The following is a 288,358-nucleotide window of genomic DNA, read 5'->3' as shown; positions in this document are numbered from 1 at the left end:
CATTGCTTTTTCTCTGTGACCCACTGATGGAGCTTGTTATTAGTATTAATGTTTTACTAATGAAGATGGTAAAGGAAAGGGACATTTACAGATATGCTTAGACTAGGGACTCCTAGCTCTCTCTATCATGGTCCATTTCCCAAAAGGACAGAGCCCTTGTAATTCCAAAGCTGTCTTTGCTTATCTGGCTAACACTGTGTCCGTGGTCACACAGGCATTAGGAACACTTTGTGCCATGCAGCAGTGCTCTCCTCCGTACCTCCACTCCCACCAAACTTGGTGCAGAAGGACAGCATCAGTTGTGACGTTTCTGTGAGGCAAAACTTGTTAGCAAAAGATTCAGCACTGCAGCAGCAGAGCCATGTTTTCCCCCTGACCCCAGCACTGCTCTGTCTTGCTCAGTACTAGCAGAAAATTTGTACATCCCCAGGGGAGCCCTCAGGACCCCTGCAAGCTCCACTCTGCTTTTCTGAACAGCATTTTCCCTGTCTTCTTTATAAAGTTAGTCTCTCACTTTGTTCTTCATAAATGCTGCTTAGAAAGCCCAGTGAAAACCTGCTTAGAGAAGAATTAAAGGAGCATTTGTCCTCTCTGAATACAGTAAAGCACACATACAAATATACCTCTTAGCTGTAAAGGATTCCTTCTTCCTTCCAGAAGTAACTTATAAGAGTTTGCTCACTATAAGTCAAATACAGCTGATTAAGAGGGGTTACTGTTCGTATAAAAATAATTTTCCTTGTCGTGACAAAACTTATTAAAATACTGTAAGAAACCACAGTTTGCTGCCATCAGTTAGAAATATTTGTGATACAAAAATAGACAATTAATGGGCATGTGAAATTGCCTCATACTGATCCCAGGCCAGTAGTTTATTATTACCCAGTTTTCAGGGCAGTTTCCTCAACAGAAGGCATCAAATTGGGTGAGACACTTCCATTGGATTAGCCTACTGGGTCATTTTCCGACTGTTGGTACAGCTCACTGTAGAAGTAGACATGTTTTAAATATCAGCAAAACTTTAATTTTATTTCTATACCACATCATAAAAAGAATAGGCTAGCTGTAGCTTTTTGACCTTATGAAAGAAAAGGCCGTAAGCCGATAGAAAGAGCCCAACCTAGCTGATCACTCTTTTAGGTCCATGACCTCTAAGTGCAAAAGGTTAAAAATAAATAAATGCACAGTAACAGCTGTCAAGACTTTTTTTTCTGTTTAGGCAGTGTGCAACTATTTTGCATTTTTGCTGCTCTCACTGAAGGTGTACATCCATGTCTTTTCTCCCTATGACAATACTTAAAATGAAACAAAACTAGCTCTTCCCTCAAATACAAGATCCTAGTATATCTCCCACATCTTCCCCACCTCTCCATCCCAAGAGAGAGAAACAGCATTTTAATCCCTGAGAAAAAAGATTATTTTCAGTGTGGAGCCAACATGTATGGTTGCTATGGTGACATAACAGTTGGCTAAATTCAATCAGTTCTCCCTATTATATGGTATTTTGTTTAAGATCACTACTTAAAGAAGACTCCCTTCCCCCCATCATTTAAAGGTACTCAACAGGCTTATTACTGTACTGACCACTGTGACACAATCTCACCTTGATGTGAAGCCTCTTCCCGAGGAAACCTCCAATAAGCAGCAAGAATAATCAGCTAATACACTGTGAAGACATATGACACATTGCATTCTCCCTTTACCTTCCTCTATCTTATCTGATACATTCCTGAATCCTTATACTCGAATGTGTCTTTGCAGAGGCTATTTTTAACACATCAGCTACCTAAGCAGCTGGCTGGCTTTTCCCTCACTACATGTTTTCCTTTTCTGACATTTTTCAAATAAGTATAATTCAATTTTCAGCTATGCAGAAGTTTAGCCACAGTGGAATCATCTTGAAAACCCACAGTAACATGTGTAATGTTCAACATCACTAAGACTGGGAGCTTTTTAGAGTCACTAAAGGCAATTTCCACTTCCCAAATAAGAAAAGTATTAAGGTTTACTAAGGGAGTTTGAAAAAAATCTGATTGAAGTAGATAGGAGGTCACTTTAGTCCCATAAATATGTCTAAAATGGCCATAAAAACAGTGAAAAATGAGTATAGTTGACATGGGAGTCAGAGAAAGCTCAGCACAGGAAAGACATGGACCTGCTGGAGCTGAAACACCTCTCCTATGAAGACAGGCTGAGAAAATTGGGATGGTTCAGCCTAGTAAAGAAAATGCTCCAGGAAGACCTCATTGCAACATTCCAGTATTTAAAGGGGGGACTTTAAGAAAGATGGGAAAAGATGTTCTAGAAGGGCCTGTAGCAACAGGACAAGGGGTAATGGTTTTAAATTGTAAAAGGGTAGATTTAGACTACAAGGAAGAAATGTTTTACAGCAAGGGTGGTGAAATACTGAAGTGGTTTGCCCAGACAGCTGCCATGCCTAGAAACATTCAAAGTCAGGTTCGATGGGACTCTGAGCAACTGCTCAACTTGAAGACATCCCTCCCCATGGCAAGGAGGTTGGACGAGGCAACTTAAAAGTTCTTTCCAAGCCAAACCACTCTGATTCCATAATCCTAAATGGCACCCAGTGTGTTTGTTAAGGCTTTACGAAACTGGTTATTAGATTGTCCATCTTAAAACAGAGCCTTTTGTGCCCTGTTTCATCATGCAACCAATCTCTAGAAACTCCACAGTAAAAGTACAGGGAACAATGGCACAGAGCGTCTCTACCTTGCAAGCAGAGTGAAATGGTGGTCTCTGTGCAACACCCTGAGATAATTATGGCAAATCTGGATTTGAGCAACACTTTTACATCGGCATATAGTGATAGACAAGGGATAATGGCTTTAAACTGAATGAGTGTGTCTTTAGATTATGTATTAGGAAGAAATTACTCACAATAAAGACAGTGAGACACTGAAACAGATTGCCCAGAGAATAGATGCCCCATCCCCAAAAGTTTTCAAGATTGGATGGGGCCTTTGACAAACTGGTCTAGTGGAACATATCTCTGCACATGGCAGGGGGCAGAAATAGAGGACCTTTAATGTTCCTTCCAACCCAAACCATTATATGAAGACTGCAGATGTTAGCAAGATGTAGGTTTTTTACACATGCAGGGACCAACACTGAAATCCAGGAGTCTCAGACATTCACTTTCCTTCCTTTTTAGCCCTATCCACCCCCTGTTGCCACTCATGGAAGTGGGTTCCAGATTTACTGACGGCGTTGAGCAAGTGCTGGGAGAAAGAAATTGTGCCACATCCTCATCCTGCTATTCAAAAAGAAATACTCCCAGAATTGATGATCTCTTGGGACAGGGAATAAAGCCTGAACTGAAGCAAGCCTTGCACTGTCTCTGCAGCATCTCAGTAACCGTAGGGGCTCCTCTCAGCTTTTATCTTTTCCTTCTCATCCTTGCTGTTCATTCATCATAAAAACACACAAGCTCATATTTTAATGACAACTTGAAAGATCTCTTTTCCTCTCTTTCTAGCCAAGGACATTGGATTCAACTCGAAATAGTGTTTCAAAATGTTTTCCCCACTTAAAAATCTCACTGAGAAAATTACCTAAGAAATTCTGAAAAATGTATTTTATCCAGCAGTTGAAAACTATGCTAATCCTGACAAACCAGCTCCCAAATTCAAATTGTTGCAATAACAGAATTGTGTAAATTTATATTGTAAGACTGCTTCACCCACTGATGTGGCAGCACAAAAAACTCACATCTAACCAAGGGAAAAGGTCTCAATAAGATGTATGGTTTGCAATGGCAGCAAGGCTGAGGCCTTTAATTTGCCATACTTTTTCAATTCCACTTTTATTTTTATTCTAAAGTCAAATAGTTAAGTTGACAGTAAAGAAAACAAAGCACACAAGCAGAGAGAGAATTGTAAGGTATTTTAATGTAAAAAAAAAAGAGTATTTCAAAGTTTTAAAAAGGATTGTCTGCTACAAATCTGCAAAGCAAATCTGAAACTATCATGGAATGTGTTAGTGTTATTTGCATTCAATTATTTGCACTAAACCCTCTATAACTGATGCCTGGAAGAAGAGATTTATTTTGTGCATCAAAGGATCTTCCATTTGGAGTTTACAATGAACAGATGGGAGCAACTGAGAGTAATAATCTTTTTCTTCCAGTATACTTAAATAAGTCACCAGATATTGCCTGCTGTTAAAACAGAATGGAGCTAATGCCATCTATAGATATTACTGCGTTTTCTATGCTGAGAAATGCTTAGGAAGTTTTGACAGTTGTTTGGATACTACCAAAAATTCCTTCCAGGATCCTGGTCTTTACTGTGGAATAAGGTAAGTTTTAAAAGACAGACACTAATGACATCAATAAACTTTACTTGATAGGTACCATAGCAACACCACTACCAAACTCTGATGAGCTCTGGAAGGTGTCAGAAACATTTCAGCAGTTTTATTGAATTTTCAAAACTGATTTACAAAGGTTAATGCGCATCAATTATTTACTTGCAAACCCTCTGAAGGTTGCTGGGTTTCGAAGCATGTAATTGATGGAGGACCGTGAAAGTGGAGGTTTCATGGACTGGCTCAGCTAGATGGCGTAAACATACCTGAGAAGCCATAGCTCTTCTGTAGGGAGAAAGTATTCCAAAGCTTCAGGCCAGAGACCTTGCCAGCAGCTCACAATATTAGACAAAGTCTTTAAGTTCCATCTTTGGTGCTGATTTGAGTCCTTTTAGGTAAACCTAGCTTGAAAATGCAGTCACATGTAAAAGAAAGTTGAAACTACCAAGACAAATTGTTTTGGCAGGAGATGAACTGTGCAAGGAGCAGAAATGGGAGAGCCAGGAAGCAACACCTGAGCTAAACACTCATGTGAATGTTTGACAGCAAGCAATTACAGGCAGCTTCCATAAATTCACCACCAAAATTGAACCCTCAGTTCCACATTCCTTTTTACTCTTTTCCTGCCTTTAGTTCACCTTTTATTTTGCTGTATTTGGGCTCATGTCCTCATTCACCATCTTTTTTCTTCAGAGGAAGTCTCGGAACCAGTGAAGCCCCAGTACCAGCTGGCATGAAAGCAAGCCCATTTCAGAAGAAGCATTACTAGGATGGCTACTGAACATTGGGAGTTTGGTTTTCCCAAAGAAAAGAAAATGGGAATGACAAGCTTAAAATTACTGTAAAATAGGGAAGTGCTTACTGAATACCTGTAGGCTTTCTTATCACTCAATAGTTTGTTTGGCTTTTTTTTTTTTTAATCATGACTTTTCTAGATTGCCTGTTCAGAGAAGACACTGAAGCATAAATTTTAAAATCATTTATGTGCAACAGCATTGAAAGATTTAACAAAGCGCTCTAGGAAACATTGATTTCCAAATACTTTATGTCAAAACACTGAACACACAAAGAAAAGCAAACTCTGCCCAACATTTACACGAACAAAGCATCTGTTTGTCTCACTAAGTAGAAGAAAATAAAATCTTTTTTTTGTCCACAGAGGAGAAAAAAAGTTTCGCGAAAAAGATTTGGATTTGGTCCAAAAAGCAACCAAGAAGATTTCAGGAACTTCCTCCAACCCCACAATTTTGAAGAGACCTGCTTAGCTGGTGTTTAAGTTTCTTAGAACCTTAAAAGTTTTAGCTTTGCAGAGATAAGAAAGAATCACCCCAATACCAAAGCAGCTCAGTGCTCAGCCATACCTACATCTAATTAAGGCTCAACATTTCTGTGCCCATATCTCTGACAGTTTAATCCAATAAAACATACTCAGATTAGTACTACTGTATACTAACAGGATTAGTTCTTCTTGCCATCAAGCACATTTTACCTATGGATGGCTAATGCCACTCTACCTTCTGAGAGTATTTTTATGAGAAAGGACCCTTTCCACTGACTTATTGAAGAGAAGGAGTTTGTGAAGGGGAAATGAGCTGCAAGTTTTCAGGAGGACTTTTCAGGAAGGTGTTCCAAGTCAACAGAGATATGGTGTCTTGAAGTATGACGGAGACTCGCTCTCCACAGACCTCAAGGTAGCATAGTGACCTTGGACAACTTCCATTTCAGAGGGCTCTCAGGTCCTTGTGCATCCCATCTCTTCTGCTAACGAGTTTTGGCACCTGAGCTCGACCTCACTTGGGGCTGTTCCTGCTTCAGCACCCTAAACTTCACCTTCATTGGTTCTAGCCCTCCAGTTTCTATAGCAAAGTTCTGAGCAGTTTTCTCAAAAAATGCAAACAAAGTTTGGAGGTCAGAAATGAAAAGTCACAAATAGTCCTTTGGGCTACAACACATGTCCTGGAAAAGCAGTGAAAATCAAAACTTTCACAACAGAGCATTTAAAACAAGCCTTATGCACTTTCCAAAGGAGGACGTGAGGATACTTGAAGCATAGGCACATATAACTATCTGGGATCTAGGTAAGGTGGTCATTTCAGTGCAGCTCTGAAAGGTGGGGATTTTTGCAGCTATAACAAGGAACTCTTTCCTCATCTCAGCATATCAGCAACACAGCTTTCATTTAAAAAAAACCCAAACTGCACTTATAAGAATGTACCACCTGGAATAGATCCTCTTTTTGAAAACCTTGGATGTGCTTCTAACAAGGAAATAAGTTGCTATTTATAAAGATCCTTGATCAAATAGGCATTGACGGATTGCTGAGACAAATATTCCTACCCTCTACACTTTTACCTGAATTCAACAGCTTACATGTGAAAAGCCCCACAGGTTGAATACATTCTCAGGTTTCAGCAGCACTCAGAAATGGTGCACTTTGCATTACCTATGATCATCTGTCCTCATCTGCTTGATTGCTAGGTTTAATCTTGAAATTAAAATGCCCAACGAAATTTCAAAGATTCACATTACGTTCCACAGCATGTCAGTGGTTTTTAATTTTTAAATAACTTGCCTGTAATGCTGTGACTCAGAAGAAGTGTGAACAACAGAAGGAAACTTATTAGATTAAAAACTGTTTGTTGGAGAGAGCAGGGAAAATGAATTCACCCACAGGAACAGGTCCAACGTTTTATTTTATTAGCAGAGATTCAGGAGCCTTCTTCCCACTCCACTCTCCAGCTCATGCACTAATCACTGTTGTAAGGAGCCATTCGAGTCAAGGCCATACAAAGCCTGAATATGGATTAAATTTGTCTCAAGTAACATAATAGTAGTCCCAAAGTTGAGTTCAATTTAGGTTACAGCTTGGAGAAATCCATTCACCTCTGGACATTCCAGAAGGTGAGATTTTCCCAGCTTTTATCGCAGAAGCTCTCTATGGAGAGAGGTCCCCAAAAGCACTTTAGTAACTCAGCAGCCCTTCTCAGTCAATGCATAGTCTGGAGTCCCTTAGCAGATTATTGCAATCCCCTATATCTACTTTAAACATTTTAGTCAGAACTGCCAAAATCTTGGACAGGCCAGCCATGTGCTTTCCTACTTTGAGCCTTTGCCTCCAGGATCCATTACTCAGGGATTTTTCCTACTGCCACAACTGAAGCAGGCAGGTGTATTTGCACACCCCAAAGCAAGCCCTGAAAAGAGTACAGCTGAAGTAAAAGATAGGGCCCTTTCACACTCAGTGCACAGTAGTTGAAGTGAAGCCATTAAAGTCCCAGGCACAAAAGTCACATTTTTCTCAGGAACATGAAAGTTTGCATTGCTGACTCACCAGCCTGCCATGAGACGTGGCCTGGGACTGCTTACACACACTCTGCCCTTCTACGTGTCTGCACAGGATATGCACAGGGAAAAGTTTCTAAGTCCATGTAATACTTGTGTGCCGACCAAGTAACAGCAGATGTTATTATAGCCCTGTCATGCAGGGCTAGAACTAGACTGTGGCAAGGTTTTTTGGCATTTGGCATTGAAAGGCAAACTGTTGTAGAAGAAAAGGTCATAGAGTGGAGGTCTAACATTGCTCAAATGGGAGCCCAGGAACAGGGTGTCACAGTGTTTGGGAAGGCGAAACCTGGGAATTGCTGGGAAAATATGGGTTGATGATGATTAGTGCTGAAAGGAAAGAAATAGCAGGAGGCAGGACCAAAGCTGGCTACATAGCAGTGCTGAGTTTAAAAAAAAAGGAAACAGTTGTTAGTGGTTCAAACGTATTATTAAGTATTTCTTGGCACTCTCACAATTTCTTCCACTGGAAGTTTTCCTCAGACATGAACGTACTGATATTTATTAAAAGAAAGCACACTTTGATATGTAAATAGATCACTGAAGAGACTCGTGTGCCCTTGCAAAGGCATTAAAGGACACATGCACACACACAAACGGAGTAGGAGATGTTGAGCAGGCAGCAGGTAGAAAGACAAGTTTATTTGGGCAAAAGAAAGATCTAAGCTAGAAATTCCTGTGTCCTGGGCTTGAGTCATGATATACCAGGATATTCAGCATAAGAGAAGTGATTCTTCTTTAGTGGCTTTTTGTAAGGAACAGGCCAGTTACGCTGTTCAAGGAGAGGTCCCAGCTAGGAAGTGCACACAGAGCAGGCACTTCAGCACCTGGATTTGTGTGATGAATTTATAGCCAAATTGAAATCAATTTCTGAAGGCAGTGACTCAGTCTTACCAGAGTATCTTATTGTATATAATGTAAAATTAGCAATTGAATAGAACAGTTCAGCATATTATCAGAAGAGGCAATAGTCCTATAGGAGTTAGCCCAAAAAGAAGTTTAAGGTTCTTCAAGAGAGTGAATTTATTTCTACATATTTTTTATCACTAACATTTCATTCAGTGTTACAAATAAAACATTTTTTAAAGTAAAAACTACTTAATGAAACAATTTATTCTGGTTTTCCTTCACAGAACTGTCAAACAATATAGTCATTTTCTTAACACAAAAAATCTGAACATTCAAACCTAGCTATAGAGAAACTTCAAAATATACACATTTTCATTAAACCAGTTTAATTATTTTGCTCTCTGAACAGAAAATATTTTTTTAACCAATTATTTAAAATATTGATACTAATTTTTAAAAAAAGAACAAAAATTCAAGATTTTCTTAAAACCAGCTCCCACCCATATGACATTCCCCCACCCCACTTTGTGCTCACAAACTTGGAGGTTATGATTACACATCTGAAATCCACAGCTGCATTAGGATTTTGGCAGAAGGTAAGAAACACAGTAACTCACTACTTGCATCATATTTGGTGACCTGACAGATGTTTTACTAGCAGCTAGGAAAGAAATAATTGGCAAACTGAGCACACACTAAAGCAACACAATCTGCTTCTGAGAAGCAGTTATGGGCTTCAGGACTGAAACAGCCACATACAGACAAGTGTATTAGCAAGATACCCCAGGGAAGGAATAAAATTAACCAACCTCCTGACACAGAAAATGGCAGGTGAAGTATTCTAGGAGATGGAAGAATAGGACTGTTTTACTTCTGATTTTGAAGAACATGAACCTGGTTTAGGTTCTCTGTAACACACATTTGTTAACTATGAAAAAGGTAAAAATATACACCATATCGAAACTAAACTATAAAAATTCTTGTAATTCACAGATTACACAGGAACCTTTTCTTTTTTTTTCCTACAAGGTAAGTGGACAAGAAAAAAGGAAAAAGTAATCTAAGGCTACCAGATATGTCATTTTCAACCCATTTGATAACTGGTATTACAACAAGCAGCCTATTACATCATTTTCTTGCTTCCTGCCTTTCAAAGATACGTGTGGCTTTCTCCGGTCCTCTGAGTACAAGAAATGTCACATCAGATGAAATAACTGTGGTAATGGCAAGGCAGTTTCAGGCTGTGAAACAGAACTGCAAAGTACAGCTGGGGAAAAGCCCTAAACTGAGCCAAAAGACTGCTGAATTAAGGCAGGCACAAAGCATTTAACACAACCTTTTATGTTAGAAGCAGTTGCCTTAGCAAAACAAAGTATTCTATAAACTCCAGTTATTGTGCAGAATAAAATCCTTACAGCTTGCTGTACTGAGCAGGAGCAAGCAGGCAGGAAGGACAGGGTTGCACTAATGTCTGCCTCTTCTGTGTGACTCTAGTGTCACTAGTGTCTCCATTCTCCTCACTCACTGTACGAGCAAAAAGCGGCAGCAATCAGAGGAAACAAAATCCTTAATGTCACTGTGGCTTCATGTCTAATCAGTGATGGTGGTCTGTAATTCAGTTACTTAGATATGCATGATCTTGGTGTGGGAGAATGAGGCATAGGACTAAATCATAGGGTGAGAGAATGGATTGGGTTGGAAGGGACCTTCAAAAGTCATCTAGTCCAACCCCTCTGCCATGGGCAGAGACACCTTCCACTAGACCAGGTTGCTCAAAGCTCTGTCCAATGTGGTCTTGAACACTTCAGGAATGGAGCATCCACAACTTCTCTGGACAATCTGTTTCAGTGCTTCACCATCCTCACCATTAAAATTTTCTTCCTTATATCGAATCTAAATCTACCCTCCCTCATTTTAAAATCATTGCCCTTCTGTTACTAAAAGCTCTCATAAAAAGTGTTTCTCCACGTGTCTTATAAGTACCTTGAAGACCTCATACTTGTGGCAAAGGTGCACCAGGCTGTATATCATCTACATTCCACCCATAAGAGATCCTCAGAAAACTTAATAACATCTAATGAGTTTCATAACACCTGGGAAATGTGCATGACATTTTACAGAGGGATGAAGAGGTATGGAAAGTTTGACTTGCTATACACTGGCTTTGCATCAAGCACCTGTCAGATATTTCGAAATGCACAGGTTACTTCAGCTTCTCAAGGAAAGTCAGAGCTCCAGTGGCTGTTACACAGTTATTGTGGCATGTGCTGAGGATCAGACCAAGGCAACGAGATAGCTTAGTAGAAATGGGAAAACAGAGATTTGTTCCTGGTGAAATTTTGATCTGAACACCTATTTCGTATCTCTAAGATTAAATATTGTTCCTGTGCATTACACCCTGAAATATTTCTTCAGGAGCATGATTTCTAATCCAAACAGTTAAAGCTGAGTTTTTAGAAAAAGTCTAGTTTTCAGAATATGGGAAAAAAAGTCGTCCAGACTTTTTCAAGTGTTTCATATCAGTATTTTTATTGCTGCAAACACATTTTATTGTTGTAAGCACATGCAAGCATCAGTGCACAAGTTGTCCAACAATCTCAACACTATGAATGAACCTAGAAGGTGATGTGATGAACCAGTTTGATTTAAAAGGTCTAAGACGTAAATGTGTATTTTCCAAATTTATTCCAGGTTCATTTCTCTATTCCTCCTTTTGCTCTACACTGCTGCTGTAGAACAAAAGGTGTGTGAGAAAAGGGTTTGACACAATATCCTCTACATTCAATTCAAGTGACTCAAATAAATTATGCAGTGTTAACAACTTCAGACAGTTTTCACAGGAGACAAATGAGTGAGTCTTACGTCAAAATACATTAATGTTTCAAAAAGAACATTTTGTATTGGCAGGAATTGCAATCTTAAAAGCTGGAGAAACCACACCTTTCTCAGGCACTGTGATCAGTATTTCAAGGACAAATGAAGCTGCTAAGCAAAGCAAGAAATACTACCCGGGCTGTCCATTTGTTAGGAGAAGTATTTCCACTGACATGAACATAGTGTGCATTGACAAGATTATCTTTGGGGGATAAAATTATCATAGTCTCCATGGAAATAATGCATACCAAAGAGCAAAAAACTGAAAATTTTGGGGTGAGATTTTTGATCTGGTTTGGTTTCAGTTTTTACAGGGATAACAGCTCTATTATGTGCCTCTTAGAAATGTTTACAGTCTCCTTTGTGACTTCAAGGTCTAGTGACCCCTAAAAGACTTTCAGGTCTAGGCCCTAAAGTACCTGAAATTTTCACGTATCTCCCCTTGGCAGATGAATACAAGTTTTACAAGAAATTAATCTAACGCAAATTATGTTTGAATAATTTCTGTTATGATTTGTGTTCTCTCCCAAACAACCACACGAGTATACAACTGGGTGGTTGGCCCTGCTTCATTTTTACCATTTAAAAAGAAAAAAAAAAAAAAAAAAAAGAAGATATGGTCTATTAATATTACAAACTCACCAAGCCCAAGGGCTATTTTTAATAAGTTGTTTGAGTTGTTTGGGTTTGTTTTCAGTCCTTATGGAATCAATTATATTTAATTTAGATTTTAAATCCTCACCCCGCTTCTGTGGAGTCCAACCACAAAGCACAAATTAAGTTTCCAGGTTTTGGGGGGGTCATTTTAAAAAGGTACTGTCAAAGGCTCAACCAATTTATGTAAGCTACCTATTCCTATGGAAAAGGATGTGCCTGTCTGAATCCAGTCAACAAGACTTATCTCACTTCCACCGGCATAAGTGTAGCTGGGCTCCACCAATAATGCTTGAGGCCGATGATTTCCCTACCAGCTTACTTCTCAGCTGCACAGTCTGAAACAGCAGAAAAACATTGGTTTATTTCTGCTCCTAATATTTAACTATTTTCCACCTCTTACCTGGACTTGTGACTCCCTTTTGTACTGCACATTCACAGACTGCCTTGTTGTGTTGGAAGATAAATGCAGAAAAAGCAGCTACTGCTTTGCTATAAGGTAAACAATACCTAATCCTATTTATTTTCTTCCTAAAGTACTGAAGATTTGGCTCCATCTTACATTCTCTGCCTTCAGTTTGTGAAAAATAACTGTTGCATAAGGCGTGAATAATATTGTGTTATATAAATATCTTGTAGTATATGAACATGAAAGTGTATATTTATGGAGTGAAAAATGCGTAAGAAGCTAATTGCTTTCTTCCACTTTAACTTAGTGGGAGTTTTCTCCAACAGTTTCTAACTATACTCTTTAAAGCTTAAGTGTTTTCCACTTTTGGGATTTGGGAAAAGCTGGCAAAATTCCTTGCACTTCAAACCCCACAAAATTAATATCATTTCTCCCCAGTTTCTTATGTCCTCACAGACATGAGCTACATGAGAAGTCTCCTGCTATCATGCTGCTTTTCAAATTATCAGTGTTGTATCTGAAATTTAAACCAGTAATGAGACAAGGAGGCCTGGGAGATATATGCCATAGTAACAATATCATGTTGATGCTATATTCTAGTATTCCCTAGCTGCTACAGCAGTGGTGGCTAATTCTATGTCAAATGGAATATTTGCTATTAAGCTGACTTCCCTATGTTCCTTTACATAGCATCGTGGAAGTCCTTTATTTTCCAGCTGGGTTGTTTTCCTTTGATGTTTCTTTGTTAGTGAGTATATCCCTTCTGTTTTGGGCATGCAGAAAAGCTAAAGTAGAGAGCCAAAACTAAAACTGCAATAATTACCATTCTGTACTTTTATTCTCTGAAGGGACTAGCTAGCATAAGAGATTTGTAAGAGCTTTTATATCCTTCTGAATCCAACATAAGGCAGTTGTCTACTATTTGCCCATAATTCTGCTTTTTTTTTTTTTTACTTATTTTTTTATGCTTACTTTTTTGCCTATTTTAGAAGACATACATTTTTTTAAAAAGAAAATATTGTTATTTAAGGTAACTTAATCTAGTTGTTTACCAAGGTAAGACAAAGTGGTTTAAGTGTGTCCCTTGCTACTTCAGGCAAGATGAACTTGTCTTCCAGAAGGCTTGCCTTTATCTTTGCCTTCAAATGTTCATGTTTTACTGAGGTACCACAATAAAGAAGCCAGCCTGCAATGTCACCACCTCGAGGTATTTCCGTGATTTCATTAAAATGCACCTTTCTGAAAACTCAATCAAGATTACTTTACTCCTTAGCAAGACATAAAAATGCTTTTGAACAAAACAGAAAGGAAGAGGCCAAACTAAAAGCTGTGGCTCAAATTAGTTTTGAAAGCCAAGGAAGTGAAACTGCCTTGGGACCTCTTTCATGCATGATTTTTATCTGTCTGTAGAAGTATGGAGAGCAGCTATTTGTTACAGCATCTATTTATTACAGAAGCAGCCTTTCCCTGGCTTTGATGACTTTATTTCCCAACAGAATTACCCCCTTACATAATGCACTGACAAAACTGCAACTCTAGAACAACTTGATGTAGAACACACGTTTGCACTACCATCAGAGAAGTGTCACTGTTATGTAATTTATCGGCACAGGCACAAATTAACCTTGCAAATAAGAAAAGCCAAAGATGAGAGAGACAGAGGAAAGACAGGATGCTTTAGGTCAGTTGCAAGCAACTTTAATTAAGCTTTCCTTTGCTTTCTGCACTTGTTTCCCTGTCTTCTTGCATTGAAAGGAAACCTCCCACTGCCGCTGCTCTATGCTGCATTCATCACAGGGGTGACCATGGGATCATTGAACTCGAGGCCACCAGCACTTGAACCAAAGCAAAATGCAGTAAGATATGAAAGCAGACATTGGTCTGTACCACCTGCCTGCACTCCATGAGCTGAGACAGTGAGTTACCTTAAGGGGAGAGGCAGGAGCTGCAGGGCAGGTAACACTGAACAGGCACCAGGTGACCCCAGAGACTCCAACCAGAGGGAAAGAGACTCTGGGCTGTGGAGCATGCAAGATGTGTCATACTGTAAATCACAACTCTGTGGCAGTTGCTGTGGTAACCACACCTTTTTAAAACCAGTTGGCAGATAAAACATTTTTACACTCTCACACCCTTCCTTTGCACATAGGTGAAGGCTGCAAAAGTGTACATTCCTCACTTGACATAGGTTTTTATTTTCCTTCCATGAATTCTCTACCACCACTTCTTCAAGTTACTCAAGACAGCTCTTCAAAGAAAGAGATACAGACTAGTTTCCCCAATTTCTCTGTACAGCAGTGAATAGTGGCAGCTACTCAGAAAATAAAAAAGACAAAAAACTTTAATCTTTTGCCTTTTTCTTCTTTCTCAATTTTCTCAAGTTTATGAATGCATTGTTCCTAACTTGAATTTCCACTGAGCTGTCTTGTTTGTTTTGATACATAGACAGTTCCTTTTCATGATTTTACAGAAAAAATGTTAGCACATTACAGTGCTTTATTACTTTTATTATTAGAAGGTACTATGCTAAATGTATCAGTACAATTCCTTATCAACTAAAGAATCTTCCACAGCACAATAAATCCTGATGCTCACCCCACAGAGGACAAGTGTAGGACCTGTATTTGAACTTGATCCCAGTTCACTCTAAATGACTTAGTTTGGCATGAAGAAACCCCTAACACCATTTGGTGTTCCATGCAATGGAACCATCATTGCAACCTCTCCTTTGACCTTTCTCTTGGTGTGCTGGATCTACTCTCCTCCCTATCACTTAGAAAAGACAGAAATGGAGAAACTCTGGCAAAACCATTACCAAACCCAACCATTGGATTGTACAAGGACACAATTCCTGAGCAAACATTTCTGTTACACTGAAATACTAGAAGTTTGTCCTACAAGAGACTTCATGATATCCCACAAGGCAACCTAACACAGCCGAAAAGCTTATGGATGGATTGTTTTACATGTACAAAATTCCTGTATGTTCCCAGGGATTCTGTGTAGTTATTAATGGATGAATTATCACAAAAGCCTCATGGCTAGCTGCTGCTGAAGGCCAGTTCAGTGTGCTTGATTAGGCCTGAAAGCATGATATTACAGGCTCATATGTAAAATGGAATTCCAAACACCAAGCTCAAGATGCATAGATTTTTAGCTTACTGTCCTCAGGAGTTTGAAAACAGAAAGCTTATCTGTGGTGTCATGGGGTCTGTATTATGCTCCTTAGTATTAATCAGTATTAAGTCAAAAGGAAGAAAAAACACAATAAATGGTACACTGCTCCTTAAGAAAACCAAAGTACAACAAAACACAACCCCCAGCCATTTCTATATTTCTTAGGGGGGAAAACATGACAGAAAACAAGACAAGCATGCCCTGTGCTAATCTATAGAAGTATATTAGGAATTTATTTAAAAGATGCCTTACCAAATAGATGCCTTGTTGAAGTCGAGAGTGAGACCTTACATACATGGTTGTTTGCCACCATCAGAGGCTATTTGTGACCAAAAAAAAAGAACTATCAGAGACCAAGATGCTTGCAGAATCAGAACTGAAACTGAGGGTTTGGTAGAATGAAAGCACTGGAGGCTAAAATACTGCCATGGCTCATACAGCATCTGTATGCTCACGCATGAGAATTCAGGACCTAATTTATTTTCTGATGATATTTACAGAGAGGAGACAAATTTGTACCAATATTGTCATTACAGTTTCCTCATTTTGAGGGAAGAAAAGAAAGCAGCCAAAGCTGTTTCTAGCCAAATCATGGGAAGGAGATAAATGTGCATTCCCACCACCAGTTGTGGCAGTGGAAGGTGGCACCATCTTCCTGCCAGCTCACCCAGCTGTTCACTAGCAGCCAGTGCTGGGGATTTCTGCCACCCTCAAATCCCCTTCCATCAAAACACACAAAGACCAATCTTTGCAGCTTGAACCAAGATAGATAATTTTGCTTGATTTGGAAGGGTTGCTCACTTGTACAGCCCAGCCAACAAAAATGAGGGAGAGTGACACTGGCATGGGGTGAGGAAAACAAGACAGGTTAGCAGGCAGAGGGGTTTCCTGCCTGCAATTTAAGTGTTGGTGAGATTGCTACTATTTTTATTCTTTTTTTAATTTCTTAAACATGAAATATTTCTCCAAATTAACATCTCAGACTTAATCTAATGTTGAAAAACAGTATTGAGGATTATATCACAGGCAAAGTATAGCCTATCTTTTTAAAAGGGTAAGTATGCGTCAGTGAGCCAGGAGTTCAGGGGATGATATTCTGTTCAGGAAAGATGGTGCAGCTTCACTGACTTTGTCCTTTAATGCCTACCTGCAAGGATCTTCTGCATTCTCCATGTGTGATAGATGATCATTCCTCAACCACTATGGGAGGTGGCACTCATTATCTTCATTTCATGTGGTACACTCCCCAAGGCATTTATATTATTTCCCCTACATCTGATTAAAAAAAAGTCAACAGCAACAACAAAAAAACAAACAGCAAAAAAAAGGGCCCAAAATCCAAAAGCAAACAAACCCCATTCTCCCACTGTTTGCCACAAATCAAAATATCCAAAACAGCAATAAAAACTTTATTTCACTTATACATTATTACTGTTATGCTCTACTCATTGATTTTATTAGCAGAGAATTAAAGTGTATGATAAGATTATTGGTGTCACTTGCAAAGCTGGGAATTTTATCTTATTCATCTCTTGAATGTGTAACTATGTTTGCTTTCAGTGTAACCACATTTGCTTTCATCAGGAGGGAGTCTGGCTTATTATCTCAAACGCTATTGCCATAAAGTAAGTGCACAAAAATCCCAGGAAGAAATGCCTTCTGCCTTTCATAAAACAGAGGTTGTTTTGCACTAATGAACTTGCCTGTTAGTGGAAAAGTGAAAAAGATAAGAAGCAATAATGTCCTTCAAGGAGGAAGCAAAATAAAGCTTCCACACACGTTGCCATGACATTATTTTCTGCAAATAATGATTTCTGTCTATGCTATCCCAGATATCAAAACCACTTCTAATGCTGTTGCTATAACAAAGCACCCTGCTTTGGGAAAGATCTTTTACCCCTCTTTTTCACTAGTGGTTCATATGCAGCATACCTTCAAAGCCCTGTTAAAGCCTGAAAAACAGCACTTACTCACTGATGATTCCACTATTGATTCAAAGGCATTCAAGTTATTATTAGTCTCCGTCTATGGATGCATCATCACTAGTACTAGCTGACTTCCAGTGGTAATAGTCCACCTCTGTGAGACTGAAATTGTCAATATCTCAAATCAAAACAGTTGGCTTGAGACCAACCTAGATCGATAGAGCTGATGGATGATGCACACTCCCACCCCACTTAGACTGGCAATAGAAGAGATTTTAATTTTTTTTTAAGTTTTTTTTCATTCTGTAGTTCCTACAGCTCAGTCATTAACACTCTGGGATAATTGGGGTTGATGGATTATTGAAGTGAGCACTGTGCAACTGAACCAAGGTGGCTCTTTCCCCACACTTGTGTCTAACCCTTGCTAGATGTAGTGCAGCCTGAGCAGCTGCAGTGTTCAGCCCATGCCAGGTATGAAGCAATTCAGCTCTGCCTTTTGCTTTGTGATCATTACAGCAGGTCAATGTTGCTGCACACTGCATCAGGAGAGAAGCAAAAGGAAGGGACAAAATAGGCAAGGAATAGAAAAGACTGTAGGGTGGAAAGAAAAGTCTACCAGCAGCTACTGTGATCCTTGTCATGTTCCTTTTCTTCAGCCCTCATTTTTTTATTAGCATGCCCTCCCTTCACCATTTATGACACCGTTGAACTTTCTGTGTAACTATTTATGAATTAGGCTTATTCTGTAACTCTTCTAACAGTTTAGGAACAGCACAGGGTGTCTGGAATCCTGCTGAGCCTGAGAGATAACTAAACTAGACTCTGAATGGATTAGAAAATTTATTTTTGGCTGAGTATAAAAGGTAGTTTCTGAAGACTGAGGAACTGAGAAATGTCATTGTGAAACAGAATGACTTCTGATGAAAAAAAAATTCCTTCTTTTGCTTTTAAATACGAGAGACATGGGTTTTCTGCGTTTTAAAACTTGATTGTTTTTTCCTCCTAAAAAAACCCCAAAACACTTAGAATCCCTATTTTCATCATATACTGATTATTAATGATTAAGTGTGGCTATTAGACTGATAACATTTGCCATAGGTTAGATGTTCTCAGGCTGTGGAATTACGTTAGAAGTAAGCACAGAAATACCTGCAGCACTAGGGATATCTGCAACACCTGACACACTCCCTCTAAAAAAGGATTTTGTACAAAGAGTCTAGCAAAAAAAAATTTAAAAACCCCAACCTTCCCAGTTTTGAGGCTCAAGGTGTCTATGAAGGCCTAAACTAAGCCAACTCAAACTCAGATCCTCCTTCAACTGCTATAAAAACAGCTTTGGATGCTTTGAAGTCCATGACCTAGTCCCAGCTTTTAATTGAGGTTGATGTTCCAAGTCACACTACAAAAGGTAATCACAGAAACAAAATAGTTGGGACTTATGATGGGCATCAACTCCTCTCCAACAGTGCTCAGGTTCAGACCAAAGAGTGTCATATACTTAGGAAATCAGATTTCACAAAAGCACGGGCTGCATTTACCTGCAACAAATGTTTCCTTTTTATTGTTCCCTTTTAATTCGTAATATGACTAATTTTTAAATAGATCCAAGGTCTGCAAGAACAAGTCCTTTCATCTCTAAAACTTAAACCTCAAAAAAATTTTTTCTCCTGTCTTCTTGAGGACACTGCCAGCCACTTTCCTCAACACTTTAATGCCTTAGAGCATCCTTGATCTTGCTCCTGTGAGAGCACTGCTTTTTTAGTCTTATGCAGACATTTAAAAAGGTAGCATCTTATCAACATACTATGCGCGTAGTAGGAAGTTGAGAAGGTCTTCTCTCCAGAAACCTTCTCTACGTCTCAGTTTTCTCTGCTGAATTCAACATCAATAGCTTTCCACAGAATGGCTTGCCATTTTAATGTTGTTGTAAGATCACAAGCTGCAAAGGTCTTCTAACACGAATATAGTGCTTTTCTCTTCAATCAGCAACAACCCCCACCAAGCCCTCTGTACTTATTTTTTTTAAATTTTTGATGTGTATTTCAGAACTGAGAAATCAAAGTCAGTGTCTTTCAAAATGAGGTCATGCATAGCTCCAAAATTATTTCCCTGCCAGACTTCCATTTTCAAATAAAAATAGAAGAGCAGAATTTATTTTTACAGCAGAGGAATAGTCTCTGCTCAGGGTAGAAATTTTGTTTATTCGAACATCTGAAAACAAACATCTGGCTCCACAGGGAAGGCCGAACTAGCGAAAAATATCAGTTCAAAAGACAAAAACAAGAAGTCCTTGCTGGCAACTGGAAAAAGGAAGGTGAACAGAGAATATTATGCAGCTGATACTAAAACAAGTCCTGCCAAGACCCAACAGTAATACTTCACATTCCACAGGTTGTGTCCTCAGAGGCATTCAATAGTGCACACCGGAAATTTCTGCATAGAACTAGAGCTCCCACTTCAGCCTTGGAGTTCAGTCATAACATAATAACTCAATTTTATAGGGCACATTGACATTGTAGGAGAAAGTAATTTACAAACAGGGGGACATGATGTGCTCCAACAGGAAGCCTGCTACCTCACAGCTCCAACTGATTTATTAATTTCAAAGGAAAAAGAGAATGGCAACTGCAGCCATAACAACTGTTTTATTCTCTTTTCAAAGTCTACCACCCATTAATGAAACCAGAGAGAAAGAAACTTTCAATGACCATAACACACTAAGATGCACTCTACACCTCAACATGTGCAGCACCCAGAGTAGTGGTGGCAACACTTGCTCAGGCCCTACCTTGAAACAGCTTCTTTTGTACTGTTGTAAAACATTTATGTGTCAAAAGGACGGATGAAAGCATCGCCAGCAAGGCAATTTCCTGCAAGATCCCAGAGTAAGTTATTTCTATACAATGCCAGCAGTGGGTTCTGCTCTTCAGCCCTTCATATCCAAACAAAATCATTCCTATCATTATCCCCAGCACACTGTATTGAAATAGTTATTTCAGTGGCATACAGGCATGTATTATGTTCTTTTGTCAATCTCTTTAATAGTGGAATCAAAGCCATTTTTGCTGTCTGATCTTTCTTACTGACTTTGTTGTTTTCCAGCTCTTAAGCCAGCCATCAACATCCTCAAGAAGCAGCTCCCAAACAAGCAATATATATGTGTAAGGCCTCAGAACTGACCGGGAATTACAAGACTGCAAACATTCATTACTGGTGTGGTACAATTTTATGTTCCTGCTTAGTTAGATCTGAGTGAAGCTATCCTTATGTTGGTAAACAGCCTCCTGAAGTCCTCCTGAGGTTAAATAACTTCTAAAACTGACTCTGCATCTTGTCCCTTTCAGCTACTACTTCAATTCCTCTTAATTTTTAAATAAAAGAGTGCACTAAAAATTCAGAAGTTTTCAGTGCACTCTAAGTTTTATGCATAGTGAAGGTTTCTTATCCATCTGTTTTAATTTCCTTTTACAGAAATGTTGGCCCAAAAGGAATCTATTTATTCTGTCTGAGTAAAGTAGCCTGTGTGTACAATATTGTCAAATTGCAGTGCCATGCTGATTATAGCATCATAGTTGGCGATCTGTATGTTGTATGAAAGGCACAATCACTCTGCAGTGTCACAGTCAGAGCTAACAGGCTATTCAAATTCTTAACTACCAAATGTCAAACACTGTCCTTAATATCCAGACTTGTTCACAGCTGCCAGAATTATAGACACTTTCTCCTTAAGCAAATCTTTCTCAATCTTTTCAGAAGCAAGGAAGAGATCAGCAAGAGTCAAGGCAATGGTTATTACTCCCTAGAGAGATATAAAAGAACCCAAATTTTACTAGGCCCTTAATGAAACTTGATTTCTCTTCTTCCCCTTGAGAAAAACCCAATGTAAACTTAGTTATATACAGTCTAACCTGCTCAACAAATAAAACATTCAATTTAATGGCCTTTGTTGCAGCCATGGAGCTTGTGCTGGGTTTTTTGATAACCCAGTACTAGGCCCACTCACAGAGGATGGTTCCAAAAATCAGCTGAAAATGCAAGGTTTCATAAGTCCAAAGCTTTAATTCGTCAGCCCTGACTTAAGTGTGCTTCTCTCCCTCACTCTTTCCCCCACTTTAAATATTGTTTCACTTCCAAGATTAAATTTTCATAATGACACTATATTTTTATAGTTCAACTTTCCTGCTTAGTGATTTCAAAACAGAATATTTTCAACTGTTATTTTACCGAGTGTAAAGTCTTACAAACGGTAGAGCTTTGGCCCCCTTACTGTTTGATAGTGCCAAAAGCTGTAGCTTACAGACATGCCAAAAATATGTTGTCATACTTCAAATAGCATCTTATGTTTAGCATGATCATTCCAACATAGAGAAGATTTTGGGCAACAATTGGCACCTTTGTGTTTAACTTCAAACAACACCAGAGAGATCCGTATTGTAGACAAACATTTACTGTTCTCTGAGATCAGAGGCCTATTCAAGGTCATCTGAGCAACAGATTTGAAACAAGAAATTTTTGACTATTTCTAGCAGCCTTGGCTACATAGCTTGCAAGTTGTTGATTAGCAACATTTTATTGCCATGAAGTTATGCTAAAACCGTGACAGACATTGCTGCTTCTGTATAAACAGTGCATGAGAAGTGATTGCTGTTCCACTCAGGCACAGTGTGATAAGGCACAAAAGAAATGAAAAAAGGAAAGATACAGCCATAAAAATAGTGCACCACTTGCTTAAAAATTTTAGCTGAAATTTTAAATACATGCAGAAAGTGGATAACGCAACCTTGTAATGATTGTAATAATTATCAAGTATGCTTTTTGAAACTGTAAAGCTAATGGCATTGGACCTTGAGCAGAGACTAAGCAAAGAAAGCAGCAATTGTAAAGCAATTAACCTTGTTCTACTGCTGTAACTTTTTAGGATAATATTAAAAGCCATTTGCCATTTTAGACCTTTAGAGAATAATGAAAGACTAGGACATATTATTCAACCCAGAGAAAATTTCGCTTGAATGTGTATTTCCCTATTATTATTTGGAGTGATTGGATCCTACTTTGAGCTCAAAGAACAGTCTTGTGCTGGTGTAAATGGCTGGTGAGATATTAAACTTTTGTTACAGGTCATATTATACCTTGTTTGGACTGGGGCATTTAACTCTTTGCTTTAAGTAGTTAGATAGCTTTAAAAGATAGCTAGACATATCATAATTAAAAGGTTAAGTGCAAGGGATTTCATGAATAGAGAACTCTGGCTTGAGAGGCTCCATTAGTATTATATGAGAACCAAGGCAGAGAGGAAGCAGTAGAAAAGGTATTGTTTGATCAAAGTAAAAACTTCATATTTGGGAAGCTCTGTACATGAGCTTGGATGAAATACCCAACCATTTGCAACAGAACATATTAGCAAAGATTATTGCCAGGCTTGGAGAAGTAATTCCAGGGCAAAGCACCTATGCAGCCTGTGTTGGTCTCCCTTCTGCATCTCCCCTGATGACTTTGAGGAAAGAACAGATATAGCATTCATATAAAAACTGTGGAAAAAAGGAGGTACGTAGATGACACCAAGATGAAGAAGTAGCAAAATACTCTAGAGGACAAAGCCAGTATGACTATGATAAATTGGACAAGCGGTGCAAGAAGATGAAAGACAATAAAGAATGAAGTGATTGATTTTCTATTGTTTAATCTAACACCTAGCTGCAAAAGGACCACAGCCTCCAAGGACTGGAGTTTCAAGTGCACAAGAACTAAGTAGGAGTCCTTCTTACCAAAACCACCATCTAATGTCTATGAAATTGGGTAGATGTGCTGCATTTATGAAAGGAAAATGGTCTTTTCTACTTCACGCTGATTACAACCATCACTGAGTCTCCAGTTTTGAGCACTACACTTAGAGAGACAGAATAAAAGGCAGTAAAATAAGACACCAAGTTGCTCATTCCTGATGTGAGAGGGGTCACTAGTGTGAGAAGGGTCTCAGGTTGTTTAGCACCTGAAGGGCTGCCTCCTAATGTAGCTGCCATCTCTCCCACACTTCCCATTTCGCCTAGCAGCAATGATCCATCTTCAGATATGCTCTATCTCCCCTTGCCCTACTGTGTCTTTGATCTCTGCATAGGAAGTGTCGAATTGTTTTATTTTCTGTTCTCATGTAAATATGACTGTACTTGAATTGTACTTTCCAAATTGGAAATACACATTGAAATCAAGGTGCACTCTTAAGTCTGAATACCCCAGATTCATATTGCTCAAATGATAAAAAGTTTTGTGATTAGCAATACTACTAACCAAAAAGATTAAATCAATAAACTAGTATTTTAGCCTTCTTGTGCTTAATCCCCAGAAGGGAGGTAGTTGTATGTGTTGACACAAATAAACAAATAGGAAACAATCTTCCTAGACTACTAGAATAACAGCTGGATTGCATACTACTAGAATAACAGTTTTGTGTTTAAAGATTGTCCAACACTTTCCTTGGATTGATATTCATGCTGTATTCATCAAATCATGCAACTCATGTAAACAGCTTTGAGGGGAAAAAGAAATTACCTATGACACTGTGGTTCAAATATTTCAGTGCAGCAGCTTCCCATCCAATTAAATTTTCATGCCTTGGGTCGAGTTCTAAATCAGATAAAGTTTTTTGTGTTGTTCTGTACACTATCAGCATTGTAATAAACACCCCATCTTTGAATTTTATGCCATTTTAAAAAAAAAAAAAACTAAACCACTTTTCATGGAGCACTGTTACAATAATTCTATACTTTGATTTAAACTCTAGTTTGTGTGAACAGCATTGTCAACCTACATGTTCCCTTACTGCATGGCTACTCTGCTAACTGCTTACTTGTTATAGCAAAATAAATTTTAAAAAGTGAAATCTTGCGCCCCAGATATTAATATTTTATGTTTTGTATTCTTCTTGGCTACCTTCCTATTGAAAAGGCATCATGCTAACATATAATGACACTAATCCTTGTGTGGACCTTTGTCTGGCTTTGCCTGAAATATCTAAAACTACAACTGAAAAGTTTGAGTGTTCATTAAAGAGCAGAATTCTGCAGGGCCTTTCAAATAACTATATTCCACTCAGTGATGCCATTGAGATGTGAAATACATGCACTTCTTTAAACTATGAAACAACCTGTAAGATTTGTTTTCAAAAAAAAAAATCTTTTATATCACCAAAAACTTGGTTGCTTCTCTTCATGTTTGAGGTTTGTTATATTTTTATATATGTAGAACAGCAGAGTCCAAGAACACCATGATCCTCTCTGTGTTCATGTTTCAAGGAACTAATGTGGCTCATGTATTACCCCAACATTTTCAGAAGGAGCATTTGTGTACTTCTTTTTCTAAATTCGATGTTGATCTAAATTATGGTTATGAACATCTTCCAAAAAAAAAAAAAAAAATCAGGAACAAAGTTTGAGGGGGTCAGTGTTCACCTTTTACTCTGCCCCACTTTTAAAGATATCCACTACTCCCACATCAGAGTGGTTTGATGCCTCCCTGAGAGGAAGGGAGACAGAAAAGTGGATGGGATGGGAAACCAAACACATGTCCTCCTAGCCCAGAGCCAGCTGGCTCAGTCCCTAGACTGGATTTTTCAAGAGTGAACCAGTAATTCTTCTCCACAGGGAAGTAGTGGGGAGGTCTACATTTTTCCTGTCTCTCCTCCACCTGTGGATATACTCTCTAAACTTTTGGCAAGCTAAAACACAACTAAAGATAGTAATGTTTTCATTAGCTTCACCCTGCCTTGTATAATTTGACCCAAACTGCCAACACTTCAGAGAACTTGAACACACACTGATTCAGAACAAGAACAGACACTTCATGAAGGTGGATCACACAGAATAGTTAAGACCTCTGGAGATCATCTAGTCCAACCCCCTGCCAAGGCAGAGTCACCTAGAGCTGCTTACAATAGGAACACATCCAGGTGGACTTTGAATGTCTGGACTCTCTCCAGTATCATAGAATGGTTTGGGTTGAAAGGCACCTTAAAAATCACCTAGTACCAAACCCCTTTCCATAGGCAGGGATACCTTCCTCTAGACCAGGTTGCTCAAAGCCCCACCCAGCCTGGCCTTGGGTGTTTCCTGGGCTGAGGCACCAACTGCACCTTTGGGTACTTCACCACCCTCACAGTAAAGAATTTCTTCCTAATATCTAATATAAACCTACTCTCTTCCAGTTTAAAGCCACTGTCCCTTGCCCTGTCACTACATACCCTTGTAAAAAAAGTCTTTATCTATCTATCTTGTGGATCCCCTTTACCTAGTGGAAGAACACAATAAGGTCACCCCAAAGCCTTTTCTTTTCTGGATTGAACAATCCCAATTCTCTCAGTCTTTCCTCATAGTGATGCCTTTTCCTGGTCTTAAAATCAAGAGGCATACACAGTTAGAAGGGGGAAAGGGATTTTACCTTGGTATTTATTTTTAAGGATCCTTAGGCGTACACATCCAGGCCATATGCATCGAGATGCACCCCGCCGAGTCTTTCCCTGTGTCTCTGTGTCTCTTCTCGTCTCGAGAGTGTATTCCCCCCAACATTGGGTATAACATTATAGGTCTTACTAATTAGCATATCTATCAAAGATTCCCCAATGAGAGGCTCAAGTGAGCCCCCCTCCCCAAGGAACCTTCCCCTGCATGGTTCTATCTTAGTTTACAGAATATGTTCTGGAGAGGACTTTGAGGTCTGGGGCACACTGATGCCTAACTACAAAGCTTCTAAAATGTTTAGTCTCTCAGCTTGACAACCAAGTCCAAGAATGTAGGCAAAAAGCACTAGGAATACAGAAGTAAAAGGTATAACAGGGGTATAAAAGAAAAGGCAAAAAATCTTCATGGCATCAATAGGAGAGGGTCTTCATAGCTCTAAACATCTTGGTGGCCCTCCTCTGGACTAATCTCAACATGTCAATGCTCTTTCTGTGCTGGGGACCCCACAGCTGGAGGCAGTATTCCAGGTGGGGTCCCTCCTGAGCACAATAGAGGAGCAGAATCCCCTCCCTTGGCCTCCTGGCCACGCTGCTTTTGATGCAGCCCAGCATGTATTTGGCTTTCCAGGCAGCAAGTGCACATGGCTGGGTCATGTCCAGACTCTCACCCGCCAGCACTCACCCCCAAGCCCTTCTCAGCAGGGCTGCTCTCAATCTGTTCATCCCCCAGCCTGGGTTGATACTGCGGGTTGTCCTGACCCAGGTGAAGCACCTTGCACTGGGTCATCTTAGAAGACATGAGATTGCCATGGACCCACTTCCTGAGCTTATCCAAGTCCCTCTAAATGGCATCCTGTCCTTCAGGAGTGTCTGTGTCTCTCTTGTACTGCAGAGCAATGGGACACAACGCTACTGACTCCCCACGAGTGGTTTTGCAGTACTAGGCCAATATATATGCAGAATGTGGCAAGTCTTCTGCCACGATTTCTGGCTTTCTTATGTGAATGCTGCTTACAACCTTCTAGTTTACCTTATGGTCTTACTCCTTCACACAGTCATTCAGCATTTGGGCTAAGCAAGTGTAACAAGTTCTAATAGACACTGGACACCTCACAGTATCTGTGAGGTCACTGACTTTTTTTTTTAAATAGATAAACGTCTGTCCTTGCATTAAGCAGAACATGGAGATCTTTCCATTATGGTTTCCTCTAGCAATACAGCATGAGGTTTGCTATCTTTGCTGTTGCTCTTAAGCACAATGATGTTTTACACAAAGCTGGGCTGCGCACAAGAACACTGGGGAGAAGTCAGGGCCTTCTCAAAAAAAACCATTTAAAAGAATAGCTGACAGAACAGAAAGAATCAGATACTGGGTAATAGCTAGTTGAAATGCTGCTTCATTTTACAATTCTCTAATGAGTTGCACTATAACACAGTGACCGAAATAACTTTAGGTAATGGGACTACCTCTATTAATCTACTTATAAGGAAGCTGTTCATTAATTAGGGTGGACAGAGCAATCACAGGGTTGCTGAACAAAAGTAATACCAATTCGCACTGTTGACAAGTATCTAATTAGAAATTAATGGCAGAAAACTGTCCAAATATATAAGCCCCATCTATCAGAGAAGCACATAGCACAGGTGTACATAATGAGAGAATCTAACACATCCATCTTCAAAATAGATTCAGGAATCTGTTTAAAAAACATTAACCCTTCATTACACAACTAGCTCAAAGCAAGAGCCTTGTTAAAACCATGTCATTACTTCAATTATGAGTCCTTTGTAAACCTCCAAATTTTTACTTACTTGAAGATTTACAACCTCAAATCCACCAAACAATAGAAAACTCCAAACCCCAGCTTGGCAACCAAACCCAAACCAAACCAAAGCATAAAACCCACCCAAACCCATAAGCACACAATACCCAGGAGTTATGAAGCACTCTGAAGAGAGATTTTCTGGAAAGAGGATCTTTGGAACCCCTCAATGTCTTCTGTGCAATAAGGAGAATGTAAGTCTAGCCCAACTTATTTAGGAGATGCTTTTACACCTTGGGACAGTATGCTAAGAAAAATTATTTATGCAAGACTAACCTAACTAGCTCTACATGTGCTTAAATATCTGGACTTTTTGGGGTTTTTGTTTAAACTTTGAGAAAGTTGAATATCTGACAGTGGTATCTTCTGTCATCCATCTCAAGCAGGGCACAACAAACACTTCACAAACAGTTCATTCATCTGGAAATACTGATATGCTTTGAAAATTGAAAGACCAACGGCTTGATAAGCAAGCATATTGCAGTCCATATCTTACCTCCTCAACAATTTTTTATTTTTTAATAATAAGCCACATTTATTAATCCTGTATCTCCTAACACATCATGTAGAACTCAGTAATTAGTGCAACAACTTTCATAAGCTATGTTAATAAACTCTAGTATCTCTGTGCATGCTTTGGGAGAAATTCAATAAGCAAAAGGGCTTAAACTTTCAAAGAACATTTGAGAAATTCATGTGTGAGATGATTTGTCTTCCCTCACAAAAACCCTTAAGCCTGTCTTTCATTCATGATCTCCTAGAGAAGGAGGGAGACCTGAATTCACCTCTTTGCAGGTTTGTGTTCTGGCAGTGTGATGGGGCCAGACAGCTCACCTTTGGGGAAAACAAAGGTATGTTCATTCCCCTGAGATGTGTTAGCTTTCTCAAACAGGGCAGGATCTCTATCCTTCAAAAGCCCTAGACACTGACAAAGCCAAGGTCCATCAGGAAAACAGTGTATATTGACAGTATACTTCAAGACAGCTTGAGGCACATCTCATTTGGTCATACTCAAGGTACACTTTCCCACACTCCACTAGCAGTCTGTACTTGTGAGGAGTAGGACTTTGTCACTGTCTTGATTCCTCTCCTGGCTTTGTTCCTGTGACAGATTAGGATTTGCAGCAAATGACACAGGTATAAGGCATGTGGGGTGAGGCACCACAAGAGAGTTTTGTAGATCCTTTGGACTAGGCAACATTTTCTGGCTGTATTTTACATGCAGGTATTTGGGTACTCAGCCCCAGAGGTTTTCAGCTCGTCCTCTAGTTTGCTAGAATGAACAAGAAAGGGTGTGCTTCTTTTTCAAACTAAACTATTTTTTCTTTAGTAGATGTCTGTGTTCTGATCTTCAGCTGTCCAGAACTTGTTTCTACTAGTGCAATAGACAATTCTCACAGGCAGAAGCAGCCTCTGGCATAAGGGAAGGGCAACACCCAGGCTGGATTTGGAAGGTGGCAGGCAGGTAGCCCACACCCATTTGGAGGCACACACAGACTTCAGCTGCATCCCACAGAGCACACAGCTGCAGTAGCACTCACTTGGTTATTCCTGAACCCTTGGCTCAGGTACTGGCTTTCCATCTATCTGAAGGAAAAAGCTGACAAGCTGGTGGTTTTGTTTCAGCTGAAATAGAAGAAATTTTCTTCTATGTATCTGTACAGTGCTATGTTATTGGTTTAGTATGAGAATAATGTTGATAACACACTGCTGTTTTAGTTGTTGCTAGGTAGTGCTTCCTCTGAATCAAGGTATTTTCAGTTCCCAGGCTCTGCCACAACACCAGGAGGGAGCAGAGCCAGAACAGGTGACTTGAACTGGCCAAAGGGATATTCCATACCATGGAATCTCATTCTCACTACATAAAGTAGGGGCAATTGGCTGGGAGCCAATGCCTGGGCATTGGTCAGTGGGCAGTGAGAAATTCTATTGTGCATTACTTGTTTCTCTTGGGTTTTATTCCTCCCTTTTCATCACAGGTTTTTAGGGGTTTTTTGGTTCTATTATTAAACTTATCTCAACCCACAAGGATTACCTTTACTTTCTGATTCTCCTCTTCACTGGGGAGGGGGGCAGTGAGCAAGGAGTTGGTGGTCAGATGGTTTGATGGACAGCTGGGTAACTTCTCCTAGCCTGGAGGCCAAACCACTCTGCAGTTAGCTGAGTACCACTTACACTGTAACCCAAATGCAGATTTTACAGCTTTTTACCTTGTTTGCAGAAGCATTGAGTAGGAAGACACTCAGCTTTCCATCACTGTTGCTTACAGACATCTTAAATCAAGGCCAGTAAGTTAGTCCCCCCTTGCTGTGCTTTGCACATCTTTTGCAGGCCACAGAATGCAGTGACCTCCTGTCCTGGCTTGGTGATACTTGGTTACAAGAGAACCAATGCAGACTTCTCTCCTGCTCTCTGAAGCTGAGCAGAGAAACAAGAGAAACCTGTGTTTTCCTAACTACTCTAGCCCATACTGCTTCATGCTTGAAATCAAAGGTGGAGGAGGAGGCAGAGGGAAAACAGACAGGCTGTGAATGTGGTCTCACCAATTTTCTTTTTGCATTAATATGAACATTTCCCTCTGTTTAAGTGCCATACAGCTTTACTTCATTATTTGCAGCTAACTGTGATGATAGAAGATAATGATTCCACACTGTAAGTTAGATCCTATTATATGAGTTGCTTCAGATTGGCATCTTGACAATAGGACAATGTTACATTTTTAGAAGTAGACAGGAAATTTGTTCTTTTACTTTGAAAACTGTAAGCAAAATTTTGCTTTTTCAAAATGCATGCAATCATGAATGGCTAAACAAATCAATTTCCCCATGGACATGCATCATTTATCAAACATACTGGAGAATCTGATCCTGAAACCCGTCACACCACAGTCCCACTGAGGCCAGTAAGGTCATTCTCAGAGCTACAAGACCAGGCCTTTGCATTTGCTAGCAAACATGTAAGCAAACCACTATTTTGCACACTACACTGAATCCACTCTCCAGAAATATCCTGAGTTTTGAACAGTGTCCTTTGGATAAGCCCTCACTGCTGATCTGTCCTGACAATTTGGCAATAACCTCCAATCTCAGCATTTCAGAACTGCAAGCAGGGATCGAGAAGATGATCTGTCTCTCTACAGTATGAGAGTATGGTGTATTTATCTCAGAGATGCTGCTCATCCTAAGAAAAAGGCAAAGCTTAAAAAGGGGTAGAGAAATAAGAAAAAGAAAGATTACATTGAAAGGTGATGGAGAACAGAAGGAAGAGAACATGAGCTGCAGCCAGACGCAAGAGCAGTGATGCAGCCCCAAGCACTTATTGCTGGGTACAAGGTGTGGACAGGGGTGAAGGCAGGAAGGTGTGTGGTTACATCCATTCCTGTGCATAAGTAGTCTGACACCACACCAGCAGCTGCTACTATCAGAAGTGGTAAGCAAGCAAACCTTCATGTGCATGCATGTTCTGATATAATCCCCTGTAGCTGTTTATACTGGAATACTTGCATAAATTTTATTTGTACTACAAATCAATGTAATTTGGGATAATTGTTTTCTTTCCCATTAAATCTTCAGGTGCTTCTGAAAATGCTAACTGAGAGCTGCATAGTTAACAGCTATCCAGGCAGCACATATTTCACTGAAATAACATTTCCAGGTGACCCAGCACTGTTCTTGAACAAAGACTGGTAGGGTAAACATGGTCAGATTTATAAAGCTTCCTTCAGAGAAAAAGTGAGTCAATTCTCTACGTGGGCAATGAAGACATAAGGGCTTTTGAAGAGTGCTCCAAAGTCCTTCAGCAAGTCACTGCATGTGGAGCTCATCTTCTGAAAGGCCCCAGAGGCCATGAAGGACAAGCAGCTGATTGTGAGCCAGCAGCATGCCCTGGCAGCACAGAAGGTTATACAGCAATCGTGGGCTGCTGGTATCAGAAGCACAGTCAGCAGATCAAGACGGGGGGTGATCCCTTTCCAATGAACATTTTTTATATTGCATTTGGAATACTGTGCACAGATTTTGGGTCCCCCAACACAGGAGTTCAGCAAAGGAGCACTAGGTTGGTCAGAGTTAGAGCACCTGCCCTCTGAGGAGAGGTTGAAGGCATGTTCAGCCTGCAGACAAGACAGCTCCAGGGACATCTGACAGGAAACCCCCAGTACCTATGAAGTTACCCAGTAAATGGAGGCATTCTGACCACAGTATTGCACAGTGGGAAGACACGGGGCAGAAGGAGACGTGAGAGGCACAGGCTGGATTCAAACAGAGGCTTGTGCGCTGATTGAGATTGGCAAGGGAGGTAGTGCAGGATATGTCTTGAGGTTTTCAAGACCACTAATCCCAGAATAACCTGATCTGATCACTCTGCTTGGAGCAGAAGGCTGGACCAGAGATCTGCCAAAGCCCCTTCCAACCTCAGCAATCCATCCTACAATCCATTTTGTCTGCAGTCCCTGTGCTCAATGCAGTCTTTTCACATATGCATCCATGAAGCATAAACTGACCTTCAAAGGCAACAGTACTCCAGCTTGTCACCCTCACAGCAACTCCACCTCCATGTTGTAGTCCCACTGCTTACTCAGGGGAGAGTTGGCCAAGCTGGTCGCTCATCTTCCTTTGGGGTGCTCAGGCAGCTCTCCAGTCTAGTAGCTGGGGCAATACTTTGGAGGTAAGAGCTGTCAATCCTGGAGCAGAAGGGGTTCAGGCCCCAATCTCCTGCTTCCAAGAGAGGAGATGAATAGAAATAGGAACAGCACCACTGACTGCTGTAGTGTTGGGTAGGAGATGAACATGAAGCTACCTGTTTCTCCAGCAAAACTGAGACTAGGTCTGCCTCAAAAGCAAAGTGGCTGATAATGAACAAGAATACCCAAGCCTGGATTATAAACTTTCCTCAGGAGTTGAAGAGAAAGATCTGTTGGATTTGGGGGGTCATCACTGCCAGATGACACCATGAATGGGCAGAATGAAGAACTTTCTTGAGTGCATGAGACAATATTTCACCTAAGATGGACTTATGCCCCTCTATGGGCAATCCATAGCTTTCAGTGGTTTGGGGTGGAAAAGTTGTCAAAATTCAGTGCTTATGGCACAGCAGAGCTCTCAGAAGAAAGAAAAATCTCATACTTATATTTAGTAAGTGAGCAACAAAGCAAAATGGCATAGCAAATGCTGACGGTAGTGGTGAGGCTGTGGGGGTGGGAAGGGGGCGTGAAAACTGGCAAGAGCTTCAGAAGAACGAGTTTTGGTATTTCAATTTAAGAGGTAAAGGCTACATGATCTGCAGCAGGTACTGAAATTCCAGTGCTGTAGAAATTTAAACATCATCTGAGCTTTCTCCCATCTCCCACCCCTCTGTCTTGTTTGAAAAATATTTACAAGGGGGTGAAAGGCAACCTTCAGATGTGTGACCATAGCTGTGTGCTGATGGTTTCTATAAATATGGGTTTGCTGAAGCACTAAACTGTGTTCTGCTGCAGTATGGCATTATGGCTTCTGCTCAGCAAAAGCTGTTCCTATTCTCATTTCAGACCCCTGCTAGTGTTGGCATCTGGCTCTCAGCTACATGACTTTTTTGCCCTCTATCATCAGAGCAGAGAAAAGCAAATACTGTCAAGTAGAGCTTTGGCTGTAAAGAACAAAGTTTGGGTTCGTAGCTCAGAGCTACATAATGGATGACAAAACAAAAGTGATTTTAAAAAGTCTGATGATTCTAGACTTTATTTTGGGCACTGCAAATAATTTTGTGCTTAGTCATCATTCATTTTGTGGTTTTATCTGTGTCCACTCAGTTCTCTGGAAAGAGAGCAATGCAGACAATTTGCATTTTATTTCCCCAACTGCTTTTCACAGCTTACTCCTTCCCTTTTTTCAATAGTCCTGCTACCTGTATGCATGTGGTAGACCCATTTGAAACCCAATTGCCCTGGGATACAAGCACAAGTTTACATGTACAGCTCTTCAGTGGTGGCAGGAGGCTTGCAAAAAAGTGCATTTTTTTTTCTCCCACAAAATCGTATCCCTTTTACACTTTCTCCATACTGTGGAGTGGCCAGTCCAGTTCATGTTACAAAGAGGAAAACTTGGTTATCCTAAACATAGGAAAGGGGCTGCACAGAGATATGTGCTGGAGTAATTATTTGTATTTTTTACCGGTAGGCTCAAAACAAAATGGCTGAAACTTCTAAAAAGAGTTTGCAGCTACAGTTATACATAGAATCAGTAGCCAGGAAATATTTTTTTGCTTGATTGCATCATCATCTTCCCTCATTTAGAAATCAAATTAAGTCAATAAAGCATGCAAGTGCAAGACTCAAAAATTCCATTTTACTTCTCCTGTTCCTCTCTTCCCTTTTACCACTACTAAGTACTCTATTTTTCCCTCGTATTTTTCTCCTTTAAATGGAAAGAGAATTTGTTTATGTACTTATCTTAGCTTTGAGCTGTAAAAGAAAAAAACCCCAAACCAAAATTTTTCACGCGCTTTGTTATAAAGCTTCTTCAATTCACACTCTGTAGGTTCACAAAGCCTAAACTGATCACCATGCAGATTATTTCAGACTAAATCGTATTGTGTGGTTCTGAATGTGTCCACCCATGAAATAATCTCATGCCTGACCTAGAAGCAGAAATTACTTCCAAATTCTATTTCTCTAAAAGCCTCCCTGCTTTGGCATCTATGCTGACTTGCATTGGTAATTTGGGGAACAGCCAAGAGGGAGATCGGTTTGGTTTTTTCTTTTTAAATCTTCTTCCCAGAAGCATCTGTTTCAGACATTCCTGGAAAGAGGCTGCTGGACAAGATGAACCTCTGGTCTGACCCAGTATGGCTGTTCTGCATCCTCTGAGGGCAGAAGTTCATGTCGCATTTAAAGGGCTTGCAGCCAAACAGTTCATTCCAAAGAGTGTTGAGATATACATTTGAATCAAAATATGACACAGGCTGTGAAAGTCAAGGGATTGAAAGACCTGGTCAGGAACTGATAAAGACATTGTGGATAGACATGTGCAAGGAGCAACTAAAAGCAACAGAAAGTGGTTGTAAGTAAGTGGTGAAAATTTGTTAATCCAAAAGTTTGGGATTTAATCAGTGAGAGCAGGTTTACTAATTAGGCTTTAGTATTCCCTTCCTCCCAGTGTGTTGTTCTTTTAATAAAACCTAATAAGCAACCCAGTTTTGAAAATTAAATACAAAGATTATAAGTACACCTATATATTTCACATTTATTCATGTTATTTTAATCTAGCAGCAAGGATTTATAGAAAAAATAGAATCTGAAAGTAGAAGTGAATCATGAAAAAGACAAACAACAAAAGAAAAACACCTCTACAAATTCAACCTTAAAACAAGATGCCTTTTCTTATCTGTAAGGATAATTACACATTGAAAGAGCTTATCTGGTAGGTGGTAGACTCAGCAGAGGTTGGAGTCTTTAAAGATTGAATATTTAAAGAGATAACTCAATCCAAAGTAGGAAATAACCCCTTGAAGTCCATAACAAAAAAAGCCCCAATCACTAGATGACCAGAATAGTCTCTTGTGACCATAATATCTGGACATACAGATAACACCATATATTTCCTCCTCCAGTAACCATGCAGCAGTCAGTTTCAGACACTTTGGAGGCAGCAGAAAAAAAACCTTTTCCTTTCTCCAAAGCTTTGGATCATGCAGTCAGACAGGAGCTTGCAGCCTCCATAACCCTGCAGAGAGATCTACGCTTGCTTCAGGCACCCATGTTCAGGGTGCAGAAAAGGCTCAACAAGTCTGTGTCAACACACACCAGAACTTCCACGTGGCACCTTCCTCTACGCAGAAAACCAGCTGGCTGAAGGCTGGATTGGGCACTGTAGTCTCTAACTGAAGGGTATGTTGGTTTGGCTTTTTTTTTTTAAGCAGACAGACTTCAGCATAATTCTACTTCTCATACAAGCTGCATATGCCATTTCACCAACTTTCCTGCAATATTGGGAATTCTGAGCATTGGGATCAGTCACACTTGCTCTGTCTTCAAGTTTCTTTTCCAGGGACCAAACTGGACTGGGCTAATAAAAATTCCACGAGTTAGGTCATCTGAGGGAAACTGGACAGCTTAAAGCTCAGAAGCAGTCAGGCAAGCCAACAGAGAGGTTTTTATAATTTAAGACCTGAAAAGCCTTTTTAAGCTGCAGGTTTGCTTTTCACTATAGCTTTCCTACAAATCATGAGCAGAGCAGCAGCAGCAGGAAAGCGCAGTGCTATTGTTATGAATCACTCCTCTGTTCTGCTGCATCTCTATTTGTGTTTAACATATGACATTAAGGCCTTTTCAGAGTGTCTAGAATCTCAGAGCAAATGACAATAATATCTCATCAAACAGTCTCCCATGTATATAAATAACATTTCATACAAGTCTTCCCATAGCATACATTTACATAACTTTAAAATAAAGCACAGGAAAAGTTACCTGCCTTACACTGTTCTCCAAAACAGTGTTAAAAAAAAAAAAAAAAAAAAAAAAAAAAAAAAAAAAAAATCTGTTCAAGACTCTTGGGAAAATGAGTGAGTATGTAAAAGATTAACATGCTGTGAAGCAACTGTTCTCCTGGAGCTACTGGGGACCCAAAGATATTTTTATCCTTTAGAGCTGTGGATTTTTTTCTTGCTGCTTTGGAGAAGGGCCACTGTCAAGTCCAGGTTTTGCTTTCATAACAGATTCAGGCAGCAGTCAGCCCAAGACTGCACTTTCTTTTTGAGCTATATCCCTCAGCACATCCTTGAGCAAGGGCAGAGTTTGGGAAAGCTCATGGAGCTATCAAGGGACAGAACTGACACACATTTTATTTCATCAAGGGGTGACTAGGTACAGAGAAACTTTTGTGTCAATGGTAACAGAAGCTGGGTATCTTGAACCAACAGATGTTAGAGGATACTTCTAATTTAAGCATCTTTGACACTGGAACCTCTTATTGCCCCGATGTCCAGGTTTACATCTGCCTCAATTTCTGTAGCTCCTCTAGGCCATACTGGTGCTGGAGCACTGGCCTGTCTTTCCACAGCAAGATGAATTCCAGTGCAAGCCAGCTTACGGCACTATCTCAGCCTTAGCAGTCTTGTGCCAAAGCTCTTGGGACATTGTCCTTGTCATGAACCCCACAGAGGAGCTCCCTGACAAGAACAACTGAATTTGTGGGGTGGAAAAGAAGTTTGCCATGCTAGGTAGACTCCCTCTTTGGGAAGCTGGTGGTCTCTTATTCAAAATTTAAAAAATCCAGGTGCTGGTAAACCTGATCTCCTTCCATTCAAGGATTGGACAACTCTTCATAGTATGACTACAACATGCTATTGCCCAACATTTTTTTTGAACATCCAATTATTAAGCTCTATGAGTATCACAACCTTTAGAAAACATAATCACAAAACTTTCAGTACTGTTGTCAACTTGACCCCAAGTTCACCTACTTACATCCCAGCCCCACAGAAGCAAAACCCCATTTGTCTTCCCTTCAATAGCAACAAGCACCATGGTTGTCCGCAGAATAAAAATTTTCTCTAAGTTCATAAGGGAAGAGACAGGGAAAAGAAAAAAGTCAAGTCACCTGGCAGATATTAGTGATGTGCTCTGCTGCACCAGTAAGTCAGATTTTGCTGTCACACACAGCAAGAGTGGGGCAGCTCCAGCAGATTAGGGCTCACCAGTTCACATGCTGCCTTCCCCCACCCCTTCATATCCCTTAGCAGGGAGAATATGGGAAAGTTTTAGTCACTTCTATCCTCCTGCAGCTTAAATTTCAGTTTTTAGGTAAGCGATATCCAGGAGACAGTTGCAAATCAGTTTTTACCAAGAATACATGGACTAAGAATAGAGTCACCAGCAATTTGGATACATCTTCCTTCTAGCTAACTTCCTTCCAACATCCCACAGCAGCTAGAAGTTGCACACTTCTGTAGTTTCCCCAAGAAATATATTCAGCCATTTTACAACTCTCAGCATTGATCTGTCACTGAAAAAACATGGAATATCAAACAATTCTTGCCTGTCTTTCAGTTTTACGAAATAGAAATTTTCCCAACTTCCTAAACCAGAAGGGATTTTTATTTAATGATATGGCTATTGAAAACTTGGTGCAAGTCAAGTAAAAAAAGTTATTTGGCTTCCAATTTAGCTATTTCCTCAGTTGCTTTTTATGACCTCTGAAACTGGCCCAGAATCTAGATAAAGTTTCAGTTTAATCTTTTTTGCTGCTGTAACCAGTAATAGGATGTTAGTATCTCATCAGAGGATGGTTTCATTTGGTGCATCTTTCTTCCATCCTCAAAGGGCTCCTACTGAGAATTGTCCCACTTGCTGTCTATGGAATGGGTCATCCTTTCATTACTCCTTTAGTGATTTTTGAATGACCACAGCCTGGCTCCCTGAATGGTCTTGACCCAGCCAGGAGTTTTGATTCTTCTTTGAGTCCCCTCTCTGCAATCACTGGGGCTTTGGCACCCCTGCGCAGTCTCTTCAGAGTAACCCCCAGTAAAACTCTGCAGCTTATTGCAAACCTGGAAAATGAAAAGTATTAGGACAACGATAAGAACAGATATAGAATTTCAAACCCTGACATTGACCTCAAAAGTTAGAAACTGCCCTTGTCAAGCCATCAGTGTCACAGCCAATAGCTGTGGCGGATACGTGTCCCTGACACTTTGCAGGGAAAATCAGAGAGAGGAAACACTCTTATCATACAAGCGTTTTATTTGTTACACACTCTTCTGTGGCTGACCACCAATCTCCCAGTCAGGTGTGCCTGCTAACATACACAGTTTACTGACTATTTATCTGTTAGAGGGAGATGCTGAACATCCTGTAAAAAACACATTCACCAGAATTTTCACCCCTAGCTGTGATGTCTCTTTCAGACACCAATCTCTGTTGGATGAAGGCTTTGGCTTTGCAAGTTTGTGAGAATTTCTGACAGCCTTTCCTGAGCGAGGATTAAAGCAAGTGAACTGGAGACCTCTTGTACAAGTCATTTAAGCCAGAACATAGGAAAGAATAATTAAGAGTTGCAATGCGAGTTTTTCCATAGTGACCTGAGTTAGCAAGGTTAAGAAGAGAAACAAAACTCACAGTCAGCTATTTCCCACTAGACTAAATCACAGTAACTCACTGCATGTAAGCTGTGTCCAGAAAAGTCTGCCTTCTGTAATGCATCTCTAGACTCAAGTGCTTGAGCCAACAGTAGGTGTGGATGTGGCCAAGATATTTCCTAATCACAAATCCAAGTTGTCTGGTGATACATATTCTCATTTAGCACATGAAGCTGGCTGACACCACTTGCAAACACATTTCTTAAATTTGCTCCATCTTATAATTAGCACTAGCTGATGAAGAATCTGCAAAAAAGCTTTTTCTCTAAATTTTACATCTTACTTCAAATTCAGATCCCACAATCCATGGTCTACTTATTGGCTTCTACAGACAAAATAGAGTAATGAAAGCCTAGACTAATAGCATTTCATATTTACTCTGATACCAAATTCTTACACTTCTTCCTAAAACACATCTACTAAACAGCCCAGGCCATTGTATGTCCAGGGACTGGATAGTCTTGATTTATCAGACAAATAGCCAATAGGTTCAGACATTCAGCAGGTCTGGGCCCAGAGCCTAATAATATTATTCTTTTAGCTTATGCCAAAGGACTCATATCTTCTCTACAAAAATATTTTTCCAGTAAACCACTAACAAGACACAGCCAACACAGCCAGCTAAGGACTGAACATGACCAGCTGGGGTTGATAATAGTATATTATTTGCTTGAAAATTTAACAGAGTTCCCAGGTCCAAAGTGAAGATGTCCAACTGCATTTGCAGTCACAGGAACTAGTCCACAGTAAAAGTCCAGCTGGAAAATCTTGTAAGGCCTGTGCAATGATGATCTGAAGTCCATTTCTGACTGGATCTTCATATGCATTGTTTCTATTGACAAGATCTTCTAAATATCTGCCTGCTGTTGGTTTTGCAACAGGGCCTTTGCCCTACTCTGAGTGTGCAGCCACTAAACCCTGTACAGCTCCCTCCACTCCTCTGCACTCCCTGTTCCTTGCCTCACCTACCTAATGCTAAGATGGGAAAGGTGCATCACCAACCTATTCCCTTCTGAAGTTCCTCAACCATTCTTCTGTGAAAAAACTCAAGCCTCAGTTTTCTCCCTTTCCTCCTTTCTGGCCCTCTACCAAGTCCTGATCCTTTCTTTCTGCTCTCTGCTATTTTCCACTCCTTACTGCAATTCAGCTCTGCTCACACCCCCTCTGCAGCCTGCTGGATTTTAGCAGCTTCTTCCCAACTGAGCATTACCTAAATATAGTGAGGTTGGGGGGACATCCAAAAAAAAAAAAAAAAAAACAAACCACAAGCTAATCTCCGCTTTGTAGACACTGTCAGTCTCAGGTGCATTAGCAGGGGAAACAAACGCTTTCAAATAGGGAAAAAAAAAATCCCAATGACATACATATATATATATATATATGAATCAGTAAAACTGATAAATCAGATACATCAATGGCCTTTTTATAATTGCAGACAGTGCCCTGGAGGGCAGTCACAAAAATAAATACATTTTTAAAAATCATGTGGGTTATATATTGCCAGTTGGAGTGAAAGCAGCCATGTAAGATGAAAGTCAATACAGAATAACTTAAGCTTTTTAAGCTCCCTTTTCATGTATATTTGAGCTGTATACAACCAGGGACACATATCTTAGAAAAACATTCTTCCGACACAGTGAGATTACTGCTGCCTGGAAATTTTTTCAATCGCATTTCACTTATAGCTTCTGACAAAGTTGGTGACAGCCATGTCACAAAGCATTAGGTAAAATTGTGAGAATTAATTATGTGCTATTTGTTTAACTTCTCTTGTCATCCATCTCCGCTCCTTCGATTTTAAAATTCATTTGCTCACCTAAATCATCTTTCCCTCACTCACGCTGTGTGTTACCCAGCCCCACATTTGCATTAAGCACTTATCTCCTTTTCTTCAGGAAAGGAACAAATTTGAAAAAATTGAAAAACCCTTAAAGTGTTTATGCTTTTAATCCCAGACCAGAGTGTTGATAGATTAATTCATATTAAATGGAACTTGAGTCTCTGTAGTCCCTTTTTCTCTAATGAGGCTAGCACAGAAAGAGGATGTTATTCACTGTGAGCAGGGATATCGCTTTCTGGTCCCACTATTTAGTCTACCTTATTATAGGTGTTCAAAAATGTACTTTATTCTCTATCTCCCATTTCAACTTTCATTAACTACATAGTCACAGTTCACAGAACAGAATTGGAACAATTACTACAAGGGACACATTTATTTAGGAAGGGAGAGGCAGATGACAAATGCTATATTCCCCGATCGTTAAAACATAGGTGTTTGGCTCAAGTATTCTTTTTACCATGCCAGACTATTTCTAGACCCCATATACAAGTCCAACATTAACCTTAAGACAAGCTGCAATACTGGCCTTCCTGGCTATATCTGTTAGTGTGATTTTCTATTGATATGATTTCTCAAAATAAGCCCCAAGCAGAACATCATTGATATGTTGTCAATACACCAGGTGCTTGCAATTAAGAAAAACCAAAACACCCAGGCATCTAACAAGCACACCTCTGCTAGTTCTGTTTCTATTTCTTAGAAAGAAATCCAGTCCCAGTTAGACCAAAGAAGGAATAAGCATTCAATCAAATCAGATTGTTTCTTCAGAATTAAAAGTAACATTTAATAACTTTATGTACCAAGTTATCTTTTTAAACATTTCAATTGTTTGAAGACATGACATAACTGTGCAGAAAGTCTTGTTCCCTCAATCCCTGCAATGCCAAATCCTTCCCCTTGAACTTGGGAGGGGGGGAGTAAGGGAGCATGGAGGGGAGTCACTACAGCGTGAATCTTTGCCCAGCTGTATCACAGCTGTACTCAAAGCAAACCCACACTTGACAACACTCACTTTTCTGTGCTCAGGTCCTGAAGTGTTTGCTCTGGGGTCACTGCAGTTTCTGGAGCAGGCAGTGACACCTCCAGCTGCCAAGGGCACCACCACACAAGCACTGTCCTTGACCACAGTTTGCTCCCATCCACACACAAAAGAAGCCTTTTTCCTTGTTAGCAACACCACGCTGACAATGGAGACAGCATCTTGCCCGCCAGCCAGGCGGCTGTTCCCACTCCCGTGCAGCTGTGCATCAGCAGAGCCTGCCTGCACCCGCTGCCCACCACAGCTCACACCACGCTGGACAGTGCTGCCCATCTCCTGCAAACATCCCTTGGCTTTCTGCACCCCTCGGGGGGGGATGGAGAAATGTGTGTTTACTGGGGCATCTTTGCCACCCCTGCACTTTCACCAGCCCTCTGGTAGATGCCTGACCACATTTCCTTCTGCAGTAGGATTACCAAGAGGAGAATGAGGCAGGGCAGACCAGGCTGTGTATTATGCTGAGGACAAAAGGGATGTGGGATGCGCAGACCTTGATTGCCACACAGCTTTTCTTACAATAAGGCTTTTCCAGGAAAAGTACGAGGTGTTTCCAGCAGAAAAGCTAAGTCTAGCAGAGGTCTGATTAAGCCAGCAACCCTTGTGCTTTTGTGAGCTTCTGCTAAGCCACCCCATAACACCAAATTTACTGGGCAGGATTTGACTGTGCTTTGCTGCCCACCAGATGTATGTGAAAAACAGGCACTCCAGCTGCCCCAGGAGGGTAAAGTCTGCTGGAAGTCTGGAGCTTTTAAGGCTTGTTTGACATAGTTAGTGAAGAAAGCGTTCACCTGAACTCAGAAACACAAAGTGCTGCTTTCCCTCGGATAGGAGGTGGCAAAAGCAAGGGAAAAGGTAAGTGGATATAAAAAGAAAAAACACAGATTAACTGTGTTTTTTGTCAGTGGAAAGGTACCTGGATTTCAGCCCCATTACTCCTGCTTATACTGTACCTCGCAAGTTTACAAATGTCCTGGTCCACTGCAAGTGGAAGCAGTAGTGTACCTGGATGCAGGAAAGAGCCTATAGGTCCAGGCGATGATCCCTTGGAAGCCAGCAGCAGGAACTAATAGGATAACACATGAACAAACCCAAGTAAACAGACACCTTAGGCATGCCTAGAAAGGCATTAAGATCCAGGCACACAATCCTCACCACCACAGCACTTAGATCCCATAGGCTCACCAACTACAGTAGCAACATCCTCAAAACAGTTTGCTTTTCCACGTAAGCAAAGAATGGTGACTGAGCCAATAATTATTTATTGCCTTATGCCAACCTTCAAGAGAGAGGAAAAGGTAAGGCATGTTAAGCAATATGGTAATGTGCAGAAGGAAAACCATCTGCAGTGCCAAAGGCCGTGGAGCACACAACCTGTAAATCCTGAGTTACAAGTAACAAATAAAAAAGCATAGAAGCATCTGAAGTGACTCAGAAACCCATTAAAAATAAGAGTCCCACAATACTTGCCAATAGAAGAAATGAATTTTCTGGTTTGGGTTATTTAAGTAATAATTATATTTTTGAACAAAGTCTGCTAAATGATAAATGCAAAACAAATCAGAATTGACCAAACTTGTTCAACAGCACTAGGAAACTTCCCTCTTGGAGATGGAAGAGAGGGGGAAGCCTTCTTCTCTAATAAAGATGAACCAGAAGTCTTTATCATAGTTAGGTCAAAATGCTGTTTTGAAAAGAGCATTTTACAAGCTTTCTGTAAACACATTTGCTTTTGAATTAATCTGTCTTCATAAAAGATCTCCTCCCCTCTAATCTCCCTAGGTGAAACTTCCACTTTCTTCCACTCCAGTTTCTGCAAGCACTTGCAGACAGTGTTACACCAAGCAGCTTTAATTATCTGTCAGCAGCTCTCAGCAGCAACTATCAGGACAAGGAAGATGGGGAATGGGAATATTTACCAAGCCGCAGCCAGCAGTGTGGGGTAGGGAACTGCTGGCCAGTTCGCAGCCAAAGCCCCACACCTTCCTCCCCTGATCTCACTAGGCTGTTGGAAAAACACTTAGATGAGCACCTTTGTGCTTCCTTAAGCAGCACAAATTTGCTCACAGTGCATTTGTACTCTGACCTATATGGCACTAACCTTTCCTTAGCAAAACAGAGGTATTCAGTCATTTACATCCTTGGTGAGAAAGGGGGGAAAAAAGGTAGTGCTCCTGTTCTCAAAGGATCATGCTGTGAATTGTATCAGGTACATTTCAACAGCATGAACACTAATGAAAAAAGATGTACAGAGAGGTGAGGGGCTGCAACTGTATACAGCAAAGCTGAAGGGATTTCAGTATAACATATACTTTGCTTTTGGTTACCTTAGTTATTGAACCATCTATCTAAACACAAACTGAACAGACAATCCACAGACAAATCCCCAGTGTGATATTTAAAGGCAGTTGGTGTAAATAATGCATAAGAGTAACAATGGAGCCTCGGGCCAGCACAGGGCAATTCACATTACACATCCTCAGACTCCACTCTCAGCCTGATGTACAGAATCCAACGGCAGTTTCTGCACTGAAATATTTGTGACACTTCACTGCCACCAAGAGCTTCAAAGGACATACTGTGCCATTTCTTTTTTGAAATAGGCCTTTTTCCCAACTTCTGGAGAGAAGACACTGACAGACAATAAAAAGCTAATGCTATTTTGGTTGGAGTCATTCTTTTTCTTTGCCACTGCAAATGTTCCCTCTCCCAGCCCGTTATAATATTGCATTACACAGGGAAGAAACTACTTTTAGTGTTTCCTCTGCTTCTGTTTAATGCCAGTGACTTATTTCCAGTGCAGAGATTGTTATGATTAAAGTGGGTTAGAACTTGCAGAAAGAGGCCTCAAGAACATATTATTTGTACAGGAGCAGAAATACCATTAGCAGGAATCAATTGTGGCAATGTAAGTCAGAAGACAGGAGGATTTACACAGAGGCATCTCCAGATGTTTGGTAGCAAGACCTACCCAAAGTCAATAGGTACATTATGAAAAGGATGCACACACCTTCACAATCTGCAGTATAAAGAACTCTCATCCTGGTTACACATCCAACACATCTTGCAAGACGCCTGCCACCACAGCAGGCTGCAGCAGCAAAAGGGCACACCCTTACTTTCCTACCCATCGCTCAGGTATGTCTTTTCTCCTCACTCACCCACGTGAGATGAGGGCCCAGAAGTTGCCCCAGTAGGTCTGGTCTGGTTCACCACCCTGCTGACAGTATTACCTCCAAGTCATTACATAAAGACCTTGAAAGGCAAACACGTGACAAAGCACTACAACACCCTTCAACCAAAACCCTTCACAGCTGCTGATTTCAAGTTTTACTTTCCAAAGAGCAAATATCCTGCATTTGTTAAGGCAGAGAGAGGAAAATCTTGGAGAAAGTGTCAGTTCTCAGAGTCAGTGCTAGCTGGGTTTTTTTTCAGCATATAACAAAAGCAAAACACAACTGTTTCATTTCTTCCTAATCCTCTATTTTAATATGTAAGCTTGCACATGTCAAATAGGTGTTTCATTGAAAAGCACGTGCTCTTCACAATTGTAACATTTTTTCTATAATTGTGAGTAACACAGAAACAAAAAAATCTGCTCTCTGGAATGTACCACTGTTTCCTGTGAGGATTTCTACTGTGATTTGGAAACCTTATGGTACAGAACACAATAAATCACTTGTACACCCTAACTGTGCATTTCTAGAATAAGTATCAATCATTAAAATTTCCCCTTCTAGGACTGTTTTATTTGATTAATGCATAACAGCTCTATCTGAGACTTTCCTCCTTACTTAAGCTGATATGAGCCTCATTTCTGCAGTCTAGGGTTTGGAGTCATTCAGATGACTTCATGTTTCTAGTGTTTAACAAACACAACAAGAGGAAACAACTTTGAATGTTACTTAATTAACCACAGGCCAAGGAATCATTAGCAGTGCAGATGATAACAATAATAAGTCACAAAGTACATGAAATAACATCATCACCTTTTGTACATGTTAGAAAAATGCGTGAGGGCTTCTAATAGATAGTCACTGTTCCAGCAACTCACAAAGAACTTGGCCTTATCCTTGAGGAGCTTCAGGATTCAAATGCAGAAAAACCACAGAGGAAGCAGGTAAAGAAAAAAATAGGATAGAAGCAAAACAAAACCAGTAGACTTATGACACTCAAGTATCAGATTATTTTCTTTTAAACTTTTGTTCCAGGACTCACTTAGAAAAAGAACATTTAAAGAAGACATAAACCCTAACAAAGGCTAGGAAAATAAGGAAAGCATCTAGGAGAAGAGGGGAGTCAGCCCAGAGCACAGGAAGACAGAAGTGCCTCTCAAAAAGTCAACTAACCCCACGAAACAGCCCCCCCCCCCAGTTACAGGTATTCTGAGCACACTATTGGCAGCCACAGTACCTTTTCCTTTCAATCTCTACTTCCCAGTGATCACAGTACAGCTTTTTCCTGGATTACTCCTAAACTTTACAAACCAATTCAGTTAAAACAGAAACAATGACTACCAAACCTCTCAACAGAGGCACATCCTGCTCTCTTGTAGCTGTGGGTGGTAGAGAGGTGAGTGGTCCCAGCTGGAGCTTGTTGCCTGAATTGGGTCTGCACACCTGCTTGCCTATCCTTCACAGGTGGGTATAGAGCTCATTGTGCTTATTAAGGAAAATATCCTGAATAATTCAGTGTAGACTTATTATAGAAATGCTGCAACAATGAAATCAAGTGATTAAGATATGCTTAATTAATATAAACCCATAGAGCATCTTTGTGCTCCTTATCTTTTCCTTCTTTGCTTTCCTGGGTGATAAAATGATGGCGTGTATCAGGGATTACCAGATGGTGCAAAAAGGGTGAACAATTGTGGGCATGTGTGTGCATAGAGAGATGGATAGCTCAGTAAATGCAGTAATATCTAGGTTGCAATGCTGAAAACACTGTGGGGAAAACAAGTGCGAACCTTGAGCTCTGAAGTGTGATTGTCTTACTTTCCAGAGAGGAGCAGAAATCAATTTGTGGAGATTTGCTGTTCTAATAAAAAGAGGTTGTGCTTCAAATCTCTGGCTGCAGCATGCCCAGATGTTTAGCTTACAGGTAAGGTGAAGTTAAAATCTCTCAGGGTGGGTACCACCCAGCTGTAAAGTAGCATGAGGTCTTCAGGTTGCCTGAGTACCCAGAGGCCAAACTCCTGTGGTGTGCCTGCACCTGTATTTAACTGGTACCCCAGGGATACCTTTGCATGCTGCTTCAGGACCTCAGATGGTCTCTCCCAAAGCAGTGGGGAGAGTCTGTGAGGGAAAGCAGGTTGGGCAGCACTGCACAGCACAGCGGCCACAACTGGAAAAGCAATAGTAAAACATGAGAGGAAAAAATCAGTCAGAGCTGAGAAAAAAAAGCACACAAACTGGCAGCAGTGACAGCTTGGGCAGGCCTATGTGTTTAGTAGGCAGGTTCAATATAGTGTACATTATATCAGAGGGAAATGAGGCTTCATGTGGCCATCGCTCTAATAAGAAAACTCTAATTGTCACATAAGCCACTCATATTTTATTCAGGCTGAAATTACAGCCTCAGAATGTGGTTACTTGCTGATAATTGGGCTGTGTCTTCAGCCACTGTAAATCTGCATGACTCTGCAAATGCCAGAACAGTTGTGCTGATTTAAACCAGCTGAGTACCTGACCCTGAACACTGACCAAAGCAGCATCCTGTGCCTGCTGGATTTATAGACATGCTGTGTTAACATGGATGAGCTCATTCTTACAATTCCCCCCCTTTGTGTGGTCCTGGTGTTTTGAGCCTGGACCCAGCTGGGCCATGCTTGTGCTGTAGAGCTGGTGTGCATAGCTCAGACTAGAGTGCCCTACTTGTCCATGGGCCTTGCATGGAGGCAGGGATACTGCATCCTGATGCCCCACTGGGATTCATCTGAGGCACATCCTCAGTCTTGGGGTTCCCTCTGTGACCCCATTCTTGCCAGGCAGAGGAGTATCCCTGTCCAGCCCAGGTTGCTCCAGTGCTACAGTGGGAGCCAATGAGCTCACAGGCCTGCTGTGCTGCACTCCACAGTATGAGCATCTGTGTCTGGCCATTAGTAAGTATAAGAGAAGCATTGGATGACGCCTAAAAAATTGTGGTTTTCCTGGCTATTTTCACCTCAGGGTCCTCTGCATAAAGCCCACTTTGTGCTGTGTTCCCTACAATGCCTATTTGCATAATTGTGTGGCTTCTGCTCTAACCCACAACCTAGGCTTTTTCTCTTGGCAGAAGGAGGTTGAAAAGTGCACATTGTTTTTGAATCTGTCTCTGAGCATTTCTTTTCGCAGCAACCACAGATCACATCTCATAAACAGCCACATTTTAAAATACAAGTTTCATGTTTGTTGGTTCTAATCTAATTATTTATAGAAATGCCCTTTTCCTGTGACCCATAATCTTCTCAAACTTCAGTAGTTTCTCGCTGTGAAAAATGATTCACTCTGGGCTGAGTGTATCATGGTAGCTGAATATTTGTTCATTGTGGTGCATTTTTTATCCAGAAAACTAAGTCTGGAAATGATTCCTGGGTAACAGTTCCCCTGAAGAGCACTACCAGTAGGCTAATCCAGTCTCCAAATGTTCAGGATCCTCCTGAAATTAACTGGAAGTGATTGCAGAAGTGTGAGTGAATGTCCTTAGCATATTCTGTCAAATATTTATTGCATCTATTTTCTCCTCATTGACAGATTATGCAAATGATGTTTTAAGGCATTTACACCCATTAAAAATTAGCTCTTTGAATTTACAAAGTTAATTCTAGTGGTTGGGTGGACCCACACAAGCTTAAATTGACAGTCAAAATGAGAACTGGAAATCTTAAATGCCTGTGTGAATGCCTACCAAATCTTTCTGGTCCTTGAAACCAAACACGGACCAGGTTGCCTGTGGGACTGGGGCTATAGCCCTTCTGAGGCAGGGGGTAAGTGCAAAGGAAAAGAAGTCCTTAGGAAGGAAATTGGCCACAAATTTAGTGAGCTTAAAGATGTAGGAAACACAAAAGTTGAAAAACCTCTTAGGTGTGAGAAAAAAGCAGGTTTCAGAAATAAAGCAGAAGAATTTAGGAACCAGCTCTGGTTGTAAAAACTTGAAGATAGAAGAAGATACAATTATACAGCAAGCAAGGACATTAAAACAATGGTTAGAGTTTTTAGGTTTGGCTGAGATAGGTTTTGAAATTACAAAAAATATGCTTAGCAGGATAGATAAGTTTAAGCCTAATAATGTAATATTGTGAATTATTATATAAGGCATAACAAGCAAGTGTTGTGCACAACAGATGTACATGCATTACTTAAGACTGGTTAAAACAGTTGTTTGTAAATTTTAGAAGCGTGCTATGGGCTAAAAAGCTTTTAAGAATGCTTTGTAACAAGGAAGTCTTTGGATGTCTGGGACAGCATGAGCTTTGTACCATCTCTGTCTCAACTCTGTATGTGAGATTGATAATGGAATAAAATAATAAAAGGCTCCTGGAACACCTGTCCGGGTTCCCCATCCCATTTGCTCTCTGAAAACACCAACATAAAGAGCTTTGTTCAAATGTAGTTTACTGCAGAATAACACCAGTATGCAGACAGCCAGAAATTCCTTTGAAATTTTTTATAGAATATTTTTAATAGTCCTCTACAAGATAATAGCTTGTAACCAGTCTTTTTTTTCCCTTTGAAGGTACATTTTTAGCGTGGAATGGAGAAAGAGGTATATTGTCTCACCATTGAGAAAGATCCCACCCATATATTTCAAAGGATCAAATTGTTTGTTACAAAAAATCACTCAGGCAATTCATATTAACATGTTAATTGTGATTCAACAAGTTTTCCATGGCAGCCTAACATCACAGTTAATTTCTTTGGGTAAGTTTTGTTACAAACTACTTTAGCATGGTAAATGGAAAACAGATCATTGCCAGAAGGGTTTGCTTGGTCGGGTGTCATCCTAACTGGGGACAAATGCATCCTCATGGGGAACGTTAGACACATTGGGCCAAGAGCAGGGGAAGGTTTCTCCCTGTGGGATTGAGCTGGGTTACATGACCCCACCGCCCTGCAAAGTGCAGAAAGGAGCATTGCAAGCCCGTTGTGTTTCAGTCAATAATTGGACTCATTAGTGTCGCACGGTGAGTTGGCCTCCTGTTTGCCTGCTGTAGAGGAGTACTGAATTTGTGCCATTTCTGATTTCTCCCCTCCACATCGCAGCTGCTCAGTGTAGATACTTTTTCACAGGCAATCAGAGAACCTAAGAAAAGAGTTGGAGTGAGATGGAATGTCGCTGTTGTACCAAGAATGGCACAGTCCAGGACTGGGTTCAAAGGCCAGAAATGGCTGTATTTAATTACATAATTCAGCTTATATAGCTTTGTTTGCAAGAGTGGCATAACACCACTGGGTGCTTGACCATCCGCCTCCCAGAGTGATAGGCTGAATGGCATAACACCCATTTCCAAAATATTTTTCCCAGTGTGGAAAACGAAGACATAAACAGCTTGTGCACCTGTGAGATAGTTTACAAAACCTCAAACCGCTTTCCCAGCTAGTTAGTGTGAGAAAGGAGACTTTCACAGGTGGCTGTAAAAATAGGAAAATTTCTCTGCCACCTCTCTTAGCATCTACAATGGAAGACACTGTGTGTTAATTAGGGTGTTTTCAACTAACTGACCCAGTCATGCAAAAGGAGTATCTGAGATTTGTTGTTGCTGTTGCTATTTTCACCACTCACATATCTGAATTAGTTTTACATTGAATTGACTTAAACCTACACCAGACATGGAAAAATTCAATAATGAAAGCTTTTGCTCTTTGGGAGTTTTGGTGGGGAAAAAAGGACCCACTTATCAACTATATCTAAAATATCTGAAAAATTCTACACCAAAACAATATTAACACTGTTTTCTAGAATGAGGAATATGAACATTTGGAAATATGTTCATGTGTTTATATGAAAATATACAGTGAAATAATGAATCAAACAAATGTAACACTAGTATTTTTGCCCCAGTAATTAGTTGGTAAAACATAAAATTTTTAAAAAACAATGTGAACAGTAAAATTTTCCCAGTTGGATTCTAAATCATTAACCTAATAAATTTTTTATAAATATCACGAGGAATAACAATAAAAAGAAGATATTCTTCATTAAATGAAATCATATTTGAGCTATCAAGACATGTATGTATCTGCTACACTTCCTTTCTTCTTCCACAGCCTTCCACATGCTGCTGGACAAGGAGGCAGCTAGCAGAGGTGCATGGCTTATGCTCCAAAACATAGGGCAAGATGCCTGATAGAAATCTTGTTAATGTACTCATTGACAGAGCCCTTGAAAATAAAACATAGGAAAAGAGAGCAGAAAAACTGATTTTATCACTTCTACATGCAGCAGGAAGTGCTGTGCCCGCTCTGCTGAGCTCTGGACTTCAGAGCTGGGCCACTCTACTCTCTGTGTGAACTCAGGAGTATTAATAGTATAGGAAACAATCATGGAAGAAATACTGAAACATGTCTAGATGGAGGGAGGGAGGGAGGAAGGAAGGAAGGAAAGGAAGGAAAGGAAGGAAAGGAGGAAGGAAGGAAAAGAGGAAGGAAGGAAGGATTTGTCCTGTGTTTAATTTCCCTAATATAGTCTCCTCGATGAGTCTTTGGTGGGAAAGTCTTGTTTCTTATCCAGCTTCTCAAGTTTTGTAGGGGCACTGAATGTTTGAACATGCTACAAACCTTGGTTTGGATGCATGTGATCTTCTTCCACACCTGTACAGGCTTTATCTGAACAGCAGAACATGTATCTTATCCAGGTACAACGATGATGCACTACTACCATGCTATACCCTCTAAGTTCTACTTCCATCATCTGGAAAGCCACTAATTCTCACCATGCCCAGGGACATGTGACTTTTGCCCTGGCAGTAAGGCTCTTTCACCAGTAGAAAGGGGACAGCCTTGTGTGAGCTACCAGATCAAGCAGAGAGGCTGGAGAATTAACAATCAGAATCAGTGTGTTTGGCAGCAGCTATTTACATTAGATTAGAAAAGGTTTTAGGAGAAATTAGCTGGGGATGGGCTCTGAGACAGTGATAGGGGGCAGTAGGGACATTAGAGGGCACCCAGGGACAAGACTTTCTGGACACTGGCATTCCCCAGTCTCAGGGCAAAGGTTGTGTCAGGTATTGCTCAGTGCCTGGGAGGAGGAGGCGACGGACACAGCTCCAAGTGACCATGTCCCACAGCCTCTGGCTGAACATTACTACTGCACTCCTGTGCCAAATTTAAATTGTCCTTAGAAATAAACTGGTCTGATGCCTTCAGGGTCCTGAGGAAATTCACAGCAGTCCTGTGAGCACATGGCAATGTTGAGCACCTCCCTGGTGGACTTGGGTTCTCTGGGCTTGCTCATGAGTTGGGTTTTACAGAACAGGCAGCTTTCTGAGGACAATGTAATTTCCGACTGGACCTGTGTGAACGGGAGACCATTACCTTCCACAGTGGCAGTTTCTTCATCAAACAACAGATAATCTTCACTATGAATATTGCCTGACTTGTCATCCTCTCCCTTAGCCCCTATTCCATATTGTTGGGGGTCTGTCCATGCTGCGATCTCCAGGTCGCAATTCTGCCCCATGTCTGAATTCATCTGGATATAACTCTTTTTCTTTGCTGCTCTTCCATCTCTCACCTGGAGTTGTTAGAAATGAGCTTGGAGTGAAGACACACCTGGCTTGTTTTCTTGGTCCTTGTAGACAAATGACTGCTGAAAAGAAGCCTCAATTTTTGATATTTTCCTCAAGGTAATATACACCTACTTCCTTATTCTGCCTCCTCCATCTGCGCGTTCTCCTCCTGAGAGCTTCACAACACCCCCAACAATTACAGTAACCAGATTCACTACAGGGTGAGACAGGGGTCTTGTGAGGTTGCAGTTTTCCATGCTGGCATCTGTAGTAGTTTATGAGGCTTAATCCTTGCTCTGCATAATACACTCATGTCTCAAAATCCACCTTTCCACTAGTAATGCGGAGGAGGATCAGCAAAGGGGACTATGTGGACGAGGTGGTCCTCAAATCCAGAGGCCAAGGTCAGCCAAGGTGGGAGAAGCATGACAGGTGGATAAAGGGCACTCTGCATGGAGGAGAAGCTCCCATATCTTTAGGCATGATCTGGATAAAGATGCCTCACAACAGGCTGCCTTGGAAAATAAGGCTCAACAGACTGGGAAGTAAAATGCTCTAGCAAATTTAGAAAATTGAAAATGTAGAGAGTAAATTTTAAAAGCCTTGGCTCTGCCTGGAGCATATAATGAATATAAATTCCATGTGGACAAAGGTGATAACGGGAAAAATGAAGGACATGCCACAAACTGCATTTGCTCTTTCAAAAAAATGCAGATGCTGCAGTGAGCATCCACAGGTCTGTGAGTCACTTCACTCAAGCATCCTCTCAAAACAAGGAGGCACACAGAGGCCAACAGCTCTGAAGCATCAGCAGCTCTTGAAGGAAAGCAGCCTCACCACAGTAGCACGGTATGTATCGCCACCCCTGCAGGTCTGATTTTTGGACAGAAATTAATTTCATAGAACTAAAAAACAATAAATCAAAAACCAAAACCAAACCAAGAAAAATACCACAACAAAAACAAACAAACGAAAAACCCAAACAAAAAAAAACCAAAAAACCACCAAAAACAAAAAACCAAAGCCCAAATGAAACAAACATACAGCTATACAAAACAAAAAACTTTTTCCCGCTGGGTAGCTGGGCTGCTTACACCAAAACAAGCACAGCACTTACAAGGATAACTGTTTGGAAGGGGGGAAAAAATCGAGCGTTTGGTACAGCGAAGATTAAGTTTTCAAAGAAACAGAAAAACAAAGCTTGAAAGCACAGTAAGTTTTGCTGATGAGCCGCACATTTTTATTGGACTGGTTTTTTACCACTAAAAATCAGTATTTCTAATTTCACTGACAGCACAAGAGCTGCCGGGCTTTCTGTGACTCCCTTCTCCGTTACCGTCGTTTGGCAGAGGCTTCGCTGGCAGTGCCGTGCGCCCCTCGCTCAGCCCCAGCCCGGCCGGGGAGCGGCGCTGCCTCCGCGGGCGGGCGCGGAGACACCGCACCTGCGGTGGCGGCAGCGCGGCGCCAGGTGGCACTATCGCACCGCCGGCCGCCTCCGCGGCTCCAGCGCACCGGGACGGCATCGCCCTGGAACTGCCCGGCGCCGCCCTGGCACAGACCTGGCATTGCCCTGGCACGGACCTGGCATTGCCCTGGCACGGACCTGGCATTGCCCTGGCGCTCCCGGCGCCACCCTGGAACTTCCCGGCACCGCCGTGGCACAGACCTGGCATTGCCCTGGCGCTCCCGGCATCGCCCTGGAAGTGCCTGGCATCGTCCTGGCACTCCGGGCATCTCCCTGGAACTGCCCAGCATCACCCTGGCATCGCCCTCGCACCGTGCTGGCATTGCTCTGACACCGCCCTGGCACCACTCTGGCCCCCTCTGCATTGCCTGGCTTTGCCCTGGCATCGCCCAACACCACTGCAATGTCCAGCAGTGCTTGACACCACCCGGTGCCAGTGGGCATCAGCCTGGCACTAACTCGTCAGCACCTGGCACTGCTGGTCATTGCCCTGGCACTGAGTTGGTGGCACCTGGCACTGCCCTGTCACCACTCTGGCACTGCCCTGCATCACTGCAGCGTTGCCCAGCATTGCCCAGCATCAGCTGGTACCAAGCCTGAACTGCCCTGGCATCACCCAGCAGCGGCCCGGCACTACCCCAGCACAACCCCAGCACTGCCTTGGCATTGCCTTGGCATCACTCCTGCATTGCTTCAGCACTGACCAACAGCTTCAGGGAGACTCTGCAGAACCCGTTCATTTCCCTCTGCATAATTAATACAAACACAATTTATTAAATGCATACATTGCTTTCCATTTTTAATCAAATGAATTATTCAGGCTGAGTACTTTATTAGGCTGTTTGTCTTCTCTCCTTCCCCCTTGGGCTGGGTCTCTCATATTTACCACCGGAGGGATGCAGCACAATCATTTCTGCAGAGAAATGCTTGTCTGGGGACTGGTTCTGGGTTTATGCTGCATTGGCATGTTGTCAAGTAAAGTCAAAATTTTCTTCTTCCAAAAATAGGGGAGGGGTACATGACACAAAAGTTTTGTGTTGGAAAGTTGAAATCCAGTTCATCACTCAGTGTTTTTAAAGCAATTTGTTGGGCTGTGGTGCTTCATGTGACTTTTACCTCAGCGCAGTCACATAAATCGTGGAATAATTTAGACTGAAAAAGACCTTTAAGATCATCAATTCCAACTGTTCAGCCTAGTACTGCCAAGTCCATCACTAAATTGTGTCCCCAAGTGCCACACCTACAAGTCTTTTAAATACCTCCAGGGATGGTGACTCTACCCCTTCCTCAGGCAGCTTGTTTCTGTGCTCAACAACCCTTTTTGTGAAGAATTTTTTCCTAATATCCATCTAAACATCCCTTGGCGCAACTTGAGGCCATTTCCTGTCATCCCAACACTTGTTACCTGAGAAGAGACTGACACACACCCTGCTCACTACACCCTCCTCTCAGGTAGATACAGAGAGTGATAAGGTCCCCTCTGAGCCTCCTTTTCTTGAGGCTAAACAACCCAACTCCCTCAGCTGCACTCGTAACACTTGTGCTCCAGACCCTTCACCAGCTCCACTGCCGTTTTCTGGACATGCTCCAGCACATCAATCTGTGAATATCAATGAAGTGTGCCAAATAGCTACTTTCTCCCTGAGCAAGTTGTTCTTGCTTTTCTAGTGCAGACTCCAAAGTGTCTACAAAAGATCTTTTTCTGAGTTAGGGGAAGATCCACCAGACCGGGAAACAGTTTGGTGGGATACTTCTGTCAGCAGAGCTGGGTGACAGCAAACATGGGCAGACCCAGCTGCACAAGAGCTCAGTGGGCTTCTCTGTGAATTTCTTCTGGCTTTCCTACACTTTGACAGGCATTTCAAGAGAAACAAAACAAAAAAAAAAAAAAAAAAAGAAAAAAAAGGGATCAGGAATTAACATGTATGCTACTGTTGATATATTTTGACAGATTCTGTCAGTTTCCTGTGTAAGTTCACTATGTTTTTTCAACACCTTTATGAAACATGACTCCTTAAAGCCACTTGGCCACAACCCTTTCTCTGAAAAGAAAGATTTCTGAAATGCTTCTCAGGGTCACTGTGGAAATAATTTTTCAGCAGAAGACTGTGAGGATTTCAATGCCAGAGCGGCCATAGAAGGAGCATCATCCTGCAACCTCTTTTTCATACAAATACTATATGATTTCCAGACAGTCCCTTCAAACTAAACTATTCCTAACTGTCAGTCCCCTTCCCACTGCTTTGTTCTGCTGCTTCTGGGAGGTGTTGCTCATTGTCTGTGCCTGTTAAAGTTCACGGGACCTGAATTATTCAGTGCTGCCCTTTCCCAGACTGAGTCCAAAACCCTACAGCTAAGTGAGTCTTGGAGAGTTATTTCCCAGAAAGAGTGTTGAAAACATCAGTCCTTTCAAGAGCTCTCAGACAGCCACAGCAATGACCCTTCTCAGCTGGGGTGCCCAAAAATGCCCACAGAGAACAGCTGAGGTGTCTGACACCTCAACGAGGAAGGGCAAAGTGAATCAAAAAGGTCCAAACACCAAAACTGAGTTTCAAAGGAAAGTGAGCTGGCCCAGCTTTATGCTTATGAACCATTAAATAGCCAGTGCCAGCCTTGCTTACACAATAGACCTCTCCTTAAGGAAAGTTAAATAGGCTTGCTGGCTTGCTAGCTTGCTGTAGAGAGATCAGCAAAGATTTATTCTTTCTTTTAAACACGTAGTAGGATGGTCTTGGTATGTATATCATCAGTAACCCATAAAACCTTAAGGGGAATTTTTATCCCAGAGATTCATTTCTGTCCTTAATGATTTAGTAGTAAAACTACAATCAGTCTTGGGACACATGGGATTATGAAAAAAGAATTAAAATGTTTTTTTAAATGGCTAATGACACAGTCCCTTAAAATATTTTGAAAAAGGAATGCTGGAATCCTTTGAAGTGACTTTCAATTAAGCTTTTAAATGAATTAGGATGTTATTTCTCTGTAACAGCTAGATCATAAATTTGATTTCTCATTAAATACTGTGTGAAAACTTCATGTCACACGTCACTGCTTGCAAATTTATTCGCTGCAGGATTTGACTGAAGTTACTTAGAGAGATGTTCTTTTCTCCTCAGGGGCACAGCAACTTCCCTCTAGGAAAAAAAAAGGAAAGCTGCCATTGTGCTGTTCTATGGAAAAATAGCAGTTTCATTACTATAATAACCCAAGTCACAGACTTCTTTTGCAGTTCTGGTCAAGATTTCACTGGAATTTCTCTGTCATAGTCCCCCAAAGCCTGTCTCTGTTCTCTGGAGGAGGCCTCCAGTGCCTGGTGCCGCATTATTCCTCAAAGGGTTAATCAAATTTATTCTTACTGGACCTTTTTCAGCCATATCATACTTCAAGAAAAATATGGGCAGCTTTCACAATTTTAGCACAAAAGCTAAGGAGCAGATAATGCCAAGTCCTACTGGCAGCATTATGGGGCAATGCATTTTTAATAATTACACAGTATTTCAGGTATAATTATTTCTCTACACATTAGGCCTGACAGCTCTTTTCTCCCTGTCCTTTCTTACCCTTTATTCCTCCATCTCTCCAAGCATCTCAATTTCTTCACCTAATTTAAACTAAAATGCCATATTTCTGGCTGTAAAAAGAACCCTACCCTTTTCATTTTGTTCTCTCTGCTCTGATTCCAAATGACATCAGCTCAAAGCAAAAAGTTATTGGACACTTGAACTTTTTTTCCAAGGCAGCCCTTAAGTATTCCCAGCATTTAGTGATGACCAGTTACATTAATAAGGTTAATAGTTCACTGGGACAAAAAGAACATAAATTCCTTACTTTCCTTCATAATTTGGTGATAGTAGTCACCAGAGAGTCACCTGAGGCTGTTTTTTGAGCTGCTTAGTTAAAGAAATGTGCCTCTCTATGAGCCAAGCTGCTGTGGTTCTTTCCCCTGGTCCATCATTTTAAGCCTTGTGACTGTCTGGCCAACAACGTGAGTGCAGTGTGGCCAGTAGCCTGGCATGGGGCGAGGGACATGAAACAACACAATCCCTGCCCCTGCCTCTTGCAGCTCCGTATTCAGAAGTAAATCATCACCTTAAGATGGCATTGCAGAATTACTTGACCCGACACAGCAGCCGGCAGCCTTCTCCACAGGTAACTTGGTGATACATTGCTAAAGAGCTCAGAGAAGCATTGCTAGCACACATTATTTCCCCTGTGCTGAGCAATGCACTACGAGCTCTACCCTGTATTTCTGTCTGAGGCACTCGTGCCATCACAAGCCTGCAGGGTCTGGGGCACCAAAGATACAGCCATGGGTTTATGCTGCTGAGCATTACGCTGTCCACTTGCTCTGCCCTGACCCTCCAGACAGGCTTTGCATAACATTTCATACTTTTTAACTTAAATCTTCTCATGAATCTGTGATTTAGGATTCCCCACATTTACCATATATAAAGAGTTTCAACAATCATTGTTCTTCATGAAGAAGCCAAGGAATAAAACTGTGCTATTGCTATTTTGACCTAAAAGCAATGGAGTACAGACGGTTGTTAATATTTAACTGTACCCTAATCTTTTTTTCTTGAGTAATTGTCCTGGGTTGCAGTGTATTCTATTACCATCCTCATGAGCTGTTGAAACCAGGTGGGGCAGTGTTTCCTTGCCTCCTCCCCCCAGACTATCTTTCTGTTAATGGCCCATCATTGTCCTGCCCCATGACTCAGAGATAACTCCCTCCGGACTATCTTCTGTTAATGAGCTTAATCAACACCTGGCCTCATGACTCATCACCCCATTGTGCGATGCTCCACCCAGAGGGAGGAACCAAGCATCCCATCCTGGATATAATCTGAGATTCCGAACACCTCATACACTCTTTCCATTGGATTTCCAGAGGATAGGAGCTACACAGCCACCACTGGACCTTCCGAGGAAGAGCAGATCCTTCTACAGGATCACTCTTCAACAGAACCACAGCCACCACTTCAGGAGGACTGCAGCCACCGTCTTATCGGACTGCTACCGCCACCCTGACTAACAGGGACTCAGGCTGTATTCTGACTCTGTCAGTTTGAACCAGTGTTTTCTGCCTTTTTATTTTAAATTTCCCGATTAAATTGTTATTCTGACTTGGTGCCTCCCACTGGTTTGTTTTCAAACTAGTACAGTAATATTTACCCATGCTCTGTGGGGGTGAGAGATACCTGAAACAATCAGGAATTGGAAATTGTCCTGTACCATTTTTTTTAAATAGCTGAGCTGGAAACAGAACTCCTCTCCATCCCTACTATGTAATATGGCCTAAGGTTGGAAGTGTTTAGTAGACACTGGTCTGGATAATCAAGCACCCAGAAATAGACCTTTTTCTTGGAGACTCTGTAGGCAAATATTATCTCAAAAAAACCCTCAGCTGGAGTCTGTCCATGCTTAGACTGTGATGTAGAGCCTTCAAAAAGTCTACATAGGTGTTGGGCCTGATGCAACTACTTGCAGTCTAAATCCTACCACTCTTACTCATAGATATTTTTACTTCCTCACAAGTTCATTATTTTCCTAATTTTTTAAAAATTTAATTTTTATATGAGCATAAGCCAAGATTCCAAAATGGTTGACCAAGTGTTTGATTTGCTATCTCTCCAATTTCCTAGTATGCGAGGCCAAAATTTTGATTCTCAGACCACATTAAAATGTCACAAGTTAGACAAAATACAAGCTTTCGAAATGCAAATGAAAAATGAAAGCACTAGCAGACTCATAAGAGACATGAAAAATTTTATTACCAGAAAACATCATTACTGGGTTCCATTAAAAGACATGTTCAAATTAAGGCTTTTCTAAATACACGTCTAAAGAGCTTTCCGAGCAACAGAAATGGGAAGGTGAATTTTGCTGCCTGATTTAATTTAGGTTTAACAAAGGTCTAGCAAACAGAAAAACTAGGCTCTTGCAAAGTCTCTGAAAACAGATGTCTGCACAGACCATTCAGGGGGAGTCTGCAGTGGGAGCCCCTACTTTGCTAAACACTGGAGAATCCGCTTAAGGGAGAGATTTGTCCAGATGCCACTATTAAGCAAAACAGCTTTTTTTTTTTTTTTTTTTTTTGATACATCAGCCGTAAGACTCCAACTCTGAATCCAGCTCTCATTAGTGTTATGCTTTCAGAACAACTTTTACATTCTAGCTTTACCATAGGTCCTTGCTCCAGAACTTTTCCCCTAGATAATGTCTGAGAGGTCCTTCTGCTGGCCTGCATTTTAGAGGATGCTATTTTACTTTTCACGGTAATGCAGTGACTTTGCTGGCACCCTGTGAAAGTCCCAGAAATGCAGGTTCCAGCTGTACAAAATCCACTATGTAAATGAAATGACCACTCAAATGTCTCTCTCGCCGTTTCTGAAAGGACTCAGCTTCTGCTAGAAATAGTGCAAGTACATCAATCTGCTTATTGACTACAGTCCTGCCAACTTTTTGCCTGAGGCCAAGCCTTTCCTGTCATGATATGTACCCCTCACATGATATGTACCCCTCACTTGAGTATGGGGTTCTCACTAACTGCAGGGTGGTCTCCTCCGTCCTTACCATGGAAGGCCCTTTCCCCTCTTCCCACGAGCTTTCAGCAATCCATCTGCTTGTGTTTCCAAGAGGAAGAAGAAAACCCCCTCTCTTTCCCTCATCCGCTGTGTATGTCATATATCAGAATTAGAAAAAAAGGATTTAAAAGAGTTAGCCCAGTGGTGTCAAAATAATCAAAATATTTTAATGTTCTGTTTGGAAAGCATTTTCAGCTGGAAGATTTATGATCTTTTATCCACAGAAGACGTTAAAAAAACTCTGAATTGTGCTAAATAGACAAAATTAAAATGATGATTTGAAGTATCCTGTTGATTCCTTTTCCTGGTCTTAAAATCAAGAGTCAAACACGGTTAGAAGGGAAAAAGGGATTTTACCTTGGTATTTATTTTAAGGATCCGTAGGTGCACCACGTCTAGGTCGAATGCACTGAAAGGCACACCGCAATGCACCCAAAAGTTCTGGTCTAACATTATAGGTCTTACTAATTACCATATCTATCAAAAATTCTCCAATTAGAGGCTCAAACGAACCCCCCTCCCCAAGGAACCTTCCCCTGGATGGTTCTATCTTAGTTTACAGAATGTGTTCTGGAGAGGACTTTGGGGTCTGGGGCATTCTGATCCCTAACTCCAAGGCTTCTGAGATGTTCAGTCTCCTAGCTTGACAAACAAGTCCAAGAATGTAGGCAAAAAGCACTAAGAATACAGAAGTTGTAAAAAGGTATAAAAGGGGTATAAAAGAAAAGGCAAAAACATCATCATGGCCTCACTGTGGTATTCCAATATGCAGTGGCAAGAAGTGGACAAGGTGTCTTGATGTGGAAAATTCTTAATTAACATTTGAGTAAGTATCCTCTGTCTCCTCCTCCTCAGATCACTGTGCAAGAGTTTAATATCCTCATGTATTCTGTGCTATAAATCCTCAGTTCTACATCAGGGAGTGTCATGTATGATCAACAGTTTGTTATTATAGATTGTGATGGGTACTATTGAGCTACTTACCAAAAGGATACTTGCCTCTGACTTGGAATGAATATTAATAAAGCTGTTAGTCCTTTGTCAATAAAGCAAGTATCTTCTCAGTTTCTGTAACTGAGCACAGTAATTGCCATCAGTACCCCTAAATGTCAAATTTGTTATTTCACCTCCAGAGCAGTCAACCTAAGAAGTGATTTAACATAGTTCTTAAACATCAAAATTATTTCATATTATTTTGAGGGAACTTGCAAGCGCCTTCTCTCTTTGTCAGGTGATGAAAAGTTGCACCAAACACCACTGAAAATCTGTTTTCCTCATTGGCTTTCTATGCTAACAAGGCTCCAACTTTTTTCTGATATGTGAAAACAGCAGTAGGTGAGGAACAAAAGTGAAGGATATTCCTGAAGGGCTGAGGGGTACCCACCATATAATTCTGTTGATGTTGGCTTATTTCTTTTTTTTTTCCTGTGTAAAATAAAGGAACCCATGGCTGGTGATCAGGATTCCTACCTGTTGCTGATTTCTGTTAAAAAGCCTCTCTTCCAGCTTTGCAGCCCATGCTAAGTTTTCTAGAAGAGATAATTACACATCCCAGAGGTGCAACCAAGGGCATGTAGAACATCCTGGGGCTGTTGGAGCAGTCTGGCAAAGATGGGATAAAGATGTAGGAGGCTGAACTGCAGCTGTCAAAGAGGCATGAGACAACTCACACCACTGCTGTCTCTTCTCGGCTGGATACTCCACAGGAATCAGAGACAATAGCTGTTAGAAGTACCTTAATCTGGGAGAGTGGTTGAAGTGCTCTGGAACAAAAAGATAGCCTCAGGAATGATGGTAGGAAAGGTACTCAAAGAATCACAGGAAAGCTTCCTGTTCTTGTTAGACAGTCAAATTTTGAATCTAATTTTCACATAAGCTGATCTCAAATGTTTAGTTTGCAAGACCCCAGACTACACTGTAAAAACACATACAGTTAGAGTAAGCAGGGAAAACCCCAAATTTCTCATAGGCATAGATCAGAAAAAGGTGTTCTTAACACAGGTGAATTTAGGGATCTAACTAACGAACAATTAATGTGTGTGTTGTGCTCAGAGAAGCTATACACCTTTCAAAACCTCCACTATTGCCTCACTGGTTGGTGAGAAGCTTAACATGAGCCAGTAATGCACATTCACAGTATCCTGAGCTACATCAAACAAATGTTTCCAGCAGATTGACCTAGGTGATTCCACACCTCTGGTCCACCCTTCCAAGACCCCACCCAGAGTGCTGCATCCAGCTTTGGCATCCCTGGCACAGGAAAGACATGGAGCTGGTGGAGTGAGTCCAGAGGAGGGCCATGAAGGTGATCAGAGGGCTGGAGCACCTCTCCTATGAAGACAGGCTGAGAGAACTAGAGTTGTTCATCTTGGCAAAGAGATGGATCTAGGAAGACCTTGGAAGGCCTTAGAACACCTTTTAGTGCCTGAAAGGACCTGCAAAAGAGCTGGAGAGGGACCTTTGATAAGGACATGTAGTGATAGGACAAGGGTGAATGCCTTTAAACTGAAATAGACTAGATCTAGATAGATATTTGGAAGAAAGTCTTCACTGTGAGGGTGGTGAGGCACTGGAACAGGTTGCCCAGAGAAGCTGTGAATGCCCTATCCCAGGGTGTTAAAGGACAGGCTGGATGGGGCTTTGAGTAACCTGGTCTAGTGGAAGGTGTCCCTGCCAATGGCAGGGGGCTTGTACTAGATTACCTTTAAAGGTCCTTTCCAACCCAAACCATTCTATGATCCTATGATACAGCATTAAAAATAATTTAAATGTTGACAAAATAGTTAATTTTTACTATTTGGCCTGAAAAACACTGAACAGAGGGCCACTGAAAATGACCCATGAGCTCCAGTGACAACTGAGTTGTCAGATCAAAAAAGTGCTTGGTGTAGAAGCAGTGGTCTTGCATCCATTTTGTAGGGTCTCTTTGCATCCCAGGAGCAGAAAATGCCAAGCCTGTGAGGGCAATCAAGGCTGAAGAGCAGGAGCTTGGTTAAAGCTGCATCAGCCAAGTGGGCCAACCAAACCAGATGCTGTCATTCCCTGTTCCAGGGGAATATTCTTCCTCCAACCCCAGGTGCAGGTTGCTCTAATGGGCACTAATTGTGCCATTTTGAACAACTCTAAAATAAACCAGACTACAGTCACATTGAAAACCAATTATATATAATATGGCTGTGTGTCTGAATTTGTCTCAAGCCGGGACACTGTGTCTGAAACCTGACTACAATCTAATTTCTTTAAAGGTTGCCTGATAGCGATATCACAAGAAAGAGTTCTGCAGCAGCAGAGTTTGATTCCACTTCCCCTCTTTTTTCAGGGAATAAGCTTAGAAAAACTTTCAAATTGATGGTAATTCACTAGTTTCAAAGGCCAGACAAAATAAATCTTTAATAAAAAGGTTTGCCCCAAGAAGGAACAGGCAGCTTAAAGAACTTAGACCTCCAAAACGTTGTACAGAGAGCCTGTGTGCTCTCTGTAATTTAATACTGGGGATCTTGGCTAACTTCATTAAGAGGATGACAGGGAAATTGAGATAAATCATCCTGTAGTGAGGGAGGGACCAATACAGAGAAAACTATAACCAGCAGGACAAATAGGTTCTATTATCACACAGATGACTTTCTTCCACTTTAGTGTTAGAATGAGTTCCATTAACACAACCTATGTATTTTACAGTGGAGCCCATACCATTGTGAAATTAAGCACATTGTATGATTCACACAAATGCATCCACAAGATGCTGGACCATTCTTAGATTTAGTTCTGACTATTTTCAGCCCACTCACTGAATGTGAATTTTTAAATTTTGTTTAGTAACTTTAGAGTTGAGAACATGACTATTTTGATTTTTACATCTTTACCAACTAATATCTCAAAAATATTTTATTAACTCTGTAACTCAATCTCAGAATTGTCACTTCTACAATTAGCTTTGTTTAGTTTGAAAAAAAAATGCACTATGAAAAGATTTCCATTCTCTACTACCTCCTAATACTCATGCTAGGCAAATGCTTTTGAAGACTTCCCACATGGCTCAGTTCTTGGTGGCCAAAAAAATCCCAGTGTTTAAGAGCGTTTACCCATTTCATAGAGCTTTAGTTCTGTCTTGGAACTGCTGTCTGTTCAAGGGTTTTTTTCTCTGCAGGGAATAGCTGTGATTTTTATAAAGACTTTTCTTCCAGAAAGCTGAGTCACTTTTTTTATTAAATGCATTCAGCATAAACCGTGCATTTTAATAACAATTTTTTTCTATATTTTGATAAAAATTGCACTGAATAACGTTCAATTCTTCCTACCTAGAAATAATTTAAATTTGAATAATTTAAAGCTTTATTTCAGGCCTTGTAATAGCAGCTTTTCAACACCAGCCCTCCATAGCACCTGTTTTGTTTGTGTCCATTCCTTTTCAAAGGCAGAGTGCTTGATGCTGAGGGAAAGACTGCCCTGGCTCTGCCATTCTTTTATCTAATTTTTGGGCTGTTGGTGGTGCACATCTACAGGACTGTTTCCATTCCACATTCTGGAGGTGACCTGGGAGGGATAGGTGGGAGTTGTTTTTGGCTGAGCCCAGCCCTTCTGCTCTCATCTTCTCCCCTCTGCACTTCCCATGGATCCCTTGTCCTCTCTGGATGGGAGTCTCCCTAGGAGTACAGTTTTTGACTGTGGATAAACACCGAGCACCAGAAGACAGTGCCCCATCAGTCATTTCCCAGGGCATCATGCAATGCTGTGTTTCACTTGGTAGCTGCCTTTTTGGACTACAAACACAGCTTTAGCAAATGAAGCTGTTTAGTCAGTACAGCTAAGGAGGACACACACCAAAACGAGTTCCTCTCCTTATTCGGTTCTATTTCTGGACTCTGTCATTGTGAATTTACTAATTTCCTGAAATAAAGTTTCTATTTCAGCATAAAATACTGTAATGTAAGACTGAATGAAACCCAAGAGCCTTGTCTGGACTAGGAAATCTCTTTTTAATAGTTTAATCCTGTTTGCATTGAGTTAGAATACATTTCCTTTGGTACAGGGCACAGGAAAATATTCTTTCTATAGTTGATTGATTTAAAAGGGTTCTGCTTTAAGGGGAATAATACAGACCTGTTGTGGCAGACAACCTGATTCTGAAATAAGAGCACTAAACATTAACAACTGCAGTAACTGACTTGTGACATCATCTACTTAAAAAAGACAAACAGCTACTTATAATCGAAATTGCAGAGTGGAGAATCACTGGCTGTGTCCGACTGATTCCTTGCAGATGGGTGCTTATGCTAAAATTGGGGCAGTCACAGGGGTTACATGGACTCTTATCTGCCATCACCAGCCATGAGAGGTCTCCTGGCTCTCTCTCGTGGGCATCTCCTTGGGCCAGGAGCTGGCCTTTGCTTTCCTTGGGCAGGGAGAGGCGGTGGCTGGTCCTCCCCTGGCTCATGCATGGGGGAAGAGTCTGTGGTGAGCCAGTTGCCCAGGAGTGTGTCCAGATGGCTTTTGAATATCTCCTGGGATGGTGACTTCACGATCTCTCTGGGCAACCTGTTCCAGTGCCAGGTCACCTTCACAGTGGAATGTACACAACAACATTAATTCATCACAGAATCAAAAAAAAAAAAAAAAAAAAAAAAAAAAAAAAAAGTAAAAAGAGTCTGAAAGATTGCTAGGAAGGTTTCTAAACCATTCTGAGGATGGGAGCAGCTGTGCATAGGGTGGCACAAGAGCTCCCTAAAAATCCCATGCAGAGCCACCAGTCATGCAAAAATGCATGAGACATCTCAGGGGGGTTCTGTGATGCGGCACAGCATGGCATGGCAGAGTGCAGAGCTGCCTGCATGGCTCAGGAAGCTGCAGGGCTCTGTGATGGAAATGACAAGGGAAAGGAAGTGCTTTTGAGGTTAAAACAATGTTTAAAAGGAAAACGAAATTGAAAACGAAATTGAAAACCTTTGCCAAAAATCCCTCTGAGATACTGACCTTTTTTGGACTGCTTGACTGCAAACACTGATGAAATAGCCTTTTCTTCTGGCATCCACAAAAAACAGGGCTATGTAGGCTGATAAAAACCCTACTTCGTATGTTGCTGGCATCTTCTTGTACAAAGGAATTCAGAACTTCTTTAGCAAAAGCATATTTTCTTCTGATGACACAATTCACAGAAATATAAAATATTCCTAGGAGTTATTAAAATATTCATAAGAGTTGGGAATATTTACAAATTTAGAGAATGACTACAGTAATTTAACTTTGGCAAATACAACACCAGTGACTAATAAGGAAGGACAGAATTTTCATGGGAAAATATGGTGTCATCATTTGAATTTTCAATCATTTTCCAACTGTTTCAGACTGCAAGTGGTATTTCACTTAAATGTTCAGAAATCCTGAAGCATATCTTTGAGTGGTTACTTTTGCATTTGTAGCTAAAGGATCTTAACAAGTTGTCTCTGTTCCTGAGATTTCTGTGTGTGCATCAGGTAAAAAATATATAGCTGCAATTTGTATTTTATACATTAAAAGGACCAAGAGTAGTCTCCAGTGAATAAATAAATAATACTACCATTTCTTTTACAGTATGAGAAGTTACTCTGCATGTGAAGAGCAATCGGAGCCTGTATTTGCTGCAGCTCATAATGTAATGCATTCTTTGAAGAGTAAGCTTCAACAAAGACTAAATAACAAATTATTTGGTTGTAGATACATCTTTTGGCTAAAACTCCTAATTGCAATGGAGAAGAAAAGAAGGAAGTGTAATTCGTTTGTGTGTCTTGGTGCTAAACAACAAGTTTGATTCCAGATACTGTTTCTGATTTTTGTGTGTGTCTTACAAAGTTTTAAGCATTATTGAAACCTGATAAAAGTGGGGAACACCATGTTCATATGAAGAATATTGTATGGAGTGAACGAATTGCCATGTTTTAGAAACGGTTTGTTCTCTCCTTTTTGTAAAATGCGTGAATTTTGATTTTTCCTCTCCTTTGTGAAAGTACCTATGGAGAGAGTGTTTGCCTTTTGTAAATATTTGCTTAGATAGCAAATATTGCTGTCTAGATCTCAAACAAAGAGGGCTCCTGTAATTTTCGTAAAAAATTCAAAACCTTAAAAAAGCCACTGCAATCTCCAAAAGCCTAGATGTACTGAAATGTCTCAAAATAAAGTAAGACCTGTTACAAATAATCCCTAGAGTAACTGAGTTATATGTGGAATGTGTAGTTCAGGCATGCTTGGGAGAACAGTTTTTTCCTTAAAGCATCCCTCAAAATCAAGCCTTCCCCACTATTTTTCCCTGGACGCTCCATCTCCGAGCAGGAAGGGGTGTCACATCCCAAGACCCTTCTGTCAGGTTTCATTGCATGGGCCAACAGATACAAAAGATTTCAGGAGGTACAAGTCCTGACAGCTAATGTGAGCATGTAAACCTCACTTTCTTTGGAAGTCAGGCAAAGAAAACTTCACCACTGACCCCAGATGATCACATAGATGGGTAACTCAGGTTCAGCTGAGCTCATTGTGCATTCTTGCATATGGTTTGTTGCCAAGATATGGACTGCAATTTGTACAACATGAAAGCAGCAGTTGCAGATTTGAAGCCAGTGTTGGAAGTGTAATTGGGTAAAATCTAGGCTTCTTTCAAGATGGTGAGAATCCTGCCAGGATTTTTAAGAGCTTGGGTTCGTTAACTGCAACTGGGTTCAGAAATAAAGGCAAACATGACTAATATTTTCTCAGCTCCTTGGAAAAATATTCTATAGCTCATTCAAATTATTGATTATTTACATGACTCTTCTAAAACAATAACAGTAATTTTAAAAACAGGTAGACTGCAGACTTCAAAATGGGAATGAGCTAGAGCCAGTGCCCCTCCAGGTGTTGTTCTTACAGGAACATCATGCACCTTTAATGCAATTAAAACATACGCACGTACAATTTCTAAACCTCGGCTGGAGCCTTTGGCTTTTCTTCTTGATTTGCCCTGAGCGATGCATAATGGCTAATTTGGCAGGCTGCCTTTTTGCAGAGAGACAGGTAGAGCTAGTATGTGAAAAGAGATGACTTATAAAATCCCTTACCCCATTTGCTAGGAAAAAAAATACTCCCTATCATTGATTTATCCCTAGGAGGTTCATTTGAGAATATATGTAAAACCAAAAAGCTGCTCATATGAGATTTTAGGACCACTATGGGTGATAGAGAGTAAAATCGTAAGAAGTTCATTTATAGTACCAGGAAAGTTGCCTGCGAAAAGTAAAGCCTACTGAATATTTATCAGCTACTCCTGCTCTGACATGTTCCAGAAAACACCCTTAGAAATCTTTGTGTTTTGAAGTTACTAACGGCTTCTGAATCTATCCACGTATCAGCTGTGAACACAAAAGTGCAGCTGCTCTCTCACCCCTTGATTTCTTTCAGCTGAAGCCAGAACAAGTTTTCTTTGTTTCCAGATAAGTTAATGGTTTCCCCTTAACAGCAAAAGAAAGACTTTTTTAAAAAAAGACAAAGACTGGCACCAACCTATCTCTCTCTTCCACAAATACAAACAGAAAACTAGTCAGCAAACCACGAACAATGAGGAGTGGTGTGCAAGACTTTTGGGATGGAGTTGACTATGAAAACAATTCTGACAGTCTGAGACATACATTTAGTTGTGGGTTTCGTGTCACATAATGTCACAAGCTTTCTGTTGTCATGCATTAAGCCTGACCCTAAAAAATTAATAGGGGGATGTGATTTGACCTATCAGAGTGTTCACAGCAAAATTACTGTATTTAGGATTCCTTTTCGTGCATAAAGCACACATAAAGCAGGCAAGAAAGACTGAGCAGTGAGGATCTTCTCTCATCTGGGCAAGTTTCTGTTGGTAAGTAATTTGTGTTCCCAAAAGAGACTGCTGTTTCATTTACCCCAAAACATAGCATGATTTATGTTATAAAGGAATAAAGATTTGTAGGATGAATCTGTAGGAAAATTGCCTCCTCAGAGCACTACTGTAGATCCAGCATCCCCTCAGAGTCTGTGCTGATGTTTAAAGGGTCTTCAGTGCCCACTCAGGGCCTTTTTTCCTGTGCCTTTCAGTGTGGTCTGGTGGTGTCCTATATTTTGATAGGGAAAATAATGTAACAGAGGAGGCCAGGGTCCCCCAATCCTGTTGCTTCATTACTTCATGTCAGAAAGACAGGGGAGGAAATAGAGTTTTTAGCTCTGCTCTAGTGCAGCTAGGGCAAAACCATGGCTTCATCCTGTCCCTTTATAACCCTGTTGTTCTCCATGTGACTGCACTGCCGGAGTCTCAGCCCAAGGTAAAGGCAAAATGACAACAAGAGAGACATAGTATAGTCTAATACCCAAAGCAACAGTCACAAAACAAAGAGGAGTTGTCTGCCTCCTGAAGGTGTCTGCAAATGTACACTGAAGCCTTAGGTTGATGTATTGTTCCTCTAGAAAGGTGTACTGAGAGGAAAATGGGTTTCTTTTGGCCATTTGCAGAGCATTTGGCATTTCCCTGAGTGACAACACATTTGTTGTCACCAACAACATGAAAATTCCTATGTGGAAGTATTTTCTGCCTCTGTAGATATGGATGCTTGGGTGAAATGAAGTGATCACAAAATAATAAGGAATGGGGCAATTACCAGCAAAACTCATTTGTTATCTGTTGTCAAGCCTCAGCAGTGGAGGAAAGAGTCATCTGGGCACCCTAATGAAATGTGACAGACGTTTAGAGAGCAAGGGCTGATATTTCCTGACAGCATCACCATCTGTACTCTGAAAGCTGTAGTATCTGGACATCATAATCTGTTATGGGCTGTTTATTATTGTACCTCCATGTCGCAGGGCACATGGATCCTGGAGTTATATGTTGTCAGCTTTGTATGCAGCCCCCTCAGATGTAGTTATTTGAAAGGGGGGGAAAAAAAAAGAAAGAAAGAAAGAAAGGAAAAGTCTTCTAGCCTGCCAGCAGGCAAAATAGATGTTAACCTAATTCTTACCAGGGCAGACGGAGTTGTATAATCTGATTTCCAAGAGTAAGGGATTTTTCAAGGAAGTAATGTTATAGTAAATATGATATTACAGCCGTTTTCACAGCTTCAGAATTCTAATGTGACAGTAGTTTCTAGGACCCTACTTCTACACACAACACAGGTACAGGGAAATTGTTAAAGAATGAAAGATGCAATAAAACCAGAGGGTTTTGTCTAAATCAAGGAAAAACGGGTTGCCTCAGATATACTGGAACATTAAAACAGAGACCACAAGACAAACCCAATCCTTTTTTTTCAAGCATTTTTTCAGAACAAGATAAAAAAGCAACCTTGAGAGTACAGCCTAACTAAAGAAAAAAAAAAAAAAGTAGGGAAAACACCCAAAATAACCAAACAGTGGGGTAACTTTACTTTGCATAATTCAGTATTTCCTTGCATTATAAGGAAGAGGGAAAAAAGCTGAATGCACAAGTCAAGTCACCGAAGCAGTGGTCAAGTTACCACTTTGGCCTTGAAGAAAATGCTTTTTTCTGAGGTGACTTACCCTGAAGAGTGGCCTTGAATTTCCAACTTGTTTGCTAGAGTACTGTGTTTGCTTCCCTACGTGGTAGTGAGGTAGTGAACATGGGGCACTCAAGGTCTTATTTTTTTGTTTTTTAAATTACACAAAACCAAACCAAAGACCAACACAGTCACACAGAAGGAGGGTCTTGTTTAGCTTCTCTGTCTTGTGGAGGAGTACTCCTATCCTGATCATGTGAAAGCCCAGTGTCTCCTGCAAAGTTTCATTCCTCAGAGCCTGGCTTGAGATGTTGTTTTCTCATACACTCAGCTCCTCTGAGCACAGTGACAGGTAAGTGGTCACCTGACTCAGGCACTGATCTTTGAAGCCACCTTTAACCAACAGAAGGAGGAGTTTGTATTCCTCTTGAATGGAAACTTGGTGGCATCCCAGTGTCTCAGGTGCTGAGGAAAAATGAAGAATTTGAATCTTGTGCTCCTTCAGCTAGTTACCAGAAGGAAGTATGATCAGGGCTTATTTCCCAGGATCACAGAGTCCTTTAGGTTGGAAAAGACCTTTGACATTACTGAGTTCAACCTTTGACTGATCACTACCTTGTCGACTAGTCCATGTTAGTAAGTGCCATGTTCAGTTGTTTCTTGACCATGAAAAACTATAAAATTGAGAATTATGCAGGGACACAGTGGGTTCTTGCACCTCTGATATCTCAGATATCCCTGTTTTGTGGGTCTCCTGATTTGACTGATTTCTGGAAGTGAATACATGAAAATAAAGAAGTATGAGGTCAAGAGAAGAGCCACAATGTGAGGGTCATTGGCCCAAACAGTGCAGCTCTGACACTCCCTGCAGGTTTCAGTGATCAAAATAGAGGAGCACAACAAGACTCCCTGTTCCTGCCTATAGATTTAGCAAGTGTAATGCTCAGTAAAACAAAGTGATTGTATAAAACTATCTGTAATGCTGGGAAATACAGTGGGAGGAATTACAAGATCTAACAAGTTTTACTTAAGTTTTGCTTCATGCATATATATAAACTTCTTCAGCTGGCGGAGTACCAAGAAAATGATTAGATCCTCAGCAATGTAGATAGTAGACCTGAAATTCTGCTCTTGTTCTATAGTGGGTAAAAACCCAAATCATGTATGTCATCAGCGGAAGTCAGCTGGGCCTAATGAACTGTGACAAGTCAGTGCAAACTGTGTTCCTGGAGTAGTTTTGCCTTGGAAGGAAATATTGAAGATCACTGCTTTATGGGTAAAGCCTTAGCAAGAGATAGCAAGGAAGCAATGGCTAACAGAGTTGTCCTCCTTGGAAATAAACACATACAGGGAGCTGTGGGAAAGGGTCAATATCCCACCAACGAGGCAAAGAAGATTTATTATATTCACTCTCCCTTTTCTAGAAGTAGAAGGCTTCTATAGTTCATCTTGTAGCTGAGGATTTTTAGAATGAGCTGCTTCATGGGAAAGAAATGAGGGGGAACAGCATTAGTAGGAGTTATGTTTACTAAGCAAATACAGGGGAAGGGCATCTACTATAGCGACTGGAGACAGGAGCTAAACCTTCTAGGATGCATGTGCACAGAGAAGAGCAGCTATTCACTCCTTAGGGCAGGAGCAAACGGGTCACCTTGCCAAAAGACACAATTCAAAATCCTCCACAGACACAAGGAGGTAGCATTTAAGTCTTCAGAACAATACAGTAGTACTCATTTTCCACCTCATATCACAAAGCAAGCAATTACAGTCTTCACTAGCTGGTGTTTCTAAATGGGATTCAACTCTCAAAGCACACATGGAATATTTTCCTTAAAGCTATCAGGAGTGTCTTACTCTAACATTTTAGAATCAGCTTAGAATAGCTGGGTTCAGTTTCCAGCTTATGTAAGAGTTAATTTTCTCTCTTTCTGGACAAGTTCTACATCGAGATACTGTCAGTGCTTGTGATTCATGATGATTTGCCCCATGTGACCTTCTGCTAGAGGCAACTGAGGGGAAAAAAAAAAACAAGCCACAAAAATGCCAACACAACTAGAACAACCCCCACAAACTTCCTTCTCCTTAGAACATCATTTGTTGTTACTCACTTTTAGTGAAAGAAAAGACAAAACCACACCAAAATGGAACATGTAACACCTCAGGGCTTCTAATCAAACCTAAATTATAATGTGAACTATTGTTGTTTTAGTGTTAAAACTAGCAAGCTCATATAACAAAATGCAAGTAGCAAGACACTGGAGGAAAAATGATGAGAAAAGAAAAGCTGCTTATGTTAATTAACAAAGAAAATCTGCCTAGTAGACAAGAACAGCTTAGAAGCAAATGAATTTAAAATATGTATCTATTTCTTGGTGTTCCCTGAGCACACAGATAATATGTGTGCTCATCCATTCAGTCTTAGGGATTAAAGAAATCACTGGGCATGTTGACTAAATCCAGGGAAGATGATCTTTAAAAACAAAACTTCATGCATGTCCACCTAGTTTTCTGAATGAAGTCCTGGAAGCAGAGAATAGAGACCTTACTTCTGCTTCTGTTGAACGGCAGGATACACCACGAATTAAAAACCTATTGGGCCTCAGAGACCCCCTTGGTTCTAGAAAACCTAAAACAGGGAAAAGATTTCTGCTAGACCTTACCATGAGGCACCAAAACCTAATGAAGAGAAATGCCATTCATCAGAAAGCAGGCTCCATCAGTACTGCTGCTCACTCCTTACTGAAGGAGTGAAGAAGACATTTACCAGTAGCTCAGGTTCTGCCCCTCACTCACACAAACTCTTTTGACAACTTGATCCCTGTGTTGCAGGGAACCATTGAGAAAAATTAGGTTATGTCAAGAGTCAGGTTTTCATTAATTTAATCTCTTCTCAGACCTGAGTGGATAACCAAGAGAATGGGTGAATCCCATATACTTTCATGAATTAATTTTATTTCCTCTTATATTTTCCACTAATTGAAATTAAACTTTTTTTTAGAAAAGCCTTCAGTTAGGACACATTAACCTGTGTATTTGACATTGGCACACATTTAAAGAACAACTGCAGCATATTTCGTGGCAATCATATTGAGAATAGTTACACAGCAATTTTATATACTTACCATTGTAGACATACCACAATCTGAGATGCTTAAAACATGTCACCAGAAAAAAAGTACCATACATTACTAGAGTAGAGACAATAAGACTTCTGGGTGATTGTTTGCTATTGAATAAACATCCAAGAATCTCCAACTCATAAATATAATATTATCACAGAATGCTTTTATTTTTCTGAAACGGTAAAATTAATATGGCTGTTTCCAAGTCACAGTTGTTGGTTTTATTTATTTTAGAGCAGGGATTTCCAGTGTAACCATACAGAACCAAAAACTTGATATACAGTGACATTTAGTAATCTGTTACAACATCCTGCTGTGGCCATGTGAATCTCCATTTAGCCATTGCTGATTTATTTACCTTACAAAGAAGAGTGCAATATGGTAATAAAGTTGTTATAATCAACCTGAATGACAACATAGCAAGCATAGTGAAGGATAACCACAGACACATGATTCTTCTGCTCTTCTGGAGTTGTGATAAATATAATTTCATATATTTGTACAAACTTTTACTTACCACTATAACTGCTAATAAGTGGTGAGTTTGTTTTAAATACTTATAGATGCCTTTTTGATTGTCTTGTATTTCTAAGATAAGATTTTTTTTTTTTGTGCTGAATAACGCATTAATTACTACAAACCTCATGAGCATATTTTGCTTCATGAGATTGTCTAGTGGATCCAGAAATTGCTTCCCCTCTTCTGACAAGAGAAACCAGAGACATGTAAGGAACTCAGAGTTTCTTTAGGAGTTCTTTTTTATTTGTAGTAAGACCTGCACCACATCTGTTATAATTTCTGCAGTCTGTGTCTTCTCCATAAAATATAATCTATCAGTGTAGATACCAAAAAATACCCACTTTCATCATTTAGTAAGCACATAACAAGCCAAGGCTTCCTACCATTTTTGATTTTCCAAGAAATTAGACTTCTGATGGCATTGGTATTCTGACAATGATGGACACAACTATAAAACTACTATTAAATGACTATTAAGCAGAGTAATAGTGTGCCTAATAGGACTAGGGCACTAGCAAAGGGACAGAAAAGGGATACTGTAAAAGTGCATTGTGGGAGGAGGAGTGGAATTGGCTCATATGAAGCAGAGGCAAAAGCCCAGATTCACTGGTTTTTGAAATTCTTCTTTCTCCAAAATGATTAATTAAAAAAAAAGGGCGTACAAACAATTTCAAAATGACATGAAGATTATTAACATAATTATCAGGAACAAAAAAAACCAGAAAGAAAACCCCAACCAAAACCAAAAACCCCAAACCCAAACATATTTCAAATGTCTGGGGATAAAAAGCATTTTAAAAAGCAAAATAATTTCAAAGAAGTGGAAATGTTTTATATCTCTCCTTCCTGCAGCATTGTAGGTGAGTCCATGGCAAACACCATTTTGCACCACAGAGTCTCTCCAGCGGGTTTGCTCTCTATCATCCACCAGACTCGTCTGCTCATTAGCCTCAGAACTGAGCTTTTATTCATGATCAGTTTTCTTAGGCTGAGAGCCAAGATGCAAAGAGTGCTTAGAAAAGAGTTACCTCTCAAACAAAGGTGAACTGATGAAAAAGCTAATGGTAAAAAAATTACTATTACAACAAACATATACATGCCTCAAGACCCAATTATTTTCACCTTTCAGAGTTTGCTTGACTGGAAAAATTCACCCAGCGTCTATAGAAGAGAACCACCTGTGTACTTGCAATCCAGGCCAGTTTTCGTTAGTAGACGATTTGGAACACTTTTAACCATGTTGAATTCTTCTTTGCATTTTTAAGTGAAAGAAGATTGAGCTAAATCACTATCTTGTATGAGTCAGTGCTGTTAAATTGAAAAAAAAAAAAAGAGAAAGAAAGCAGATTACAAAGACTTAATATTACAGTATGTGGTTATTCGTGACTAAGCCGCTGTCCAGGAGAAGGAATCCCAAAATTGTTTAACACAAGCAACAGGACTCAGTAAGTAATAGCCAATTATTTAACCCACAGTCTCTTTGAGGATCATCTAGCTGAGCAGAAAAGCCATTAAGAAAGTTTTGCAGGGCATTCTTCTTCCTCTTTGTATTTCCAGGCATATTACTACAGGAATTCATTTGAAGCAGAGCTGCAAGCCGTTTCTAGAATTAAATATACTGCTATTCATTTCAGATGTATAATAGTGCAATCATCATTATACAAAGGGAACATAAAAGTGAAGGGTACATTTATTTAATTTGTATTTTCAGAAACATCATGGATTTCTTCAGCTATATAGAGCAGTTAAAAGGATAAGCTCTGTATTACCAGCTTCACGCAGTGCTATTTAAGGTGAATCTATGTAAGAACTGCAAATACCTAAAGTCACTTTACACCCAGCAGGTGAGAAATACCTACCATGACAAAATTCAGATACAGTATATTTTCATTCTTAAAGACACTAATATACTCAACCTCCTTTTTTTAAAGACACTTCAGTTTTCTCTTTCTGTAGATCAAGACCCAGCAAAGTTGCAAAACTGAAGGAAATGATGGCCAATTCCTTATCATCACATCAGTTCCTTTTTTTCAATATCAAGAAAATCAAAAGGAATAGTTTAGGCACAAGTGATTTTTATGCAGAAGTATAGAAGTATTTCAGTAAGTAGACTAAAACTTCAGTACTTAACTTCTTTTAAAAAAATACATAGATCATAGGTATATGATCATAGTCATAGATCACAGTCACTGCAGTCTTACTGGATTGGTTTCTTTTTTTCCCCAAGACGAAAAAATAAACTGGTTCACAGAACTTACCAAATCCACTTTATACTGCCATTTCACATAGTTCATGTCTAATCAAAGCAAAGTACAAACCCGTGCTCCAAGGGAGCCTGAAAGCATTCTGCTACACCTGACAGTAAACAATTTCTTCAGCGAAGACAGCTTCAGTGAACCCAATAACACAAAGAAGAGCCCGTCCAGCTGAACTGACGTAAACGTTGCACGGAGAACTTAGCATGAAAGTGCACTGGCAACAAGCTTTTGAGAATAAGCTCATATCATAAGAGCTTGTGCTTGGAACTACTTTTACAGCTGTGGTTATCATTTCTGTTAAGAGGCACTGCATAAATATGGAGTCATTCATCTAATGCACTTAATATTTTTCAGCTGAGGACTATTGCAGTTTTACCCTATGTCTAGGTGTGATAATACTTTGGTTTGCTTTACAGCAGTAGCATTGCACTAGCAATACAGCTGATACTAAAGAGAAAGCTGAAAACACTGCAGACTGGAGCTGAAAAACCCCTATCTGCTCCTTTACTTCTTTTCGTGCTTCTTGGTTAGTTTTCCTCTTTCTAGTTGGAGGCTTGCACTGGTGTTTGTTCGTTTCTCCTTTTGCTGGCTCTCCTGGGAAACTTGTTGCACTGCTCGGAGGATAGCAGTCTGCACAATCTGCTTGCTGGCAATCTGCAGCTTAACTTCATCTTGCTCCGTCCCTGGCTTCTCACCTGCCAGAGCCAAACAAAAAAGAAAAGGAACTAAGAACTTGGGGCTACTCCGTGAAAACATGAAGGACAGAAAAAGAGGAGGGTGGGGAACAAAATTATAGAGTGACTGAGGACAGTTTGTTACACAGGAAACCTGCCAATACTGAAGATGATGAATTAGGGTGGAAAGTGCCTCTGCCTGCTCAGTGCCAAAGGACTGAATGAAGGGGGAGACTTTGAGTCATACAGCTCGATTACCTACTCCCCAGCTCTGGGGACAGCTGTGACTTCACAGCTGAAACAAGCACAGATGCATTTTTGCAGTAAGACAAGAAAGGAAGGTTTTCTCATCCAGCTGTGAATCACATCCTTTTTGACTTGAGCTGTGCTTCTGGATGGGGAATTGGACTTTATTTTGCAAGGCTGACATGTACTCCCTCACCACCATACAGAAAAAAAACCTGCTTCATTAACATTTTTTTTAATTTTACTTCAGACTGAAAGCCCTCGTTCATCAAATTCCGATTGACTTCAAGGTACAAAGTTTTATTTAGTGCAGTTCATTAACCCTTAAATAGATTTTCAAAAATATTTGCAAAATATTAAGAAACATTCAGATTCTGGTAGGTAAAACAGAATATTTTCTATGGCAACCTGACAAATATGTATTTTTATGTGAAACTTCCTTGTTTTGCTAGAGTGTTAAAATCTGGAGAACAGTGAAGTAATGTAGTGTGACTACAGACATCTGGTAATGAAGAAGAGTAGTTTATGTCAGAGGGTTTCTCTTTGGAAGTATTTTGGCTCCTAACAGAAGTGGCAATTTGGACAATAAAGAATGCTTCATAATGGTCAAAGCTGATACTGATTTAAAAAAATAATTCTGATGTATACCTATTGGCATATAGGAAATTAGTTGTTTATTGAAATGCTTAGCCTAGGTGCTTATTGACATAATTAGATTTGATTTTAAAGGTTTTAAAGATACTCATCTCGGTTTTTTCTTAGTTGACTGCTATGCTCAATTATTTCATTAAATAGGATTTGTAGTTTACTGCCTGTTTCAATGACATATCTTAAGAATTGTGTCCTGAGAGAAATCAGAGCGAATTAAAGGTCAGGTGCCTTTATGAGAGGTCCATACCTGGAACTGTGATAAATTCCCACTGTTCTTTCAGAATTTTTTTCAAGGAAACTTGAGATGGAAACAAAAAGAGAATCACTTGTTTCCTTAGGGAATATGCTATTAAGATACCATATGCTTGAGGGAAGAGACAAGTTCCTGCACCTGGGTCAAGGCATTGCCTGATGTCAATGCAGACTGGGTGGTGAATTTATCACAAATACATTTTTGGAGAAGTACTTGGGAATACTGGTAGACAAAAAGGTGGAAATGAGATGGCTTGTGATGCAGAAAGCCAGTTGTATGCTAGTCTTTACAAAAACAGCATGGCCAGGAGGAAAGGGAGGTGATTCTACCCCTGTTCTCTGCTCCTGTGAGATTCTGGAGTACCGTTTCCGGGTCTGGGGTCCTCACCACTGTGAAGACATGGACCTGTTGGAGCATGTCCAGAGGAGGACCACCACCAAGATGAACAGAGGCTCACAAAACTCTCCTGTGAAGACAGGCTGAGAGAGCTGGGGTTGTTCAGCCTGGAGAAGACAAGGCTCTGGAGAGTCCTTATTGTGGCTTTCCAATATGTAAAAAGATTTAAAAGAAAACTGGAGGGATTTTTGTTCATATTATATATATTCTGGCTAAAAGCGAAGTAGAAATTGGATTTAATGCTATTGAAAATGAATAATTTTTTTTAAAACCCTGCAACTGTACTGAGGTGGCAAAGTGTCTACAAGTAAGAGGTTAAAACCCATGAAAACTTAGAAAACATGTTTTAACTGGAAAAGCTGACTGAAAAGAATTGCTTGAATTGTTGGCACAGTCAGCTTCCCTGATTCAGTTTTTTTTCACTCCTCAGCACTTGAAACAGTGGTTTTTGGATAGAATTAAGTGTTACTTAACAGATACAGTACAGATAATTCTTTACTACTCAAATATGAAGTCACATTTTATCACACAATGAATTAGTCTTCTTGTTTGGCTGAAAAAGATCAGTCAATACAGCTGATGTTCAGAAGATATGTATTAACAAAAGCATAGATAAACATGAAATTCTAAAAACAAATGAGTATGTTGGAATAGACAATGATGTTATATGAAATGTGAAAAATTTGTCAGTCCCCTAAGCCACAAACCCCCAGAATTTATTATTGAAAACATAGTCATTAAGTACATTGCTGTTGAAAATTACTCACTCTCCTGAGGGATGCTTCATTATTTATTTAGTCCTTGCCAATTAATCTACAAAATCCAATGTTTAAATATGTTTACTTTAGAAAGGTCAACCATAGCAACACTCAGTTGAAAAAAAAGAGTTTTCCAGTGCATTTCTCCCTGGGTTTTTCAGTTGTTTATTTAGGAGCAAAACCTGTCTGAAAGCACCACACAGATAAGTGAGATGTAGATTACGTCAGCTCATCTCTAACTCATTAGATGATTCTTTTATTTGCTGAGATAACCAAGAACAGAGAACCCAAAACCTCTGGACTACCTCTGCCCGGCCTCTGAGGGTTTAGGTATGCACAGAAAGGAAATAAGGCAGCTCAAATAAACTTGATTTATAAATAGTAAATAGTAAAATAGTTAGGATGATAGCAACCCAGATAAAAACAGCTAATTGGCTTTAGACACAGAGAGAGTCAAAGCTGTTGGCCTGGGGTGATATGATCAATGAGACCATTGGCAGCTTATGTGGACCATCTCAATTAGAAAGCAAGTGAAAATAATAGTTATTTTGGAGGGTGATACCTGACACTGTGTTTGACCCAGGTATGAGCCCGTGTTGGGACCATTATTTGCAGGAGCTGGACGGCCAGAGATGTCAAGCAGTCAAACATGAACATCCAGCTCCTCTGGGTGTACGGTATCTATTACAGCTGACCCAACAGGGCATGATCCTGGGCAAATGGTTCTAGATGACCCTGACTGATCAGGAGTTGCACAAGATAACTTCCAGAGGTCCCTTCCAACCACAAAACCTCTGCATTCCTGTGATTTTAGCTGGTTAGGCTGAGATAAATCACAACTTTTCCACTTCCTGAATGAGTAAACAGCAATCTCCCAAAAAGCATCCCCACTACATCCTCTTCTTCCAATTATTCATTTCAATGAAAGCAGTCAGCTAGTTTTTTTCTGAGAAGCTCCTTTATTTATTGATATGGAGGACCTACTCTGAGGAGGAAGAGAGGGATTGAATAAGGAAAGCAGAGATGACTCATGCAAGGATCCCAAAAGGGCTGGGCTGGAACATATATCCATGTCCACCTTGCTGAAATACAGACTGCTGTGGACATCCAGACAGAAATTTGAGAGCCTATAGAATTAATCTGGGACTTTAAGAACTTCATATTTTCAATCAGGTGAAAAAAAGACAATAAGTATTTGGTGTTTGCTAAGTATTTGGTGTTTAGCTAATCAAAATAAGACTTACTAGGGTGATAAAATACAATTAATTTTTATCTATCATTTGTTAAGCTCTGAAGTATAACTAGTTAAGTTAAAATTCCATGACAAATAGGTCACTTGAAGTAATTTCTGGGAAAAACTTGAACAACATTAGAAACACATGCTGCCTATTAGTTATCCTTGTCTAAAGACTACTTTTTTCTCTTGATCTTAGAAAATCTTTACTTGTTCTCTATCTTTAGATGCTCACCCTTTATATCCACAACCCCAATTCTGGAAATACAGAACCGAAATATCTGGGCTAAATGATGTTAAATGCAAGGCAGCAATTTAATCATTAACACATGATGAAGTCTTTTCAGCATGTTTTTATTAGCTTGTACTTCTCTCAGTAAATTTTATGCCAACTAACTCAGCAGATGAAAAGTAACTTTCAAACTCTGATCTGGTTCTGCAATCCAAAGTACAGTTCAAGAGATCCAAAAAAACATCAAAATCTTGGACTGGCTGCAGGAATCAATTACATATTCCACCTAAAACTAGTGCCATGTATCAGTGCCTTGAAATTGGCTTGCTTGATGCTCCCCATGAAGGAAAATATGGTAGCAATTTGGAAAAAGAATATAAAATATTTCAAGTAAATTCCAAGTATTCATTTCAATTAATTGAACTAATACTATTTAAAGTCCAGTAACACCTTGTGTGGAAGACTTTACATCCTCTGAAATGTTTCTAGACTATGGAATATACTAGAAATGTATACATGGAAAAAAAATAGCTACAGAGAAAAAGCATTTAGCAGATCAAAAAGTTTAAGAACTTCTCTCTGGTTGCACATGAGCCTTTTCTCATTTATACATTTCATTTTCTTCAAAGTATCCTGAGTCACTTCCTTTCCAGCCTGCAATCAAAGTAGTCTCCTTCACTTTCTGTTTCTATACCCTGCAGCTATTTTCTTTCAGCTTGCTACAAGTTAAATTTATTACGCCTTATAAACACTCCTAATAAGTAACACTCTATAATGGGTAATTTGTTTGAATCAACAGCTAAGTTCTCTACTGTACCTTTTCATAGGATTGTTTGGAATACTATCGTGAAGCTAAACTACCACAGGCATGATCTTGCAAAGATGCAAGTCTGTCCCAGATCCACTAATGCTGTCAATAAACAGTGAGGGAGTTAAAGACCTTTTAATTCACCTTTCCTCAAAGCCTGTAACATTTATTCTTCCTGTAGATTGTGTAAACCACTTTAAGCTTAACCATATCTAAAACTAAGAATCCCATTCCCCTAAACAAACTTCTGATCAATTTAGAACTCAGAATTACCCAAAATACATTCCCCTGTTAGCTACAATTTAAATTTATGCAACAATTCTGAAGCTGAAACAGCCAAGAAGTAAATATTTTTTCTTCATATTTACATAAGATTATGCAAGTATAGTCTAACTAAAAATTTACCATTGGTTTTATCAAATATTGTTTTGGATTGCAATAATTAATGATTATACTATTTTCTTCAGCACTGCAACATTAGAAATTTTTTTAAAATAAAAATTGATAATAATTCAACAAAAATACTGATCTCTGGAAATTCTATTTCAATTCTGTTGAAAATTATTACTATAATGTTTATAATCCAACTGACAGTGCTAATGAAATTTTTTAATGGAATGAAAGTAGAAGTAGACGAGACCGTGATGATTAGACTTCATCAGAAGGTCCAGTGTGGATACATGGGAATATATGGGAAAAGGTTGCATGTTATTACCTAAATTTTGTTTATAAACTGTAGATATTAAAAAACCTTACAGAACCTGGCAAGTTTGTAATGACATAATGTATGTGTGTATGTTGTAATGATTAACAGTAACATTCTTTGCATCAACATTGATATTCTTCTACAAGAAACCAAGTTCAGCTCTCTAACTTCCCTTTGGCATTAGGCAGTGACACATCTCTCCATCTTGCTGGACACAGCATGGAACTTCCAGATGAGCCTCCTCCAGTGAATATTTTGTAACCTGTGAATTGAAGTGGTTAAAAAATCTCCTTCTTTGATTTGCTTTAGAGGTTGTTGCTGGGATTTCAGCACAAGAAGCCTAATTTGAAGAAGAGGTCCATAATCAGGAAATGTTGATGAGTCATGTTAATTACATCCAGAATGAATGAACATGGCAATCAGCCAGGACTGAAGGCTTTCCAACACATGTGCACAAACCAACGTTACGCATGAGAGTCATTAAGCTATTTACAGGATTAGAGACCCAATTTGTCTCAATGTCAGTAATGATGACAGCTCAGAGACCTCATGAAAAGGTCCTACAATGAAGTTGCAAATTTAATCTTTAAAAAAAACCAAAAAAGCACTCTTAACTGCATTTGAGTTAATTCTGCCCAGTGCCACTTCCCATGCTCTTGAATGGAGCCCGGTGAGGTCCTGGCTAACAGCTATCAGCCATCAGGAGGCAATATTCACTTACCCCAATTCCTTGAGGAAGAAAGGAGGACACTGAACATATTAGAAATCCAAAAGTACTTTATGTAGGATCCTGTGTTTTTCCAATTCCCTAACCTGCTGTGCAGGGGATTGCAACATTGACTTTCATTAAAAAAGTTAAGGTTCAGTTCAATTTTATTTTCTGCCTTAACCTCATTCCCTACTCCTGCTGTTCAACCAGCATGGAAGAGGAACTGTATCATGAAGGGGTCCAGCACAGACTACTTTGGTCGTTGAAATAAATTTTAAGAATGAAGCTGGAATAACTCTGCTTGGAATACAAATGGGGGAGGAATATAAGAACAAAAGAGAATAGCAGAAATGCAGATAAGCAGTCTCAAAGGACATACTAATATCTCCAGAATAGTACTTCATTGTACCTTTTTATCCGGACATTGGCTATATCTCAACTCAGGTTTTGTAATTTTTTTCCTACTGAGGTTTTACTCTTCCTTAAGATATAGGAATATCTGGAATTTTCTTGGGGATTTTTTGCTATATAAAGCTATCTCTTTAAAGACTCCAGCAAGTTATTTCATATTATTTGAAATATGCCAGCGAAAATGAGGTTTTTTTCAGATTTGGAGATTGCTGAGACCTATCTATTCTTAAGCATTTTTCAACATTTTAGTAAGATTTCTTGCCATAGTTCAATAATATTAACTAAAACCAGATTATACACTTCAATCTATATATTTTCTAGGTATTTTCACATATAGCAATAAATTCACTCCTTAAGGACTGTGTCTTTTCAGCTTTGAAGACTGAATGTAGTTCAAAATACTGGTCACTGACACTTCTGCCACACCCAAAGCCATAAATTTGATACTCAGATTTTGGTCCCAAAAAGAATATTTCTGGATTCAGTACTGTAAACTAAGATTAATTTAGCAAGGTTTTTAAGTCTTAGACTGGAGTTCAGTGTATTAAAAATAAGATATTCCCTAAAGAGCATCTGGGACCAGCTGCTTCAAAGTTAATGAAAAATTTATATTCTCTTCATCTGCACAATTTTCCTACTTCTTTTTGAGAACACATTTCAAACACTAAAATAAGAAACCTCTCTACATCAAAAGCTGTGATTCTTCCGAGGCAGGAGAGGTCCAATGGCGCAGATACAGGTTACCCATATCATAGAATCATAGATTGGTTTGGGTTGGAAGGGTGCTTAAAGATCATCTAATTCCAAACCCCCTGCCATGGGGCATCCAGAACTTCTCTGAGCAACCTGTTCCAGTACTTCACCATCCTCACAGAGAAGAATTTCTTCCTAACATCTAATCTAAATCTTCCCTCTTTTCGTTTAAAACCACTCCCCCTTTTTTTATCACTATCTGCCCATGTAAAAAGTCACTCTCCCTGTTTTTTATAAGCCCTTTTCATGCATTGGAAGGCTCCCTGAAGGTCTCCTGAAAGTCTTCCCTTCTCCAGGCTGAACAACCCCAACTCTCTCAAACTGCCTTCACTGGAGAGGTGCTCCAGCCCTCTGATCATCTTTTTTCTTTCCTTTGAACCCACTTTAATAGGTCCATGTCCTTCTTGTGTTGAGGATGCCAGAGCTGGATGCAGCACTCCACGTGGGATCTCACCAGAATGGAGTGGGGGAACTACCTCCCTTGATCCGCTGCACACACTGCTTTTGATGTAGCCCAGGATATGGTTGGCTGTCTGGGCTGTAAGTGCACATTGCTGGCTCACATCCAGTTTTCCATCTGCCACTAGCCCCAAGTCCTTCTCATCAGGGCTGCATTCAATGAGTTCTTCTCCCAGCCTGTGCTCATGTCTGGGATTGCATCAACCCACGTGCAGTGCTTTGCACTTGGACTTGTTCAACTTCATGAGGTTCTAAAGTTTGTCCAGGTCCCTCTGGACAGCATCCCATTTTTCTGCTGTGCCAACTGCACCGTCCAACTTTGTGTCAGGTGCAAACTTGCTGAGGGTGCACCCAATCCCACTGTCTGTGTCACTGGTGAAGGTATCAAAGAGCACCAGTCCCAAGACGAGGCCCTGAGGGACACCACTCATCATCTGACCCCCTCTACCTTCTATTTTCTACAGTTCAGGTGCTCAGAGATTCCTATCCAAAAAGAAAACATTCAGCACAGAAATCTAGATAACATTTATATAGGTCTTCTGAATCTGTATCAAAAAGCTCATTTTGATCCCCATTGAAACAACTTTTGTGTTAGAAGACTTTCAGTATCCACCACTGTACAGCATAAGTGAAGGGCAAGTTTTCAGTGGAGGTTCATTTTGCTAGCTGCTGTGTTTATATTTCTGCAGTTTTTTGTGATTTTTGGTCTTAAAGAACAACGTACTTTAATTGTTAACTATGTGCGTTAATTAAAATTTACAATACCTGACCCTGATTTTCTTTTTTAAGCGTAGAAAATAAGGAAGAGGTTACATAACCTGTAAAAAGCCAGCAAACCAGTGAAAACATCCTGGTACATTTTAGATATGTTGCAATTTATACCAGATTATTCAGTCAGAAATTGTCTGTCCGTATTTCAGGTGAAGCAGAGCCCTCCTCTAGCTCTAAAATAAACCCCAAACCCCACAACATAAACCTCCAAGAAAAAAACACCCCCACAAAAAGCCCTAAATTTGCACATGCACAGAAGTACAGAAAAAAATTCCCTGCTTATTTTAGAATGTGAGTGGAGTATGAAGGCTGTAAATATGGCTATTAGCAACTGAGGCTGAGATCATGAACATATACGTGTGTAGAATCTCAGAATCACAGAATATGCTGAGTTGGAGGGGACCCATCAGCATCATTGGGCCCAACTCCTGCCCTGCTCATGACAATCCCCAAGAGTCACACCATGTGCCTGAGAGTGTTGTCCAAATAATTTTGAACTCTGTCAGGCTTGGTATCATGACCACTTCCCTGGGGTGCCTGTTCCAGTGCCGTGTCCACCCCCTGGGTGAAGAACCTTTTCCTAATATCCAACCTAAACCTCCCCTGACACAACTTCAGGCCATTCCCTTGGGCATATACACATGCACGGATATACACAAAATCATGATAGAAAGTAAATCAAACATTATATAAACCTAAAAGGCACCTTGAAAGAGCAAAACCCTTTTTTGGTTTTGTGTTTTTTTTACTTCGTAGCTGTAATCTTGACAGAATCTCTCTTTACAACAGGATGCCATCACATGCTGTTTTCCACTCTTGGAACTGATTCTCTGTCTTCCTAGAGAAATATTTTCCGCTCTATTAAGAAAACTTACTTCAAGACAAAATGCAACATCAATCTGCAAGTATTTAATGGAAGCAGGAATGGATATGCAACCACTCTGTACTGATAAATTGTGAGTGGATTCACTGCCCAAAGACAGAAAATGATAGAATGACAGGGTTATTCTATCAAATATACATACTACAAAGTGAAGCAAATGCAAGTAATTCACAGGAGATTACATCTGCCTCACCATTAGAGAAATACCTGAGTAGAATATGGCTCAATTTACTTCTTCAAACAAAAAATGTCAAACTCTCTTGAAGAAAGAAGATGGCATCTTCTGGTAACACAACTACAGGATTTGGAAGGGCAAACAACAGCAACTGCCCTGACTTCCCTGGAAAGGCATTGTATAGGAACCTGAAGTATTTTATGGCTATCCAGGTCAGCTTTTCGTTTCTGTTAACATCAGTAAAGACTCTGCTCTGATTGACATCCACTAAAGCTCTATAGAATCTTTCAAATTATTATGTAAAAAACACAATACAGATGGGTAACTAGTAGTCAAAAATTTTCAAAATATTTATTTATAAATAAATTATAAATTATTTGCTTGCAAATAGTTTTTACTTAACCTAGTATTCGTAACATAATACAATGTATTATGTCCTTAACAAAAACTTTAATAGACAAGATTGGAGGGATAGAAATAAATCTACCTTTCACTGTATTTTACAGTAAGGGCATTTTTTCAACTAGCATAATAAAACTTATAAGATTGGAATGATACTATTTATGTCTATAACAAGTACAAGAGAACAATTCACCTACAAAACAACAACTCGGAGGGACAAACCCTGGATGTAAGTGTAACTCATTCCTTTTCTATATTCACCATTTGACTTTCCTGCTCAATAAACAGTTCCAGTAAGGATATTAATAAGGATTGTATCACTTATTACCACTATGCCCCCACTATGAACCACTCCTTCAATATAGGCCATACACAGCTACTGTGATAACAGAATTCTTCTCACACCTAACCTGAATCAGATTCAATCCAGTGACATGGAAGTGAAAGGTGCCAGCCTCACTTATTCAAGCCTTCAGTTCTGTTAAAAATAATTTGAAAAAATAAATTCTGGGCCATTTTGTAATGCTATGTTTATTCTTACTTTAAAGAAAGTTTGCACCTAGGGCTGTTGATTATTTTCTTAAGCTTGCTAATTTCATCACATTTCTGAATATCTATGAACTAAATTTCTTTCACCTCGCTAATGAGATGTGCTAGTGGAGTTTCACAGCAGGGGAAAGATCAATGTGTCACTGGGAAGAAGTCAGCACAAGAAATATTTTTCCTCAGCAAAAAAAGAATAAGGAATTTCCTTCTATATGATTTCTTCCTACCGGGTGGCAAACATTTTGAACTATTGTTGAGAGCTATAAATGCATTCAGACACTTTTGGGGGGCACCTCTATGCTCACTACCAGCCATAACAAATACTGGACAAAACCTCCGTTATATCAGACTGCATGAGGTTGGCAAATAGTTTTGTTTTTCACTTTCAAATTATGTCCTTCACACGGACTTTGTCAACACTAAGCTATCAAATAAGAATCCTACATGCATATACTTTTACATCATGGATTAGGGATTTCTGGGGAGGACTGCAGAACACAGAGCATTAGCAGAATGTAGCACAGCAGTTAATAAGGACAACAAGGACTGTGTCCTGCCTTGTTTTCATGGATGAAAGACACTTCATAACTGAGTGCCAGAATACCACAGTTGGCACAAACACTGGAGATATCCCACAACAGGTTACCTCCAAAGAAGTAAAGTTATTGGTAGCGATTTTTGCATTCATGAACAGGCCCTTCCATACTGTCTTGACCTGGGCATTGCAATAGCGATCTGCAATAGTACCTGTAATGCTATAATAAAAAAAAATTAAAATTCTGTCAAGAAATTTCACATCTTCATGTTCTGCAGCACAACAGGTTGCTGCTATCCCAGCTTTTCCACTGGAGAAGATCAGGACTATTCAGACCAGTAAGTACATCTGTTTCAGTATGCAGCTGCTATGTTTTCAATTGCAGTGTAATGAGATTCCTAAAATGTTTGGTACAGGATGCGCTTCTGATCTTCAGTGTCATTATACAAGTCTGCTATGCTGCTCCCAGCTTAAAGATGTTAAGAACAGCTGTGCTGCTGAAAACCTCGTTGAAAAGCTATTGGTGTTACTGTTGCACGAAAAAGGCACCAAGCAGTGAATATTCTGACTTCTCTAATGTCTATCTTTGTGTTCGCACATTTTTTAACACAAAAATATTGATACAAAAATTAATTCTATATCCTCCTCCTTCTTTTAGGACTACAGGGTGTTGAGTAAAACATCTGAGTTTCTAGTTATGGGGAAACTGTCAGGTAAAAGGAATTCTTCAAATTACACTGACAAATAACAAGATTCACCTGAAAGATGAAATCACAGAATTCAAAGCAGACACAAGCTTAAAGAAAGGGAGTGTTTGACCCAAAACAAGCTGTCAATGTAAATATTCCAATCTTTCTTGAGGTATTCAGTTCAAAACGGATTCCTTTCTAAAATAAACTATGCAAAAAAAAAAAAAAAAAGGCACAAACCTATTCAAACACAGCTTTGTACTGGATGAAACAATGATTGACTGCAATGATGAGACTCTATAATTTGGTTATTTTATTTACGGTTTTACAGAGTAAGAGTAGTGTAAAATTCTCAAAATATACTAAAATAATCACTGAAATGATAGTCAAGCCAGATTTGCTTAGAAAACCATTTAGGTAGCTCAGACATAGGTTTCTAACTTTATTCCCAAGCTAATTTTAAAAATGCAGGCCATAGCTGTGTTATATCAGTACATACATGTAAGGGCTAAGACATAAGTGTTTGAGTGATTCATGGAAAATAACATCAGAAAAAGTTCTTGAAGCATGAAAAACACCTTTGTATTGTGTTTGTTCAGACAGATCATAAGTAAAGAGTATTATTTTTATCTTGCACTAGAAAAACATTTTAGGGTTGGAAATTAGCATGGAATATGCCCAAAGGTAATTTTTGGAAAAGTAAGTGGAAGTCTGCAAAGAAGTAGTTTGATTAGTAGCTGGATTAGTAACATTTAAAGTTACTCTTCAATCTGGTAAATGCTGATATTGGAAGTGATCACACTTTTGTAAACTAATGACATGCTATCAGAAGAAAGCTTGCTGCATTCTCTAATTTTTACTAATGTGTTAGAACAAATAAGTGTTTTAATACCTCTTCATTTCCTGCCTCACAGTAGCACATATTTAATCTGTGGAATTATTTGTAGTTATCAGTATTTTACAGGCTAATTTAGCATTGACATTTTTTAAAATTCTGGAATACACTATCTTCTACAGAAAATGTAAGGAAAACTTCGTAAGAAGATCTACCAATTCAAAAATGGTGACTTCTCTCTGCTTTTTGATCTAATCCAAAACCCTGAAATTTCATGCTTCTCTAGTGCAGTCTCATATGTACCTCCATCCTTACATGCAATGTAAAATAACACATTTTTGTCTACTTCTCAAACTGCCTAAAGCAGTTAAGTACAGGAAAAGTAAAGAACCTAAACCTTGCAACGCGTAGCTTGTGTGAATTTCATGTATCATCCCTCACTGTAAGGGCAGCACAACATATGTGAATTTTCAAGAAAAAATGAATGCCCAGATACCTTACGGAGTTTGGACTGCATTCCCTATACATAAGCATATCATTAATCAATCAGCGCAAGACAGTACAATGAAGGCCCAGTCAAATTAAACCAAGTAAGGAAAAACCATACTCTTCTCAGTTCCTTCCTCTGTTCTGGAACAGTCTCAATGTTAATTTTAAGTGGGAAGGAAGAATATGAATAAATGAAGAATATGAAGAATACTTTTTTGCATACCTACAAATAGCAGTACACTGTCTGAAATGAGACAGGAAGTCCAATTTTGTCATGGAATGCTGGAAAATTTATAATAATTTTGATCTATCTCAGTAATATCCAGGCTTCTTTTGGGGTTGTTTGTTTTTGTGCTGCTTTGTTGTGTTATTTTTTCAACATAGTAGATAGAAGTTTTAGGGAGCTGAAGATTAACAGAAAAGTATCTACTCAGTAAACAGTCAGTAGGCTTCACCTTTTTAAAAGTCTATTTAACTTGATAAGCTGCTTCTACTTAACAGCTTATGAACACACCTCATTATTTCAGAGTTCTGAAATAACATATCCAAGACCTTAAGAAAAAGACCATCACCTTATTCATCTGCAAAATCTTATCTTTGTTGTCAGATAAATGACTTCCATACTTCTTGCTTCTGGAAGAGATTTTCCTCTTGATTGTTGTTTTGTTTTCTTTTTTCCACCCCATCCTGGAAGTTTATCATTCTGACCCTAACCATTTACAGTTAGATAAATCTTTTACTTCCTCTCCCCTTACACCCCAACAAATAAATGGAACAGAAAATGAGGTCATTCATCACAGTGAAATAAAATCAGAAAGTTGATTGAAGAAATGAAACTCATTTTCTTAGTAAACGTACAGTATTCTTACCTCATATGGCCTTAAGTACTATGAAGATTCTAAAGATGTATAAATCTCTTATTTTATTATTACTTTTTTTAATATCTGGAGAAGAGATAATGCCAGGGCAGGGCTGATTTGCAGGGAAGAAAAACAATAAAAAAACCAGGATTGTACTCAGGCTTGCTCTGTCTGAATATAATAGATTGTTCTATCATTTCTTTTACAATTTCCCATTTAGTTGCCCTATGTATTTTATGGCAACATTTGCAAGGAAACCATGGGCTTTTCTTTGAGTATAGGAAAACTGAAGAAAGACTATATAAAACAGTTTTGGACAGAGGATTTTTTTCCATCTATGTATTAGAGTTGTGAAAAGAGCAATTCATGCAGTTATTAATGAGCTTTGGCGTTTGTTCTTTGTCAGCCTTTGAAGAAAAAACATGCATGTTTTCATTATTTTAGAGGTAATCTCTTCCCACAGTTTTCCAGTCCCACAGAGCATTTCAAAAACTTGTACAGCTAATGGTGACAGTGTGACAGAGAAAAGGAGTTCAGAAAAGAGCCACTAATACTGAAAGGTGTATTACAAAAAGCAGTGGCTTGTTCTATTAAGATAAATAACTTGGTCCCAATTTCACAACACAATGCATGTGAATGTACTAAATTAGAGAGCAACCAGGCAGTTAAACAGACAAACTTAATGAGATTGTTGAAAAGAGACACTTTTAAAAAAAAAAAAAAATTAGACTCTATTGAGTTAACAAAGTTAGTCCCAAGATTTTTTTTTTAATACGAAAGTGTAAAGCTTTTGGATTCTTACCCTTTCAGAGATTGGATATTAATTTCAAAGACAAAACCTCTGTAAGCTTTGCAAAACAAAGGTATTAATAGTTATTCATTGCCAAGTTGCAGCATTTACTTTCCCTTTTCTATTGACCCACTATTTTACTGAAAGTTATACATCTTTAACAAAGTTATTTTCAAGTCATTTCCCTACAGAAGATACTATGCATGACTTACATTTACACCCTGCAGCTACTGGGCCTTTCATCCCTCTCATCCCTTTCTGATCAACCAGCTGCCTATTTCCAAGCAGAATGTACCAAATCCAATACAGATTTGCTGTAGTTTCGCTTCTTCTATGGGTTAGCACAAAAGTATACCACGAACTAGAGATTCTGCACCCTTATACAGTGAGATCTCACATTAGACACAAACTGCTGTCATCTTCAGTTTTGTTCCAGTAAAAACTGGACTGAATAAACTTTCTGTTCTCTTCCACTCAAATATTTATTTTGTTTAGGGTGGGGAGGAAAGAGGAATTGAAATTTGTAAATTATCTCCATGAGTTTCAGGGATGGTCTTATTGGCAGCCATGGGTGTGGGTGCAGAGGGGGACTCACTCTCCAGTCACTGCAAGGCCACATCCCCTTTTGTGACCCTTTTGTGTGGTCTGACAAGCACAGCCCCCTGCACATTTGTATAGGAGGCTCCTGTCCCTGATGAGAACCACAGGGGTGACCCTCATAACCTCTGGATCCACAGCTAAAGAAACCACAAACTAAACCACCTTCTTTGAAGCTACCTGCCTCTGCCTGCTGGCAGCACTGGCTCAATCATCACCCCCTCCCCGCAGCAGCTCTCCGGCACGGCCGGGGCCTTCCTGCTGGGCTACCCGGCCGGGATCGGGATGCAGCTGCCCTTACCTGGAGCGAACACCATGGTGCCGCCCGGGCGGCACGGCTCAGCACCTCGGAGAGCTCCTGGTCCAGCGGGGATCAGCACCTCGGACAGCTCCCACCCCGCGGGGATCAGCACCACGGACAGCTCCCACCCCGCGGGGATCAGCACCACGGACAGCTCCCACCCCGCGGGGATCAGCACCTCGGACAGCTCCCACCCCGCCGGGCTCAGCACCACGGACAGCTCCCACCCCGCCGGGCTCAGCACCACGGACAGCGCCCGGCCCCGCACGGCGGCGGAGGCGGCCGCGGTCCCTCCCTCCACAATGCGGCGGGGCGGGGAGGGGGCCGGGGCGCCCGCACGGACACACACACACACACACACAGAGTCTCTCTCTCTCTCTCTCTCTCTCTCTCTACCAGGGAACCACCAATGCCATAACTCCTTGCCCTGCAGTGGCAGCAGGGGGAAGGGCAAAAAGGAGAAAGGCAACAGCGATCTGCCCGGCAGGGAGACTGGCTAATTGCTCCTAATTATCTCTAGACAACAGTCCCGCTGCCTGACATTTTGGGGTGCACTGGTTTCACCGCAAGCTGACAGCCCTGGTAATAGGGTCCAGTGACACCGTACTTTGTCACAGTATTTTCACTTCCAAAAGCTCAAATGCTGAGGAATTTATACTCTGATTTCACAGGCCCATTAACCCAGCTGTACCCAGCACTTTAAGAGGCAACATGAATGTTTCGGCACACAAAAGATGACATCAAGGCAAAACAGTAAAGAAAATAATGAATACTAATAAAATAAAGACAGTGAAGGCCAACAGTGGAAGACTACTTAAAATTTCCTACCATCTTTTATGTTTCAGATTTAATTTACTTTTGTTTGTAGAACCCATACTCAGATTTCCTCTAGGCACTGAACTTCCACAGCAGAAGTGAGAAACACACAGCCAGATGGGACAAGATTTACAAAAACTAACTCTCCTCTTTAAGCCGAACTTGCAAGAGGGATTTTGAAAAACATTATCAGTGCAAGTTATAGAAAATACATTTTTTAAAAAATTGCATAAATGTTTGCAATATGCAATACATTTTCCAGGCACATTTTCATAACCTAGGATATTCTCACAAGCTTATTTAATTTTTTCATAATCAAGCATTTCCCAAACAGAGAATTCTCCAATTAACCTGGGATGCTTGAATTCTCAAAATAAGGCCTTATTCTTAAAATACAGGTACAGAAAAGCACTGACCTCCTTAAATAATATTGCTTATATACTTCAGCAAGAACTCAAGAGGGGCATCACTGTCAAAGTCAAACTAATCATCTGGTGGCAGTTTTTTTCTTTTTTTTAATAGTGTGTAACATCATTTCTCCTTGGGAATGCCTTCTAGATTTCTCTTCACTTACCGTTTCTACTATCCAGTTTCTGGATATTCCTTTTATTCCCCTTAGCAATTTCAGCTTCTTTATTGCCATTTGTTTCCCTCTTCTATCTCACATTTCAGGGATTCAGTTTCATTTCTCTCACATGGCAACTGAATTAACCAACATAACTCTGGTTGCTCAGGAATGGTGTTCCTTTTAAGAATGTGACTTCTAAAATCTCTATTCTAACCTTTCCTCACCTATCATTATTCTCCTTCACCTTAAGTATGGGAACTAACAGGGTACCTAAGAACTCAATTAGAAGCATTTCTAGTAAAAGTATCCCACATAAAATGCAGAAAAGAATGCAGTCAGCAATATTGAGCATTCTTACAAGAAACGTGGAAGATACCCCATAATCTTTAGAAAATCAGGACTGATCCATAATTTGGAAAGAATGTAAGAAAACCTACATTGGTATTTTTATGATATATGTGTTATGTGGCCCTTAGTGCTTGATTGGTATGTTTGATGGAGAGTTATCCACCATGAAAACAGGTATTAAAGCACCTCTCAAATAATAAAAAAAATCTATTGGATGTATTTCTATTACATACATCCTCAAAAAAATTATATGGATGTTTCTAACGGATTGTGTTTTGAGATGGTGGAGCAGCTTGTTAAAAGATTTTCAAAATAATAAATATGATTCAGTGATATGAAAGTCTGTAAGTAACCTGTAAAATTCTAAGTGGGTATAAGCAACTTGGTAACAGAACCTAAACCATTTTGGTGAAAGAATACAGTTCATTAACAATAATGTTAATGAACATCTTTCTTTAACTGCTATCTGTATTTAATCTGATAAATAACTCAAACCAGTCACATTTTATTCTAGAGCTTTCAGTTTTCTTGCTCAAATTAAAAGCTAACAGCAAGTAATGTTTTCTGCTAGAAGAAAAAATGTTATCAAAAAGCTTTCTGAGCTTCTTTTTGTCATAAAATTCAAAAATTAATTTTGGATTGGGTCACAATTTCAAATGCATCCAAAAAACCACTGAAATAACTGCACAGGACAGAGGTCTATAGTGAACTGTCACCCCCCCCAGAAAAGTGCAGTTAATGCAGTACAACCCCAAAACAAAGAATGCTTTACTCTTTTTTTTTTCATTTAACTTCAGATAAGTGGAAAACAACACTAGCCATGCCCACTTATACAAAAAACATCCCTTGAGAATGAAGCACACTGGTAAAAAGGAGCTTATAGCATTAAAATACAATAAAGATATTCTATCAACTTGTATGAAATAGGAAGCACGAAAACATTTACAAAAACATCTGTATATATATTTTTATCAGTAATGATACAGTCTCTGCCTTGTGTATCATTTAAATTCTTAATGCTTAAGTGAGGAATTACTGACTTCCAGATGACATCAGGGGACGTAAAAATTCTGTTTTGTATCTTCAAAGACCTTTTAGAAGAAGTCTTGACTTACTTATAAAGTACTTTGTTAAAAACTTTAATACATTTTTAACAGATAGCTAACATTTTTAGACACTTACAAAAATCATGTTGACTGATGTCACTTTAAATCATCCATGCTATTCGTAATTCTCTGGGTTTAGATCTGAAGTCAGCCCTTTATTCTAATGGAGTTGAGAACAATTATTTGGTCACATAGGTTCAGAAGCCTTGTAAATATGTATTCAGGAAGGAGTCCCTTCCACCTGATGATGTGCAAGGTTTCAATGTTTTGTTAACAAGAACGTACAGCTAACATTTTACAGGTAACATTTTAAACTCTCTTCTGAAAGAATCATTCAGAACTAATCACCTAAATATAAATGAACACATTTTATAATAAAATTAATATAAAGATATAATCAAGATTTCATACATTTTACATCAAATGCTAGTATCATATTTTGTAAAATGGTGGGGTTTTTTTCCCAACTTTGAGAACTAATTATCTCTGAGCCTTTTTTCTTTATTTCTTCCCACACTTACACATTAATAATCAAATCTAGCTTTTTGGGAGGGAAAATTAATATGATTAGGAAACTGCTTGAACTATTTGATGTCTTTTGCTAAATTGGCTATGATCATAATGGTCTCAAAAAGTGATTACAGTCACTGTAATTTTATGGTTAAGCTTAATATTAGAAGTCTTTACTAGCCAAGATGCAATATATTACATCTGAAACTGCAGAGAAGCTGTTTAGAGGAAACTATGACTGAGTGTCAGCAAGAAATACCTAAACGTTAGATGAATATTTGAAATGTCAAATTGCAATCTGTACAGAAGGGATCATAATAGTCAGGATCCTAGATTTAGAAATCTAACATTTAATACCTCTCTGATTAATATATCTCTAACAGACAGATGGAGAGAAAAAACAGAGAGGGTAGAAAAGAAAAATAAAAATGGACACAAGTGCCATTCTCCTGGAAAAAAAAAATTAAATGAAAAGCCAGTTACCTTTCCATGAGTGCTTCAAAAGAATAGTAGTGCACAGATTTCTGGAAGCCAAAGACAAGACACCTTGAAAGCCAGAAGCAAGAACATGCAATATTTCCCAAGACAGGAAAAAGCGAATACCATTAAAGATAAGTGTGGCCACTAGTATTTTAATTCATTGGTCTACTCATTTTTCTTAATTAATCTGATAAACTACATAGTAGTCCAGGGGAGAGATTTACAAATATGAATAAATTTTAAACAGAGTCTAGGAGAAATAGCTGTACCGTTTTGGGGTGGTTTTTTGTTTGTTGGGGTTCTTTATCACAAAGATGCATCCACCCCAGGACTTCTCACAGCCTGTAAAGATAGCCCAAAAGAGCTACTTCCATCTATGAAATATTTCTAGCTGATTATATCACCACCCTCACAACATCTGAATGCCTTGCACCCACTACTGATTATCTTCCAACAGTCTCATAAAAAGTAAATTGCTATCTTTCTGTTATAGATAGGAGTCAAAATTAGAGAAGCTGAACCCAAAATAAAAGCCTATCAACAAGACCTAGATAAATTCAGGAGGTTTAAATAAAAGATCCAATGACTCACCTAAAACATTACTACATATACAACTGTGCAGTGGAGCCCAAGTAATCACTGCTCCTACCTGCCACACCTCTGCCGGTTGTCAGTCCCTTCACCAAGACAGATGAATGAATCACCGTCCAAAACTTAGAGTCTTTCCATCACACAGGAATCCTTTTATACAGCAAGGAATTCAGTCCAGTCAAGTCCTTGGCTAATGACTCTGGATCTAGCCAAGACACTGTGGAACAGAGGCAGAGGTTTTAAAGAACCTCACACATGACCACTGTCTCCTGACAAGGACCAGGCCATACCATTCTGCACCATACTGAAAATGCATAGGATGGGTTGGGAGTCTCCTTCAAGTGAAATTCTCATCTTCAAACCTTTTCTGTTCCTATCAGCACAACATTCGTTACACTAAAAATGAATATTTTTTAATGTGTCTTTCTCTTTTCTATAAAAACTGTTTTAAGACTCTGATCACGCCACAGCTTATTGGTGTGTGTAACTTGACACACAAATTATAAAATCAGGCATTTGCTCAAGTTTTCAAGGATCTTAAAAGGAAAGAAGCATTTATGACCCGTGGCAGAACAGCGAGCCAATGAGCTAAGGAGAAGAAAAGTCAGCTTTAGAATGAATGAAGATATTTCCAAATTTGCAAAAAAATACTATTAGAGTCCTCAATCAATCAGTTATACATTTTTATAGAAGTAAACCTAAGTATTAAACCACATGCTTAATTTAACACTCAAAGAAAAGAAAAAAGGCTCATAAAATGTAAATACCAAAGTCATAATTTGATTGTGCTACTAAATAGCTTAGATTGTTCAAGAACTGAGAATGGGAAATTACACTGAATTACAGCAATATGAAATACAAATGGTAAATACACAATGCAGCTTTCTAACTTGTCCTATAAAGTAAAAAGAATGGGGATTTCATCATGCATGGCTAAAAATGAAACATGGAGAAATAAGATAGAGATAGGAATTTTAAATTAAGTTTGAAGACATCAATTTTGATACAAAAGAAAGGATTTAAAACAGTAGAGTTTAAAAACTTTAAATTAGGTTAGCAAGATTCTCAGATCATAATCATGTCCATCTGGAAAGTATCTAGAATAGGACAATCCTACACCAGTAGAATTTATGACTTCAAATCAGAACTTCTGTCTGACTCCATTTAATCTGTCCTTGAAACAATGGGAGATCTACAAGAAAGTCACATAACTGGATAAAAGTTAATTATTGAAGTGGAAAATGAAACCTACACTTCATATTAAAAACATTGACTAACATTCTTAAAATGGGTAATTGTTCACTTCAATTAAAAAAATTTGTGTCTAACATACCTCTGTTTACGATGGTAGCAATCACATTTTAAAGCAAGAATTTCTCATGTATTTCAGGGTTAGGTTTTTTGTGCAGCCTGAATTGCAAAACTATAGCATAAGCAAACCTGTCAGGCTCTTCATAAACTGTAAGTTTTAATTGTTACTATATGTAGAGTTATAGATAACTGTTGGTCTACTAACCAAGCCCAGTTATGTTCTGACCTTTAACTCCTCTGAAATACAAAAGGGTAGAGCTGCTCCTTCCTACTTTCCAAATGGACAGTTGAATTTTTTCCCTTATTTGATCTAAGATAAAGAAATCCAGAAACACAAATAGAATACACATATACATATGTTTTTAAAAACCAACTCTTTCCAATACAAGCAGTCAAAGAGATCTTACTGCTTTTCAGGGGTATAAGTTTTCTTGTACAGTGCTGAGAAGTTAAAGATTGAAACCTTACACCACCATTAAAAAGTTTATGTTTCCAAATCCTGGCTTAAGTTCTATTTTATAATTTAAGAGCAAGAATATAGTGACCATGGTTGTTATAACTCTTACTGGAGAATTTGGATGAATTAGTAACATTTCAAAATCAGTAATAGCTGTAATATAAAAACACACACCACGTAAAAAGAAAACATTCAAATGCTGTTACTTCAAATGGGAAAAAAAATTCTTGTTAAAAACATAGAAAACCATGAGAAATATCAGAGAACAAACCTCATTTCTAGGGAACAACTTTACACTGAAAGAAGGCAACTCTTAACAAGGAATGCCTTCTGAAGCCTCAGCTACACAACTCAAGAATTACATTTAAAACTCATTAATGTCAAGTATCAAGTGGAAATGTAAGAAAACCTACAATTTTTATATTCAGGCCTTTATAGGGATTCATATTTATACATGGAAATAAGTCAAAATCACTCATTTGAAAACTTTAGGTTTTCCACAGAACCCTAAACTTAAAAGGCAGAAAAATAAATTATGATAAAACCAGTCTAGCTGACATCACCTAATGAAATACAGAATCTATCCCTAAACTTTGGAGTTCAATTATTTGCATTGACTAAGAAGAGTGATTTTTTTTTCACCCAGAAAACAATCTAAAACAGATCTAAAACAGATCTAAAACAGATGCAAATAACTATGAAGTGAATATTGTTTACTTCTAATACTTGTAAAAATTAACTTGTTGAAAATTTTTTTTTTTTTTTATCCCTTTGGGATTCCAGTTTTGTCCTTCAATGAATTAAACACCTATTGTCTTTTATTAAGAACTCTTTTCTCCTTAACTTGAGCAATTTGCCACCATTCAAGGCTGTGTAGAACTGTTGGATAAGAGGCAAACAGGATCAGATTAATTTAAACAATAAAAAAAAGAGGAAAAGAAAGCCCCCACCACTTCAACCATCAGATTTCCATTCTCCTGAAAAAGCAGAAATGACACACACAGATCACTCTCTTCACAATCCCACAAGTCTACCAGCAGTGGATGTTGCAAAAATGATGTCTGATGATGTCTGATCCCTTCTGTTGCCTGGCTGCTTCTCACAAACACTGTGCAACCTGTGCTGTGCTTCATCCCCTTGTATTTAATGCAGTGCCAACGTTGGGCAAGTCCTGCTCCATTCCTTCTCCTAACTCCAGCAATGCGCTCTTGCCACTTACTTTGGATCAAACTTAATGAATTGGTTTGACAAGTTAGGTCAATTTAAAACCAACTCACTTAAGCGCTGAATTGCTTTCTTACATAAGATCACTGCACTGGCTTATTCTAAAGCCATAAAAACCCACTAAATCTGAGGCAAACAAGATGGAGGAAACAGGTGCAAAAGGTAACAGCAAGAAAGGAAAGGAGAAAATGAGATTACCTCTTTTAGCAACAATTTGCCATTTCACTATGGCAGTCACAGTGCAAAGCTGCTGTCTCAGGAGGCAGCTCCACAATGCCTTAAGCTGCTCTATATTGAGGCTGCTCTTCCACTGACCCTAGCGCAAGCTCCACCAGTGGAGTTAGTGGAGCTCCACTATACTCCATTCTCATGTCTGAGCAATTTGCAATGCCACTACAGTGCTTTGTTCCTGTAAGCATTGCTTGTGGTACCCTCTGCCCTGAAAGAAAAAGGATTTTTATTAGTGAAGAATGAAAACTTAGATGCAGGGAAGCTTGGTCTTTAGAATATTTTAACAGACAAAAATACTCTAAGTTGCTTGCATATACAGATTACTTAAATGTATAAATAGGCCATTGGGAGGAGGTCAGAAAACTGCAAGTGTAAGCACTGTAAGGTTTGGGTGGTTTTGGTGATTGTTTTTAACAGAATGGGTTTACATCAGAAAACACATTTTTCTAAATGTAAGAAAAACGTCCATGCTTTGGTGGAAAAAGCCAAAAAGAGCTCTCATGTTTTAATGATTTCATAAAGATGATCTATATTCAATGCACCATATCTATTAATTTATTCTACTTCTGAATGAAAATACAACTTTAAATCTATTCATTGCCTAATATATAGCACGTTGTTACTGTCTTTTATACTTCTTTAAAATGGCTCAGTATTATCAAAAAGAAAATACATTTGGAATTTCGATTAAGTAAGAATTGGAATTTCTTGTTAGTACCACTCATTTTACAAACTCGTGCTCTCAAACTATAGACTCACCAAAAAAAAAAAAAATCATGGAAGGAATCTGAGATACAGGTATCCAGAAGTTCTGCTTTGGCCATGGTTTTTGATACCCATATACCAAACAAGTCAGATGTAGTACATCTTTATTCATATGGTCCACAAGTTTTTCAGGTTTACCTATAAAAAATTAGATGCTTAGCTACTGAATAGTAAAAATACCAGTAAACTCAAAAATATGTATTAACCAGATTCAAAAATGTTTCTGTTTTAAAGAGTTGCATTGCTGTTCATATTGGAACCACTGAAGTTCACCAAATTTCAGAGTTCTGTAAATATCTAAATGAGCAGGGCATGTAAATAAAAATAATATGGAAGGATAGTGGAGAGAAAAACACTGCAGAACATATCAATACTGCATAAACCACTATTTTTAGCTATTCTGTTATTTCAGATTTCTTTCACTACATTTAAAAATACTTCCTGAGAATAGGTGTCTCAACTCTTATGACACATATTTAACAAATCTATTAATGGAAATCCTCCATCTGTTCTGAAATGAGTAAGAATGTTACTATAATCGTTTTAGATCTATATGAAGACAAATGACAGACCAACTGCTGTAATGGAATTTTTAATGAAATGTGCACATTTCTGGCTGACTGGGCACACTACTGTGATCTAAGGACTAACTGAAAAAGATGACAATTCCTTAGATCTGTCTGTACCTTCCAGGCAGAATTATCCTGTTCTGTACCTATCTGTAAATGTTTACATTCAGAAAAGGCATCTGTTCCAAGAAGTAGATGTAGTCTCTTTTATAGTAGTCTCTTTTATAAATGCTTTGTCTCCTCTATAACACTAGAAATGTCTGTCTTAATAAAAGATAATATGCCCCTAAAAATATACTCCAGCCTTAGGGTAGACTTTCTGATACTATCTGATATTTTATTCTGTATTTCACACAACTCTATTAAAGTATCCTTACTTAATGGGATTATAAAAGTAATCTCTGTATTAGAAAGCTGAGGCCAGATCTTCAAAAGAACTCCAGTTTGGCTACCTAAACAGCAAGATTTTGAGAAGTATTCAGTATTCTGTAGCTTACAGGAACAAATAGAAGCTGACCTCCAGCTTTTGCTACTGAAGCAAGCATGAGGAATTCCTTTTCACAAAACAACCTTTAAAACTCTAATCACCAGGTCTAAATCTTTCTAAAAAATCAAAGCAGAAAAATAAAACCACAAGTACTGACTCAATTGTGAGTTGCTTAATTTTCTAATACTTTTTTAAATATTGGTAAGAAGAGTGGGTAAAAGAAGGGTTGGGGAGTGGAGAATGGCTGAAAGGTATTCTTTGCCGAACTTAAGTTTCCAAACTGAGTTGTGCCAAATAATCAGCAGCATACCCATGGCTAACACAATTAGGATGAGAAATTAAGCACAGTTTAATATGTGTTATTTTTGCTCCTTTTTCTCTTAAAAAAATCCAAACAAAAAAACCTGTTAAGGAATGTTAGATTAGTCTGGCCCCAATAGAGCCAACAGCAAAATTTCCATTAATTGGACAGAATCTCACCCACTGTCTCAAACTCTAGAAGAAGTTGCCATCCTTGTCAAAGCAAAACTAAAAACTTCCCCGTTCCTCAATCAACAGAGCTCACAGCTTACAGTTTATCATCCTGGAAAATCTCATTGGCTTGGAGCTGACTCACACCTGCTTTTGTACATGGTGTCTTTCGGCACAGACAGGAGAGAGATGGGAGCAGTAGTGCCGTAAGATGCAGACAGATTTACCTGAACTTCACAGACACACCCCCACAATATACAGGCTAACATTCCTTCAGAATACACAGATTTGTTTAGAACACATTAACAAGAACATGCATACAGTTAAGGACACCTCCATGCCTCCGCACTTGTAAATTTTACAGCTATAAGCTGTAACAATAGCAGAGTTTACTCTGATGTAACACAGAACGTTATCACCCTTTCAGCTGTGAGTCTTCTAATGCAAGCCTGCCTTTCTATAACAATTTCAGATTCACAGCCTGACTACTTGTGCTAAAAAGTCAGGGACAATTTTCTTTAACTGTAATACCTGAGTTCTGTCTTTCCACTCAAGCGTCCACGGTCCCAGTGAGCTCCATCTTAATTTATTACTTTCAAAAAAAAAAAAAAATCCCAATGAGGCTCTTCTTGAGAGGTTATTTAGCTTATCCCTCAACTTCAAAGCAGAATTAACCATATTTAAACCACTCTTAATAGATGTTTGTCTAACCCATTCTTGAATGTCACCACTAGTGGAGATTGCAGTACCTCCCCAGGCATTCTGTTTTAATAATTCATTATTAAGTCCTTTAAACGTTTGGGTTTTTTTTTCCTAACATAATTGTTTACTGCTCTAATTTAAGCTCGTGGCTTCTTGCACTCTTCATAGCAGACCTTGAGAAAATTTACTTTCTTCACGTTTTACACTTCTGAACCCTTTTCACAACAGATCTGTTTTGTACAGTCTTACCAACCCCAATTTACCTAGGAAGAAGTGCACACAATTTCAGATAAGAAAACATAGCAAGACTAATATATTTAGAAAAAAAACCCAGTAGATCCTATTTTGGACCTACTATCTTTATATCTATGATCATATACAGTAAAACATTTTAACAATGGTCATTTTTCATGTTCCTCAAGAGAACCAATAAAATGCAATGAATACACATCCTCTGATGTTACACAGGTACAAAATGTATAGTTTGTTTACAAACTAATATTACTGAATGTAAAATGAAGCAACATTTTAAAAAAATATATTGGTAAAGGTCCAAAGTTTACATTTTCTAAAATATTAAGGTCATGTTTTATTTACAGACCAGCATTCGAACAATTACTGGCATTTTAAGATAACTGCTTAACCTGATGAATACATGAATAAAATGAAGCTGTAAAAAAACCTCAACCAAATAAAAACCCCTCAATAATTGAAGTTCCATGTAACAGTTCCAAAAACACTATTTTAAATTCCTATTTAGAAAAGCAAGATGTGATATACCACACAGTAACTTAACCAGAAACTGGTCTAACACTTTGATATGCTATAGGTATCGCAAGTGACCAATGTTACCAACCATGTGCCCAAGAGTGTGGTTTTTTGCCCATTACAACTTCAAATGAAGTTTTCACAACAGTTGTAGTATTTACAAATTCAAAATAAAGGCTCAATATAGCTTTGGGTTACACTGCCACTATTATTGTGTCTTCTCTTGATGACTACTTGTGGCAGACTGCAATCCAAAGACCACTTATTTTGTTGACTCTGTGAGTTAACTATTAAGTTATCAGCATATACCCCAGCTGATCTTAAAAAAAATACACTAAGCAACTGACTAATAGTGAACACTCACTCAGGATCGATTATGACAGAACTCACTCACTGAAGTCTGCCTCTTTACAAGAGGTGGTGTGTCAGAAGGTGGAAGCTTTTAAACCTGAACAGGGCCTATGAGCTGGTATGACCATGACACAAACCCCAGCTGAGCCCTGCACGCAGGTATGTGACACCCGTGGCTGCAGCTTTGGGAGTCTGGCAGTGACACCTGGTCACCTGCTGATGCAGCTACTCCTCTGCCTTCATTGTGCTAGGTTAGGTGACCTGAAAGCTGCATAATAAAAAAAGTCTCAGGCTGTATTAGGTTTTACTGATTTCTACTGGGTTTGAGTAAGGAGCACGTCTCCTCCATGCTGCACCCTTTTTCCTTTGTGGCCCGGTCCCATCTCTGGGGCCCTGAATAGAAGTGAACAAAAAAACAAATGAGGCAGACTTTTTTGCCCACAGAAGGGATTGGTGAATGCCATGACACTTCTACTTTGCCAACCAGAATCACTGTGAATAATGCAGTTTTTTCAAGAACATAAGTATTTAGTTAAAACTTGCCACCTTTATAAAAATAAGAGGATATCTGAGGTAATGGAATAAGAAGCAATTTCATTTTGATCACCATCCTCCTTTACACTCTGTTGTACCAACCTACATTAGGTGAAAAAAGGAGGAATTAAAAAGCTTAGGAAATCAATGTCTGCTTCTCAAAAAATTGCAGGTAGAACACCTCAGAATTATGAAAACCAAATCCTTTCTTTCCATGTTTGTGATTTTTGAGATCTCAGCGTTTTCAAACATAACTCACTGATTCTCGCTGATTGCAATTTTTACATTGTATTCAGTATTCCATACTGGATGAAGCAAAGTATCAGCCAGTGATGATCCCTGTTTTGTAGAGAACTTGATCACATTCTCGAATTAAAGCAGTTATTAGTGCATTATACTGCTAATGACAACAAAACTGTTTCACATTCTAAGAATACCCATCTCTGAAATGTTTTAAAATACCTAACCAAGCAATGCTATATATTCCTATGTAACATTCAAATCCTCTAAAAATATGCTTTCTTGAAAAGATTCTCAGTCTAAATGTATACCAACAATAGATTTTGTTCCATTTCATTTCTTATATTATTTCTGATAAAGTTCCTGCTTTAGTTTTTAACTACAGGCTATAGTTTCTAATTGCTGCTCTGCTTCAGCAGCCATGGCTGCTGCCTGCAACTGTTCTGTTTCACTCTGGATGGAATTGGCTGCTGTAACTTGCTTTCTTTCACTGTGCATATTGTTCTCATGCCTTTTTAGGTCAGATGCCTTAGCAAATGCTTTAGTGCAGGAACTGCAGACAAAAGGTTTCTCTCCTCGGTGCCTTCTTTCATGGTCTTTGAGGTGGGACTTGTGCTTGAAAGCTTTATCACACATGTGGCATGCAAATGGCCTCTCATTACTGTGAACTCTTTCATGCTTTTTTAGATCTGGTGCACGAATAAAAGACTTCCCACACACCTCACAACTGTAAGGCTTGTAACCTGTGTGTATTTTCAAGTGTTCTTTCAAATGAGCTTGCGTGGTAAAGCCCTTTGTACACATTTCACAAACAAATGGTCTGTCTGCAGTGTGTAGTTTTTCATGTTTTCTCAAACGCGCTTCATCAGAAAAGGTCTTGCCACAAGCCTGACATACAATGTGTTCCCTGTGACCATAAAGCAAGTACTCAAACTTCATATCCCCAGCTGCTGTGGTCCAGCCTGGTGTCTGTTCATCTTTCACTTCACTTATGCCATCATTAAATGTGAGTGCCTGAGGAGTCTGAGATCCTAAGTCTTTAGATTCCGTTGTTTCCATAGGCTCTACTTCTTGGCCATAGCAGTTTACTTTTCGAACTTCTTCACTTCCCAACTCTTTCAGAATTGCCTCTTGCACTCTCAGGGTAGTGGTTGGCGACTTACCATCTTCCTGACTTGGGGGAGTGCCTTCCACTGTCACATCTGATGGACTGTCATCATGATCTCCAATCTCTTCCACCTCATCATCTTGGGTGTCACTGGGTTCCCCCATAGAACGGTTCATTTTTAGACAGTACTTGCTCTTGGACTGTGTGTTTTCTTCAGGACTAGATACATCACGTTTTTGAGAGCAGAGTTTATCAAGAAACCGAATACCGAGGATCTGGCCTGAAGACATCATCAGGTTGACATCCTCTTTTTTAACAGAAATCTTTGCAGTATACATGTAATTGAGAACTTCCTCAAAAATATCAGAACGAAGAAAATCTATTTCTATTACTGATGAACTATCAACTTCAAGTTTTTTGAAAAGTTTTTTGAAGTAGGTACTGCAGGCAGCAAGCACGCACCTATGGGCTCTGAACTTAACATCTTCAACCACAATAGCGATGTCACAAAATTCTCCTTCCAAACGTTGTTCATTCAATGTTTTCAGGAACACAGTTTTGTGATCGTCGTCATTATATTTAATGGTTTCAGACATACTGATGAAAAACTCCTGTAAATTAACAGAAAAGTTCTGTAATTATAAAGCAGTCTAAATCACAAAATCCCAACAGATTAAGTCATTTACATAATTAAAACAAACAAACAATTTTTTTTTGCATAAAATGACCATAAAAAGCCTTTTAGACTCTAAAAGCATTACTGTCAAGCTGATTTTAAAATTGTGAATGCATAAAGGTCTTTCCCTAGGTTATACACTTTACAATTTTTCAAATCTTTATTGATTCAGTTATACAAAATTGAAAAGTTTCTCTGTGAAACTGCAATTCTCAGTAAATGTATGATCCAACTCTTAAGTCATTATTATAGCTAAAGGAAATGTTAACACTAAAAAAAGTGTAAGAAATACTGTAAACGTGTCAGCACAACAAACTAAATTTGAACTATCAAATATAAGCCTTACCATGAACAATGCAGGAAGTTTTCTGAGCAAATAATTATTAAATTAATCCTCAGAATTGGCCACCTTCAGCCTGAAAGACAGGAAGATAATAACATTTTAAGAAATTTTAAGATCTATTCCAAAAATTCTTCTAAATTTGGGTGTTAAAACACAGCATTTTCAATTATTTGAAGTAAGATAAAATACACTCTTAAAATACCCAGTTATATATACTACAGACAACTGCATAAACCATGCGTGTTTGCTTTTCTCTGGCTACTGCACTTCGCTGGTTCCACTTTCCTGCTACTTAACTTTGCACTAAATCTAAAGATCTGAAAAGCCTCCCCAGGAACCATCATAGTTAACGCAGTAACCAACCTATCAAGGTGATCAGTCTTCTGCTGAACCAGAGAGCTGAGCAAGCCTAGCAGAGGGTCTGGCAAGCAGACCTAGCATCTCAAAGGACAGCAGACCAGGGACAGGGGTGGGCGCTCATCCAGGACCAGGGAAAGAGACAAGAAGTGTACCAGATTTCCAAACTATGGAGATACCAGAAAACAGGATAATGCAACACACACAATTCTAGTTATTCAGTCCTAACAGACATCTCATTGTGCAGAAGAGGGAAACACAGCGGAGAGGAGGGAAATTTAAATATGTGGTTTGGAACAAATCTTGTGCCACCTGGCACAGATCTGCTGGGCATTTCTTCCCTAAATTCCAGTTTATCTGTAACCATATATGAAACAGAAGCAGATGACAGGTATGATGACAGGTTTGCAACTACCACTCTTGGCGCTTTGTGTTTCACACGGTATGGGAACACCTGGCTCCCTACGAATACCTCTGCAGGTTTGGCATCTCCGCTAAAGTGTCTCTGGCTACACAGAAAAATTAAAAAAAAAAATTTTTAAAAAGGTAAAAAAAGGACTGCCAAAATTATTTTCTTAGTTCTAAATAATCGAATTTTAAGATATCCAGATAGTAGGTTGTTGGGGAAGATGAAACAGGAAAGTCTTATAAATATGATTGCCTGACAAAAGATTTTGGGAATATGAAAACTATAAGCGACATCGAAATGAAAGCCACCTTTGAATTACCAAGTCTTAGTTACTGAACAACTGGAAAACAATGGTATGGCCGACTGAAGGTAATCCCCTCTTGATTGAACAATACCCTCTGCTTGCAGGCAGGTCCAAGGGTCAGAGCAGACCCTACTAGCTCAGCAGAAGGGGTCCAAAGAGTAGTTTTTAGAAGTTAAGATGTAACACTCTATGGTAATATAAGAACTCTTATAGGCTGTATGTAAATGCTATAGGATTTGTATCTTGTATTAGATTGGTTAGTGACAATTAGAATATTCAGTACAGAAGATGATTTATTGTATTGTAACCAGGACTTCAGACACTCTTACTCACACTCTTACTACACTCTCTCTCACTTCTTCACTCTCATTCTTCTCTCTCTCTCTCTCTCTTTCTTTACTTACCCGCTTACTCTCTTGCTCTCCTGGGCCTGCTCAGAGCTGCAGCTGGCAGCTCTAAGCAGTGCCCCTGTACCCACGCCCTTTGCAATAAACCGCATGTTCCAACATCTGACTTCAGAGATCTCTCGTCTCCGTCCGTCCTGACCGTCCGAACCACCAAAGCTCTCGCAGTAGGTCTGTAAATATTTGAAATATACAAAAGGAAACAAAACGAGAAAGCAATATCTTATCTATTTCTGGGCTGTCTGGGTCTGCTGGCCCAGGAAAATGTATCAGTCGAGCATTGAACATGGTAGGTCACACAGCTATTTCAACGCGATCTTTTTAGAATCTTTTCCAAGATGGGAAAAATGCTTTCTTTTTAAGCAAGCAGCAAGATGTCACTGCTAATAATCTAGCAGCAACTGCACCGTCCTGTTAAACAGTATGCAATTCTGCTGCAATTCTGTCGACACTGAGAAATAATTATAGAAGTAACTGGCTGAAAAGAGGGCTGCAGAGTACACAGGGGTGTGTGACTGCCAAAGAACAACGTTAGTCCTTTGCGAATGGGGCAGAGCGGGCACTTGCCCACAGCATTTCCAGCTCTGATTTAAGAGAGCTCTGGTTACTTATTCCACTGGGCAATTCTGATTCATTCCTCCACGCACTTTTCACACGGCCGCTATCCCCGCAGGGCGGCGGGGAGGTGTGCGCGGGGCTGTGACTGCTCGGGACGCGTTCGGTGCCTCCCCACGCCGGCTCTCGCGGCGGCCGTGCCCGTGGCCGCGGAGGCGCACGCCCGCTCCACGCACCCGCGGGCGCGGCACAGGCGGGTTCCCGGCGGGGACCAGCCCGGCCCCTGCCGCGCCGCCCGCGCTCCCGGCCCGACGTCGGGGGCGCCCGCGAGCGCCAGGCGGCCGCTCTCCGGAGCGAGCCCGGCGCTCCCGCCCCGCCGCCTCACGGGGCTGCGCGGGGACGGCGGCCCGCTCCCTCCTTCCGTCCGTCCGTCCGTGCCTCCCTCTCTCCCTCCCCCGCTCCAACGGTTCTCGCGCGGCTCCCGCCGCCTGGACGCGGCCGCGCGCCCCTTTGTTGCGGCGGCCACAGCCGCCGCGCGGGACCCGCGCGCCCCAGCGTGCGCATCCGCCACTGGACATCCTCTTCCTCCTCCTCCTCCTCCCCCTCCCGCTGGCCCTCCCCTCGCCCGCGGGAGGCAGGCGCGCGGCGGCGCCGGGGCTGCTGGCGGCGGGCGCGCCCGCGGCAGCGCCATCTCACCCAGCGCGCGCTGCCGGGGCTGTAACGGCGGCGGCGAGCGGGGGAGGGATGGCAGAGGGAGAGGAGGGAGAGGAGGGAGAGGAGGGAGAGGGGGGAGAGGGAGGAGAGGGAGGAGGAGGAGGAGGGAGGGGGCGTGCGAGGGAGAGCGCGCGCGCGCGCAGCGCAACGGCGGCCGGGCCGCGGCGCGGGAGGGGTGGGGGGAGGAAGGGGGAAAGGGCTCGCGCTTACCTGCCGCCCGCCCGCGCGCGCGGAGCCGCGCTTCCCGGGGGAGCGCGGGGGGGCTGCCGTTGCCACTGCCGCCGCGCGGGAGGGGGACGGGGGGAAGGGACGGAGGGAGGGAGGGAATGGGGGGGAATTTGGGGAGGGGGTTTTGGGGGGGGGGGGGCCCTGCGCGCGTCTCTCCGGCCGTCACCGCCGCCTCCTGCACGAGCACCCCAGTGCGCGCGCGCGCGCGCACTCGGGGGGGGCGGGGGGTGCGTGCATGCGCGGTGCGAGCAGAGGGCGCGCCGGGGCCGGGGGAGCGCGGCGGAGGAGGAGGCTGGGGAGGCGGTGAGGGGGGAGCGGGGCCCGCGGCGCGCCGGCCCCCAACTGCCCTTCCTCCGCGCGTCCCCCTCTCGGGCGGCTCAGGCCGCGGGGGCGCGCGCGGGCCGCAGCCGTTCCCGCCGCGCCGCGGGCACCCGCCCCGCCCGGCCGCGCCTGCGCCCGCCGCGTGTGCGAGCCCCGGGCGCGGGCACGGCCTCCCCCCGCCAGGCGGCGCACGGCGGCGAGCGCGGCGCGGGCTCGGCCCCGAGCCGGGCGCGGCGGGAGCGGCGCGACCGTTGGGCGGCGCTCGGGGGCGCGCCCGCGCGTCTCCGCGGAGGGGCGGCGGTGGCGGTGCGGGAGCGATCCTGCTGCTCCGCTCTGTGAGCCCTGCCTGCCGGCGAGAGCGGAACGGCTCTGCCCACCCAAACCCGCCTGCCCTCCCTTTGCAAACACTCGGGAGGCTGAATTTTAAAATGATCGCTAGGAAGGAATAAAAGCTTTTATTGCGCTGTTTATCTCCAACCTCCGGTTTTCTTTCCAAAAAGCATCTCATGAGATGCTACCCTGATGGCACAGCTTTCACTGCAATAATTTGTACATAAATAAAACTTTACAGTGTTTCTGCTAGTGTAAAATGCAGGAGGTCTTCTTGGGAAGAAATAATCTCGGTAAGTACTCGCGTTGGAAAGTACAGCGAATTAAAGAAGTCACTGGACTAGTGGAGTCATCTCCTGATTTGATTGACTTTTTCAATGGGGTTGATAATTCCTTCCCCTTCCTGAGCCTTTTCTGAGAGGTTTCTGTGTAATGCACTGACGTATGTAGTGAATTTTGGTCCAGCTGTATCACTTCGTGTTGCTGTTTTTTTAATTAATTTTTTTCCACCACCCCCCCCCCGCCCCCCGCCCCCATTAGATATAATGAAATTAAGTGCCTATTTTGCTTGGGCAGTCAAAACTTCCAGGTTTGTTTTTGTAGTAACATCAGTGATTTGCATTCAGAAGGCAGAATTAAATAAATAAGACAATGAGTGTTGGGTTCAACCTGAAAGGGGGAATTTGGGTTGCATACACAGAAGACATTCTTCATTGTGAGGGTGGTGAGGTACTGGAACAGCTTGCCAGGAGAAGTTGTGGATGCCCCATCCCTGGAAGTGTTCAAGGCCAGGTTGGATAGGGCTCTGAGCAACCTGGTCTAGTGGAAGGTGTCCCTGCCCATGGCAGGGGGGTTGGAAGTAGAAGATCTTTAAGGTCCCTTCCAACCCAAACCATTCTATTGATTGTATGAGGTCTTTGAAGTATTTCTGAATCCTGTACAAGAACTCTCTCTAGTGTGGAAGGAGCTTCCCTTTTAAAATTTCACAACATGCTATTTCTCTCTTTAACAGTGTCCCAAACACTCGTGCAATAACCTTATTGCTCCTGAGAAACATGTAGCTGCTACTTTACCACACTGACCAGCAAATGGCACCTCTTCATTTCATTAACACTCTCTCTTCCTGCTCTATCTGTACAGTACCTGACAGAGCATGGATATGCCTAACTTTTAGGGCCAGGTTCTGCTGTAATGTCAGTTATCAGAATTAAACTAGTAGTGGGGAAAAAAAGTATGGTACCTTACAAAAGGTATGCCTATCCATTTTCCCTCTGCTTTTCTCTATCTCAGGCTACTGCTGAATGTGGGTTTCTGAGCGTTTCAAATTTTATCGTTAGTAGCTCCCACTGAGATACTAATTTAGGGGAAGCATATGTTCAATATCTTGACTAGGTAACTATGAATTTGGAAGAACTCAAAAAAAATCATTGTTACTGTCTAACTGTGTGTGGTGAGTTGACCCTGACTGGATGCCTGGTGCCCACCAAAGTCAGGGTCAGCTGGGTAGGGGAGAGAAAGTATATTGAAAGGCACATGTGTTGACATATAAGGGCAGGGAGAGATCACTCACCAATTACTGTTATGGGCAAAACAGTCTTAACTTGAGGAAATTATTTTAATTTATTATCAGTCAAATCAGAATAGGGTAATGAGAAACAAAAGCTGAATCTGAAAACACCTTTCCTCCACCTCTCCCTTCTTCCCAGGCTTAACTTTGCTCCCAAATTCTCTCTCCCTCCTTCTCCCTGCCAGTAGCACAGGGGAATGGGGACTGGGGTCAGTTCATTGTACATTGTTTCTGCTGCTCCTTCCTTCTCAGGGAGAGCACTCCTCAAAACTCTTTCCCTGTTCACCAGCATGGGATCCCTTCCACAGGTGACAGCCCTCCATAAACTTCTTCAACATGAGTGCTTCCCATGGGCTGCAGTTCTTCACAAACTGCTCCAGCATGGGACCCTTCCCATGGGACGCAGTCCTTCAAGTACAGACAGCTCCAGTCCAGGGTCACAAGTTCTGTCAGCAAACCTGCTCCAGTGTGGACTCCTCTCTCCATGGCTCCACAGCTGTCAAAAGCCTGCTCCAGTGTAGGTTTCCCACAGGGTCACAGCTTCATTTGGGCTTCTACCTGCTCCAGTTGGGGGTTCTCCATGGGCTGCAGGTGAATATCTGCTGCACCATGGATCTCCATGAGCTGCAGAGCAACTGACTGCCTCACCGTGGTCTTCTCCAAGAGCTACAGGGGAATCTCAGCTCCAGTGCCGAGCACCTCGTTCCCCTCCTTCTTCATGTACCTTGTGTATGCACAGATGCTTCTTTCATGTATTCTCCCTCCTCTCTCTCTGTTGCAGTTTTTGCCCCCCCTTCTTAACCATGTTATTCCAGAGGCACTAGCACCATCAATGATGGGCTCAGCATCGGCCAGCAGTGGGGCTGTCTTGGATTTTTCTGGTATTGGCTCTTTCAGACACGGGAAGCTTCTAGTCCTTCTCATAGAAGCCACCTCTGTTTTCCCCCTCACTACCAAAACGTTGCCACACAAACCCAATACAGTATGTCATATTTTTCATTACATATGAATGTTGCACTAGGTTTTGGAAATAAGAGACAAAAGGCAAATGTCACAGAAATTCTGGATGAAAAGGCCTGGGATTGAAAATATGTATTATTGAAGGTGAAGCATAAGAATAAAAACCCTTGCATCTCTACTAGCATGTCTGTGGGCTAATATATGTTGTCATGTCTGTTGCCAAAACCAAGTATTTTTTCAATTTATTAGAAAATACCCGTCTGCAGAAAAAGTGTTTGAATCATGTATCTGACTGAAACACTCTTCTTATTAAAGTAGCCTGTACCCAGCTAGCACAGATTAACATTTAGGCTTTGAAGCAGTTTTGCTGTTTTCCTTTCTGATGAACTAGACTGTAGATGCTGTGGATATGTTGAACCAACAGGCTGTTTCCAGACTGTTTGGATTGCAGGGATATCTGTAAGGAAAAAGAGTCTTTTGTAGGACGTGCTTGTTTTGTTTAGAAAATTGTGTAACAGGAGTGAAAAATGACAAGTGCCACTTTGTGGCATGATGCATAGGAGATGGCATGCAGGGAAGACTGAAGCTTTGCATCTAACGCTTTCTAAGTGGTGACTGGTGTAAAATGTGTATTAAGTGTCAGTGGATTCCTGCATGTTTGAAATGGTTAGGTTTATAAAGCCTGTCTGAGTTCCAAATGATGATAAAAGCAATGTGATATTATTATGGCCAGTTTTCATGCGTTGAAATTGTATCTCAGCCTGGCAGAATTGGTCATCACACAAGGACATGGATTTTCCATGTTTACTTTCCATGGGTCAGCTTTCTTGTCAGGCCGAGTGCACAAAACAAGGTGAAGATACAAACAATCCAGTATTTGTGAAAGGGAGTCCTGGACCCTGTTAGCATATTCCCATGCATCAGCGAGGACAGTGAGTCCTCCTGAGAGTGTAAGTGAATGTGCTAGGACAGAGGAGGAAAGTCAGGGAGCAGATGCTCCTTGCAGTGTGTGTTTCCCATAGCAACCTGGCAAATTTCCCGGTAGAAATTTGTGTGTGAGTTAGTCATGTTTTCGCATCACTTACTCGCGCCTGTATTTTCAAGTATCCCCACAAAAGAGGAAATAGTGGAGACAACTGGGGAGGAGTGGAGCATGGATGATGGAGGTTGGTGGCACAGCCCCTGGCTAAGCTGTACAAACAGGGATGGCGAGAGGCCATGCCACCCTCCGAATAACTGAACAACACTTGGAGTTTGCAGTTTGCGCCTATGCCTGAAGGGACACGAGTCCTCTTTGGAGAACCTGATGTGTAAAATCTTACTTAATACTGTTTTATTCTAAGTAGAATTTTAATTTTAATTCTAATTCTATACTTTTCTTACCAATTAATTCTGCTACACATTGTGTTGTGTTTGTCTACAGTCAGGTATAGTAATGCATGGAGACACAGAAGTGTCAAGAATTGTGGTCAGTAAAAAGATGTGGCCATATGAACGTGGCAGTTCATACTCTCTGCATGCACAAGGCATCCCATAGTCTAGTCAGGTCTAGCTGTAACTTGCATAATTACACACGCCCTACTACTATCCCTGTTAATATCCTCTCTGTTTCCATGTCCCATCCCTATCCCCTCTACCCCTTTTATGGGGTATATATTTTTTCATGCTTTGGGGTTTGGACTTTATTTCTTTACTATTTTTATCTATTACTCCCCTATATTTCACTCATCCTCCTATTTTTCCTTTTTTTCTTTCTCTTTATCTTTCATTGTCATTTACCTTATTCTAGGCCCAATTCTTGACTTTGTTGGCACCCTTATTTTATTGGAACCATATAGACAGTGAGTGAAGAAGGATGAATGCCACTTTCACTTTCCAATGCCCAGTGCCAAAAGAATATCATGAAACTTAACTTTCTCTTCCTTCCCCATGGTTCTCTCTGTGTTTCCTTACTTTTATGTCGTTGTCTTCCTACCTGATTCAGCTGTGATCCTGTATTCTGGTGCTGAAGCTAAGAAATCCTACAGGTAGAGACTTTAGGGAGTAGCAATGTCTACTGTCATTTACAGCATCCAATGGAAAGAAAGCACTGAACAGATGTGAGAGGTCCCAGAGGAGAAAGAAGAAGGAGTATATGTATCTTGATGCTTCATTCTAGGTAAAAATGGTATCAAATGGACAAAAGTCTAAAATTACACATTCATTCTTAACCTAGATATTTCTTGAGCTTTAAGGGTGTAATATATACGAGGAATAGAAGGCTTGTAGGTGAATTACTTAATGCTTACTAGGTGAGAGCTGTATCTGTGCTTGATTCCTGCTTGTACTGCAGACCTGCTAAGAGTATAACATACTGCTAAGAAACAGTATGTCCACAAGAGTATAACAGCTTCTTCATCTATCAAAAAAGAACAAATTTCTCATTCACAGGTCAGGTGCATTTTTGATTTACAGACTACATATATGACCTGGCCCTATACAGTGGTTTTAGTTTCAGCCATGCTTCATGTTCCTGGCAGAGTCTGTCAGTATGCATTTAATAGGAGAGACTGCCATTCTGTGAATTATTTACATGCTGTCCAGTTTGTTTGTGTAAGTAGGGCAGAAAAATTTTTTTGGATGAGTTATTCGCTGGCGCGAGAATGGGCAGAGCAGAACAATTTAACTCCTTTTTGAGCTGGAGTTGTAGTTACCAAGATATCATGGATCTTATCATGGTTATGTGAAAATGATTTTTATTCACATGTGAATTTTTATCATAGAATTGTTTAGGGTGGAAGAGACCTCTAAGATTGCTGAGTCCAATTCTTAAGCCATCACAGACAAGTCCACCACTAAACCCTCTAGCTGCCACACCTACATGTCTTTTAAATCCCTCCAGGATGGTGATTCAACCACTTCCCTGAGCAGCTTGTTTCAATACTTGATGGCCTTTTTACTGAAGACATTTTTCCTAATGATAGAATCATTTGGACATGGCATAGTCTGCATTTTCTGAAAGGAGCCAAGCTTGCCAAATGCAAACAAGTACTGTTTACTGTGATGTATTTATTTTGTAAAAATCCAAGCCTTTATCTTGTGTTTGAATATTGGAAACTGTTCCTCATAATTATGGATAGACTATAATTGAAAAATCAGTCGTCTCACAGCTACAGCCCTCAGTCCCCTCCAACCTTATTCTTTGTCAACCTCACTGTTTTTTAAAACAGTTAGATGTTTATTGTTTCCAGCAAGAGCAACCCATTTAATTCCCCATTGCTGTATTTGTTAGTCAATGGTCTGTAAAAAAAATAAAAGCAATATCTGATAGTTTCACATCACTGGATGACCAGTATTCCTGCCTTCATAAACCTCACACAAACTGTAGAGAGTAATCAGTAGAGAGGAATCAGGCTCCCCTTAGAAGACAGCTTGCCTGCTTCTAGGTGGTAGAGCTGCTTGCTTCACTAGTTCATTGCAGTCACTTATCTGCTGATATTTTCCCAAGCAGTTGAGCATATTTTCGCATTCATATCCTTAAGGAGAGGTGGAAAGTTTCATTACAATGAACAAGCTGTGCGGCTTTACGTGTGACATCTTATGTGAAGCTTATTGAGTTTTCTGCACTTTTGCTAATGACCACAGACTTTTACATTTTAAAAGTGTGAATTTTAGAATGGAAAGCACTTCTACTGACTATTTCAGTTTGTACATTTCAAGCCTTCATCAGCCCCTTCTTCCAAGGAGATCAGAAAGATTTTAGACTGTTAACACCTGCATTTTCAATCTCACTATTGAATCTGAATATTTACGGAAAGCATGGAAACAATTTTATGATAATGAAAGTAGAATTCAGAAATGATCTCATCTAACAGCTAAGTCATTAAAGATCACTGGAATAACATATCACCAACAAAACCCCAATCCCACCATAACCACAGAAAATCATTTGAGCTGAACTGTACTCTGGCTAGAAGCAAAAAAAACCCTCTGTGCACTGTTGAAACAGTTAAATATAACTAATTGTAACCTGTTCAAGAGTAAGAAATATTTAGATAATGGGAGAAGTGTTTGATTAATTTTAGGGGAATAAATCAGCCTAGAAAGCTAAAATAGTTATCCTGATGTCATACAACATTAAGGAACTAAGGTCTGGCTTTTCAGTTCCATGGACAAACACACAGCCTTCATTACCAGTCATTAAAAGCACAGAAAAAGAAAGAGTAACTTTGGTATCCATTTCTCTTCTCTGAACTGACAGTCTCTTTGTTATATTAAAGGTGGCAATAGCTGTCCAGGAAAAAGAATAATTTTGTCTGTAATGTCAGTTATTTAAACTAGTTTCCTTCTAATGGCAGGCATACATACAGTAATAGCAAACAGAAAGAGAAATTGAAGTTCTTCTGGTGCTTACTCTTGCTTATAACCTTTTCCTTTCGAAGAACAAGCCTTACCCATTGCCTTCAGGCAACTCTGAGATGTGATTCATTTGTAGTAGCAATAAGACTGTTTTAAATATCACTTTTTACTGATGTTTTTTACCACATGGTTGTAGGAATACTGCAGAAGGTGGAATCTTGTCTAGCAGCCACAAATGCAGAAAATATAGCAGCAGTAGGAAGATGAAATCTAAGGTTTGACTGACACAGATCTAGTAAAGGCAACAGCACTAGCAGGGTCCTCCTGGCTTAGGATGGCCTGAACATCCTTGGGTGAAGGACCAGTGTTTCTACAATAGATCCTGAGTTTAGAACAGTGGCAGGTGGTAAAGTGTTCTCCTTGCCATCTGCTTTACTTCTACTACCAGTGGCAGCAGGCCTTGTTGTTGTGCAGTGTTTTCTTCTGTATTTAATGTTTTGCAGAATGTAGCAGATATCATAATATAGAATTAGTCTCATATATCTAATAGGTCTGTACCTGTCCCAAGAAGGCTGCATAATTTTTGCCTAAGAAAATGAATAGATATATATCTAGATATCTAGATATATAGATATATCTAGGTAAGCTGAGGTAGGTGTGCATGATTTTGATTTCGACTCATGACAGATATCAGTCTCTCATTTCCTGCTTAAATACAGCACATTTCTGGTTCCCATGTTCTGGTTCCCATTTGGTGGGCTGCAGGGAGTGTTTTAGAGTGAGAGACTTCAGAACTACAAGTTATTTAGCTTCCTCAACGAGTATGCATTAGGATGGCTTGATTACAGAGACTAAGACACTTAATGGAGAGAAAATACTGAGTGAGTAAAGGGATCTTTAGCCCAAAGACTTGAATTGCCTGTAGCTGGAAGCTGTGACCAGGAAACCATTCAGATAAGCAATGAATCATACTTTTTTTTGAACAGAGGGAATGATTAACTGTTGGAATAAACCAGCAAGAAAACGAATGGATTCTTCATCTCTCAAAATCCTCAAGTGAAAAAATGAATGCCTTTCAAAGTTATGCTTAGTCACATGCTAGTTAATTGGCTCAAAGTAACAGCAGCAAGTCACATTGTGTCCTGTTTTATATAGGAGGTCAAATTAGATGGTTATAGTAGTTCTTTTTGGCTTGCCAGTCTGTGAAACACTGCAACTGCCAAAAGCCTGCATTAAAAGAAAAGTAATGCTTTGAAGTTAAGCACTCCAAGGATAAAGAAGGAAGAATTTAGGTTACTTTAGTAATCTTCACTATGATCCTCTGTGTATTTACATTAGGATGCAGTCTTAACTGCTCAGTCGCTCAGATTACCAAAGCTCTAATCCTAAATTTCTAGAAATCAGGCTATTCTTTTCCTACCCCTTTTATGTGGGTCAGCCCTTAGCGAGGGGTGCAATGAACAAATAATTTTATAAAGAGCTGGCAGAATAAAAAGCACTTTGAATCAATGTCAAGTTAATGAAAATACATGGTCTTCAAGGAGAGAGGATACCCCATTAGGCCATCAAAATGCCTATTCTGAAAGGCAGCCAGTTATGGAGAGGGCATGATCCTGCATATTAAGAACCAATATTCTGTTCATAAATGCAGATACAGGACATTGGTCACTGCCCAGTTGCAGAATACAATGGATTTTTGCAAGGACGATTTTCTTTCTGGTATTTATGTGTGTTACCTGAGATGCATACAAACATATTGAGACTACCACAAGCCTGTTAGGAAAAGGAATGAATCTGGGAAAAATTGCTGCCCAGCAATTTGCTTGAGCTCATTCTCCTCACAGTCAGTAGGAATATTGCCCCTCATTAGGGAAGTAGATGTGAACCCATAATTTGTAATGCAATGCATAGATAAAACTGGCTTACTGACTAACATTGAGTTTTGAACACATCACTTCATATACAGAAAAAAATATAAAATTTGGATTGCGAAAAATGCATAAAGCTATGAAATAGTCTTTTAAACCCATTGAAAAATATCCTTCTCTAAGGGTCTGTACTTTACAAAGAATCTAGGAAATAAATTTACCAAATTAAAGTAGTAGTAGAAGTGCATTTTTAGGGGAGAGGGGAAAGGGAGTTTTTATTTATCATGTTGCCTGCCTTTGTCTCATAGGAGTCTCAAGAACATTAAAAAGTTTGATGTTAGAGTATGAAAGAAAAACGTAAGCCTGCATTTTTTTTGTTTGGTTGTTTTTTTAGTGTGTTCCTCTATTTTTCAGGCTGTTTTCAAATGCCATGGTGTTCAGAGATCACATCCAATATCCACTAAAGTACCTAGAATGGCTCCCATTGATTTCCATGGGAGACACTGTCAAGCTGTATTAAAGATAGCACTGAACACATCCCAGGTCTCTTCAGATGTAGTGGAGTTTTATTCTGATAAATCCAAAGCTATTACTGTAAATCATCAGTCTCATTTCTTGGGAGATGAAAAAAACCCCGGCTCTCCATTTTGTTTAATGAGAGTTTGGAAAAATGAAAATCCTGCATTAGAATCAGTATAAGTATTATTACTGCCTTGTCTGCTTTCTTAGGACTGCATTTTGCAAAAGCAGTGTTTAATTTATTACTTCTATTTAATGCATTGAGGCTACTTGTATCATCATGTGCTACACAGTGTGAACAATGTGGAATAAAGACAATGATTATACCAAATCCTACTAGTTGTACTGTTTAAAACAAAAGCAATCCGCTGTCAGCTAGTCTGGATCTCCTTCCATGTTGTTCCTTTTTAGTATAAGCTTCATCTTTATATCACGTGGCTAATTGTTTGACCAAAAGAAAAAATATCCTCTTATTATTTTTGGACCTCACGATTCTTCAGTATGAAGAGACGTTAACTGTTGGTTGTGGGATTTGGTGGCTACAGAGAAACCTTTACTGATATGCAAGTATATAAGCTGAACATAAGAATGATTTTCATCATCTCAGAAACACCTGAAATAGCTTTACATAAGATCAGAAATGAGTGTCAAATGAAATGAAAACTAGGTAGGACAGCTAAGGGACAATAGTTGCCAATCACTTACTTTGTATATACCAGCCATTTCCCTTTAAATAATCTCCTGAATATATACAAATTAAAGGTTCTGACTTTGAAGTCAAAAACATATCCAGAAGGAAAAGGGGTATCTGTTAAGGATGGTAAGATTTCAACTATGATCGATGCATCTTCTGTTGTGCAGTCTTCAACAAGTTGCCTTGCCACAGTTTTTTAAATTGCTAAGAGATCTAAAGAGAAGTATATCAAAGCAATGATGTGCAGGAAATACTAACTTAACATAACTTAAGCAGCTCTTCCTTTTCTGCTCCTTCTATTGTTCCTTGGCTACTCAGCATCTTCCAGAGGCTTGGAAGAGCCCTCAGTATTTGCTGGACTGCAAAAAAACATATGCAGCTATGAGCAAATAATATTTAGTGGCCAACAAAACACTTTCCTCCACTGTCAGTGTGGACCATAGCGACAGATACAACAGGTGCCCACAAGCAATGACATATACAATAGTTTAAGTTCTCCCCTCTTTGTGGAGACTTATTCATTTTGCCTTTTTAGGACTGCATCCTTTGTGTCAATTGAGATAAGGAATTGCCAGAATAGAATATTCCAAGCAAAGAGACTAGGGTTTGGAGATTTGTTGTTGTTGTTGTGTTTGGTTGGTTGTTTTCTGGTGTGGTTTGGGGTTTTTTTTTGTTGTGGTCATTGGCTTTGTTTTGTTTTCTTTAAAAGTCTGGTATTACCACAGCATACTCCACCAATTCCTTTTTTTTCCAGCTAGTTTCCTGTGAAGTCTAGTTTCAAAAAACATAGTAATATGGCTCTCTGAAGCTCAGATCTGCCTGTGTTTCTATATTGACTTTAAACACAGCACTCTTCAGTGGTGTTTCAGGGCACCCTAATAGCTGTATGTTGGCTTTGCTACCATTGCAGAAGCGTGAAAATAACCCAATACACTGTAGCTTGTAATGCTTAACCTATGGCAAAATAATCTGCCTTTGACTTTTGAGATAATGGCTTAGATGCATTCAACTAATGTACAAGATCCCCAGGGATAATGTATGTCCTTGGGAACATAGGTAAACACAGTTAACAAAATAAGAAGTGTAATGACTACTGCATAAAAAAAGTATTGTGCAACAGGTATGGCAAACAATTTAATTTGCAGTTTGCCTGCTGCAGCAAGAAGTTATAGCACTGATAAGTCCTTCTGGCTGAGGCAGGAAACCTATGGATTTTCCAGTCTGAAGAGTTTATATAAAAGGGGTTGGAAAATCAGAAAAAATCCATGGGATGTAGCTACTGCATGCTAGAGTGATAACTGGCTGTGGTGTGCCATTGCTCCTAGTGCAATGATGTACAGTTGGATCTGGTCTGAGAACAGCGTTCATTGTTCAGCCACAGGATTGTCAAAATTTCTGCCAAAATGGGCTATTCGTACCGGCTTGTTTGATCAAGAATCGTTCATCTGCTTGAGTGCCCAGTATGTGTGTGTGTGTTTTTCAAACTGATACACGAATTCAACAGCACATGGACTTTGCAGCCACAGCAGGGGCTGTGCTTCAGTACTGTACAAGTTGCAGGAAATACAGGAGACATAGCTTGCAATAAATTACAGGCTTGTGTGAATTATTAGTCCCATGGAAATAAGTAGAAGTTGCATTTGCCTGGTTTGAACAATTTATGTTTTATAACTACAGACTGCTAGAGTCTTTCTCGCAGAGCACATATAAATATTTCCACAGCAGCTGTGACTGCCAAATTACTTGGAGCAAGCGAACATTGCTCAGTCTCAGTATGAAGAGATTAATAACAATCATGCCTTATGCTCATCCCAAACATTACTCATTCGGCTTTACCTCATGCATACTTTGGACTTAAATGCCCACTGACATCTCAGCCAAAGCTGTGAGTGATACAGCTACAGTCTGTGATGTACAAGAAGCCTTTTGGCTTGAAATGTGCTATGACTTTAAAATTAGGTAGAGTTACATTAATCACTTCGAGTACATTTGCAGCAGAATTTGAAAAATTACACTCTGATTATTTTATGCATTGTCAACTTAACTAATCTGCATTTACCGTTCAATCTGAATTTATTAATAGAATTCAAGGTAGATGGTTAAGCATTACTTTCTGCTTTCTATCTTTTGCAGTCTCCCTTCATGTTTTATTTTGACATGAAAGCAGCCAGGTGGTCTCATAAATGTGGAAGAGAAACACATGCTAAAATAACTTCTTGAAAAACCCTGGAGGAATTTCACAACTAAGTCACCAATCGCCCAACTTTCATACCAATGAAGACACAGCAATTTCTCAAAAACCTTGCATAGATACCATAATAGATGTGTACAGTTCAGGAGCAACTCTTACAGCCCCTTCTTGGTCCCAGTATCTGTGTGTAACATAAACCGAACGAGGAAGGGATGGAGAGGATAGAGGAGAACAATTTTCCTTGTATTAATGTAATGGCTCTGCCTGCTCTCTGCCAAGTAGGCCAATTAACAGAAAGTAATATTGCCAGTCTGGATCACCCTTTAATAGTGGGTGCCATGCAGGTGAAGTCAATGGAAAGCCTATGGAGTGCTTTAAAATAGATTCTGTCCATTCATAGACTTTTCCATCCCAATTACCATCACTCCTTAAATCAAATGCAATTAGCCATTGTGGATGTTCCTACCTGTTGGGGGGACATATGTGCAAATAAAGCAGGTGTGTGGTACACTGCTATTGCATATTGATTCTCATTCTCTGAGCTTATCATAGTCAAAACATAATTTTCCACATGCTGGTCAGTGCTGTCCATCATGGTGCCACTCACTGAAATGATAATTGGGGTTATTTGTGCACATTTTAAGCTAGAGATACTTTTTAACTGCAGCATTTTCCAGACTTTCACTTGTGTTAATAAGGTATATTGTTATTAATAGAAGTAAAGCCAAGTTCTTTTTGTCAGCCTTAGGTGCATGCAATACCATGCTTTCACAGCTGTTAAAATGACAACAAGTAGGTTTCCATACACATTTAAGCAAATCAAAGCGCTAGAATAACTCTTGCTTCAAATACACCCATATGAGAGAATGTAGCTCTTTCTTCTGACTTAAATCATGACACCATTCTGCAAATTTCTCCCCTCAGTACCTGTGAGACCAATTCCAGCACGTACTTGAAGTTTTTTAGGCCATACAATTGGTACCTTAACAGTACAAGCCCTGATTTCAGAAATGTCTTTCAAACAGACTGAAACACAGCAGGAGTGAGAGTGAAATGACAGCAGCTGTAAACTTCACCTCTTATGTTGACATAGGTTCCGTAGATGTCATTCACTTCAGCAGCAGAAGCCCCTCTATTTAGGTATATGACATCCACAAAAGATTCCAGAAACCATCATTTCACTTTTAATCCATGTGGTGCCTTTGGCACTTGGGATGGCCAATGCTTCTCAGGAGATATTGTACCACATATAATCTGCACTTAGCTGTGTTGTAACTGTCCAAAGCCAAATTTAGAGAAAAAGAGCGGGAATATTTTGTTTGTTTTAAGATCACCAAATATAAGTGCTATACAATTCTCAGGGTTTCTCATCTGCTAATATAATTGACATCTTGTTTCACAATAACCTGAGATAGCCTTTGTTAGCCCTCTAGCTTGAAAAGGTCAGGCGTGGCTGTATATTAAAAAGAAAAGAAAAAGTAAATTCATTAGATTAAGACCATACAGCTTGGTAAATTAATCACAGAATATTAGAATCACGGAATATCTTGACTTGAAAGGGACACACAGACATCATTGAGTCCAACACCTGGCCCTGCACAGGACACCCCAAAAATCACACCATGTGCCTGAGAGCATTGTCCAAATGCTTCTTGAACTCTGTCAGGCTTGGTGCTTTGACCACTTCCCTGAGCTATTCCAGTGATCAAACACCCTCTCAGAGAAGAAGCTGTGCCTCTGCTTCCCTTTGTGACGTGTTGTAGACTGCAATGAGGTCTCCTGTCAGTCTCCTCTTCTCCAGACTGGACAAACCAAATTACTTCAGCTGCTCCTCATAAGGCTTCTCCTCCAGATCCTTCAACGGTTTCATGCCCCTCCTTTGGATGCTCCCTGACAGCTTTATGTCTTTTCCATATCGTGGTGCCCAAGACTGTGTGTGATACCCAAGAAGAGGCTGCTAATGATCAAAATATTTAAGTATTTCATGCACCACACAAGTCAGAGCATCTGTTAGAGCTTTGGATCTGTATGTTGTCTATTAGCCTACTACACTAAGTGCTAACAGTACTATATATGTTTGTATGTTTTGCTGTGACAGTTAAAGATCCACAGGATTATGTATTATCAATACAAAGGCTAAATATGTCATAACAGCCTTAGGCATTGCAGGCTGCTTTGATTCAGCAATATTCTGTTGCAGCCCTCTAACACACTTTTAAAAACTTTTGTGCTTGCTTGTTTTGCAGGAGCAATTTAACCATGAATTAATTCATGGTTATGAATTAGCTCAGCTAATTAATTTTCTTTTCCTGAACATACAATATGTTGCTCACAGGAGTTTCACGTAAGCAGTAACTCAAGTAAAACTTGGGTGCCTTTTCCCTCTCATAAGATCACTAGTTCAGAAGGACCAGAGAGAGGATGTGACAGCTTTTACTTTGCAGTCTTCTTATTTTCAAATACTCTCACCCTCTCTGACTTTCACAGCACTTGATCTCACCTGACCCTTCTCTTATTATCTCCTGGATACCTGGTATGTGGACCCTTTAGAACACTGTCCTTAATTTTGACTTACTGCTCTCTATTGAATATCTTTTTCCTCTTCTCAAGGCCCCTCATGCTCAGATGTCAGTGACCTCGTTGATGGGTGACTATAACTGCCCATTTCCTCATCCTTATAAGCTTATCTAAAAATGCCCCACAATGATGATTATCGAGTTTGTGTCTTCCCTGAATAAAACTCTCTGTGACCTCTGTCTCCATTCCACCTTGGTACAGTTCAGTTTCTTGCATCATTGGCCCCCACAATCATGTCCTGTCACTAGTCCAGCCATCAAAATATGCATCATAATTTCTCTTAGTTTACCTTAGGTTTTTTCTCAGTCATTGTGGGACTATATTGAGTTTTTTCTGGAAATTCTCTATAAACACAAATAAAGTATTTCTGTTGTCCTGCCTAAAACTTCCCCTTTCAAAACTCTTCATAGTAGACAAGCAATGTGCAATGGGATCCTTTATCCCTCACATCCCTTTCTATTCACCTAGGTGTCTTCACCCAGACCTCTCTTGCATTGCCTGTAAGCTGTTTGGTGGAAGAATCCACATTCTTGTTCTGCATGCGTATCTTGCAAAATGAAGTCCTGAACCATGACTGGGTGTTCAAGAAGTATAGTAAAACAAACCATATACTATACTGATGATGAGCTTAATTGTTATTCCTTCCTCTCTTTTTGCAGTGTGCCAGCATGAAATAAGTCAGCAAACATCATGCCAGATATACCATTTGTATTCAATACACTGGCTTAAACATAGAGGTGTGGTCAGGAGCTTCTAGATTGTGTATTTACAGTTTCACAGGGAAGAAAAAAATATTAACAAAGTTAAAGCATTTTTGCCTCATGAATTACCTTCACATGGTGAAATAAACCTCACCAGTTCAGGCCCGCAAAGATCTGTGGTGTTCATAGGCCTTGGTTTTCATTGCTGTAATTAGGAGGCTGCTCTCATATTGTATTTCTAGTGATTTGCTTTGGGTTACTGCCAGATATTGGATGGAAAAATCCTGTTTAAAGGAACATTGGTCTTCTGAAGTAAAATTCTGAGGCAAGATCATACTTTAAAGAAATACTATGCAAACAGTTTCCTGAAACATTTGGGGACATAAGGTTTTAAAGAGCAAGCGGGCTTCAAGAGATAGTTGCAGTTCCTGCTAACAGTGGAAGGTATACATTCTGTATAAAGTTTATTAAAACCTCAAAAGGTTGTATCTAGAAATGGGAAATTGCAGAATTCTGTTTGCCACCCGAACAAAACTTGCCCCAGCAGAATTCCTTTCCGTTTTCTCATCTGGCTTCAAGTCAGACTCCAACTCTTTTAATAACAAGAGTAACATATCTAACAAGTACTGTTCACAAGTTTGGTTCTCAGAGTGCAAACAAATAGTAAATTTTCAGTTCCAAATTACTTCTCCTGCTTTTAGTACAACCTGGTAAATCTGCTATACATCTGTTGTTTGCTATAGCTTTCTTTTAGGGTTACATCCTTCAAACCCATCTGTTTGGGTTATTTCAACTCCTAGACCTCGGGGTGTAAAGACCTTCTTTTCCACATTAAATCTCTTTTTAGAGACAAATATTTAGTTTACCTGTGTGATACAGGCAGATGCTTTATTTCCTTCTAGGTCTGTCACAACTCTTTCCCTGTCTGGCACCGTAGAAAGGAATACGTGCTCTAGAAAGGAATATGTATTCTTTAATACCCACATTACACATTTCCATGTCTTGGGAGAGACAGCATCTCAAGTGAGATATCCTCTCATATGTTTGAAGCTGTACCTTCCCACTGCCACGCCTAATTCATTTGTACTTGTATTGGAACAATGATACAGAAAATAATATCAAATCAAAATGACAGGTTTTCCTGTCGTTTGCTAAGGCTGGTCTGAGAACTACCTGATAATTTTATTTCAAATGTAAAGAGCAAGAAGAAGTCAAGGAATTGCTGTTAATGTTTAGGTTGTCCTATCATCTGCAAAAGCAAGATCTTGACAAGCCATGCTGATGACCAGCATAACATACAAAATGTACATGTGGAGGAATCTATCTCTGAACGACAGCAGATCGCTGTTGTGAAGTGGATGGGCATCTTTCCCAGTGAAGCAAAAATAAAAACTGTCTGAGGAAAGACATTGGCCTTCTTTTCACCTTTGCTGTGCTGGAGCTGGGCACATGTTTCTCACTGTTGAAGTCACCTTCACGTGAATTTGAGAGGGGTGTCTGTTTCTGCACACCAAATGACTGAGCTCCATCTAAAAGAAGTTCCTATTAAGGATATTGAAGGAAATATTCAACTTATTCTTCATCAGCCATGAGATTAATTATACCTTAATATTTGCAATGGGATATATTGAATACAGACTGACAATTGTTTTCTGATGGCAATAATACTAACACAAACTGCATTTGCGAACTTCTGCTCATCAGCCATAGCAGCAGGGTATAGAGAACTAGGAATTTGTAAGGAATTTGTAAGGAATAGTTGTTGATAAATGGGTATAGACATGTTGAACCTATCATTTGATAAAAATAAAAGTAGAAAATAGTAGAGGAGGGCGTTACATTTTATAGGTTTCAGCTTCTCTTTAGGCAGCTATTTTATGCACTTCCGTTCTGCTAACAGAAGTATTAATGCTCAGTCATATCCACAAAAAGGACTGGGACCCAATACATGGGTGTTTATAATGTGGAGAGATCCTAGGCCTGACTGCCATCATAGCAGGCTCTGGGCAGGCCACAGGGATTGGCTGACAAGCAAGTAGGCAAGAGGGAAGTTTCCCTGCCACCTTGCATGGATATGGATACCTGTGAAAATTTCTGTCATCAAGGCAGTAGGGATATTGTATTTGTAGGTTGAATCCAAAAGACGGGAAAGATCAGCTCTTTGGGTCTTGTGACTTCTGTCACTGTCTTCTTTTACCAGGAAGATGACAGTAAAGCTCAACATGAAGTGTGGCTGTGATTTCATCCCAGAGAGAAATAACCTAGATGAAGCTGAAAGCTTTTTTAGGAGAAGGATGATGGTGGGTGATGAGAGCCAAGGGGCCCATAGTGCATAACAGTGAGAAACACTGCAGAACACCTGGGAGGGATACAGAAAGCAGAAGCAGAACCAGGAGAGGCAGGTTTCTTCCCATTGCAGTTCTACATTAGTTAAAGTGTAGCTGGGCAGGAAAGGCTGGTGAGGAGACTGATGAAAACCAGCTGGAAGAGACAACATCAGGTCCAAAAGACACTGTCAGATCCAATGCTCTCAAGTACCACATCTTCTGAGGACAAAGGCTTGCCCTGTCAGAAGCAAAGCCTGCATGGGGTTATCACTTCTATCCATCAGTATACTCCCAAGAGAATCAAGAGAGAAATTCTGCTGCCTTTATTTTTTCTTCCTCTGGAAGAGAAATGGATGCAGAGACATCTATATTAGCAGGTCTTAGATATTACTGTTGTCTCAAAATAACATTATTTCTCTCTCCAGCAGCAAAAAAATGCCAGAGGCGGGTGAGTTTTAATTGCTGGTGCCAACACAGCGTGCATCAATTTCGACAAAAGCTTTACCAATTGACTAATAACAAATCTATTTGCCAGAGTAGCTGAGCACGCAAGTCTTCTTTGACCAAGCAGATAATTTAAGGTGAACATCATTATCAAATTATGTGCAGCTGAAATCAGATCACTTGGGAGTCTAAGCAATAGCTGCTTTGCGTAATTTCATGTAGGTACAGAGATATTACTGGTTTAGTGTTGAAATACTTCAAGCTTGTTCACACAATTTTTAGTTTCATGCCTGTTTATAAAGGGGAAAATACAAATGCAAATATTACTGCATAATGAAATCCCTTGAAATTTTTGCTCATGAATGAGCCATCAGCAGTATCTTCACCAGCAACTGGAGCTGTGCAGGCATTGGATATTGACTTTTATCCCTAGTTTCTCCCTGGTGTGCATTAAAATTACCATCAAATAACAAGGCAGCTGTTGGTATCTAAAGCCATGATTAGAGATATGGTTTAGTATTATATACATTGAAGACATGCTGTGGAAGTTAGCAATATTATGGGGATGGCCTTTTCTATTCTTATCTCTGTTCATCAAGATTTCAAAATAACAGCATGTAAAGGTGAAACATGCCTGTTTCAGAAGGTGGATGGATATTAGTCCATCACTATTTTTTACTCCTATTTTAACACTATTTTTGGAGACAGCAATGCTTGTAATTTATGACAATGAACACTAAGAGTACATTTTACAGGATACGTGCTAACAGAAGAGATATGTTGCCTTGCATATCTGAACTTCTTGTTACACCTGCGGCACATTTTGTCTGATTTATTTTTTTACCAAGCGTCGCTTAGACAAATAGGCTGTGTTCCCTCTACAGAAGTCCTGCATTAGCACTCTCTGCCCTACCTCATTTTCCTGAATAAAAAACCCCAAGATTTTCACAAAACCCACATAGCTCTTGGTTGTTCTGTATCACCATACGCTGCAATAATACTCCCTTATTTTACTTACACATACCGGGAGGTTTTCTTTTTTCCACATGGTAGTTGTCTTATGAGAAGCCGCAAGATTTTTCTTCCCCTCTGCCACCGTTGTTTTTGCCTTAAAGTACAAAATGAGTGCTGCAGACAAAGCACAGAGTTTGATATGACAGCAAAGGTTTTTTGCTGAGGCTTAGGCATAAGATGCAGCTTTCTTGATCCTGAACTATTATCAACTACCTTGTCTTTCAGTCACATCATCTTCCCAAGGCTCAAAAATAAGTTCCATCATACATAGTGACGGAATTGATTTTGCCACCGTAACACATCAATAACACTGATGCTTTTGGGGGAATTTTGTTAAGGCTGTTGGTTGGATCTTTTCACATTACTGTGAAAGGCAGATTTTTAGTTTTGGCCAAATTAGTTTTCCTTTGACAAAAAAAAAAAAAACAAACTTGTTCCAAATCACTAGAGCAATGGGGTTTGGCCTGCCACAGCACCAGGTGGCTTTCTTGACACTACAGGGTTAATTGTCAATAAGAGATTAACATACTTCACTGGAGAAACTGGAATCAGCTTCCCACATTGTACATATATTTCTGGAAAAACAAGGACATATAATGATAAAATTTGGGTAGGGAGCCAACTGGGCCTACTGTTGTCGCAACATCCATTAGCTTTAATTGCTGGGGTGATTGATGTACTTGACAACACAGATGGAAAATGCAGGGTGCCAGCCAAGGTTTCTGTCACCCACAAGGCTATGGCAGAGCCTGTGCTTTGCCTGCCTCTCTTCTGCTATGTCATCCTCCTCCTGCAGCATTAAATGCACTGAAGGAGAGCTTAGTAGCATGAGTGAATAAATATTGTCGATGCACCATTTCAGTACAAATGCGCCAACGTGCGTAATCAGTGAGTTGATGCCTGACTTGCTCAGCCTTTGTCACAGCAGCCTGCCTCACATGGATCAGAACATTTCACTGTATTCCTAAGGTTTATGTAAGGGTCATGTGTACTAGAATGGGAGGAGACAGTCCCATTCCTCAGCCCTTGCTCTGAGCAGATCAGGTGGAAACCAGCTCCAGTTCAGAGACTAAAATGTTGGGCCACAGTGAAGATGCCCATTTGGTCATGGGCATTTTTATCAGTGGAAATAAAACTGGCTGTTTATTCCAGAACACTTTAGGTATCAACACAGCAATGATGTTACCTCTTTATTCTCATGCTCTAACAAATATCACATTTCCTGGGAGTGTCTCCATTTTGCCTTCACACAGAAGCCCTAATGTGGTAACACAAATGACAGAGCTGTTTCTACTAAACAGTGCTGCAGCTGTAAATACACACAAATTGCTTGAAGATAAGCAATGCTAACGTTACTTTCAATAAGTTGGACAGAAATATGAGCTGGCTGAATCTACATTCCTGGGGAGGATCACAGCAAGGTAGTGGAAAGGAATATTGGATGCACAGCATGAGCTCCAAAGATTTCCACAGAAAAGTGGAGTGAAAGAAGTAGGGCCTTTACTAAAAGAAGGGATAGAGAGTCAGAAGGACTTAAGTGAGGACAGAGAGGAGGACAGGGTTGACACAGAAAAGTGGGGTATGTGTCTACAGAGAGGGCAAGTCATTGAGGATAACAGAAAAGTACTGGTCCTGAGACTGAGCCTGGAGAAGAGCTGCTGTGCTATCTCTTGTGGGGGAAAACAGGCTGGCCTCCAGAGTGGGACAGAGCAGCTCTAGATAATGCCGGCAACATGATCCTAGATGTGAAATTGAGACATGATGGGGACCAGAAGAGACATTTTTACCATGAGAGGAACTAAAAATTTAGGAAATGAAGCTATTATGAAGAGAAAGATCCCTTGGGATGCAATTGTGAAGATGTGTTGAGGGTGTCAGGAGTTGAAGTAGAAAAAATACCTCTACGTCTGTGAAAAGGGCAAGTTGAGAATGAAGAGGAAGTAGAGAGGCTGGTAATAGTCATTCTGCTTTTTAATTCTGCATCTTATTTATGCTCTCCTTGGAAGGTATGGGCAGGACCCCATGCAGAAAGAAGTAGAAGCAACAGGCAGCAGATAGATTATCTGCCTGAGGGTATTTATTTAAATAGTAGAGTGTAGTTTAATATTGTTAGAGGAAAGAATATTTATTGTTCTGAAGGCAAACTATCTACAGCATTTCCATCATGCATGCTTTTCAGTGATGGGTCAGAAAGAGGGGCAGAGAAAGTAGGGATGGGGTTTCAAAGGTCTGAAAGCAGATGACAACTCATCAAAGCTAATGGACCAGAAAACATGAAAGGTCCAAGTGTCAATGCGAGAGAAAATGGGCAAATGCTGAAAGAGATCAGATGAAGGCTGAAGAGGAACAAAGTGGCTATGAAAAAATATCAAAGAGAGTACTGCTTGATAAAATCACTCATGGGAAAGACACCAGTGAAGAGAAAAATGAACCAAGGCTGATGTAGAGGCAAATTTGTAGAGAGATATGAAAGCAAAGAAATACGCACCTAAGGGTTGGAGGTACCATCATTGTGGAAGCTGAAGTGGTTATGGATGAGTGGGGAAGACTGCAGGACAGAAAATTAGCAAGACTTTAAAGAAGGTTGATAGGTGTGATAAGATGTAACAGCAAAATGAATAGAAAGAGAAACAGCAGATGCAGTCTGCCCAAAAGCTGGGAGAAAAGTTGGAAGGAGAGAAGATGCAGAGAGAAGCCTGACAGATCAAACACAGATGGGTTAAGTTGGAAAATATGAAAGCAAGCCAGAAGGGACAAAAAGAATTTAAAATAACTGGGAAGTGATGGGATAACTAACTATTACAGACTGTTTTCCCTGAGTCTGCAGAAGTCTCCTCATCACAAGAAGCACATCACACAGGTATTCAAGACAGTCCTTTATTTCTGTGATATCAGGCCACATACTGCAGCATTTTCATGGTGTTCCCTTTTATAGAATGATAGTACAAAAAGTACCTGTACTGACATCTCATCTGATTGCAGGAAAAAAATCTTGTTGCATGTCAATCACCACATGGCATTTTGAATGGAAAGAAACAAACCAAAATAAAAATCCATTGTTTAATGTATATTCAAGGATGATTTCATCAAAATACTTTTAGAACAAATAATGTTCTGTGGAAATGTGTGTGTTAGTCTGGTAACTTAGGATTTAGGAGGTCTAAAGATGAGTGGTTAAACTGTCACCACCTCTGTGACTATACAACATGATTCACATCTAAGTTGTGTATTGATTGGACGTTGGACTTCAGGAATATAAATGCCTTTAGAAGCCTTCATATGCCAAATCTATCAACTGTTTGGCCAGAAAACCAACATGTCTAAGAAACAGCCTTCTAAATCCACTGAGAAAGGACATCTGGGCTAGTAACACTCTTGATTTAAGGAAACATCATATTAGCTGGACTGTTCCTACTGGAAAAGGCTTTGAAAGTTCTTAATTATTTGCTTTGTCAACTCAGATATATTGCTTTTTTTTTCTTTGCATTGTTGTACAATTTATGATACACCCTTCCCTGAGCCCTTTAATGTGCTTCTTCTAATCTTGTGTCTTTTACACTACAGCCACCCAGGATTATCCACCGAATAACACATGCCCAGTACTTTACACGTGCACTGTAAGGCAAGGCTTGTGTGGAAACACACCCTCTGGGTAGTAATTCAGGCAGCTCAAAAGCTGCTTATGTTCTGGGATCTGCTTTTTTGCAGTTCCTATTAGTTGACATTGCCCAAGCTTTGATTGTGCACAGAAGCCAAGAGTCATGGTACACCTCACCACAGCAGACAGCAAAGAAACTTCTAAAAAATAAAAAAGAAATTCCTAGTAAACTCTGGACAAAAAAACCCGCACCCCACCCAAGAAAAAAAGGTCCTTAATTTAAGTTTTGTACTGAAGAAAGTAGAGTTGGTAGACTGTAGAGACAAAAATCTAGTGTATTTAAAAATGAAAACAATTTCTAGTGTCAGAACTCTCATTTTTCTTTTCCCCTTTATGTCACTGTAGTCATGCTCAAAGACAGGCCATTAATACTACTTACAGTGAGTGATGGTCATTTCAGCTGCAAGGGTGAGGTCACTGATTTATGGAGGTTATAGCTGAATTTGGGAACATGAGATGATGGAAGAAAGTTGACTGACTTTTTCATGTAATTTGAGCATATTTGCTTCCCTTTAAACAAGGATTCATATATGTTTCCCTTTAAACAAGGATTTTTGAAATTCTGCTCCAGGAGTCTTTACAGGAAGCATTAGTTCTAGCTGAGGAGCAGGACTGATGTTGAACAGGAGTCAGAAAAAAGGGTGGAGGTAGAAACAAATGGCATAAACCAGAGTAATGTACAGTTTGAACAGGGGCTAACAGTGTCCAAGGTAATGGAATAATCTGGTTACAGTTAGTGAATAGAGGAACTTGTGGAAAATATTTTTATATAAAAACTAACAACAATATGCCCCACTGTTTCTTGATATGTAAATCCTCGAGATGGAAATAAAAGATGCATAAGTAATAAGTCTTTTTAAGTATGACCGAGTTTTTATTAGGAAGGCTGGTATTTTGTGTTGCTCTGAGGGATTGGAGCAACCACGGACAGACTCTTTGCTGATGTCGCATAAAATTAGTGACAAAAGACACAGCAACCCACTATTTGCAGTGTAGGACTGACACAGCCTTTGGAATCTATAGATTTTAAAAAAGTGCTTAATTTTATTTCTTTAAAAATAACATAAACAATGGAGTTAGTGTTTCTCATAGCCATCCACTTGTCCACCCATAGTCCATCCGTAGTACCTCAAACCACCACTTGGGATCTATATAGGACTGCAGGAGATCTCAGCATTGCCTCAGGCATGTCACAAACTTTTAATAACTAGGAAACAGTATTAAAAAGAATGATTTGATTCCTAGTTCTGCAGAATCTCAACCATTATTGTTCCAATATAAAAAAGGGGAGTGCATTTCTTTATCTCATCCTTATTATCTGTGAAGAGGGAAGATGTAAAGGTGAAGCTTGTAAATGGGCTTTCTGATCTTAACTGACAGAATTATTTTGGTGTAAGGCAAGAAACCTGCAGCAAGACTTGTCAGTGTGATTGCCAAACTGAAGCCTGGACTCAATGTCCAATTTATATGCCATAAAGAACTATTTATGAGGAACTATCATATTAGCAGATACAATTTGTTGTACAGATGAAGCACATCATCTTACCAGCTGCCTAAATCTGCTCTGGGAAGAAATAAGGCTAAGCTCTTAAACCCTTGCTTTGATCTAGTATATGGATTTAGCAGCTCATTAATTTTTTTTATAATTGCTTGAGCACAGAAACAGCATTACTTGCCATTTGTGATGAGACAGCCTTAAAAAACTTAAGGGGGGATAAATGTTAAGGGATTCCAAACAGTCTTAAAAAATGTCAGCATGATGTATTCACTCTTTCTGTATGTGTAATGGTCACGATTGGTGTGATCACTTCCTATGCCCATTCCTGCCTGGTGTGCAAAGCCCTTCCCACAGTGGTTCAGAGCAGGCAGTTCTCTCAGGATTGAAGCTGGGATTGCAGCTGTAGCAAGTAAGGCTTTCTCCCATGCTGGTGTCTGTGTTGGCAATGCTGCCCACAAGTAATACACTACCTAATGGTTTGTTTTCTAGGCTGGTTTATGTCAAGAATCCAGACAAAGACCAACAATAAATGAGCAGAGACAGAGACAAAGGATGGTTGGTAGAAACAGGCAGGTGCTCTTTATTTCATGTGGCACAGCATTAGGCAGACAACCCAAGAAACAGTTTCTAACAAAAACCAAAGCTATCACTTCCAGGAACCGTTCCCCGAACAAGGGTCTACTACCAACAGCGGCACTGAGATGTCCTTGCCTGTCCACTCTCATCTCCTCATAGGTTATATGCGCTTAGGCTGTATCTTAGTGGTGAGTGTCCTTTCCAAGGAGACTAACTTCTTACAATACAATATCTTTAGACAGCGTACATACTGTGCAGGATCACCAGAGTACAATCTCCTCAAGCCATGCTAAAATATAATGCTAACTCTGGAGAGAAGGCTGTGCGATCGCCTCATGTCTCTCTGAGGTAATACAATGCTGTTTCTTAGCTGACAACATGAGGGGCACCTGAGGGAGGATCAATACGGCTTCGGAGTCTATTTTTAAACTCCTGATGCAGTAGCGAGGACCTGGTGTGCCATCGGCCAAGACAGGGTGAGGACCTCCTCCACTCCCGGCTGCCGCTGGGCACCAGCAGCACCAGAGAGCTGAGCCCACTGTCACTCAGGGGAATGAGAACAGAGATGGTCTTGGACTAGCAGGTGGAGGAGAGGGCCATCAAAGATCACAACAGACCGTCAGCTTTGCGTCGGTCATTAGGCGAGAGGTAACAATGACAGCGGTGCGGGGAGGGGTTACATTGTTAGCACTCTGGATTTAAAGGCATGAAGAATGGCTGGTGGAAGGAAGACGTTTTGGAGACTAAGGGCAAAGCTTTAAAAGCCTTGGGATATTACTTTTAATTATTATCTACAGGTTATTCTCTCTATATATACTATTTTTCTTTCTAAATTATGAAAATAAACATTTATTAACAAGTCACTGGGTCAAATCCTGCTCTCCACTGAAGGCAAATCCATTCACTTCAGTGGCAGGGAGCCCCGTGTAAACAACGAAGGGCAAATTTGGCCCTTTATGTCCTGAAAAGTCTGCTTGTACCCATTGTCTTTCAATCCTGCAAGGAAACACAGATTGAAGGGTGAACTAATTGTTACAAATTTTTCTTAAACTACCAGGGGAGTGTCAGTGAGATGTGGCAAAGGAGAAAAAAAAAAAAAAAAAAAAGAAAAGGAACTGTTTTAAAGAGAATTTTATCCATGTTTCAGAGCAAAAATACAAAAAGAGAGTGGATCTGGATCAAGCGCTACTGGCCTTTACTTTCTAAGCAACGACAAAATTCTTCATTCAGCTTCGGTGAAATGTTACACAACCAGAGAAAACAGAAGGAACCAAACAGTCCTTTTCCTTTGCAAACACCATATGCCCAAAGGTGAACATCGTCATCCCTTTGGATTCTCTGCTAACTCCCACTGTCTGCACAGTGCAGTGTCAGCCGCTGAAGACAAAACACATCTACTGTGCACATGAGTAAAACCTGTGGCGTCTTACAAACATAACATTTTGATGTTTTGAATATTAAAAACCACTAGGTGCTTTTAGACACAGAACAATACAATTTCGGATGCATTTACCACTTTTATTTCACTATGCAGAAACATACATTCACCATGTGTTGTGATGCAGCTGACAGTGTAATGGACGCTATCCCTTCCGTGGGTATTAGAGCTGGACGCTAACGAGTTTTCAGTGGACGTTCTGTACAGGTTAAGGCTTGACTCAGAACTAGATAGTAAATGCTGACCAGATTCTCAAAACAGATTTTTTTTTGTTTTCCTCTGAGAACAAAAGGGAAATCAATAGAAAACCATCACGGTTATTTCAGATTAATAATTTTCTAAAGCTGCAAACTAAGTAAAATACAGATTTTTTCTTTTCCTCCAAAATAACTACATATAATTTACAAGGTTAGGATCTGTGAAGGGTGACTGGAAGCTGACTCTGAACAATGCTGACAAAAATCATTAAAGTTAATATACTAAAATCATTACTACCTCATAAGGTATTCAGTCAGGTATACAAAGCACACTTTGTAAGCATTTAAATGTTTTGATAAGAGTAAAGATTCATCATCGTTTATCGGGCAGTAATAAAACCAGATGAAACAAATATAAGATTCAAGTTGTTTACTGAATAAACTGTGTTATTGGCACATCTAATGTGTGGTAAAACATTATACACAGTACCTATACAGCTTCTAGCATTTTGGGGGTAATCTTCATTTACAATATCCGTAAACAAAAGGCTGGCCACCTAACAAATTTTAATTTGTTTATACTTTCAGAAACTGTGAAAGGCATGAACTGTTTATGTGTTACATGAGATCACTGTTTATATTGTTTATGAACGTGCAGGTAAAGCTGAAAACTTAGACATTTTAAGAAAATTAAAAATGCTGCTTTTCTGTAATTTTATTGTTGCTTCATGCAATATTGTTTAACTGCTGCTGATTCAGATTGCTTTCTATGGGAAGGTATCTCTGCCAGTTTCTTTATTAACGGTCAAGATCAATTCTTCTGTAGTGAAATTTTCCATAGACAGATACAAGTCAGTCAGGTTGGAACTGAGACTCCGTATAGGCTCTCGTATTCCTACACGTATGCATGTCTGGATTCATATGCATTCTAGGTTATTCCTGCAGAAAAGAGAACTGAGTTAATTACTCAAAGCAACTACTCTCTTGCAAAAGAGATTTTGTCACTTTGTTCATATAAGAGAAGCTATTTGAAAATGGCATCATCCCAGTATAAGCAACTTGGACCAAATCCAAAGTCCACTGACACCAACGGAACAAATTAGTGACATCAACAGACTTTTAAGCAAGGCACATTGAGCTGTCTCTGAAACAATTAGCAGAATACCACAGGAATCACAGCTACTCACTCCTTAGTGACTGGTTCCATCTTCCAAATAAATAACTGACACTGAAATTCAGTTTTCTTTAGGGTCTGTATATCCAAAAGCAGGAGAGCCAAAGAGCTTCAAAAGGTGCTGTGCATTATACTCTGTTACTTACACCAAGTGCTAGGGAATACATATTGTTTTAAGAATAAAATGCTGCTATCGATTCAACAAATCCGACAAGCAGCTTTTTCTTCCCCTTCTGCATACAGCATTCAAAGCAATTTGTGCAATGGTGCTGGCATTAAGAGCTTTTGCATAGCAGGTTAGTATGCATGACATGTTTCTGCACACAGAATAAATATAGGAATATTAAGACGTCTGTTAAGCCAGCCACTATTGGAGAGCATGCCTTTACTGAGAAAAAGCTTGACGCAAGAAAAGCTGCATTATCATCTCATCCTGATAAACAATGCTGCTTTAAAACATAAAATGTTCTTTCAAATACAGGAAAGCCAAGACACCCAAATACCGACCAACTAATTCACTGCGTTTAAAAGCAGGTTGGACCATACCTTTACAAGTTGGGAATTAAAGCAGAACTTGTAACATATCTGCACAGGACATTTAAAAAGCAGCTGTAGGTTTTTCCCTTGACATTTTTAAGCCAAAATGCACACCTTTAAGAACAAATTATTTTTGTTCTTAAATGACACAAAAGCAGACAACAGATTTTTTATGACTTCAGAAGTAGAAAATCAGACTATAACAAAGCATGGACAATGAGGACTTTTCAGGGAGCCAAGGAAAGCAAATGAGCAGTTTATCTTTCTCCAGCTGGCACTGTTTAATGAAGACAGATGTCTAGAGCCAAATACAGTTTACTTTCAAATATCGGAACTGATAACCAGCAACTTGAAAATGCCAGTGAGAGAAAGTGAAGAGTTAAAGGTGAAATATGGTAGGAAAACAACATCTGCAACATGCCAGCCCAGTAAATGCCTATGAAAATCATCTGGTCCTCTTACCTGTGGTCAATCCTCCCCATCTTCTGGTGTGATTTCTGTCTCTTTATGTACCACTACTTTGGTCACTGACATGTCAGGGTGCTGCTCTTTGGCTTCTTTAATTGCCTGAGCCAGCGCCTATCCCAAGGAAACCACAGAAGGGCAAAAACAAAAAGGAGGTGGAACATGCATGATCAGTAGCAAGGTGGAGAGATTCATGACATATTACACAATTTACAAATGAGGAAAATGATTAAAATATGAAATATACCGTCACTGATTTAACTACTATTCCAGCTTAATTTAAGGCATGCCAGTATGAATAATATCTCGAAGCAATGTTTAGAAGTGTTCTCTTTGGCAGTCTTCAGGGTAGCCTTTTTAGCAGTTTGTAGATTTTACCTGATCATGATCAATATCTGCATCTCCTGTGATGACTATTCGTTTTTCAATTCTTGTCTCTGAGATGCCTCCTTTCACAGTCTAGATGGGAGGGACAACAGCATGTCAGTAACTTACTTTAGAGTGCTGCTACTCAACCCCAGAATGATCAGCGCAGGAACCCTCTCATGACTGGACCAAAACGGCTCAAACAGCTCACGCAGAGGGGACAACCCTGGACGGCAAGTGAGCAGGTCTGGAGTTCGCCTGAGTGCTCTGAATGGACTAATGACCTCAAGAGGTCCTTCCAACACAGGTAATTTTATGACTCTAGTTAATCTGCACATGATCAAGAGAGATGCTTGTATGCCAAAAATGGCGAATTTGTCCCATGAAGAACAGAATGGGAATACAGACAGCCCATATTCAGACATAGTTAAGTCCAACTGCTTGCTTCAGAATGGCATACAGGGTGGTGTGGCCTTTGTATAGCTCATCTACTAATGGGTGAACTTCACTGCAGAAAGATGAAATCCTGTTCTCAGTGAATATTGGTAGGAGAGCTGTCACAGCACTAAGAGAGTTTCTGCTTAGGGAGGAACTGTTATTTAAATGCTACCTTGAAACCTGGAACACACGACACCATTTGTCTGTGCAGATACGAGATTTTGGTCTGGCTGTGGGCAGGTTCCTCAGGGTACCACCCAGAAACACAGCCAAGGTGTCTGAGATGACTGAATGTCCTGTTATGGTGACATGATATAGATTTACTATGTGCTTTCAACACCGTGCAGGGCTAATATCTCAGGGCTGAAAAGCACAGTCATGTCAATGGAGCCTCATGTTCAGACAAATTATTCCTTCCAGGCTACCATATGATGCCAATGTGGTTATACTCCTTCTTGTTCCACGTAGTATTTGCAGCTAAATCAAGTGTCTTTGTAGAGCAAGGTTTTGTGCTTGCCTAGACATACCCTAAAGGTTTAGGACAATCTTGTCAAGTCGCTGGATGATGCGTTAATCAACTCAGCATAGCCAAGGACAGGTGAATAAGGACACGTATTTATGGTAAATTTAAAAGATTTTGTCAAGAGAGTATCAGAATGTGTCCCCATTTTGAAATACATCATAGAACTGAAGTTAAGATAGCATACACCCTGGTGAAAAAAAGAGCTCCCTGTTTTCTGAGGACTCACTTTGGTGATATGTGTAGTAGTTGTAGTGCTGGTGGTTTCAGACGTGATCGTTTGTGCACTCATCAATACACCTGGTTCAGAGTCAGCACTGCCATCCACCTAGAAAGGAGAAGAGAAAACCAGTCACTGAAAAAAATGCTCCTGAGCACAGGGAGGCAAGAACTGGACTGTTAAACATCCCTATTTCTACAGTTCTTTATGAATTGAGTATCTTATGGTAGGGGGTAACTGCTGTTAGGTTACCATGAGTCAGTATTTCTCTGTGCATCTGGAGGCTCTCCTTTGCCTCTGGAAGCACAGATGAGAAGCCAGTGCTTCTAAATCTGCAGTTTCATCAGTGTACTCAAAAGGCCCTACACCAGGACATGAGAGTCATCCTCAGGTAAGTTATTCTTATATACATCCTCCTCATGCTAATATTTAATACTTGAACAACTTAGAAAAGCTTACACTAAAGCATACACTTAAAGATGGGTGAAGAAATGGGTTCCTTAAGAGCACATTAAATTAGACCATGTCTTTTGCAGAATTTCTTACCTGAGAAGACTCATATGTAATGGTTTTTGTTTCTGTATGGACTACTGGCACTTCCTTTGTTGAAATTTCAAGGGTTTCCCCACCAGCGGGAACACTGCTGAAACTGATAGTCTCAGTCTTCACAACTGGCGACTGCGTGAACAAAAGAGAAGGAATTGGAACATTTAGAAAAGCTTATGGATTTCTCAGAACATTTTTTTTTTTCTTGAGGAAAAGAAAGAACAACTAAAAAGTGCTCTGCATTTAAGAAAAAAAAAAAGGAGAAAATTCTCTTCATTACAGTGGTACATTCATGTATGTAATGCTGGCAACACTTAGCACTTCCCTGGATTTTATGAAAACAAAGTCCAAAATGCTCTAAACACTACAAGGGCAATGGTCACAACTTGAAAAACAGGAGGTTTCCTCTGAGCGTCAGGAAACACTTTTTCACTGTGAAAGTGACTGAACACTGGCATAGGTTGCCCAGAGAGATTGTGGAGTATCCTTCCTTGAAGATATTCAGAAGAAGCTCTCTGGACATGGTCCTGGGCAGCAACTCACTCTGGATGTCCTTGCCTGATCAGTGGATTGGAGCAGATGAACTCCAGAGGGCCCTTCCAGCCTCATATGTTCTAAGAATCTGTGATTCTACTTTTTGTTAAAATGCCAAGAGAATGAATTCTGCCCAGGCTTAGTTGTCTGTTCAGCTCTTTCTGAGGGAAAAAAACCCTCACAAAACAGCTCTTGAAATTTTTCTAATGGGGCTAAGATAAGGAACCTGATCTGTTTAAGACACAGTACACTTATTTATAATCACACGAAGCATGGAAAAGACAATTTCCTGTCTTTGAGGACATGTGAACTTTGCCAACTTCGATGGACTTTCCCAAACAGAATGCCAGCTGATCCTGTTATCTGTTGCAAAAAATGCCATGAAATTTGGTATTTCTCTGTAGCATGAAAAGCAGTTTCAAGTAAAAATGCATGGCATTTTGCTAATGATGAAAACCAGCAGCAAGCCTTGCAGATGACATACAAGGAGGAAATAAGAGGAGACAAAAACTGCCTGCTGTAAAAATGCAATTATACAATTTGGGCACACTTTACTTTTGATGACAGGAATTAACTTAGCCCACTATTGCCCACATTCACAATTCAGCACAGACATGACCAATTTAACAACAAGTTACCTCAAAATGAGGTTTTCTTTCCAAAGACTCTGAAAGTTGGACTGTTGTTCTGTGCTCCTCCGCCTGCTCACACGAAGCAGCGGCAGCGACTCCTTCCTGTTTGGTATGGGCTTTCCCAGCCTCCTCCCTTTTTTCCTCCTTCGCCCCCTCAGTCCCAGCAGAGCCCTCCTTCCCTTTCATGCCGGCAGCCACCGCCGACGCTGCCTCAGCCTGGGCATCCAGTGCAAGTCCGGCCACTTTAGCAGGATCCCCGCCTGCATGCACCTCCATCCCATGTCTCTCCTTGACAACTACAGTCTCCTGTACAACCTTCTGCACTGTATCCTGATCCGGCTGAACTGCTTGCTTCATGTCACTGGAACTTATCTCCTGAGACGTCGTTGTGTCTATTCTCTGCAGGGAAGGAGGAAAAAACTCTCAGCATCAGAAGCAGACAACACTATTTGCAGTAGCTCCCCAGCTTAATGTACTGTGAACATAAATTTTAAAAAATGGGCATTGTATTTTGCCAAGTTATTTCTCCCACATTGCATGGATTTTCGTTCTCAGGATGTTAGCAGTACAGTAAAATGGAAAACAAAGCAAGAATCAAAATTTTTAAAAGTGAAGAGAAATTTCAATGTCAGTGTTCTTCTCCGGTATTTTTGTGTGAGTTTTACAAAGGCAAAATACAGCACCCCGCAAAATGACCAAAATAAAATGAAATGAGAGGAAACCTGCTTGTTGGTTTTTGTTTTGGTTTTTTTTCTTTTTGGGGAAGTTTCTGTTGTGGTCCATTGTAACAAAGGAAAACACACATGAATACATGCATTAGTTATACAGTTCCAAATTGTGCAAAAAACCACGAAACAATAGAAAAGCAAAAGTAATTGGTGTGTGGTTATGACATCGATGGAGGGAATCAAGCAGCCACCTGAGCCCAGCTATGGGAAGTAGAAGTAACCCCTCCTATGAACTCAGTCGGTTTTCTGGCGGACTCTATTAAAGTGAAGATATCTGAACCATCCAAGGTTTTTTCACTGGTGGACTGTTTAGTCTAAACAGACAAAGAAATGTAGAGTCATACACAGAAGAAAGGCACACCCATAGGCACAGACATATTAATTGCCAAAATCAGAGGCAGAGACGGAGGAAAAGGAGAGAAGGTTGCAGGGGCACGGAGAGGTTGGAAACAGGAAAAGAATGGGAAAATAAATCAGAGCGAATTCATAATGGCTGTAGTAAGCAATAGTTAAAAAGCATAGTTGTTAGCATTGGCATTTTGCTGGTTCAAGCAAACCTTTTTTTAATTTTTTTCCCTTTTATTAACAAGCCACAGCAGCAATACTAAATTTCAGTACATAAACCAGAAAGGTTGAAAGCCTTATATAATGTCTGCTTCAGACTGTGAGACGGATTCAAAGTATGAGAGAAAAAAAACAAGCTGGGTTGGCTGCTGTCAACATAAAGCCAGGCAGCAAGAGAACCAAAAGGTAGGGTGGTGTGAGGGGATTGCCTAGAAAAAGTCATGCTTTTATCTTTAAATTGTGGCATGAAGTCAAAGCCACTTGTTACCACCACTTTTGATGCAGACGACTCAGTAACATAGTGAGCAGTAGCAATGGTAAATGGCTGTTCTCTGGAATATCTCCACTCAGACAGGCTCTTATCTGTCCGGGCAAACGCCCTTGCTTTTACAGCTTCTCCGCCAAGATGCTTTTCTGCTTTGCCAAGCTGTAAGCTTTCCAGTGTACTGAGTAACTGCAAATCCTGGTCCATCGTTAGTGTCTTTTTCAAATTCTTCTCTTCAGGGCTTTGCAACTGAGATTCAGCTTCCTTTATGGGTGTCAGAGAGTCAGACAGCTTTCTTCTCGGGCTCTGCACGTCGGATCCCCGCCTGGCTTTGTCATCAGTGACAGGCTTGAGGATTTCATACTTGGCCACTATTGGAACGATTTTCACAGATTCTTGCACTTCCCTTTCCATTTTTTGCAAAGTTTCTACTGAAGGCTGTACTGCTTTCTCGCCCTCTTTAGCTTTACTTGTCATGGTTACAATTTTCCCAGATACGGTATCATAAGACTTTCCTAGGGTGAACATTTTCTGCTTATTCTCCTCATTGGATTGTATTTCACTTTCCAAGTCCTCAAAGCTCTGCATTAGAATGGTACTGGATTTTAATATCTCAGGTGGAAATGCAGTTTTACTGCTCACAGTCACTACTTTGTATGCCAGATTTTTTTCCGATTCACCATCAACTACCTCAGAGGGTATTTTGTCTATAATAACCCAATCCTCAGTGCCCTATATTTGAGATATAAAAGCTAAATTAGAATATCTAAGGTTTATCTGTACTTCAGGAGCACTAAAGTATGAAGACTTTTAAGAAATCATGCTGCTGCTTCTGAAAGCATATAATAATTTTTGGCATTGCACTTCTTACAGCAGTTATCAAGCAAATAAACAGAATCACCTTAGGCAAAATATGATTTCTTTGCATATTCTCTCTCCTCAGTGGTCCATCTAATGTGGACCCAAAAATATTACTTTTGCCAAACTATTTCTGTATTTGTTTGAAGCGAGATAGCATGTCAGCGCATAATTTAAAATGATGATTGGAATCAACCTGCCGTTAAAAATCACATACTACAGTGGTTCACAAAGCTACAGTCAAAAACAAATTACAAAAATAGGGCAAATAAGCCCATTCAACTGTACCCCAGTTGTTACAAACGTGCTGTTAATGATGTTTTAGAATAGTATGCATTTGTATGTAGCTGTAGCCTCCACTGAATTTCCTTGTTTTTGTTAGAATAACATCAACCCCTTTGGAGATTGTTTAAATGGAGAAGCACAACACAGCAAACAGTATAAACTAAGCATACTACTAAAAACTCTGAATGGAACTTAATTGTAGCATCTTTTTTCCCCCTCATGCAAAATGTGCTATGTGATTTGCTTCGACTATGCAATCAGCATCCAGTTATTTGACTTTAGGACCATAACTTCTGTATTTAACTAAGCAAATGATGTAGTTTAAAATCAAATGAATTAAAAATAACCTCTAGGGATGATGGGATACTTTTCTGGATAATGATTTGATGAGAAGTAACCAAAGTGCCAGCAGATTCTCCTTCCTGCAGCTTCTTCTCTATCACACTTGGCTAATAGAAAAACCAATAAAAATATAAAGTTCACCATCACTCAGCATAATCTAAATTCACTTGACAATATAAAGGAAACTCATTCTCGTGACAGAAGTGCCCCATTCACCATAACCGTTCTCAGTGAGGTTTATGCTGGAAATGCATGCAAACTGCAAACAACATCCAAACAGCACCGTGCAAAAAGATTTCTAACTAGCCGAGAAATCAGTCTCCATTAGGAAGCCATAAGCTCTGGAGAGGACCCATTCCTCAGAGTTTGGTCCTCAGATTATATCTCTGTCTGAAACTTATGAAATAATAATAATTAAAAAAATATAAAAAGGGAGGCTTGGAAAGGAAAAAGATAATAAAATAATAAATCATTGCCATACTTTCTGACTGCATTTCAATGAAGCATTGTTTGTTTTTACCTGCATTTCAAGGAATGTAGTACCTCCCTTCTGCAAAAATATGATTTTTTCTGATTTTTCTGTTTCTTCTTTGGTCTAATGTCAGGGGAATAAATGATTTTTAGTAAAAGGAGGGTATAAAGTCTACTATACTTTACAGTAGCTCATCATATTTCTCTACTCTACAAATTATTAATCGCATGGAAAATTAGGAAACAGAACTAAAGAGAAACATTTTACAGCATAGAGGTTTCCAGTTAGAAGTGAAATCAGTGTCTCTCTATGGTGAATGCAAAGCAGACATGAGTATACAAATGCTATGCACAAGTGTAGCACAAAACCCACTAAACTGAGTATCACCCAGGTGTGGATGCACTGTGTTTGTTTTGTTTCATATTATTCATTTAACTGGGACTGATGCCAGCTTACACAGCTTCCACCACTAGCCCAGAACACGCCCCTCCACCTTCACTCTGGACAAGGCTCTCTCCTGAGTCTGCAGCTCTCTCTGCTGAAGCAGGAAGAAGGTGTGCCCAGCTAAGATTTCAGCTCTCCCTTTTTCCCTGCTGGTATTAGAAGTCTTAGGAGCACTTTTCCTATTGTCCTGTAGTGTGACACCAAAATCTCCTCACTTTTATCCCGTCAGTGCTTTCCCAGTGGTGTGAGAATAGTATCTCTCTAACTTGGACAACTGGGAAAATTTTAAATGTTGGTAAGACTCAATTTCCCAGGCCTTTTGAGCCCACCTTCTGGGCTGGCCACTGTTGTCATTTGGCCAAAGAAAGTAAGCCCCTGCAGAGCAAAATGGGTTTCCTGCCAAACCCTTTCTAGTGACTTCAGTAGCTACTGTACTCACTAGACATGCCAATGGAAGTCCTCTGACTAGCATGATAAAACGGTTCATGTACTCAGGAGGAAAGGTAGAAGTTTAAAGAAAGATAGGATACTAGAAAGAGAAAAGGATAAATGGCTCAGCTCCCTGACTGTGATGAGAAGCATAACTCCTTTATTCCTAAAGTGTTGGTTTGATCCAATCCAGGTGAGATTAAACACTATCAAGGAGTTTGTCAATATGATGGCTTTCATGTTCTGCAGCTATCTGGCCACCATCATGGAAGATATTTAAAAGCATGTTTTTCATCACTAAGGGAAACCAACGTATTTCCCCATTTGTTCTAAGAAACCAAGTGGTGACTAGACAGGCTTAAAGTCACACTGACCAAACACACTCAGGTGCCACATACTTGAAGACCACATTTTGAAAAGACATCTTTTCTCTTCTGTTCTTGTTTTATTATAAGAAGGAGCTACAGGTAACAGCGCTGAACATGTTTTTAAAGTGGATATGCTAAGCAAAATGTAGAACTTCTTTGACTAGCAGAAGGCACTACACTATCCTGACTGCCTCTGCATTTCTTAGTAGACATCAAGGTGCTGATTTTGACCTATGAATGGCTTCAATTTCTTCCTGAAAAAATCCCCTCTCATCAGGACATGGGAACTGAAACCATCCCACTTATTGCGATCAAAAGGATGACCAGGTGTTATCTACAGCTGAAGTCACCTCAGAGTTAGGCTCTGATAGCTCAAGTCTGCTCTCAATTTTCCACAGAAATACCTTCACTTAGATGAGGTTCTGTGAAACAGATGTAGATTACTTAGATGCCTGTAAGACATACATGCATTTAAGTAACTGGACATCACTTTGGAGCAAGTCATCTTCTGCTAGCAAGAGGAGAGATACCAGATAAGAATAATTCTTGCCCTTTTCCTTTCCAAATGAATGGTTAAATTCAGATGTGTTTCCTCAGGGTGAAGCCTACATAACTGTAATACTTTGCTACACTACTTTTTGTGCTTAAACTTTTTATTAAACTCCTAAAGTAATAAAAATATTAAACAGGGTGGTGTTAAATTTGCTTTCCCTGCAATCCTCTGATTCAGGCTCAGCTAGCCACCCTTTCTAACTGTTCCTTACATCTTTATTATGATAAATGTATCCTGTTCATTGTACTGACAATTTTACTTTTTAGAAGGATAAACCTCTGTTTTCAACTACAACCAAACTAACCTGTTTGTAGGGTCTGTTATGATTCCTGAACAAGGCAGTAGGAGCAACACTAAAACTCCTCTGTGCTCCCCTCAAAAGGGAAGCTTTGAGCACTGAGTCTGCTTTTTTAGGTATTTTAACCCAGCTTGAATGACACACTAACACACATCTGGTGCCCGCATCAGCCATTGGGTATAATGTGAGAGAGGAGGAGGTCAGGGCCCTTTCCTTGGCAATATCCCTTTCCCTATGAGGAGAAGCTGACACTTGCTACCTGCACACCTCCAGGGATTCCCTTCCCCAGAGTTGTGGGTCTGCAACACCAGTCTCTATGGTGAGAAAGCAGAACATTCTTTCAATTTACACTTTCCAGACAATTTTCACTGAGTTCCTTACAACATTACATCAGTGCTGTGGGCAGAGAAACAAATCTCATGACCATTTATTGGTCGTCAATGCTAAAAGCAAGAGGTACCCATAAAGATAATTCCTGTGAGACAGAAACCATTCATAATAGAATAAAAAAAATTAACTTTCAGGCAGACCACACAAGCTTATTTCTTTTTGCTTCACTGGACTTAAGCCAAGACACTGCACTATGTATTTTATTGCAACACAAATGTTGCCTTGCTACCCCTACATGTCCTTATCTATCTACAAATCAAGTAAACACCAGCTTTTAAATCAGCAAGTTTCTTACAAGCACTTCAAGACTGCAGAGTGAGCAAGATTTTTTCACACATGCACACTGCATGAAAACACAGACACTTAGCAATTGGCATTGGGTCTTCAATGATGGTATCCAGCAGACTGAAGCAACCATCAGTTCCCTTATGGAACTGGCCAAGAAGGTTTAATTATCATCATTATTTCTTCTCTGTCTTCAGAGACTGAGTTCTGCCCTTTAATCTTTATTTTCTTTTCAAGCTTGGCAACACAGCCCCCACCCATCTCACTACACCGCTGCTCCCAACCAGTCACCATTGTTTAAATTTTCTCTCCATCACTTTCATGGTTTCTTTCACGCATGGCTGGACTTCCTCAAGCTCACCGAACCTGTAACAACGCCTGTATTTTGCACCCTCAAAGAGACCCAGTTCTGCCACACGGCTTCCAGTGAATTTCATTTGCTAAATACATATATAATTGTATATGTATATATTAATGCTATCTGCTCTTCCTCCCAACTTTGCTGCTAGAGCCTGAGTCCTGAGAAAAGGGAGTGCCTGCAAGCAGGGAATGGCCTCTAACTACGGCCTCTAATCTAGTGAGAGCTGCTATAAGTAAAAATGAAGAGACAAATACATAATGAAGCCTTTCAGCTCACGCTGACCTCTTCAGGCACTAGTGGTTCAATCATAGGAGCATCCTCCTGCCTTGCTGCAAGCCGAACGGGAGATGTGGAAAGCCTCTTCTCCCACTCATTAGACACAGTCGTTTCTGTGGAGGTTTCCAAGAAGGTGCGTTTCAACTCGCTTATATTGGTCTGATGTTTCATCAGATCTTCCTGGGTTTTATCTAGATCCTGGACAGTTTTAAAAGAATAGAGCAGTTTGTGATACATCCTAAGCCAACCAAACTTCAGAGCCAAAACACACAACTTGGTTAGTATAGAGGGAAGTAACAGCTCAGGGAGCCGGGGAGCACAGCACTAACACAACACTCTGTGAAAATGTGGCATTTTGAAAGAGAACAGCATAGCATATCTTGTACAAGTGAGTCTAAGTACACTCTTAAAGAGCTTGTCCATATGGCTCTAATTTGCACCTGATAAAGAGGCTCCAAACAAACATACATATGCGCGTGGAGGCACACACATATACGCACACGCATATATTGATATTTATAGTACGAGTTAGAGGAGTCATCATAATCTGAGAGAAAAAATAATCTATTAGCAGGTGGGAGTACACAGTTCATGCATCATAGTGCAGATCCACAGTTTACCACTAAAACTAACACACATGTACGTACATGCACTGGTATATACCAATACCAACCTCTAACATAAGATTACTATGTTTGACATACACATTTTCACCCTGTATTCGCTTAATCAGACTATTCTGAAAGAAGTGAAAAAGAAAGGGAAAGGTAAGGGACACAGTATTGAAAGGATACAAAATGCTGTTTCTACACATTTCTTCACAGAGAACTGACAGTAACATGCTGGAAGAGGCGAACACCTCCAACATTGATACCTGAGCAACATCTAGACCTTTTGTTTCTGTACCTGTGCCTTTAGATCTCCGTCCTCCTCTTGATCCGACTGCCAGCATGAGAAAGATTGGAAAACAAAACCTTACCCACTTGAATGAATGAAGGCTTTATGAACATTGGTGAGAGGTACACACACTAGGTAGAAGTCCCATTTTCTCTTCATTAAGGGTTTAAGGAGAAGGAGTAGACACACTGGCTTTGCACGGTTTTCCTAACGCAGAACAAACCTCCTCAAATTTGTTTTTTGTTAACAAAGGGGTATTAAACATCTTCCTTTTATAAATATTGCTATGCTCCACATTCATAGATCTCTATTTATGGAGCAGCAGTTGCACCTTCTCACCAAGGTCACGGCTAGTCTAGGACCAAACAGCAACAGAAAATTCTACGGAATTCTGTAATCCCGGAGTTTACACATATGACATAATCTGGGCCACAAGCAAAGCTTTGCATAAACTCACTATGGGCGAAAAACCTGCAACAATTTCTACAGAAGGAAGCACATTTTTATTTGCTTAAAATGCTATTTCCCTAACCTTAGTCCCTTTCTGTATTTCTGCAATTTTATTTCATATATAGCCTGTATTATCCTTTCAGGACCTATCAGCTGGAATGGCACACACATCCCATCCACTTCGATGCACATTTTCAAAAGCAATGCCATAAGGACTGCCCTGGCAGCCCTGTTTCCCAGGGTGCGATTTTCAGGTGGCAAATACACCACACATTTGTAAAATCAGGTATCTGTAAGGAAAACTGAGATGTGCTGTATCTTCTCCTCTAAATAAAGAGGGCAGCTAGGGATATTAACATGCATTTTTGAGTAATAAACTGAACATTTGAAATGTCACAATTTTATGATTATATTTTACTTTCTGGAGGGCTCAAGGCCTGAAGCTATGGAGTGGAAGAAGCACTCCAAAGCATTTTGTACTCCTGACCCATCTCAACAGACTTTATGTTGTTGCACCATTTGAATTCTTTTAATGCCCATGCTGCTATTTTATTGTTAATTTTTCATATAGTCCTAATTAGACAAATGACTAATGGGAAAATCTGTTGATTACAACTCAGTTCAAATTTATTCTATTTACAGCCGAGGCTGAACTGTCCTGACGTGTCATAAAGAAATTTTTTCCTTGATGATAATTTTAACAGTCTCAAACATTAATGAGATCCTTCTGAAAACCTAGAGTAGTGTTTGTGGTAAGACTCTGTCTTCTAGCAGATGTCAGATGAAATTCAGCTCATGTTTTTGCCTGCAACTATATTAATTATGAAAGCATTATATGCACTTCAGTGAAGTCACATAGGGTTGAATTTGCCTGCACAGTCTATGTATCAGGTTGTGGATATGAGGCTTCTCAGTGCAAGGAAAATATAAACATTTTACATTTCTCCTCTTAAAAGAATACCTGGACTACTGATGGCAACATGTGAAGATGCCGTGTGAAATTACATTAAAGAAAAACCTTAAACATTTAAAATGTGAGAATACCGATATTCAGTAAATTCAAAAACTGCTTTTTATTGTCTTTTCCCCACTCTCCCACTGAGGCTTCAGAGTATAAGAGCAAACAAGCAAGCAAAAAACCCCAGGGCACCATCTGGTCAGCACGACCCTCCTGGTGGGCAGCACTGGCGTGGGCGACACCGCCACTGCCCCACTAACCGCACACCGCAGAGGCCTTGCAGCTTCCAAACCAAACTCAGAAACAAGAGGAACCCCTAGGGAGCACTGGAAACTCAACTCTCCTAGCAAAGCTCTCCCACTTGCAGGCACGCACATGCACACGCGCGCAGGGAGGGATCCTGAACTGCCGTAGCAGACATGCGGTTTAGCCCCGAGGCCCAGGCTCGGGAAGAGACGAGGCAAAACGCTCTCCCCTGCCATAGCTGGGTGCCAGCGACTGTACAAACCTCGGTGGCAGTGGTCTCACCATCAGCCGCAGTATCCGTCTGCTCACTGTCAGTCTATTGGGTTAGACAAGCACCCGGGTCCCGAGAGGAAGGCAGGAATAAAGAATAAACCCAGCTCATCAGTACACGCGGCTCACACGGGGAACTGTTAAAGTCAACATCCCTGTGAACTGCATTAGCATTGCTTTTCAAACAACGCACATGTCAAAGAAGCAAAATAAAAATGCTATATTAGTAAACAGAACAGACTCAGAGGAAGACTCGAGGCGTACTGTACACAGTTATATGGCTTTACTGGAACAAATTTATAAGCCAAACAAAACATTACTGGAAAAGTGTTATTTGAATATCACATTTTTTTTTTAAGAAAGCCAGGTAGCTTAAAAAACAAAAAGGGGGAAAAAAAGTGGCCAATATTTTCTAAACAAACTTCTCCTCCCATAATGATTTTTTACAGAAAATTATTAAACAAATTTTTGTTCTAGCCAATATCAAGTGGTGGTGAAATTTTTTATCCGGAGGGGAAAAAGATAATTAAAAAAACCCAATAACAACAAAAAAAGCTACTTTAACAGTCATCTGACTTTCAGCCCCTCATTTGTACAGAAGTTGTTCTTGTCTCCACATTTATACACCATGAGGCTGTCTGCATTACCAAGGAGTTCAAATGACTGTACCCCCAGCCCATCTACTGTCTGTCTGTGGAGTAATGGTAAGGCTCAGATCCCACTCGGTTCCAATAAAGAGCAGCTGATAATTGTTAATTATAGTAAAAAGAAAGAAAACTGCCATTAAAAGAAGAAAAAAATACTTCTCATTCCATTTAAGAATATGGATGAAAGCAGGAGAAAAACAAAAGTAACTCCCCCACCCCCCAGAACACTTACTAGGTATGGGTGATAAAAATGAAACAAAGCACAGCATTGCACAGACTGATCTATCCCTGCTTTGCTTGACACCACGAAGAACATTTCAGCGGACAACGCAAGTGTCAAGATTAATAGAGAGTGGAGTGGAGTACAGGCTGAGATGAGAGATCAACAGACTACTTTGATATCAGGCAAGCATATGGAAAACTAGTAAGTAAAGTGCACCCTACTGCCCCAGACTGGCACATCCAAGTTGTTTCCATAGCAGTGAAAGCTCTGGTTTTCATTACTGGTTTTCTGTGCTCCTTAGATAAACTAAAGTAACCCAGGCAGGCAATTTAAAGCCAGGACAACACATCTCATCCTCCAACCACATCAGTACGAACATGAACAAAAAACCAATCTACTGGTAGATGGAGTATCAGTCCTAGCTTTGAATTTCCTCCAATCTTCTGTCATTTTGTGACAACTAGAATGTTTTGATTTTTTTTCATTGCTTTGTTTTCTATTCATCCCTTCCTTTGAAGGGTTTGTACTGTTTGTATGACAGGCAGAAGAATAAACAAGCATTTTGCACTACTTGCTAAGGAATGCGAGTTACATGAAATTTTTCAAGCAATGACCACTCATGGGACAGACTAAATTGATTTTTAAATGAAAGTGTAATGTCAAAGCAGTCTACTAGGCTGGTCCAATGGCTTTCACTAAAGTGCTAGAAAATTGTTTCTTTATTAGCAAAGGATCCCATATTTTTATAACACTATAGGCAATTGTAAAGGTATGGCAACAGAAAAAAAATGTATGCACTGTCACTCCTATTTACAAAAAAAAGCAACAAAGAGAAATTAATGAATCTAGGCATTTAAAATGAATTAAAAAATTGTGTCAAGGCACTGTAACACAAGTCTGGCACATAGGGTTCATTTAAGAACTTGAAGTCAATAGAAAATTAGCTCCTAAGGTACAAACACAGAAGCCAATGCATTCTAAGGGGTGAGACTCTGTCTTTGACTGCACGGACTGACTCCAGATGCATAGCTTAAGGGAGAACAAGGTCAGCAATGTATGACATTGGTTCAGGTTCCTGGCCGTGGTCTTCTGCATCTCTGTGTGCAGTCTTTTGTAAATTGGGGAGGGGAAAAAAGCGTTCCTATTTCTTTTGCCGTAAGTGGAATGAAATGCTAAACAAAGCCTAAAACTTGCTTTATTGCAACATACATATCTGCTAATAAGCCAATCAACAGCCATGGAGTCAAAATCAGCATTACGGAGTTACTTGCAATAAAGATCTGGAGTTATCACAGAGCAGGGAATGGTGAATTAAGGCTGAGCAAGGCAGGTCTCCTGCGGAGTGAAGAGTAAGAAAGGCCAGGCTCAGCTCCAAGACAGGCTGTGGCGCAGCTGAGGTGGGGCTGGCAGGTGGGTGAGGGCTGGAGCAGGACAGAAGGCAGCTTCTTCTGATGTGCTGCGGCTGCACCCCCCCTACCTTGCGATCGTAATTGCTGTGATTTGTTTTGCCAATGTAATGCAGACATGCCCGAGTTTAAAACATATTCACTTTCATGCAATATTCTGAACAAGAAATACCCCGTGGATTAGGCACAAGTCTGTTGTCTGCCAGGAAGCACTGCCAGAGTAATCACCCTCATAAAAAACCGATACTAAAATGCCTATTTTAGATGTTTTTATGCTCAATACTTCCTAACTTCACTAACAAAAAGAAGTGCTCATTTCTAAAAGAGGAACAGACTAATGTATTACATAAACACTGCCTCATTATTTCCTCTGGAGCTGGCACTATATTAATGCTGTTACTGCTATTAGATTAATCCAAGTGTAGAGCTAATGCAAATTGAGACCTAAATGCAGTCTCAAAACGAGGACAAGAAATGAGACAGCAACATTTTGGATGCCTTTTATCAGAAACTGCACATTATTTTTTAGTTGTTAGGCATCACAGAGCCAAAAGCATCTAAAGACAATGTTTTTACAAGACAAATTGATGTGACTTTTGGCTTTCCACAAAAAGGAAATGAAATCCTGCACCAAGTCTTACAAAACCAACAGCAGCAGATGACACAAATGTTTAGATGTTCAAGCTGGTTTATTGAAGAGAACTACTGCAATGGTATCGACAAGTGGCCAAGGTGGCTTTTTACATGGCCAGCTGGTCTACAATTATCTGATTGGGTTTTTTTCTTTACATGCAAAGCAAAACGGTACTTTTGTATGTGAAGTTGAAGAGAAAAATAGAAAATCAAGGAAAACCCGAACTCCTAATTTTATTCTGTCAACAAAGAATAATCAGGCTCCAGCTCCATAAGTAACTGAGATGCCAGTTACTCTGTTACTTCAGCAGATTCCTCTCCTACTTCTGGATATACCATCACATCCACAGTACCCAGAACCATTGCAGACTCCTACTGCAGCTGGTTCATCTGCTCGTGATGACCCTCGTGGCTTGAGGCATCAGTTTTGGCTGTGCTAATCTAACACTGCAAATGTCAAGACAGCCCACATGGTGCGCTCCCGCAACAGCTGCAGAACAGCTGTCCCAACCTGACTCCTCACTGATACACTGGATTTAACCATGGAAAAACAATTTAATCTGCAGCAGAGATGGGATCAAGGCTGAAAATCGAGATCCAGGTTTCGCTGGACCAGAAAGCCTTTTCTGGGGTTCAGCTACAGCTGATAGCCTTTTGCAAAAAGCTGAGTACATCTGGACTTTGAGCATACTGAAGTTGGTGAGGCTGCTCTTTATTGTTGGGTAGCTAGTTATATAAATAAATGTAGATACATATGCATGTATTCCCATGCTTCAGTAATTATGCAGAAAATGATACTTAATACCCACTGTTTAGATAACTATTCTGACCCTAGTAGAAACTGATAGAGAGAACAAAGAGGTCTTATTATTCAGTGCAAGTCACTTTGCACCAGCTGACACGGTTCAAGTCAAGCCACTTCCACACAGTGTTGTGCCTAACCCTGGGCTCCAAGCTATACTCCCGGAATTAGAAAAAAATAAAAAATAATAAAAAAAAAAAAAAAAAAAACCAAAAAACAACAACCCCCAAACCAAAAAAAAAAAACCTTCTAACAAATCAGCACAGACAGAAATGAGGCTCTGAAAGTAGGACCACTATTGCAGCAATCTAACACTGGTTAGGACTGAAGCACTGAACACGAAAAAGAGTGTGTTCGATGCCGAGGTACACACCTCTTCCTCTGAACTGTCACTCAGGTCATTGGCAAGTGAGGCACTCAAGGAGGCCGCCTTGGGCTCCAGGTAGCAGAGGCACATAGCCAGAGGAAAGGAGAGAGTGAGGGCGTATGGCACTGAGAAAGAGGCAGAGAGCAGAAAGAAAAAAATGAAGAGGAAGCAAGGCACGAGGGAGGGGGAGCGGATGGGGAGGTAGTGCTGCACACTGGCAGGCAGGAGGTTGGTTTCAGAGAGGTTAGGGAGCGACAGGTAGCCATCGTCATCCAGGAGGGAAGGAAATGACTCTGGAAGTTGCAAGGAGAAGGAAAACAGTGTTCCGCCCTTTCCAGCTTTTTGCTTGTAGCCAAAAGCCATGTCTTGCTCGGCGGAGCAAACTCGCCCCTTTCTGTCAGAGTCTGGCTCCGACTCGCTGTGCTTTGGAGCGCTCTCTTTGGGGGCCTCACAGCCTAAGGACTTTGTCCGAGTGCTCTCCTTGCATCTCCTGCGAAGCTTGGCTGAAGATACATGGGGGCCAGGCTGAGAGGATGGTGAGGAGTGGTGGGAGTCAGTGCCAAGCAAAGATGGCTGGTGACAGAGAAAGAGCAGCAAACAAGGCGCAAAAGCAAAAGGACAAAAAGAAAACTGTAATTAGTTAATTTTCTTCCGTGATGATAAATAATATATATTATATATATCAAATTATAAACAGTATTTTAACACCACAGCTTTCCACTGAATTAAACAGTGCATGTTCCCATGCCGCACACCATAGGTATCAGTGAATCACACTTCCAGCTTACAAAAGGCAACTTTTTGATTCAGCATTTGTCTAGTCCTCTGCAGCACAGATTTACATAAAAGCCTCCATGGCCACATGGGGAGTTTCAGGTTCTGCCAATTTCCACTTACTGCAAGACTGGCTTCCGAGCATAAAGAGTTTTCAAACATGAAGTACATGGAGAGCAAAAAAGAAAGAAGGAAACACATTTCTAATACCAGCACTACTTGTGACAACATTCTTGCAGTCAGGAGGAGACCCAGTGGGGACCAGATGCTTCACATTTATGCCTTGGACAATCCAAGCAGTAATAATTACAACTCTAAGGACTTTAAATTCCTCCATTGCAGTATTTAAACAAAATCTAGGTCCTAAACCAAACTAAAACACATTCCGGTTTGGTGGGGGGACCATAAATCCATTCTTCAGCTGCTACTGATGGAAAAAAACAGCTTGACAGCTACCCCAGCAGCCAGTTCCTCAGCATGGCTCCCACCACAGGCCTCTGCTGGGCATCCCCACAGCCTTGCCCTCACCTCTGCCTGCCGTGAGCCCAAGCAGGCAGTGCTGGGGGCTCACCCCTCCCACCCATGCACCCTGCCAGCCCCTCCACGCTCCCACCTCTTCGGCCGTACACTGAAAGAAGGGAGCTGAGTCTTGTGGCTCAGCAGGCTCCATTATCTCTCACTGGGGATCTGAAGGGGGCTGGCCAGAGAGAGGTCCATGCCCCACAAAGCAACATCTCCTCATAATGAAAATGTGACCCTTTACCCATAGTGAAGAGGAAAAAATGCCCCCGATGCTTTTGCTACAAGTTTTACCACAATGCCAGGAATACTGGCTACCAACAAGCAGGATTTGCTTTGATATGCCACTTGTACAGTATTCAACTGGCCTTTCAGGTCATTTGAGGACAAAAAATTGGTAGGAGGAGGGAGGTGATTCAGCAGAATCATTCACATTTCACACGCTCCCTGCAAGCAGCCACCACTGCTCTTTAGAAGGACAAAACCCACTGTCATCACCAAAATGCATATCTGCCACATTGCTGATGCATCAGAGATGTTTTGGCCAAAGTCCACCAGGCACAGTTAGCTGAAGCGGCCCACTGGATCCATGACCAAACCCTAAGTGCCTGAGCTGCTCCACCCGTAGTGCATCTCCCCAAGGAACTATAATAGCCATTTCACTTTCACTCCAGGCTCCCAAAAGCAAAATGACTTTAAAGCCAAAACAGCATATGCCTCCAGTTCAAGCTGGTGTTGAACTGGAGGCAAAAAGCAGATCCAAGTTTCAGACACACGTTGCTACTAAGCCCGAACTTTACCAGGTATATTAATGGTAGGAATGGGGCGTAAGCCAAGTAATTACATTTCCTTCCTCTTAATATTTCCTTTTCTCTCTTCTCTCACAATGTATCAGTTCAAGGAATCTGTATTCCCAAACTGAGCAATCAAAACCAAGCCTAGCTCAAACTGCTTACAAACGTCTTTATGGGTTTAATGCAGTAAGCTCAAGTCAAAATTTAATGCTGATGGACTCACAGGTTTTTATGTGAGCTAAATACACACAACTTCTCTTTATATTGTAAAGAGAAAAAGTCCAAAGTAAATGTGTTCTTTTCTAATACAGACTATTCACTTACTGACATATTTACAGCGTTAATATTTAGAATAACTTCTGGTACTTAAATACACATAGATAAAAAAAAGGCAAAATGTCTTAATGGAAAAGCTGAAAACATACCTAAAACATTTATATGCCCTTAAAAAGGGATTTGATTTCAAGCTTGTCTTGCATTTCTTGAGAGCCTATTCTCTTTATGATGAAAGACAAATCTGTTAGCAGGTCCATGTGGAAGCAGGACTGAGATATGTACAGGATTACAGAACTGAAGCTCTACTTATGACTGGTTAAAACAGAACTCATCTCTTGAGTGGGCGTAAAAATCAATCTTTTGTGCATTTTTGAGTTCCATCAAAACAGTGTCCTAAAATATCTTTGAGTATTTTTAGCCATATATAAGGAATAGATAGATGATCCTCAAAATGCAACTGATCCCTCCATTGACTTAAATTAACAAACACTTGGAACAGAACTAGATTCTATTGGGTGTTTTCTACATATTTGATTTTCATCAGTCTTTCTCCATGCAGAAACTAATGGAGTTTCAAGAAGACCCCAGTTAAATTTTGTTAAATGCTACAATTACAGCACACACTTTCAAAAGAAAACCTTTGGTAACTAAATTTGTTTCTGGTTTTCAGCACCTTAACTGCAACTCTTTTCGAGGACTTGATCCTTTTGCTATGTAGCTCATCGTGGCCTTGTGTGATAAAGCTAGAAGTTCAGGTTCTAACATTAGCATACTTGACAGTTCTGAGGGTGTAAAGGTTTTCCTTCTAAAAGATGAGGGTAAACCTTACTTGTTTAGCGAGTGCATTCCACAGTACACTTTTTGAATGTTATTCTGTCATATTTCTCTTCATTGTCAATCTCTATTCACTATTTTCTCCATCCCCCTGTTTGGTTTACCCTGTATTAATATCTCAGTAGATATTATGCACAACCATGGGTGTGTGGCAGTGGTGGGATTGAAGATGACAAGGGATGACTCAAATTTAATAACTGAGAGCAATCAATAAAAACTGCTTTCTTCAACACAAACTTCACACAAGTGAAGCAAATGCTTTTGTAAGCCAGAAAAAAAATTGCTTATAACAGCAGATTAATATCCAGAAGTTAATAGAGAAAAAATGCCCACTGAAATTCATGCAAGGAACTGGTGTTATGAGAAGTATAAGAGGAAAATACAGTAGTTTAAAGCACAGAGCTACATCCAAGAATACAGAACGATTTTGTTGCCTTGTGAAAATAAAAAACCAGGATGGCCATTCTAAAGTCAAAACATGACCGAAAACCAGAAGAACAAACACGCACCGCCAGGCTACTTCTGGGCATTTCCTAAAGAGCTGTTGAATGCTGTGTGAAAAACACCATTCTGACTCTTAAACATATTTCAAAAAACAGTCCAAGGCAGGAACTAACTTTTACAACATCATACAAAAACTGAAAGGACTACAAAAACACTGATTCAAGACACATATATATACATACTATATTTCTTTCACAGAACTAGTTTTATTTCCTCTTTCCCCTCCCTCCCTAAAAATTCTGTGTTTCTCCAAGCACTCTCCAGGCATCTCTGTTTCATACAAAAACCTGAAAATTCTACCTTGGTGTCATGGCGTATTGCTGAAATCGGGGTGACTTCCTCTGCTCTCTTCTTTTTGCCCTCTTCATCATCTTTCTCCTCTTCTGTCTTTTTCTCTGGAGTCACAGTGGTTATCAAGTTGGTCTGAGAGATGCCCTTTGTTGTGGCGTACTGGCCAGTACCAACCTCTGCAGCAGACACAGAATCCTTCATGTACATTTCATGGTTTTCATTCACTGATGCTAAAAGCAAATATTTAAAGAGGGAAAATCTGAAAGAGCTTTTGCTGAGAAGCTGCATAAAATTAAAAAAGCTGGTTTAGAAAAACATTTGAGATAATGCTGAAAACACAACTATGTCATGTTTCAGGAAACCAGAAGCATGTGCATACATTAAATAAACTGTTTACTTGAAATGAAGCTCATAGCTTTTATATGCGTACACATACATTCTGGATGTGTATACACACATTACTGTAGCTAATGTGTGCATTACACAGTTGTTAAATGCTAGCAAGCCATTAAAATTACTACTGTAGTAAAACACCAGGCCAAAAAAAGCAACGCGTTGCCACAGTTATCAGGCAGGAAACATAAGGAGAACCAGCTATGACATCAGCCATGGGGGTGGAAGAGATGTTTTTTTTAAAATCTGTCAGAATATAAAAATGCAGATCAAATGCAGATTTAGTAATGTGCTGCATTACAGAAAATGACAATATTGATATAACAAAGGCATAATACCTGAGAAAAAAGAAATGTAATCCTTGTATTATTGAGTACTAAAGTCTGCCAGTTAGGTGAGTTCATTATGCTAAAAAATTCTGCAAAGTGATGACGTTCAGTTCAGTGGACCCAACCAGAATATTTTAGGATGCAAGTGCTCAATAATTTACCAAATTTAAATATATAAAAATTATTTTGAAAGAAATAGTACCTTTACAGATAGAATGTAATCAAAACTTTAACATATGCCCAGATCCTACTCTTGACTATTGGGTAACTAATTTCTAAACCAATAGGATTATTCAAATTTATAAACTCACTCGCATCTGTAACAAATGACAGAGCCTGGGTCACAATGTAAGCACAATGCAGAATGTTACAGACACATCTGCATTATAGTAACACTAGTGAAGAGATCATAAGCATTGCCTAAAAAAACCTCTTTCCCCCATTTACACTTAGGCAAATTAACATCATAAAAACCTTGCAGGGTCTAACAAATGCTGGGTAAAGTGTTTCAGGTATCTCGTCTCTTGGGACTAAGTTTAGGAAGCAGGAGAAAGCAAAGGGAGTGGAGGGAGACATCTTGTTTAGATGTTACAAAAAAATAATGCAGAAGGATAATTTCTGCTTTGAAACACATGCACAGCAATCAGGTCACCAGTTGCTTGGTAACGAGCAAGAAGCACATCAGAATTAGAAGATTCCAAAATAATTAATGACAAGCAGCACCTTTAGAGGGAGAGAAAAAGGCTTGTCACTTGTACTTTTAAATCAAAGCTTCTCCCTGTCCCCACCACCAACTATACTCATTGCAATTTGTGATATTCTGCAAGAGAATTCACCTTTTTGTTTAATCTCTAATGAACCTGAGTTTAGTTTCAGTCTTTTTTTTCTACAAAAATAAACTACAAAACTATAACCTCTTTTTACTCAACAGCTGACATCAGTAATAGCTGATGGAAGTAGCTGATACTCTGAATTACACACTGATTTAACCAAAGCCAGCAGCAGAACCATGACCTCCATGAACCAAGGATAAAGAGAGTAAGGATGTACTATTAACCTATGTATGTTACTCTCCATCTCATACCTTCAAAAGTAACATATGAAAAAGTCTCTTAGTTCTCATCAGACCAGGATGTGAGGTAATTGGTATCAAGTGCTATTACTCAAGGGAAATAATTAATTTCTGGATCGTAATGAACTCAAGTGAAAAACCTACACAGGAGAAAAAACCCAGATTCAACCAAAACCCAAACAGTCACTCATGCAAACCCCGAAAAAGTGTTGAAACCTGACTTCCTTGGCAGGCAGGTCCATCCCATCCTTCCCCAAAGCAGGAAAGCAGATACAGGGCCAAGACAGAGGCTCTGTGAAGAGTGGTCTCCAAAGGACATCCTCCAGGCAAACACTTTGTAAGGACCACATCAGTACATTTAGCATGGAATTTCTCTACATCCTCCTCTACCCCTGCAGTGAACGTGCAGGTACTCACAGCCTCCACTCAGTTGAATCTCAAGGAGATGAGATGATGAGGTTTATACCTAATCTAAAGCAGTGATGGTAACTTTGGACAAAGTCAATTGAGAGGACCTTACCCCCATCTAGGCTGCGAGACATGGTGTAACGTTTACTGGAAGAGCGCTCAAAGTAAGGTGCAGGACGGTCTATGAGGGCACTGGCTCTTCTCGTCTGGGCCTGCGTCCGGCCGCTGTAGCGAAACTTGGAGCCCAGCGTGAGGAACTTCTTTGGAGGTGCTTCTGGCAGCAGGAGCCTAAAACACACCAAGCAGTGCACCTGTTATTCCCCCTCCTCCAAAATCAGTCTACTGTTTCTGCAGAGGAGAGAAGACGACTGCTGGGTATCACTGTCCATGGTCACCTGTGCCTCACCGGTCTGTGGCTAAAAGGGAGTCAAAGGATGCCCCTTATACAGCATGACAAAACCACTTAGCTAAAGCATTTGTAGATCTGAGTTCTTCCAAACGGGCAAGAATCACTCAGCTCCCTCATGCTTGAAAATCATATTTACTATTTTCTGATCACCAAAACTAAAAATAAGTGTTCCCTGTGTCAGAGGCCCCGACTGGGCTGAAATGCAGATGTATCTCTTCAAATTTAACACGGTGATGTTATGCTGAAGACAGGGCCAGAACTGATTGCCAGTGAATGCCAGGCAGCATTCATTCACAGGGGTGTAGACATTTTTCAGGTTAGAGCTCTCCCACCCTCTGTGTTTTGGACACGGTAGCTGGCTGAAAAAGCCATTCTCCTGCTATGGAGTCTATGCCTCAGACATTGATTTGTCATTAAAAATCAGAAAATACCCCAAAAATGCACACTCTGTTTCTCTTTAGATCTTTTGCTGGGAAGACTGCACTTCATATGAATGTGCAGACAGCCTGAACCAAGAGTTAAGAAAGGAGAGAAATTCTTCAGTACTCCCAAACATACCCCAAAGGGAGTTTTTAAGCACTGGACACCCTTAAAAACTGTTGAAAATCTCACCCTTTTGGGTTTCCCTTGTCACATGTCTTTTTAATTACTATCTTAGCACAAACTAATTACAGCATTTATTTCACTATCCCAAAGTTTTCTCAATTCTTCTTAGAAGTCAAAAAAAAAAAAAAAAAAAGCTGCAAAACTCCCTAGTAATCCAAAAATTACAGCTATGGGTTGGGTATTCTGGGCGAGCAAAAAATACACCACCTACTACTGTCTGTACTTTCATACATAATTAAATAAAATATCCTTTTTTTTAAAACTCTTTTTCACATCCCCCGGCAATCTTCCATATAAGTTGTTCTCCCTATGCAAGCTTATATGCAGTAGGTGCAGCAGAGTCCTTCATCTCTTTAATTATAGCAGCTGATAATATCATGGCACAGATAAAGCAAAATGATTAATTAGGACCATATGCTGATTTTAAGCAGTATCTATATGAAATAGTATGAATAATTTGGGTGCAACATCTCAAATTTTGAAGAAGCAATATCTTATCTGCTCAGAGGTACCTCACGATCAAAAAGACAATTTGATTTGAAGGGTTTTGTCTCTGCTGACAGAATTGATCTTTTTACATCACACCTTTAGGAAAAGAAATCCACATACCTGAAAAATGTATGGTGTTCAACACACACCTTCCATAAGCGCTTTGCAGCACGATGATTTGGCAACTTAAACCCAATAGTGCTTTCAAACTGCTCAAACTAGGTAGGAAAAAAGAATAAGTATATTTTTGATGCTGTGCATCTATTTTTAGACAGTGTACACAGGTTCATCTTCATTTCCTCCATCAACTCATTGCAAGGGTGCACGTATATGCTCATGTATATAACCACATATATACATATTCAACAGAAAGAATTCTGGGAAGGAGGCTGTGAGTGATAATCTACAGCAACCTTTGAGGATCATTTCTGGGGGGAAACACTGTTTATGAGCAAGAGATTTCTTACGGTGACAGTGATGTCTTATACCCTACAGTAACAAAGAGACCAGTTAAGACTTGGGAGACTTCTGAGAAAACATCATTCAAGTGTTTTAACTCTGTTGAATAAATTTCACCAGTTTAAACTACAGTGGGAAGCCTGGTAATAGCTGGAGGTGAACAATAGTCCTCAGGGACTGATTTGGTCTCACACAGCCTTAGATTAAGGAGATTTACAGTGAAAGTGCTACTGTTAGTAAATCACAGTGGTTAGAGCTAATTCATCTGAGGAGGATGAGGCAAGACAGGTAATTGAAAAGAGTTGTCTGGAGATACAAAGAGACCTTTTTAGATTGTGCTGCAAATTTACCCATTTCTGATGCAGAAGCTGTGCCAGCTGTATCTGCTGTAACATGTTGATGGCTACATGCAGATAGCTGAGTAGATAAAATAGAGTTGCTGTAATGGGGGCAAGGTAGGCAGAAGGGCACTTGTAAGGAAGTCTGGATCCCTATGGAAGCTGGCAGGGAAATAAGGCAGGAAACAACAAAATAATAAAGATGACATGTGGGATAGTGAATCACATTATCATCAAACGTAATTTGGACAGAGGCTGCATTGATTATTTTACACACAGAACTATGGCCTGGTCACAGGATGCTGTGTGCCAAGACCAGCAGAGCTCAACAGGGTAGCAGTGGTGGAGGGCTTCAGTGCAGGCATTGGGAATGCCAGTGACTATTTGTTTGGGTTTTTAAAATCAAACTCAAGACTGGAAATTTGGTTACTAAAACTGTGTCTGCTGAGAGGCAGGACATGTAGGTTTGTGGACTTTAGTTTAGGACTCTAAAAAAGGCTCAGGCTCGGTGGTGGGGGACCCCAGCGTTTCCCAGGTCATTTATGAAGTCAGTCCCAGAGACACTGGCTGCATTAGGGGACAAATGCCAGTCCTCATCTAAGTGATTTCTGTCCTGCTACACACTCTAAATGGATATGGGGTTCTCATCTATCACAGACCAATTATTGTACCATCATTTAAAATGGAAATCCTCCTTTGCCTGTGATGATCCTGAATTCCTCCTGAGGTTTTTCTTAAGAGTTATCACCTTATAGGCCAGGTTGGATGGAGCTTTTAACAACCTGGTCTAGTGGATGGTGTCCCTGCCCATGGCAGAGGGGTTGGAACTAGATGATCATTAAGGTCCCTTCCAACCCAAACTATGCCATGATATCCATGATTTCTGCGTGAGCGCATGCTCAGCCCATGAGGTCGGTATTTGCTTCACATCCGGCTGAGCCACGAGAGGGCACTCACTGTACGAGGTTTCACATCCCCCTTCTCCAGAGCCAGAACAGGAGCTCCTGTGGGCTTGGTAGGGCTAATGTGTGAAGCTACCCAAAATGCTGTAAATATACTGGTCTGGTATGTTTATAAAGTTTGGTATGGCCGGTCTACATCTCTCAGTGGGTGAGCTAAATGCCAATTTAATATGCAACATGAGGGAGGATAACAAGCTCTCCAAGAATAAGCAATACTGTTCTTAAATGCCCAAAATATTCATAACATGGATGAGCTTTTTATGTGCAGATGGCCATACTTATTCCTTATAGTAGTTCATGGATATAAACAGAAAAATACCAAAGAAGTTTTTTACCTGTATTTTAAAGAAAGTAGATACCTAACCTTTCATATGAAAATCAGCATAAATTAGGAAATATAAATGGAGAGGAATGTTAAAAGCTTATAAGACAAAACAAGTCAACAAATCAGTAAAAACTCATGTTTCTTCAAGAGGTTCATCCACTTAAGAGAATCAGGATGCCCTTACCTCCCCTGGTCGGATTTTGATGTAGAAGTTGTTCCTCTTGTAGGAAATTTTCAAAACCTTTGGCCAGGCAAATCTATTTATTCTGAGTCTGTCTCGGTATATCAAGAGCCCACTTGCACAGACTCCTAGCATGATTTCCACTCCTTCAGAATCCTGGAATGGCAAGCAATGCATTTTGTTGAGTATTTCTATCCTTGCATCCTACAGTACTACTGTATTCCTGTATCCTGTGTTTCCATCTGAGCTACATCTTTTTAATGCATCAGCTGTAGTGACCTGATTTCTGAGCGCTACCCTACTCACTGAATGCATTCATGCAAATAATAGTAAGGTTGGGCAGGGTGAAGGAAACTGAGGGTTTCCAATGTTTCCTTATGTTTTACAAAGACTCCAAAAGGAGAAGGGAAATTTTAGACGTCGTTAAAAGAATTGTATCAATCATATGGCAAAGTTTTATTAGCATAATAAAAAAGGTTTATTAGCATAAATACCAGATTGAAAGTAAGTATGACAGCATACAAATTTATTTCTCTTGGTATCACTCATCTCCATGACTAAGCCTTGTGAATCCTTAGACAGATTTTTCTTCTGTAGTTTGTTCATCTTGGCTTTAGTACGTTTGCTAGCTTCTTTCATGCTCTTGTGTCTTTGCTCAGTATTTTCACTTTGAAATGCCCAGTGGGCATAAAGTTGGGCATTTGGACCAGAAAAGTTTCTTTTTCAAAAGTGTGCGACTGTGCCTGTGCTATAACCTACGTTTGACAGGAGGCTGTAGCTCAGACACATTAGCACAACAAAACATTTGTCCGCAATCTTATCAGAACATACACATAAATATGTATTTTTTTAAGTAAGAAATATAGATTTGTCTTTCCTATAGAAGTCTTCACATAGTCTAAAACCAATCTTCATTATCTTCCACCACTGTTGTGTTCATTTAGCTAAGTACCAGTACGGATAGAGAAAAAAGAGTCCCCTTTAAAGTACTGAGTTCTTCACAAATCATTTTTAAATAACCTAAGGTCACAAAAACCTGATAGCAGAAGCTATGAAGATGTCACCCTATGATAATTATGAAATTAATCCATCATTTTCCTCTGGTTTTCTCAGCCGGCCATCTTTTAGGCTCTTGTTGAAAAACTGGTTACATTTCAAGACCAACGCAATGGTATGCATGGTCAGTCACGATGAAACAGCTACAGCACAGCTTGAAATGAAAAAAAGTTTTAAAATCACAACATAGAAACAGTGCCACAAAGTCACTCCAGTGTTAGAAAACACACCAACAGAGGACATATGTTCCAACAATGATGGTACCATCACTTAAAGATACTTTTTCTAAATACAGCTCTTGTGTGGTATCACCATCAGGCACTACAGAAAAGACAAAGCTAATTTTTTTCAGTGTACTTCAGTTTCACTTTCCTAAGCAAAGAGCAATGTCTAAATACAGTGATTACATTCCGAAAAACAAAGTCTCATTGCAGTAATCACACTGCCTGGGGAATGCCTGAAATGCAAGTGTGCTCATACATGGCACATTTCTGCAGGTGCCATCCTTTTTTCGATACACTTTCTCAAAAACTTGTTGCGAAATGCCTTCTTCCCTCATCTCCACCATCGCCGCAGATCTAGGTTTATTCAAGACTTCTGTTACTTGTTAGTGTCAGAGACTGTTTTCCAATGTCATACTACTAGTGTAAAACGAAATCTGAGTAAAAGAATTTGGCTTTTTTCAGGAGCCATGTGGTTATATGGGACAGAAACCTGTTAGCTGTAATGTCCGAGGCACATCCCTTTAGCTCTGCATATGGATGGGGGGGCTTCCTCAGAATGGTGACAGCCCAGAGGACAAATCTGTCTATTTGAACACATTTTTCATCACAGTCTTGCATTGGATAACTGAGAACTACTTTTAATGGGAGCTGGTGAGTCAAACGTGTCCAACACCCAAGATATTGGCACAGCCTTAATGAATTGACATTTACATAGAGACATTTGCCACGGCACGACTTCCAAAAGGGATGCACAGAGACACTTGTTCCCTAGTCTGACACCATCAAATCTCACTGGCAGACCTAATTAAAACTAAACATGACTCCTCACGCAGAGTCTACTTTTCCCACCTTCAGCTCAGCTTTCAAGATGACCGTCGGGTTTCTTAATCCACAAACAAACACAACATGGTCACCACCACAGCCTTTTAAAGTTAAGAGCATCAGTTTGGAGAGAGATTAACTTTTCTACCAAGTTCTCTCGCTCTGAGTCTTTCCATATGAAAAAAAGTAGAGCAAACCAGGATACTAATACTTTTTTAGGAAAGAATAAATAAAATGGTTATCTTATAATATCCCATCTTAAACCTCACAGCTTTTCCCCAATGTTCTGAAAAAATTCTTAGCCCTTAATGCTATGTTATGCAAAATCTTCAGTAACAAAGCCTGTAACTTATTTAAAACAGTAATCCACTTGGTTGCTGGTTTGCGGATTTCTTTGCATCAGAAAAAAAGCTATTGAGTGACATTTGCCAATCCATTTCTCTCTGCTCCAAATGTGCCTCAAGACTTTGTATGTATCTCCAGGAAACAGGGAAGGCAGTGGCATCCCTCCTAGTAGATGTTGCCTATTGAGCTGTACACAGATTCTTCATTTTCAGTGAAGGCAATTAACAGAACACAAAAGACTGCCTTGAATTCTGTAACACACATGCACAGCTCCTATGAAATGCCCCAGGGATACAGTTGCAGGCTCTTTCAAGATCTGAGCTGCAAATTTATCTCAGTTCTTGAAAGGATGTAGCTTGAAAGCTGCAGCACAAAAACAGGCTCACAATAATTTGACCTTTACAGAAAACACAGTTCTCTCCACAGGGCAGAATTCCTTGGTTCAATATTCATTTCCCAAGGATGCTTGCTAACCTCAAAAATGTTAAAATCCATTAGTCTTACTCTGCAGAGTGAAGAAAACAATAGTAATTATTTGGAAAAAAAACCCTAAAACAAAAAACCAGACACCCAACACAAGGCTAATAGGTGGCTCTCCCAAGCCACAGTAAGAATGACCATGTTTTATTCATAACTTAGGCTGCTGATGATTAGAAAAACTACTTGATCATCGAGAATGTTTCCAGGAGAATTACTGCCCTCCCTGTCAACCGCAACAACCACACTTCAAGAAAGAGACAAGCTGCTGTCTCCCCATTACCATCAATCTGATTAGGTCTCTAGCACACCTAAATAATTGCTTGAAAGTCCTTTGCAGCATAGAAATGATCTCCTATCCAGTTAAGATAGCATAGTTGGCCTTATTAAACCAGAAAATGTAGCTGAATTAAATGACAATTGACCAGGCTCTGGACAGTTTCTGAAATCCTTCCTCATCTCTCCATCCATTCAATATTTTCCTTCCAGATAGCATTGTTTAATCAACACGAAAGTTTATGTGCAACATCTTTGAATCTATAGGCTAAATTATGTTATGGTTAAAAGATATATTTACACTTATCCCGTGAGTCACCTTTCCTCATAATGACACATGATTCATCCCACAAAATTCCTGTCTCAAAAGCACAAGAAAAAATAAATCAGGGAGTTCATGCAGATTCAAGTACTATGCCACAGGGGAAATATGGCCAGTGAAAAAACCAAAGTACATACCTTGGCATGATGGAGATCTACTCCATACATTGATAGTTTTTTGGCATTCTCCAGGAAATGCATCTCAGCTTCTGCAGGTGTCATTCCCCTGTGGAAAAGCAACCAGTTCTAGCATAAATATTAAGAAAACAGAATTAAGAAAAAGAAAATCCAGCAGCTGGAAAACATTTTCAGCCTGTCAGAACTACAGCCATACCCCTTGGGTAGCTGGGTACCTACCAGAGCCACAGCTCTAGTGCAGACCCTGTTACCTCTCATGCTACAAAGCCCTTCTCTATCCAAAGACACACAGAGAGGAGTCTTGCCAGAAGAATATTAAGTACACCACTGCAGAATTTAACTTCTCCTGATGCACCAGGACAGTACCTGAAGCAGGCTAGAGCTCACACCGATTCCCTCTGCTTACCTGTGGCTCTTGTGCAGCTCGATCACTTTGTCCTCCAGCTCTTTAGTGTGGTTTGGCGCAAAGCGGAATTCGCTGATGTAGTCGCTGCCGTACTCATCCGGGTCGTAATCGCCGAGCTCTGACTGCACGGTGTAGGAGCCCAGCAGGGCCAGCGTGACGAACGAGCAGGGCAGCCGGCCCGAAACAATGTCATCTCTCAGCTGCAAGCAGAGGTAGTACCTGCAAGGGAGCACCAAAGCAGCTCAGACAGGGCTCCTCCACTGCTGCCCCCAAAGATGTGCCACCCGAGCACTGGAAAGAGGCCTCGGTTCCATTAGGAATTTGCAGACAGCCAAGCCCAGAGCTTTTCAGCCATTTACAAGGACAATAATAATTTTGTAAAAAACAACCCAAAAAACCCCAAAACACCAAGCTCTTGCCTAATTTATCAGTAGGAACACCTAATTTATCTTTACACAGCAGCATGGAGATCTCTTAATAAAACAGGCTATTACTTTGTTTAATGACCTAGAAGAAGAAATACCCATTAAGCATACTAGATTTCTATCATAAATCACTAAGATATAAAACTACTGGATAATTCTTTAAGGACAAAAAAATAATTTAAAACCTCATATACTGTTCATTTAAGAATAGCTGAACTCCAAGTCATTCAAAAAACGTCAGCTGTCTCTTTAGCAACCTGTTGTGCTTTCTCAAAAATACATTTAAACAGTAAATGCCGTTAAAACCACAGAGATATGCAGTGAAAGGTTTCACCAGATAGATGAAAACAGAAAAAAAAGTGAAGAGCATTGGTTTGGTGGAAAAGGCAGAGTTCCCAGGGGAAATTTAAGAGTCAGAAGAGGAATAAAGCAATCCTTTCCTTTGGAAGTCCTCTGCTCAAGTGTGAACTTTTGGCACACTGTCTTTCTGCACAGTACCTACCACAGGGACCCTGATCTAGGCCAAAGGCTTCGTGCTACCTTAAAAGCAACAAGTAGTCCATAAAGCACTGAAGGTTAAAAATATTCAAAGGTTGCAAAATGTTGCAACAAGCTGGGGAACAGTTTGCTGATGGCACAAAAACTCATCATGGCTCAAAGACTTTGTGCCTCCTCCCAAGGAGGACATCAGGTGAGGTTTTGCTCTTTTTTTTTGTTGTGGTTGCAATCTGAATACAAAACCAGAGAGCAGAGGTGTAAAGTGGAGAGCTAAGTGACTTTGAGAGCAGGGAGCAGCTATTCATTACCACCATATTGTCTATTCCATGCACATTGGCTGCTTACTTTGTTAAATGATATACAAAATTTGCCTGCATGCTTATTCTCATCTGTCCTGGTTTCAGCTGGGAAAGAGTTCATTTTTTCCTAAGTAGCTGGTTCATTGCTTGCTCTGTTTTGGATTCAGTATGGTCATGATTATCTCACCACATTATCTCACTTCTTTCCTCTCATAGTTATGATTTTACTTACAGTAATAACTTGTTACCACTGGCAAAAATGGGCATCATGCATTTTTGGGAAAATTAAAATCAACTCTAAGGAATATGCATATTGAAAAAGCTTAGAGGTTTAGGGTTAAACTATACAAAATACTTCAAAACACAGAGGATAGACACTGTTCACACTGTCTTTTCTGTCAAAGCTTTGCATATTTTCCATAAGCTCAGATGAAAAAGAAAGACAATGAGAATATAACATGTTTCTTTTCTTGGATAATTAGACTGTAAGTGCTACCAGGAGCAGCTTTTAAGCCACTTATAAAAAGGTATTTAATGTTTAAAACACCTGGTAATGTCTTCAGATAGCTGGGCAGGATCTGGAGGGTAGAATTTCACATTAAATGCAAACTGCCAAGCACCACCTGGAAAAGAACACAGATTGACTGAAAGTATACTGCAAGTGCAAACAGAGATGCTCATGTTATTCAATCACCAGCAGACTTAAAAATATCCCAGACAAGCAATTAATAAGAACAGGTTTTTAAATATTTTTCCCACATGTCATACTGAAGATACTGTCTGTATTAGATGAGATTTTACAGCTTTTTTCTTATTTAGTAGGATTTCCACTGAAGTGAGGACACTGAGTGAGTAGTAATTTATTACTAATACTAAAAAAACCCCTCCGTCTGAGAACAAGGTTTATTGAAAGAAAGCACCACACAGTCTGTACAAGCTTTAAAAACCAATAACCCAAAACACAGAGGTGCTGGAAACACCACAAGCCAGAATACAAATGGGCTCTGGAGCAGGGTGATGTGCCGAGGCCTAGCTGCCCAAATCAGCTCACAGAATCCTCTCAGAGTGCTGCCTCAGCACATAGGTCCTTTCTTCAGCAGACATAAATTACTGTGCAGACAAAACTGCAAGGACAAACACAGAGAGTATGACTGAAAAAATACATAGCACTGGGGAACACTTATTTAATTATTTCACTAAATTTAGTTGACCCACGGGATGGATACTGGTTTGTATCACCAGAGTTGGCAAAATTATTTCTGGAGTGCTGGCTCTAAATGTTGTAAAGAAATAATATCAAGATTTTAAAAAAGAGTTGAACGTGGTATGTAAATATAGAAGCTATTTTGAAAAAAAAAAAGGTTGGTTACACTAGCACATGACTTGAATGCAAATGAAAAGCAGTAACAAAACCCCAAACCACACTGTTCTTACAAGCAACAAGGAAATTCCATCCCATGCAAAGCACCATCCACTTTGGCCATCCACATATCTGAGAAAACAGGCTCAAATGTTCAAGGCCACGTTGGATGGGGCTTTGAGCAACCTGATTTAGTGGGAAGTGTCCCTGCCTATGGCAGGGGTTGAAACTAGGTGATCTTTAAGGTCCCATACAATCCAAACAGTATAATGATTCTCTGAATGTGCAAGAAGAGTTTTGACGTTCACCATCAGGACTTCAGCCCTTGGAAAGACTTTGGGAGTCCCTGATTTTACAATATTTTCCATTTTCCTGGCCCATAAAAGATGGTGAAAGGAAGTTTTGGCTGGCAGTGAGGATGGGGCATGGTCCCACCAGGGAGTAGACCAGCCCCAAGGTGGGAAAGCAGCCAGGGGGTGACACCTGGTCCCTTAACAGATGGACAGGGGCCATTGCCTATAAACCTATTCCTTGGCACATAAAAAATAAACCAAACCTATTATAAAACCCATCATAATAGCACAAACGGTTAAGGTAGAGGAGTAAGCAGTCTTCACTTAATATTTACAGGGGTTGGAATAAAACCTAACACTGTGCAAGTTAGTGGGTTACAACTAACAGGGTATGAACCAAAGGCCTTTCTCAACCACTGGGATGAAATCCCAGCAGCATTCAGCAGGACTATATGTATGTTTTGGAAAGCATTATGGCTAACAGCACTACTTTTCCACTGTTGGCCTGTTCCAAACTTCAGGGATGAACTGTACAGAGAAAGCAAATTATTACTGTCATTTTCTGCAAATACAACTGTCCACTGCCTCAAGTCCAAGATGCGACTCTTCTGCCCTGGTTAATATCCCGCTGTCACAACCTTTCATTGTCTATTTCATGACTTGGTTACATATTAAATGCATTTCAAATACGTGGTGGGGAGCTGAGCTGCTTTACTTGCATTGATCATCTGTGTAACCTGACTCAACATGGTCTAAAGCACCTTTCTCTTCAGATCCATCCCTTCATGAGATTTAAAAAAGGCAAATGTTCATTACTTTGTATTGCAGATCACTTACTTCTAATGAAAATAATACTGGAGGAAAGGGGAGATTGCTCACAGTAAGTGGGGAACTTTTTCTGCCAGGGTAAATTAGCCCTTTGAATTTTGGAGAGGGAAGGGATTTATTTGCCAGGCCTGACCCAACAAATGTGAATTACCAGATACTTTTGTTTTTGAAAGCCCAAGTGCTAGAAGGGGTCATTTAAAAAATGTGCAAAGAAAAAGTTACTGGGGCTTTTCTGCCCACAGAAGTCATACACATAAAAATTTTGCAAATTTTTAAAAGTGAGGGGAAGTAAAAGAAAGCAAGTCAAATTTTGAGCCCAGCAGTCTCAACAAGGCTTTCCTTTGAGGGGTTTTTGAATTTCTAATGTAGCAGATGCCTAGTTATAACAATTGAGCTTTTTAAAAGATTCATGTGAATCAGAAAATTGACTGAATGGTCATATTAGGAGCAAACATCAAGCTTCTGAAACGCAGAAAGGAAAGACATTTTAGATAGAGTACTATCTTTGTACCAGTTAGTTATTTCAGTATGGGGCATGAGCAGTGTTTCTGGATATGATAAAAATATCAGTAATGCAAGAAATAATTCATATATGTGGCCTAGTCCCTAAGGTTACATTGCTTAATGTCAAACTTCAGGATTTCACATCTCTGCAAATGTCAAGTTGTTTTCAGCAATGCAAGTTCCTGTGTTGCCAGCATCAGTAATGCCTCACCATCATCAAGGCATAAAATACTTAAAAGATGTAGATAAATCCTTTGCTAAAGACTTGGGACAGGATACAAAAGATGTCTGTGAAATTGGCTTTGTCCTCATGGGGAGACATGTAGAAGGGGGCACCAATAACAAACTTACTTCGGATCTGCTTCTTGATTTCCTTGGCAGGGTCCAACCAATTCTGCAAAGAAAATGTTTCCTTTTTTCAATTTGAATTAGAAAACACAATAAACATTATTTTTAAAACAGTGCTATGAGTCAAAGTTAGAACATGTGAAGCTCTGCCACCCCTTTCTCCTTGGAGCAGCAGTAGGCAGGGCTGACACTAATTTTCAAGATGTGGACCTGGGTAGAAGTAGGATTTTTAATAGCCCTCACAGACTTTGAGGATCTGAATGATTTAAAGTAAAAGAATGAAAAACAGGAATTGGTAAAATGAACCCACAGAAATCTTTTTCCAGGGTATCTCCTGGGGAAACTAAATTTCTACAAGCTTGCTACAAAGAGGTTTTTTAGATTGATTTTTTTTTTCTAATCCTGGAAAGCCTGAAAAGACTTGCTAGAGGATAAGCAAGTGCAGAGTAGGGCACTACCCTGTTTGCAATGCAGCATGGGCACAAGGGGCTCTCCGGGGAAAACCAGAGGCAGAACCACAGCACCTCTGCCCTCATCCACACCATGCAGAGCCCAGTGACTATGCAAGACAAAACCCCTGCTGAGGAGGTGGGGAATTATCCCAGTGATGTGTTAGTACTCCATGGATGCCAAGGAGCAGACGAAATTCCTCTGGAGGAAGCACACAGCAGCTTGGGGTCTCAGTGCCTCTGCTGTCTTGACCTCTAAGAGAATCAAATTAATATTTAAAATGCGTCACAGCCCAGAACAAAAAGTTCACTTTCCCCAGCAAAGTTCCATTTTCTCCAAAGGAAGATAAACAAATGTATCAGAGAGACAATAAAACACTACAGAAATATCAAACAAGCAGAACACAACAATCCCTCCCCAACAAAAACAACCAGTTTGCAGCTGTCCAAACCTGCTCTACGGTGCAAAACAAGAGCCAGAAGAACTCCAGCTATTGCTGAGCACAAAAGCACACTATGCACCAAGAAATTAAAGATGCATTAGGATTTCTGTTTACAAAGATGGCATGGGATGTATGCACATATGTTGTCTGGCTGGAAGTTATGCATCAGAGGATGGAGGTGAATTGCTAAGTACTTTGACATTAAAAATATGCATATTATTGATCAATAAAAGCAGTGGCAGGCAGTTTTTCTTTTAACTGTTTGGCTCTGTAAAGTAACTGGTGACCTATAAATGTTTAGTGCTTCTAAACCACATGTTAATAATGAATCCATGCTTCTCTTTCCCGTAGGAAAGCATACCTATCTGGAAATGCACTTAGATTTCTGCCTAGCTTTTATCAAAATTCAAAACTAAGCATATGCTAAAGCATTATTTTGCACTGGCATGGACCAAGTATCTGCTTAAGGGATTTTCTGAATCAGAAACAAAGAAGTCTGTAAAGAAAAGGGAAAAAAGAAACCAAAAGACTGATTTTTTTCATATCATATATATTTGAAACAAAAGGAAGACTAGAAAACACAACTGTGGTTCCCACAAGACATAAACAGCTAAAAAAGTAGTAATAGCTCCAGCTCCATCAGGGAAGACCTTTCAGGCCATGCAAAGCACAAAATACCTTCACCTGGTGAGCTCTGCTGAGCTATTGCGCATATTGCTAAGAAGTTTTGTACTGGTTTCAAAATATTTATCTTAAAATGCCAAAAATAACACAACATATTTTAAATTATCCTTTGATAGCCTCTCTTTCACCATACCATGTCCCAAACAATATATGTACATATCACCTGCACCTTAGATCACCTTTGACACTTGTAATGCACAGCTTATTTCATACTGAAGCTGGGACACAGGACAGCAGAATATGATTCACTATTGCTACCAACTGCTTCTGAAGACTAATGTCTTTAGTCAAATCAACAATAATGCTATGATAAAGTCAAGGCTTACAGCCTTCCCTTATCTTAGCAGTTAGCAGGAGCAGTCAATCATCTCCTGCCTATCTATGTTCCAACTACTATTATTAAGCCATATTTTAGTATTATATATTTTGCAGTGTATCTATGAGTGTAAATCTGACTTTCCTCTATGACAGTAAAGGAATAAATCATACTAGAAAGAGCACCAGCTCTATGACTGATATCCTTCATGTCATAAATAGCCAAAAGAGAGCGAACCCAGGGAAACACACAAGATGCTCTTGAGAAGTAGAGTCACAAAAAACAATAGCTCAAACTATGTCTATGGAATTTGGCAAGGAGAGAAAACCAACTTCTGGATTGTTTGCAGCTGTCTGGGGAGTGTCTCAGGAAGTTCTGATGTTCACATGCCAAAGGCCACCTGCAGTTTTGTGGATTACCTTTTGGTTTTCTGCGTCTCTGTATGTTAGCCCGAAGTAGTCTTTTTCCAAAAGGTTCAGATGCTCACACACTTTGTCGAATAGCACTTGACCTCTGGAACGTTTCTGTGGGAAATGAACAGAAAACAAACAAAAAGATCCTTAAGTTTGCAAAATAAAGTAATATAAGCATTAAAATAACACCTTTTCTGTCAAACCAGTAACCTCAGAATGATTCAATTCAATGCATCCATCTTTCCAACCTATTGACCTGGAGCTTCATAAGAATCTGCTGAATGGGGCAAATCCTCTTTACCTAAAACCTCATCTTCTTGCAGAGTTAAAAATAAGTCATACATGTCATGTTACAACTTCCAATAAGAAAATCTCTTTTGTTTTTCAGAAACTACAACTTCAAGAGCATGATGAGGTCATACCTCTGCAAACCACAGCAATTCTTTGTGTGCAAGTAGCAGCAAACAGCAATACAAAATATTCCTGGTCTTGGATTATCAGAGTTGTGACTGGGAGGGGCAATCCAGTGGAGGAAAAACCACACATAGACATACTTTTTGCTTCTGTAAAAGTGTGGACTGATTCCAGGACCCATTTTTGTCTAATACACAGAAAAATGTGATTACGCCATCTACGGAAATCACAGAAAGAGCCTAGTATCTGACTGGGAATGCAGCTGGGTAGAAAAACAGCTTTCCAGTGTTCCATCTTCTTTACTGTCAGATGAGAAGACGTCTCACTGTCAACAGCCAGAGCCCTTAGCAGAAGCTTCATAGTACGTATCATACTGGACAGTAAAAATTCAGGTCATCCTGGTTCTCAGCATTGTATGTGAAATTGAGAAAAAAATCCCCAAAAAACCAAACAGACAGAAACATTCTCTTTATAACCTACACATGCCTACTTTGATATGCCTTAACTATAATAAACCATTCAAAATTATTTGGGCCATATTCATCACTGTGTTTCCTCACTGCCTGCTTCCCTAAGTGCAGTTCAGCTAAAGGAAAACATCTCCCTGCTTTATTCTGACCACATGCATACATAAATATTTTAGCTGATGTCAGCACAGCATTTTCTTTATCTTTAGCATACACATGACTAGAAGCAGACTGGAAATACACTACTTGCTTCAAAGGCAATGCAGGCAGTTGACACAAAAGAGGAGAGAATGCTGCCTCCAAATTTACATGCCTCTGCTGACCGAGCTGTGCCCGGACTGTGCTGCCAGCCCAGCAGCTTTGGCTGAGAGAGGGCAGTTCACAATCCAAGCTGACACAGCTACGCCAACAAACCCATGGAGCCCAACACTGGCCTCAAACTATTTTAGAAGTCATAAGCAAGCCAAGAGAAAAAAAAAGAAAGAACTGAGGGTTGCTCCCTAACACCCAGTGGAAACATCACAAGAGATCATGGAAGGAGTTGTGCAGCATAATCTAATTTATGTTAAATTTGGTTTTTTTACTGGCATTCGAATGGTTTATTGGAAAGGACACTGGAAAACATCCTTTACATTTTTATCAATGGAGAAGCTGAAGCGTGGCCTAAAAAATGTTCTCCAGCTGAGGAAAAAAACCCAGGCCCAGAAGTGCATTACAAGTGTATTCCTGTAACTTCATTCACTGTGCCTTCCAGCATTATTTGAGCAAACAGCTCTAGGGCCTTGTTCGGCGTGTCACATGCTTTCCACCCTGTAAGTAGGAAGCATAAATATGCCCCAGCTCCTTTATAATGTCAAACAAGTGTTTAGTCAATTCTTCACGCTCCAAACTTTAAAGTAGGTAACAAGAGGTTGGTGGTTTTATACTTGGTGTTCCCTGTAGAGGAAGAGGCAGATAAAAAAGATCTTAATACTAGTGTATGGAGAGGAACCAACTCAGAAACTACAAGCCAAAATAGTCGCATTTCTGCTATAAGCAAGCAATGCTGCATTTTGCCAAATTTCTTGCTCTTCTACTTGTTAACAAACTAAGTAGTTATACTGAATGGAGAAAAACAAGCATAGAGGACACCAGCTTTGAAAAACTCTATGTCTGCACCAGTGCACCATTTGCATGTATTTGTGGCACTTCAGGGCTCTCTTAATTTTAAGAGTCACTTAAGGCCAACACAGGAGCTGTTTTATGTGGCCAATCCATGTAGCTACACAGATGTCTGTTTTGAGAAATAGCAGCTAGCAGCTGCAAGGTATGCTGTTTTAACAGGGAATTACAGGAAACAGTTGTGCAGGACTGTGCTGTAATAAAAACCAAATGCCCAGAAAACTCCCAGTTCTCAGTCTTTCATGTTTGGCTACACACTGCAGGCAAGTGAGAGTATCTATGGCAATCTGGAACAACTTTCATGGCAATGTAACCTCCTCTTCCTCCTCTATGAAGATTCCCAAGTTGTACTTAGTCATTTTCCACAAAATTCCTGCTGCATCAGGATATGGGAAAACCCTTGCTGGTGGTGCAAGAAGACATGAGAAATACGACATGTAACTGACAGCCCTTCCTGGCCAGGGTCTTCTCTTCATCATCACAAGGTAAGAACTGGTGGTGGTTGAGGGGAAGCCTTACCAGGACCGCTTCTCACAGAAACACCCATTTGTGTCCAAACAGATGAGTCTCACGTTGCAGCCTCACCACTGCCCCTGAATGCCTGTTGCCAGCTCAGAGATGACCTGGAGAAGGATTTAGAGGACTCTGGTCATCTGGGGAGCTGCGGCTGCCTGGCAATGGCGCTACCCCTGCTGTTTTCCTAATGCAAGGCCAAGAGAAATCCTCGTGCACCTGCATATAGGCAGCAGTGCCACTTTGTACCCATGTGGTGGGAGCAGGCACACTGTTTCTAGAGCATCATTGCACAGAAACACAGTGAAGGGAAGCTACTGCATAAATTCATGAAAAATTAAGAGGTTCAGCTAGAAATATATAATTAATGCAATTGAACAGACCTCTTTTGCCCTTGTTAATTGTTTTTATTTTACTGCATGCCCAAATAACCATGCCATGAAAGGCAAGGATACCATTGCTTTGGCAGGGAGAGAATGGGAGGAGGAGAGAAAGGTCAACTTACAAATTCATACATCCCTCAATCCATCCTAAACCTTTGCTTTCCATTATTTTGGAGTGACAAGTCTAAGATGATGAAAGATTGACAGTCTGTTGGTTACTGGGGATCACAAGTTAATGGCAAAAATGACAGTCAATTCTCAGCAGTCCAAAAAATGTGGATTTAAAAAAAAAAAAAATTCTGAAAGGTAAATATGGCAAGATTACCCACTAGAAATATTCTTAGACATTTTTCAGGCACGAATGGGATGAAATAAAATGCGCAGATGTGAAAAAGACGCTTTGCTTAAGCTCTGGGAAATCAAGTAAACAGAAGGAATACAACACAGAGATTAAACAGTATAAATGAACACAAAGGTCCGGGAGCAAAAACAGTACATTTTTTCACAGCCTCATCCCTGCAGCTCTATAAAGGCCGGGGCTCTCTCTTGAAGCTGGAATGGGAATAAACAGCCTCCTGGTGAAGTTCCCGGTGAAAGGAGCCTGCAACAGCAAACTTGGCAAGCCTGTGCCTGCCAGCAATTCTCACACACAAGGGAAGGGATAAGCAGCCTCTCTTCTCACCAGCTTCTCCTCAGTTTTGAAGCTGAGTTTCTCCCTCCTTGCGAGGCTGAAGGTCACAAAAGGCTCTCTTGTCCCCTAATTGGCTTCTCCACCATGCTCAAACCTTTCCACATCTTCTTCAGCCCATATCCCTCCATCACATCCCCATCGCCTTACAAGATCACCAGACCAAGATTGTGTGAACACAGAGTGAGGAGCTCAAAACTTAAAGTACTTCCACCTTAGTTTTGCCTGGATAACAAGATTATTATCAAGTCAATTATTCTCATTGGCAAACATTTGGGTACAATGTTTGGTATTAATGAGGAACAATAATAAGAAAGTTTTCCTTTATTATGATTAAACCCATAAGCTGTAAAGTACTTACAATAAGCAAACATTATTAAAGCGAAAAAAATGCAAGCCTTTGTTATCACTTCAGCCACAAAATATGTACTGTATGGTAATCATAGAACCACTGATTGGCTGAGGCTGGAGGGTACCTTTGGAGATTGCCTAGTCCATCATCCCTTCTCCAGACATACCACCTAAAGTGGATTGGTCAGGATCATGCTCATTTGGGTTTTGGATATCTCCACTCCACAGCCTGTGTAGGCCACCCTCATAGCATTTTTTTTTTTTTTTTTGTTTAAATGGAAATTCTTGTCCTTCACTTTTTGCCTCTTGTCTCTTGTTCTGCCAAATGTGTACCACTGAGCACATTCTGGCTCTGTCTTCTTTACTCCTCCCATCAGGTACACACTGCTAAGATCCCCCTGAGCCTTCTCTTCTCCAGGCTGGACAGTTCCAGCTCCAAGCCTTTCCTCATAAAAGATATGCTCCAGGGCCTTCATCATATCTGTGGCCCTTTGCTGGACCCTGTCCAGTATGTTCATGTTTCCCTTGTATTGGGGAGCCCAGGATCAGACTCAGTACTTCAAGACTGAGTAAAGGGGAAGGATCACCTCCCTCAACCTGCTGGTAACATTGCCCAGGATGGCACTGGCCTTCTGTGCTGCCAGGGAACATCACTGACTTTTGTTCACCTTTTTGCCCATCGGGACCCTTGAGCAATAAAACCCCTGTATCGCAGCAACCAAGCCACCAAACGCATATGTTATTGTACTGTGATAAGCAATGAGGGAAATTACATAGAAAATGAGCAACCAACAACTTAATACAAAGATGTGACACCAACCTCCTTGTCATACAGGTGTTAGTAAGACTCCAGAAAACTCCTTTGGGAGTCAGTAAAATACAGGGAAGAGATCAGGAAGATTTCAAATGTTATGTGCTGGATGGTGCTTCCCAGGCTGGAAGCCAGTTGTGCCAGAGGAAAATTTATCAGGATTCAGATCTGCCACCTCCAAGGGACACATTTTATTTCTGTGCAAGGCTGTAGGCTTGGCTGCCCCATGCCAGGAGGCACCACCTCTCCAAAAGGTCTTCAAGCTGCTGTGGCTCCTGGTTTGGCAAACCTGGCCTGTCCCTGAAACACAATAATTTGCAGTCTTCCTGCAGGTCATTTTGGCACCCAACCTGATAACGCAGCCTGAATGTCTTTTGATGCACCTCACCCTGAATGACCCACTTTTGATTGTTGGGTAACCTCCAACCTACAGGACCAGCCATCTTTCCTAGCTCTATGCCAGCTACAGCCATCCATGATGAGGACCTGTCAGTACTCAGGCTTCTTTCAGACAGAATCCAACCCGCTGTTTGACAGATTTCTCCCTGGAGAGGCAATGCCACTCTGGGACTGGTAGCTCAACATAGCTGAGGAGTCTCTGTTCTCAGAGGGTTTCAAGACATTGGCCAGGCAATGCCACATCTGGCCTGGTCACACCTGTTCACTGCACCCTGGCCACTGTCCTGCTCACATCAGGGGCCTCTCCAGTCCCTTTGAACAAGCACAGCCATGATAATGAAATCCCTGTGCGCCTCCCCAGGTGCTAAGGGGTTAAGTGTCTGATTGCAGGGTAGAGTGTTAGTCTATTCTTAAGGCTCTAGTTTTGCTCACTAGCAGATTACCTTCCTCTCACTGACAGGGAAAGAGGACAAGGAGCTGAAGAGTAGAAAACAGCCCTCTCTGCTTCCTAGAAATGACAACTATTGCAGCCTCCAAAGCAATGCACTTTGGGGCAGTTCTACTTTGGCATTCGATGCTGCAGTCTCATGTGGGTGCAGAACGCTGAGCAAGGGCTGCCTGCAGCATGGAATCAATTACAAGAGATCACATTCAGACCAAATCTTGCAGTGCTAGGGAAAACACAAAGTGAGAACAGAGTTCCACAGCCAAACAGCTTTAACAGGATTCATTTTTGCCACCAATAACCATTGACTCCATCGCACAGTAACCGCAAGGTCAGGATAGCCTGATGAACTGAAACTTCACTTCTCTCTCTGATCAGTCAAGGAGCACAGCAAGACGAAAAAGTATCACAGTTGTGGACCTGGATTTTAAATGGGAGGAGTTTGCATGTAACTTTCTGCACAAATACATATGCAAACAACCTTGCTGCTTTCCTGGGAAAAGCTGCCAAGCTGCCAGTGAGCAATGTCACACTAGCGCTAGTCTGGCATCCAACTCCACACAATTACTGTAATAACTCTAATTAGGCAGGATCACTGGAATAAGGACAAACAGATCACTATCATGAAATGCTGGTATGAATAATTGGACTCAAACTGATGTTGAGGTTATCTGCTTCACATTCCTAATTAGCATTTGCACTTTCCAATGGATCTCAACAATGCACTGTGTAAATGTGTGGGCTGGCTCTAGCCTTGCATGCTGTAATGTATTTTGGCATGTGGCTGTACTAACCTCTTCCTTTTCCCCTCCTCTTTCTGGTGGGGAAGAATTAGCTAACTTTTTTTTTTTCATTTCCAATGTTTCAATGTTTTTTTTGATGAAAAATATTCCAATTGTGTCCAGACCACTGATTTTATTTCATTGACTGTTTCAATTTAAATTACTTTTTGCAATTTAATTTGGATGATACTTTCATTTTCTACTCCGCATAGGCTGCATGGTAGTCTCCTCTGTGCAAACACAAAGAAAACACCTGCAAAAGTTAAAATGTATATGGCAACAAATAAGTAGCATATACAAGGGGAAGTTTCTCCAGCCCCACATTGCAGCTTCTGCAATTATTCTTGCAACAAGTAAAAATGATTAACTGGTTGTCAGGAATACTTTGTACTCACCGCAGAGAGCACTCTCTTCACAAAATTCCCCCAGCTGAGTCTCTGAGTCGCTGAATTCCAGCCTTCTGACAACACAATTTCTCATTCTTTCCTCATGAACTACTCCATTTACACAAAAAATACGCCAAATCCCAGAAAAAACCCTAATACTTCTGCAAATGCTCACTACTTGCAAGCTAAAGTGACCAAGCCTCCAAGACCCCTTTTGTACCGAGAACCCCATTTTTTGGGGGGGGAGGGGGGATATTAACATCACATATATGTCATAGATCAATATGCATAGGCAAGTATGTAGATATATATAATTTAATGCACACAATATGTGCATACAAACAGATGTGAATTTCTAAGTGGATGCTCATTGTGGTTCCAAATATAGAGAAGCTTGTGGCCACATCATGTTGCTTCTCCATCTATAGAAAGTCCACCAGAGATTCTAAACTCACAGTCATTCTGGTAAGGAGCACATTTTTATCTGTGAATGAAATAATAATTAACATACTGTGACATTTCCCATGTTTTTCCCAAAAAGACTTGGAGCTGTTCAAGATACAAAGAGCTGAACTGAGAAATTCTAGGAGCTGATCATTGCACTTTAGGCCAGAAAATTTCCAAACACGGAGAGCATGTTTTTTGAACAAGTCTTGATCGAAGCCAAAAGAAAGAAACAGCATTTTTTTTTTTCCAAGGAAGTTAAATAGAAAAAGTAATTCTGAAGAAGTTTAACTTCATTTCACTTCTACACATTGGTAATTTGCATTTTCAAAGGATCTACTTTTTCACTGTTTATACTTCTCCACAGTTTCTCTCCACAGGGAAAAGAAGATGAAGCAGAAAGGTGACAGAAGAGGAAAAACCCCCTGAATTTCTTCAAATCTCTAATTTCTCAACCGAAGTCCCCATCAGGAAGCTAAGTGAGGAGAATCCAGAAAGAAAAACAGGATAGAGAATCTCTCCTGGAGTCTTAACTGGCAGAAAATCATCAAGTGTTCCTCTGGTTTACTGAAGTAAACCTCACATGCATAATGTGTAAGATAAAAACATCTGTGAGCATAACATGACTTAACCACCAGAATTGAGGCCTCCAAATCCCCTGCCCCTGCTTCCTGAAAATGGCACTGGCAGTTCCAGAAGCATCAACAACAGTTAATGCATCTGCAAGTTCAGTGTGTTGAGAGTGATGTTCTAGGCATTCCACAAAACATTTTCAAGCCATTTCTGCTAGGGAACAAAACCTTTGCTGAAGTTAACAGTGCAACACTGAACACCAGAGGTAAGTTACACAGTGACAAAGCAAACAACAAACGCCCTTCTCTCACACAGGCCAACAGAGAAAAGCTTAAAAATAAAAGAAATTCACTCATATTGTCCTTTTATTCCAAATATTTAGTTTCTTACAGAAAAAATCTGCATATGCAAAGTATTATAAACCAATGGTTCGGGTTGGAAGGGACCTTAAGGATCTTCTACTGCCAACCCCACAGCCATGTGCAGGGACACCTTCCACTAGACCAAGTTGCTCAAAGTCCCCTCCAACCTGGCCTTGAACAATTCCAGGGATGAGGCATCCACAGCTACTCAGGGAAATCAATGTCTTCAGCATCCTCATAGTAAAGAATTTCCTCCTAACACCCAATCTAAACAGTCCCTCTTTTAGTTTAAACAGTTTCCCTTTGTCCTATCACTATCTGCCTGTGTAAAAAGTCTCTTTCCTTCTTTTCTGTAAGCCCCTTTTAACTATTGGAAGGCCACAGTAAAGTTTCTCTGGAAACTTTTCCAGGCTGAACAACCCCAGCTCTCTCAGTCCTGTCTTTACAGAAGAGGTGCTCCAGCCCTCTGAGAATCTTTGTCGCCCTCCCCTGGATGAGGAGGAGACATAAATGTTCAAAATAGAATCATTAATAATAAATGTTCATAAATGTATCCCTAGGATGGACAGAATGCTCTCATCCAGTGTGTAAGCAGTTCGCCAGCATGCGTAGGAGATATTGAACAAGACATTTCTGCCAGCCTTTCAGGATGCAAAAGGAAAAAAGACACACTCAAACAAAAGAAAACTTTCAAAGCGAAATACATTCATTTTTTGGTTCTCAAAAGTTTTCCATACTTCAGTGGTAAACCGTATTTGGAAATGTCCCAAGTCAAAATTCCAGATACTATCTACTGAATAAAATATTTAGCCAGAAGTGGGGAGAACTAAGAATTAGGCAATTTCAGAAAGATTTTGCTGTATAAAAGCTATATTAAAAAGACTTTTTTTTCCATTATGAAGCAACAGAAATGCTTTTCCTGAAAGCTGCATATCAATATAAACTCGCCAACTGTTCTATTCCTTTATTAACTTTTTAATGTATGAACCTTCATAGAATGTCCCAGTAGGTGACTAATACAGACTAATAGTTTGAAATAAAACCTGCAGTAATATTTTGCATATCTATCTTATACTGCTCTGCACATATAAATGGATGCCATATAAGGAAACTTAGAGTAGATGAGAAGGTATTTTAACACACAGTGATGATGATGATGACTGATCGCTTTCTTTTTTTCCCCCATTACAGTAGTACTATAATTCATTCTCTTATTGATATTTATTGTAATATACCATATTGAAATGTACTACCATTTCTGAAAATAACCTGTTCTGTCAAGCGCTAACCAAGCATTTAGATAAACAGATAAATACGCAACACTCCCGTGCTACACACCTGCAGAAAATGTCAATAACATTGTATAATATGACATAGTTTTTATCAGGGGCAACCTTCTTTAAAGCTGTTTGACCTTTCAATCCTAAACAGCCAGCACTAATCTAAAAAACCCAGAGGACTGCTAAATCCCAGTAAGAAGATTGGTGACCTAGTCCCGATTCTGGCATCAAACCAAATTAGGGTTTGTGCCTGCTACAACAGCAGCAGAGATCACACCAGCACTGGCACCACACAAGCTCTAAGCATACTGATGGGTGCTCTGCACAGTTTGCATCCTTGGGAAAATAGTGAGCACTCTGCTCATGGGAATGCAACCGTGCTGAGGGCACTTGAGAAAAAATAAACACTCTGGAGCATGTTTTTATATGTGGAAGTGTGAGAGCCATGTCTGCACGTGCACAATGGCTACAGAAATACCTGTCAAATGTGATGATTATCAAATGCATCCCACGTGCATCAGCAGAATGCATGCTGTATAAACTGAGGTCTGCTAACTACTGTCCAATAAATGAATACAAAACCAGTGGACACGATTTCTCAATTAGAAGTTCTGTTCCCAGCACATTGATTAGCTTCACACATTTGCTAAATCGTGACATAAAATAATAAACCGTATTCCATTTCTGAAGGCTTTTCAACAGAGAAAGTAACCCCCCCTCACTCGGCTTCCTTGAGAGCACAGATTGTTTGGGCTTGGATTTTAGCTAGACGTGCAGCTGATCCATTGGCTTAATGCCTCCTGATTGCCCTACCACCTCCTGCAAGACACTCTGCAGTAACTCAGGCAGGTCTCGTGGGATTCAGCACAGCAGCTGAAGCTTTCCAGTGGCGGCTATAAATATTTTCTTTATTCTACCTATACTTGGACAAACTCAGCAAACACTCATCTCTCCTCATCTCATATGCTAACTAACTGTGCACAAGCCTAGTACCAACACAGCAAGGGGAACCAATCACTACCTGTAATATAAATAGTCCCTGGCACACATCAACAAAAAACAACCATAAACATTTTGTTTATTTTCAGCTGAAAAAAGCTCTACTGTCAACATAGTCCGATTTACAGAGTAATCTTGCCATATGAATTTAAAAGCCACAGAGCTCTCTCTGACCTACATTGCCAGCCTGGAGTGAAAAAAAACAACGTACACTGCACAGAGAGATGCTCTTGAGGCAGGAGAGGGAACAGGATGATCAGGCTTTTAGATTTGGGGTACCTTAGATGGTATTACACCATCAATACTGGGGTTTTCAAGAAAACTAACATAGCCTGTTCTCAAGCTACGTCCAAGCTTTATCCACTTCAGATCAAAATCATTTCTGCCAGAGTGAGATAAATCATGAGAGACAGACCTTGCTGCCTATCAACACTTTGCTTTGCAAGCAGATATTTCACCACCCAGTCCTTCCTATGATATTTTGTTCACTGTATCAACAGACAAGGATAAGAAAACATAAAAGCAGCCCAGCGCTGCATGGGGCTCAGCTGGAAAAAAAAAAAAAATCACCCATATGAGGCACTAAGGTTTTATATGGCAAGCTAACATATTTAGAGGATGATAATAAAGTGAAGATTTACTTAGTTTGGGTCTGGAAATGGCAAGTCAGTGTTAACATAGGGACAGCACCTATAAATTGGAGCAACTAGCAACAGAGTTGATGATGAATTTAAGACAGCTCGGTTGGGTCTGGAACAAGTAGCAGGCACTACAGAAACAGGGCAGGAGACATGACAAAATACAGGGAGGCTTGGCAGGAGTGTGACTGGGCAGTGACATGAAAATCAGCAACTTCTGTGTTGGCTGGGCATGGGGTAGAGGGGGGAAATGTACAGCTTGTCCAGAAACAACAGAAGGCTTTAAAATCTGAGTGTCCATTTGGAAAAGGGAAAAGGCAAAGCCTTTCATCTACTCTTTGTGATTTATATACCAGCAGTCCTTAAAAAATACATGCAGAGGTTGGGTGCTGCCTGCACTAGGCACTCCAGTAAGAAGCTGGAAGCTCTCTGGGGCAAAGACCACCACAAGCAATAAGCCTGGAGAAGACAAACATGAAGGGACTGACACAGTCTCATTCTGGTGAAGCCATCAGCAAGAATGGTGACAAGGACAGGACTCCTGGAGCCAAAAGACCTCTATCTGTCTGGGGCAAAAGGCAGGTGGAAGATCATCCTCTCCTGGGCTCTTGCAAACAGATTAACCACCAATGAACCATGCAGTACCTCAGTTTGAGTGTTCATGACCAAACCCAGTTTTTTAAAAACTTTGCCAGATGGAGAACAAGCTCCTGTTGCCTGGCTTGTGTCCAACTGGTGCTCCAAGGGGAGGGAACCGGAGGCAATATTTCAGTAGGAAGTTTTCAGCTAACCATTTATTCCCAAAATTATGTAGTTTCAGAACAGCTGAAAGTATTTTTCAATGTAGGTGGACTCCTCACAATAGTTTTCAATGTTATGGCTGGCACCCCCAAGGTATCAAAATTATTATTTTTGTCTGATAAACTCAACATTTCACTGCACAGACCATTTTCAGAAACTATTAACAAAAGGCAACAGATAAAGAAGACTAGATGTAGAAAATATAGATGTGGAGAGAAAGTCTACAAATTTTTATTTTTAGTTTCCTTTTTGTGTGTGTGTGTGTGTGTGTTTTAAGCTTCTGTCATTTGATTGTGACCACGTCCTGTGCTGTGCCAGGTGTAATTGAAGGCCCAACCTGCTGTTCACTCGGTACAACATCTAAAGGAGTGACTTCGTTTTAATTCTTGGTTCCTCGTTCAGTCTCTAAAATACTTGCATATTAACTGGAGAAAATATCTGTCTAATCATTTAGGTGTCTCCCTACCAAGGTTGTAAGAGACCTTCTCCCTGAATACCACACAGCCCAGAAGCTCCCAGCCACGAGAAGCTGTGGGGGACCTGAGCCTCCCCTGGTAAGGCAGAAATGCTCCAGCCCCGCTCCCTCAGCCTCGTGGCATTTCCAAAAGGCTTAGCTCAACCTGACTTGTTTCGATTTAGATTTCTTTAGCTTCAAGTGAAATAAGAATAATAATCATCATCACTAAAAGGGAGTCCAAACATTTTTATTTTTGTTTCAATTACCAAACTAAAGAAAAAAAGCCTCTTTCTCTGCTCAGCCTCCCAGTTGATTATTATGTGCTGGATAACATCGGTGCTGATTTCCAGATCATTGTGCTGCTTGAATTGGCAAGTATTTTAACTCATAGAAAGAGGCCTATGGTATTAGAAAAAAGCAAGTCAGAAGAACTGTATATTAACTTTATTCAGCTGAAGCATATTCAGGCAATACTCAGACTCCTACTGACATGTGTCAGGTAACATAGATCTTAAGTGAATCCCCTGGCTAATCCAAGTCAGCCCTAATTAGAGGGTCTGGGACAGAAAACATGCTGTGTAACAGCAATGATGCCTCTCAACTCAGTCACTTTTACTGAAACATATCCTGGGGAAGGAACAAAACTCAAAACAAAGGTCTTCATATTAAATTAAGTGAAATGTAAGCAGTGAATAGGTCAAAAGGAAAAGACTTATTAAAAAAAGTCCCTCTTGCATTCAGTAATCAGTTTCACATGTAAAGCCATTTGCAAGAGACTGTGTGGAATTCATTAAACAATTAAAATGTGCAGGGGGTAACAGAAACTCTATCCTCCAGAATGCAGAATGCATCTTATTACAGAGGTTTCCTTCCTGACCTTAAGATCTATCTCAAAACGGATGAGAAATTTGATGTTATTAAACTCCCTGTGCAAAAACAGCTTGCAGGTCCACACATGGAAACTCCCAGGGAAGAGTCAGCTTGGACACAGTGTGGGGAGGGGGACCACGGGGCCATGCATTCCCCCACCATCATACAGAAACACAGGAGGATCTTTCCTCCAGATGGAGTCTTGCAGGTCAGGAAAAGCAGCACAGGCAGCTACCACTCTCTTTCATTTCTAGCAGAGGTGGCAGTGCAGAAATAATTCCGCTTGTTCTCATTTCTTCTTCAAGCCTGTCCTAAGACAATCTTCAATGACTTATTTTTTAAGGAAGCATCCTCATATTCTCATGCTTTAACACAAAAATGAGAAATTCATGCAAAATGCAATACTTCAACTATTAGAGAACCCATTTATTTCATGTCCATGTTGTCTTCAAAAAGGAGTATTAGCCCATACATGTTTAGGGCAGAAAGGGACCAGTTCACTCCAGCCTGCTTCTGTCCATCTTACAAATTCTGGTTTCAAATGTATGAAAAGAAAACTTCTTGCTATTTCAACTCAAGCATGCTACTCTGATGTCACCCGAGGATGCAGGGAAACCCATTGAGAAAGTGGGTCTCCCCACTTTCCTTCCTTTCTCCCTTCTTTCCTGCCTTTGGGAGGAAGTCATTTGTAATGAGGTTCATTTCCAAAGGTGTAGCAGTGACTACAGCACAGGACACCCAACCACTGCCCAGGTCCCAGTGGCAGCACGACTGAGAAAACTGGGGTTACAAAACATCCTTACACAGTGTGTTTTAACCAGTCCCTTTCTACCTCAGCTGACCCCCACTCACCCAGAAGAGGGGTTAACAGTAATACTTTGTGAGATGTTGTTTCTCCATGTGCTGTGCAGCTTATCTGGGTCCTACCTCAACTTGCTCTGTTTGATGTAGGGCTGCAGAGATGCCACAGACAGGCTGCCATGGAAACATTTGTTTTCATTAACTGGTGGCCTGCATGATAAGAAAGTCTGAGCGGTACAGGAATGATGAAAGAGTATAAATTACCAATGGGCTCAGACAGCCAAGCCTTTCAAAGTGAAATCTAATTATTTTACCATTTATTTAGACAGATTATGTTATAGCTTTCTGACCTCATGTTGTGAGTAACAGCATGTATATGTTTAGAGAGCAGAAACAAAGACAAATTCCAACTTGTTTTAGGAAGACAGTTTAAATTAGGCTATGTGTAATGGACAGCATGACAGCTTGCTTCACTTGCATCTTTTAATTAAAATGCAGTGCTCTAGATAACAGAAAATTGAGATGGGGTAGAGATGGACAAGAGGGGAAATAAATCCTAGAAAAAACATAATTGTACTATAGCATTTGAAAACTCCTACTTAAAGCTGAAGAAACCCAGAAATAAGTTATTTTTGCTTGTTTTCTCGAATCTTAGGAAAAACTTGAACTAATGTGCTCATTGTCTTTTTTAATGTTATCTGAAATTAATTTTCAGTCTTGGATCTTGCTTTCTCTTTGGTTCTCCAAACCAACAAATGCAAAGCATAGGTCTAGCTTGCTTAAAAGAGAAATCTTCAGCTACCGCTTTGGAGTGCAGTTTTGGCCACAGCCCTGGCCTTGGACGCTTTGACAATCAACATCTCTGAGCCTAATGCTGGCTGGGAAAGCACAATGAACAACCCAAGGAGAGCCACTGCCAGCAGGGGCAGACATCTAGGTGTAAACCACTTCCCTGCATCCCTCTGAACAGACTGCATCGACTCCGGTGATCCAGGGCCCCTCAGAAGCCTCCAGATTCTTCATGACCTGGGAGAAACATGCAGCTGCCCTGAGGCTGTTTTTCTTGGCAGAATACTGGGGACAATGTCAGTGTACAAATACCTCTTCTCCAAAAGCCAACAGCTTTCCCTGGAGAGGGGAAGATCCATTAGGTGGCCATCCCAACTGGGAAAGGAAACCCCCCCTCTGAAATAAGGCTGCCACTACCATCTGCAGGCTTCTGGTCAAGAGCAGCATTGGGGGTACAGATGGTAACACTGGTGGTTTATGGTTTTGGAGGAGGATGAATGAACATGTTGGGTTACCTACTTAGCCTGGCTTTGGCTTGTAATGTCTTACTGCATGAAAGACTTTCTGGGTCAGACAGATAGAGCACACAGGCAGTAACACTGCAGGGCCTCAAGGGAAAGCTTTTACCTGGAATTTGCTTAAGATCCTTTCACTGAATGGAGACTACTTTAGATGACCCACTGTTAACCTCAGCTTTGAAGTTAGCTCCACTACATTTTCCCTCATACATCTCATACAACATGAAAAAGCCCCAGTGTCACAAATGCAAAGCACTGAACATGAGACTGAAAGATATAGCAGAAGACAATGAAGATGCTCAGCATTAAATATGGAATACGAAAGAGTGGCTTCTGAAACAAAGGATAGCAAGGGCATAAATGGATTAACCAAACTTGCCTCAGAAGTGTCTCAATCTGTGAGTACGTGCCACGTCGCCTGCCAGGTCATTAACGGGATGAACACATAATTGATAAGCTGCAGGTTGCGCTCTACTGGAGAGCAATAAGCTCCTTTAAATTACATTAATATTTAACATATATAAAAAGCATTTGTCATTTGCAAAGCACTTTATAGAGTAACTGATGGATTCTATAATGATCCCCAACTCCCAGACTAGGGAATGAAATTCTGGAGAGATAAATACCTGGCCTGCATCCAAATCAAGATTAACTGACAGAGCTATTGCTCTAGCTCAAATTAGGTTTCTCAGTTTCTGGTCCTTCTAGATTACATTGCTTTGTAGCCTTCAGTAGGTAGAAGCATGATACACATGGACCTGAAAGACAGGAGCTGACAACACAGGATGACATTTCTGACTCACATGTAACAACTGTCACATCCCACGCTGGGTCACTGTCCACTCTGAAAGATGCAGTTGTGTGGGTTGAACACAAGGAATGGAAATATTAAATATTTGATTGCCATGTTGTCTGTCCCTCTCCCTTTTCTTTTAAAGAATTAATACTGGGGAATTTACTGGCCTCCATAATATGCTAGGTGCCTCAGTATACTTTCTATTTTATATATATATATAAAAGAACTGAGATTAGCTCACTTGTTTACAGCATAGTGTTAATAAGGCCAAGGTGGTGGGTTCAATCCTTGTATTGGCCATTCACTTAAGAGTTGGACTTAATGGTCGTTGTGGGTCCCTTCCAACTCAGAATATTCTGTGATTCTGTGAAAACTGAATGACTTTGTGTGCTGCTGACAGAGAAGAATGAACATATATACTTGTGTACATATATACGTATGTATGTATCTATATTTTCCCCCATTTAAATTGGTATAGTGAGTTCACTTGAATGTGATCCTTAAAATATGATAGCATTCTTCTGAAATGTGATAGATTGTTTCTCATGCCGCAGCACTAGGTTTCTGTGAAACCAACACAGAACTTTGTTATTCCCCAAAAATTTCTGTAGAACTTCACCTTCAGCCTCCTACATGATTTCCTGAGATGTCTCCTGACACAGACCCTCATTTTCCCTGCCCTTGTAACTCTCTTTGTGCATACTTTTTACTCCTTGGGAGAAAAAGCACAGTGAAAGTCGCATCATTTCTCTTGGCTGGACTCAGCACCCTTTTGCTGTAGCTAAACTTTACACACACAGGGAGTGGACTCCCTTGGGATCTACCAAGAGTTCCCATGGGCTGGAGTGGGCTGTGCCAGAGAGGTACCTGCAGCTGTATCATCAATACATACAAAAACACTGATACAACCACCTAGGAAGGATGCAAAGTCTGAATCACACCGTTTAAAGTATGTAAATTTATGCGTCACTCCAGCTGCACTTCTTCCCTGAAATATTTGTTCCTCCTAACCAACTTTGTTTCAATGCACCCCACGGTCTGCTCATCATCATAGCCTTACAGCTTTTTCATTTGAAAATTCACTCTTTTAGGAGCTCTATTCTCATCAATATTACATTCTGCCTGGGAAGCCTGATCATCTTAGAAGCAGATAAAATGATTACTGATGACAGTCAATACAACTTGAAAATATTTCAGCAATGTAAATAGAAAAAATGCATACAAAACTTATATTGGACATTATTCAAGAGCTATTCAGAACTTGCAAAGCATAGAAATCTGACAAGCAATAAAACATGATGGCTTCCATATGCCAGCATTTTGACACTTCAAAAGAACTCAAGTTTAGTGAAAGAGTGAAACTTCCTATAAAAAGTATTATTCACAGCATTTATTTGCATAAGTGGACATCTAACATAACAATTCTCCCTTTCTGCTCCATCTTAGATTCTGATAAAGCTCAGCCTGCTAGACAAGATTTCCATAGAAATCTTATTTGGTAAGATTCACTTGATTGTATTCCAAAAAGTGACTCACGTTTTACAAGCAAGCGTCAAAAGCTGAAATGAGTTGACTCTTTCCATCAAAGCCAGTATGAGTCATTCCTCCAGCTTAATGGCTCCCACACTATCCCTGAGTGACAAAACTGAGACTACAGGTCAAGAAATGACCATTTAATAGTCACAAAGGATGTGTCCAGAGAGATAGTGCTAGACTGAAGGAAACAACATGGGACTTGACCAGTGAAATTAAAAGATACTCAACAACATGGACTGCTAAGTTGCTGTAAGAGTAGTAAAATACCAGCTTCTGTTCCCAGTTCACTCCTGGCATAGCAAAATTTGACCCAAACTGTAATGCCAGGGTTGAATAAAAATCAATATGGTTTTTGCTCACCTGCCACTCTCCAAAGCACTTAAAATGAGAGCAGCTGAAGGACAAATGGGCTGAATGCTACGTGATTGTAAAGATGCCATGATTTGGCTCCCAGTCAGGTACTCCTTTTCTCCATCCTCTCTCCTTCTCCATGCTCCTGCAGATTTCCCTTTCAAGCCTGAAGACTATTTAAGCTCTGCATTTATACACCCCTGTTCTCCCCAGGTGGCTTTTCTTCTCCATGGCAACCCACAGTTACCCAAAGGATGGTTGGCCTAGTCAGGCCCTCCAACACACATCCTTCCTCTGCAGCCACTGCTTGGCCAGGATCAGCCTTGTCTTGTGTGCGTGACTTTCTGACCTTTTCTTACAGAAAAATCACATCATCTTTCTACCAGTAACATTCAGACACAGTTATGATTCACAGACATCATGGAAAAGCACACAAAACTCTCCATTCTCACTGCTATTTGTGCCTGACATTTCCCCCGCTTACCCAGGGTGTCTCTCATGCCCGCACTAATCTCACAAATCAGAATTACTGTATGGACAATGACTCAATGAAGTCTCAACTCAGTAAAATACCAAGGAAATGAAAAACCCAGTGGGATCAAAATCCTTCTTTGTTTATGGGCTTTGTTGTCTATACTTTGTTTTCTGATGTGGCATATGTCAACAGAAAATTAATCCAGAGTCTCTGGTTGTTTCAGGGAGTGCTCAGAATCCCTCACCTAGCTAAAATCTGTGCACCATCTTCGAAAGCCTCCAGAGAAAACAATGAAACTATCTCTGTGCTTGGCAGTGGTGAAATATCAGGCCATTCATCCTTTTCCTTACATTAGAAATATAATTTTCACCATTTACCTCCTGAAAGGATGAAAAAAAGGATGAAAAAAAGCCTTTTACCTCTACTTCACACGCATATTCCGATCCATCCAGGAGCGTCACTTTGCATTGCATATTTTTTGGTTTCTTGGCGATCTTTAGAGGAGACTTGGAAAGTTTGCTAGATGAAGATTTTTGAGAGAGCTTGTCGTCCTCTAGCTGCTGATATTCCAGCTGTTTTGCACTAGCAGCAGCAAACTCCTCTTCTTTCTCTGTGGCCTATAAAGAAAAAGAAAGATACTTTCTGAAGTAAGATAAACCAATCATGCCCTGCAGTTCACTGTGCTTGCGGCACCCAAGCATTTAAGTGAGCCTTTTTTGCGGCTTGGACAAGAAAATCCCTGATGCAGGACAGAGTCTTTACTGAAAAGATTTCCCATATTTCTCCCAGCCCTGCCTTCTCCCTCCAAAATGTACAGAATACCCAAGAAGGAGGGGCATTCATGAAAATATTTTAAGACCTTTACTTTTTCCATAGGTACAAAATCCCACTTGGACTTCCTGTATTTTTTTTTTTTGGTGTTTTGGAAATTCTGAGTAATCAGTAAACATTGTTGATGAACAGATACTCCTAAGGTTTCTTGATATTACTTTGAAATCCCGTACCTGTTAAATCATACAATGTTACCATGGTGTCATACGGAATAGAAAAACACCATCAGGTTTGCACTAATTTTGCTGTCAGTGAGGAAACGGCCCCTGAATGAGGTCATGGATCCCCCCTGAACAGTGTGAATTCATAAGGGGATGCTGACATGCCTGAGAGAGAAAGACTCCCCAACAACCCAAGCAAAGGGTTAAGAAAACAGGACAGAAGTGAGGGGCCAAATAACTTTAATGTGCAGCTGGCTGCCTAAATGGACAGTAAGTACAGGTTGAGAGGATGAATTTTGCTCTCTGCTGATGCCCAGTAAGTCCCTCAAGATGGAGAGAAGTAGGCAGGTATGGCAGGGAAGAGGGGCAAGAAGTAACAACCATGGCTGCTTTTACTTGGGTTTATCTGAGGGTCAGGCCATTTGAAGTTACCGTGATGCAGCACAGCCCACAGTCCTCTCCACAGCACTAGATGAAAGCCAGAACAGTTCTACAGCATTTCACCCTTCCTAGCAAAAGCACTATTCTGCAGTCATTACCCTTCTCATCAGTTATATCCGTGACAGACTCCAAACAAAACCTCAACAGGAGTGCAGTAATACCTCAGCTAAAGCTTAAATGAAATAAAAACATCTTTCTGTTATCTCACTACAAGGCAAAAAAACCCCAACCTGCTCTGGCTCTGAATTATTTCAGTGTAATAAGCAACAAGCATTAGTGGAAAAATATTGTAAATTAATCCTTCAAGTCTGTTTCCATTTATTGTATATAATAAACCTTTGTGAAAATGAAGCAAATCCATCCAAAGGCTTTAAGCTGCTTTGAGACCAGAACAATGTTGCATCATATAACCTGAAACAACAGTGTACTAAATCACGGGGTACTGTCCCTGAGTGATTTCATAAAAACAAGCTTTAAGTTTCCCCTCTGCCTTCCAGTGAATGGGGGGAAGGACAATTTGGAGCTGGCTGTGATACCTACAGTGTCAGCTCCCACCAAAGCCCCAGCAAATTACTAAGAGGTGAGGCAAGACCCCACAGTCCTCCTTTCCCTGCAAGGAGGGCACAGCAATGGCCTCCTGGGCTTCCCTGGATGGGGAAACTGCAAGAAAGTGGGGCTTAAAAGATAAAAAAACAAGGGATGCTTTCAAAATCTATTGCATCTTCCAGGCCATGAGTGCTCTTCCTCAGGAGCAGCCCAGCGCCAGCCGTCTCTTCCCCTACCTAGCTCCAGCACAAGAGGAATTTCTCCTTCCAGCAGCTGGACATCAGCTCTGTGCCTGGATGTCAAGGTCCTTGCATACCTTGAAAACTGGCAGGAGATGAAGGCACAGTGTATGTAAGTGGATCAGCTGTTCGCTGAGCATTTAACACAGCAGCTGTGATGAGGAGGGACAGTCCCCCTGGGCTCACAGCAAGGCTGGAGGCCAGCTACCCTTCTACCACACCTGCAGCCAGCTGGCAAGTGGTCCAGCCTCGTGCAATGAGAAATAAACAAAACTGAAGATGCCTCCTGCTTGGGCCTCTGTGCAGAGCTGCACTGCTGCTGGTGGGCAGAGGGGCTCTGATGACTTCTATACGTTTTGTCAAAAGAAATCTGCCAGGAAAGGTGCATGTGCACATATGTGGGTAAAAAAACGGGGAAAAAATGCACTGCCTTACCCAGCGGCTCATTACATTTCTCATGTGAGAGTGAGCACTCTGCTTCAACAAAAAACAACCAACAAAATACCCCAGCATGGAACTAATCTCTTTCAAGAAAACAGAAAAGCTGCTTGAGAAAAAAATCCACAACAAGGACACCCATCATCCATTTAAACCTTAGAACCATACTGAGCCTACAAGCAATTTCTGTGAATCTCAATGGACTAGTCATTATTTTCCTTCACAAAGACACTCAGTATCTTAAGACTACAGCAGAGGTTTGCTTATTTATAAACATTAAAAAATATTACTGAGGTTATTTTGTTTGTTAAGGTTCCCATCTATATTAAGATCAGGGGAATGTGTCTAGGTTAAAATCATACAAAAGGTTTTCCTCTCATTTGTCTGGCGAATAAAGCATGCCAAGAGCCATTAGAGAAGATTCCCCCAAACTATGCTGATATGTTCAGGCATTGAGGTACTTTCAGACTGTATTAAGTCTCTCCTTCCTAAAGAAACTTGACATCCTGGAATCTAGGTAAAAACAAATGGCCAGTGAAAGACCCATGTACAGAGTGAATTATTTTGTTCTCTGCTAGCATAGCTTCATTTTCTCCTAAATTCTTCTCCAAGATATGTCTGCACTGTATTATTTGTAGTTTCTGTACTCTCTTTTTGCTCTATTTTCTAAGTGCCGTGGACTAAATTCTAATGCAGCAGAAGTTGCTTCAGGGTTTGCGTTTTTTGAGCATAATCTCTCTCATGTATGACAGAGTACATTCAAGCTCTTCTGAAGCTGGGCCCCCTCTCAAAGGAAGCCTCTGGAGTAATGGGATTCAGCAATAATGATCTTGGATACTTTTCAGCTTCTCACTGAAGTGATACAAAGTGATATAGCCACATTTGTAAAACACATTAATCCCATCTACTTATGGTAGTTTCTCAGAAACATTGGTGCTCAACCTTGTGTGATGCCGCCTTCTCTTTTTCAAAGAGACAGGAAGGCAGGCAGAAAGTAAGGCTGCCTTATTACACCTGAAAGGAAGGACTCATTTCTACAATACCTGTTAATCTCAATATGAACAAGTTCACCTACATTAAAATGTTGGGGGGTTTTATGTGCATAGGATGACAAAGAAAAGTCACTGTCATGGATTGGTAACTTAAATCTTCCTTCCCAAGGTTCTCTCATATGAGCAAGAGCAAAAATCAACTTCCTCACTGCAATTACAGGCAGCAAGAGAGAGAATGAGCTCCTTCAGTTTTTGGCTTTTTAATGACACCGTTGCAAACAGCTTTGTCTCTTAGTGCCACATTTAATGTTCCTTTCCTGAGCTACAGACACTTAAGCCACTCTGAAATACGCTGGGCCTATCTGTGCAGCTGGATTTGGCAGTCTGCTTACAGCACGGACCTTTGGATTCAGCCTGGTAATCTCGGCAGGAAGGTGTCACGGATCCCTTTCACTAACCCAGTTCTTCTATCCTGCCTTCCACAGAAACCAGCTCACTGGTGATCTCTGGGAAAGAAAGGGATCACGCAGCACATGAGAGCACCTCACACCTCTAAACACATGTGGACAGGCTTGGTGTCTAAACTGGGGGTTTTTGTGTGTGTGTGGTTATTTTAGGGTTGGGTTTCTTTTGTGGTTTGGGGTTTTTTTTGTTGCTGTTTATTTGTTTTACTTTTTAACATGAAAAGAAACTTGAAGTGGAAAGATTACTGAAGATGTCTGGAAAATCTCTATAAATACTAATACTTATGCCTAAAACTGATAGAATTACCCTTTTAATTAATGACCAGTTTATTCAACACCTCTTCTCTTTTGGACAAGCAGCCTTGCTTCTTTTCCCCAAACTAATTACAGGAAATTTCTGATCTATTTGAGAGATCAGAATTGTTTCACCAGTACTTCCTACTCCAACCAGGTAAAACAACAGGAGCCCGCTTCAAACAGCCAGAATTTATTAAATGATGGAGGAGAGGAGGAGCTAGACTGGCTTATTCCACTCTCCAAAGGTAAATGTGATCAGATGAGGGTCATAACCTCACAGAGCTAAGGGAAGTGATTTGCAGGTACCTCATTAATTGTGTGTCATTTACCCATGAAGAACAATTCCTGTTAATCCTATTGACTGGAAATTATTAACGGAAAGAAGAAAGCAGCTTCCGCAAATTTAGTAAGTGCAACAATGAACTAAATGGAAAAGCATGCAATAGCTCTTCTGAAACCTATTACATAAATAGCTCAAGTAATTATAATGCAGTCATTTCAGAACCACGAGAAACTTAAGGGACCACAGATTCTTCACGGCTCACACATCAGACAAGCAAGCATGAAATCAGTGTTCAGCAGGTGTCAAAAGAAATGAACTCTGAAAACATTTTCAGCTTCATAAAAACTGACACTGTTTGCTGTCTAATGCAAACGCAAGGTCGAAGATGTTTCCTGCTTAGTTAATGAGACTGCCCTCCTGTTTAAGCACTGGGGGCAGAAATACCTGCCATGAATTTAAAAACATTCTGCGCAAGAACTGTTTCTCTTTAAACGCCAAAGACCAACCAGCCCAGATCTACAGCATCCCACTGAACACCCTTCCATGCATATCCAAATATGAATCTCCACTCCTAACGTGCCAGGCTCATTATTTCCCAGGAGCAGTAGGTGGGTACACAGCCAGTGGCGTGCAGTGAGCGTGTGTGCTTGGGCTCCCTTACCTGCTCCTTCCTCACTGGCGTGCTGTGCGCTGCCACAGCCGAGAACTGCTCGAGCGCGGTTTGATGTTCTTCACTCGGCTGCTGCTGCGGCTGCTGCGGCTGCTGCTGGTCCTGTGGCTGGGTCTCCGCCGCCCCTTCCTGAGCAGGGCTCTCCTCCTGATCCTGCTCTTTATCCTTGGACTCAGAGTCTGATCCCGATTCTGTAGTCATGGTTGATTATTCTGTAAAAGAGGGTGAGCAGACCTACTGAGTACAATCTCATAGCTGGGAATTTGTAAGGTAGGCATACAAAATGAAGAAAGATCAGAAAGTTTTAGTCTTAATATCCTCAGACTTTAAAACTTACGTATCTATCACACTGTCCCAACCAGGATCCCTAGGAAAGCTTCCCTCATGCAAAAGACCAGGTCTAAATGCATCCATACTCTCAAAAAACACGTTGCCAAAAAATCTTTTTCTACATAGTAATACACAGTCATAGGACTTATGTTCAAGTTAAATACAGATTACATAGTTCATAATTCATAAAAGGAGAGTAACACATTGGGCCTTAAATCTAAAACCCAGTGGAGTTTGGGTTTCTAAACCATATGGAAACTTGAAACATTAAATCTTTTGTTCTTTACTTTGAAGTCAACAGGGCTTGAGCTCCTCAGCACCTGCACTCCCTTTTGGAAATGTACTCAAGTACTTTTGATGCTTTTAAGCAATATATTAATGGTTGAACTAGATGATGTTAGAGGTCTTTCAACCAAAATGATTATATGATTCTATACATACAAGAAACTCTGAAATAGGTCCACCAAAAACAGTGCAAACATACAATTGTCCTTAAACCCAGTTCTGTCCTTCCCACTTGAATTTATCTGCACTTCTGTCATTTCTTTCTAAGTGCTAGAGCATCCAAAAGAAAACATAAAGACTTCCATTAAGTCATTCTAAGTGTTAGATTTAAAATGAAAGGAATACGACTTTCCTTAAATGTGAAAAGTCTGTTTGTACTTTGTCCAGTACGAAATCAAAATGCAAATATTAGCAATATTAATTCAAAGTTTTAACTAGTTCAATTAAATAGTTTTGTTGCAAATTGTGGCTGGCACCCAATTCTCAAACTAAATATAAGCAAACCCCAACTTTAAAAAAATTACTGTGATTTTGTATCAAAACAAGGATTTGAAAAAGCAGACTCTACGTCAGTTCAGCAAAGGGAGCGTGCTTTTTATGTTTGTTACTCATATGTTCTCAGACCTCACAAACTTATTCTTGAATATTTTGCTACTAAGCAACTTGAAGGCAAACCAGTCTGCTGCAATCTATTTCTGTTAGTCATCAGGACATGACTTCTTTAACCTGGTAACCATGGCTACTGTGTAATTATAGGTGATTCCACAAAACATACATCTGCTAATTCATCTGCTAAGAAGTCACTATGAACTCCTAGCGTACACTACACTGTTTACTAGTAGAAGCAAGTTTATTAGAGAACATAAGTACAAACCTTTCTTTCCTTTTTTTTTTCCACTTAAATGTTTGATAAGCTAAATTGCTTGACATAAAATGTTTTAAACGAGGCCAATTACTATTTTCAAACTCACTCGTGTACTCTGCGCTTTCAAGGCTAAGCTCTCCAGTGAATACATGTCTCTGCAGAGCAAAGCAAGTCACAGCACTCAGCCTGTGCTCAGCTCCTGAACTGCATGTGAGGATGGGGGTGCATGTTCCCACCTCCTGCCAGCCAAAATAGCACGAGAGAGAGGCAGAACTAGAAAGCATAAATGGCAGAATTATGCTTCAGGCCACATTTTCAAGGTACTAACATGTGACACACTTGTTTAGAAACACATCATAAATTTCTACACTCAAACTGGCACAACTGTATAAAAAATATCTTTTGAAATGTGTTTTTTAACAAATTGTATTTAGCATCTACAAGAAGTAATAATTAACTTGGGTCTAAAAATGTGACAGTCAGAAAGGTGTTAATTTAATCAAACTTCAACTGTCCGTATCTGAGATGGTCACTTTATAGATGGTCACTTTATATGTGGAGCAGAAAAACAGACGTTTTCCTGAAAAACAGAGAGGGATTCATCTGACCTATTTTAAATTCCTGCTTTAAGCTGAGATAAATCACATACTAGAGTGACTTCAACTTGCTATGAAGGAAGCCTAAACAAGTTCCTTCAATGTAGATCACACAGACCCATCCTCCACGTTCAATTCTCCTAAGCCATTCTTTTTTGTATGCTTTAAACATTAAATTGCACAACAATGTTAATCTCTCAGTTTTGCTTTACCCATCTGTCAAATCAACATGGAATAAACTATTCTTCATCCGACACTCATTATATTTGCCTTGCTTTAAAAGCAGCCAAGTTGCCATGAATGTCTCAAGTTTACCCCTCCCCCCCACCATGTCTTGTACAAGTGTATGAAGACATGAAATGCAAATTAATCAAATAATTATTTCAATAAACTCAAACTATGTAATCAATTTTCTTTTCCAGAAACTATGAATTAGGAAGTTACCAAAACCTAACTTACAGCTACAAAAATCATTGCTCAAACAATACCAAAGAGCACCTATGACCAATACAACGAGTAATGCATGTAGTAAGTTGCAGTACTTTTTTTCCCCCCTCTTGATACTACTTAGAGCAGTGTAAATAAAAAGTAACTGTCGTTCTTGCTGTTTAGAAAGAGGTATTATTATTCTCTGTAGGATCAGATTGCCACTCATACCTAAGCAAAAGCCTGTCTTCCTTCAGCTGCCATCACCATGACTCTGAAAGTTCATTTTTGCACCCTGTGTAGCTTCTTTCCTAATGCACATTTGTATCCTGGCTGTTTGCAAGCATGGAAACAGCCATTTAAATTAGCCCCATAAACCACAACTTCGTGTAGCATGAGATGTAAACAAGTTTAACTTTTCCTGTCAGCTATAATTTTGAATCTCAGGGAACAACAAATGTGGTTCTTGTATTCTTCTGGGACATTCCTGCATGAAGCGTAGCCTTACAGTACTGAGTTACTCTCTAGGACTGGCTTTCTCTCCAGTTCCAGGAGTTCTTGCTGGCTTTAAGAGTGCTTTATTAGAAAACTTTGTGTGCTTTATCAAATCTTTCAGTGTAAGAGATTCCCTGGATACAATATTACCATCATTAGTCAGATAGCAGATGGATTTAATTAACACAAGGTCGCCCATTTCCAAATGTCTTTATTTCCCCATGCATGTAACACATTTAGTAACAAATACCAAGAACAAAACACTAGTCTTCTCACACTGCTATCTTACAGGTGTAAATAGAAGCAAAGCAAGCACATTGCAAATCCAATTTCTTACAAACTCCTCAGATGACAGTGTTGCTAAGATTTATCTCCTTCCATCTAGTGTGGGTTGAAAAGACCTAAATTACAAGGCAGAAAACAACACTCCTCTCTCAGTGCAAACCAGTAAGTTGTCTTGCCTTCCTCAGCAAACAGCTGCTCATCCACATGAACTCTGACAGCATTTCACTTGTTACAAGTAGCACAACAATCCTCCTAGGAAGAGGAAATTTCACTTATTGAAAGAAATAACAGTAATCTTATGAAATTTACCAACATAAATATTACTCTACCTCTGTTTTCTTGAGGCAAACCTGACAGAACAGCTAGTAGTGCCTAAACATTTATTAAACACGCAGCTGGCTGAGAATTTCTTATTCTTATTTGATTATTTACTATAACTGGCTATGTACCAAAACCATGACTTCTAATGTGAATTTCAGTACAGGAAGAAAGAAATCACTCAAGTTTCTTAAACTTTTTCTGTTGCCAGCACAGCCTCTGTATCAAATTCCCCTTTCCAACAAACAGAAAACAAACCAATGAAGAGAAACTGGGAGCACTACCTTACACAAATGAGGTAATACTATGCAAGCCAGATGTGCTCTTGGATAGCTACACTTTGGCTTACAAGCCAGTATTCAAAGATTCCAAAAGATTAGCAGAGTCCAAACTTGACACAGATGCTGCTAATACTGGATAATCTGAGGCAGAAGTACATTTGTTTGCAGACTGAAAATCAGAATGAAAATTAAGTCTTTGGATTAAAGGGAGGGGTGGGGTTGGGGGGGGGGGAGCCCCAAACTAGCTTATTTTAATCTACTACTAAAAACTTAAAAAAACTTAAGTTAAAAATGTATGTACATTTTAAAAGGTCAGTGTGTTAGTGATGCTGATGAACACGTAAGGGAATATAAATATTAATATACTGTCAAAATATTAAAACACAACTTCAAAAAACCAACAACATGGCATTTTATAATAATTTTTATTAGACCAAATCACAGAAAATAAATCTTTTCATACCCTTACACTACACAAAGACATTACATAAGGATTACAAAATCTGCAAACCACTTTCACAAAACCCCTACATCCTAAAACCTTACACCACACGTAGACCTTGTTCCCTTCAGCTACCAATCTGTCACAGATTGGGAGACTCCCAATCCCATTATCAATTGGTCGTTATAGACTTAGAGCACATAATTCCCTTTTCTCCATAAGGGAACCCAAACCATGTTGTCCTCTGTGTCACCTGGTCCCCTGCAGCAAGTGACAGTGCCAATCTACTGTATAAATTCATGCATTCAAAAACTTACTTGACACTCTACCTCCCGTTTTCAGAGCACAAACCTTCTGGGTTGCATCCACAGAGCAACAAAATTCACAGCTAATTAACAGCAGAGCCCACAGTTTAATTAATGCCGCAGTCATTAATAAATGTTTATTTATATATAAATACATGCTACTGAAAATATCTGCTATATTAAGCAAACAGAAGTCACATTAGACAAGAAATCGCGAATTAATTCTGAATAAATTGTGATGTAATAAGAAAACAAAATTGAACCAAGTATAATTAAATGAGCTACACATATCCACTAACTATTTCCTGCAATGCATGGATTAATGATTTACATTTAAATGCTTCTTTGATCTAATTAATTCTCTTTGTGGAAAGTTCTCCTTTAATTACAGTAATTCTTGAAGATTGTTATAAATCTTTGCAAAGGTCCAAATTTGGAAGTTATGTAACAAAATAATGATTCCATACTTCAAAAATAATGTTCTGCATAATGAGAGACATATTTATCCAATAACGATGAGATGCTGATGAGAAGAGCATATGGAGAACAATATTGCTGCAATGAGCAGTGACAGAAATGCCAATATATGTTTCAAGAAAAGAATACACACCAGAACGCCGACTTCTAAGCTTGAAATTTAAACTGTTTTCATCAAACTGCCTGAATCTCAGCTCACTTCATTCCAGTTGGGTTCCTTTTTAGGAAAATGATTATTTTCTGTTGATCCTCTTTAATGTGGGTGAGTTTCACCCTGACAAGCAGGAGGCACCCAAGCCACAAACGCCTGGCAGAGGGTCCCCAAGAGTTAAAACCAGCTCTTTCTTGACCCATCACCAGGGCCAGCATCAGCTGGAAGCCTCACAGTGGAGGCACCTCCCTGGCATTACAGTTACTTCAGTGGATATTGACAAGCCGAGTGACTGCAGAGATGTGTCCTGAATGGATATGGGTGGGAATGACCCCAAAATGGGCCACTGGATGCCCTCTCCCAACCTCACGCTCCTGTTACCTTTCTCATGCCAGAACTTTGGGGGCCTGGTGGCTCAGCTGGGAGGGCTGGACCTCCCCAGGATGGGGAGGGGGAAGCAGCAGCCCTCCTTTGGGCAGTGATGGGTGACAGGGCCACGAGGCTCCAGCCCAGCAAGTGCAACCCTTATACTTCAATGCACAAACACGCTGGCTGTGCTGAGAGATCACCGTGGCATCCTAAATGTACACATATAAGCACAAACCCGTTAGAGCCAGCACATTAAAAAACAAAAAAAAACATGAAAAGAAGGTCAAAAAAGTAAGAAGAGACAAGAGGAAAATCAGTGGAGAAAGGTGCTAAACATCCAGATGAGCTGCCATCGTGCCAGCAGAGTGTGCTCCAGGTTAAATGACTTAACAGATGTGGTGGCACAGGACATAGGCCCAAGCACAGATGCAGGAGGGAGACTGCAGGGGGGGCAGGGAGGTGTCAATCAGCAACAATAAAAAAAAGCTGCTTGGAGGTGTTGCAAGACATAGCATAAGTTAAAATATTTGTTCGGCCTTCTAGGAAGGTGGATGATACAGATGTCTTTAAAGTTTCTTGATGAAGACGAAAACCAGAGGCAACATAATGTACTCTGGAGGAGATGGAGAAGTCACCTTAAAACCACCAGACACACCTTTCAAAGGGGACAAAAAGGGGACTGCAGACATGAGTTACCTGTCAGGACCCAAAGCTCCCTCATCCCAGGCACACACGCATCCCTTGGCAGCACCACCACAAAATGAAAATGCAGCTGGAGTGTTTCTGGAGAAACTTCACCTAGCAAGCCTGGGGACAGAAACTGTCAGAAGCTTTGAAAGGGCCTGGGAAGGGGAGGAATATATCAAAAAGGAATTGTACACCAAAGCAGAACCAGAGACACATGACTCAGGGATGAACATAAAAGGAGAAATGAAGACCAGGATGCAAAGTGACTTAGAATTAACCAAGAGATGTGGCAAATAATAAGCAGAGAGTCTATAAATACATTAGAAGGAAAACCAGGCCTGTTACAAAACATGAGAAAGGCTGAATTCATTTCCCAGCAGCTAGCTGGGACTAGATAATGGGGGCATATTTCACTTGACACACAGGATGTGCAAGTGCAGGTTGGATGGAGTAAGGGAAGAACAGAGAAAACGCATCAGTCAGTCAAGTGGTTTCAAGTCAGCAGGAGCCACTGGAAATGTCCCTACAGTGCTTGGGGAACCACCATCAATAATTTTTAAGCCATTAACCGCTGCTATGCAGATGCCAGAGATGCCAGGTAAGGTCTAAAAGAAAAGAATAGACCAAACACAGCACCCAGTCTTACAAGGGAAAGCTGGAACAGAAAAGCCAGAGCACTTCTAATATCAAAGTTACTGGAGCACACTGCTAAAGGATTTCTAATCCTGTAAAAATAATGAGATTAGGAACAAAACACAACAAATGGCCAACATGAATGTATCAAAAAGTCATTTCAAACTAGAGTAATGTCTCTCTCACTCTCTCTGACAGGGCATTTGTCCCAGCCGATAAAAAGGAAGTAGAGTAGTACAGATGACAGAGCCTATCTTTAGAAAGGTTTTGAAAGCAGCCCCACATGACGTATTTTCATGAGTGAACTACAGAAATAGCTTATGTTATCACAAGAAAAAAATGAAGGGCAGGGGGGTAAGGTGTACAAGTAATAAAAAAACCCCAAACTCTAGCCTACCTAGCCAACAAAGTTATCAGCACCATGATGAGAACCTGTGAAAACTTATTGATTTAGGTAATCACAGCCATTTGAGGAACAGTGGAAGATAGGAGAGTGCCTGACCCATGCTCAGTATCACACCGATGAGGTTGGGACACACCCACTGGCATCCTCACCTGACTTAAAGAAGAGCAAAGCAGTCTGAAAGAAAACCATATGTGTGCTGAATCTGACTACATTCTTGTAAGGATAATGGCAGCAGGGGTGGGGACCTCAGAAGTGAAAAGTGACGAGGAAGATATGGGTTAAGCAGCAGGAATGAAGCAGCATGAGGGTCTGACAAATTTCTGTGGGACATAATCCTGGAGCTGTTCTGCCTTCTGCAGCACCAGGGAGAGGTATACAGCATGCTGTATTTATGTTTGGGATCCATTTTTTTTTGAAAAATATGCATTAAAGAGTGTCAAGAAGGGAGTAGGAAGAACAGTAACAGCTTTAGAAAATGTGACCAGTGGAAAAACATTTAAGGAGCTGGATTTGTTAACTTTGGGAAAGGGAATAGAAAGAGGAACTGATAAGAGCCTTGCAATACATTCAAGCTTCTTGCAGACAGAAAGTAATCAAGCATTTGCTAACAGTCGAGCAAGAACGTGATTGGCATCAAGTGGGATTTGGAGTAGACAGCTTATCAACTATAATGACAGTCAAGAAGAGGTTGTCTATAGCTGTGTGGAGTCATCACGGGACACGTACTGTTAAAAAAGCAGCAACAAAATTCTCTGTTTGCAACTTTATAAAGCATAAGATACTAAAATTTTGTCTATTTTGCTACCCCTTCCACTTGGGTTGGCAACTCTAAATTCACAAAATGCATATATTTGCTTCCATTTCAGAGCACCTGGATGCACAGGGTGACATTTTTGTCTCCTATTTACCTTTCATTTCTATGAGTCAATGAAATCACCTGGGCCTGTTTTGCTCTCAGAATGGGAGGCTTCACACAGCAATAAAATCCAGAATCACTGCCATTTCTGCTGCCCTACTTGCACACAAGGTTTATGAAGAATCCGACTGACTGGGTTCCCTGAAAACACCAGATCATCTTTTGGAGGCTATAACACCTAGAGCACCCCAAGGCTACCCTAATTTCTCAACAGGAGAAGAAAAATCAGGCCACCATAACATCTTTTGGCTCATTTTTTCCTGTCCTGCTGATCCAAGCAGTTTTCCCCAGGGCAAACATGGATTTACCAGCGGAAGAAGGGAACTGCATTTTTCTACCAGTCTCTCTGTTCAGGTCTCCAGGCATGGGGTGCAGTTGCTGCTGCACCCTTCCCTGCATCCAGAGTGGGGGCTGGCTCTGCCCCCTCATCCCCCACTGCCAGGATTCATCCACCAGCTCCAAAAGAAAGATTGATTACAGCCATTGCCCACCACTCACACCAGTTCCTGCAGATGGCTCCTATCTGGAAGAGCCCATGTACACAACCTGGCAAGCACACACCTTTCTGGGAGTGCTGGGTGTAACTAGAGAAATGCACGATTTAACCCGAACCTAACATTTATTTCATTCATTAAAAAAAACCGTCAAGCATCACTACAAAGAAAACCCAAAAGATCAAAGCAGAACTCCTGAGAAACACAATAAACTACTGCTTATAACAAATTTCAGCAAACTGTCTGCTCACAAATACACAAATACTGCATTGCAGGAAGGTAAGGGGAAGCAGAAATAATACACAAATAACTTAATAAATCTGTATAGTGAGAAACAACAGGGAATTACAGGGAGGAGGCAGATGTGAGGAGGAGGAGGAGAAGGAAATGAAGAAACCCATAATGGAGAATACAGCAACATCCCACAGATGTTGGTCATGAGAGAATTGCATAGAAACACACCCAACTTCACCCCTCTTTCATTGAAAAAATATTGGCAAAAAACAAAACCCACAGCAAAACTTCTTGTAGTGTGATTACAACCAATTGATAAATATTTTTTTCAGAAACTAAAAAGGCAAGAAACAGCCCTCAATGGCACAGGCTGATTTTCTGCAAACAAGTGGCTTTGATTACTTGGGTTACATTTACATGAGGCTTTGACCTTTCTAAATTGCTCTGGAGCCAAATGTTCACATGGGGCTCCCTGTGCACCATTCACTATTTAAAAGTTGTATTTAATGTCACAGAAGCTGAGTGTGCTTCAGGCATCACATCATTAAAGTTCATATTCTCTTATATTGAGCAGAAAATAGAATCAATTCAAACTTTAAAAAAAAAAAAAGAGTTGCACGGGTTGCTGACACATGGCAGGTGTGCTACATTATCACACTACCCTCAGGCCAAAATACTGTAACACCTGTGAACAATATTCTTTGTTTCATGCAGTACCTAAATAGACTGTGCTCCAGTGCTCCCAAGCCAGTGACCTGCCTAACCTCACAGAAACAACAGAACCAGATGGACAAGGTACAAATCAGAGCATCGAGCCCATCTCCTCCAAGGGCTTCTGACTCCCTCTGACCAGACATTTATCATTCCAGCTCAGGTGATGGAAGAGCCTATGAAATAAAAGAAAATTTGAACTGCAATTTAAAATATCAACTCAACTTTTCCGATTTTTCTTATCAATTAGAATCCAGAAAAAAAACCACTTGTTTTTTATTTTACTGAATAATGCTTGAAAAAGTCACAAAGGACTGCTCACTGATAAATTAAACCCTCTCCAGCTTATTACTTGCAAAAGCAGTGTAGCAGTGTAATTTTTTTGTTTAGGTTTGGCGGTTTTTTTTCAGTGACTGGATATTTTCCCCCCGTTTTTATGGTTTGGAGGGAATTCACTTTTACGTTTTTGTGGCCTTTTTTCCAATCCAGTGTGGTTCAGAGATGGAAGAAAGGAAGACAGACATTTTGCAGCCAGTTGCCTAATGCCTCTTTCAGCTGGCCACAGCCATTTCCAGTGTCTGCCACTGCTCCTTCCCAGCAAGACACAGATCAGCAGTGTGGCTGCAAACCCTGCTCCCAGCCCTGGCACAGGCTCCCAGGCACTGCTGCCCTGCAGCATGCTCAGCTTCAGCAGGTTTTCCATAAACCTCCCCAGAACTGAGAATTTTAAAAGCAATTTTTAAGGGGGTCATGAATCATTTCTTCTTGGAGGCAGACGTCTGACATGGGTCATGCAAGGCAGGGTGCTTGAGCAATGGCTTGCCCCACAACATCCTCAAGCAGTGCTTGCTCTCCATCACTGGGAGCTCCAGGTGTTCCTCAACGCTGGATTAAAAAAACTGAGAAAACTTCAAACATTCAAGCAGATGCAAAAGGAAAGAAGAAGTCACAGGCAGCAAAAGAACCCAGAGGAACCACCCTGAATGCATGCTGGGTCCTAGTTAAATAAAGGCAGCTCTGTGTGAGGAAAGCCATCGTACTGAGGCCTGGGGACAAAAGTGCTCCTACTTCATACTCCTCCTTTCCTTTTGTTCCTTCCTATACTAACACTAATTTTACATCCCATTTTTCAACTTTTGAAGGTGCTAAATGGGTCTGATGCAGTAAGACTACTTGATGGTGAGGCATCACGGTGTTTTTAGTCATAATAGCTATTGTTTTTCTGAAATGAATTATTCATTTCATATTTAGATTTTAATGTCCTGGGCATTCATGTCGATTTTGAGCATAAAACACATCCTGCAATATCAAGTAATATACTTTCCAGTTTGGAGCACTGCATCAGGAAACCACTGGCTCCTCAAACAAATTAAAATCTTGTGAGCCTAAACAACCCAACCCACGGCATCAGACAGCGAGGTTTTTATACTTAAACTCTTCTGGGATCCCCATGCTCCCCAGAGCCTTAATTACCTGCTATGGATTAAAAAAATACTGTTCAGTTGGCAGCTAGCCCATGACACGTGTGCTCCAGGTTACACTGTCACTGCAAAAACATTCTCCCAGCATCCTCTGAAAACGCAGTTCAACATTTCCCCCCTGAAACTCAAATGCACATACCAGCAGTCAGCCCCAACGCCTCAAAGACAGCAGCTGTAAAATCATGTGTTGGATGCAAACCAAGATCTGAGGATGGTCTGGGAGTAGGGACTTCTAGGAACGAATTGGTCAGAGTGGAAACACACAAACAACAAGAATATTTATGGTGGATCCAGGCATCTGTGGGGTGATCTCACTTAAAATCAGCCAGAAAGAGGGATTCTCTTCCAGAGTCAGTAACACTTCGATTACATGTTTTAGAACTGTTTTAGTTACATGTTTCCAAAGCACGGGAAGCTCATTCACACCTCCCAATGCAAACTAGTTAAGTCCTGAGGGTCCTTTGCATAATCAGCTCTATAAAGAACTAAGACCAAGCTTTTGGTGTCTTCACGTAACATCCCAGTAAAGCCAAAATTTTTCACCATCTGTGCAGCTACACTAAACTACAAGGATTTGCAGACCAGCATCCAATACAGCCTGACAAAGAAAATAGCTATCTTTAAAAAGGCTCTAACCCTTTTTACCTATTAAAGCCTGAAATCCTCTACATACAGCTCCATAGTAATTACATTATATACTCCTGACCCAGTGTTATACTGGATTATGCCGTCTCTGAAGATGGATGTTACCAGATCTGGCAATTCCTCTGCAATGTGTATGACCTTCTTGGAGTTCAGACACATAGAAACGACAGCAGCTCAGAGAGAGGACAGAAGGGGTTGAGGCAATTGGGACAGACAGGTGGCCTAAAGTGTCCCCACAAGACAGTGGTCAGAAAAAAAAAAAAAGGGGGAGGAGGGGAAAACAAGAAAGCAGAAAGTTGCAGTAATGCAGCTTAATCAAAAGAAAAAAAGAAAAAGGAGTAAGAGGGAATGGACAAATTCTTGCAGCAGAAAGAGGAAGAAAAGCTCTTTGCAGCTTTTAAATCACTAGGCTTTCAAAAAAGTAAGTCACATAAATCTAGGTTACTCAACAGAAACTGAGCATTTAAAATGGTAATAAAAAAATGTATTCTGTATCAAGTTGATAATTTGAAAGGAGAAGTGAAGGTAATTAAGCTAGATGCTGCATTTCCCAAACTCTGGAATGAATAACTTTACAATCTGAATTATTTCCTTCCCTACGTACTTTTCTTTAAACATACCTTTGCTAAATGTTTGATGGTGTGTTTTTAAGGCTACAAACCACAAATTCTGTCACTAAAATCTACCTTAATTTAAGGGAGAATGCTACAATTCAGAAATGAAGTGAAAGACTTTGATACCGGACCCTATTAATTGTGTTGAGTTTCAAACTTGTAGCATGTGCTAAAGAGTTAAGTGCCTAAATCAGTGAAACAAGTCCATGAACAGTGGATTTTGCCATCTTTCTTCCTGATGTTGTGCAGGACCCTATGCAAGACTCTGGGCAAGTGAAAAAGGACTGCTGTGCATTGTACCTAATGATTATTTTATGCCAATCCATTTTCTTCAGTACCCTTCAGGTCACAGCATGTAAAATTCAACTTATTTATATTCCACATTATGTGGTAGTTTGGGTAGGGGAAAAAAAGGTAACTGGGTTGATGCCATGATGATTTTTTGCCTTTTCTTTTATACCCCTTTTATATACCTTTTTATAGCTTTTGTATTCTTAGGATTTTTTAGCCTACATTCTTGGACTTGTTTGTCAAGCTAGGAGACTAAACATTTTATAAGCTTCATAGCTAGGGATCAGTGCGCCCCAGACCCCAAGGTCCTCTCCAGAACACATTCTGTAAACTAAGATAGAACCATCCAGGGCAAGGTTCCTTGGGGAGGGGGGATCACTTGAGCCTCTCATTGGGGAATCTTTGATAGATATGCTAATTAGTAAAACCTATAATGTTATACGAGATCTTTTGGGGGTGGGCATTGCAGTGTGCATTGGGGTGCATTCCACCTGGACATGGTGCACCCAAGGATCCTTAAAATAAATCTGAAGTAAAATCCCTTTTTCCCTTCTAACCGTGTTTGACTCTTGATTTTAAGACCAGGAAAAGGCATCAGGGTAACTGTCTCACCCCTTACTGGAAAGATTTGCTCAAGAAGGCATTTATGATTTCAAAGTTTAACACGTCAAACAAGTTTGATACCTTAGTGCACAATTCAGCCTTCTCAGGAGCTAAAAAATGTGTAGGAAATACATTTACTCCCTAGAGCATTATAAATGGTGACTCAACAACCACAAGCTTCTTCCAGAGCTATGTCTGATGCTAGATTAACAAGAGTCACTCTTCACCTCTCCTTCCCCTCTTCTGCTCGCTCTGCAGTCTATTTTTTGTGGGGACACAAAACTCCATGCCAATATTCACATGGCCATTACGTCTGGACTACAAAATGAATGAGGTAATCCACCCCCTCCCTCGATGTCATGAATGCTCCAGGGAAGTGGTACCCTGCAGCTGGGCTCCAACCCAGTCTGCTCCCTGTCACCTTCACTATATGCATGTGTTTTACTACAGCTGGGGCCACAGAAATTTTACCCTCAAGAAATCATTGCTTTAAAGGTTTGCAAAGAAGCAAGAAACCAACTAACCCTTCCCCCAGCTCCACAATGGCATTAATTATCCCTACAGCAGCAGCCATCCCATTTTCTTGAGAGATACAGACATGCAAACATGCCAAAAGCACCACCACAAAACAAGCACATCAGATACATGTTGGATCTTAATTAGGGAGCTCATCTTGCATACTGACTTCAACACTCCATGGTCCCCTTCTCAGTCCCGCTGGTCTAAACTCTACCTGACATATATTTATGTCACCTGTTACTAAAATCCCACAATGCTGATGTTTACATGTTCCCCATAGGCCATTTATTGCATTGGTTACCTAGCCTTGCTGACCTAATTCTTCCTACTTGAAATGTGCTGAGTTCTCCTCACCCTGACGACAGTGGATGCACAGCTCGGCTCTGCAGCCTGCAGACGGCTCCTGTTTGCCCCTCAGACCACTCTCTCCTCTGCCTCTTCTGGCAAGTCCTATTTTTAGTCCTCTCTCAGGCTTTTTCCTCTCCTCTGTTCTCTTTGCCATCAGTTCACCTCTTTCCAGAGCAATAGCATCCAAACCCTACTTTCAGCTGAAGATTAACTGTGCTTACTGATGCTGAACAGCTTGCAAGGACAGCTTTATGTCTGAAAACCAGACCTCTCTTCATACCTCCAGCTAGAAAAGATTTTAATATTTTCATCATATTATGACAATTATCAACTTAGTTTTAACCTTTGATCCATTCATAATCCCACATTGTTTTCTCCACACTCCTGCCTAAGGATCTCCCTAGTGGATAAAAACTGTTTTAGATACACTATGTTCAACAAAAATGAGGAAAAAACCCACTTACTAACTAGACATTATTTGATTTTTTTTCTTAAATTTATACTTACAAAGTCCCTTCTCTTTTGTTGAGTATAATTCAAAAAATTCAAGCATTTATTACCATTATAGATCTAGTTTCAGTGACAAGAGTGCACATGATTTATGTTAGAACAACTGCAGCTCCCTGTATCCAAAGTACATTCATGCCATGACATTCTTATTTATTAAAATATTAGTGAGTTTCAATTGGAAACATTTCCAACTTCACCTATAGCTTCCATTCACTGCTGACACACACACTCCAGTTCCTTGTCAGGTCTTGGGGCCACTAGAAATTTGGCCAGGCTGACCCCCAGCATGTTTGCTGCAATGGTTTCACAGGAGCTTAGAATATCTTCCAAAGAAGGCAGGAACTCAACATTCTTGTCCACTTTCAAGAGCCACAGGGCCATTTAGGCGACCTGAGTGGCATTGCTGGCAGTGTTGTAACATTAATAAATTGAGAGCAAGCTCACATCTGCTAGGAAAGGAAAGTCTAGTCTACCTCATTTTATGGTCTCTAGCTGAGTCAAGCACATTAAAATATGTATTACCTCTGTCTACCTGTCACTTTGTGTAACATGCTTAGGTGAACCCATGGCTGCAAGCCAGAGCCCAAACTGTTCCAACACAAGCAGTGCTTTTGGGGAAAAGTTATTTGCAACAGAAGTGTCAGGTTCCTCTCAGTTTGCCTGAACCAAAAGTTAAATGGTGAGGAAAGACTCCAATTTCAGGATAATCTGGGCATCGTAATATGCTCACAAAATGAACTACATGCTCTGCTTCACCAATGAAAAAATGGAAAAATCAAAAGAGAGATTGAGACTGATTCCTTTAACATGTATTTTAAGAACAATTTCGATACGGGTTTCTCAAGAGGGAACAAAATCCCAGCCTACATTACACCACCAAGGAGACCCTCTCTTCTTGGTACTGACAGTAAATGTGCCATGGAGACATGAAGCCAAGAGAGGGCCGACAGGCCAACATAGGATACTGCTTCATTCCAACCAAGTGGTAGACAATGGCTGGCATTCAGACAACTGAAAACTTGCAGAGAAGCTAGTTCAAGCTGGCTTAAGTGGATGCAAGTGTGGACTTGGATATTTAGGAGTTCTTAAGAAGAAAAGCAGCTTGTAATATTTCAGGGTGGGGTTCTGAGATTTTCTTTTTTGTCTAATCCATTAGGACTAAATAAAATCAGGAACATGGCAGGGTCATGTGTGCCCAGAACTGCATCTAAGCCTCAGAATTACAGCTGTAATTAATGGGTTTTCCGAGTCGGGGGAGGAAGGGGCAGGGGGAGGAGGGGACAATAATCAACTGGAGAAAAAAAAGCAAAATTGAAACCACCCTGAAAGCCACAGCAGCCTGCAGATTGAGCAAGTTAGAGATTTCTTCTCTTGCTCACACACAAGCACACAATCAAGGGCACAACTTCCAAAACACACACATTCGATGTTCTTCCCTGTTTTACCCCATTTATAATCTTTAACAGTCCTGTAAAAGTGTGCTGCCTTCAAAGAGATGAGGATTCTTTTTATTTCTTATTATTTCATCTGTTCAGCACATTGCTTGACCTGCACTGACACAACCTTAAGTGACACAGGTTCAAGTATGCAGCTTCCCCATCCCTAAAGCGAGATGCATTATATTTGGGTTTTTTTTCTTTTTCCTCTTCCTCTGCTCACTTCAGATGACAGGAAATGCCTGCTGTGAATTCTTGTCCAGCATTTTAAATAGCACACGAAGTGCTTTCTGTCCAACGCCAGACAGCTTCCCATGGACTATAAGCTCTCCAAGAACAAGAGGTGTAAATACCTTTCTCCCTCCTCAGTGAGTGGGAAGTAGCTGGGCCAGAGAGAGAGCCTACAGCCCCTACGTGCCACTGCACCCACCCAGCACTCACTGAAGCCAGCAAGGACAGAAAATACCATCAGCAGATAACAAGCCACTTCACTTGACCACCTGGGTCCAGCTGTAACTAAAACTGGCAAGCACCCAAAAGCTACCAATGTTTTATGAAGATCATTGGGTTACTTTTCAAGCAGTTGACTGTACCACTGTATACACCACAGCCATACATTCATTATGGCTGGTCACATGGAATTAAGTGCAGAAAGGCTGAATTATTAGCTTTTTGCAACAACCTCAGTGTTGTAACACCCAGAAATCTCATAGGAGACAGTTTTGCAACTTAATTAAACTAAATACATTTTTGGGCAATGAGAGTTTTAATTGTCAACGAAGATCATGTACAGATCTGAATCTACGAAATGTATTATAAATAATGCACATGTTCACATTAGTTTAATTTTGATAGAGAAGATGACTCTCTGAGTTTATTCCTCTAATACTCTGGCCATACCATACATGTCTGTAAGGTACAGCAGGTCTACTACTACAGCTGAATAAAAGGCAATTTTAAAACTCCCATACAAGAGGGATAAATCCAAACTTCTCTTAGAATAGAAACACCAACAAGCCATGATTGCACATCTGTTTCAAACACTCTTCATAACAAAAAGGCTGGATTTTTGGTTTGGGTTTTGTGGGCTGGTTGGGTTTTTTTGGTTGCATTTAGGGATTTGTTTCTTGGGTTTTGGGGGATTTTTTTGGTCTCTTTTTTTTGTTTTGTTTTTTCAATAGATGGCTTATGTTATCATTCTCTGTCATCTCAGAGGATGACTGAAATCTGGTTACTGCAGAAAGCAGTTTTTTGTTAGAAAGCAGACTTGTTAAGTCATGTGTGCACCTAGCAAGCTTAAGTCTGGCACACATCCCTTCAAACTCCTCTTCATTCAAACAAAATTATACAGTGAAGAACCTGTGCCATAGAAGAAGAAAAAAATGCTATTTTGCTATTTTGAGAACAGACTGAATGTACTTGAATGAAAAAAACTAAACTGAGCACCTAGGAAAATGACAGAAAGGGAAGACTGATTCAGCCCTAACACTGTGTGGCTGTAACCATCCTTGCCCTTTGCTCTGTTACTAACCTCAGCAGTGGTGCCTGACCTGTACAACAGGATTTATGGGTACCCTGAACAGATGCAGAACTATTTCCCAATGCATCCCTTTCAGAGGCAAAAGGATTTGGAGTTTCTTTCAGACTGCTGGTGTGGGTCTGTAACACGAAGTGCAACATGCCTACACACCCTACACTCCATGTCATGGGTTTTCTAACTTGTTTTAGTTCACAGGTCTTTGCAGGCACAAGCAGTGTGCTGTTTGGGACCAGAGCAAAGCCAGTGCAAGGCATGTGGATGTCAAGGCCTCAGCCCAAACATTTCATTGTATGGATCTCCTTGTCTCAGGCCAATGCCAGTCTCCTAATGAGGACACGGGTGCATGCTTCTCTCCCAGTTTATATTTATCCCTGGCCTAGGTGCTGTTTTCCAACAGCGAACACAAGCTCACCTGTGCTGAGGACTCTGAAACTAAAGAAGGAATTTTTCCCCCTTCCACATGTGTGAGATGTTAAAATGAATTCACACAAACTGGGGTCACGTGCCAAGGAACAAAGGCCTGGAGTTTTTGAATGTTCAAAGCCAGCATGTGTTTGTCCCTACACTTATGTTCTATATGTACTTTGACTCACTGAATCCTACAGCAAACAGCTGTCATTAACATTCACCCCTTCTGCAAACACTTTCCTTAATCCCTAACTGACTTCCCAGCCTATAATTAAACTTTCCAGCTGCCACACTCAGAGATGGCACCAATATCCATCATTTATTTCTAAGTAGTCCTTAAAAAGCTCTTCTTCCAATTTCTAAGACCATGGACTAGAACCAAAGCCTCTTACCCCTACAGGTTTTAGGCTAAAAACCTTCCATTCACTTACAAACTGTCTTTTACCAGGGAAATTAAATGGCCAAGTAGTATTATCTTAACAATTAAACTAATGCATTTTTACAGTGCCAATAGCTGGAATGCAAAGAGCTTGAAAACTGATGCATAAACACTGCATGTGTTTACACATTTTGTACAGAAAATATACTAGAACGAGCTGTATAACCAACAGCACTTACAAAGCTCTTTGATTCAAGCCCAAAGTTTGAACAGGAGACTGAATAAAAATAATGAAAGGCCTAATATCTTACTTTAGACTGAAACAGTAAATTTGGGTTAGCATTTCAATCTTGAAAATGAGTTTTTCACATTAATGTAAAAGATTACTTAAACAGCAGAGCTGGTTGACAACATTTCCATCTAGTACTATTCTTGCAGTGTTCAAGAGGACTTGATATTTTATACGAAAATTACTGGCTACACAGTTGAAAAAGGGAGAAGATGTCTGAAGAAAATGCTGTATTTTTTGGTAACATGACATAACAAGACCCTGAAGAAGCTGAGCAAAGCAGGTGGAGGCAGTGTAACACCCAGTGGAGACACAGTCTGAAGTTCAGAAGATTCATCATCCACAAGCCCTTCAGATCCATTACAAGACCCCAGCAAACAGCCACAAAATCCCATTATTTTTGTGAGCCCCAAATCTCTGGGACATCTGCTGAGCCTACAAAGGTCCTCCAACCCAAACCTGAAGGCTGGAGAGATGTGTACATCATCCTCAATCCTAGAGCTCTGCAGCTCTACACCAAAGGCACCAAGGAGCCTGTATCTCCAAATACTGTTATAGAGTAGAGCAACATCTGCTTGACTGCTGAAGCACTATCACTGAAAACAGCAAGCAGGCTCCATTCATAGTACGATTGGCAAGTGCCAGCTGGCAATCCTGACAGCCCACAGCCGGTAGCCTGCTGAGGAAGACTCAGAAATGTTCGGGATCAGCCACCTCCGTGTCTCCCTCAACATGTTCAGGAGTCACAGCATGTTGGTTTTTTTTTTTTCGGTTTTGCCTTTTGCCTCGCATGGCAGGGAAAAATTGAGTGCTAAGATGCAGCCTTCATATTTCTGGAACTGCAGGCTGGTTCCATAGGGGATGGAGACTGCAGCCTTGCTGGAAGTTACCTGCCATTTAAATAAAGCGGGGCACCTTCAGGAAAGGAACGCATTGGTTTTCCACGTTATGCTACTGGTTGAGGTTAACAATTTAACACTAAGGTTTTAATGAATTTCAATAACTGCACAGGATTTATCAGCTACACTAAGGCTATTTTGGTAGGCTACTAGATTAATCATTCAGGTTTTGTTAAGTCTAAAAGCATCACTTCTCAGCCAAGAGATCATGCCAGAGAGGTGCAAAAATTCAAAGCCCAAACAGCTATGGCTTGCTCCTAGCAGGAAGGCAAGAAAGGTCAATATTTTAAGTGAAAATGAATACACTATCAATTCTATCTAAACTCTAGGTGAAACTTTTCTTCCTCCTTACATTAAACATATAATTTTAAAGATGGATTTTGAAGAGTGCGTGTGACACTCTTAAGCTTCAAATACGTATGTGTTGAGAGGTTAGGAGAACATGAAAACAGCGTTTCATTGAAACCCATTTGTCATTTTTAATCACAGGATAACTCTAGAAGAGGTGTGACTGATGCAATTTAAATTTTCACCTGACAAACTGAATTATTCATCTTGGCGGCGCCTGTGACAAAAGACCAAGCAGAGCAGTCAGTCAGTCAGTCACCAGCTGCAGGAACTGCTACAGAACATCCCTGAGAAGTGGAAGCCACGTCTTGCAGCACCATGGGGTAAAGTCCTGCTCCTTGCAGGCACAGCAGCCAGGAGGGCCCAGGATCTCATCCTTGTCCCCACTGCTACCTCCTACCTTTTGATTTCCAAAGCAGCGGAGGACCCTGGGCATGCCCACTGATAAGAAATGCCGCAGTCTGCAAGGAAGGTGACAGAAACAAAGCTGAGGGCTTTATCTGCACCTGGAAAGAGCAGTGTGTTCTCTACTTGTAGCTCTGACAGGGAGGACTAAGGAGTCTGAGAAGCTTCTTACTTGAAACTGAATGCAAACTTTACTTATTGCCAGTCATTATGTCATTTGCCAGTGGTAGGACCTGATGGAATGGCCTGTAGTTGTGTCAGGGGAGGTAATTTAGGTTTGATATTAGAAAAGGGCTCACCCAGAGGGTGGTTGGGCACTGGAACAGGCTCACCAGGGAAGTGGTCACAGCACTAAGCCTGGCAGAGTTCAAGGAGTGTTTGGACAATACTCTCAGGCACATGGCGTGATTATTGGGGTGTCCTGTGCAGGGCCAGGAGTTGGACTTGATGATCCTTGAAAGTCCCTTCCAGTCCAGCTTATTCGGTGAGTCAGTGAAATACTCCAAGCTCACACTAAGTTTTCAAGGAATTGCCTTCTTCTAATGGAATGCATTTGTCATCATGCCTTGTCACTGCAGTTCTGGAAGACACCATGCATTTTGCAGAACTGTTATCTTAAGCAATGTTATATATTACCCTTACGTCCTAATTTTGTACCTCCCTAGTATTAATGATCAACAGTTTCCTCATTGCGTAGCTAACCAGAGTTGAGAAAGAAATAAAGTCCTAAAAATTTCCACAGAGTTAATTAAAATGGGGTTTCCATACATCACAAGTTCAGAATAGTGGGTTAAGAGTGGGCTATCCAAGGTCTTAAAATGAAGACTAAATGCCACCAGAAAGCAGGATTCCTTGCCTGGAAATGTAAGGATGTTGGGCTTAAACATGAGATTTTGAAAAACCAAATGGGAGGAGGAAAAGGTCTTTTAATCCCCTCATTGAATGTCCCACACTTTTCCATAGTATAGTCAGCGCTCTCCTTTTCTTTAGTCCACACTCTTTAGTCAAAGAGTGAATTCTGCTCAGCTCACATCTCCAGTATGTTTTTAAGTAGGAAATAATTCCATTCATTATGCAAACTCTTATTCAGACTCTTGTTAATGTTTGTGCTATCCCTTCTGAATTTGTGGACAGTTTCTTTCAGGCTCAGCAGCCAACATTTAATTAAGAAATGCTTAACAACTAGTGTTTTTTAAACAACGTCACGTTTGCAGAAATAATTGCATATCACATCTACTTTACAAAATCAAAATAAAGCCAGTGGAAACCAGATACAAAACACATGCCTTCAGCTATGCTAGTTTTGTTTAGAGAATGAACAATGTATTTCCTTGGCTGAGACCTTGATCTGTTCGCCAAATCCAGTCCTGCAAAGCTTTTTCTTCTTACAACAACATTCCAGGAGCAGAGGACACTATCAAGGAAGCACACTCACAGTTCTGTAGGTTAGGAACAATGATAACCTCGGTGTGCCTTAAAAGAAAGGTAGCAAAGCATGTTCAGTGAAGTACATAATGCAGTATGTAATTAACATATCTGTTTTATCCCTTTAGAACTGCTTGGAAGCCAGAGAGCGACGGGTATCTTCTTATGCAATCAGAAAATTTATAACATGATGCTTTGTTGCCGCATCTTCTGGTGCATGCCAGCACTTTTTTACTTAGGAAAAAAAAAGCACAGCAAGATTTCTTCCAAACCTGTGGAGGTATCAAACACTTGTATCGATTTCCACAGACTGGCTAAAAGAAGGAGGCATAACTACACTGATGGTGTTCTTTAAAGCAACATCACAGGATCAGAAGGTCATGGGGGGCATCTTTTTTTCATACCAGCTATTTTGCTTTCATATAGAAGAAACACTGGCTAGACATAGAAAGGGGTGCTTCAGATGATGGAAAATGCAGGACACAGCGAAACAGGAAAATAAATTGCAATAACCAAACCTACTGGGGTGAGGCAAGGTGATTCAGGACAACAAGGGATGGGGAAAATACAGTGATCATGTCTGCACAGCAGGTAGATAAAAACAAAATTGGAGCTGAAGAGCAAGGGAGTCCAAAGCCAGGTAAAGAGTTTGTTTCAACACAGACATTCCTGTTACAGAAGCTGCTGGAATCCTGGTCAGTGTAACCATCTTGCCTCCATGGGTAGCCCCACAACCATGCAGTTTGCCCTACACTGGCAAGAGACATTTTACGTCTGTTCGTACAGCATAGCAATGGGAAGTTGGTAAAAAATTTAAAAGAAGTTACTTTTTTTATTCTTCAGGTCTGCATCCTTAATTCAATCACTGTCCCCTAGGCCTGAGAAAATGACTGGCTTTACTGCCCTGCATTATCATGTTGACAGAGAAGCTACACAGAAAAATATTCATAGTTTATATATGATGCAAGTGTAAGAAAAACAGTTTTGGGTTCACACAATGAAGAATAAGTCAAGAAATCTAAGTCACAGAAGTAGCAGATGAGGACAGAACACTTTCAAACCTTAAGTGTGAAATTCTGTGTGGTTGGGCTTCACGAGAACTGCGGTGAACGGGAACCAGATCAGAAATAACAACCTTAACACCAACACTTAGAGAGTAAAGTCGGCTGTTCAAGTAAGTTTAGTTTAGTTTAGCTTTCAAGTAATTTAGTTACATCAGCATTTCACCATCACAGTAATTGTGTGGCACATTTAATTATGTGCAAATAAAAGTCGGTACACTGTTTATGCAGACAGAAAGCCTGGCTGAATATATTTAAATATATTGATGAACAAGGTGGGGTGCTGTCTTTTCTCCCTATCTTGGAAAACCAGTGAGGGCAGAAGCACTGTCTGCTGGCTCTGCTTCTCCAACCCAGGCATGAAGGGATTCCCAAGATCAGGATAAAGTGAGACAAATCAGCTATTCTCTGTTTCTTGAGAGTGTCATTAAATAGGGTGGCATGAGAAGCAGCTGTGGGTGGTGGTTACTTTTAAAATTTTTTTCCAAAATATCTACTATAGCCCATAAATAGATTATTATAATCCACAAATATGAGTAGTGGCACTGAGGGCAGGACTGAACACAGAAAGCAAACTAGTGTCAATACCAGATCTAAACTGGAACAGAGCCTGCCCCCAACCTCTGTTTGCTGCACTTAGCACACTGCCCCTGCAAGTAACTGAAGAAACCCCAACAGTGTGCTGGCACAGTATTAAAGGATCCTCCTAATTGCCATGCCTCAAATTCCAGCTCTACGTCTGCTAAGAGAAAGTCTACAAAACTCTTTAATAAATCATAGAAATCAGAGATGAAAATTAGGTCATGTCACCCATGCCTCCTATCTGCACCGTGAGTTTGTTACCCATACAGCACTGCTGAGTGCTTTGTCTCGACAACTCCTAAATGATTCAAGTGCTGAGGTTTCTCCCAATTCCCCAGGCAGGCTGGTACACAGCTCAGTGAACGTCACCACCCACAGGCTTTTCACTGACCAGCCTCATTCTCTCCGTACCAATTTTGCCTCTGTCCCATTTTGTTCTGTTTCTATTTATATCTTCCTCCAACTCCCCCCAAATCTGCTCCTGATGCTACCTCAACCACTATCCGGCAAAAATTGTTGCTCAGGAAACGTTCTTCTGCCTCTCCTGTAATACTGCTGTAGTGTGCTGCTATTTTTAGGAGAAAAAAGGAGGTGGTAAGGGAATGAAAGGCTGCCAGCTCCAGCTGTACAAGAATAATGCTTCAGTACAGTGGAAACTACATTACAGTGTTTCTCTTTAAGCACATATAATTGACCAAAACCTTAGTCTTCTGGAATGATCTAAATGGGAAAGACAGAAGAAATGGAAAAGACAAATTCCAAGGTTAAAAAAACCCCTTGTCCTCTCACTTCACCTTTCAACCCTACAGCTGTACTCCTCCTTCCAGGGCTGCTCTTGAGATTTTACAGCACTTGCCTAGTGAGACATGGTGAGATGGTTAAAGTAGCCACGTACTGCCATTATTCTAGAAGAGTTTGGATTGGAAGGGACCTTAAAACTCATCTAGTTCCAAAATCCCTGCCATGGACAGGGACACCTTCCACTAGACCAGGCTGCTTAGAGCCCCATCCAACCTGGCCTTGAACACCTGGCCTTTGACAATGCTTTCAGGCACATGTGTTCTGCACAGGGCCAGGAGCTGGACTTTATGATTTTTGATGGGCCCCTTCCAACTCAGTGTATTCTACAATTCTACGACTTTCAGGAATGGGGCATCCACAACTTCTCTGGACAACCTGGCTATCCCCACCTTGTCCTATCGAGTCTCTCCGTCTCTTCTGTAAGCCCTCTTTAACTGACATGTCCCACTGCAGTCTCCCCAGAGCCTTCTCTTGTCCAGGCTGAACAATTCCAACTCTCTCAGCCTGTCTTCACAGGTGCTCCAGCCCTCTGATCACATTTGTGGCCCTCCTCTGTACCTGCTCCAACAGGTCTACACCTTTCCTGTGCTGGGGACCCACATCTGGAAGCAATATTTCAGGCGAGGTCTCATGAGAGCGGAGTAAAGAGAACCACATCCCTCAGCCTGCTGGCCACACTGCTTTTGCTGGAGCCCAAGGATGCTGTTGGCTTTCTGGGCTGTGAGCATGCCTTGCTGAGTCATGTTGAGCTTCTCTTCCACAAACACCCCCAAGTCTTTCTCCTCAGAGCTGCTCTCAATCCATCTCACAGCCTGTATTTGAGCTTGGGATTTTCCTGACCTATGTGCAGGACCTTGACCTTGTTGAGGTTCACATGCGCCCACCTCTCAAGCCTGTCAAGGTCCCCCTGAATGCCATCCCTTCCTTCCAGCATGTCAGCCACACCGAACCCCTTGGTGGTGTCAGCAAACTGTGCGATTGTTACAAAATGATCAATTAAGAAACCTGCTTACAAGAAGCCACTGTGCCTTGGGCCAGCCCCGCAGGTGCAAGTGAGACCTGTGTTACGCCTGCTTCAAGACAAAGTGACATGCTGACCTCCAAAAAGGCAGCTGCCCATCATTCCCCAACCTCCCATGGCAGTGCCGATGCCAGATGCCCCATACAAAGGGCTCTGCGATAGTCCCTGGACTATCAAGACCATCTGGCCAGACTAAAAGACCCTGCTTTCCTGAGCACACAGTTTTATACATCACCCACTGTCTTTACCTTTATCTTTACCTTTGCCTCCAATTTACTGATATGCAAACTAGGAACAAACTAGAGGTACCAGATTTCTTGCTACAAATAATTGTCCCAGGCAAGCAGTGATGTTTCTGTTTGTATACATGCATATGTCCATGTATGGACTCCAGTGCATCTGTGGGGCACCTTCAGCTATCACACCGTGCTGGGAGCAGAGGGGCTAAGCTCTGTCTGCCCCAAGAATTGCTCTGCAACATCAGTAATTTAATTGAAAGAAAACAGCGATAAATACAGTGCACCTGGTGAAGCAATCATTTCCAAGGTCCTTAGAAAGATTACAGCTTCCTGACCTAAGCTATGATTTGGTTGGGTCAGATTTTGATACTTCCCTCTAAAGCAAACTCAGCTTTGCTTCACAGCCAGGCTTACCGATTTCTGTGGGAAGACAGGCAGATTAAGATACTCCCCGATGTGAGTCAGGGTGCAAGAACAGGTCTCTCAGTTAGTATAAACATATGTTTCCTAGGTCTGGAAGAGGTGGGTTGTTTTCTTCTTTCTTCTTCTGTTCTTCACAGCCTGTTTACATTTGCTGGCTTATTAAACACGATTTTATTTGCAGCCAGTATGTCCTAGGAAACTGGAGGTGTTACACATAATTGCCCTCAGATTCATAAGGACTGAACAAGTTAACCTCCACCACCAGGGAGTCCTGTTGCTCCATTGTTACCAGCAGTGTCAGCTTTCCTGGCTGCCATGAGCGGTGTCACCTCCTGCCACCAGGGAAAGGGGCTGCAGGTGCACCCCAGATCATGGTTGTCTCCCAGGATTTACCTCCTCCAGGGAGGTTGAGAGTACTGTGACTGAGCCACTGCAAGGGATGAAGCTCTGAGGGTGAGGAATATGAAGGAATAATCCCAAATGAGGAGGAGGAGAAGCAGGGCAGGTACTTGGCCACTTTCTTGGGCGATGGGAAGAATGGACAGTGCCAGAGGATCCGGTTCCAGCAGGGATTCCACCAAGGAGCCCAAAGGAAGGGGCACCCAGCCAGTGAGTGCAGCCAGGGAAAGGGGACATGCAGGGGGAGTGATAGGCAAGAGCCTGACTGGAAGAACAGGACACAACTACAGAGCAGAACAAACCCACAGGCATAAGTGTGCAGCTTGCCCTAGTCTGACAGGGGCGAGGGACAGGTGTTTTCCCTACCTCTCTCCCATGAACATCCCACCATTCATCAGCAGGGTTCCGAACAAAAGCCCACCAGGGTCAGCTGTTGCCACCTCAAATTATTCCCTCACTTGCTACTTGCAGCCCATCTGGGAAACCCAACCCCTGTTTTAGGAAAAAGGCTGCAGTAAAAGCCAGGGAATGGGCACATGCGACACCTTGGTAGTCACCATTTTAACATAGCCCAAAACTAAAATCATCAACCATTCTCTATGGCATACAGGATCTTTCTTCTCCCAAGTCTCACCTAACACAGCAATGCTGTGACTGCTTCCTCCTGTCCCATTCGTCAATAAACATCTGTTTCATACAAATACATGCACATGAGCAGGTATCCAAAACTGTATCCTGCTTTTTTCTCTTCACATTCCCTTCCCCTTCCTGAAAATACTTTTTTATATTCACATATGCTTTCCATTTATTCTAGCCCTTTATCCCCGACACATGTTCCGAGTCCCCAGTTTCTACATTCTTCTTTAACCCTCTAAACTGAAAGACTTTTCTCAGTGGGATCAAACACCTGGTGGGTGATCCTCATGCAGATTTCAGTACTTCTTTTGTTTCTCAGCTTGCCACCAGATCAGTTTTGATAAGATAATGAAGCCACTGAAAAGGATTCTCTGTCTGTGGCACACAAAGTATTTCCAAGATCTAAAAAAGAAAGGGTAAAAATTGAAGAGGTCTATGTACAAAAGCTCACCCCCTCCAGTTTTTTTTTTTTTAATTTCTGTGTACTTTTTAAATTTTCAACTATGTAATACCCTTTCATGTACTGCATCCCATAGGATATAAATAGATTCACGGTTTTATAGATTATAATTTCCTTTTTGCTTTTATCCACTTTATTCAAGAACAGCCATCTCTGCTGATACAAAGGCCAAGTAAATTTAAAGATTTCATTTTCCTCCAGAGACAAAAAGCTGACAATTACTCAAATTGCATTATATAAATTACTCAGGAAAGGTGCAGGACATACTGATTTTGCTGTCTATACAGCGCACTGTCTCAGATTAACTCAGTTGTCCCAAATACTGACCCATTTCTGCTTCTCCAGAGGTGCTCAGTCCTCAGCAATCCTCCCAAGCTTCGTCTGCACTGATGGTGATGGTGACAAGAATTGAGAATGGCAGGGGAGGGAGCAAAGGGTCTGTAGGTTTTCTCTTACCGAAGCCAAGAAAAATGCTTATGCTCCTCTTCTCCACTACCTGGGCTATGCACTTTAAGAAATGGAGCTCTTCCCAAAGAAAACAAGCCTTTCTCTTTGGGTGTTTCTAGCCAGCTATTGAGAGAGTAAGCGTTATGTGTCCACATACTCATTTAGACTTGGACCATTCTCCAGCCATTATAAATGGCTAACACTGGGGATTGAAAATGTAGAGAAACACGCTATAAAAGCTAGCTAATCTACGATTCTCGCAGTGGTTCACCTCTTTTGAAGACTTCCTTTATGCTGCTGACTCAAACTGCTTAGTGATGCTTATTTAAGTCTAGTTCTGGATAACATTCTTATACTCTACAACTTTTGTACCAAATAAAAACAATCCATCATGATTCTCCAGAATAAACACTTTCTCAGCCTAATTTTCAACTTAGTTGACAGCAATCATATTTTTCAGTTATATGCATGCATTTATACTCACTTGATTAGAGAGAAATTTCGTTCGAACAAAACACTTTGAACATTCAAACACTGCAGTCATAAAATATTTCCAGTAAAAATGTGATAAATAGGATGCTAAACCACAAATCCTAGGGCCATGCTATACACATCAAAAAAAACCACAGTCCTGCACACCCACAACAGCCCTCCCTGCATGGACCGACCCTTCATTTCCAAAGCCCAACATATATTGAACATGCACTGAACACACACAGATTCTCACCCAAGGATGTATTTTGATGTGACAAAGTCACACAGTTTCACACTTCTGTGTTGAAAATGCCGTAGCACAAGAAATAAAGCTGATGCTTCATCTCATGAGAGACAAGAAGTCTTTTATAACCACTTATAAATGGTTTGACGTTTTCCCTCAGACAACAAGCAGTCATTTACTGGTATATGAGATTTCCATGAAACAAGTCTGAATGTCACCCACCGTGAATAACACATTTAACACATTTCAAGAACTTTCTGTTAACTCAAGATCATGCCTGAAATACAAAGAAGTGACATTTTACATATTTTAAGAAAACAACTATGCATAACCCCCATGGAACTCACAACCATGCATCAAACAACAAATATAACAAACATAGGTACGACCACGTTGCTGTGGGACAAATCTACTATCACCTACCCCTCCCCGGATTTCAAAGAAAAATCTCTGAATAGCAATTCTTTCTCATCAAAGACTAAATATTCAGCAGGTTTCCACTACAGACAAGAACAGATTTCATCCTGATTAAATGAAAAATTACATAAGTTGCAGCTTCACCTTCACTTGCTCCTTCCCAGAAGAGAGAACAAAACCCCAACCCAAACCAGCCCTCTCCAGTTTTGGTGCAGCTCTCCAGCAGTCAGACACAGCCCTACCCAGTGAGGAGCCGCCAAGGCTGAGGCGCAGGGGGAGGCTGGGGATGGGTGCCACACCCTGTGCCCCCCCTCCCCCGCTGCTCCTCCCCAAGGCTAAACCTGCCCACCGCAGCAGCGGGGCTCCCATGGGATGACCTCCTGATGCGCATCCGACCAGCTCCTCGTCATACAGGGCAGCCTTTCGGGAGAAAAGGCCATCAGCTGCACCATTAACGGAGGGATGCGACTGCAGGCAATTAGTGTGGGGAGATGCCGGGGCTGTCCTGGTCTGATTAAATAGAACCAGTGTATTTTAAACGTTTCCCGATGTGTTTCGTGTTCTCTGCTGCAGCAAGCAGGTCTGCAGCATGCCAGCAGCTCAAGGAGCCTTCCTGTTCATGCAGTGCTGTAAGGAATAAACTTCCAGCAGCTCTTACCCCAATGCGGTGCTCTCAGGCTCTCTTCTCCTCCCCTGATTGCCATGCAGATCTCATCCTCACACTAGAGCTGAAACTTTCCAACCCAAGGAGACCAGCATAGCAGTTATTTGCCTATACCCAACTATGCATGTACACACTCAGAGGTGCAGCAAGACCAGTGAATTTAACAACATCAGTGATGCAGCATGATGATCTTGACCTTTTAATACTCTGTGAAAGGACTCTTCTCCATAGATTTAGAGAAAAAGCATACATTCAGTCACATCTGACCTTTACTGGTCAAAGCCTTATGAAGCTTGCTTATAATTCTTATTTTTTATGAGATTTAGTTATAGTTGCTTTCTTTATACAAACCTTTTTACAAAGCTTTCTATGGACAGAGACAATTGCTGACAACTGCTAAAAGTAAAACAAGAAGGTATCCCTCAGCTCACCAGGCTGTAAAAGGACAGATGCACATGGGACACACCTAACCCAGAGTTTTTTGTTTTTTGTTTTTTTTTGGGCAAGTGGGCCTCTGACTTGCAATCACGTTGACAGGAAAGACCTCAAACGTTGTAAGTAGTTTCCCTTCAACTTCGAAGCAATGTGCATGTTCAGTGGAGGAAATATTTTCCATCTCTGCCTCAAACAGGAGCACACGCTGCAGAACTGTGGTGAGAGTAACAACTGCCTTGACCCAGCACCTTTCTCTTCCAGCACAGCCCCAAGAGAAATTAAATCAAGACAGCACAAGGCCAGACAGGGATGCTTTGCCATTGCGATCACCATAGGAGTGAGAGTTTTTAAGCTTCTCGGTATATGTGATGAAGTTTCGCCTTTGAATGAAAAATGGGGCAACCGAAAAAGACAAAATCCTATTCCACCCACCCGCCCCGGTCCCTCTCTGGCAGCCCAAGGGCGAGGGACCGCACCCAGGATGCGGGCGCACCGACGGACCCGCTCAGCCCGCACGCTGGTCGCACCCACGGCTTCTCTGTTCCCCTTTCCCCACAGACCTGGCCGACACTTCCACGCCGCGCTCCGCGGGGCCGGGAGTGGGGATGGGGGAGAGTGAGGGGTTCCAGCGTCCGGGCCGCGCTCCCGAGCACCTGGGAGCCCGCGCCGGGTCAGGCAGGCAGGGACGCGCGATCCCTCCAGCGCGGGGCGGAGCGGAGCGGAGCGGAGCGGGGCAGCCCGCCCCGCTGGGGCCCCTCGCTGCCGGCCAGGAGGGGGCCGGCGCGGTGCTGCCACTGCAGCGGTCCGGGGCTGCGATGTGCTCCGTGCATAACCACACCCACCGCATTGCAGAAGCCACGGCCCGGGGCGGGGGGGTAGGGGGTAACCCCCCCCATCGCGAGTAGCGCAGCCCCGGCCGGGCCCCTGCACCGCCCAGGTGTTGTGTCCCCCAGGTGAGCGGGACACCGGGCAGTGGGGGTGGCACGGCCCTAGGGGGACTCGGGGTGCGCCCTACCACGCCACACGCCTCCCCCGCCCCCCTCCGCCGCCTACAGAAGTTTCCCACAGAAATGCGTATCGTCCTAAAAAAATTAAAATTGCAGTCCCCCTCCCACCCTCCGCCCCCCGGCAGAGCTGCGGCGGGAGCAGCCGAGCCTGTGTGCATGTGTGTGTGTCCCCGCAGAGCCCCCGCCGCCCTCCCCGCTCTGCGGGGGACACCGCTCGCTGCCTGCCCCGGCCCCCCCGGGCAGCCTGGCCGCACGCACACGCCGCCCCCCCTACTTAAAAATGGCTCCTAAGAATGATGTAAATATATATACACACATATTTATATTTATGTGTCTATATATACACGCACATATATATAAATAAACACGTATATATTACAAAAGGGGGGAGATGCAATCTGCCCCCGCCCCCCCGGGCATACCCTCAGCTCCCCGCTGCGGGAGGGCACCGCAGGCAGCGGGGCCGGAGCGGCGCGGAGGTTCCTCGGCGGCGGCGCGGAGCGGCGGCGGGCGCGGGGCTGCTCCCGGCGCGGCGGCGGCCACGCGTCAGCAGAGGCAGCGCAGCCCGGCTCTGCCCAGAGCGAGCCTCCGCCGCTCCCCAGCAAATCAGGGCTGCCGAGGCTGCTCCGGAGAGAGGGAGGGAAAAAGGAAAGGGGGAAAAAAAAAAAAAAAAAAAAAGGGAAAAAAAATAAAAAGCGCACGCCGGGGCGGGCGGCAAAAGCTGGATGCCGGCAGGTTTGCGGAGGCAGCCCTCCCGCCTGCCTTCCTCCCTGGGCCACCGAGGGCTGCTCCCCGGGCACGGTAGGAAGCCCCCCTCCACCTCCGCCCAGCACAGGGATCCCCACCTGTGTCCGGAGGGATCCGGCCGTTTTTTGGCTCAGTTAAATGAATCCATCTATTTAAAGAGTCGAGTTTAGCTGCTGCAGTTGCAGGCAAACCCCCGCGATGGAGAAGCTCCCCGTCAACTTAAAAGCAGCAAGCTGAGAGCTGGCAAGGTCTGGCTTTGAATTACACGTGGGGGTTTTGATGGGGGGGAGAGAAGGTACCAGCCTTTTCAAATTTAGTTTTCACTGACAAACTACATGTTCTTAAAATACAAACCATATTTCCCTCAACAACATTGCGAAAACATGAAAAAAAAAAAAAAATAGGTCCTGTCACACATCAGCTCCTGGTCCAAAAGGAATAATGTAAAACCGAAGATAATTTTCAAGTTTGCACTCCAGTACAGACCACAACATGCCACATGTCAGAAAGCATCAAAAATTTGTAGTGCATACAAAAGCAGTTTGGGAGGGGATTAATCCTACTTATACCATTCCAATGTGGTAAATACATAGCTTCTCTTAGAGCACAAAACTGACTTCTCCACTCTACACACATAGGAGTGGCTATTGGGTTTGAGACTGCTGCATCACTGTGCTCAGAGGCACTGCTCATTTGCTTCTCTGGAGGACCAGAAGCAGCTGAACTTGCTCTTTTCCAGAGGAGGAATTGACCACAGGAAGGGCAGTGATGGCTTGGCTGCAGAAGAGTGACAGATCAACACGGTCTCATGCTGCACCTTCAACCCTAGTACAGCGAAGTGGATAAATGAGGCTTATTCTCTCTTTAGATAGGGCATTTTGAGAACTCCCAAAACTTATGAAATCCAAATTATACTCAGGGCTCTGATATGAATCAAGGGGGGAGGGAGGGGCAGGGAATAGCTCCTTTAATTAGCAGCATCTCTGGGGGATTTAAAAAGAGAAAGAGGTTTTGACAGTAGGCAGCAGCATACCATTTCTCAGATCTGCAAAACTGTGCTGTTCTGTATTTCATGTGGCATCGTAGCCAGACACACACCGCCCTCTTCACCTGCTATGCAAGAGCGCCGTTTAGCAGAACTGGCACACCGTAATGTGCCTGAGAAGGAGAGTTCAAAAGGAAAACGCATGCCATCAGCTAAGAGAGGGCATACCTTTGGTCACGCAGTTGAAATAACAAGACTTGTATACTCTTTTCCACCAGGAGCTCTGGAAGCCATCACAAATCACAAGGGAATGGACTTGACAGCTAAGACACACATTAGAGTTAACAAGGTTTGATTTGAAAAAAAACAAAACAAGAGGAAAGTAAGGAAAGGACTGAGTTGCTCTCAATCACATTGAGTCTCAAAAGCAAGCTAGGAGACTTAAGAAATATTTGTGAAAAAACAAGCAAGAATTTACCAGCTCGACCTTTGGCAGCTCTTGCACTGCCCATTACAGAGGAAGGTGTTGACATCACTTTTAAGCAGACACATCACAGAAGTATTAGTGCTCTCCAGCCACCCATGCTGTCCTTGAGCAGTACTGCAGGCAGATTTGCCCCACAGTTACACTATTCTCTGTGACCCCTTTTGTGGATATTCTGCATACATAATGACATCTTTCATCTGAGGATCTAGAAGGCTTCCAGCTCATTGATTTAACCTCAAAGCATTAAGTGGTATTAACAGGCTGCTCCTACAAACAGGAAATCTTCGCAACAGATTAAAGGGACTGGTACCTTTGGGCTACCAATGTGAGCCTAAGTTTCAGAGCTCTCAACACTCACAGGTTTTGGGGTTTTTTTTTTCATTTTCAAATGTTAATTTCTAGTTTCAAAGTGGGTTAGTGCCCAACTTGTCATGACTTTTGTCAGAAGGAAGCTCCAAGGAAGTTTAGGTTTCCATGAATCAGCAGTTTTTAATATTATTTATTTTTTGAAAAAAAAAAGTTGTTTCAGTAATTTATAGCAAGCCTGAATCCATACTCTTCTTCTACAGGTGTGAAATGTGAATAATCTCCCTACACTTTACTGGAATTAACTCAGTGTCCATTTACACAAAAGGAAGACATCAGATGATAAGTCCAGGTAGCAGGAGACTGATCTCCTGCCTTGCTATGGGACAATAATTTTACTTATACTATTTTCATTTGTTTCTGGAGGTGGTGCTTCAGACGTAGATGTCAGAAGCTAATGGTTCCATTTGAATTCCATTCATTTCAACTCCCAACACATCAGGCTTGGTGCAGCCCAAGGCAGTCCCTTCTCACCTCCACATAAGGCCCTGCTGGCAACAAGTCATGCAGCCCCTGCTACGTGTCATGGAGGAGTTTTTAACTCCTACATTTTGCTTATTTAAAACCAGCACCAGCTTGGGTGGGATGCAGGATGCCAAACACTGGCAGTCACTCTGAATGCACAGCCTTTGAACCCTCTGCACCCAGCTGCACATGAGCTGCCTGTGTGTCACTACCCACACACCATCTCCTCTCCACTTCAGTGTCTGCAGAAAACCTCTCCCAGCCTGCTCCTGCTACCCCATCCCCTTTCCTCTTTGCATATCCAGTTTGGCCCATTCTCCCCCTCCATCCATTAGCACCATACCTCTTTGGCCAGGGACCTCCCAACCACCTATTCCTCCTCAACCCTTATGAGAGGCATTTCTTCACCTTCCCTCCAAAGTACTTTCCTTCCCCTTGTACCACATACCTTCCCTGTATTTTCTCCATTTTCTGTATTGATTTGGCAGGACCCAGCTGTGTGAGCAAGAGTCAGAGTCACTCAGGAGAATGACACATAGCTGGGGAAGGGGGTAAACTAGGTGGAAAGCTCTGCCTTCCATTCTCTTCTCTATCCATCCACCCCTTTTGCTGTTCCAGTTTCTCCCCTTTGGTGAACACACGCAACTTGCTTGGGAAAGCCTTTCAAAGGGGGAAAACCCTTCAAAGGGAGGAAGAAAAAGCCAGGGAAGAATAATAGCAAACAACCTCTGACAAGAAGCAGGTAAATTAGAGGAGGGAAAGGAGAAGGTGTCAACACACACACACACCTCCACACACACACCCCTTCCCCATGGGGTTCCAGTCAGAGGAAAACAGTCATAAAGAAAACAGGCCTGTGCAAAGCATTTGGCCACTACAAGTACTTTTTTTATAGGGGAGAGGAATGGGGAGACACATGGTCTCTGCCAGGAAAAGATGAATAGGCAACCCTGGAAGAACAGGGACAAGGATTATTGCCCAGCTCTGGGAACCGATGCCTAAAACATTCTTGTGATTCCGTAATTGATTGGACATGGCATTCAAAATAGCACATAACAGAAAACCAAGACACAAAAATGCTATCAAACTCAGCAAAAGGCTCTCTCAAGTCCAGCCAACGATGAATTAGCTGGGCACAGCACTTTGAAAAATGGCAAGTACTATAAAAGTACTAGCATTAGTACAGCATTATTAAGAAGATACTTCTTAGCAGACAGGAGCTTGGCACTATCTGTCTAGACGGGCAGATGGATTTGGAGTCGAACTGACTTTTTTTTCTTTTTTTTTTTTTTATTATTACCGCATCCACTTCCATTTATTAAAAGCAAACCATTCTGTCCATGACTCATGCAGCTTAACTTTCTGCATGGCAATGAAACAAAATTCTCATAATTAAGAATGATCACTGTGAACAGATGAAGGTAAGATTTAGAAATCAAACCAAATACTCTATTTCTGTCTTCACTCACTACAAACATAATGCCCACTAATTGGCCAATATTACCATTGCCTTCAAATATGTAAGTAGTAAACCTTTAGGTGAGATATCCTTTAGGAGAACTCAGTGACACAGCAGGTCAGCTTCATTTTTGACACTGGTCTACTGACCTCAGTGTAGAGATTTATTTGGTCTGTTGTCTGAAGTAACTCTCACTCTGCCAGTCACTGCCAAATCCACTTCATTTTAAGACTACCGAAGGAACAATAAGTAAATTTGTCCCCAGTGCTTTGCTACTGAGATCCTGCCTATAGAAGATTTACTGCAATTAATTCAGCGCTGCCCTTTGCCACTTTCATATCTGTGGCTACTTTCTGACTGAGAGCATTAACTGGATTATCAAGGATTACCTCCTGCTGCAGTTCTCCAGCCCCCATTATGAGCCAAGGTAGCTACGTTTTATGGATACATGATGCTTTGGGATGTAACTGAGGCCATGTCCAAAAGATACAAGAGTTAGCTTTCAGAGAAAATAATAAACTGAAGCTTTTCATCTCAGTTAAGGTTTTAATTTTTGATTTATTTTGTTTATTCATAGTCATTAATAAGGTTTAATGGTACTCTGATTTAATATACACTGACTACAGGAAACCGACAATGCAATATGCAGTTAGTACTAATTCATTTTCATTTCAGTAAGGTTCCTGAACAGCCTAACAATAAGGGAGGCAAGGACAACTCTCATTTTCTATTAGCAACTCTAGGACCACAAGCTTCCCAGATGGCAACCATCTCTATGGAGGTCAACACTGACTATTCTCCTTTACTGGAGAATTTTATTCTTTTCCATACTATTAAACCCAGGCTTGCATTTCAGTTATAAAACTATTTTTAGCTCTTCTATGTCTTTTCATCTAATTTAGAGAAGGATTAAAGGTGAAGTTTACCTTAAGCATAAGCTAGAGTCTCACTGAGTCAAAGAAGAATCAATGCCCATATTTATGGACTACTATCAGAAATAGAAATGCCATGCTGAATCATAACTGCCTTCTACAAATCCCATTTTAAGATGCCTTTTCCTCATGACACATCTAATAAAATGACTCTCAGTGGCCAGGTTAATAGGCATAGTCCCCAACTGCTTTTATATCATTTGTCTTCGTTAGCTGCAAGATTTACCAGGGAGGAAAGGCACTTTAATGAGTGTTTGCATAGCACCCAACACAGTTCAAATCTCATCTTAATGAAGGTTAATACCAATTAAGGGAAGCAGTAGTAGGTTCTTGTTTAAAGTACAATGAATGTTTATGCTTATCGTCCTACTAAAATGGTATTGGGAAAAGGTAAGAAGGCCTGCTCAAAACTGAACACATTTATCCTTTATCTGTATTGTCTTATATGCTGAGATGTCCCAGGTTGCTTTCTTCAATGGTTGAAGGATTACTTTAGGCTCAAGGCTTCCTTACAATTAAAAAATTTCTGACCTGGCATGTCTAAACAAGAATTTTAGGTTTGCTGACTATCTTTCCTGTCAAACTATCCCTCTCCATTTTTATTCTCTCAGAGTGACAGAAGAGTAGAAAAACGCAGATTGGACAACAATAAGTAAACTCACAGAAAGGGGAAGGGTTGGTGTTTTTAGTCTATCAAATATACTTCTTGAAGAAAACAAGAAAGCAAAACCCCAACTTATGCACTGTAATTTCTCTGTCTCTAGTTAGAAAAGTGCACAGTTGTTCCCAGCACGCTGTCTCATCTTGCTCTTACATCTTTCCTTGCACAAAACTTTACAGCAGAAGTGGCTGCTCTTCACAAAACAAGGACCTGGGGCTGTGCCTGATGGCTCCGAGCCCACCAAGCCAGATGTCACCCTTGTTCCTCGCAGCCTGTCCCTGGCCCAGTTTGCCACATTCTCCCAGTCAGTTAGACATCTGCAATACCAACAGGAGAAAAGCCTCCATCAATCTCACAATTTCCCAGCTGCTCCTTCCCACCTCCATCCTGCTCCTGCCCCTTTCACTACGTCACTACAAATATTTATTAAGGCCGTGGGAAGAAGCAGGAAAACCCTTTCAAGTTAGAACCGAAAATGAAGGAGAGACAATAAATGTGATTGAGTCCTTGCTACAATTCCTGTGAGATCTCATCAATATGAGACTGAGGAGTGGGTGGTGTGGTGTGACATGAGCAGTGAGAATGACAGCAATATCACACCACTGCCTCCCTTGGGGGCTATGCCAGCTTTTGATGGTGATGTTGGGCATCAGCCTTTATTTATGTGAGCAACTGGTCAAAATTATACTGCTAACCTTCAGCCCCCACCTGAGCGGGGCTCACAGGGACTGGTCCACCTCCAGCAAACAGCCTCTGCACACAGCCAGGAGCTCCTCCACCTGACGTTTATAGCTGCTCAGACGCTTTCAAAATGCATTAAAACATGATCTGATTCAGATTACAGTTTAAGTCTCACATTCACTTCATGGGACACTGCCAGTAAAAACGAAGGTAGTGAAGAGACATTCATGCCTTCCTTCTGCTTCAACAGCTTACTCCCCCTGCAACTCGCTCTCACTATCAGCACTCACAGGGAAAAATCAGAGGTTACTTACCAATCCAGGTTTTCTGTGTTTTTCCCTTGGCAAATATAGTGGCATACCTTAAAGTCAGATGCCTTGTGTGCACCCAGCAAATTGTATATCAGGATAAAAAGCAGCAGAGGTTCACACTTAACTGTTTTCTTTCTAACTGAAATGCATCTGATTGCTAACTGGACACAGACCTGCAAAACAGCTCTGGGATATCTGCCTTGGGATCTCTGAAGGGTAAATCCTCTTAATAACATGAAAATAACACTGTTACAGTTGGGGGGTGGGGGAAGGCAACACCAAAACAAACCATCATCTTCAACTCACAGCTTTAAACTAAACAAATTTCACTCACCCAAATGACAAATGGTATGTATCTGTCCCCTAGGCACTGAAAAACACCCAAGAAAGGCATCTCAGCCTCTCACTTTTTGAAAAGCTTTTTACACTTTCCAAATAATGAGTATCATGAACAGCCTCTCACAGTGCAAATGTTTAATTTATCACACATCTCTTGAAACAATTTTAGGACTGGGTTTACTCGGTCACCACCAGGCGCTGCTCCCAGTCAGCCTGTGTGCAAACATCTGTCCAGCTGCTCCCACAGAAACGCATGCATGACCCAAAGTTGCCAAGCAACATCCTCAATGCCTTAAGCATCAGGCCAGCTCTCCTGCTTTAAAAAAGTAACTCAGAAAAATAGGCTGATAGGAATGCACAAGGTTACATAAGGATCCTGCATTTAGAAGAAGAGATGCTCTGCTGCTTTCCCAGAAAATGTTTGGGTGCACAATTTGTTCTCTGTAGAAATTTGTTTCTCCATAGAAAAATAAATGCAGTAAATCCTGTCATCACCTCCAAAAAAAAAGAAAGGAAATAATTTGTGTGCTGAAGTTTCTAAGGTTGAAACCAAAATCTAAACAAATATTCAGGTTGAAAAATCTATTTCCTGGGCAAAAACACAGAAAGCACAGACTATCTTTCCATTCCTTACCAAAATCCATGAAAAAGCAAACATCTGTTCAGCGTACCTGGGGGCTGACACAGCACCGCTGGTGACAGTTAAAGTCAAGCACGTCAGTGGTTTCAAATATATAATTAAAACAATGTATTTACAAAGAGCCTGTGAAGCAGAGAGATCCAGACTACACTCTCCTCCACATTTGAACTCATTCTGCTCAAACTTCAGTCAAATTGTTTCCAAGGCCCCCTTTAACACACCAATCAGAGCAGCCAAGCACCCCTGTTTTCCAGGGTTTTAATGTAGCGCCTCTCTCAAAACAAAGTAACAAACAGAAAAAGTGGGACTGGAATCTCTGTTGCAAGATAAAATCATGTTAATAGCATCAGGGCTTACGAACAGGTCTGGTCCTCAGTTTCCCAGCTTGCCTGCTCTACTCTGGTGAGACCATGGTGATGGATTGCATCACTCTACACTTTGGTATCTTGACCCATCTGCTTAGGACAAATTTGCAATTGCCATTGCACCTGTTAACATGCAACATGAACAACCTTTCTCAACCAAAGTAACTGGATCTTGCTGACGCTTGAGGTACCAGACAAGGGCAGTAAGGCTGGAAAAGGAGTATTTTCAGCTTAAGACATTGTTTTCTCCTGACAAGACACACAAGGTAAGAAATAATGAAATGTAGAAATATTTTCTCAAAGGAAAAACACAGTGGCATTGATACAAAGCATTATGTTTGCACGATAGGCAGAGCAGAGTTGTTGCCTTTGCAAGAAAATTCTATAATTTAATTACTTTGAAATAAAATGTCCCAAACCCCTCCAATTCTGACTTTTTTATTGAGTCCATTCCTGGAGTTTTGGGCCATTTTACTGCTATTTTTACAGCAGCTAATCTATAGCCTAAGAGTTATTTTTGGCAGAAGAAAGAAGTTACAAAGAAACACAAGCAAGCCAGATAAATGAAGTCATAAAACAGCTTTCAGAGGGTTCAGATGACTTCAATGAGTTGCTCTCCTATCTTCCTTCCACATTTTGGGGAGAAAAATTGGAAAGATGAAAATGAAGTATGGGCAAGGTTGTATTCATAAGGTTTTATTACTGCTCCTTGTCGTCTACACTCCATCCTTACCCCACCAAGCTCAGCACTCTGAATGCCCCTCTGGATATTTCTGCAAGGCAGGCAGGAGCATATGCCCTGGCTGTGTGCATGCTGACAGGCAGCACTGCTCATGCTGATCGTCTATCACAACATACGCTGCGATTAATCAAACAGGATACCTGCCTGCTAGGGCCACACAGGGCCGAGCTCACGCCAAAACGGAACACGTCCCTTAGAGAGAGGCAAGCATTGCCTCTCGAGACTATCCATCCTAGACCACCATGGCTACACCACCACCACTCTGTGTTTCTCATGCCACTGCACAGCATGGATTTGAATGCTTAGCATTAAAGATGCTGTAGCAGTGTCTTGTGGCGCAGAGGCTCCATGTCTTTCCCTGCGCCAGCCACCGTCTGCTTTGCATTAGGCACTATGAAGTCTTGCTTTATTTTCCTTTGTGCAGGATTCTGCCACTCTTGGAAGGAGCCTGAAAGTGATTATACAGATGAATGATGAAACATGAGCTCGTGTTCTCATGTTCCACGCAAGCAAAAAGGCAGGAGATAGAGTGACTTATTCTTGCAGAACTCAGCCTTGAGTATCCACCACAATTGTGACTCATTTCTTGGGGTGCAAGACTGTCAAACCCCTTCAGAGAGCAAGATCATTTTTGTGTAGTACTCTGAAATGGTCTTCAAAAAGAAAGTGCTCTCATGTCATCAGTAAATTCCTCAGGTTTTCAGTTTGTTTTCCTTTCCCCTACTTTTAATGAGCAGCAAATAATAATGATAATAATAACAATAATAATAATAATTTTAAACCCTAACTTTTAATGAATGATTCTTGGAATAACACGACAAAAGGTCTAGCCTTTGAGAGAAATAAATTTTCTATACTCCACAATGCCCATGCAATCAAATACTCTGTCATATGTCCACTATGATGATTAAAGTAAGGACTTCTGAAGCTAAACTCCCCAATGATGAATTTGCAAAGTAAAGCAAAGCAGAATTTTGTTTTTCTGTAATTGACTGTGATCTTGAAATGCGCATGAATCATATGGTCTCTTGAGAAGGCTGCATCATCAATGTGGATATTTTACTCACCCTCTTCAAAGCGTCTCTAAAGCTAAAATTACGTCTCTATTATTTAGCAATTTTATTTAGGCTAATCAAATAAAATTTTCACGTTTCAACTTCCCAGACATCCCACTATGTGATGTGTCTAAAGTTTGTATAGAATTCATCAGTCAATGAACGTAGCAAAGCAACGTTCACCAGGCAATTACAGCATCTGAAAAACTCACCATAAAACAGCAGTTACAATGCATTATGTACATGCAAACTGAGCTATTATGATGAGATAATGTAGCATGTTACATCTTACTTTCTTATCTTTGAAGTCCTTAATACCTCAGCTTCTGTACCAGGAGTACAGCAACTGCTCTTAACCACTTCTTGTTACCTCTTTTAGTGCCTGAAATCTATAAAACACTTGCATTGTGTAAGGAAAAGTTCAGTTATTTTTGCTTACTTACAAAAGAAAAAGAAAGTGGTGAAAAAGAAAGACATTTTTGAAATGTCTACAGCAGTGTAAGACAAGTGTAAGATAAGGAATATTTTGGGAACAATTTATTTAACCCACAGAAAACAGTTATAGTTATACTCAGGCATTCACAAATATTTGAGAGCTTTACATATGGGGAACAACTGTGCACAAAGATGTCACATTTGAAGCAGAGTGAGAGACAGAAACAACAGCTACTTGTAACCATGCAGCCAACGCTGAAGTTGCACCAGCCCAGGGAGCCCCTCCACCTTCCAGAGACCTGTAGTGGGAACTCATCTCCGCAACCACCGCGCTCAAGAGCAACGGGGCTGGATAGGCGAGCAACACAGCTGGTGTCCTGGGTCCCTGAGCAAATACACACCTGAGCATGACTCCAGAGGATGCCAGCATCACATCGTAGGAAGACTACATTTTAAGCACTGGGATGTGATCAACCTGGTTTGTTATGAAGGACCAACAATGCATCTGACCTGAGACATCTAGGTTCTGTGGAATAGATGAGATGAAAATACTAACCAGTGGAGCAGACTAAAACCAGCCTGAAATTTTTACCAGAGAAAGCATTTTGAAAGCATTGCAATGTAGCAGTAATGTAATTTTCAACTGTATTGTATATTTCTTTCACAAAGTTCCAGTGTTCCTATACTTGTTCCTACACCAGGTTCACTTTATACACATATCTTTGGGAAAATAAATAATACCAGGTCTTTCTGAGAGTTTCATTTCCCTCTTTTTCCTCCCACACAGATCTGTATATCTTTGTTTTGCTTAAGCCTTATTGTTCCAAAGAGCAGTAAAATAACTTGTAGAAAGGAAACTGAGTGCTGTAACAGCTACTCAAATGACAAAATTAAACGTGGAAAGGAGAGGTGGTATGAGTCATGCTGAGTCATGTGACATTTCTTAAATCACAACAAAAAAAAAATTAAACATTTTTAGTTAATAAGAGCATTGTATATCTCAGACTCCTTAGTGGACAGCCAATATTTGGACCTGCTCTTATGCAGGCTTCTTATACCTCTATAGACTGTAACTTTCTTTACTTTTTGTAGTCTTCATTGTACTATGATGAAGTTTACTTTCTAGCATAGAAGAAAGTCAAACTAATCAAGGCCACAAGAACGAGAAAAAAAAATCAAGAAATTTTGCACAAGTGGTCATTATTACGCTGAGAATGCATCCACCTGTTCTAACACCTATTATGTTTTCAAGTAAGTGATTTTATGAAGTGCTATCCTCAAGGTATTCTAAGCAATAGAAGGATATTAGGAAAAAATTCTTCACTGAAAAGGTTGACAAACATTCAAACAGGCAGGTGCGGAACAGTGACGCTGCGGACTCCCCATCCCTGTAAGTGTTAAAAAACCACATAGATGTGGGTATAATGGACATGGTTTAGTGGTGGACCTGGCAGAGCTGGGTTATTGGTTGGACTTGATGGTCTTAGAGGTGTTTTACAATCTTAATGATTCTATGATTTTCAAGACCAGAATCAGAGCAAGCACTGTGCTTAAACAAACAGGTTTCAAATCTGATTTGAAAGCTGCACTGACTCTGAGCATGCTGGTGAGAGGAAAGGAGGGGTCAGACAGAAGCAGCCCTGCTTCCTCCATACCATTTCCTAATGCATATTCTGCTCTCTGGCAGCACCCAATAATTATATCAGATTTCACAAGACTGCTTCTCTGCCTGAGCAGAGTTGGGTTGTTTATAAAACTAAGAATTAAAGCAGCATTATAAACCACACAAATAAGCTGCCTCTCTGCTTGTTTGCAGAGTTACCCATTGGCATGTAGGTTACCCATCGGCAGTACGGACAGGCTTTATCTCAACACATTCTTTTCCAACCAAGCCACTGAGAAACAACAGAGACTTTCTAAACCTCTGTTTGAAAACCTTATCACACACTCAACAAGAGCCTGAAACAGACTATCAGGAGTCCCGTAAGTACAGCACAGGTGGAAAAAAAAAAAAAAAAAAACTGTGTTGTATCCATACTATCTGCCACAGTAGCTTTGCATAAGCAAACATGATACTCCTCCCTGCAACAAAGAGGTCTAATCTCAACAGTTCAGTGGGTGAAGTCCTCACCATTGAAAAGGATGGGAAAACTCATCAGTTTAATGATGCAAGGATGTCCCTGCCCTGTGCAGTCTGATATTCCTGGTGGCCAAGTCCAACAAAACCAACAGAAACAGAGTGTCAGAGAGAAACAGTGCATTGTCTGACTGCTCTGTGTTATAAATTAGACAAAGACACTTTTAATAGCTGTACAGTTCTGACTCAATTACTTTGTGTTTTATCCAAGAGTAGCAATGCTGTATTTGTTGGAGAATTTTTTAAAACACCTTTTTTCTAAATAAATGAAAAAAGTACATTCAAGAGAAACAGCTACATTATGCTTAGTAATGATACACACTCATCCCAAAAGAATTCTAGCCTAATATTACAGCCCATTTGATAATTCAATTCAAATTCAGGCAATATTTGAAAATGACACACACGCATTCGCACATAGAAAGACAGCAACTGTGTTTAATATGGACAGTTAGTGCAATTACAAGTAATTTCTCATCCAAGCTATGTGCACAGTTGATTCTGCGTGCGTCTCTCAGCATCAGACCCGCTAGACCCCGCCACTCCTCCCGCAGCACACGAAGGTCAGCTGCTTTTAATGCCGGAAATTGAGCGAAACAGCTTGGTTTGTTATTGCATTGGAACTGGTTTTAGTCAGGGCAGCTCACAGCTAAATGGCAGGCAGAACAAGCAAATTCAATTAAAATAGCTCTGAGGCAAAAAGGAGATGAGCGTATTAGGAAAATATAAATGGGAATTTAAATGGGTGCTACAAGAGCACGACCAACCCACATCACAACCCTGTCTTTCCCACTTTCATACCCATGCTTTTCTCTAACAATGAAGAATGTTTTTATGTCCGTTGCACAACTATATCTTATCTTGGCATGCAGCAAGCAGACACAGAAGAGCCAGGTTTTCACCAATCCAGACACACCAATCCTTCCCTGCAGAGGAGAACTTTTAAAACACATGGTCTGGAGCATCCCTCTTCCCCAAGCTTATTTTTTGTCCCCCACCACAGAGAGAAGGCACACAGAGCATCCTTTCTGCACAATGTCAGGCTGAGCAGAGGAAGGGCATGAGCTGCCACCAGCCTCTGAGTGAAGAGGAGGGGAAGAGTGGGGCGCAGACCTCACAGCTCCAGGGCTGCTCTGCCAGGAGCTTCAGAAATGAGCCTGAAAGTTATTCAGGCCAGCAGAAGCACTGCCACGATTCACAGATTCACCTGAATAGCCAAGAATCCTTTTTTTTAACTCCTTGCTTTAAATCATTGAAAGGCACTGCTCCACATGTGGTCAAGGGTAGTATAACATATTCTTGGGCTCACAACTCAGGGTTTGGGGCCTCTTCTCTAGAGCTCATTTCAGTCTAATGAGTCCTAGAGAAGAACTTCACCCATGAACTGTGCAGCCTCCCCAAGAGCCTAGTCTTTTGGACTAGGGCTCATCCGTGCCTTGCTTTGCAATTACTTAATGCAATTCCTTCCATTCATCATTTCTTGTGGTAACACTTCTATTTCCCAGTTGCAGAAAGCTATCTAGATAAGGGAGACTCAAAACCTTTTTAGTCTCACCAGATATCAGACAGTCCTACATCACACACAAGAGAAACAGGAATAAAACCAACATTTTATATTCAACTACTTCCATGTCTCTTGATGAACTTTTGTTTTAATTTTAAAACCAGCTGCATATGTGTTTGTGTAACAGCTACATTAGATCCTAGCAAAAATTTGTTTCCAATGGGTCTCTGTTGCTATAATAGCTGTGATGTGCAGCTACATCCTTCTGTACCAGCACTGGATCAGATATCAGGACTCATCCAAATTACCAATTCAGTTCTGTTTCTGTGAGTCTGCCACAAGTTTAAAAAAAAAAAAAAATTAATCAAGGCAATGTTTAAGTAATGTATGTTACTTAACCTCAAAGTTTTATTCTTCAGAGTTAACTAAAAAGAGGTGTTTTCTCAACTAAGGCAAGTCAAACAAAGTTGTTTGTGGTTTTTGTTTTGCTGGGTTTTTTTTTTTCTTTTTTTCTTTTCTTAGCATCAAAGTAACGAGTCCTCAATCACAAATATTTTATTTTCTCAAAACATGGCCAAATTTTCCTTGTGGTTTACATGATAGCCTTAATAATCAGAAAACTAATGAACTTGGGATGAAGACAGACCTCAGGGGACAATGAATAAAACTTTTCCTGACCATCTACTACTACGGCCACCTTTTTTTAAAGAAAGATAAAATCTTTTTCTCCTATATTTTCTTTTTTTCTTCCCCTACAGACACAGTTTATTTCACAGCTTTAGTGATCCCTCTCAGATGTCAGTATAAAAACAACAAATTTTTTTTCCATTAATACACATAAAGACCCATTATTAATTCTTCTCTTGAAACATCTCAGAACTCCAGGCAGCGAAAAGAGTTAAAGCACACTATACCCTTTACACATCAACAGTAGGAAACCCTTGCTTTAGACAGCCAGGATTAAGACTAGAAACGGTACTAAAGTGAAATTATTTTGAAACTAAACCCCCTTTTCACAGTGATTTCACATTTCTTACATGTAATTATGTTTATGTTGTGTCTAGAGCAAGTGTAACTTGGCAGGAGTGCAACACTCAGCAGACAGATATGGCAGCAGGAGAATAGATAGCAACTCTAAAAATAAAGGCTCCAACAGTATCACAAGCAGGAGCCAAAACTCAGAAGAAATATGTATTCACTTTCAGTGAGGTTAAAGAACTGTTGGAAACCCGTGCAGCAGAACAGTCCACTCAGCCTCTAAAAGACAATTTTACCTTTTCTTTGAGTGAACTGGACAGGACAAGCTGGACTTCTCCTTTTACATCAGTAATGCTGAGTAATGCAAGCAGACTGAGAAGCTTCAGTAGAATCATTACAGCCAATGCTTACAACAAAAAAATTGACAAAACTAATAGGAACACAATTTTATAGGTAAAATTACCCACCAGAATACATTAGCATTATACAAGTCAATACTTAGAAATGCCAGAATTAAATTTCCTTCTACTGATGCGCTATGTCCAACCTTCCTCTTTCTTCTTTTTATTTTGGCCAGGAAGGAACTGCTGCCTTATCCAGTGCAAAAGGTAAGCAGTATTTAAGGAATTGAGTCATGAAGACAGAGTTATCAATTTCCTCACTTTCCTGTGGTGCTTAACACTGGTAAATGAGCACTGCAAGAAGAGCCATCAATACTGATAATCGCCATCTTTCCAGCCTCATTTTCTACACGGGGGAATGAGCCACACACATTAATGTCAAAAGCATCCATCAAATTGGGATGCCCAACTTGTGCCACCCACGCAAGAGCGCTTACATCATGTGGTATCTCCTAGCAGAATCCCAATACTTTTCAACTGCAGCTTATCATTTTTGTACTGAGATTCTCAGATCACAGCTCAAACCTCAGAAAAGGGAAAATTCAGATAGGTGACATAGCCTCACTAGGGAACTCGGGGGTAATGGATAGGACTGAATGGATCAGTCCAGTCCAGCCTGCTACTTCATCACCTGCATTGCCTTGCCCTATTTATCACAGCCCTTCTGCAAAATATAAACAGGAGGCTGGCCAACTTCTGAGCACACCACTGAACAAGTCCTACCTAGGACAAAACAAAGATATCACTCTTTAGTCCCTTCCTCTGACTTGTTTCTGCCCTGCTTCCTTCTTTTCCCCCACTTTCTGATCTTCATCACACTCTCTACTCTGAGGCTTCCCTTCCATCCAGCCCTAGTCTTACCAACTTGTTCAAATCCTCATTGAACATAAACTTTTTGTGCATTACTTCATTCAGTATGGCCTTGCCAAAAAGCCATGCATCCTGCCAAGCCAATAGGCTTTGCCTGAAGGCACAAGAAAAACAGAACTTCTGAGAAAGAACAGAAAAAAACCCTAATACAGGTAAAATAATATATAATCCTTTCGTTCCTGAAAAGAAGGTTAAGATAATTTTGGCTTGGGGGAAAAAAACCCGAACCCCTTCTCTTCCCCTGCAGGTGAGGCATACACTCTTTTTGGATAAAAGAGTTAGCTGAAGTGTTTCAAATCAGGAGTAATTATGGGTTGAAAAACACTTTCCATGAGAAACACCTGACTAGCAGTCTGATAAAAATCAAAAGAGTTCATAAAGCATAGGATTTTAATTGACTCATTGAATAATGAAGACTGGAAGAGGCCTCAAAATCATCAAGTCCTATCTCCTTACTGAAAGCAAGGTTAACTTCAAAGTTAGATCAGACTTCTCAAGCATTTGTTCTGTCAGGTTCTGAATATCTTCAAGGATGAAGACTCTGCACACTCTCTGGGCAACCTGTGCTGATATTTGATCATCTTTACCATGAAATTTGGTTATTTACACCTAAGAAGAAATCCTTCTGCTGCCATACACTTTCAGGATGAGGCATTATTTATAAACCATTCATAAGATTCCCCTTCAATGAATTTCTTCTCTGGGATACATCAAGTCACAATTCCCACCTCTCTTGATCCTTCATTCCATCCTTCAGCCTCCTTGCTATTTTGATAACCTTCAGTCTAAAATGGAAAGCCTCTCTTCCATAGGAGCAGGACCCAAAACTGGGCACAGGATTCCAGACACAACCTGTCTCTTGCTGACTTGGGGGGGGACTTCTCTTGTCATGCCATCTGTGCTCTTTTTTAACCATGGACATGGTTTAGCAGAGGACTTGGCAGTGTTATGTTTATGGCTGGACTTAATAATCTAAAGGGTCTTTTCCAATCTACATGATTTTATGGTCTGTGATTCTGTCGTTGCCCTTTACTGCTGACTTATGTTCAGCTTGTCCACCAAAACGACATGCAGGTCCTTTCCTGCAGTCCTGTTACTGAGGCTGCTGTCCCCCAGCCTGTGCTTATTCCCTCCTAGGTGCAGTTCCCTGCATGTTTCTTTGCTCTTGGTCCACTAGTGCAGTTTTTTGTGGTTCTCCTTAAGTCCTAAAAACTTCAGTCCTTTGGATGGCACTGTAACGGTGAATGGGAATCACTTCTACTCACCAAGGGAAAGGTCTTTGGAGCATAAAGTCACCTGGCAGGACTGCCCATCCAGGCCCGGATCCGAGCACACCTCTTAACAGCTCATGTCCAAGCCTAGGATTGAGACACTCCTGCTCGGTCAGGGAACCCCTCAGTACCCACTGCTCTCAAAGGCAGCCCCATTAATGCAGGGCAAACTGTTCACAGAGCCTTCATCAGAAAAGGTCCCCCAAACCACTTCCCATAGAAAGAACAGGGTATGTTTCTTCCATCATGAGTTCTGGGAATATTAACTCCCCTCATCTGAAGGCACACAAAAAATCAATGCAAGCTAGGAAGTACTAAACCAGATGTGCAACAAGAAGAAGTGATGGATCTTTTGGGGAACAAGGTGAAGGATGTAGAATTGACAGGTTTCTTTCTCCCCTCTCTGAGAAGAGCATGAAGCTGATGGATGATTTTTTTTAAGCAACATGTTGTTAAAAATGCTGGCAATGTATTATCCACCTCCAGGGTCTACTTAATCAATTAAAATGTCTGTCTCTGAAAGAATAAAATTAATATTAGACACAAAAGTTGAAGAAAAAGCAGGAAGCTGGAAAAATTGAATAGGTTTAGCTGAGTCATCCCTCTGAGATTCTTTTTCAATTACACTTTGCCCACAACTGTTTCTCAAGTATAAAGTTCATGGAAGGTAAATCCATCCATCCAATCCATCCATTGCAACTGAAGAAATGCACTGAGTGTAGGATGCTAAATTCCCACAGTATTTAATTGATCCACTAAGTGATGTGACTGGCTTCTCCCAAGGTCTAGCATGTGGGCCCACACCAAACAGTTGATGGTGATTTCAGCTGGGATGTAATCACCTCCCACACCAAGGGCATTGCAGTTGTGCTCCTTGTCCGACAAAATACTTTAACAGTGTCCCTGCTCTGGCCAGCTTTGCTTCCTCATTGTCCTCTGCCCCTTCCCAGATTATTAAAGCACCCTGTGCTACTTTCCTATGGGGTTTTGATGTGATTGCATTTGATATCTCGCCCTCTGCTAGAATGGTGTGAGGAAGGCTGATACAACAGCGTATGAACTTCACTGTTTGTACTTGACACATGTTTCTACTGTGGAACAAAAATAAAAAGAAAAAAAAGTTGCTGTTTGCTAGCAGTTCAGCTTCACTTGTGGTTACTGGATTGGATGTCAGGGTCAAAAACTAGAAGCAAAAACCACAGATCTGATGCTCTCTGTAGGGAGACAGTTTCTCATCCGTCCCAAGCTGGCAGGGCTCCACACTGGCAGTCTAGCTCGCAGTGCAAATGGGCTAGGAGCATGGTCTTTGCTTTATCTGCAAGGCTTGGGGTATCTTAAATTTGACAGTCACTGAATGAAACTTTACTCTGGAGTTTAGAGGCAAATTATTGAACTGACTTGTTAAATTACATTTCATTAGCTTAGGAACATTACAATTGTAGCCTTCGTTATTTGAGCCCTCAATCTGATTTTGTCAAGACTCTTTCACTACTCAATTTTCTAAAGTAAATTATTCTGAAAGGTTGTGCAAATGCCATAAAGAGCAGCAACAGAGTAATGACTTTCTATGTAGGGGTGGTGGGAATCCATTTTTTTTAAAACAGCAAAATCAAAATTTTCTAAGGCTTCTCAGATCAACAGTTTTCAATGACTTCACATTCTCAACCCCAAGGTGTAAACCCCGAGGAGCATGGCAGTGTGAGAGCTTTGCACTCCTGTTTGTGAGGAGCCTCAGTGAGCTGTGATTTGATATGCACCACAGCAAAAGAATTGCCAGCTGCCAGCAGAAAAGGAAAAGAACTGGAAAACAAAGTTTGAATTACTTTTGTAATTCATCAGCTAGGTATTAAGGAAAAGAAAAGAAGAACAACTGATTCAAAGCCTGTAAGGAATTACTAGATTTAAATTTACCTCTGGAGAGAATGAAATCACATCTGGAGCTTATTAACTTTTTCCACAGAAGCAGAGCATATTCACTTGTGAAATCTTAAACAGCATGAAATGATAGACATGTAAAATAAAATATAAAAAAAACAGATTCTCATAAAAGATTTTAAAAATAACAACTTTAGGCATCATAAGGACCATGGTCCTACAAAAGTTATTAAAAATTTTTGACATGGTTTATTCACTTCCCAATATTATTCTGCATATTCTCATATACCATCCAGTTTTGTTTTCTGCTGTACTTGAGAAGTTAAGCCCCATGACAGTTTTAAGCTGCAGGTACCAAAACTGGCTGATGAACTTCAAGACCATGCTCAGAGCACAGCCTTGGCTTGGGAAGTTTTCAGGAACAAGAAGAAATGCAGCCACCGAATTAACATGTGATATTTTGGATCACATTGCTTATTACCAAAGATTAAAAAGATTTGCATTAGCTTTTGAGTAGCTTCAGAGAATAATTCAAAGAGACAGGCTCAAGTTTCAAAAGCACCATGCTTAGGGAACCTTATCCAAGAGTCCTTTTATGCTGCAATCATACATGGCATCAGAGAAGGTACTGAAGCTCCATCCCTGTGAACACCACTCAGAGAACATGCCACACAAAATCCCTTCTGCACCCCAAATCCTTCCTGCTTCAGACCGCTATCATTGCTGTGCTTGGGCACTAGTGGAGCACAACGCTGAGGACACAGAGGCTGTACTGTGTCAAGTATCATGACTGAGCACCAGAGGAAGGTTTCAGAGACAGCAGACAAGAGGAATCTTCTGCATCCCGAATCAGATGAAGCAATGAAATCAAGGAAAATACAGTACATTTAAGGAAGTGAATGTTTGCGATTTACAGAGACATCACTGTTGGATTTGGAGCACAGGGGGTTCATACAGTATCCCCCCACCACAGCCAGGGCACCTGCTCTGTGCACAGACCCCAGCGCTGCCACGCCTCATCTCAGAGCAGCTGCTGGATAAACAGAACGGAGCATCCACAGCATGCAGCCCCACGGACTGCCACGCCCTTACAGGTATTCCATCTGTGGTTCCTGCCACCAGAGAATGTCTCTGATTCACAGCAGAGGGGCCTCACTGAGCAGCCAAAACACTCCCATCTGGTCATCAGCACTAACTGAGAAGAGGAGAAGACTGATTTTAAAGACACATAGCCTAGAAATTTAACCCAAGCTTCCTGACCAGGGCTAAATTGTCCAGGACGCTGGAGAATTATTTCACCTCACCAAAGTCATCTTTGTTTTCCTGAGTGCCTCCTAACCCACAAAGTGTGTAAAATGTTCTAGTATTATAAGCATGGTAATGCTCTCCACTGAAAACAAAACCACAGCCCACCCCTTCCTCCCCCCTCAAAAGACCCCAAACCAAACCTAAACCCAACCTAGTAAAGAGCTCTGCCATTACTAAAAACAGATAACCCAACCCTATTCACCAGTGGCACCCACGCTGTGAAAAACTCAAAGCACTCTGAATTTTTACACTACAAGGATGAAGGTTATAAGCTCAAGGTGATCCCTTTAGATATTTTATGCCCATTCCTCTTAGTGTGTCTGGTACAAACACCATGTGTATTGTATAGGGCAAAAAGTCAGTCCAGAAAAGTCTACATGCAAGATGTGAATAAATCAGTTCATCATCTAAGTCATTAGAGTGTTATATAGAGGGGAGAAAACATTTGCATATGAAAACCCAAATATTTTTACAAAGTACTTGGAAAAAACATGCAGTAACCAGCTGGCCAGCAGCAGAGCTCTTTCAAGTTTACTCCTCAATAGAAGTCTTAATAGTGGGTTTTCAGCAATATTCACATTCCTGCATTGTGAATTTGAGACATGCAGAACTTGAGAAATAAAAACAATTTACCTCTTAAAACAAACTACAGAAAGAGACCTCTACACAATTCACATTAGTGCATTAGTGCTTTTAAAGTACATTCCTCACACCTCACAATCAATTTTATCTTACACTCTCACTTCCCTTTGCAAAATTCCCATCACCAGAGATGGAACATGTATCAATATCACAGAAGATACCATTGCAACTCACCTTCTTTTAAGAAAAAGTAAAATTAAGAAAGCATGTTTAACTTTTTCCCAAAGGGTCAAGAGTGCTAGGCAACAAAAACCCCTCACCAGAGCTGTCACGGGGGTAAAGGTTTTTGAGGATCTGCACCAAACCTGCAGGAATGTGAGAGCCTTTCCTGTAGCCAGCTAGCTGTCAAAGGGTGATGGATTACTTACTCAGCCAAATTACAGGAACAACCAATTTTGAGGTGATTTGATTTTAAATCCTGATTGTGACTCAAAACAACCACCTTTAACATCATCCTGGTACCACTATAAGAAACTTCTGTTTCCATTAGACAAAAAAAAACCAATCAAACCCTCCAGTTAGGCCTGTGTAAAGAGCAGTTGCACTTTGCCAGGATATATGCTGAACCCAAGATTAAACCAGAGCCTCTATCCACCCTGACTGACAAAACAGAGTTTCACAACAGAAGTAGGAAGTAGAGAACAGTCTCCATCTGGGCTGACCCAGGGATACTTTTCCTCCACTTGTATGTAATAATAAATCCATGTATACACAGCCAGAGCACAGTATTGGAGAATATGACATTTTTTATTAGTCCTTCATGTTTTACTATCTGTCCACGCAAAGATAACCACAGATCGTATCTCATCAAATGCATAATGAGCCAAATTATTCTCTACTACTGTAAATCAGTGAAGGTCCATTGATTTCATTACAGGAGAGCAATTTACACTTGCAATGAGGGTGGGAGAATACTTCTAAATGAGGAAAAGGAACAAAACCCTTAATCGTGGGAAACCTAATTCAGGAACAAAACGCACACAGATAACTGCCTTTTTTTTTTTTTTTCATGTGAACAGCTATATTTATACCAAATATTCACACTCAAGAGCTAAATAGTTTTAGAACAACTTACTGAGCTTCAGAGACTTTGACGACTCTCTGCAGTGTTTGCAGAGTTGAATAAAAGCAGCTTCCTTCCCCTGCAAAGCCACCAACGCCTGGGACTCACTTGGCATTCCTAAAGCATTCCTCCCTCCATCCCTTAGCAATGATAGCCAGGGCCACTGACCACCAGCCACCCTATTCACCCTCTCCTCTGCAGCCACCACGGGTGACACTGCCAAATGCAATGCAGAAACCTGAGCAGCACCTCTGCTAATGTAATTGCCAAATTGTCTGGTGAACTCTGGGCATGTGTTTTATAAATTTGGGGCAGGGGGGAGGATTCAGGAGGAAATAAGATACCCTGATCTCTCTGCCGTGCATTGCCTTATATAAGCTTCTAAGAAACGGAAAGAAGGAACACTTTAAAAATTAAAATATCAGTCGACTTTTACTCTATGAACTGATGTTTGTTTACATTTCCTCTTGGTATATGTTAATATATGTCTTGCTACAATGTAGGCTACATAGGAAAACACATTTAAACATGGACTTACAGAAACTACTTGTAAGTGAACAAATCGATACATCAGAAAACTACTTATTTTTATTTCATTACTTATTGTTTATTAATAATTTTCAAGCATATGAATCTAAAGGCACTATTTGTTAAATAGTATAATGAAGAACTATTCCTATTAAAGCTGATTATTTAGTATACACAGATTTAGTCTTACAAGGAAACTTCCAAACCATCTCAACAGAAGTTACTTAATTCTAATACACAGCATGAAAGTTAAAGGCAAAAAAAACCCAACCCAACAAAATGGCTTCAACAGGCATAATGCAGTTTATTTGGCAAAAGTAACATCTCACATATAATATTTTTTAAAAATGCTTCAACAGCTGCTTTTGATTCCATATTCAGCTCAGAAAAAGGCTGAGAAGATGCTGAAGGAAGATAGTTAACTAGGGGGAATCTCTTCCAATGGTCCTCCCAGACAACTGTCATTAAGAGAGACAATTTCTCTGCTGGGGAAGAGGCCACAGACATCACTCTGGATCCTACGGATCTCTGAGGATGGGATACTGGGAACACCAGGAGTAAATTTGGGGGGACTTTTTGGTTGTTGGGTTTTAGGTTTTGTTTTTAATGGTGTGTGCTGCTATAGTGTTTTTCCATCAACTGCTGCTGCTCCGACCAATGGGTTGTGTTGAACTGTTACCTTCTGAGAGGCTCACAAAAAGAGACAGGATGTCTCTCAGCTCCATACCAAGTACAACCTACCACAAAGGGAGAGAAATTTACCTCTCACAAAGCTCTAGCAAAAATAAATAATAATGTTAAAGTAATAGTAATCATCATCACTGGACTCAAAGAAGCCCATCCCAGATGGGGAAAGCATATGGAAGAAGCTGCCAAGTCTGTGCAGAAATGATCTCTCTCTGCCTTATAAAAGAAAGGATAATAGATCTCTCAGTATAAAAGCCCAACCTCCTGCTGTTGGAAGTAAGGATGTTTGGATTTGATTAATAACTGCAAAAGGCTTTTGTCTCCTTTACATGAGTCTGTTAATGGTATATTACTTTCATTATCAGGAGAAGGTATGTCACTGTAGGAAGGAACAGCAGTTGCATCCTTCCCAAATGCTGCTTCAAGGCAGAGATTGCAACTGAGGCATAGGAGCCAGAGCTGGTTCCTGGGACACAGCAGGGCAGGCAGAAGCCCATGGATGCCCAGCAAGCCCATAATTAGCAGTCACTGCTTTTCTCTTAGCATCACCACAAAAGGGAACTTTAAGAAAGATAAAAAGCTCACAAGAGCTATTCATGAATTCGAGGTACTGGTCTGAAAACTTGACAGCTAATAAAAGTCCTTTTCTGGCTACATTTTGTACAGGAACCAGGGGAAAAGGAGAACCTAGAGAAAGACAGCAGGCAAGAGAAATTGTTTAATAGCTAAAAAGAAGACTAAAACATAGAAGATAAGAGGGCTACTCTGTATTTTATCAACTGTCAACCTGGAAGAAACGTCCAAGTGAAAGCTGAAGTACTGCAGAGACGGGCAGAAAAGGAACTCATGAACATGAGATGGTGATGGCAGGAAAGAGTCAAGAGAAGGATGCTCTGGACTGGCAGAGCTCCAAGCTAAAACCAGAGGAGAAGAGAATTAATTTATCCTGAAGAGTCAAAGTTTTGTGCACTATCTGCCACACACACATTCTGCAGCACTTTAGCATTATTCTGCTCAGTGGTGACAACAAAACCTGGGCTATCTCCAGGCTGCCATTTAACCATGGTTTGAAGGAAAATCTCCAGAACTAGCATAGGAACAAGCAGCAGCATATCAAGGGTAAGCGCAAGTGGAGGATGTTTTCACCAGCAGTTGTGATATATTTATTCAATACGCAGTAGATCTTTATGTTGCTGGCCAAAACACAATTCTTAGTTCAAAACGTAGTACCTCACCATGGATGAAAGGAACTTTTATCTAACACGTTTTATGTGCAAAACGAAAATAAAAATAGTTAGGCTATTGGAATTCAGTGCATTCATATTCAAAAGTTCAGAGGATTTGAAATAATTTTAAAAAATATTTACAGAATAAATGTGATGAGCCAGAAAACTACTGATTCATTTGTGCCTGACATAAGAACAAATCTAACTGCATCAAAATGAAATAATTAAAATTTCTTCCAGTAAATATGAGCATTTGGAAAGTACACATCAGTAGCTAAAATGTTAACTTTATTGCAATGATTTTTTCTTCTCCCCATGAGACACTGTGTACATATCTAAGGTTGGCATCAGACATTAATTACGGGCAGGGAACATTTTGTAGAGGTTAAAAAGCAAAAGCTGTCTTTGGTGACCACTCTAGATAGCAACAGCAAGCCAAATGACTCCACTTCTGAGACACTTCCAAATCAGTTCTCAGCCTATAACCATAACAAAATGCAAGGCTTTTAAAGGGAAGCTCATTTTTTAAAACTTTAATGCAGTTCATAAGATTTGTACCAGTAAGGGATCCAAACAGAAACAAGCTTTCCAATGCTGCTCCTGAGGTCCTAGGTCCTGTGTTTCCATTCTGATCCCAATCAGAAAGTTCCAGTGGGTCTGCAGTCTTCTGCTTCAGCTTTAGGAGAGCCACAAAAACCAGAGCAGGCGGGAAATGAAAAGAGCTGGTTTATGCGAACATAGCATTTAAATTAGGAAAAGTGGGATACAAGGGAAGAATGGGAAACCATCCAGCCACTTGTGAGTCTGTGCAAAGACAGTCACCAGCCTCGGCAGCACAGCACCCCATGCAGCTACCCAGGGCCAGCAAAGGGGTGGTACAATGGGATGAAGTCAGCAGTGAGGTGGGATCCAAGTGGCACAGGGCTGAGACGATGGGCAGAGCCCTGCCAGAGCCAGGAGAGCTTCATGAGGGGCACCTGGGCTTCCTGCAGGAAGGGCACGAGGGCATGGAAGGACAGCAAGAGCTGGACGCAGTGGGGAGGCACCAAGCAGAACAGCAAGTGGAGGTCAGGAGCACTTTATCATGAAACAAGGGGAAGATTCAAAGGCAACGTGTATGCAGTGGGGAGGGAAAAGTGCATCTGAGTGTTGTAACAAAACAACAGGTCAGGCAGAACCAGAGCAGGACTTCATGGGGAAACCCCACCAAAGAGTTACAGGTGCACTTCAGGAAGAGAGACTACATTTGTCAATAAAAGAGCTCTCAGATTCTGTCTCATTATTTCCTTTTTCTAATAGTAGTATAGGGGGTTAAAATTTTTCTTTCCTATTTCAAGCAGTAAGAATTTATTAGAAGCAGTATTTTTCCAAGACAGTTTGGGACATAATCAGAGAATCATAGAATGGTTTGGGTTGGAAGGGACCTTAAAGATCACCCAGTTCCAACCCTCCCTGCCATGGGCAGGGACACCTTCCACTAGACCAGGTTGCTCAAAACTTTATCCAACCTGGCCTTGAACACTTCCAGGGATGGGGCATCCACAACTTCTCTGGGCAGCCTGTTCCAGTGCCTCAACATTTTCACAGTAAAGGATTTCTTCCTAATTATCCAACGATTATAAATTCACTTAAGTATGTAAGAGGGCCTTTTGACTTTGAGACCACTCACATACCACATCTTAAGCAAATGTGGAGTATGTGCATGAACACTGCCTAATTTAATTCCATGCTGGCCTCTGCACCTTCTGATTTACTTTCAGACTGCAACCTCTCATAATGCACACACCCTTCTCTCACCTACCTTCTTGCCATCAGGCTTCAAGCAACAGGGTTTTTCCCATTTTTTCTTATTTTAAGCTGGAAATTTTGCAGCAAGCCATTTTAATAATATACAGAGTAGTACCGGTGTAACATCAGTAACACTAAATTTTATATGCAAATACATCAAATTCCTACTACAACATATGCATGAAGTCATCAAACAGGCTGATCTGGGAGGTAGTGCAGCCACAGATTTTCCAAGGAACATTTCCTTTGTAAAAAAGTTAAAGGACTATATTCTCTCAACAATAAAATGACAGATATTAGGACTCAATACAGGTCAGGAAGAAATGAAGTGATTCCCTCACACAAGAAGCCTTTTTTTCAGACCACTATCAGAAGCTCTAAATCAATCAAAGTTTTCTTAAGCTTTTTTTTTTCCCCCACCTTCATCCAGAAAAGAGAAATAGCAGTGTATTTCATAACGGGTGTCAAATTCTCATTTCCAAATATCCTAGAAGTGATGGTTTATTTTCTATTAAAATAAGGTAAGCAGATAAAATAAGCCCAACCAGGAAAGTTACCACTCCTGCACAGACTAGTATTGATTAGCTCGTGGGAGCTCTACAAATACACTTTGGTCACAATACCACCTGAAATAACTCACTTGGTGGCATCACCATTTATCAATACTGCATTTTTCCTGCTCTGATTGAGCTATTTTGACGTAATGACAAAATTGTTCTTGAAATATTCAAAATTCTGATTACTGCACTTTTCTGAGAAGCATACTTTTTTTTCATTATTTCTCCTAGTACTGATAACATTTACATTTTCCTTTGGAAGAAAAAGATTTGTCTTCATCGCTTCTCTTTGTATTTTGTTTTATTTTATCTTTTTCAACATTCAGCACAGCAAGGAAGACATATTTGCATGCTAATGAAAATCAATGCGAGAAAGCAATTAAATCAAACAAAAAGTAAAATCATCTCTGGAATTAATGAAACTCTTCTTCTCCTTTTAGAACATTAATTCAACACTGTCTTTTATACGCCAGTTGACTAATTGTCTACTCTTCCCTTAACCAAAATTATCAAGAGAAACAAACATTCATGAATTTAACATTGTATGTGCATCCTGAGAAAAAAAAAATTATAATTTTTTTTTTGTATGCAAGGACATGTATGTTTTAACTGACAAATTTAGATCACAGCTCAGTTTTCCTAGGATCAAAAACTTTTAGATATGTGTTGCACCCTTATAACTCCAGAGCAGAGCAGAAATTTGAGAAGAAGGAAAAAACCATTACAAATGCTATTGCATATTCCAGTTCAATCTAGTTTTATATTGCTATTTACACAGCAATCAGCTCCCAAATAACTCTGATTAACCTTGTGCCTACTTTTGTAAAGAGAATAGCTGCAAACACGCTCGGGCTTCAAGCAGAGGGGACTTAATGCAAGGGCAGGCAGTCTGGCGTAGCAAACTAATAAAACCTGGATTACGGGTAACCTGCAAACTGCACGGTGGGCAGAGCAGCAACTTTTGGCCATTGCATTACAAAGTATCATTTCAGAAAGCACTCTGCTCGGGGTTTTACAACAAAATAAACTTCAAATGATTTTAATGGTGTGTATTTGGCTTTAATAATGCTATTTAAGACTATATACTAAGTTGTGTAACTTCTGCCTTCAGACCGGGCAATTTCATTACTTTCCCCTATAAAAAGTGGCTTTAATAACTAAGCTTTTAAATTGTTTTCCCCATAATAAATAAATGACGTTAAAAGGCAGTTGCCAGCACTGAAGAGCTGGATCCAGTCCCACAGTTGACATTAAGGACATAGATTAGATCAAGCCAACAAAACACTTAAAGCAAAGGTTTTCCCTATTAGCTGTAGTAATTTTTAAACTGAGATACAGTAATGTGAATTTAATGCCAGGTGAATGAGGTCAGACAAAGAAGAAATTATGTCAGCAATAACAGGCAAATTTGTACCAATTTCATGTCTACAAATTAGAGCACACTTTCCTTCAGAAACCATTTATGTCTTTATCAGCACAGAAGAAATGAAATACAATCACAACATCAAACTTGTGAGAACAGAGCTACAATACAATGATGTTTGCTATTATTTCTTATGGGCACATTATGAAGGAGGATGATAGCATCTCTTCCCAAACTGAAAAGAAAATTTAATGATAAAAGCAATGGTTTAGGTCATGAAACCAATCCTCTCAATCTCAGGACAGTAAAGTTGCCGTTCCTATTTCTCTTCCTCCAGTTTAAATGAACGTCCTTTTAGCAGCACATTTCTGGCTTATAAATTTCTGATGTCACATGCTACCATGGCACAGACCCAAGAGGTTGTGCAGCTACCAAAGACATCAATCCCCAGCAGAGCAAGAAAGGAGTTCAAGTCAGGTAACCAAAACCAATGCAAAACTGCAAATGCTAGCTGGGTCCAGCTTGCAGGCCAGCAGGCTCAAGTTTGTGTGGGAAAAAGGGACAAAAGTGTGAGAGAGGTGACCACACTTCTACTGTGACATAGGTGCTATGCCCACCATGCTGAGGAACATTAACAGGCAGGACCTGATCACACCACGGTCTGAAATGCTGACTGCAGAATGGTTTATGTTGGAAAAGGCCTCCAAGACCACAGAGTCCAATTGTGAACCTACTGCAGCCAAAGCCACTGTTAAACCACATTCCTAAGTGCCACATCTACACACCTTAAAAATACGTCCGATCTAAACTAAGGATCTTAGCACACTTAATCTAGTTAATTAATGTATTAGTGCATTGTCTCTCAAAATACACTACCCAACACACCAGCTGATGCCAAGTGTCTGCCCTTAGTATTTACTTCCGCAGTGCACGGTGTATTTGCTACCTCTGTCTTAAAAGAGAGCAGGTAGATGATCAAGCATTTTATACCTTAATTTTACTTGGAGATACCAAGTCTAAAATAGTTAAGTCTTCTAGATAGACAAACGCTTTCTCCTCCTCCTCCCAACCCTTTTATTTATAGCTTTCTTTTTCCTTCAGGTTAAATAGGTTAGGAATAATTACATCATCTTCATGACCTGCACCACGTCAAACCATGAATTATTTCTGCTCTTTTCCACTCCATCTCTATTTTAGCACTTTACTTCTGTAATAGTGCAACAGGAATTATCAGGAAGCTTCAAATCCAATTTTCATGTACCAGAACCACCTTTCCTACCTCATGTTCTCAAGACTTTGCTTTCCTTTTCAATTCCTATCACAAGCACTGCAACAGCTCTCCCAAGTACAGCAAAGCACCTTTCTTCCAGAATATCCTCAATATTGCCACACTGCAGTGCAGAGGGACTATCAGGCATTTGCTCTGTTCCTTTAGTCTCTTCTATGCTCAGCAGAGAGACCTGGTAGATGCAGCAACACACAGTACTTACAAGCACCCCCTGGTGCCACCACCACGTTTCCCGCTGTTCAGCACCATGACTAAATCCAACCTTTCTGAGGTTTTTCCCTCCTCTACAGAGCTTCACCATATACTATCTTGGACCCAGCCAGGAAGTACTGGTGCAGCTGTGCCATGAGGCCATGTTGGGGGACAAGGACAACTATTCTGGGACCTTCTCCCTCCTGTCAGCAGCAAACATCTCCCTTGGCCGTGAGACACCACCACCATTATCCCAGCAGTGTTGGGCATGACAAGCATAGGTTCACAGTTCACTCTCACAGATTCAAAGCAACAGGGTGAGTGAAGTGTCCCATCCTGTTACCTGGAGGGTGACAACAAAAGCCACCTGTAGGACCTTCGTGGTCAATTTTAGCCTCAGCTCGAAATGAGGTGTTGGTTACCATGCAAAGGGCATTTGTGTGTGGTGCAGTGTTTGAGTTGATGACAGACCCAAAAAAAAAAAAAAAAAATACTGCCTTGCCCTTTTGGTCTGCAATTTTGAAAATACATTTTAATGGTACAGCAGTAGTTTAGATTTGGCCCAAATTTCATTATGTTTATAGTGACAAAACGATTTAAGGGAAACAGAGATATTTCCAACTTTTGTTTAGAAATTGAAGTGTAACCACAGCTTCTACATAGGTAACTACTAAACACAAAACACACAAAATATGTAGTGATCTACTGGATCACCGTAAGACCCAGACGCCTCAAGTGATACAAACATGTTTGCTTTCATTGTCCACTCTAGAAGTGTGAAATTAAGTAACATGGAAAAGGAAAGTGGATTTAACAATGTGGTATTTTAATTTTTTTTTAAATTCAACAGATAAAGAAATGTTGGTTTGTTTTTTTCTTTTCCTACAGAAAACAGCATTTAATAGTAAAAGAAATCCAGATGTCTACCCCAATGCCATCATCCCTTGTGGGGTTGAGAGACCAAGTTTACACCTATATGGGAAGTTTAAGGTTGCCAAGTACATCAGCATCTCAAAATCTAAAGGAAAAAAAAGGCAACAAAAGCAACAACAAGAAGTTATGAGCTGTCAAGAAAGTGTGTGTATGCATACGCACTTAAGCAACCCCTCCCCACAACTGCTGGCTGCCTTCCTTAGCCAAGTGAAATCAGCACAACCCAGCACTGAGAGGCTCCAGGGCTTGGCAGTGGTGCCCCATGCTCAGGGGGGTTTCACCACCCATATCCCATTTCAATGGCTGTCCTCTTCAGCCATTGCTCCTGGTCCTTTCCCCAACACTGCAGACACATGGCCAGCCCGGCACCCCATCGCCACAGCTCCCCATTTTCACATGGCCAAGGCACCATCTCGCCCCTCCCTCCTGGCACCAGATGTTTCCCATTAACTTTGTCTGCACTCAGCTCACAAGTGTCAACTGGAAAGCCCAGACCCCAAGTATTTTACAGATGAAACAACAACAGGCTCTTTGCCAATGACTCAGGCGTGGATCCCAGCCTCTGCTCCACACTTCTCAGGCAACTGGCAGAAAATAAGCCGAGAGCTGTCTGGGGATTTGTGTGGGAGACCTCCTCCACCTTGCAAGGGCAGGCAGCTCTGCAGCCCTCAGTGTAAGCAACGTGAGGGCAACACTCGCAACCCCACTGTGTCTTTGAGTAATGGCAAAGGTCTGCAACACCCCCATGCAGGCAGGGAGGGAGGGGCTGGTGGCTCAGGCATGCAGTCACACTCAGCCCAGCCATGATGCCCACCCCACCTGCCTCTTTCCTCATCAGTCTCAAAGTGCTGCAAAGTGCCACACTGCTCAGGGTAAAAGCCTGTTCAAGTGGCCTCAAATGTCCCTTTAAGGAAAGGGAAAAATCACAGCCAGACAAAACCCCACTGTAGTAATAACTAAACAGTCCTCAGACAGCTCAGGTTTTCCTCTCTGCAGGTTTGCTGTTGTGCCCGCTTGACTAAATATTCTGAGTTCCTGGAGTGTAGAAAGTAAATCTGTGTTCAGTCTTAAGTATTTAAAAAACTTTCTCAAACTGCTCCAGTTTCAAAAAAAAACCCAAAAAATTCTTATTGGTGCTTCTTGTCTCTGTTTCAGAGCAATTATTATCAGGGCACTGGAGACATGATAGAGTAACTATCAAATACTTTTCTATTCAAGTTAAAAATAGTTCAGAATGTGATATCCCTTTTAATAAAAAAAATAAAGTAGCATCTGACAGAGGGTTAAATATTACAAAAACTGAAATATTGAGAAAACAATAAAAATAAACATTGAAATATAACACGCTTCTTTAGAGAAGCATTACATATTGGAACATAGTCCTTTGACTGGATATTAATATCCAATACACATCTCAAAATTCATTACTTCTTAAAAGAACTCCACAATTAGTTTTCTAATTTTGATTTTATAGATGAACAGGCTGGTTTCCAACATGCCACATCAAACATTGTGAGAGTATATATAGGAACTAACCACAAAATATTCCAGGATCACATCATTGCCATGCTGGTTTAATTTCTTTTTATCCATGCGCTATTTTATAAAATAATTATTTTAGCTTCATGTGCACGTGTAAAACAGATGCAGTGTTTCATGTTGCCACTCCCATACTGACTGTAGTGGAAAAAGTCTCACTCTAGATAATCACAAGAGAAAGCAGTGCCTATCACAACTCCTCTTCTGTGTCCTTTATCCACACTGCAAGGGCGTTTAAGAAAAGGAACTGGAGACTAATCTTTAAATTAAACACTAGATGGAGCCCACTTCCCAAGACTGAAAAATGAAAGCTCTCCTTGCAGCAAACTCCTACAGCCTATTGCAATATCTGGTAATGCATAAACATGACAGGACTCAAACAGCTGCAAAGACTGTCCTTAATGCAAAAATATATACTGTCCATCAATTATATCTCTGCATAAAGGGACAGTCTTTAATACCAGGCAACTGCAAAGGAATTTTTATTCCTCTACAGATATATTAGTTTGGTGTACAACACCCACAATACTTGAAATAAATTAGGCACACGTGGACTTTTGTAATACCATATGACAAACATAACGCTGGGTTGAGAGAACTATGGCCAGGTCTGACATCTCTTCATTTTGACAATAAACTGTACTGATTCCGACTATATGAAAATTTTGCACACATAAATTAAAATTAAATAGGAAGAATCCTTTTTCAGTTGGCTCGAATCAGCTCTAGCAAGAAGGCTCATTTGTGACGTTTGCTAAAATGCCGCCTCTCTCAAATGAAACATACCACACACTCAACTAGAGATAAGTGAGCTTTGGTGTTAAAAATAGGAATGCAACAACACCAAACCTCGGTACAACTATTCTGGTGAGAAAGGAAAAGAAAAATATAGAACCAAGTTGCCAAGATCCAAACTGAGCAGCCTCACGGATCCCGGATAACTCCATTTATCGCAGGCTCCACCACAAACAACTGCCAGTTCTGCAGTATTTTGGCCCCACTCTGGACTGGTCTCCCAATGCAAAGGGCAGGCAGAAATTGCAGGCAGACAACCCTTGGCCCTTCCTTAGCTTGTGAAAGGACATGCTTGCAGGAACAGCTGGAAGCCAAGCAGACAATAAAGTTGTGCAAAGCCTCAGACCCACTCCCCAGCAATGCAATTCTGCTGACAGCCAGGCTATCACTGATTGCTTTAACCTTTGCTCAGTCCAGGCCACTGCCTTCACCTCACTCTTTTTCTAACAAACCCACGGTAATAGCTTCATCAAGGTTAAGATAAGCACAAAGGCAGTTATCTTTACCACTGAAAACTACCTTTTGCTCACAAACAGTTGTCCATCCTGCTCAAACAAAATTAACCACAGCAACCCAGCTTACCTTAGGGCATTTTATGAACTGGCTGGGAGGAGAGACAAAGGGAAGTTATTACCTACCACCAACACAGATCCTAATGGCTATTTCCAGAAGGGAAAATACAGTGTCTGTGATGATCAGTGGAAGTTTTCTTTTTCCCTAAAGGGCCCTACTCATTCCTTATTTCTGAGAAAGGCCTACATAGCACATTTTCTTTGTCCCACATCCTCATGGATGAAAGCTGGTCTTTGGGGTCTTGCAGATTACTGTTGGGATGCTCTCAAACCAAGCAAAGCTCTTCAAACGTGAGACCTGCTGCTAGGAGATCGTGGCTGTGCTCACCATCACGCTGACAAGTGACCGCTCGACCCCACAAAGAGCACGCACAGGACGATGATCACATCTGTTTGTCAGAGCTGGGGCTTGTGAGCAAACATACTGCAGCCATAAAAGCAATGGGCTTTGCAGCTGTAGCAAGCACACAGCCAGCTCAAACATTAATACTTCAGTCTGTGAATATCCTGGTTCAGTCCTATTACATTATGTTTGCCTTCCAGTATATCTAAACTGGACATGTATCTGCTCCCAGATGGGAAGATTGATTGGTGTCTTGGTTTTGGGTTTTTTTTGGGTTTTTTTTGACAGTGGGTAAGCACCTAATAGCAAGCACCTAACATTTCCTTTACAACGAAATCTGAAAATAATTAGCAATTGTTTGACACTTGATCTAAAACCATCTGGGAGAACACACCCATGTACTTCCACGAGCTTCTGGTTCAATAAAACAGGGACTTTATTAGCAGGAAGTGTATCTCACCAACCACACAAATTAAGTGTCAGCAAAAGGAGGAGACAATTGAAATACCAGCTACAGTTGTAGGTTTGACTAAATAGTAATGTTTAACTACTTCCTTATCACAGTCTTCCTATACAACTATAATTTAGGAACCTTTGCCACTGTAATTTTCCCTGCTTCATTTTCTTTACGGCTATGCTTTTATGTGTCAGAATAAATAGTTGTTCATCAGCACTATTATCCATGCAACAGCTGAAAATAACCAGCTACGTGAAAAAAACAGAGACGAACAAATACAAAGGTTTTGCATAAGTATAAAAGAAATTAAAAGAAAAGGCAAATTACCCAGTGTGGTATCTGATGCTGGAGGGAAAGTGGACACAAGGCCACTACAGTTACACAAATGTAACTCTGAAAACAGACACTGTGCAGACACATGGAGCAGCATGCCTACAAACAAGGTAAAGTTAAGCCTAAAATATAAAGCTTCCAGTTTCTCACAGCAATAATCCTGATGGCTTTCAGCCCCAGAACATGGAAGGGACAAAACTCTGGCCTTGCTGGGAGCTCACCCACTAAACCACATGCCATCGCAGCTGGGGCACGACTGACAAGAATGACAGCCCACTAAGTATGTGGGTGGAAGCAGATGGAATAGTGGTTAAAAAAGTGCAAAAATAAGCAAAAACTTTTTAAATCCCATTTGGAGCTACTAACTGTTGCTTTCCATATTCACCTGTGTTGCCTCCAAACACAAAGGAGAAAAGTCAATCTGCAAGTTAAACTAATGCCCTTCCAGGAGAAACAAAAATCAAGCAAAAAACCAAAACCAGAAATATAACAGAAGAACTGAGATTGGGTAAACACTTAAGTTCATTCAATTGCACATTCACAAAGCATATCCCACTTACAGCGCAATTTGTACATTTTCTGTTTACTTTCAAGTGTTTGCCAGACTAACTCCAATGTTGCAAGCCATCTTCCTGAAAGCACAGAGACAAACACACTTGGAGGGTTGTGTAAACCATTAGCAGTGCTTTGGTCCTCTGACCTATCCACACTCCTCTTTACAGATTCACCTCTTTCATCCTGCAAGGTTGTGTCAGTACCTTAACTGCTTCTTTCTTCTCTCCCTCTACAGAAGCACTGTTTAGGTTCACATAACCACCCATGAGCACCTACATCACCTTGGGGAGCTGGCTCACGTGCAGTCCGATCATCCCACAGATTTTCATCCACCTCCTATTTGCACTCCCACACAATTTTTGAAAGACTGCAAATAGCCACATATCAATCACTAAAAAAAAAAAAAACCAAAACCCACTAAACAAAAAACCCCTGAAAGACTGGAAATATTCTGCATGAAGAATTTACTTCTCCTGAAGTCTCCTCACACAAGGTAAGTGGTGTGTTAACCAATATAAACAAAAGTCAACTGATTATTTCCAAAATTTTAGAGACTAGTTATACAGCTACCATTGGCATAAAACAAACCGCATACAGCTTCTTCAGAAGCAGCAAGTGCCAGGTTTTAATTGCTTTGCTCAATTAAAAACCAAAAGCAATGAACGCTCATAGACAGCCCCAGACAGCCCTCCAGAATGAGCCTGCCCAGATGCTACATCCCTTTTCATCTTACAGCAGCCACCACCAGCTTGCTGTTACCACAACACCCTCCATGACCATGACACTTAATGATTCCAGCTTTACTCTTTTTCCCAGCATAAAAATCCCTCTAAATTCAAGTGGTTTTTAATGGATCACAAGATAATTCAGCTAGGAGGGACCCCACAAGGTCTCTGGTCCAGGCTTCTGCTCCGAGTAGGGCCAGCGGTGAGATCCAGCTCAGGGCTTTGTTCAGTCAGGTCCTGAAATCTCCCAAGGATGGAGACTGCACAGCCTCCCCAGGCAACCTGTGCCCCTATGCAGCTGTCTGTCCACAGACAGAAAACATTTTACCCTTGTAACCAGTGTGAACTTCTCTCATTTCAACTGGTATCCACTGTCTCTTGGCCTTCCACCACTGAGATGAGCTTGGAATGATGTCACTCTTTTAGTGAAAAGAAATCACTCCTTATACTTTCAGCTCTGCTATTTATCTGTTTATGCAAAGTACACTTTGCTCTGTGATTTAGATTGCTGTTTCAGATTTTAACTTTGCTAACAGCATTTGCCAAAAATTCAAATATAACCAAATCAGAGTGAAAGTGAAAAACAAATCCAAGAATAAAACTTGGGTGGAAATGCTCACCCATGTGATCACATCAAACTTTCCCTGATGTGCCATGGTGATGGCAGCACTTCAGCACTCATTACTGCATTTCCAGATATCGAAGAAGCATCTCTTTATATAGGTGCAACATGAGAGCCAATTATTCATGTAGATTACAAAATAGGCCAAAAAAGCAAGATACATGCTGGAGCAAAGCTATGAGGAATGCACTCTGCTAGTTTTCAGACTCAAAGAGTTTTGAGCCGTGTGTCCATCACAGTAAATATGCATTGCTTCCTGGGCCCAGAAGCTATTACTTTTTCAGGCTCCTCAAGGTTCCTTAGCACATCAAAGGACAACAATCCACAGCAGCAGTCACCTTACAGACCTTACTGCTACTCAGTTACCAAATCACCCAGTACCAGTCATGCAGAAGGCTTCGTAACTGCTCTCCTAAGCCATGCAGCTGAGGAGTAAGAGACATAACCAGAACTAAGAGAGGAGGTAAATGCAGCAGTGCAACACATGTTCATGCTGCCTGAAAGGTCATATGATATGTGATTAATGCCATTATCCTCCAGGACTCTGGAAATTGCCCTGAGCAACAGCTTTCCGGCATAAGCTATGGATCAATAAAAAGGATTAAGCAACAATACTTCAGAAATGCTCGAAAGCAAAATACCAGGTTTTATCTCAAATTTTCTCTAAATCTGTCCCTGATAAGAAACTCCTAAGTTTGAGGTCCATCTTTCGGTCTCCGGCTCTTTACACTAGCGCAAGAACGCAGGTGACACAAACTGTGCACACTCAAGAGACTGGAAAAAGAGGAGGAGAGGGAAAGAGAGCCAGTGTCAACCTTCCCCCTCCCCCCTGAAGGGGTGTGTACAGCTAAACCCAGCCACAATCTGTCAGCAAGTAGCCAGAGCCAGCCCTACGCTCACTCCCACACCTTACCGAGGATAGGGCCATCACCACACCAGGAACGCTCGCATCATTCTAGGAGAGGACAGACAGCCAACCCCACTCCCAAATCACATTTGTCTTGTCTCTCGAAACTTAAGGCTGTGCATAAACGAGGTTGTCACCACACAAGTGAGAGGTGAAGCAAGTTGTTTTCCCTAATTAAACCTATTAGTAGTAACGAGTCACTCCTGCTAGGTCTAAATAGCTCAGAGATAAATCCCAGGCTGCTAAGCTGCCAACCACCTCCCATCAGTGCTCAGAGGCAGCTTTTGTACTCCTCCAGACAACACTGGGTAAATACTACCACCTCCAACCATGCTCCTGGAGCAGATCTCCAAGTTGATAAATTCAAAGCAAATGTTTTCCGTGCAGCTGTCCAGTCACCTTTATTGACAATAAAGCCCAAAACGCCAAAACCTCCTCCTCGGGGAGCAACAGCAGATACACCAGATGAATATTCTGCAGGTTAGGTGCCTGCACACAAGGAAAGAGTATGACCATGACAAAGCTTTGTGCTTTTTTATTTTTAAAAAAAGAAACCTCACTAGAGACTACTTGGGATGGAAGACCTTTTCATGGAAAATTCGTTCACAATATTTAATGCAAACACACCATCAACACATCATCTCTTAAAAGTTCACACCACAGGCAACATCAGTATTAGGAGCAGTAAGGAGAATGACACAGTGCTTTTCTAAAAAAGCCATCCAATGAATTAATCATCTTCTGTCTGAACTATTTGCAGAAACAACTGAATAAGCCAGAAAAGAAAAATTAAAATGTTCTAAGCTGTTGCTTCACAGTATGTCTTACAGAAAAGTAATTTTAAAATTATTACAAAGGCAATAACACTCAATCTCATAACATGACACTATTTCAAATTAATCCTGTGCATGTTAATTCCTTCACCTTTGCCAGTGATAAAACAGAATAAGAAAAAAAAAAAAAAAAAAAAAACACTCCATCAAAAATAAGTTGAAATTCAGTAAGCTTTGCCTGTTGCTTTGACAAAACCAACACTGCAAACATGGCCTTAGCTTTCATCAAGCACAACTTCCAATACATAACATTCATCTTCTTTCTCCCAAGTAAGCTTTCACTTACTCCCAAGTAAGTGAAACTCATTTTGCAGACTCACCAAGATTATCCATATTCCAGGAGGCAGCCGTTCATCGTTTGCGAAGTCCATGGTTTCAGCACAGTCATAGCCATCAGTAGGAGAATGAAGGGAAAAAGAAGAAAAAAAAAAAACCTCTTGAGATTCAAAACACAACACCACTGCTTTCTGTAAAAGCAAAAAACCCCAAAAGTTTCAGGTAACTCATTAAATGGACTTAACAGAAACCACCCCCCCACCCTCCAATTTACTGTAAAAAGAAATAAAACCCCCCACAATATCAATGTTAATAAAAGAATAATAATTACAGTCTAATAAAGATCTGTCAAGACTGACCTCATAAGGAACATTTTGTGAGGGGGGAAAATGTATATTTAAGAAAAAACAAACCTTCTACTGCACCTCCCCCATCAGGCAGTAACAGGTGTGCAATATCACACATAGGAAAAGGTATATTATTTTCTCTTATTCTGCTGACATTTTAAAATCCTTGAAGAGGAGAGGTAACATTTGGCAAGGAAGTAAGGCAAAGCCACCACAGCAACTGCTCAGCTTCAGAATCCTCAGTCAAGGATGGGGGATTGGTAATTTATTCTTTGCAATTAAGGGGGCCTGCAGCTTGCCCCACAGCTGAACATCTACACTCTGTTACACATCTGCAAGCCGTCAAGAACACCCAAGCTGAAATAATTGTTTTTTTCAATTTGGACTTTGAACAGTGTCTGAGTGACCAAACCCAGTGTGTGTCACTTCTCTCCTACTAATAAAAACCCAAGAAAGAATTTTACAGCTTTCCCAGGCTCAGCATTGATTTCTTTTGGCAACTGTTCCAAAACAGTCGACCAATTTAGCGTTTGGGTTTGTTTTTTTTTTTTTGCTCTTCTGTTTGGTTGGGGTTTTTTCATTATTATTCCTTTGGAGAGGAAATGCTTCAAAGAGATCGGTACAAAATGCCAATTGCTGTGGGTTAACCTAAACAAACTGCATGTGTGTATGTAAGGGCAGACAAAGGCATGCTCTTCTTTTGACTAGAGAAATCAATTGCATGTGCAAGTTCAGGAAGTGCACAAGGTCCTGAGCACAGACAAGAAGGCGAGGAGAGTGCTGAAGCCTGCGACAAAAGGAAAGGAGGCAGTGAAGGAAATGCTGTCATCATCTCCCAGCAGCTCCGTGACCATCAGATTGATCACCAGGCCAAGGCTGACAAGATGCCAAAAGGCCAGAGGCCATTGCAAAGTCGCTTCCAACAGATTGGGATATATCTTCTCAGTTCACGTGTTTCGACCATCCAAATTCTCCAAACCAACTGTTCTCAGGAACAGTCATCCTCACAACTCAGTGCTCTTCTGCTGGGTCACAGCAAAGGGGCCTGAGGCCAGAGCAGCATTTTCGCCTCCAGAAATCTCAAGGCAACTCAGGAGAGCAGTGAGCCACCAGCACAGCCCCTGGTGTGGTTCCTACTTGATCCCTGCAGAAATCATGCCATATGAAGGCAAATTTATCTGTTAGAGTCAAAAAAGAAAACTAAACTGTCACAAGCAACTAATTTGCAGCTCCCCCCCACCCCATGGATAATGGCTTATGAGTTAGCTCCTCCTCAGCCTTCACGGCCCATTAATAAGACAGCACGAAAGGCTGCAGAAAAAGGAAGATGACTGCTCACATATTTACCACTTTGCTAGAAAACAACTTTTTTTTTTTGGTTGCTGTTTTTGTAGGAGTGTTTTTACAGTAGGAGCCTTTCCAGTACCTTCATGTGAAGAATATTGGAGAGGAAAGGGAAAAGAGATTGCAAAAGATTTGCCTTCATTTCTGATTTCTCTTGTCAGTCTTGTGGACCCCAGTCCTTCCCCAGAGCTGCAACCATGCACCATTACTGTCAGTGTGACTGTAGTTACAGATTGCCCTCAAGATATTACCTGTCTTTTACCTCTGCCAGGGAAGCTGAGATTCCTGGGAGAACATTTTTACTGGAGCAGATATGACTTCAAGGTACTCCCAAGGACTGCAAAGGCCAATGAGTCACCTGACTGAACACGGGACTTCATATTACTGAAAGTGAGATTTTGATGGTGGCATGGAGCAAGCTTAACATTAATGTTATCAGGATATGAGAGGTCACATGAAAGCAGATGTTGAGTAGGCGGGAATGGCGGGAAACGTGGCATGCAAAAACACAAGGAAGGAACAAAACAAAAATGTATGGATGACTCAGAACTGGCAGAATTCACGCAGGAGAGCTGCTGAACTGGTTTATTTAGAATGGGGAGGGGACAGGAGAGCAGCATGTCCATTGACAATACTGCAGATACATTTCTGAGTGAAAACAAGAGGTGGTTGTTGAAGTTTGACACGTTATAAGGGGCAGCTTTCCATCATCAGCTCAGAAGGTTTGTGGGGGAAAAGAAAATATCACGATATGCCGTAATGGGATGGATGAACCAATGAGATGTAAATTGCCTTGAGCATTGCAGCAGCATCCACTGCCTACACTACATGCCAATTTCTTGGGTCAGGGTGAGAAGAGATACATAAGAGCAAAACCACAGGGACATTCTGCATTTCCCCTGTTCCTCTTCACATACTATTTTTGCATGACACTGGTTATGAAACTGAAAACGTTGGTTCGGCTTCAGGCAGCAATTTTAGGGTCAATTGCTTCTTCACCAGACACTGAAATCACAATTTGTCAAGCATCAAATTAACTGTGAATGTTTTAGGGGACAGTGAACTTGAGTTATGCATTATTATTGAGTCCCCTTCCTCAAAAGCCTGTCTTGTAATCCCTCTTGATATGGCAGGAGTCTTTTTTTTTGCTAGAATCACACTTTAAGATGAACTCCGCAATTACACTACTTTCTTTTTGCTCCATCAAGTCATTCCTGACTGTTATGCACTCTTGAGAGTACAGATCTCAAGTGGTGGAATATACTTTCAAAACCATGTGAAGCATTTTATCCATTTATCACAAGAGTACATCAATATAGGTTTTCCAGCTGAAAGCATTTGACAGTTTCCTGAAAACTTTTATAGTTCAGCTTGGACTCATTCCTAACCCACAGACAGGGTAAAAGACTCATCTGGCACACCACAAAATAAGTAAGCAGTAAAGCCTTAATGAGGTTAGCTGTCCAACAAAGCCCCAAAAACCAGGGGTACGCATATTTCCCTAATTCTGACAGTACTATGCAGAATAACTACAAGCCTTGGTGCTGCAACTGATATCACTCTGTATCCAGCTGAATCAAACTGGTGTTCAAACAGCATTCCAGCCAATGCCCCAGCAGGCTAGGAAAGATGGACACTGGTGGAAATTGGAAAGCCATTGCTGGGAATAATGCCAGATTTGGATTTATTGTGTCACCTCCAGTAGCAATTCTAGGTCAGAATCAAGCTTTTAAATTTTACTCTTCTATGCAAACGTTCGACAGTGGATATGAGAAACATATTCTTTAAAATGGAAAAAAACCCAAGTCCAGCAATGTTCTGCAAGTTTTATAGATCTTCAGTTAATTTAAATGAGAAGTAATATTTCATATCCTGATGGGATGCTCATAAAACTTTCGGACATACATGGGTTAAGATGAAAAAAAGATTAAATCAGCAGTGCCATGAAGATTTTACATTTAAGTGATACATGACAAAGTTGAATTTGGTTTGTTGGGCCTCCGTTTCAGGTCTACCTCACCAGTCTGCTATCTTACCATTGAGGTGCTTGTGAAAGTTTACCACACCACGAGCCATGAGCTACACAGCTGAAAATTCCCACTTGCCTTCAGTAAAGCAAAGGCAGCATTAAATGTCAGCAGCATCAAAATTTCCCCTTTACCCCTGAAATACAAAGCCCAAGTGCTATTTGAGTGTCACCAAACACAAGCTATGCTAAGTCCTCAGAAGGTGAGAAACTTCAGGTCTTAGCAAGGTTTCCCAGGTTCACCTGAGAACACGTCTGTGGAAAAGTTGTACACCTGTATGCAAATAAACACATACATAAACATTGCATATGTATGTAAACACAAATGCAACATGCATATGTATAAATGATGTATAATTGATATAAAGTGGCTCATCACCCAGCAGGTGGCACTCATATCCTGAGCTCCCTAGCACTGCTCTACAGGAGGCACCATCTTCCTGAGAGGTAAGGACACCATGGGCACAGAATCACTCACCACCCTTTTGCAAGGCCTGATGTGTCAAGTCCAGCATCCGGGCCAAAATCCCATTTAGCTTACTGGCCAGGCACCCCCTCCATTAATTCCCTCAACAGCTGCAAGACTCCCCTTTGACTGCTGCTGATTCTCAAGTGCTCTTGCAGCCTTTCCAGAGGAGCAGCATTTTGGGGACTGAAAGGGTCCTGGAATATTTTCCATATAGAAGCATCACATTATGATGTCAAGAACAATGCAACTAAATGTAAAGCTTCCTTCAGACTTCACCACTTCTTTTCTCCATTTAACACACCCAACCAGATTTCAGTTAGCCCTACTAATAATTTGGGCTTTTGAAGATCTTATGAATGAGCAAATCAGAACTGGCAGAGGAAATGCTGTTTTCCTTTGATTAAAATTAAAGACTTGTTTTCACCCAAGACTTAAGTGTCACCATTGCACATACATTCTTAATACACCTCCTTCTTCATCTGAGTGGTGCTTCAACTTCAGCTGAGTGGGTTTGTTTTTAAAAAAATATTTTCCTTTCCAATTCAGTATTCCACCCATCTCCCTTCCCTCTTAAAAAAAATAAATAAAATCAGTTTAGAAGCATCAATTTGAAAACATCAGCTCTTCGTGGAGCAGTGCTGTTCCCCGTTAAGAGAATGCTTCGTGTCAGATTGAAAGATACCTTTCCAAGGTCATTTCATGTTCCAATGGGTTTGTTATGAAGTTGTGGAATGGCAGATAAGGTTGCATGAGATAGTAAAGTGCCTTCCTAAGCTAGTTCTGGGCAGTAATGTGCAACCAATATTTGAGCAAGGGACTTCAAGAAACTTCATATGCTGAAATAAATGCTGCTGCAGGAAGGACAGGAGTAGTACTGAGGTAGTGATAATTTGTTTCCCAATTGAAAAAGAAGCCAAAGAAAAGGCCATTTTCTGGACAAATTTGTGCGAACTGCACACGTTTGTGGACTTGGCAAACATTGGGTGCTTCTAGGAACATTAGGGAGTATCTCTTCAGCAAGTTAAAATACTCAACCCTGCATAATAATGAAGATTTGATGTTAAAAACTGGTCAATTCAGAATCAATAGTGATGCCTTCAAGTTACAAGAACAAGGATACAAGAGTAGCTCTCTATTAAGTACCAGGACTGATAATTTGCAAGGTTAGAAAAGGGAGGGGGAAATAAAAGTGCATATCTAAGAACAGTTCTTCGAAAATGTTGTAGTTGCAAGTGTGAGGGATGATGATCCAGTATTTTTAGACTGCTTCTAACAGATCCCAAAAATGGAGGAAACCATATAACAGTATCCTCTTAGCAAGCTTTTAATACTGCCTGAGCCTATCCCAAACTCTGAAAGAAGGTAAGCATCTGGCAGCACACTGAATTGCGTGCCACCATTTCAGCCATCATACTAGGGACTAAATCCTTCCCTGGAAATAACAGAGGAACAAACATGCAAACTCCAGAGAGAAGGGGGAAAAAGATCCTCCTCACAAATGGTTAGCTGCATCTTAACGTGGTTTAAAGCTTGACGAAGGATCACCCGTTTGGAATACAAAAATGCAAGTATTTGGCATCGAAACAGCCCTAGCAAAAGGGCTGGGGAGCCTGACAGGATGTTTTCTCAAGTCCCAAATGAGCATTTTGGGGGTCCAACAGCCTGACAAGAAAAAAATTAGAAAAATGGCCACCCAGCACTGAACTATGCACAAAATGCAGAGTTTCGGCGCTTCCAGTTCTGCATTGCACCCTGCGCTCCCAGCCCCCCGCATTCCCACAGGCTCCCGAACGCCCCCGGCTCCCCCATGGCGCTGTCCACTGCCAGGGAGCGGGGGGGCTACAGTCCCTCGGCGCTATCTGCAACCACCCCCAGGGCTCCATTACTACTACTTTTAATTTTCCTGCTACTATCACTTTTCTAATGAATTGCTGTTACTACAGAAATGTAAATGTCGCCAGCTGAGCAGTTCGGGTTTTTTTTTTAAACATCCGAAAAGGTAGAGAAAAGGGGGAGGGGAGGTGGGGAACACCTCATTAATCTCCACTATCAAACATTTTTAACGCTAAAGCCACACCGACCCCGCCGCCCGCAAAACCTTGCGGCTTCATCAGGACTGGCCCCAAGCCCCAAAAAGGAGCTTCAGCGCCCCATCAGCAGCGGCTGGGCTTACCAGCGGATGCTCCGCTGGCCGCGCTCCGGCTTGCGCAGCACGGCCCCTCCGCGCCCCCGCAACCCACCCCCGCCGCGCACCGCCCGTAACTTTGCGGGCGCCGCCGCGTCCCAGCGCCCAGGCGGATCTTCCGCGGGAGATGCTGCGTTCCGCGGAGGGCAGAAAGGCGGGAAGGGCAGCTGAGGGACAGGGTCCGGCAAGAGCCGTACCCCGCCTGCGGCACTCCCGCACCGCACCGCCTGGCGCCGCGCATCCCGCGCCGCACCGCGGGCAGCAAGTCCGCCCGACACCGGAGCGGGGGCAAACCCTGCCCGGGGACCCCCGAAACGACCCACGGCGGGGACGAGTGGGGTCACGGGACAGCCCGTACAGCCAAAAGGAAAAACGCGGAGAGGGGAATGGAAAGAGGCGAAGAGACGCCCCCGCGCCGCAGCCCTGCCGCCCCAGCCCTCCCTCCCCGCGCAGCGGCGCGGAGCGATGCGCAGCGGCAGCGCGCCCCGCGGGGGCAGCGCACGCCCCTCGGCCCTCCCCGCTGACCTCAAGCCAAGGACAGCTCGGCGGTCCCGCTGCGCATCGCGACCCGCGGGCCCCGCTGAACGCAGCCAGGCCAGGGCGGCAGCAAGGGCGGCCGGGGAAGCGAGGGGAGCGGGGGCTCCTCACCTGAGCCTGTCCCGGGAGGTGCTCTCTGCCGCCGCCGCGGGAGGGACGCGGCTCCTGCCTCTCTCCACAAAGAAGGCTGGCGCGGACAGCCCCGGCCCGGCGAAGTTACGTGCCGTCGCGGAGCCGGGCTCCCACCTGCAGCGCCCGTCAGAGTCCGGCAGCCGGCACGGCACGGCTCGGCACCGCACGGCACAGCTCGGCACGGCTCGGCACGGCTCGGCACCGCACGGCTCGGCCCGCCCCCCTCCTCCCCATTGGAGCCGCCGCCGCCCCGCCTCCGCCCGCCCGCCCGCCCGGAGCGCCCGCGGGGGCGGCGGTGGGCAGCGAGCTCCGGGACCCTCTTGCCCGCGGAGCTGGCGGCCGGGGCAGGTGAGGAGCTGTGCGAGGCATCAGCTCCTCTTGCCACCCCGCCACGGCCCTTGGTTTGTGGGGGGTTTTTTTGGCTGGTTTTTTTTTATTTTCTGGGGGAAAAAGGAAAATACTAAAAGCGAGTCTGTGAGGTTACTTTATGTCATTGTTTCGTGTTGTTAGGCTTATGAGGAGCCTGTTGCCTCAGCAGGCGCTGAGAGGCTTTGGTGGAGGCACTGCTACACGGTCCGAACCATCTAAACATGGTCACTAATGCCCCGAGCAGGCAGCGGCAGCTCAGGCAGGATGTCACAGGGTGAGTACTCCGTGACAGATCCAGGGAAACCACAAACTTCTGTGCAACAGCCAGAGGATAGGGCCGGTTGGGCTTCCCGAGCACTTCCTGAGCAATGCTGACTGCAAAAAACCTGAGCACCTCATTCTTTCATTGCTGCTTCCCTCAACAGCCCGCAGCAATTTCAAGGCTTTTTTGTGTTTTGTTTTTCTATCTAAATTATTGGTAGCCCCCTTCACAAGTGCACTCTAGACACGTAGAAGGACAGCATTTGGGAGGCGTGGGACAGAAACAAGAATCCAGCTGCACTGGTGGGGGTTTGAAAAAGCAGTTTCCAGATAGTGGAAATTCCCTCTTAGATTAGGGAGCAACCACTCCGAAATTCTGGGGAAGTGAGGTCGCAGTTCCTGGGAACACAGCTGTCTCAGGATGGGAAATTTTCAAACACATATGGGGATAATGGGAATGGCCATACAAAAGTGAGAATTTCCTGGACCAAAGCACAGCGGGGAAGAACCAGAACCACTCACAGCTGACTTGTCTTGGGCAAAATGGTAGGGAGGACAAAGGGAAGAGTGTTCCCAGACCAGGCGCTTTGGGTGTCATGCCTAAGTCATTAACACCAAGATTATACCTGGCCCTGCCAAGGTCTGTAAGTCACGCCGAGGCTGACTTATCCCCCGTGGGAGGCAGCCAGAATTGCTGCATTTAGAAAGCCTGCTGGCTACGCAGTGCCCAGCAAATCCCTCTGTTCGTCAGCAGGGAAGGCCGTCTCCCTTCCCGGAGGCAAGCGACAGGGCAGGGAGGGCTGTATCCCAAAGGCCACGGTGCAGGCGGCGGTAGGAAGGGCTGCGGCGTCCCTTGGCGTGCGGCCAGCAGCCCCTGCTGGCACCTCTGCCTGAAGTTTGCCCACAGTGCAAATAATTGCTGAGATCCATCACACGTAGTCTTAAGAGTTCAAAGGATACCCGTGGGGGAGAGCTCCTTGGGAGGCGGGGCACGGTGTGCCAGCTGCCAGTGGCAAAGGTTGAAGTTCCAATGGGGAAATTTTTGTTCAGCACATGAGATAATTTTCTGCGATAAGTTATGCTTAGGTCGGCTCAGTGAGAACATCCTGCTATTGAAGGGAGTTGTGTGGCAAGCAAATTTCCTGGGCGCCTGCATTTTTATTTATTTAATTTTTTTAGCTGTGGATCTATGTACAGCTATTGACTTTTACAGCTTTGCAAATTGATATGCAAGAGGTGCACAGGATGAGGTGAGAGAGCTGGGACGCGACCCTGGCCGATGCATCAGCAGGAATCCAGTGATGTCAGCGGAGGCACGGCACCAGCTGGGAACGGTGAGGCCAGTGTTCCCAGCAGGAGCAGGGCTGCGAGGCAGGCAGTGAGCAGGAAAGTGGCTTTGATCATGCCACGCAGATTTCCACTGGTTATTGCAGAATGGACTGACAGTGCATCCCATAGTACAAGGGGTTTCTTACCTCTGCTAAGGCTGAGGTGGGCTCTAGGAAGGAACCACGTGTGTAGAACAAGTGCTACAAAGTGAGTGCTAGGTTTGGGAAGGCTCCTGGGGGAAGCTGGTGCTTCGCCAGGGTGGCAGCAGGTACCTGGGGCTTTGGGGGAACTGGCTTCAGGTAATTCGTAAGTGATCGCCCAGCCCTGGGACAAAATGGCTGAAGCGTATTTTGTTCTGCTGATGTGGGAAAAGGCCGGGCCAGTCCCTGTTGGGGAGGCATTAATTAAAGGAACTAATGGCGAGTTCCTAAAATATCTATCGGAGTGATCAGGATGTCTGCTGAGAGAAATCTGACTTGCTGGGCTTCAAGTTGTGCCAAGTCATTGTGTTCATCAGGAAATGAGGGTGTTCTGGGGCAGGTAAAACAGAAATAAATCACACTGACCCTCCTCTGGTGCTTTCTGCTCCTATTTCCAAAGCCACATTTCAGGAGGTGGCTTACATACATTTGTTACTTAATGGGATGTAACAGCTCTAAGGCTTTTTTTTTTTGCTTATATTGTGGTTAATGCTTTTCGCACATTGTATGGGAGTCTTTTCTTACTAAAATTACCATCCTAAGCACCCATTTCTGAAACTCCCCTGCCAAGTATTCCCTGCAAAGTCTGCATTAGAAGAATGTTAATCTGATTTACAGTAACCTGACATGACAACTTGTGGTAATAGGTGATAAAAAGTTGAAACCTTGCGACAGAGAGGATGTTCATCTCTGACCGTGGTATGAACGCAGGATGTCCCAGGGGGCTGGCTCAGGAGAGCACAGCCTGTGAGCACAGGGTGATGAATGAAGGGAATTATTTGCAGCATCACTCTAAAGAGCCATTTACACCAGAGCGCATCATTATTTCCACACATTTCAGCAGTTCCTAGTGTGGGCTGGCCTCATATCTCCAAACTTTTACGGGCCCTCTATTATTTGTGTGGCAGCGGTGGGTTTCTTACTTTAAATGAGCCCAATTAATAATGCTTCATCTGCCACAGCTTATTAACACACTTCCAGGAGATCAAAAGGTGGGAGAGGAGGGACTGGCGGCCACTGCACTTCATACTCCGAAGGAGGAGTCCAATATTTTCCTGAGCTCTATGCTCTGAGGGTGAGGCCAGAGGTACAGTTTTACAATTAAGTTTAGGTTCACATAAAAGGGGCAATGAATACTGCAGTAATATACCATGCAGACGGTATTTTCTTTGCAGAGATGTTTCTGAATGGGCTCTGTGTTGCCGCCATCGCTGGCACATCAGCTGGCAGCACTGGCTCTTGGCATCCTCTGTCCCCAAGGGCATCCTGCAGACCTTCCACCCTGGCACCAATCTTCACTGCTGTGCCACGGCAGTATGTTCCTGAAAAGTAGCTTGGTATGACAACTTACCTGCTTACAGCAAAATCCAAGAACACTTGTTTAAGTGCTCCTTTTCCCGTAAAGGAAACTCTACACCACAGAAGCAGCTTTGTCCCTGCCTGGTCAGCATTTGTTAGAGGGACCAGGGCAGTGTTTGTTATAATTTGCCAGTTCCTGAGGATTGCTTTCAAATTGGAGACCATTATTACCTGAGATTAGAGCCATGCCCAGCTTTATTTTTATACAATCATCAGTGTACATGATGTTTAAAGACAAAAAGACGGAAAGAGGCAGCATCTCTTCCCCAGCTAATATACAGTTTGGTGACTAAAAGAGATTTATTGAAATCAATGTGCACTTTACCATCGATTTCTTTGTGCAGTGAGGCCTCCTTTAAAGCTTGTCAGCTTTTTCTTGTAAAGCTGAAATGAGACTAACCTGATGTATCAACAGTGAGTAGTTTGAAGTGATACTTCTGTTTCTCTCTCTCTCTCTTTTTTCTCTCCAGACTTCTGAGACACCACAAAATAACTTTCATTTTAAAACGTATTTGTCACATTTACTGAAGGTGCCCAAACTGCATGAAAAAAAATAAAAAATGCATGCAAAATTCAATTTAGCATTGGCAGGGGACTTGACCAGATGATCTAACTGGTCATTTATAGCTAGCTATGACTGTAATTGCATGTCCACATCATGCTGTTTAAAATTTTAAATTCAACCCACACCATATTTTCATTTGCTGAAAGGAATTTACTTTAGCATCACTCTTTGCCCGTGTCAGGAGAGCAATTTTTCACTGTTGATAAGAAAACGTCATTTTTTGTTTAAAAATTGCAAATGAAAAAGCCATTTCTATGTCTCCTGAGCTTTTGTTTATTGATTTTCTTGTTATTTAGTGAGTAGTTTCAATTAATTTTATAATAATAACAATTTCTTGTGCATATCTATCAAATTGTACAGAAAAGACTTCAAATAAACTATTGTGAATTATGATCTTGTCATGTGAAATGCTCCCATTTCAGGCTCCATAGCTTGACCCCTAAAAAGAATAGCAAGAAATACATTATTTGACATTTTAAGTGGACTGACAGGCTTCTGCTATGAGGTGACCTGCTCAGTGGATGAAGGGAGAGCAGTGAACCTTGTTTACCCTGAAACATTTCAAGGTGAGAAAGGTATTTGACATTTTTTTCATATAAGACCCTCATAAATAAGCTGATGATGTACAGGTTAGGTAAAAGGACAGTGAGGTGAACTGAAAACTGTCTGAATGACCAGGTCCAGAGTGTTGTGGTCAATGGAAATAGGTCCAGTTGAGGACAAGTCCCTAGCAGTGTACACAAGTGTGGGGGACCAGTACCTTGTAACCTCTTCACTAATGATTGGGATGACAGGGCAGAATACAATTTTGCAGATGAGACGAAATTGGGAGGAGTGGCAGGTGACACCAGAAGGTTGTGTGGCCATGCAGAGGGACCTTGACAGGCTGGAAAAATGGGCAGGTAAGAATCTCGTGTACTTCAAAAAAGAGAAATTGCAAAGTGTTGCAACTGGAGAGGATCAACCCGAAGCCCCAGTACAGGCTGCAGGCTGATCAGCTGGAAATCAGCTCTGCAGAGAAAGACCTGGAGGTTCTCATGTATGAGCAGCTGATCACCAGCGAGCAATGTGACCTTCACTGCAGCAGCTGGCCCTTGCTGCAAAGATGGTCAGTGGCACCTTGGGCTGCATTAGGAGGAATGTTGCCAGCAGGTCAAGGGAGGTGATCCTGCACCTCTGCTCAGCACTGGTGAGGCTGCAGCTGGCATGCTGAGTCCAGCTCTGGTCTCCCCAGTACAGGAAAGATACAGACACACTGCAGAGAGGTCCAGCTAATGGCCCAAAAGATCATTAAGGCATCTGAGTTTCTGAGGTGGGAGGAGGAAGAGGTGGGAGTCCCAGAGAGCTGGGACTGCTCAGTCTGGTGAAGAGAAAGGGCATCTTACATGCCAATGCCAATACCTGATGGGAAGGAACAAAGATGAGACAGCCAGGCTCTCTTCAGTGGTTCTAAGTGCCAGGACAAGAGGCGGCTGGCACAAATTAAATCACAAAGAATTCCATCTGAACCAAAAATACCCCTGTGTATGGCAGTCAAACACTGGCACAGGTTGCCCAGAGAGGTTTTGGAGTCTCCCTTCTTGAAAATATTTAAAAGCCATCTGGACATGGCCTTGGGCAATCTGCTGTAGGTGTTCCTGCTTGAGCAGGGGGATTGGACAAAGTGACCTCCAGAGGTCCTTTCCAACCTCAGCCATTCTGTGATTCTGTGAGTAATTCAGATACCGCACAGATCACACTCTTCCTATTTCTCAATGAGAAAACAGCAGATTACTCCACTGCAATTCCACTTTCTGACTTTGATGAACGGAAATATGTTACGCATCATTAACAACATGCCAGCATATTAAAACCATATTATGCTTGTAAAATAAAGAGCATTTTTTTCATCCATTGCCATCAAATTTATTTCTGAGTTAATCTGAAAAATTAAATAAATCCACATGGATCTCCCAGTTAGTGATGCCAAGTATGTATATTCTTTAGTTTGAAATGAAAATATTTCTGTTCAAAGTTTGGGATGGAACACGTACACTCCCATGTTTCAAATTAAAACAAATTGGATGATTTTCAATTGGAAAGCTATGTCAAAGCGAAGGAGATGGCAGTATTGCAGATTGGCCATTCTGCCTTATAATGGCTCATCAGTCCAGGCCAAAAGTGCAGTAAAACCAGAGAAACATCTGTCCTTGGTCTGGTTGACGTGAATATGCAGGAGGCATATTGTGTTTTTAGACAGGACTGGCGGCTGCCTGTGAGTGTGAAGTCTGGACAATCCCAGACCACACTGAAGTGGAAGGGCAAGCTGATCATCTTTCTTTCAGATGAACTGAAAGAGGAATTAAAGCCTCGTTTATTTCGTGGTAATTGAAACAAGACAAGCCACCGCCCAAGGTGCAACACAATATAGGAAGGCTGGATTGGAAGCTCAGCCATGTGGCTAGAGGGATTTCACTGGAAATTGGTTGCAAAACCAGGAAATGGAGCATTGATTTGGTTGAAGCTTTGCATTAGCTTGTGGGTGGAAAGAAGCACAAACCAAGTAAGCAACTGGACAAGCAGAGTGTGTGTGTGGCCTCAAAAAGGTAGCCAAGAACAAATTACTTTCTTTTCTTTCCAACTCTGAAAAGCCCAGAAAAGGATCTCACAAACAAGAAGACAGCTTCTAACTGTCTCATCCTTCCATGTTTCAGTGGAAAAAATATTTGTATTTTAACAAACAGATTTTACCCAACTTGTAAAAACAATGTCGACTCGAAGCAACCCTAGAACTCTGTGAACTTTGGCTTCCTGCAAGGAGCAGCCTTATCTAACTGCAACACCATATAACCTACAGCACTTAAATCAGTCTTCCATAAAGCAGGCTAGAGTTCCATCCCGCTGTCAATTAGAACTCCTCTCACAAAACAAACTGAAAAAGATGTGTATTGCAGCCTTGGAGCAATACAGCTTCTCCCACAAAGTTATGAAACCTTTCTTCCTTTAGGGATAAACAGTAAAGCAACATCTAATTTGGATGAATAACCCTTTCAGCTGCTTAAATACTTCCAGTCTGACGAATTTTTAAGCTGTTCTGATTTCTCTAAGTGTATTAATCTTCCACACCTGTTATTTTAGTGCAGGCAGTGGATCATGACATGCTACTAGTGTTTCACATTTCCTACTATGTTTTTGAAGATTTGTGATTTGACATCTTTTTCAAAATGGTGAAATATTAGCCAGCTGTCCTGTAGATGGTTCTCCAGGTAAGGTTTTATGTCTGATGGTCTGTGGCATGGAAAAAAGATTCACTTGCTGACAAAGATGTTTGGTCTACTCATGGTTCTTGTGGAACTGAGAATTTGCAGAAATGCGTAATGGTGCGTGGACTACAGTTTTTTCCTTGCCAACTCCATCTCTAAATGCGATGCCATTCGTGTACAGAGCTATCCAGATGTGTGTCACAGCTTGATTTCCTGAGGCTGTCTAGGGAAATGCTTCAAGAGAAGCACTGCTCTCTACCCCAGTGACATGAAAAATCCCTTCAGGATGCTGTACAGTACCAGAGCAGCAAAGCTTCATTACATTTGCTTTTAATGTGTCCCTTTTCAGTTTGTTGAAAATCTATCCTTTCTTCTGAATATGTTCATGAAGCTCACATAAAATGCTTTTTTTCATGTCTGAATAAACCTTTTTTAATTTGACAGTGGAAATTGTGATTCTGTACTCTTAGCTGGTTGTTTGCAATTTCGGCTTTTTCACTGAGACAACAAAAATAGCTCCAATCTGAAGGTGAAAATTCTAGCCTGCATTTCTGTGCCAACACTCACAGAAGAAGTCTAGCAATGTGAGGGGATACAACCATATGCCTTAATCCTCTGAACGAACAGGTGCCTCATAGTTAGACAGATGAACACTTATTTGGAACATTATTTGGCATATCCCCTATAGGTCGCTGCCTCTTACCACCCCATTGCAATGCTAAGGACTCATACCCAAAGCACAGCATGGCAGCTCTCCCAGTTTTGTCCTCTTGTGCACCTGATTTGTGTCAAGGGCTGAGTTGGGAAGGGTACACAGCTCTTGGAAGTGCGAGGTAAGCTTTGACATGTAGGGAGAGGTGAGAAGAGGTAGAAGGGTTCAGGAGTTTGGGATGAACCTAGAGATTGAAATCTTGCTAACATTTGCAAGCTGCAGATTCTCTTTGGGTGTTTTTTTCTTTCTTGATTTTGTTTCTTCCTTTTTTTTTTCTTGATAATGTGCAGTAGTAGGGGCTTATAATTGTACTTTGCTATAGCTGGGAATCAGAACTAGTTCCAAAGCAGGTGCTGTGATTTGTGGGGCTTGCCCTGCTCTGCAGAGCCTGTGCTCTCCCTCTTACAGTCCCTGGCCGCATTTCCCACTGGGAGGACCCCAGAGGACAGCCTCCAGCCAGATAGGCACTGCATCTACTGACATAGGTGGGCTAGGATGGACGTGGAGAGCCAGGTCCAGCTGGAGGTAAGGCTGGGTTTGTTTTGATGTGAGCTGCCAGAAGCCTAGGAAGACATTAAGCAGAGCATGCTTGTATAGCTGCCTTTTCACTATTTTCTTTTAAAGATTTGGCTTTTATGGCAAGTGAACTGAAAACATTCTGAGGATCAGAAAATTTGTAAAGGTGCTTCCTGACAGCCTTCATATTGAGGCTATGTCATTCCTCAATGACACTTACAGTTACTGTGACAGTTACTGTTACAACCATTTAGATTATTGCATGGGATTTAGCAACACAGATTATGGATTGATTGCAAAAGAATCATTGCGTGTACTTAAGATTCATAATCTGCAGGGCATGTTATATTCAAAAATAAAAAATGCTTGAAGCAGGACTGTCTAATGAACTTACATGTCTTTTCAAACCATATTATTATCTCTC

At 41.1% G+C, this 288,358-nt stretch overlaps 3 protein-coding genes across 40 annotated transcripts; all 3 read right to left on the bottom strand.

Moving 5' to 3' along the window:
* Positions 1 to 74,314: 74,314 nt before the first annotated feature.
* On the bottom strand, positions 74,315 to 93,459 carry AKAIN1 (A-kinase anchor inhibitor 1; the record flags this gene model as incomplete). Its single annotated transcript, XM_032107912.1, has 2 exons — positions 74,315 to 77,645; positions 93,114 to 93,459. Coding segments are annotated over 2 exons (537 nt in total), but the record flags the coding sequence as incomplete, so codon positions are not given.
* A 9,448-nt stretch (positions 93,460 to 102,907) lies between these two features.
* ZBTB14 (zinc finger and BTB domain containing 14) lies at positions 102,908 to 109,292 on the bottom strand. Of its 2 annotated transcripts, none has more exons than XM_032122702.1 (3): positions 109,244 to 109,292; positions 107,773 to 107,842; positions 102,908 to 107,361 (listed from the first exon to the last, which is right to left on the bottom strand). In XM_032122702.1, the coding sequence occupies exons 2-3, from the start codon at positions 107,773 to 107,775 to the stop codon at positions 106,018 to 106,020; spliced, it is 1,347 nt and encodes a 448-aa protein (XP_031978593.1). In that variant the 5' UTR covers positions 107,776 to 107,842; positions 109,244 to 109,292; the 3' UTR covers positions 102,908 to 106,017. The 2 variants fall into 2 exon arrangements, with proteins under 2 accessions (XP_031978593.1, XP_031978603.1); XM_032122712.1 differs by lacking the exon at positions 109,244 to 109,292 and adding an exon at positions 108,133 to 108,808.
* A 27,008-nt stretch (positions 109,293 to 136,300) lies between these two features.
* Positions 136,301 to 279,579, bottom strand: EPB41L3 (erythrocyte membrane protein band 4.1 like 3). Of its 37 annotated transcripts, none has more exons than XM_032122447.1 (27): positions 279,361 to 279,579; positions 201,939 to 202,138; positions 197,005 to 197,202; positions 178,102 to 178,206; positions 175,794 to 175,836; positions 173,005 to 173,080; positions 171,236 to 171,454; positions 170,830 to 170,917; positions 167,174 to 167,326; positions 165,026 to 165,123; positions 163,514 to 163,689; positions 161,209 to 161,429; positions 157,214 to 157,780; positions 153,122 to 153,175; positions 151,215 to 151,250; positions 150,982 to 151,047; positions 150,315 to 150,506; positions 146,953 to 147,027; positions 146,438 to 146,539; positions 144,951 to 145,679; positions 144,310 to 144,432; positions 143,397 to 143,789; positions 142,225 to 142,356; positions 141,688 to 141,786; positions 140,513 to 140,593; positions 140,132 to 140,248; positions 136,301 to 138,897 (listed from the first exon to the last, which is right to left on the bottom strand). In XM_032122447.1, exons 3-26 carry the CDS (start codon positions 197,056 to 197,058, stop codon positions 140,138 to 140,140), a joined length of 3,993 nt encoding a protein of 1,330 aa, XP_031978338.1. In that variant the 5' UTR covers positions 197,059 to 197,202; positions 201,939 to 202,138; positions 279,361 to 279,579; the 3' UTR covers positions 136,301 to 138,897; positions 140,132 to 140,137. The 37 variants fall into 37 exon arrangements, with proteins under 37 accessions (XP_031978338.1, XP_031978260.1, XP_031978271.1 ...); XM_032122369.1 differs by lacking the exon at positions 279,361 to 279,579 and adding an exon at positions 233,526 to 233,614 and having other exon boundaries at positions 201,939 to 202,159; XM_032122380.1 differs by lacking the exon at positions 279,361 to 279,579 and adding an exon at positions 232,657 to 232,761 and having other exon boundaries at positions 201,939 to 202,159.
* Between the last annotated feature and the right edge of the window lie 8,779 nt (positions 279,580 to 288,358).

The sequence above is a fragment of the Corvus moneduloides genome, chromosome 1 (genome assembly GCF_009650955.1).
Source record: "Corvus moneduloides isolate bCorMon1 chromosome 1, bCorMon1.pri, whole genome shotgun sequence".
Classification (NCBI taxonomy): Eukaryota; Metazoa; Chordata; class Aves; order Passeriformes; family Corvidae; genus Corvus; species Corvus moneduloides.
Note: the sequence above shows the minus strand (reverse complement) of the source record. Positions and strands in the feature narration are given on the sequence as shown.

Bases quoted from the DNA above. Each gene is read 5' to 3' on its own strand.
- EPB41L3 (XM_032122369.1), bottom strand. From the start codon at position 202,148: ATGACTACAGAATCGGGATCAGACTCTGAGTCCAAGGATAAAGAGCAG. The intron at 153,176-157,213 runs GTGTGTACCTCG...CTAACCCAATAG, and splicing joins GTGACAGTTCAGAGGAAGAG to ACTGACAGTGAGCAGACGGA. The intron at 141,787-142,224 runs GTAAGAAATTCT...TCTCCTTTCTAG, and splicing joins TTACATATGAGTCTTCTCAG to GTGGATGGCAGTGCTGACTC.